Below are 237368 nucleotides of genomic sequence, written 5' to 3' on the forward strand. Positions count from 1 at the left end.
CTCCCACAGCGCTGCCCTCGTCTCGTCCCACCTGCCAATGAGCGAGCACATGGACAATTTTCTTTCTTTCCCCCAAAAAGAAAAGCCTCAGATGGGGAATTTTCTCCCTTGCCAGTCCCTCGTGGTCTCGCCATGCTGGCCAGTCACCAAGCCTCTACCCATCCCTGGGTGACCCCATGGGTACCCACAGTTGGCACCGTGGCATCCCAAAGCAGCTCGTGCCATTCCCACCCCCTGGCCCCGGTCCCTTGCAGGCAGATAATTACCATCTCCTGGCCTGGGTAGTCATAATGAGGCCAGGTGCTCATTTCCCATCCAAGCAATTTACTTGGCAGATCCTGCAGCGAACGAGGAGTCCCACCGAAGGGCCTTGGAGAACGGCTGTGCCTGTGATAAATGCGTAGGACATCTGAGCAAAATTACCTCCTCGAGGGAGGAAGTGAAACAAAAGATAAGAAAAAAGGCTGGAGAGCCTGGGAAGGGGGGAAGGAAGAGACAAAGAAAAGAATGGGAAAAATGCAGCCGAGGTAGCGAAGGAAAGAGAGCCTCTGATAGATGTTGTTCTGTGGCTTCCCCGTGCCCAAGCCCTCCAGCACCTTAGCAAATACGGTCCAAAAATCCTGGTAAACACAGGCCTTAGACTACAGACATAGCAAGAGCCAGCAAGCTCCAAATGGTATAAAAACACAAACACAGGAACTCGAAGGAAAACAAAAACATCCTGCTCAGCACCAGAGGCATGTGCCGGGCAAGGGCTGGGCGCCGGGGAGGGGGCGAGGGAAGGGGGAGAGCAGAAGGGAGCTGCCTGGTGCTCTGTGCCCTGCGCCCAAGGGCTGGAACCACTGCCAGGAGGTTATTTGGGTAATTTCGGTTATTTCCAGCGTTATTTCGGCCAGGCAAGTGGACTTGTGTACAACCCCTCACCACCCATCCGTGCTCAGAGCGAAGCAAAGCGCCTGCTGCTGTGGGTAGGGCAGGGATGGAGCTTGGCCGGTGCCAGGCTGAATCTCTTGCTGCTCAGATGCCCTCGGACCGGGCTTTGGCAGGGCAGGACTTGGCAGGGCAGGATTATTTCGCTGACATCTGCGAGCTCTGCAAGGCACCGCATGGGGCAGGCGCTCTGGCAGCACCAGCGCGTCTGCAAAGGTGAGTGGAGGGGAAATATTTAAAAATAGCGCCCGGCTTCACCTTGACGCCTTTCCCCCGGGAATCCCAAACTGCTTTTCGCCTGCCCCGTCCTTCCTTCATCCATTGCAGGGTAGGAGATCTTCCCGTGGTGCTCAGGGTCTGTTCTGGGCTGCTGGGTGGTGCTCAGCTGTGCCACGTTTAGTACGGGTGCATCTGTATGGATGTGCGTGGGGGTCCCTGCCTGACGGCCACAGGCAGAGGGTAAGGTTGATGTCATAAAATCAGCATACACAAGGAGCAAATCACTTCCCTTGGATGTTTCGATCTAGCAGATCTGATGCTTGTACCCCTGTTTAACTTCCCTGTGCGTGGTGGGAACAAACTCCCCATGAAGCTGCTGAGATCCCTCCTGGGCCCAGCTGGTCCCCGGCCAGAGCATCCCTCTCCCAGAGGCTGCTCCAGGCTCACCCCCAGCGGGTCATAAACCCTTTTTCGATACCTGGCCTAAATTTATTCATGACTAATTCACAGCCGTTTGATCTTGTGCTGATATTATCACTTCACGTAAATGGTTTATCTCCCTCCTTGGCAGGTGCTCCTCCAAATTTGTTTATTGGGAGTCATTACATCCGCTCGCCAGCTCCGTTTGGCCAGGCTGAACAAACCACCTCCTCTCATCTCCTGGCATGGGGCAGATAAGGCAGATCCTCTTCCCCAGCCATCCTCTCGGGGTGCCAGCAGGCACGATGCTGCCTGAGCCTGCAGCAAGGGGAACCTTGGCCTTTGGCTCTGGGGAAGGCACCCAGCCCTGGGGAAGGCACCCAGCCTGAGCAGGGTCAAGCCAAAAGCTGCCCTGCCCTTCACACTTCCCAATTTGCCAATGCAGGTGTACCCAAAACAGACAGTTCCGTGTCCCCAGCTCCCTGGAAAAGGCTTTTTCCCCACGACCGCATTGCAGAATCGGGATGTCTTTAACAGGGCAGCCAGCAGTAGCTGGGGAGGCCTAGGCAGAGATAAAGCACTGCTAAAAAAATAAAAATAAAAATAAAAGAAAAACAACAAACGATCTAAATGTTAAGGGAGGAAAAACTTAATAAATTAAATGTAAATCTATTTTTGTTACATCTGTTCGGATCCTTTAAGGAGCTTTAGGACAGATGTTTCTATATCCCATTTAATCTTGATGTTACTGTAATGAGCTCGGGCCTGGGGTCTGCGCTGGTCGCCTCCCCAGGTGAATTCCTGAGCCCCAGGAGCACACCGCCCCCAGCCCCACGGTGCCCCCCGGACCCCGGGCAGCTCCGGGCGCAGACCCCAAGACAGGGCCGTGGGGCTGCTGGAGGCAGGGAGCAGCCCCAGGGCAGGGGGGCGCACCCCAAACTCGGCCGGGGCCCCTCCATCACCCCCCAAGCGCCCCCATCACCCCCCAGGCCCTGCAGGCGGCCGCGTTGTCACGTCCCCCCTTTGCGCTCCATCTCTCCCCCCCAGTTTGCTGGCATGGTTATTACCCTGGCATTAGAGGCTTTGTTTTTAATTTCCTAAATTACAGCATAATTTAGGCTAATTATTGCTTTGTCCCTCTGATCTTATTAAACCTTTAATCCCTCGGTGATTCCCCACCCAGAGCAAAGTCTGCTTTTCTCACATTCAGTTCTGCGCTGGGTCTGCTCTTGCCTCTCGCCCCGGGCAGCCTCACCTCCGAAACGCGTTGCAGATGCCCCTGGATCTTCCCTCCCCGTTTCCCTCCTCTTTGGTGCCGCAGGAAGCCCTCCCGCGGGCTGGGCAGGACTCGGTGTGAATGTTTTTACCCTCCTTTTGCCTCGCACTATTTGCCTCTGGCTCCCGGGGGCTCTCCGGCAGCTGCCCCGCAGCGAGGAGTGCGCAGCTCGCTGCCTTCACCCCAATTTTTCTACCTGTGGAGCTCTGCCCCATCCCTTCCTGCCAAGATCGATACGGCCAAGGCGCCAGGCGCAGAATGCCCGTGCTAATTTGCTTGGGCAAAACAGATTGCAGAAATGTACTTTTTATAGCTATGAAGTCGAAGGATTTTCTGACCACAGGCTGCAAAAATCCCCTTAATGAAGCCCCACAGCTCTCCGGGGCTTTAGGAAGAGCTCTGGCCCTTGGCCCCCCTTCTCCACTTGAAGTATTGTTTCTGTCTTCAGCCTCCTGCCAAGAATCTCTTCAGCTCTGCAGCTGGATTTGATACAGGGGTGGGGAGAGGAGCTTAATCACAGCAATAAAGAGAGCGGGAGAGAAGCTGCTCTGGGGGAGTCTTTCAAGGAGCAGGGTTTAAAGCATCCCCACGAGCAAAGGGGGCTCCCAGATGCGCTGCCCAAAGCCGGAGGAGGAAAAAGAAGGAATAAAAATGCCAAACAAAACCTCTCCATGGCCGGCTCTGCCTCTGATTTATCCCAGTCCCAGGCTGAAGCAGGTCATTGAAGTGGCAGCAGGGAAGGGGTAAGGGCAGCGCTGCTTCTGCCGGCGAAGGGACAGCAAATTTGTGGCCCCTGCCCCGGGAGGAGCTGCAGGCACCCATCACGGGGCTAACCGTGCTGTGCTGGCCCCACAGAGCTCCCCATTACCTCCTGGGGGGCACAGGCGAGTGCCCCACACCTACAATCACCGTGCAAAGCGCCGCCGAGCGCGGGGAGCAGTGGAGCTCGCGCTGCTCCCGGCGCAGCACAAAGAGGCCCTTACAGCAGCTCGGCAGCCGGCGCGCGCTGGAGAGGGGCACAATTATATTTTTATTCCCTCGTTTCGGCACTGATTAACATTCCTTCACACGGCAGCCGAGGGCCGGGCCAGAACAGACGGGAGCCACGGCGAGGACAGGCGTGGAGGCAGATGTCCCCAAGGCACGCTTGGGCCCGGCGGCTGCCAGCAGCCCCGCTCCTCGGCGAGCCAGCGCCAGCATCCCCGAGGCTGGCAGCATCACACCGAGCTGGGGGAGAGGGGAGCCGGGGTCGGCCGCGGCTGGCTGCTATAAATAAGAGTAAGAAACCTGCTTGCCTCGGCCTTACAAGGAAGTGCAAGTTGGAAGCCATCAGCTGCGGATCACGGAGCCCAGACACGCTTCGCAGAGCAGCGGGGAGCGGAGGAGAGGTTGCAATCCCCAGTAACACTAATTACACCAAGCACGAAGCTGCATGGGGCCCGGGAGCTGTCACCGTCTGCCAGGGGCTCCTCCAGGTCTCAGCCTGCTCGCTGCACGCCGCGGCGTGCTCTCGCCCCGGGCTCCCGGGGAGCCTGGAGATTTGCCGGGAAGCGCTGGGCTGGGAGGCTCAGCCGGGGCTGGGGGGGCAGCAGGAGGTCCGACAGCCCCACGGCACGGGCAGGACCCCGGGCACAGCTGGGGCTGGGGGCCAGCAGCAGGACCGACAGCCCCACGGCACGGGAGGGACCCTGCCGTGAGACGTGCGGCCGGGAGCATCCTGCGCCCCACCTCGCCCAGGGGATGTTGGCCAGGGCGAGCAGAGGCTGGCTCCTGCGGCAGAGGTGGGGTGGCCCTGTCCCGGGGCACCCAAAGCTGGCAGGCTGGAGCCGAGCCCGGCTCCGTGCCGCGGCGTGATGCACGTGCAGGAGCGGGACAGGGCAACGCGCTCCAAAGCGGGCAGACTGCCGGAGCCTTCCAGGTGGCCCCGGCGGCTCCTTGCTGCCAGCCAAGGAGGATGCTGAGAGCTACAGGATCCTCCTGCTCTTCCCGGAAAGAAGATGTTATTTCACACCAGGTGTGAAGGAGATGGGGGGGGACTCTCCATGCCCCCAGCTCCCAGTGCCATCCCGCTGACCCTGCAGCAAGGGACAGAGCCCGTCCCACCTCCATCCCCATCCCGTGCCAGCTGAGGCCAGTGGGACAGAGCCACGCTGCTGCCTCCAATTAATGTTTTATGCCTGCAGCTTGGCCAGGCCCAAGCAGGTGTTTGAAACAGAGACCTTCAGCTGCCCACGAGCACCTCCTCAACTGCCCCGGCTCCTCGCAGTCCCCTCTCAGCTCCCACCCGCAGTGGGGCAGGGGGAGATTGCATGGGGACAGAGGGGGCAGAAAGGGCTGGGAACGCCTCCCTGCACCTGGAACCACTCGGAAGCATCCTGGCCCCCAGTGCTCTGGTACCCCAGCCCGAGGGCTGTCCCCTCTCCTCTCCGCCTGCCTCTGAGGCCCCTCGGGACCCTCCCGGCCGGTGCCTGTGGCTCGGTGAGACCCAGCGCTGTCAGCGCTAACAATAGCGAGGAAGAGCTGGCTCTCGCTGGCGCCACGAATCCTGGGCAGCCAGGCTCACCACCCACAGCACAAAAGCAATTAAAAGTTGCACACAGAGGCCACTGTAAAGAATGAGGGCACGTAGCCATGTCGCTGCCGCGGCGTTCACGCCTGTCACACCAGCGGAGCCGGTCCCGGGGGACGCGGCACGGCCGGGGGATGCTGCTGGAGCGGGGCTGGGGCAGTCCCCAGGGGCTGGCGAGCAGGGTCCCGGCCGTGGCCAAGGCGCTTGCGGAGGACCAGGGAGCCTCCAGGGAGCAGGGACTTCCCCAGAGCAGCTGCTGTGTCCCCAGGGATAAATAGACCACCCCTGGGTGCCGTCTCCAGCCTCCTCTCGTGCCAGGCTGCCTCTGCTGCAGGCTGTGAGGGGTCACAGTGGGCACCGCTTCGTCCGCCCGCAGCCCCCCGCCACGCAGCCGGCTCTGCCGCAGCTCCAGCCCGTGTTCAACCCATCCAGGGCCATCCACGGAGCGGGGACCCAGTGCCCGCAGCCCCCACCTCGTGCCGCAGCCCATTGTATAACATGGCCGGGCCGTCAGGACGCATCTCGTCAGCCTGCGCGGCCGCTCGCCCCCAGGGAGCCGGCGGCAGCAGCTGCCAGCACGCATTAGGCAGCGCCGCCTGCACCCAGCGGCGTGGGGGCACAGCGTGGGGAAGGGGCTCGGCTCCCGGGGGGCCCTCGGCTGCTCCCCAACGTGGGTGTGGGGCACCAGGAGCGAGGTGAGGCAGTGCCGGAGCCTGGCCCTGGAGGTCACAGCCCGAAAAGATCAGTGAGGGGGAAGCGGCGCGCCGAGCCACTCGTCCTGGCGGCACATGAAGGAAGCGTCGCGGCAGAAGGTGGAAGAAAAACCGAGGGCAACGCGAGCTGTGAAAATGACTGACTTTGTTTTCTGTTCAGCCACCAAACAATAACAAGAATAGGAGAGGGAAATTTGTTTGAGCAGACCCGGAGCAGGCGAGGAGCACCACAAAAGGGAAGGCCTTTGTCTCCGCGAGGATAAACAAACAGCACGTTGTGTACAGCCGGCGAAAGTCAAGTTTATTTGGGGAAGGCAGAGCTGTCTTTAAAAAAAAAACGTGCCCTATAGCTTAACCTGAGCTCCAACAAGTCTCCAAAGGCAAAGCCAAAACATTGTGCTTCAAAAATGTCAAAGCGAGACATTTTTATATTTCTGAAAATCCGTTATTTTGGCCACGAATCCAGAATGCATGAATAGTTCAGGCCGGTCCAACGCCGCATATTTCTGTCGAGCAAAGCATTCGTCGGAAATGTTTCACCAGGCTCCTCCAGAAACAAAAGTGCAGCCCGCGAAGGCTCTCTCATCACCCAAGCTGCGAGAGAGGTTCGGGCTGGGCAGGGAGCGTAAACACGGGGAAGTAAATCAGCTGCTTCCAGCCCCTTTCGCCTTCCCGAGCGGGGAGGTGCTTCGTGACACCGCCAAGGGGGCTGGGGAAGTTCCTATCCACCCATCCCGGTGGCCCTTTGCAGCAGGCTCGCAGTGGGATTTTGGCCCCAGGCAGTGACCCCGTGGCCCTGCAGCAGGATGGAGCAGGGCGCAGCACCCGCTGTGGGGACAGCGTGGGCACTCGGGGTGCTGCAGGGCATCCCACTAACCCCCACCAGCAGCATTTCCTGGGCTTCCATCTGTCCTTGCTCTGCAGATTTTTCTCACACTGGGGGTAAGGAAGTCCCCCTGTGCACACAGCTATGGTGCAGCAGAGGGGGGAAGGGGTGGCAGCATCCCCCTCCCTGCACACACCGCTCGGGGTTTTGGGGCCACCCCGCCAGCCCCTGGCGGAGCAGCGTGCATGGCTGCACTCCCTGAAAAGCCTTTTCTCTCCCATTTGTGCTGGCCACGTCAGGATTTGCCCCGTTACCACCAAGCATGCATCCCATCCAGGCTTGCACGCATGCCCAGAGGGCGCTGGGCACAGGCACAGCCGGTGGGGCACAGCCGGAGCAGAGCAGGGCTTGGGGCCGGTGGGAGCAAAACCCCACCACACATAAACCCTGCGGGAAATGGAGCAAAACCCAGCCTTTGCTGGCTCCCTGGAGCATGGCACTTGGCTGCCTTTGCTGGAGCTGCAAGCAGCCCGCTGCCTGGGCTGTTTTTGGGGTGCAAGATGTGACCCCGGCCCTCAGCCACCTCCTGGCTCTCACGGACACCCGCCCCTGCGCGCCGCCCGGCAGCTCTGCCAAGGATGGCAGGGCTCGCCTTTCCCTTTTATTAAGAGCTAATTACCCCCCTATTAGTTTGGGGAAGGATAGTGTCGATGTTTGTAAAATCAGCATTCATTAACCCTTTCACCCCAGCCTGGGATTAATTTCCTGCTGACCCCGCTGGGCGATGCGCGCCCGACGGGGCCGCGGGCCGGGGCGCAGACAGTGGGGCTTTGTTCGGCCGGGTTGTCGGGGCAGGATCACCTTACGTGCGGGTTCTGCAGCCCCACCGAGGCTGCCAGGAGCAGCAGAGCCCAGCAGGGACCAGGATCATTACTGGAAGTCCGGGCAGGGCGAGGAGCAGGGGGTGGGAGGAGGGACCCCATCCCATGCGCTCCCCAAACCCCGGTCCCCCTGTCCCTGGGGAGCCACCTCCCTGCAGCTCAGCCCTCTGCAGGAGCTGCCCGCCCGCTCCTCCAGCTTCCTCCCCAGGCTTGCCTGTTAAGCACATAATTAATGGCCGACACCTTATTACATTAAGCAGCAGGAAGCCAAAGTTCGCCACGCATCGCTCTCGCAAGCTGCTTTTCCGTTTAGAGCGAGACCAAAGCGAGGGACGGGGCTGCCCACGAGCCCGCGGGTCCCATCCTCACCAGGACGGGGCGGGCAGTTGGAGCGAGCTGGCATCACCCAGGGCGTGGGAATGGGGAAAAGAGGCTCTGGGTGCTCCCGCAGGAGCATCATCCCACAGCACCCAGGGCAATGGTGCCTCCTTTCCGAGGAGGACACCCGTGCCCTGCCCTGTGCCCACCCAGCCTTCCCTCTGGCTGTATCCCGGCAAGGACATGGACCCCGGGTCACCAGAGCCCTGACAGAGGGGAGGAAAAGCCCAGCTCCAACACGGGCACACCCCGGGGGCAGGGAGAGGCCAGACAGCAGCGGGGACACTTCCTCACCTGGTCCCCCGGCCAGCGGAGCGGGGAGCGAAGCCCCCCCAAGCCCACTTCCCTTGGAATCGCCGTCTCCCTTTTCCTTCTGGCTCAGCTGCCTCCCGCAGCCCCCAGAGCCGCAGCCAGAGCCAATTTCCAGCAAGAACCTGGCGCTGGGCTCGCTCGGGAGGATTACACCAGGCTGCAGGAATTGGGAGGGGGAAAGCCCGGCTGAAACCGAAGCCTCGGCCGGCCCTTCCCAGCCGGGGCAGGGCTGGAGGCAGCCCAGCACCTTCCTCCAGCATCGGGGCAGGAGGGGGTCTGCGGGATGGGTGCGGGGCTCGTGCCACATCCCCCAGGACGTGCCCACCCCGTTGTCCTGGTGTCCCCGTGCCCCATGCCCTGAGGATGGGGCACTCAGTGCAGCTGGAGGTGCGGAGCAGAGCCCGCACAGCACCCGGCCAGGGCTGCACCTGGCCCAGGCAGGATCCTGCCCCGGCGGCCGCAGCGCTGACATTTCCCGTTTACCTCTCATCCTCCGTCACGGCCAGGGAAAGGAAAAGCTTTCTGTTTCCTTCAGGCCCTACTCCAGCAGCCAGGGGACCCTCTCCAAGTGTTTTGTTTCAATAACATTAAAACCTTGCACATAATTAATTTACATTTGCTGCAGAGCAATACTTGCACTTCGCTCTTTTTTTTTTTTACCCATGAAAAACTACTGAACTTGTCCTGCAGCTCCCTGTTTCGCTGGGCCTCACCTCCCTGGAAGAAACCTCTCTCCCTCCTCCCTCCTCCACTTTCCAGTTCCTTTTCTAGGCTGTCTCGCTCTTTTTCCAGCCTCACGCTCTCCCCCCACCAGCCCACCCCTCTCCCAGCTCCTGCACCCCAGGCTGTGAGCCCCGGCGAGCCTCCACGTGCACCGGGTGCCCGGCCACCAGCAGCAGCAGGACGCACGGACACAGGCTTGGGGGTGCCAGCCTGGGGGACAAACCTGCAGAAATCAGCCAGGAGGAGCATTCCCAACCCATCCCACGCAGAGCATCGCAGGCACGGAGCGAGCCAAGGGTGGTGGCCAGCTTGGGGACAGGCTCGGTCCCCAGCCCCGGGGCAGCGCAGTCCCCCAGGACGCATCCTGCTGGTGTCCAGCAGCCGCCACGAAGGGGCTGTGATGGACGGCCCGCCGGTGCACTGCAGTTATTGCTCTAATTACGGAGCCCGCGGGACTCGTTGCATACCACGACAGCCTAATGGATCTTCCAGGCTCCTCTTCGGGAGCGCGGAGACCAGGTGCAGCCGAGGTGGTGCACGCTGCGAGAGCTCGCGGTGTGGGAAAAGCCCATGGCCTCCACCAGGAGAACCTGTTAGCTATTGCAGATATCCTACGGGGAAAATGAGGATAAACTTCCCGATCCTCGTTGCAGCAGCTGGCCCGGCCAAGGTTTATTGGGAGGGCTTGCTGCTCCGTGGCCTCTGGCGGGCTGGCCGGACGCTCCCCATGGCGGGCAGGGAGCGGCGATGCTGCAGGCGCACCCAGCACCCAGCCACATCTCCAGCACCCGGGGTGTCCCAGCAGCTGCAGCATCCCTGCCTCCCCCTGGGTGCCGATGCTCCCCGAGCACGATGCCTGTCTCAGCCCGGAGCTGGGCTCGCTGCACGCGGGTGGCTTTGCCCTCGCCCACCCGGGGGGCTCAGCCCCCTGCCCGTGGTGGTGACTCCGGGCACGCAGCCTTCACAAACAGCGCCGGGCCCGCTGGGCTGGCAGCTGCCTCAGCTTCGAGCGGGAGCTGGCCAAGGGCGAGTTAATAAACTCGGCAGAAAGCTCCTTTACGTTCAATAATTAAAATAACTGATCCAGTCCTGACGGACGTCCAAAAGCATCGAGGGCTGTAATGAACTTTGCAGACCCGCAGGCTGAGGTCCCGCCGATCCCCCCAGCACCAGCCGGCCCCGGGGGGCTGAGCCCCACAGCTCGCTGCCCTCCTGTGCCCCAGCCAGGGCCAGGGATGCTCGGAGCAAAGCCCTTTCCGTGGCCAGGGCTGTGTGGAGGCTCCCCCAAACCCCTGCAATGGGGGCGATGCACCAGGGACCCCCGGGGGTGGCCGTGCTCTGTGCCATGCCCCAGGACACACCGGGATCCAACGAGCTCCATCCCACCGGGTGTTTTTTGGGGCTGCCCCATGCCCGTGCTGGGAGGGACCCACGGCGCTGCCGCTCCCCGGCTCAGCGCTGGGCTCCGGGAACTTGTAAAAGTGCTTTCCTCCTCCTCTGGCAGGTCCGAGCAAGTTTGGCACTTAGAGATTTACCCTTCGGGCATCGGGGACCAGCGAAGCTGTTTGAAATTAAAAGCATTATTTAATTCACCCTGGGATCAAAGCATGCAGAGGAGAGGGATTTTCAGCCCGGCAAACCACATACAAGCAGGGCTGTCACACCCAGAGGCCCGCTCCCCCCGCCCTGACCCCGATCCCAAGCAGCCCCTGCTCGCTCCTGCAGATGCCTTGGCACCGTCCCTGCGTCTCAGGCTGCTCCCCAAGCACCCCGGGACCAGCCTGCCTCGTTTGATCTCCTTGCCCCACCTCGCCTCCCACCCCCTGCTCGCTGGCCCAGAAGAAGTTCCTCCTCCACCCTCTCCCAGTGCCTTGGCCTCATTTCTCCCCCGAGACCCCAGGAACCCAGCCCCGTACGCAGCACCACAGCCCCATACCGGGCAGCCTTGAGGCAGGTGGGGGCTGCACCAGGCAGGGCTCTGAGTGCCCCCCACCCCTAGAGCCCATCGCGCATCCCATACCCTGCACCCCGTACCCTGCATCCCGCACCCACACACCCTGCTGGCCTCTGCTCACCAGCAGGTTCCCCCTCCCCAAAAAAAGACCCCCAAAAGCCTGCTGCCCCCTTAAAACTTCGTAAAACATTTTAGGCAAGGGAGTCCACAGAGCTGAAACGCGGGCCCCAGGCTGAGCACCTCGGGTGGCTGGGCTCCCTGGGTGCTTCCCACCCACCTCCCACCCCCCTCGCTCCGAATTTATCGCCGCACGGGGCCGTGCAGGGATGCAAAGTGCCACATTAAAGCGGGTTATAAAGAGCAAGAGCGATGACTGTGGTGCAGCCCATCTCGGAGCCGGTTAAAGCACCATCTGTTAAGGATTTATTGCCATCCCATTTCCTAAAACGACTTTTTAATAACTTATTAAATGAAGGTACGCTGAGGAACGACTAAATAAATATCAGTCACCAGGAGGGATGGATGTTCCTGCCCCGAGCCATCCACAAAGTGGCTCTGGGCGCTTCCCAGCCCGGGAGCAGACCCCAAACCCCGTCCCCATCCCCTGCCACCCTGCTGCCAGGCTGGGGAGCGAGCACCCAGCAGCTCAGCACGCACCCAGCCACAGGTAGGGTGCCAAGGGGGGTGTAACGCTCCCCCCAGCACCCCAACAGCTCCCCCCACGCCGCGATGAGCTGCCCTGTCCCTGGCCTCCTTGGAGCCAGGCTGTGGCTTCAAAGAACAACCCAGGGCAGCAAAAAAGCACACGGGAGACGGCCAGGGTTTCCATAGGAAAAAAACCTTTTATTTAACAATATATCAGGTTCCATCACGGCTCCATGGGGTTCAGATGCCACAGAGCTGGTTACCGATGGCGATGATATGCTACTGGGCGGGAGAGCTGGGGCGAAGGCGAAAGGAACCGAAAGGAGGAGGAGGAGGAACAATGACGAGAAGAAACAAAAGCCCCCAGCGCTGGGGGGCGGCACGGCTGGCGGGGCCGGAGCCGATGGACGCTGAGCGGCGAAGGATGCTGAGCCCCAACCCCGGGCTGCTGGCATCGCCCCACGCCACGCAGCCCCCCCGGGGCAGGGGGTCCTCGGCACCTCCCTGCCACGGCCACCCCAAGTCCCCACAGCCCCCTGGGGCTGCGCCAGCCGAGCCCCCTCTTGCGTGGCGCCGGGCGAGGGATGCGCGCGTGGTGGCAGCGCTGAAATGTGGGAGCGGGCACGGGGGTGCTGGTGTGCGGGGCGGCGGGGGCACGGCCCTGCTGGGGGCTCCCCGAGCAGCGGGGACAGCCGCAGCCCCCCGGTACCCTGCTGATATAATGAGGATTTAATGCACGGGCTGCCGGGGGCAGCGGGGACCGAGGAGTGCGCCCAGGTGCCGGGGGTGCCGGTGGCACCGAGCTGGCCGCAGCGGGGTGGCCACCTCGAGCCACCCTCGAGCTGGGGGGCACCAAGCAGAGAGCGGGCTGCAGCTGGAAAACAGGGCAGGGGGAGAAGGGCCCTGCGACAGAGCAGCTCCACGGGGCTGGAAAAGCAGATCTCAAGATGCTGCGTGGAGCTACGAGTCTTGAGGTTTTGGGTTTGCTTTGTGTGGTTTTGTTTTTGTTTCTTTTTTTTTTTCTGTTAAATGGATAAAAGGAGATCGATTTGCTGCTGCTTGCATTTACTTTGCATTAACAGGTCCGTGCCCAGCAGCTCTGCTTGGACCCAGCAAGGAGCTTTCCACGCACCAGGTCCAGCTCCCCCCGAGCACCACGGGGTCCGGAGCTGCGCCCAGGGGCAGAGGGGCACCAGCCCCACACCACAGCGGGGGGAGCGGGACATCCTCTCTGCTTGGGGCCCGGCCCATCCTGCATTATACCGAGGGTACAGACCCCAATCCTGCCCCTCGGGTGCCAGAGCACTCCTGGACAGCAGCACCCTGCAGCCCTCCCCTCGCTGAGGGGCGTTTTGGGGCTGGGGGCTCCTGCGGCGACCCCAGGACCGGCCCCCGGGACCCCCGCACACCAGCACAGACCCCGCGGTGCAGCTCCTGGATTTGATCGCAGTATGACAATGTTTTACACCCGTTCTCGTGGTTAATTTTTTTTTTTTTTTTTTTTTTTTTTTTTTAGTTCTCATTTGTTTTTCTAAGAAAAAGCAACCAGAAAATAATTCGGAGTTTATACAAAACATCTTTACATTATTTCTCCCAAAAAAGACTAGTATTTACACAAACAGAACAAAACAAAACAACGAAAAAAAAAAAAAAAAAAAAGAACTTCAACGCTTCCAATGAAAAGAACAGAAGGGACACTCAGTTTCAGGACCCAGCAGACCGAGGTGCTCAGCAAAAATCAAGAGTTCCGATTTCACCCTTTCTGCACATATTTACAAGTGTTTTTTTTTTCAGCTGCCCGCCTCAGAAGGAGCTGGGCTGCCCGGGGCCAGCGGCCACCCCGGAGCGCCAGCAGGGCCAGCCACGAGGACTCGCTGCTTGGCTTTTGGCACGCTGCGTGGCCAGATCCTCAGCAAATCAACCCAAAACCTGCCGCCCCCCCGCTGCCCCAGCCTCGCCAGGTGAAACTCCTGCACCGAACCCACCCCAGCTCCTGCCCCGCTGGGCTCTGCTCCCCTGGGGACCTCCAGGTCGGAATTTGGGGGGGATTTTTTTTTTTTTTAAGACACAATTTGATGGAGAGCAGACCCCGTCCCCTTTGGCAGCGCCGGCACAGCGCAGCACCTGCATAGACGCCCCGAGGGGAAGGCAAGGGGCTGGGGGGGGAGGAGGGGATCCAAAAGGTGCTGGGGGGGAGCGGGGAGAAGGGCTGGGCAGGGCAGCCCCCAGTCCCAGCTCCCCCCTGCCGCAGGCAGTGACCGCGTTACTGCCCCGGGGCGCAGGAGCCGTCCCCCCGCAGGGATGCCCAGGCCGGGGAGGGGAGCTGGGGCAGCCCACGCTGCTCCATCCCGAACTCCCACCTTTCCAAAAATAAAAATAAAAATAACTAAAGCAACATGAACAAACGCTCCGCTCGGGCCCACGGGCGGCGCAGAGCCGAGCACGCTCCTGCCCCAGCTGCCCCGAGCGGGTGCAGACCCCACGGGGCTGTCCCCTCGGGGGCCCTCCGAGCTCCAGCCCTGTCCTCCTGCCACCCCCAGCCCTCTCCTCATCAAGGCACTTTTGCAGAGCAGCTCTCTCGCTCTTTGGGCACTTCCCAGCCCGGCACCCGGGGCCGTTGGTGCTGGATGTGCCCAGGGCAAGGCGAGGAGAAGCCAGGCAGGGGGGGGGCGCACCGCGGCGGGCAGCAGCAGCCCCCTCCTGCTCCGTGCTTGCTCCCTGAGCAAAAGCAGCTACTTCTGAAAGGAAAAGAAAGCGAGGAAGGAGCACGCAGCCGCCAGCCCCGGGCTGGGACAGGCAGGGTGGCAGGGCTGTCACCTCCAACCTCACCACTATGGCAGCGGCAGGCCCTCCCGGGCAGAGGAAGCCAGGAGCGAGCCTGCCAGAAGAGCCCCAAGAGCTCCAACCCTCCCGGTTTTGGGCACGAGGCGAGCCAAACCATAGCAGAGCACGGCTGGGCTGGTGACCCCCTGCAGGAGCTGGTGGGGCTGGGTGAGCCCCTGCACCCGGAGCATCACCCAGGGGTGCACCGGGCTCAGGTTGGGCCCGGAGGCAGGGCGCAGGGGGGCACCAGGGGGTCCTGGCACAAGGGGAGGGTGGAGGGGAGCCTCCTGCTCAGCTCCCAGCCTGGGGAATGCCTCCTGGGGGCTTCCAGGTCCCCGTGGAGCACCGAGTGCTGCAGCACCACAACAACCTCCCGTACAGCTGAGAAGTGGGGTGCTGATGGGGCTGGGGTGCCAAGGAGGAGGAGGAGGAGAAAAAAAAGGAGGAGAAGAAAGAGGAGAAGAAGGGGAAGGAGGAGGAGGAGAAGGAGGAAAAGGAGGAGGAGGAGGAGGGTTGAGCAGACCTGCCTGGGTGGATGGTGAAGGAGACCCAAGAGCACCGGCTCCCAAATGTTGGCTTCCTCCTGACACCACCGCTCCAGCCCCGAGCCCAGCACCATCGTTTTCCAGTTTCCTTTCCAAGGAGAAGCGCCGCAGGGCTGCACCCCGGGGCCACCAACTGCAGCACCGCCCCAGCGCCGGCCGTGGGACGGGACCGGTGACACGGGTGACACGGGACGTGCGGCCAGCCCTGCCCTCCCTCCTCCCCAGGCTGCCCCACGCTTCACTTCCAGCAGTCCCGGCCCGACGGGAAGCAGCAGCAGAGGCTTCCCCTGCTCCTCGTGGCACCCCGGGCAGGAGGACGCCCTGGGGAGGTCCGGGATCGCCGCGAGGCTGCAGCCTCCGCAGGGCAGGAGGAGCGCTTGGACTCTCGCGCGCTGAATGCTTGAGACATCATATATATTTTTTTTTTTCTTTCTTTCTTTTTATAAAGAGACTAAAACAAGAGTCAACAGCTACGAACACAAAAGTTTAAAACGGCAGCGGCGGGCGACGGCGGGTCTGCCCCGCGGCCGGCGGGACGGCGTGCTGGAAGGAGGCGGCGGGCGGCGGGCCGGAGTCCCGCCCGGGATTCACAAAAATAAAAATGTTACAAAAAAAAATTAAAATAATTATAATAATAATAATAGTAGTAGTAGTAAATCGGGTTTGCCAGCTTCCTCCCTGCACAGTTCTCTGCGTCTTGGCACCTGGGCGAAGCATCCTCCTCCTCCTCCTCCCCCCGGGGCTGCTCGCTCCCCGTCGGCCCCAGCTCCTCTCCGCGGCCCCGGCGTCCGTCCGGGCCCGAAGCGGCGGCCGCTGCAGCACCAGGTGCACGGGCACTTAACACAAGGACATGGAGGTGACGAGGGGAAATCCCAAAAACGAAAAAGGGGAGGCAGAGTCTGCGGGGGCGCCGGCGGTGTCCGAGCGGGCGCGGAAAGGCAGGGTGCCCGCCACGGCGGGCGCTTGGCTCGCGCCCCCGCCGGCCGCAGTCCGGAGCAGGAGAGGAGGACGCTGGCGGCTCACCCTCGAAGTCCTGGGATTACAAAAGCTGAGAACTACAAAACTAAATACAAAGGGGGAGAGACGGCGCGCGAGCGAGCGGCGCGCTGCCGGGCGCCAGCCCCCTGCGCTTCCCGCGCCGTGCCGCGGGGCCGGGGGCGCTGCCTCCCCCCCGGAGCCGGACCCGGCGGCCGCTCGGCGCTCCCCTGCATGGCGGCGTGCCCAGGCTGCTCCTCACACCTTGTAGTAAATGTTGGCTGGGCTCTGCGGGGGCATCTCCTGGACGATGTAGACGGGGTGCCCGTAGTCCCCGCTCACCTTCTCGTAGTGCGGGCAGTAGTTGTTCTCTGTAGTCCGTAAGGGGATGATGATGTCGCTGGGCTCCGAGCCCGCGTTCCCGCTGCATTTGGGGCTGGCCAAGGTGCTGAGTGACAAGGCTGCGGCCCGCTGCTGCGTGTGCTTCCGGTGCCGCTTGCGGATCTTGATCAGGAGGACGACGAGGAAGATGATGATGAGGATGAAGATGACGCAGCCGGCGCCGATCGCCGCGAAAACGGCGACCTTGGAGCTCAAGAACCCGTCGCTGGGGCCTTGGGTTTCCTGCCCATTCTGGTTGACGGAGCCTGCAAGGCGAGGGGAGGCGGGTGTCAGCGTGCACGGGTGGGCTGCCCCACCTTCCCACCCTGCTCAGCCCCTCGTGTGCTTCACCCCTGCCTCCACAGCCAGGCACAACGTGACAGAGCCCTGGTCACCCACGGCGGAGGTGCCAGCCCGTCCCCTCCCGGCTGGATGAACCAAAATCCAGGCTGAGACCAGCACACGCCCCGGGAGCCTCTGCTCTCCGCAGCTGACCTGAATGCAGTAATGAAAGTGGGGCCTGGTACCCAGAGCCCTGCAATATCCGATTACTGACCCCCACCTCCTCCTGACCCCGGCCCGGGCAGCTCCGGGCCCCCGAGGGGAGGCCACTTGGCTGGCTGCACCGCGGGAGAAGAAAAGAGCAACTTTTCCTGACTTCATCTGATTTCACTTTTCTCTCAGCAGGGTCAGGAACTCAGGAAACCACCTTCAAAGGGCTTTCACACTGGCTCAGCTCAAAAACCCAAGGACCTCAACTCCTCCAAGCCCCCTCAGATGTACGCGGAGGAACAGATGGGCAGCAGAGGGAGGAGGAGGAGGAGGAGCGGCGTGCTGAACCAGCACTTCTCCACCACACCACTGCCAGCACAGCCCGGTGCTGGGAGAAGGAGCCCAGGAGCCCGAGCTGCTCCGCTCAGCATCCTCACATCCAGCTCCCTGCCCCGGCACAGCCTGCAGCCCCTTGCCCATAACGCCCAGACCAGGGCGAGGAGATGCTGGGGGTCAGGGCTGCGGCTGGCACAGGGGCGCAGCGCCCAGCACCGCCCGGCTCCGCGGCTCCCAGCCCCTCTCCGGGACGCTGTGGCCCCGCTACCTGGCTTGCCGGGCTCCTCCACCGCCGGGACCTTGTGGCGTGGGCTCTGCGTGACGATTTTCACCGTGTTGTCGGACTCCTTGCTGGGCCGACTCGTCGTCAGCTGCTCGGGGACGACCGCGTTCGGATCTGGGCGGGCAGAGAGGCGACGGATGAGAAACCTCGACTCAGCCTCGACACAGGCAGCTCCCACCCCACTAAATATCCCCTTTCCTCATCCCTACCGGCCACCCTGCATCCAAAAAGGCTCTCAGCCTGCCGTCCACCCCGGTGCCCCAGGAGGAGCAGCTGTAGCACACCGATGGAAAGATCGTCCTCCCCTCTTTAGGCCAGTCCGTCCCCAGTGCACCACCAGCCCAGACAATTAGGCTGTTCCCAAAAGCTGCCCGTGGCACGGAGCTGGGAAGGCACCGAGGGGACAGAGGAAAGGGCACAGGGCCAGCAGTGTCAGACCCGAGCAGGACACAAGCCTCTGCCTGCAGAGCAAGATGCCAGCCTTGGGTGATGACCGAGTTGCGTAGCTCCATAAATAACAAAGCTCCATGAAAACCCGCAGTGCTGGTAGCAAGGGATGGACCCAATCACACCACAACAGAAGCCTCTGTCCTAAAACCTCCGAGCTCCCTGGCAAACCCTGTGTTCAAAGCTCTGATTTGCTTTGCAAGCCACGGGACCCAGCCCTGCTCCTGCTCCCAGGTGCTCTGCGCCCTCCGCCACATCCCAAAAAATCACGGTGGCTGTTTGGGAAGCAAGAGGGATCCTGCCCTCCTCGGCGGCTTAAATGTGTGAGAACTGGGGCGAGCCCAATGGAAAGAGCTAGGAAAAAAGATGCGGCAGCATCACCCCGGGCTGGGCTGCCCTGGCTGCCTCCTCCCTCCTGGAAGAGACAGGAGGACGGAGGGAAGCGGCGTCCCCACCCTCACCCCGCACCCCGACGCCTTTTCATGTTTTCTGCACTCCTGCGCGTGGGCTGGAGCGAGTTTCTTGCAGGGGCAGCAGGAGGAACACGAAGGGGAGGGAGGCTGCCAAGGCTGCAGCGTTGCTTCTTTTGTTTATTATAAATACTGGCCCCAGAGTGAAAACAAAATAATGAGAAGCAGGCACCGGGAGCTCCACAGCCGAGAGGGGGCCGAAACAAGCCCAGGGCATGGCTGGGGCCAGCAGGCACTCGGCAGCCCAGGAAGGGAGATTTTGGGGGGCGATCTCCAGCAGCAGAGCCCACTGTCAGGCTGATGGGAAGGTTTTGGTGGGCAACGAGAGCAAGGAGATGCTCTGCCTGCATCAGGATCCGGAGTCTCGCCCGGTCGTTCAACTGCAGTGACCGAGCACTGCTCAATACATGGCTGGCACTGAGCATTTTTGGGGGAGACTAGAAATGGTGTGTAAAAGGCAGGTCTGAGATGGTGCTTGGGCAGAGGAGGATGTGGGAGGGTTTCTCTGCTCCTCTGGTAGGTGTGGAGGAAAGATGGGGCACCCCGGGAATGGGGTCCCGCAGCCGGCTGCGAGCTGGGGGCTTTGGGCACTTATTGGTGAGGGGGGGAAAAAAATTGATAACGCTATCAGGAAATGAAACCAGCTCCTCGCTCCTCTGCTGCCCACTGCTCATCACCCTGGGATAACACAGAGCCAAAAGGAAGCCTGGGCACAGCACACTCCCCCTGCCCCATTTCCAAGCCCACAGCACGCTCCCCCTGCCCCATTTCCATGCCCAGGGGACACCCCCCCTGCCCCACATCCATGCCCAGGGGATGCTCCCCCTGCCCCACACCCATGCCCGGGGACACTCACCCTGCCCCACTTTCATGACGATCTTCATGGAGCGCGTCTGGCAGACCCCCCCCTCTCGGTTCTCCAGGCCATCCAGCGTCCCGTTAGAGGTGGCTGTAAGGGAAGGAGACGGGCGGTTAAGGGCTCTGTAGGAAACGCAAGAGCACCGACAAGGCTTTTTTTTAGCTCTCCCATCTGTGGCTGGTCCCTTTGGGCTCGCTTAGAAAAACCCCAAGGAACAGAGGAAAAAATTGTGGGAGTGATTCCTTGCATCCCCCAGCCTGAAGACCCTCGCCCCAAATGGCGCCAGCGACGCTGCAGTCACACAGGGTGGGGTTGTTCAACAAAACTCGGAGAGTTTTTACCAGCAAGGCTCCATTTTTTGGGGTTGCAGCTGCTGTGGGGTGCAGGCAGGAGGGCAGCAAGGGTTACTCCCCACTCCGGCAGCGGAGCAGCGTGCTGCCGGCAGGCCCCAGCAGCGCGGGCACGCCTGCTCTGAAGATGTTTGCAGTGGTGAAGAAGTGATACCTCCAGCTTCCCCTCGCCGCCACATCCACACAAGCGAGCCATTCTCAGGGCCTGCGCGCTCCTCCCCCCTTAATTCCTGGATAATTTCCTTTGCTCCTCGGTGTATAATAGGAACACATGCATATGCAGAGTTTAAATTATACATATATAATTACACACTGTGCCTCAGTAAAGAATGTAAACTCAGAGCCCCAATGGGCTTGAATGGCTTTAATTGCAGGGCAGAAGTCAGTTAAATTCACATTAACTTTTTTTCTGTAGCCGGCACGGATTTTTTCAGGCTCTCTCTCCCGCGGGAGCGCCGCGCGCCGCCCCCCCGGTGCTGCCATGCAGGCAGACCCCCCACCCATGCGCCCGGCCGCCATGAGTGGGCAAGGGATGAGAAAACACATGGCAAAATGGGGCATTACGGGGTCAAAAAATGGCTTCTGGCCCCAAAAGGGCCCCCCGGTGCCAGGCGGCAGTGAGCGCCCAGTAGGTGCTGTGTGGGGAGGAAGGGTGCTGTGCTGGGTGCCAATGGGTGCCAATGGGTGCAGGGGGGCTCTGGCTCACAGCCCCTGCTGAATCGACTCCCATCCAGCCCAGCATCACCCAGCAGGACCAGGCGTGAGGATTTATTCACACAGAGGAGCCAAAAAACACGGGGGGAGCACGGCGACGGCGCAAGGGGGCTGAGGGAGGATGCGCAACGCAGGACCACAAATCCCCCTGGAGAACTCAACGGAGACAAGGCAGCGAAGCCAGGCAGGATCCGGCCACCACCTTCCCCAAGCCTCGGTGCCAAAACTCAGCCCTGGAGTTTCGGGTTACTGCAAAGCTCCGGCCTCGGCCGGCGGCACAAGCGCTGTGCCGGGGAGGGGGGCGATGAGTGACGGTCGGCTGGGACGAATCCATCAGACAGCCCTCGCTGGCTGTCAGCTCGCAGGTTAGGGGAGGAGGCCAGCTACGAAGCGAGGTCTTTCCTTTCCTTCTCGGCTCCCCTTCCAGCGTCGGGGACCTCGGGGCGTTTGGTTGGTGCCGCAGCGAGGAATGGGGAATTTACGCAGGGCGGCAAGGCGCAGGCTCGCGGAGACAAAGCAGGTCTGGGAGGCTGCACAGGGAGGGCTGGAGCTGCCCCTCCACGGGGCTGGATTCACCAGGAGCAGGGCATGGGCTCAGGATCCAGCATCGAGGCCCCAGCATCGCCCCTGCCCTGCCTGTGGGTGATGGCGAGCCTGGAGCAGGGCAGGGCGGGGGCTCCAAGCACATCAGCTCTGTCCAAAAACCTCCCTGCGATCCAGCCTCTCGCGTGAGACCCCAGCAAATGTTTTCCTAATCAGAGAGCTGCTGGGGCGGCCGCGGAGTCATCGCCTCGCCAGCGACAGCAGCTTCGTTTGCCAGCAGCTCGCCGGAGAAAGCCATACATCCACACGCCTGGGATTCGCCCGCCCCGGCCTTGACAGGAGCACTGTCAGCATAAATCCCGGAGCAAACGCAGGGGGGAACGGGAGAAACGTCCCCTCGGTGCCTGCACGGCCTCTTCCCAGCTCGAGCAGGAGGTAGGGCCCGAGCTCAAACACGCCGTAAAAACATCGCAAGGAGCTAATTCCTGCAACACAAACAGCGGCTCCGCTCTCCCAGACCAGAAGCGCCTTTTTTGGGGATAAAATAAGTCAAAATAAGCAGTTTCATGAACAGCTTCCAGCCCAGCACCGTGCCACATGGAGCAGGGACACGGGCAGCACACACACATCTGGGGGCTGCTCCATCTCCAACAGACTTCACCCATTCCTGCTGCAGCTCAGAAAGGGGCAGCATCTCTCTGGGAAGGACCCATTTATGCTTGCTTTCACCCCAAACTGCACGTCTCACTGCCCGGAGCATCGCAGCTCCCTGCTCCACGTGGCAGCAGCTTCCCTACAGCCAGGATCCAGCCCAGCAGGGCCAGGGAAAACATCAGCCAGCGACACCAGCTCCAGCAGACCTTACTGGGGTGTGCTTACAAGGTAATGCCCAAATCATGTCAAAAGGATCTGCAGAGAAAGCAGGGCTTCGGCGCACGGGACCGCTGGAGATGTTGCAGAGGTGGAGCACGTGGAGGTACCGGGAGACATCTCCTTCTCCAAAATAACTCCCGAGACATCGGATTCAGCCACGAAGTGCTCAAACAATATAAAAGCACGCCAGCTGGAGAATCACATGGCCGGACTAAAGAGGACACAGCTGAGCGTCCTTTCTCCCAAGCAGCGCGCAAGACTTTGTTGAAGGAGCCTCTCCTCATTCTGATCATAATAATTATGAGGAGAAAAAGTAGCTTTGAAAGGGGAGCCACATAAAAAAAAAATATATGAAGCAGCTACTTGAGGGAACATAAAAGGGACAGCTAAAAGGGTAAAACGCTTGCAAAAACCATGGCGATCGTCTCCAGCACAGCCTCTTGAAACAGGCTTGAAACAAGGACGTGAAGGGCCCAGCTCTCTCCAGGCCCGAAATAGGCCACGACCGAAGCAAAGCGAGCTACTCCTCGCGCTGCAGAAAGCCGAGGCCACGTCCAGATGAGGAGGAGAGCACAGCTCCTGACAGGCTTTATGTAAACACCCGGCAGAGCCTCAGATGGCCCCGCAGGCGGGTGCGGGTGCAGGACGGGAGCTGGTGCCTGCTGCAGGCAGCAGGGCTCCTGCAGAGAGCCACGCACAAAGCTGTTCCTGGTGAAAACATCCTTTTGTCCAAAAATGCAGCGGAATGAAGCAGAAAGCGCATCTCGGAGGCGCGTAACCAGCTCATGACGGACATCTGAGCCGTGCGCTTTGCTTCTTGTTTTCACAATGGAAGAAGATTTAGCAGCAGCACCTGCCCACAGCCCGGGGAGTGCACTGCAAGCAGGGAAACGAAAGCTCCCGAGCGATCCCGAAGTACCTGTGATAATAACTGCTAAGCCAAGTGCAGAGCTGTGGCGGCACTGGGTAGCACAGAGCGACTGGTTTTAATGGCAGATGAAATCCAGCGTCACCAAACGCAAGGCGACACACAGGGGAGGAAGGCTAAACAGACAATCGTAGGCTCAGATGAGAAAACCACTGCTCGGGCACGGTGCAGGAGACAGCAAGGATCGTTTTCCAAACGACAATGAGGTGTCAGGAGGGGTAGACACCATTGGAAATGGTGCAGAGGCGACGCGTGGCACCAGGCAGGTTCAGCCCACCAGGCTCCATCCATCGGCAGGGACTGAGCGCAGGCAGCCGAGGGGGGCACAGCAACGGCGGGTGCAGGGCCCCGTGCCCGCATCCCCTTCCAGTCGGGAGGGACTCGCGCTGTCTTGTAGGAGCAGCAGAACAAAAGCAGCCTCTGGACAAACGACTTCGGCACAGGCTTAGCGCAGCGCAGCTCCCAGCCCGGGGAGCTATTAGATGCCTTTGCCTTAATGAAGCATTAAGCCCCGGGCTGCCGAGTGATGAGGATTTACCATTGATACTATTAACCATGTAATTGCTTGTCAACTCGCAGGAGATGCTCAGATGGCGTGGAAGCAGAGGCAGGACCTGAGCTTGCTGGCACCGCTCCTCGTGCAGGAGCCCCTCGGATGGCCATGCAGCAGCCCAGCCCCGGTGCCAACCAGCTGGCACGGCCCCTCTGTGCAGAACAGGGACGAGCCACACTTGTGCTCATGCTCGTGCTCATGCTTGTGCTCTGCTCGTGCTCTGCTCGTGCTCTGCTCCAAGGCAAAGCAAGCAGTACCGGCAGCTTTCTGTCCGCACGCGCCTGCCCGCAGCTGCGCACCCGATCCATCACACCCTGCCTTCCCACCGCTGCGCCTTCGAGCTGCACCATCGTTTTTCTTCCTCCACTAAAAATATTTCAAACAAGAACTCAGTTTTGGCAGATTGGAAACTCTGGAAGTAATACCTGGCAGCAGATAAAGGCAAGGGTCTCTTAAACGGTCAGTCTTGGACAGAGAGAGACGTTTGGTTTCTCTTCTGGATTCCCTCTAGCAGGACTCCGTTATGATTTGGGCCCCAAAGCACAATTAATGTGCTGAGACTGTAGCGAATCCAAGTCTCTTTCCTTTTATTATTCTTAATTACTCTTCCATCTGTGTACAGCGGCCCTGCTCCAGGCTCAGCCAAGCGCCGCATGGATCCAGCGTGGACGCTGGCCCCGCAACCCTTCCCTCGCCCCCGAAGTGTCAAAGACTCAAGTTTCCCTATTTTATCTCACAGCCCGCCGCAGGGCCCGTGCTCACAGAGGATTTCCCTTCCTGTCCTCGTGCCGGGGCTCTGCAGCCAGCTCCCAGCTCCAGACGTGGCCTCGCAGCGCACGGTGACGGCACTTTGGGCACAGAGAAGGGGCGGTGGGGAGGCACAGGCCAGCAGCGCTCTGTGCACTGCATCCTCAGCCCTGCGAAGGGGCAGCTGGCACAGAGCAGCCTCGACACACGGCTCAGAGCCAGCACAGCTCACCCAGGACACCCAAACCAGGCTGAAAGCCCTGCCCGCTCGGGTCTCCTGTGACCCTGAGCACGTTCCTCGTACACCTCCAGTGTGCGCAGACACCACGCCAGCAGGCTCCTGCGCACATCCCCAAACAAACTCCAGGAGGATTTAAAATAAAAACCTCGCCCGTGCCATCTTCCCTGTCCTCCCAGTCTTTCAGGTTGTTTTCTGCACCCGCAAAGCCCACAGTGCAGGTGCTGCATGGCTGCAGGTGGGTGCTGCGTCCCTGCAGGTGTTGCAGCAGCGCTCAGCCCCATCGCGGAGCACCCAGCGGGGCCAGCACACCCCTCCCCGTGCCCTGGAGGACCCGCAGGGACACTTCCAGGTCCCCAGGCAGCAGCAGCACCCTGTGCTCGGCTGCACATGGACACTCTGCGAGCCCCTGGCTGGTCACAGCCCCCTCTCTGTTCCTACTGAAGCACCGACACGAAGCCGCACGGCACCGGCCCACGCTCCCGCTGCTGCTCGGATTTTTTGGGTTTCCTTCCCGGGCCGTGCTGGAGGGCTGTGAGCCCGATACCCCCTCCCCACACACGTCACCCCAGCGCCCTTCCCATCGGCTGCGGCACACCGGCGGGTCGGCTGCCAGAGCCCCGAGCTGTCACGCTGCCAGCGGGGCCGGGAGCCGCCTCCGACCCGATCCCAGCAGCAGCTGCGCTGGGAAGGGGCCCCGCAGCCCCAGAAACGCCTGTGCAAGCCAGGCCGGCCCCGGCCCCTCCCCAGGCTCCTGCAGGAGGTGCGGGGCTAGGATTTCACACACCCTCCTGGCAGCCGGGGAGCCGCTCCAGCCCTGCTGTCTGCCAGGGAGAGAAGGAGCAGAGCAGCCCGCACTGCCCCACACCACCCCACCCCACGGTGCCAGGGTCTGCGCCTCCTCGCTCCCGGCACCGCTGCTCCCCTGGGCACCCTGAGAGCATGGGGAGCCCCAGCACTGTCCTAAACCCCAAGCCAGAGCTTCACAAGCAGCACTCCCTGTCCGCTCTCTGCCTCCTCGGGGTCCCCCGAATGCAAACAGTTCAGAAACCCGCGGGTGTTGGCTGGAAAACGCAATCCCAAGAGTGCAGAAGCTGGGAATTTAACAGCCAGGAATCGCGACTCCTTCTCAATTCCCAGCAGCTGGTTTCACCTTCCCTCTGCCCGGGGACTCTGTCACCCACAGCTCCTTCGTGGGCCGGGCACGGAGCTGAGGGCGAAACCCTGAGCGAGGAAGGAGCCTCCCAGAGCCCCCACGTCCCGCGCACCCCGCAGCCGTGGGCACCCCGCGGCCCCGCAGCTCCTGTTTGGAAGCGCTCGGCTTTTGCTGACGGCATCGACCTCGAGCAACAGCTGGGAGCCGCGAGCAAAGGCGGCTTTTATGGCTTCACCTGGCGTGGAAAGCGCCCTGAGCCGGAGAATACAGCGCCCGCAGGCACAGCCACATCTGCTGGGGACCCCCACCCCGGCCAGCGGGGACGGAGCCGGTGCCGGCGATGGCCACGTGGCTCCAGCTGTCCGGGGAGCAAGGGCAAGCGGAGAGGCCGGGCAGGGCGTGAGGGGAAGCCAGTTGGTGGCCGACACAAAGGCACCATTTATTGCAGAGGTGCTCGTGGGGGATTCGGGCGGGCAGGAGCACCACGTCCTCCCGGGGAGCACAGGCCGGCAGCGAGGGAGCCGCTGACGCCCACCAGCAGCAGGCGCCCAGCCCTGGCCGTAGCTGGTTAAATCAGTGAGAGCTACATAAATAAATGCATGAAGCTACATTTAAAAATGAAAGGCGTAAACAAATAAACAAGCTTCTCTATAAATAAATAACCTTTGAATCACCAAAGCCCTGTATAGCGCCGGGGAGGGAAATGCAAGCCCAGACTTTCGCCTGAGCCCCCGCGGCACCACGGGCAGCCCCCGCTCAGCCTCACGCACGGCAGGAGGAAATGACCCCACGGTGCTGAGTCCAGCCCGGGTCAGCATTTCGTGGTTTTGCTCTGAATTTCACGGCTGTAGGAGCTCTGCTCAGAGGCACCCCTTCAGCAGGGCCAGGGCACGCGGCCCCCTTGGGGCTGAGGGCACCGGGGGCTCGCAGGGCGCCCCGACCCCACCACAGCCTCTCCCCGCTTCTGGTACAGCAAGGGCAGGAGCCAGAGCCACCGTCCAAAACGGAGCCTACGCTGGACGCCGTCAGGGACTGGGACTTTCCAGGCTGCCTTTTCTGCCGCCGCAAACTGCCGGCAAACGCCTGGTGGAAATCAGAAGGCTGGAGGACGCTTTGAACAAGCCCCATCAAAAAAATGGTTGCGCGGGGTCTGGCTGCGATGGAGTTTGCTTCCTGCCGGCCGGGGTCAAACCACCACAAAGATCAAAATAGGGGAGGGGAAAATCGAGGGTAAAACCAAGGGTAAAAGCCGATGCTTTCGGACCCCCTGGCCGGGCAGCAACCTGGGGTCTCGGGGGGGGGGTGAGCAGCAGGCACCCCCACACCCCGTGTGCCCCACACTGGTCTGGGGCAATGGGCAAGCACCACTCCCATTGCACAACGCAGGATGCTTTAATTCAGGGAACGACATCAACAGCCTAATTTCCCATAAAAAACAGCTTTTTGGTGGAAAAAAATATAATCAGCCCTAATTAGCACTGCAATTAAGAGTCACAGCCACGTGGCAAGTAAGCTCATCAAGGCTGCAAGACCACTGCTTGCTCGCTCAGCCACGCGCCCTTCAGCATCAACCACTACTGAGCCGTCCACGGGGGATCGGGTCACAAAATGAAGTCTTTGTCTTAAGGTCCATCCGCCCCCTTCCAAAAAGAGACAGCAGCAGCGGGAGGGGAAGGTTATTTGCAACGTCTCCGTGGCAGCCCCAAGCAGCTAGCTACACGTCAAAAAGGGAAAAAAAAAAAAAAAAAAAAAAAAAGTGCCATGTAATTCTCCACCTGATGCTCTGCCAGAGTCATTTGTGGGCCCCGCTGGGACGCGGGGAGGAGGAAAGCACTTATTGAGTTTTAACAGGGTGTAAATCTCCTCGGTTAGGTAGCAAAACATCTGTGACTCTGCCGGGGCAATCTGCCGGCGCGGGGACGGGGAGCGGCTGGCAGGGGACAGAGCGGGTCCCTGGAGAGCAGGAAGGTGGCACGGAAGGACAGAGGGACAAAGGGACAGAGGGACAGAGGGACAGAGGGATGGGGACGTGCAGAGCAGCGCTCCCCTCCCGGCTGCAGCTGCAGCAGCGGGGTTAGCCAGGGCTGCGTCACCGCCACCCGGATGCCGAACTGGAGGCGGTTCAGAGCAAAAAATCAAAGTTATCAGGGACCGGAGCGGCTGATTTATGTGCAAATGTCCTGGAAGTGGAATCCACCGGGCTTGGCGGAGCCACAAGCGAGGGAGAGCGCTCGGAGACGTGGAAGGCGTAAGGCGGCCGGGAGGGAGAGGAGCTCCGGGAGCGCTGCGGGACAGCCGGGAGGAAACCCGCCTGCAATTACGGGCACGCTTTGCATAAGCATCAGGAACCTGCTGGCAGCGGGGAAGTTTGCACTGTGTGCACAGGCAAACAACCCCACGGCGGGGACGGGACGCGGCCCTCACCGCCCTCCTGCCGGTCTCGGCGCTGCCGCAGGGCGCTGCCACGTGGACCTGGTGTCCCCGGAGCCACAGCACTCGGGCACTGCCAGGAGATGCCGAACACCCCCCGGCTGCCCAGCAGAGGATGTGCCCGCTCGCTGGGCCTGCAGGAAGGATGGAGAAGGGCCCCCTGTGCCCCCCAGGGCAGGACCAGCCCTGTGGTGGCGGGGAGCAGGCACCCACTGCCGTCCCCTCGCAGCCCCGCGCCGGCTGCAATTACCTGTGCCAACAGCCGTGCCATGCCGCAGGATCAAAGAGCGGTGGCGTTACACAGCAGCAGCAGAAAATCATCACTCCTAGGGCAAAGAAACTTCAAATAGCAACTCCGAGCCCTTCTCCCCGGAAAGGAGAGCTTGCAGAGGCGCAGCACGCAACCTGAGGAGCCTCCACCGGCACAGGCACGCCGGCCAAGAGGATTTCAAAACGCAGATCATTAGAAATTAAAAAAAGATGGAAAAGAGCTGCGTATCGCAACTCGCTACTGCCGGAGCCAAGCTGGCTTGCAGGCTGCACGTCTCGCAGCCCAAGCATCGCAATGCTCCCCGCAGCCCCAGCGTGCTCTCACTCCACAGAATCCCGAAATCCCAAAAAGGCTGAGGTTGGAGGGACCTGGTCCAACCCCCCCAGGACACCAGGGCACCTCGAGCAGGTTGCCCAGCTCTCCACCACTGCCCAGCCAAGCACCCACAGCTCCCATGCGAGTCCCCAGTGTCCCACCGTGCAGCAGAAGATACAAATCACGGTATTTCCATGTGAGGACAGGCCAGGTCACAGCTGAGATGTTTGCAAGCCCATGAAAATGCAAAGAGGGAGAAAGCTCCGGCAGAGGCGAGCCCCACTCCCACACACGGAGGTGAGCTCCTCCAACAGCCTCGTCCCGGCTCCCCGGGGACAAGAAAGCCCCGCGGGTGCACAGGCAACAAAGAGAAAAGCAGCGAGAGGGTCTCGAGGCAGGAGCAGTTATTTTAAAAATACACCAAGCAAGTGGTTGCCGGCGCTTATCAGCTGCACGCCCTTCCCAGACGTGCCTACACGCTGTGAGTTTTTTTCAAGCCATCTTCAAGCTGAAGGCTTCTTCAGCCTTTCAAGTGTCTTAGCAAAAATTTGCTCGAATCGCAGTCATGTTTTAATCTCTTCCAGCGCTGCAGAGGACGCCCTCGGCGCTGCACACCGCCGAAGAGCAGGGTCCCTCCGGACACCGCCTGCCAGCGAGAAGCACCGCTGACTTTCTGCACCATGGAGCATCCCCCAGCTGCTGGATGAAGAGCACAGGGCTCAGCCCAAAGCCCGGTGTCGCAGCCCTGCCACCTGCGAGCCCTCCCGGGGTCCCCGTGCCCCGGGCAGAGCCGTCTCCAGCTCCCGCAGCCACGCAGGAGGTCGGGCAGGGGCCGGGCTGGCAGCGCGCACCGGGCACGGCCCCGCGGGGCCCCCGGCCAGCAGCAGATCAAAGCGCTGGGTATTTACCTCCTGGCCGGGCGCAGGGACACTGGCCCTTTCTGATAGGGCTTTTCATCCCTATTAGCGCCATGAAAGGCTGAGCCATGAGATCAGCTGCCAGGGGCTGCGCGGGGACAACGCTGAGCCGAAAAGGTCAGGAGGGAGGAGGAGAAGAGAAAAGAGGCAGAGGCTTAAGGGACAGGGCTCAACAAAATCGCATTTACTGTGGTCACGGTCTTCAGACAAGCCTCCGAGACAAGTAACCGCGTCTTGTCTAAGGGCCATTATTTGGGTTTGACATGTCCAGCGCAGGGGCTTTGAAGTTCCGAGGCGGGCACTGCTAGAGCCCGTTTGTCCCCAGCACCAGCCCAACGGCTCCCACACCTCCCAGCAGCTCCTGTGGGATGCCCCACGGCCGGGGCATCTCCTCCCCACCAAAACCACCTCTGCCACCCCTTCTCCCCCAGCCCCATCGGCCCGGGTGATGTCCCGGGGCTCGGCTCTGCTCGTGCGCCCCCGCCACCAGGGCGCAAGGACGCGCGCGCCAGCCCATTTGGGTGAAGAATGAGGAAGCTGGTTAATTGGGTTTTTATCAGCAGAAGTTCACAGCTCTCATCACGGCATCAAACAGCACTTTTGCTTTCAACTCGTCTTCAGCAAACAAGTCGTGGGACGGGAGCTGAGGAGTACATGAAAGTGGCCGCATTCAAATGCAGTCAGCAAAGAAAGGCGGAGAGCTTGGCTGGCGGGCACCCGGCACGGCACCCGGCACAGCACCCACCACATGGCCCATGTGGAGGGAGGGAGGAGGGCTCAGTGTGCGTGGGGACAGCAGGGGTGAGGGAGGAAACGAGCGGGCTGCAGAAAGGCCGAGGCTCCTGGAGCAGCTCCGCGGACACCCTCGCGCACACCGCGACTCCCAGCTGGCTCGCGGGCCTCCTAAACCCATGGCAGCTATTTCGGGAGTCAGGGTGCAGCCAGAAAAACAAGTATGGCAACGTGTCTCAAGGAAAAAAAAAAAAAAAAAGAAAGAAAGAAAGAAAAGAAAAAAAAAAAGAAATGGAAAAAAAAAGGAAATGAAAAGAAAAAGAAAAAGAAAAAGAAAAAGAAAAAGAAAAAGAAAAAGAAAAAAAAGAAAAAAAAGGGGGGGAAAAAGAAAAAAAAGGGAAAAAAAAAAAAAGAAAAAAAAGGAAAGAAGAGAGGAGTCTGGCACTTGGCAGTACACAGGTGACCCCCTTCTCCGCATTAAAATTCCAACTAAAATAGGAATAGAAAAATGCTGAGGAAGAAAGGGCCAGGGATGAAACCTGCATCGCAGAGGCAGCGATGGCGTGCAACAATAGCTCTTGCCAGGTTGGGCCTAATTGCATCTAAAAACAGAAATGCAAGACAAGGGGTTTAAAGGAACCGTCGGCGTCATGTATCTGGGCTCTCTGAATCCCGCTGCCAAAAACTGTTAGATTGGATTACGAACATTATGACATCAAAAATGGATTGAAGGGCTTAACGATGCACAATCAACAGGAAACGCGTGAGCTTTGTGGGGCGAGCGGCTGCCGCGGCCTCGCCTCTGCTTTAGCGTTTTCTGCAAATGAACTGGAGGAGAAGGACGGCTAGTTTTGAGTTGCCTTCCCCTGTTGGTGATGGGGACAGGTCGGGCACTATGAGCGTGCCGGGGTCCCCACGGGGTCCCCAAGAGGTGCCACCTGGAACCCAGGCGGTGCTGGGCACTGCCCGCCCCGTGTGCCAGCAGGGACTGAGCGGGACTGGAGGGACTTGGCTCTTCTGGAGCAGTGTCCCCACCAAAACACAACCATGGCAATGGCAGAGAACAAATCGATGTGCCCAAGGGTATGGTAAGCGCCGGGCTGAAGGCACTCGGCATCCGAGGCATCCCCCTGCCAGGCACCGGCGGCTGCTGGGGCACTGCTGGGCTGCGGCCAGGGCTCCTGCCCCGGAGCCGCCAGGACAGCTGGCTGCACATCTCTCTATCTAGGCACCTGATTCCCAGAGATAGCAGAACTGGAGCAGGTTCAAAGAATAGCAGCAAGCGCAATTAAGAGCTGGAGAGAATTCCGGAGGGAGGCGAGGAGAGCTAAACCTGTACGGCTGGCTCGGGGACGGGGAAGCCGGAGCTGCCCACAAGCATCCCGAGAGCGCAGCCACCAGGGAGGGGGAGGAAGGCGATTCGCGTGGGACAAGGACGCGGCGGAAGCAGAGAAAACCACAGGAAACCGGGAAAAGTTAAGGCTGAGGAGCGGTGAGGTTAGGGACAGGCTCTGGGACCCCGCAGCAGGTGGCCTGCAGGCGAGCAGGAGTCGCTGCCACACAGCAGAGCCCCCCGAGAGTCCTCCTCTGCCTTCCCAGCAGCCTGCCCACGGGCTTGGCCTCGTGCCTCGCAGAGAAAGCCCCAAATGGGCTCTGCGAGGGGGCAAAAAGCAAGAACTCCTTCCCGCTGCGTTCACCTTCCCATACGGCAATGCAGGAACCGCCCGGCGGAGAACCCGCTCCCCTTCCCCATCCTCCCAGCACCGAGCAGACACCCACGGCAGCCAGGGAGACACCAAAAGACACCAAAAGACACGCATGAAACCAAGGATTGCCCTGAACCTCCGTCATCCACGGAGCAAACAGAGGAGCAAAGCGCCCCGCTCCCCAAATGCCAGCTCTCCTCCTCCCCACGCCCCGCCGCAGCCCCAGCAGCCGGCAGCAGCCCCACCGAGCCTTTGTCTGCGGCACAGCCGTGCAGCCAGGAGCTCCCGCATCTTTTTCTTTATGAAAAGGCTTAGGAAGAGGAATCACCTTCCCCTGTCCAGCCGCAGGAGAAAAGATGCTTTTAATGAAAGCCTCCAGCTGGCACTGAGGGGCTCGGCGCGAGGATTCCGGGGATGGGGAGAGGTTACGTTCGCTTTCAAAAGCCTTTTTCATCGCTCAAGCAGCCTAAGCTGAGGGCTGAGCGTCCCTCGGTGATAAAAGTGGCCCTAAACGAGGCTTGGCATATCCAACGTGATGGCGGGGGAGCGGGGGGGCAGCCCTGAATGAGCTGGGACGGGGCCGTGCGGCGGCCGCGGGCTCTCGCAGCGGGGCTGGGGACGGCACCGAGCCGCGGCCACCCGCTCCCGGCCGCCGCCGCGCCGCTTCCCCCCCGGCTTAGGGCCGCCGGCGAAAGAAAAGGAAGAAAAAAAAAAAAACCTTTTGTGTGTCCGGGCGAGCTTGGGGAGAGGGGAATAACAAAAAAAAAAAAAAAAAAAGAAAAAAAAAAAGACAACACGTGGGTGGTCTGCTCGGGAGACTTTTGACTTTGTTTTTTTGGCTATTTTCTTTCTTGGCAGAAAGGGTTCCTGGGGCTGCCGGGCAGAGGCTACGAGCAGATCACAGGAGCATCCCCGGCCCACCCAGGGGCCAAAGTTCAGCGCACAGCGGCCGCCCGGTCCCAGCGCCGCCGAGGCTCGCTTCAAAGCGCGGAGCAGTCAAGAGAAATTAAAGTCAGAAACGGAGCGAGACGGGGGCAGAGCAGCGGCGGGCAGGGGGCACCGCCGGGGGCAGCGGGGCCGGGGGGAGCCCGCGGGGGGATGGGGACGGCACCTGGGCACCGGGACGCGGAGGGTGAGCTGGGTTTTGTGGCGGACCACGGGGAGATGCCCCGGGCTTGGAGTGGGAACTGGATTTTGTTATGAATCGAGAGAAAATCTGTCTGTGTGGGGTTTCTGGTGGCGGAATCGGGAACGCAGTTCCAGCTTTCTCCCTCTGCAAGGGGAGGGACTGCTGGTGGAAACAGCACCGAGAGCCCCGGGCAGCTGAGCAAGCCGAGCAGCAGCTTTGGTAGGGTTTGGAAAGCTGCTCCTGGGGAAGGCAGAGCCTGGCAAAGCCTCTGCCCACCCGGCCCTGCCCTCCGCCAGCACCTATGGGCTTATCCCATGGGGTGGCAAAGAGGAAACCCGTGCTCTTCTCCTCCCTGGGGCTTCCTGAGGCTCCTGATTTTGTTCTGGATCATGTGTTTGTCCCGGAGGGCTGCTGACCCTGCGTGCCGAGCAGCCGCTGCCCGAGCACTTCAAGACGTTTGCCCTAAATCCAAAAGGCAGATCTGTGGCGGCGCCTTGAGCCCCTCTCCCTCCTCTTCTCCTCTGCCTGCTGCAGGGAAAGCTCGCAGCTGAGCTAAGCCTTGCTGAGCTGGTGGGGCTGCAGGAGGGGCTGACCTTCCCGAGCACAGAGCCACCGGGCTGCAGCCAGCCCCGGCCACTTGCAGAGAGCAGGACGAGACCGTGGGGACCTGAGAGAGGCAGCGGGAGCCGGGCAGGGGGCGAGTGGGCAGCACAGGGGGGACCCCGGGGGAATGGGGCACAGGGAGGCTGTTGGCATCCCTGCCTCTACCCCAAGAGCAGCAAAGATGGGGAGCCCCTGCTACACGGCGCTGGGAGCAGATGAGCAGAAGGGACGTTTTGGTTAGGAGCTGCTGCAGCCCCTTTTCCACCACCCCATGCTCAAGCCCAGCCTTGGAGCCGAGCAACGTGTGCGCCACGGATCCAAGGGCGGGCTGAAACCTGACCTGCGGGAGCCCATTTGGCTGCTTCCTCAGCACCAGGCACGCTCAGATTGTGCTGCAGTGGAAAAAAAGCCGTCTCCAACACCAGACGGGGCTCACGAGGAGCACCCAGGCTGGCAGCCTCGCGCTGCCCCACAGCCAAGCACCCCCTGCCCCTCAGCCCCGAGACAGAGGCTGCCTGCAGGATCCTCACCGCCCCTTCCAACGGTGAAGATCTGAGGCTAAAAACACCGGATTTAGTGACCCCAGTGCACCAGCCCACACATTTTGGTGCTTGCCCCCCATGCGGCCAGCTGACCCCTGCACCGGGCCACTTGCTGGTGAGCCCGCGGCGTGGGACAGCGAGCAGGCAGGGGACAGCAGAGCCACACCGTGCCCCTTCCCTGCTGCTCACACACGCCGAGCAGAAACAGCACGACACGGGGCAAAGCTGGCAGGGAGCTGGCAGGCAGCGCCCAGCCCCAGCACCAACCCCACGGCCACGAGGGAGGATGGAGATGTCCCGGCCGGCACCCGTGGACGCACCCTGTGTGCACCATGGGCTCAGAGACAATCCAGCCTCCTTCCTCCTACAATTCCCAGTTGTACAGAGAAACAGCAGCACCCGGCCCGCGTGCTGATAGCCATTTCGACCGCAAGAAGCTCTGGGAGCATCTCTCCAGGCTGCTTCCCACGGCGGTCAGCGAGGACAGCCGAGCTGGTAGCATTCGGCACTATCGCTCCCGATCCCTGATTTTATACCAAGAGCATCCCAGCTCCGGGGCAGCCCTATGAGAGCGGCCCCACAGCACCTCCGTCCCCACAGCACCAAGCTCCAGCTGTAAAACCGCTCCAGACACAAACCCACTCGGCTGCGGGCCGGTCTCACCCCCTCCAGAGGGACCACTCCCGCTCCTGGCGCTGCGCGGCGGCCAGATAAGGGCCGGGACCCCTCGGCCTGCAGCGCATTCCTCCCCTTCTCCCATCCAGCGGGAAATATTTTCCGTGCGTGTCAGCTCTGAGCAGGAGCCAAGTCCCAAAGCAGTGCCTGGCGACACTGTCCAGGCCCCCGCAGCCCCCAGCCTGCGGCGCGGGGTCCGGCCGGCGGCGAGGAAGAGCGCGGCGACTCACATGTGATGAAGTAATCCTGCTGCCGCTTGAACTCCAGGCCCATGTAGTTGGGGCTGAACTCCTGGAACTTGATGGTGAAGCGGATCTCCTGCTCGGGCCGGTTGCACGTCACCAGCACGTTGGGGTCCATGACGGTGCTGCAGGCATCGGCCTGGTCCTTCTTCACCAGGTACAGCTTGTAGTACTCGTAAGGCTTGGACGGCTCCGCCTTGGGGCAGATAATGTCCAGTTTGTCCCCGATCTCCGGGTAGATGACCAGTCCCTTCCCAGTCATGAACCTGCAAGGAGAGGAGAGGGCGAGACGTTAGCGACACTCGTGCCCGGGTGTTCCACCCCGCGCACAGCCCTGCTCCCCCACAAATTATATTTCAGCCATGAACTCAGCTGTTCTCCCCCCGCAAAACGCCTTTTTATTTGTCACCAAGTTCTCCTCCTCCTTCACCAGCACTGCGCAAAGAGCCAGCACATCAGCCACCAGAACCAGGGGCTCCTCCCGAGCCCTCCCAGTATGGCACCAGCACACACCAGTGAGCAGCGTGGCCGGAGAGGGAGCGGAGCCACCCCACCGCTGCCCTTCCTAGCGCAGACACCACAGCTCTGCCCATGCGCCCGTGCCCCAGGGCCAGGCAGAGAGCTTCCTGCGGGACAGCAGGTAATTAGGGACAGCAGGTAATTAGGCACGGGAGCAGCCGTCAGGACGGGGCGCGGGGAGAGATCCCTTCCACGCCCCGGTTACGGAGGAATTCCTGTCCTTACATGGCAGGGAAGGAAGCATCTCGCAGGACAACTTCTACCCACCCGGCGGTTGCCACAGCTCAACGGCGTGCCCAGGAGCGTGGGAGGACCGGGTGGAGAGGAGCGAGGAGGGAGGAAAGCTATTTGGGGCTGGAAGGCAGGGCATTGTGCAGGGAAGGGAGGGAAGGTAATGTGCTGATAATTAACATTCAGATTTCATTATTGCAGAGCAATACTCTGATTTATTTTTTTTTTTCTTTTCACGGTGAAGTAGAGGATTAGGGCAACTCGGAGGGAAGCAGCAGAGCGTCCACTTTGATGTAGGCAACACAATGCGCTCCTGATGGAAGATAACGTGGGAATGGATGTTCCTGCAGAGCTATCTATCTCCGCTGCAACTCCCTCGTGCAATTTGGGCACGGTGCAGAGCAGAGCACGTGCTCCGACGGGCTGCACGTCCACGGCCTCCCCTGCGCTGCCAGCCCCTGCCTAGCCCCCTCCCGTGGCAGCGGGGCCGGAGCCACGGGGCTGCCTCCTCCCAGCGTCAGCTGCAGGCTGAGGCTGCAGGCAGCGGGGAGCAGGCTCAGGCGTACAGGACCAACCTGCTCCGTGGCTCCTGTGCAAGTCACAGCAAGAAGCCAGGGAGCTGAAACCAGAGCCCGAGCAGCCCAGGCTCCAGGCCTCTCACCGTGTGAGCTCCGGCACCTTTCCACGCCGGCCGGGCTCGGAGAAGGCAGGAGGAGCCAGGAGCCCACACACACCCCGGTGCCCTCAGCGAGGGCTCCCAGGCTGGGTTTGGGCTGTAGGGCAGCCAGGAGAGCCACGCATCGCCAGCACCTCTCCACAGGCACCTTCTGTCCACGCTGCCCCCAGCCCTGGGGGGCTGCATCACGGGGTGCTGCCCGCCCCATCCCTCCTGCCCATCAGGGGAGCTCCGGCTCAGACCGAGGAGCCGAGGTTCTCCACCAGCAGCAGGAGAACTGCCATGGCACCAGACATGGGGACAACCGGGACCATCCCAACCCCGGCAGCACAGCGGCTCCAGCAGAGGTGTAAGCTTGCAGGAAGCAATTACAGCTCCTGGAACCGGGCTCTCCTGCAGCAGCCCCAAACCAGAGCAGGGACCTCAACCCCTGCGAGGCCCCGCTGCCGCCGGGAAGGTCGAGCGCAGGCGGCGCCGCTGCAGCCCCGGCTGCCGGCAGGTGAGCTACCAAGTAGGTCAGCTGGCCCCCGGCCAGCAGCGCGCTTCCAAAGCCTCACACGCGATAAAGGCTTCCCCCACCCACTGCCTGCGCCCTGATGCAATCCCCGGAGACGTTTAGTCAAAGATGCAAAGAAGCCCCTGCCCCTCCCTCCCCTTGCTCACCATCCCCACCCTCCGCGAGGCCACAGACATGCAACGCAAGTAAACACTTGCATGCTCACTCACAGGTTCCCACCCTAAGAGGCAGCTGGATCCCACATTCATTTCTCCGCAGTTGGGCTGAGTCAGACGTTTTCTGGCAAAGGGCTCCCGAGTGACTCAAATTCCCTCCTTCAGCCTCTGCCAGCTCCCTCCTGCCCCAAAGATGCCAAACAGGAAGCCACAAACGAGTCGAGCAGATGTCTCGCAACTCCCGAGTGAGAGCAGAGGGCTCCTATCCGCCTCCCATCTCCACACCAGGAGGGCCGATCACAGCCCCTGGGCCAGCGGGGCAACTGCAGCACCCACGTGCCATCCACCCGCACTCACGGCAGGTCCACTGCTTTTCAAGCACGGCAGGGCCGGAGCGATGCAGGGAGGGCAGAGATGATAAAGGCATCGAGGGTATGCAGCTGAGAACATCCAGGCACAATGTCCCGTTGGCATTCCCTCATCTCCCAGAACTCGGCAACAAGACCCGCGCGCGCTGTATTTGTTTTGAGGACAAAGCCATAAACCCATTTTCCTACATCGACGCTCAGCCTCAGCTTCAGCAGCGCAGAGCTTCTGCTCAGGGATCAGCCTCGGATGGCTTTCCAGACTTCCTACGTGAGAATCGAGCACGAACCAGCTGCCGGCCGCAGTGGCCACGGAGCCCGGGGGCTCTCGCACGCCCCGGGGCCGCAGCAATCCCCGCAGCTCCCCGGGGAGGCCAGGCGGGATCTGCTTTGTATCTGCTTTGCATCACGGCCCACCGCCGCTCAGACACCGCGCACCCTCCGCCTGCCGCTTCCTGCCAGCAGCATTCCTGCGCGCGTGCACGTTTTGCCCTTTGTCCTTCCATTTCCCTGATTTTTTCTCCTCCATTTCCCCCTTAGTGCGCTCCCTCCCTTCTCTAGGAGCAGGGCTGTTTCCAAGCTACGAGGCTGGTCGGCATTAGCCATGACAAGAAACCCCCGAAACTGCCTTCCCGACACCTCCCTCGTTGTGCTTTGAACTCTTAGCTCCACATCAAGATTTTTTCCCCCTATTTTCTTTTTTTTTAATCACAAGCCACGGCCGGTGACAGCCGTTCCAGGGAAGACTGAAAATGGCTCCCATTAGGTGAGAGCCCAGTTCTCCAGGAAAGTGCAACAGAGGAGGTGAAAAGCAACATTCATCACAAGAACCGCAGAGGGAGAGGCATCCAAACCGGCTGAGGAGTCGCCTCTGCACGTTATTACACCAAGTTTTGCATTTGAGAGATTTTACTTCATGAGGGCCCAGCCGGGCTTAGCCCCTTGGCACACGGGGACTTGTCTTTACAAGGACACATCTCCAAACTCAGGCTAACTGGGAGGAATGAGCAGATTACTTTTAAATTAAAAGGGAAACTCGCTGAGCCCTGAGAGCACTCGCTGTAATTTTGGGGAGGATCTGCCGCATTCATCACACAGACAGAGCCTGATTTCCCTGCTCTAAGGTGTGGGGGGAAATCAAATTCAATTCGACCTTAACGACGAAACTGTGACTGACATCTGCATAATAAAGCACTCTGGGATGCTCTTCGAGACATGCAGTGTATTAGACAACTTAAATTAGGATACGGCAGACTGGCGAAGCACTGAGAAGGAGGATGGCTGTTGCTCTCAGCAATAACCTACTTACATCCCAGCCTCAGACGGCTCCAGCCAGCGCGAGCCAGCTCCGGGGACCCCGCGGCCACCCGCACCAGCACTGCAGGAGTGGGGATGGAGCGGGCAGCACGCGGCTGGCCAGGGCAGGCAGCCTGGCACGGCACGGCACGGCACAGCATGGCACAGCACGGCTCCTGCAAGCAGAGCAAGGCTGGCAGGGGGTGCACACAGGGGGATGCCCCAGCAGAGAGCACGTGGTGTCCCTCTGGGGGCTAATCCTGCACCGTGCGTGCTGGCACCGGCGTTCCCCAGCCAAGCCATGGAAACTGCAAATGGGCAAGCCCAGCAGCCCATCGCTTGCTCCTGCTCCTGAAAATGCGACAGTGAGCACACCCATGCTCATCTTCAGCGGGCAGCCCTGGCCAGACGCACGCAGCACCCTCCCCGACACCCCCAGCCTCCCAAAGCCCCCGGCCCTCGTGGCTCTTCCAAGCAAACCATGGCACGATGGCTTTGGGGGAGCAGTGCTGAGCTGCCCGGCCACCCCGTGCCCCCTCTCCTCTCCCGGCGCCTCGCAGGGATGCTCTTGTGCCAGGGCCAAGGGGAGCACACACGGCTCCTGTCCTGCAGTGAGGTCTGCCCATGCCACCACAGATGCCAGGCACGCAGCAGAGGAAGGAAAAGCTTTGCGAGGCAGGAGAAGCCCGGGCTGCCACACATGCCAAGATGTGTCCTCCCCAAGGACCTCCCAAGTCTAAAGGCTGAAGCCGTCCAAGTCGCTACAAAACCAGAGGCAGGCACTTCAAGCCGATGCGAATCGGGAAGCGTGCTCCGCTCAGCTGGGCCTCCTTTTTATCTGGAAATCTCAAGTGCTTCATGAGATCGAGCCTCACAGCCGCAGGAGACGGTTGAAGGACTTTGTCACCCCCGAGTGCAGCGCTGCTGTGACCGGGCAGCAGGCCACGCAGCCGACTGGAGCTCAGCTCCATCTGTACCTGCCAGCAGGCACCTCCCCGGGGAGCACACCGCCTGCCCACCGCAGGGCTCCTCTTCCCCGCTGCCCCCCCTGTGCCCCCCCCCGGGAGGAGGAGTACATTTCTGCTTTGGTTCATTCCCCGTTTGTACCATCGCCGGTTAAGAGCTCAAAAAACATCCCAGCATCTTTGCTTTTGGTGTCAAAGGTGGGAAGGATTAACTGCAGCCATTCCAGTTGGAAAAAATAAAAATAATGTTACGGTGCTGCAGGCACGTGCTGGAACGGAGCTGTTACCAGCAGGCTCACGACGGGAAGGCCCCCGGGGTGATTTGGGGGGCACCTGGAGCTGCCCCCCGCAGCCCTGCCGGGTTCAGGGTCCCCGTGCCGCCGAGGAGCATCCCAGCGAGGTGGCCCCGCGCACCGGCCGGCCCCGCGGCCCCGCAAATTCCTGGCCCTGCAGGTTCCTTGGGAGCTATCAGGTGGCAGCGTCCAATTTCCTCATTGTTTCGGGAGGTGTTTTCTGATGGGAAAGGTGAAAAGGGTATTTGTGAGCCTTGTAAACCGATTCCTCCGAGTTGGGTAAACAAGGGGAGCTCTGTTGGCAGCCAGCCTCCGCGAGCCGGAGATGCCTGAGCAGAGAAACCCAACCAAGGGGCTGCCCCCCCGGCCCCGGCCAGGGGCTCAGGGGTCACTGGGGGAGCCCCCAGCCCCCCTGCAGTTGGAATCCAAGGGGCAAGCCCATGGGCAAGTCCCCCCAGGGGGCAAGTCCACTGGAAGCCCGTGGCTTCCAGCCCAGGCTTTCCCAGGGCTACCCCCTCACTGTGCAGGGGCTTGGGCTCCAAAAAGCTTCGGTGGGACCCCATGGAGTGACACAGGAGTGACAAGCGGGACCCAAAGCAGTGACACAGGTGATGCGCTCCCCACCTCGGAGTGTCTGGTGTCAGGTGCAGCCACCCTGGTATCACAGAGGAGATTTAACAGGAGAGGAAGAGGACTGGGCTGATAAGGGATAATCCCTCAAAATATGCCGCTGGGCTACCTGGGGGGATTTCAGCGGCCTTTGTTTCACCGCCCAAGCGAGAGTTTTGCAGCCCCAGCATCTTCCCCAAGCGAAGGAAGGGGCCTGCTGCCTCCTCCCCCTAGGATCCACAGCATCCAGCCCCAGCCTGTGCCAGCATGGTGATGGGCAGGAGGGGGCATCCCTGCCACGCTCCCACCAAGGGAGGACACCTCCACCAGCAGCTGAGAAGCTCAAACCTCAGCCTCAAGGAGAAGCAGCCCCGCGGGAGGCTGGGGGGGCTCCTGCAAGACCACAAGTCACACCAGCCACATCAGCCAGCCCAGGAACAAGGGGACAAGGAGGAAAAGCACGGATGCTTGACCCGAGCAGGCTCAGGAGTCATGCTGGGCACAGCACCTCGTTCCTCCTCTCCGCACGTGCACGCACTGCTGGCTTTTCTTCTTCCCGTGGGCATGCACGGGCTAGCAGGCCAGGTCACGTTTGAAAGTGGACTGGCTAACGTGGTCAAAACACCACCTGCAAACCCCAGTGCTCCGCAGATAGGGCATCTGGCACCTCCAGAAACACGCCAGTGGTTAGGCAGTACTTCCTTAGGGCGAACATGACTGGTAAATTGCTTGAACATGTGTTGTGTTGTTTTTTTTTTTAAAGAATGGGTTAACACACTTTCAAGCAACCCATCTCCCAGCCCAGGCGCTCCTTGAATCCTGAGAACTACAAAACCTCTGGGCAGGCATCACGTTTCCCTGTGTCTGAAGAACAAAACGCACCTTTCACTTTATCTCTGGCTTTGCAGAAAACAGAACAACACCGAACAACAACCCCCTCGCTGGATAAGATACTCTAAAGCATTAATTCTGACATACATAGAAGATGACATATGCTAAATGCTGTTTTCTTCAAAGAAACCCAGAAATAAGCATCTTACAAGGAGGACATCTACTTTTAGCAGCCGAGGCTGCAGGAAGGCTTAGGAGGCCTGGCAGAGCGATGCTCGGCGAGCAGAGGACAGCAAGCACCCATTTACAGGGGGCAGATACTGGTACACAAGAGCTCCAGATTCGTCCAGGCTTTCAGGACTTGAAGACCACAGTAGAAGAGCATGTTTTGGAGTTGCCTTCCTTCCATTGGGTCTCCAAGAACGAAGTTAAGAGCTGCCAGAAGCACCCAGCTGAGCGGCGTTGGGCACTCGCTGCCATTTGGCGTGCCCCAGCTCCTGCAGGTCCCCACAGCTCGCGGGAGCTGGGAAACGAAATCAAACAGGGGAACAGCCAGCAGCTCTGAAAGCTGAAACGACCCAGTAAAAACGCTGGAAAACCCATGAAAAAACTTCTGAAAAGCATTAGTGCAGCGTACGGAATCTGGGAGAGCTGTGCAGGTGCCCAACCACAGGCTGAAGCCTTATTTTCAGCAAGCCAGATGAACCAAGGGGTCAGGAGCAAGCTCTGGGACCACCGGAGCACCTTCACACCATCCCTGCCGTGGCAGAACAGCATCCTCAGAGCAGACACAGCCCAGGCCAGTGCCCACATCCATCCCAGAGCGGCAGCACCGTGCTGGAGCACCAAGAAAATCAGGTTCCTCCCCGCCATCACCAGAGTTCATGCACTGAAGCAGGAGGGCTCTTACAGCTTTCTTTTCCAACGCCTAGTGTTATTACAGTCCGATCCCTTCCTTTTGACTCCTGTTAAATTCTCGGGAACAAAGATATCCTGTGGAAGGAAGTTAATTACAACTTGAATGAAGCGGTACCCGGCCCTCCTCTACCTCCCATCTGTGTCTGTCGCCTTCCCATTCGTGCAGTCGAGTTGCTCGTCGCTGCAAGAAAGGGTAAATAGGAGCACGCCATTCCCCATCCCCGCGCTTTCAGATCCCACTTCTTTCATGTGCTCTTCTATTATTAGTCTCCTTTAAGAAGAGCCTTCGATCTTTTTATTCCTGCTAATCTCTGTATAATTATTTCCACTGCCCTTCTGCAGACCTCTTCTATTTCTGCTGCATCCGCCCGGCGAGGGGAGCGGGACGCAGCGATCTGGCGGCATGCTCGTGCCTTCGGCCTCGGCGGCTCGAAGGAGGAGCTGTGCACCCCGGCACCTCTGCCTGGCTCAGTTTTGCCCATCGTTCATGCCCCCAACATGGTCCAAATGCCATCCAACACGGCCTCTGCAAGTCCTGCATCCCCCGCTGGTGAAGGCAGGGCACAGCACGGCGAGCTCCTGCCCCTGCTCCAGCCACCCCAAATCCTTGGGGAGCCCCAGCCCCCAGCCGGGGGGCTCCTGGGGGCCATTTCACACCACCAGGACTTCAGCAAAGGGATCGCCCAGCGGTTCGGCCCCGTCACCACGACCAAGGAGGGCCGGCTGGTGGCTACCCCCCGCGTTAAGTGGCCAGCTAATCTCCCCGGCCGGCTCCTTCCAGCAATTTATCCGGCTCTGTAGCAATGCGCCCCGGTCCGTAATTCTCAGGATCATTCCTAATACCTTTAATGATAAACACAATGCTGGCTCCCTGCCCGCCCCCCAGCAGAGCAGCTGAATTAACGAGGGATTCCACCTCGTTAGCGGCGTGGGGGCAGGGGGTGGCCACGTCCTGGTGCCCCCCAGCGCCCCGCTGCCCCCCAGCTGGAGGCCCCTCGCCCGCTTTCAGCATCAGCTGGGGCAGCATGAGCAGAATCCGTGCTTTTTTGACTTAAACACGAAGCCGGGGTGCCAGCAGCCCCCGGGAAGGGCAGCCCTCATCCCACAGCCCTGCCTCCTCCTCTCCACACCACCACGAGCAGCCCCCCCGCTCCCCACTCGACCCGTCCCCCTCCCAGACACACTTTAAGGCCCTTTTTTCCCCCGTTTCAGGTTTAATGAGGCCCATTCAACCCTCCCAAAGACAAAAGGCCCTTCTCGTTTCTAAACGGATTTACACGACGCATCAGTGAGGCAGAAACGGGTCGCCATGGCAACCCCCCCCCCCCAGGCGGCTGCCATTTTGTAGCGCCGCCGCTCCCCCAAACCCCCCCGCGGTAACGGGGGGCACGCCTGGGGAACGGGCACGGGACACAAAATCAGCCCCGGAGGGGACACCGGAGGGACACAGAAGGGAGCGGAGACGCGAGGCCCCTGGGGACCCTTCTGTGGGGGACGTGTCCCCCGGCACCACCAACCCATGGCCCTGTGACACCCCACAGCCACAGCTGGGCCGCCGAGGGGCCATAGTCCCCCCCCCAGGAGCATCATTTCCTCCCATGAACTGAAACCCACTGAAGTAAACATTTCTCCAGCATATGTAATCCCCCGCAAAGTTCTGCGCCGATGACTGATCGGGGTTTATTACCAAACCCGAGCTAAAATGTAAGCAGCGGGCCAGTAAACACCAGCTGCAAGGGGAAAAACACGAGGAGGACACCCGAGGCTCCCCGGGCGGAGGCTGTGACGGGAAGGCCGGGGGGGGGAGCGCTCCTCTCCGCCACCCACGGCCATCGGGGGGGCTCAGCCCCGTCCTGAGAGGCACGGAGGCCTCGCTCCAGGCTGGCCTCCACGGCCGCATCCTCGCCCGGCAGCTCCAGGGAGCGTGATTGCAAGTGGCAAGTACAAGGCGCCCAAACAAGCCGCCCGTCCACCTCAATTTGAGCGCGACGGGCGTTCCTCACGCCTCGGCAAGTGGCCGTGACAGCAGCCTTGTAAGAAACAAAACCAGCAGCTTTGGGTGCAAGGTGCGCGGTGGCCACTGAGATGCTGATCACCAAACGTGAGCGGGGCCGGGGGCTGTGCTCGACTATCAAGGGGACGAAGAGCAGAGAGCCCGTTTCCATCAGAGGAGATGCTCTTCGTCCAGGACAGCCATCCGCCAGGCAACAACACGGTCCCTCCGACATCCAGCCACGTTCCTTTTGTTATCGCTGCACCAGAGGAAGCCCGGTTCAGGAGCAGCTCGCAGAGGTCACCAGGCAAAAAGGACAATTCCCACAGCCTCGGGCTCGCTCTGTCCCCCTGAGCAGGCTTCCCTACCCACGCTCAGATCTGCCTCCACTCTCCCAGTTCGCAAGCACTCGAGGCTCCAGGTCGCACCACGCTTGCCACCAGCAGCGCCAGGAGAGCAGCAGAGGGCTCCAGGGGTTTTTGGTACGAGGACGCTGCAGAAAGCAGGTTGGCGGTCCAGGCTGCAGGGTGTTGGTGCCCACAGACACCCCACCAGGCTGCATGATCCCGTCCCTTAGAGCTGGGGGGTCTTTGGGTTTTTATTGTCTCTTTGGGCTTTCCTCATCTGCATGCAGTCACTCCTTCGATGCAAACCGGGTGCTCTTCTGGTGCCCCCACCGGATTTCCAGCAAGGCCACGAGGCAGGATGGATGCGGCTGAGGCAGCGCTGGCCACGTGCACGCTGCTCCGAGGAGTCGCAGAGTCGCCGTTACGCCACGCAGCCGCCTCCCAGCTCCGGCCTGCACAAAGGCATCGCTCCGAAGCAGCTTATTTACAGCTCATGCCTCTAACGCCATGCTGCCTCCATGCAACGGCTGCGAGCGACGTCCCCGGCCATGGGCAAGCCACACGTGGGCCACACGTCATGGGGGGGATGAGGCTGAGGAGGAGGAGGAAGAGGAGGAAGGCACACGGCCCTCACCAGGGCCAGGCGCTGAAGTGAGCAGCCCGCCGAGGCTCCTTGCTCCCAGCTCCGCGCAGCGCCCCGTGCACCCAAGCCACCTCAACAAATGGTATTTACCCAACCCCGCGAGGAAAATTAAAAACCAGACGGTAATTGAGGCAGTTTGGAGGAGATTTAATTGGGGCCAGGCCACTCGCGCGGGCTGCTGCTGCCACCTGCAGCGCTCTCCGCGAGCGGTGGCAGCGGCTCCGGGGGGACCGCGGGCCCCGGACCCCGCTTTGGGGGGGTCGCAGGTGCTGGCAGGGCAGGACGAGGGACAGCACGCTGCCTGGGTGCCCAGCCCTGCCCCGCACGCAGAGCCACTCCTGCAAACTCCTTATTCCCCCAGGACAATAAGCGGCATTGCCCAGGAGCTGGCCAAAATACCGCCAAACAAATAAATAAATGCGGGCGGCTGCGTTTCCCTCCCTCGAGTGGCACCGTCCCGCGCCTCCCCTCAGAGAAATGAAGACAAGCCGAGCTATCTAATTAATGCTGTCAGGCCGTGGGGAGGGGGCCGGCGGCAGCGGCCCACAAAGGCGGCGTGGGGAGCGGTCTCCCTGCCTCCGCGGCCGGCATCTCCCGCGCCGCCGCCATCAATGGGGCCCCACGCTGCGCATGAGGTAAGATGCGATTCAAAGCGGGGTTTGTAAGGGGTTTTGTTTTTTAAAATGGGGGAGGGGAAGGGAACAGGGCTTGACAAGAGCTGACAGACAACTGAACAAAACCATAAGGGCCATGAATGGCAACACGGCTCTTTAATTGGCGTAGGAATGGAGAGAAAAGTGAGACAATGAGGCGCAGGCTCTGGCCGCGGGGCCCCAGCCCGGCGAGGCGCGGAGGAGCGAGCGCTCCCCTTCTGCTGCTCCCTGCAGCCCTACGCCCTCGTTTGAGCTTCGCCAGGCCTACCGAGGTCAACATCTGCATGCATCCACCCCGGGGACCAGCTCTCCGGAGGCACGCACAGGCACCCTCCCAAAAACAGAGAGGGCGAGGGGAGAGGCGAGCAGGAAGGGCAGGGCGTGCAGAGGCTCTCCTGACGTCGCCCCAGAGCGCAGCGAGACCACCTGGTCGGCGAGGGGGCTTCCTGCCCCCCGAAGAGCCCGGGCTCTTCTTGCAGGACCCCGGCCAGGAAAAACGTCCCGCAGCCAAGCCCCGCTCACCACCAGGAATTTCTAAAGCTAGAATTCCTCCGAAGCGGCACAGACCCAAAACCCAAGGCCTGGATGCTGCAGACATGAAATGATCTGCCGGAAGCAGCTCAGGTTCCCCACTCGGCTCCATTTGTTTTTCTGTTTTGCTTTGGTTTGGGGGAGGCCCAGGAACGCCCGTGCCCGTGCTCTGGCTGCAGCCCCGCTCCCGCTCCATTCATCTGGAGGCCGGGGGGAGAGGGAGAGACAGGTTAAAAGGGAACAAGGTCCGACCAGCGGGGTTCCCACTTCTTCCCTGACCCCTCCGAAATGAGACGGAGGAGATTTTGCCTCCCGGTTCCAAAGCAAAGAATTACTTTGGCATGGCACACCGCGGCGGCTGCGCGCCCACTTGGAAGGGAAGCCGGCAGCAGCGCTCCTGTGCCCAAGGAAGCCGAGAGCGAGACCTCCCCGCCAAGCCCCGCGCATTGTAATGCAGATGCGGCCCCAGAGCAGAAAGGAGGCGTGCTGCAGCCCTCCGCCCTGCAGCCCTCCGCCCGGACCCCGCACAGGGCCTCAGCTGAGGGGACGGCACCGCTCGCTGGGTCCAAGGCCCGGCTCCAACCCTGGCACCTCCTGGAGAGTCCCTCCTGCCTGCTGAACTGCAAAGTCAGCCTCAAAAATTAAGAAGTGAAAGCAAAGACGGGAAGAGATGAAGTTACAGCTGTGGTTAGGCCCCGCGGTGCTGGGAAGCCATCATCTGCATCACCAGCACGCGGGGGCTCCAGCAGGCGCACGCTGCGCCCCGGTGACTGCTGCACCCCAAAACCTGCCCGGTCCCAGCTGTGGGAACCCCCAAAACCAGGTCAGGCCAACAACCACCTCCCCACACACGGGTCCTGCAGGGAGAAAGCTCAGCACATCCCCACTCCGCAGACCCGATGGGTGCGGGAGGGCCCCCCAGGCGACTCAGCTCCCCGTGCCCCATGTGCCGACCCCGGTCCCTGGGCCAGCTGGGGCTCGGCTTGCCTTGGGTAAGCACCGCTGCGGTTCCAAGAGATGAATCCCGACATTAGGAACTGGGCACGGGGAGGAGAAAACCCCAGGACCGGTTACCCGCAGCGCAATTAGGGGTGCCGTGCCCCGCTCCGACAGGTCGCGCAGGCTCCGGCGGCCCCTGGGGTGGCGGCTGCCAGCCGGCCGGGCAGGGCCAGCGCCGCGGCCGGGGCTCCCCTCCTGCGGCTGCGGCGTGACTCACGCCCGCTCCTTTTGATCTCCTGACTCCCAGGGGTGGCGAAACGAGTTTTGTAATTTGGGCTAAGTCTGGAAGCACCATCTTCCCAGGCAGCCGTAAATCACCGTCTCTGCGAGGCCTCGTGTCATTACCGGGAACTTGCTCGACTGGAGGCCGTCTTCTGACTTCTGCAGACTTTCTTAACCACCCCATTACAGCGAAATGCACGCATACAGCAACCACCACGACTGTCCACTCCAGCCATGTAATGACTGCCCCGGTAACCAGGTCACACCGTATTCCTACCCTCTGAGTCAGCCCTGTAATCTTCACGCTATACTTGGCTGTACAGGACTTTCAACCCCACACCACAGGCTGTTTTGGACGGGTCTAGGAGAAAAAAGCTGAAGATGAGTCATAAGAGCTCAAAAGACTCGTTTCCCCCCCTCCCCCTTGTCCTCATGCACACAAAATGTAGGAGATCACCGGGGACCGGTCAGCCAGTTCCACAAGAAAGCAGAAAGCCAGCCTCCACCTCGGGCCGTGCTCCCTACAGTTGCTCAGCAGGGAGGAAAAATGCCCTTTTCTCCCCAAAACCCCTTCCAAGCGCCGCTCGCAGGCGGCACAGCGCGGCAGTGTCAGGTTTAAACCTCGCCCCTTGCTGAAAGAGATCTGGCTCGTACTCGCTTTTATTTTTAGGCTGGATACACGTACGGCTGAACTTTAATAAAATGTACAACCTCCTTTTGGGAATATGAGAAGCGAGAGAGGAACAAGAAAGCGCGTTGCTGTCTCAGGTGTCACAGACGCTGCCAGACCCGAAGGTTTCGCCCCTCAGGGACACGGAGCAGAGCTGCTGGGTGGGCGCAGAGCCCCCTGCACCCAGCCTGGGTGCACTCAGGGCGCACCGTGGCTGGTGAGACCGCAGGGATTGCAGCTGGGAGAGCACAGAAAGAGCTTCCAGCTCCACAGCAGACACAGAGCAAGCACGGAGACCAGCAGCCTGGTGTAGAGATGTCCCTGCCCGTGCCATCGTTGAGGTCCCTTCCAACCCCAACCTCTCCGGGAGTCTCCCAGTTGTTCCCTTCGCAGCAGCACGGTGCCAAGACCTGCACCTCTCCAAGAACTCCTCCAGCAAAGCAGCGTCTCATCAAAAGAGCCTTTTAGCAGCACGCTAAAGAAAGCTCTCCCCAGCCCAGCAGCAAGCCTCTCTTCAGGGAGGCCACCGCCACAAAGCTCGGCTCCCAGACGTGTCATTAGGAGCTCCGCGCACTTGCTCCTGCCCCAACACCCGGTCACGCTGCGGGCCGGCTCGTCTGTCTTCAAGGCAGGATTTGTGAGTGCAGGAGGGAAACGGGGCTGCTGGTCTCAGGCTAGTCCAAGCGTTGACTCCTACAAAACCCCAGCAGTTTGGGTGTTGGGCACCCATCGGGGTCAGCTTGTGTCCCGAGAGCAGCCTGCCCTGCCAGCAGCGGGGTTACGCCAGGCACTGGGGAGGACCGTACGCCTCAGCCCCCTGGCTGGCCTTTCCTCTGCAGCGCTAGGCAAATAGCAAAGGAGTTAAAAGCCAGCAGTCCTCTTTGGCAGAGCCTTCTGCTATTTGCTTTAAGGGGAGAGGGCAGGGAGACAGAAATTGCCTGTGTCCTGGAAGCACAGCTTCTCCTACCGCCCCGGCCCGCCAGCATTCCCCAGCCCGAGCAGCCCGCCTGGGGCTGGCATCTCCTGTTTGCTCTTATTTTGAACCTGAAAATGAACCTGGTGAGGACAAAGAGGAGGAGGAGGAGCGGGGCAGAGCCACCCCAGGACACCGCGAGCCCACCGGCTGTCCCCGCTCCCCCGCCGCCCTCGCGCCACTCCCGCGCCAGCAGTTTCCAATTGCCAGCAGCAGAGCCTGCGGACGGGGAGCGTGCACAATCCCCACCCCAGAGACAAAACCCCTCCAACTTGCCACCCACGTGCAGCGAGCGAGCTGACAAGATGCCGCAGGAGAGACCAGAATTCCCCCCGACCACTTCCTCCCCCACAGTTTCGCTGCCAGATGCGATTCCCCGGGGCCTCGCCCCAGCATCCCGCTACTTACGGCACTCCCGCCCGCGGTCCCCTCCCCACCATGCGCCGTGCCACCAAGCTGGGGACAGGTCCCCACCGTGCCACCATGCCGACGCCGAGAGCCCTTCCCCTGCCACGCTGGAGGCAGAGCCTCGCACGTGGTGCTCGGTGCATTTAATGGGGAGCAGAACCCTCTCCTCTGCGTTACTGCAGCAGGGCGCAACGCTGTGTGCACGGGGACGCTGCCCACGCCGGGCACAGCAGTGTCACCCGCTGTCCCCCTGGCACGTGGCACGGCCACAACACAACGCTGGGGACATCCCAGGACCCTCGGAAGATGCACACTCCCTGCACACTGACCAAGACTCCCGAACCCACCCGCCCCGACACGCGGAGGCTCCGCATCGCTGCAGTCACCCAGCGCCAGCCCGCACGCCCTGCAGCGCCTCTCCATCCTCTCGCAAATGAAGAGGTCACACACACACCAGGAATAACCAGTTTTTGCAGACCAGACGCCTAGATGGCTAGCGCCAGAAAGACCTGGGCGAGGAGTTTTTGGCCGGTGTTGTCTCAGCCCGTTGGGGTGCACGGCGATGCTCGACGCAGGGGCTGCAGCCGCGTCCACCCAGGGACCGACCCAACCATCCCTGACCCACCACCACCCGGCCTCTGCCTCCTTCAGCCCCGCTCTCCGAGTGCATTTTACTCATGTTTTGCACTTGAGGTCTCTCCTTTTTTTTTTTTAACTTATTAAGGAGAAAGTTCAAAACGCCTGCAATGTCTGCGACGCACTAATTTAGAACTTACTGCGGTGTCGACATTGCATTAAGTATTTCTGTCAACCGTGAGGACAGACTATGTCTATGTAAGAAATTACACCGGCAATTATAGCTAAAGAGGCATGTAAAATTTCCAAAAAAAAATTAATGTATTCAGAAATGATAACTGACATTCTTATTAGGATTAATCTAATTTTAGTAGAGTCATTTATATCCTGCCTTTGGATAAAAAATGAATTTCAATTTTAAAACCTGGGTAAAAATTGGCATTTAAAAAAGTGCTTTGAGAAGTCACCCTGCGTGATTAAGGGTGATGATAATATGAGAAAGTTTAAGGGAGAAAAAAAAAAATAATAAAAAGCCTTTCCATGAAAGAAGATATTTGTTAAACCAAAGGGAAGCAGGCACTTAACAACCTGCGCAGGCCGCTTCCGGACTCGGCGCTTTCGGGTGTCATTTTTAGTTGCGGGTTAGGCTCCGACTTGCTTGTGGCTTTCTCCAGCTCGGTGCCACGCAGCCGGGAAGGGCCGAGCCGAGGTGGCTGGAGCAGCAGCAGCAGCAGGGACGTCTGCTGGCACCCTCGGCAGCGCCCCGGCCGTGCCGCAGCGGGGCTTTCGGACCTCCGCCGGCAGCCGCGCCGCGCTCCCGAGCCTCAGATCCAATTTTTAGGGCAGAGCCAAGTTGAGGCCTTCAGAGAAATCATCAGCTTCCACCGCAGTCATTCAACAGGGAAAAAAAAAATTATAAGCACGCTTCAGTCTCAAATAAATCCCTTAGCATAGTTTTGTACGCACACCAATTAATCGCAGCCCACACCTCCTTACAAAGAATGGCTCTGTTTGACAAACCTGACATCGCTCCGCGAGGAAATTACACGTTTAGCTGATAAGGCAGCTGCACCGAGGCACCGACTGCAGCGCGGCACCGACCCAACACAAGCCAGCAGCAGCGCGGGGCCACTGCTGGAGGCACCAGGGACCCGAGCTTCCCAGCGCTCGGGGTGAATCCTGATTTCACCCCCGGTTTGCATCGCTGGGAAGCAAGCAGAAGATCGCTGCTCACCAAAGGCAGGGAGGAGAGGAAGGTTAGCATAGCATGACGGGCAAGAGGGAGGGCTCCGAGCATCTTTTCAGCTGAGGAAAATGCTCGGAGATGCTCGGAGCTCTCCGTCTGGATGCCAGGAGCACGGGACAGATCCTGCACCCATGGCACACACGGGGAAATGCCAGGCACTGCAGAGAGCAACACTGCCCACAACCCCAGAGCACAGGAGTGACTCAGGGATGAGAGAAGAGTGCGAAAGCATTGGGTGCACTTAGCTAATCCCCCCAAAAAAAGAAAAAATCCCCCAGAAAGACATTCAACACCCTCCACAGGAAGAAACTTCAGGGCACCGAAGTCTCCATGCGGAGAGGCCTGCCAGGACAGGACGCGCAGCTACGGGCTGGCTGCACGCTCCTTCCCCCAGAGCTCTGAAATTAATTAGTTGTCTTGTAGAAAAATGCATCATTGGCCTCACACACAGACCTCACCGCTGCTGAAACCAGAGGCAAACGGGTGGCCTGGGCCGTCAGGGTCCTGCCCGGCCCCGCCGCAGGCACGCCGTCACGTAAGGATACGTGGGGCGGGAGGCAAACGCCAAAGAGAAGGCGAAAAAAAAATGTCCTGGGCTGATTATTTTATTTTCTACTGACAGTTTCAGCCATGAAGGCCAATAAATCCCGATTACAGATTTTAAAAACGCTTCCTGCAGACACTTGGACCATCAAGGCAATTCCGGGCTCCCATAACTCCTGTTTTATGATGGTCATACATGTCAGCTTCTCACGGAGCCCAGCATTTCAATAAAGATGACCATAAACCTAGATTAGAGATTAAAGGACTGACTCAGAACTTTGTCAGAGGAAGAAACAAGTTTGTCTGCAGCCGCCTCGCGCTTTTTAACGGCTGTTACAAATGCTTCATTTTTGATGCTTTTACGCCAGCAATAAATTTCCCGGCTGCCGACAGCTTCCCGAAGGTGAAGGCAGCGCCTGCGTCCTGCGGGCAGGGGAGGAGAACGGAGCCGGACCCGAGCCGGGAGCAGGCAGCCACGGGGGGGAGAGACCCCAGCCCGTGAGGCTTCAAATCCATGGGACTGGAAAGCTCCACACCGAAAGACAACACCGCACGTGGACAAAATCCGGAGCAGGGAGGCTGCAGCGAGCCGCGGGGCAACGCGGGGACAGCCACGAGCCCGGCGCTCAGCTCCGGCAGCAGGGACGAGAAGTGACGGGCGGTCCTCTCCCGTCGAGATCGCTGCAGACAGCACAAACACAGCCACACGCCAGAACTGCCCGACCTTCCCGGCTCCTCTCCCCCCCGCCTGTCAAGTCTCCCTCCCAGGGAGCAGCTCTGTCCTCGTTTCTCCTCCTCTCGTCTTCGCAAGGTTAGCGGCTGCCAGGCAGAGGCAGGCGAGCACGTGGAGAGGTGACAGGAGGAGACCGACCGCCCCCAGCCCCCCCCCCAGGTCCCCACAAGCTGTGCCAAGCAGGATGGAGGTGCCTTTTGCACAATAAATGCCGTGCATTTGTTTTGCTCTGGTTTACTGGATCAATCTGCTGCTTCCTTTTCATAAATGCTCTGTTGGGAGAAGAACAAAAAAAAAAAAAAAAGAAGCAGCAGAAAGGAAGAAGAATGAGTCACGACAATGCCACATCTCCACCAGCGCTTGGAGAGCTGCTGAGACGGTGCCAAGGACAAGGGCTGGGACTGGGTGAGATCAAAAGGACGACGGGGGCTGCAAATCCAACCCTCCCCGGAGCGGGGACAGGTTTGTGGGGGCTGCTCGGAGCACGGCCAGGACGCAGCCGTGCCCTCCTGGCTGCCCCACTGAGCTTCAGAGGATGGGGCTCTCCAGCTGTTGGCTTCAAGAAGCGGTGGGCAAGGATGAATGCGGGGGCTCTGCCCAGCACCCAGCCCCTTTTTTGCCTTTCCTCTCTCGCAAAAACACTTCTCCAAACCAAGCCTTAAATTCCACCCCATTCCCAGAGCCCTGCCAGGAGGCAGAAGAGGAGGAGGAGGAGGGGGAAGGTGACCGCTGGCCGGAGGTCTGTCCCCGCAAAGTGTGACCGTCCCCATCCCACTTCTGCCCGCCCGCTGGGCACGTGGGGCCACCGCTCGCTGGGACACGGGCAACGATGAGGACGGGAGGAACATTGGGTAATTGGAGGTGCACCCGACAAAGCGCCTTGGTGATCAAAAAGTGCCCTTTCCTGACCACATAAAGAGCCCCGGAGCTCTGCACGCTGAAGGGGGCCAGTGCCCTTTCTGCTGGTGTCTCTCAAAGTCCATCAAAAAGTCCCATTTACATCAAAATGCACTTCCAGACATGCTTCAATTTTACTTTCCCCCTTTCATCTCCTTCCACCCTCCCACCCCACCTCTGAGCTCTATTGTTCGCGCAGCATTCGCGGCATCCCGTGCCGCAGAGAAGGCCAAGAAAGCTGCCAAAGTTAAAGAAACAGGACAGGAAGAATGAAGCTTTAAACTAAGCCAGAAGCCGGAATCGCTGCTGGTTGTGCTCCAGCATCCGAGCGGGGCACGAGGGTGCCCGCTGTTGGCGGCTGCCCCGAGGGGGACGGCGCTGGCCGCGTCCCCATCCCGGGGGACTCGAGCTGCCCCAGCCTCCGTCACCGCTCGGGCTTTCTGGTCAGGCTCCGGCAGCCACAGATGGTTTTAATGAGCTTTAACAAAAGCCCCGGGCAACGGGGTTGGAATCAGCAGCCCTGCACCTTGCACAGAGCCGCTCGTTCTGCCTCCCCTCGGCGCGGCCGCACGCTCCCAGCCCGCAGTGAAGTGCCCAGGGTGGGCAGCGCAGGATTCAGGTCCCCCCCCCCTCCAGATCAGGGGTTAAAAACGCAGAGGAGCTGGAGCATTTTCCTCCAGTGCCGGATTTTTCTCGGCTGTTTGGCAGCAGAAGCTGTCTCCCACCTGCCCTCCTTCGTTAGGGTTTAATTAACTTCTTTCTTCTCCCAGGCCAGCCCCCCCAGGCTCCGCATCCCAGCGAGATGGGCGCAGCATCCACCAGAGACAGGGGAGCAGCAGGGAAAGGGAACTTTTGGGACACCCTCAGAAAAAGGGGCAGCTCCCCCGGGTTGATTGACGTCCAAACCCAAGAGCAAAACCTGCTTCTGGTTAGGACAAGTGCAAACGAGCTTTAATTCCAGTCTGAAATCATTAAAGCCAAGCCCTAGCAGCTCAGCGTAATCCAGATGCCTTTCACCCAGCTCCTGTCCACTTCCCTTAGCGCGGAGCTTTTTCAGTCCTTCCTTCCTATTGTCAAGTGTCTATTTTTAACCCCAAGCATTATTTCTCCCCGCACGGCTTCAGAAACTCTCTGGGGACGGTCTGGACTTGCTGAGCTTGTACATGGCAAAGTGACTCGACTCTCACCTTCAGAAGCACTAGAGAAAGCACGGGAGTCATAAATTTCTCTCCGTTCACATTTTCCTTTCTCTTTCCCACCAAGCTTTGTCAAGGGGCTAAAAGCAGGGGAAATTGCGGAGCCGCAGAACCTGCGCCCATCAGCCGGCACCGCCAGGCGAGCCACTTTGCTCCCTCTTCTTCCCGGCACCTTTATCATCAGGCTGCATTTACCCTCATTCCAGTTAGCCTGAAAAAAAAACAGCATCGATACCAAATTGTCGGTGTAAATCAAGGTCAGAGCCACAGCCTCAGAACAGGTCGTAGGAACGGAGGCTCTTTGCCAGGCGGGGGAAGGAGCGCAGCGGAGCCCGATGGATGCGCAGGGACAGGCGTGCGAGGGGGAAGGCTGCGAGCAGCGCCCCGCTCCTCCCTTTCACCCGACAGCCCCGGTGCTGCACGGCAGTAATTAACGGGGAGGTCAGCAGCCAAACAGTTTCGGAACCTCTACCTTGAGGAAAGTTTATCAAAACAAGGCTCCATCCGTGAGGCGACGCCACCTCCTTTGAGTAATTCATGAAGTGCTTCGAGCCCGGCGCTGGGAGATAAGCCCGCGTCCCGCCGCAGCAGCACCTTTGCACTGCATTAGCCAGCTGTTTACGTTACTTGGCATTAAGAACCAATAAATAATCATTAATACTGCTGCTAGCGCCAATGCTCCGCGCACGAAAGCCCGGATGCCAAAAAGCACAGCCTCTGCGGCACAAACAGCCCGAGGCAGCGGGAGCCGCGGGAGGAAAGGAGAGGAGAGGAGAGGAGGGCAGGCTGCTTCGGAGCTCGGCCCGCGGAGCACAATGGAGCGAGCGCTGCCAATTCTGCATTTCATCACGAGTCCCACCGCGCTCGACATTTTTCAGAAAGCCCCAGCTCGGGGGCTCATGTAACCGGCAGGGGCTCAGCTGCAGCCCGCCAGCCGCCCCGCTCCCACCAAAGCTCCCACCAAAGCCCCGGCCGCCAGCGCCGCGGGGGGACCCGGAGCCACCCCGACGTGATTCATTTCGGCTCATTTGAGATCTCTCGGGCCGGCCCCAGCTTTTGGCTGAGTCCTCGGCTGCGCTCGGCGAGGCTGGCAGGGAGGAACACACACGGCACCGGTGTCCCGGCCAGGGGAGGGAGCATCTGGAAGCAATTAGCCCACCACTTCACTATCTGTCACCCTCTCTCAAGACTTGTGTAAGGAAACCATTCGTGCTATCAACAGATCTCTTTATCTTCCATAAACGGGGAGCACGATTCCCCTGCGCCCCTGCGAGATGTTGGCTTCCCAAATTGGGGTGCAGGGGGACCCCTCCCGCAGGGCGCAGGACGCGGGGGTGACCCCGGCAGGAGAACAGCTCCTGCCACGGGGAAATGGGAGCTCCTCAGCTCTGCCTGTGCGATGTTATGAAGCCACAGCACGCCCATGCCCTGCTTGCAAGCCCCACGTCCTACAAACTCAAACTGCTTTGTGAGCATGGATTAACTCCGGCAGCTCCGCAGCACGGCCTGCGCACCTCCACCCCCAACCCCGGCACCTCCACGCTCAGAAAGGAGAAACACGGCAGGGACAAAGGGCTGCTCCTGGGACAGCCAGCCCTCACCCGCCACCAAACGCCCCATTTCCCTGCTGCTCACACCGGCACCCCCAGCACCGATGGGTGCCCCGCTCCGAAACGAGGAGGAACGGAGCGAGGAGCGCTGCGGTGCGGGGACGTCCCCCCCCAAACCAAGGTGGGCACAGCCCCGCTGCCGGACAGGGGGCACCCAGCACCCGTCTGTGTTCGGAGCACAACAAAGGGAGGCGGTTTTGGAAAACTTTCGTGCCTCTCCTGGATGTTATGAAACCGGTGAAGGAGCATGAAACTGCCTGCCGTGGGTGGGAACACCCTGGGCTATATGAACAGTGCTCCAGGATTCCTGCGCTGTATGGGAAAGCACGCTGCTCTCCCCCACCCTACACACACCCTGGCAGGAGGTTTTTTATTATTTTTTCCTGAGAGAGATGGGATAAGCATAAACAACCCCACCGGCCCTACACGCAGGGGGTAATTAGGGAAGCAGCTCCCATCACTAACCAAGTCAGGGCAAAGATCAAAAGCGTAACCAAGCGTTAAACCTCCCTGCCACCTGGAACCTCTCCTCCGGAAGGGACTCACATGGGCTCCCCCCTCTCTTGCTGTCCCCCCGCATGCCACCAAGCCCCCCGACCCCGGGGAGCAATGCAGGGCCCATCCCTGCCACACGGGACTGGCACCAGAGCTGGTCCCAGGCAGGGCTCGGGGCACCAGCTGCTCCCACCGCTGCCCCCGGTGCCGTTCCCTACCCATCCCTTTGGGACCAAAGTCTAATTTCACAAGGGCGCACACAAAGGAGCGGCCCTGGAGCTGTTTCCTTGGTTGATCCGGGGAGGAAAAAACCCCAGAGCCCAGGTGGGCAGGCTGCCTCGCGCACCGGGGTGCTGGGTGCCACCCCAAGCACCCGCAGCCACCAAAGCTGCCGGGGTTGTGCCCCTCTCCTTGCCTTCACCACCGCCACAGGGGTGGCTCCAGCATGCCACAGCTTTCCTCCGTCCCCTATCCTTACCGATGAGCTTTTGTTTAAATCTGGGAGAGCAAAAAGAACAAATAAAACCAGTTACCCAACTGCAGCAACAGCAGTGCCCTCGCAGGAGCTTCGGGCACACCCCCATGCTGGTGCAGGAGCGAGCACCCATGCTCCAGAGGGGCGGGAGACGGCTTGGTGCACGATGCCTGCTCCTGTCCTTGCCTCTGCCAGCCCTGACCCTGCCACCTGGCCACGCTGTCGCTGTCCCCGAGCCCAGCAATTAGCCACAGCTGGGGTGGGGAGCATGGGGGGGGGGCACGGCGCGGGCACGCACGCCGCTCCGGACACGCAGGCAGGGGCGCGCACCCAGGACGTGTCTCCGCAGAGTTTACACCGAGCAAGAATAATCCAAGCTCAAAAACAAACACAGCTGAAGGGGAAATTCCAGCCACCTTCAGCTCTTCGCACCTCCGAGCCGCTTCCTGAAACTTTAAGCCAAGCAGGCCCCCGCTCTCCCCGGCCAGGACGGGGCTTCGGGCACCGCAGCGACGTGGGGCACACAGCTCCGAGCCCCCGCTGCCCACAGCACCGGGGGGCCCTGCCCCACCTCGCAGCAGAGCATCTCCTCCTCCTGCTGCTGCGAGGGAAGCTGGAACAATGTGGCACGCTGCTGCCAGCCCCGGAGGGGACAGCCCGTGCCGCACGGCTGCCGCAGGACAATGCGGGGGGCAGCCAGCTGCGGGGGGAACACAGCGAGCCCGGAGCTGAGCCCAGAGCCGAGCCCCCAGCCCCTGCTCCACACAAGCAAGATGCAGCGCCCCGTCTCACCGGGGCAGCAGGGCTGCCAGAAGCCCCCTGCCCACCACAGCACTTCACAGACCCCAGGCCACGCAGCAGAGGCATGGGTTGGACCCGTGCTTGCTCGGGGTCCGAGTCAGCAGCACGAGCTCACCACACTCTGGCCCCCAAGCTTCCCCCAGGAGAGGGGCCGCTCGCTGATGCATCAGCCAGGCCTTCCCCTCCCACCTCAGGACAGGTTTCTTTTTCATGTTTTCTTAAAAAATTTCCTTATTCTGAAATAATTGACTAATTGGCCAAGCCCCAGTTCTGCGCTCGGAGTGAATTCCAGGCTCGCTCTTGCATGAAGTGTTTATTAAATACATCAGAGCGGGAGATTAGGATAAATCACAACACCGGGCAAGCCAGAGGAACCGGGCGGTGCCCGCGCGGGGAGGCAGCGCCAGGTGGAAATTTCCCATCGCGCCCAGAGGGAGGAAGCCCAGAATTAATCCCGGCCGGCCCCCGCAGCGCTCCCCAGCCCCGGCGGGCCGTGAGTCAGCCGGGCCGGCACGCCGCGGGCCCCCACGGCACACCGGGACGCGCGGCACACCAGGTGCCCCCCCGGGACACCGCCGCTGCTGCCCCCAGCCCTGCCCACGGCGGGCCAAATCGCCCTCCCCGCGCCGAGGGCTGCCCCCCTCCCTTTAATCCCCAGCGCCAAAGCAGAGCCCTTGTAGGGGAAAGTGTAACGCAATACCTGGAAAATTTCTCCCACCCGCTCTTCGCTGCCGGCTGCCAAATTTAAAACATATTTGCTGCTCCGCGCCGAAGAAATGTAACCTGCTGCTTAATTCCAGCGCATCGATTCTTTGGGGGCAGCGAAAAAATGCGCGCGGCCGCGCGCGGCTCCTCTCCTTACACACCACAGCCCGGGGGAGGGCTGGGGGGCTCTGCAGGGCCGGCAGCACCGGGCACGGAAGGGGACACGGGTGGCAGCCGCCACCTGAGCGCACGGCAGCGGGGCTGCTGGCATCGCCCTGGGCCTGCTGTGCCTGGGGGAGGACGAGGAGCAGCAGCGGCTGAGCCGGAGCGCTGCTTGGGGACATGCAGGGGCACCCGGGCAGGCTCATGGCGAGGGCACCGCACCCGCCCCAGGGACACAAGCAGAGAGAACAAGACTGAGAGCATCCCAGGCTCAGCAGAGCATCCGAAAGAGGTACCACCAGCCCCAAAGCCCTTCAGACACAAAGTGCAGCCACCAGAGGAAGGGACAGGAGCCACCCCAGCCACACAGGAATAGGACCTGTCCTGCGGACCCTGCTCCAAGGACAGCGGCACCGCTCCTCTCCTCGCCTCACGGCCCTGAGCCCCCTCAGCCCGAGCAGCCCCCAGCCCCTGCCTGCCCCTCCGAGGCTGCAGGAATTTTCCAGAGGGGCTGGGTTTGTAAGCAAAGGCTGCGCGAGTGGAAAAAGGCTGCCGAAGTGCGGGCCGGCCGGGCGGGGGGCTGGGGGAGGGCACAATGTGTTTAGCAGACTGAGCGATCCGACAGGGCCCATTAAAGGAAACAATTTGTAATACAATAATTATTATGTCGTTTCTCTGGACTCTTTCCTAAGCCTCTCTTTAAACAGTTAGAGGCTTGACGGGCCTGTATAAAACAGACATGATCTGTGGGGCTGAGGATGCTGAAGTGCCCGCGTGTGTCGAGGCGGCGCGGGGGGCGGTGGGCGCACGGGGATCCTGCGACCGCCGGACCCGCTGCGGCCACGGCCCCCGTGGAGCCGAGCCCCCGGCATCCCCCAGGCAGGGAGAAACCATCCAGCAGGGAGAAACCGTCCCTGTGCCACGCTGGGCACGGAGCCGTGGCCGCCACAGCCCCTGGCAGCACAGCCGGGACCCCCAGCTCCCCCGGCTCACGCTGGCTCTGCTTTTATGCTCTGAAGTCCTCGGCCGCACATCTGAAGAAAGCAGCGGTAGCGAACAAGAGAGCGAGAGAAGGGGAGAGCAAGCAACACAAATCCCCGGGATAATGAGCCCGGAGGAGGGAGACGGTGGGCTCTGTCTGAGAAGGGAGCCGTGCTTTTATTGGAGAGGCCTAAAAGGGCCATAAATCCTCAGATTCAAAGGCGAGCTCGAGCTCTTTCAAGTCTGAGGAAGGCCTGGGATGTGTCAGCCGGGAGGACTAACCGCACCGCGTCCCCTGCTGAAGTGGCCTCTTCAGCAAAGCTGTTCTGCAGCTCGGGATATTACACCCAGATCCTTTCCATATGCCGCCCGGGCTGCTGCAGCGGGCTGTGCCGGCAGCCCCCCCGCCTGCCCGTGGCCCCCTCCCGGCACCACCGGGGCAGCCCCGGCCCCGCTGCCACCCACCCAAACCCCGCGCACCGGAGGCACCCGCACGCGTCGCCCCTTTCCGAGGGGGATGGCCGCGAGCTGCGCGTCCCCTCCAAGCCAGGTGGGGAAGGGGCTGGATTCCCGGGGGGGCCCCCAGACCTCCCCCTCGCGTTCGGCCGCGTTACTACAGCGAGGCCAGACAAAGGAACCCGGAGCACCCGGAGCACCCGCCGCCCGCTCGGCACCCCGGCGCGCAGCAGGAGCCCACCGCGGCGCCAACGCGGGCGGCACGGGGAAGGGGGCACCGAGCCCTCGCCTCGCCTCTGCCACCGAGCTGCGTGCGGCGTGTGCGGCGCTGCAGCCGCCCCAAAGCCTCAGCAGGAAGGAAAATGCGCCCGCATTCGGAGCTGTGTTAGCGGTGTGTTCGTGCCCAAAAGCGGCACGAGCGCGCGGTGCTTCCCCGCGGCACGCACCCGGTGTCGCGCACCAAAAGCCAAGCCCCTGCTAGCAGTGGGGTGGCTGCTGCACAGCACAGGGAAAGGGAGGGCACTGCTGTCCCCTCGCTGCTCGGGAGGGACACAGGGCTCGGGAGCCCCCAACCCAGCCACCAGGACCCCTGTCCCCAGGGATGACGCCTCTCCGGGTGCAGACAGGGATCAGGACAGCGCTTCCTAACCCCCTGCCTTCCCAACCATCTGCCTAAGGCCAGGCCCAGGGTGGGGACACGAGGAGCACCCCTCGGACATCACCCTGCGAGCACCAGCGAGCTGCCCACGGGAGCTGGGCTAACAGCGAGGCTCTGGGCACTGCCCAGCCCCTCCCGGGGCACAGCACCCCCAGTTACAGCGGGCACCGCCGCACACCGAGAAGGATGGAAGGCGTTTGCTGCTCTGCACAGAGCCAGGAAAAGCCCTCCCGCAGCTCTGCCACCATGCCCGGCATGGGGCTGTCCCCGAGCACCACCATGCCCTGCTGGACACCGGTCCTGGCACCCAGCCCCGAGCTGTCTGGAGGGTACCAAGGGAAATTCACCCACGGACACGTCCAGGGCCCGGCCTCTCCTTCGCTCACTCCAGAACATCACAACGCTAACAAAACCACAGAGGCTGAACTTCAGATCCAGGAAAAACAGGGAAGGACAACTTAGACTTGGGGGAAAAAGGCATCCAGGGGGCGTGCCACCAGCCCCTCACCTGCTGCGCCGCCACCCCGTGCCTCCCCGCCTCTCCCTGAGCGCAGCCCAGGCCCCCTCACCTGCCCCCTTCCCCAGCAGCCAAACCCACGCCACCACCAGCATGGGCAAACCCCCAAAAAACTGCCCCTCGCTGCGGGGTGGGCAGTGAGCAGAGCCTGGGGTGCCCCCCAGGCACCTGAATGCACCACGCACCCCTCACAACGCACCCGCCCAGCCCAGAGCCCAGCATCGGCACCCTCCAAGCAGGGACAGGGCCCTGCTGCTCCAGTACAGCTACTGGCAGAGCACTGGTGCCAAACTGGGACAGCACAGGGCAGGAAAAGCCTCCTCGGAGGATGCTTGGTGTGCTGCCCAGGCTCGGCCCCACAGCCTCCGAGAGCAGGAGGGGTGGCACCAGCCCGGCACAACGAGACACCTCCTGCTCCCCGGGGGACGCTGAAGAGGCGCCTTCCCTGTTACAGCAACCACCCCGAAGCAGGGAACGGGAAGGGAAATGCAAAAAGCAGCAGAAAGCAGCAAAAAGGAGCCCGGCTCTCCACAGCCCAGCACAACAAAAGCCCCGCACCAGCGCCACATTCCTGCCCAGATGTGACGCCGCGATAGCGCCGAGCCCGGAGTCCTCCTCCTGCTCTCCTGATACAAGCAATCATTAATTAGACACAGAATGGATTTCAGCTTTGTTTCTCCCCACCCTGTTTCGGCTGCCAGACTCCAAGTAGCATGTGCTACTGATCGCTACAAGATGTTTTCCCACCGGACTCCGGCGCTCCTCGGGCAGATCGGCTTCCGAGCAGCGATGCCGCTGCTGCTGCGACGAGGGGGTGCCGCCAGCGGGACGGAGCCAGGCAGCAGGGCCACGGGGCCAGGGATCCCACACAGAACACGGGGTCAGTCCCTCTGGCCAGCCACCAGTTCCCAGGGAACACCTCTCATTGTGTGCCCTGCGCGGCTCCAGCACCCTCTGCGCCCCCAAGGGTGGCTCAGAGGGGCCCCCTGCCCCACAGCAAACCCGTGCCAAGGTGAGGACGTGGCCACGGCACACCTCTGCTGCCCATAGCTTTTTTGGGAAGGGGACCCACGGGCAGCTTGCAGCTAGGAGACACTGACGCCAGGCCCAGGAGCAGCCTGCCCGAGCCCCGAGCAGGAGCCATACAAAAGCCCCAGCTCTGTCGCCGCTCCCGACACAGCTCCAAGGAACTGCAGCAGCTGTTTTGCTCTGGAGAAAGCTCCAGCTCCTTTTACAATCAATCAGCCACCCCATCACGGCTCTTTTTTGCCTTTTAAAGGAAGCAGTTAAAACCATTTTATAGAATCCAGTGGTATTTACCCAGCTACTGCAATAGCCGCAGCTCGGCATTCACTTTTTTTTTTTTTTTAATTTAAGTTAATGAAGCCATTCCCGAGAGACACGCAGGCAGCCCCGGGTGCCCCTTTCCCCCGGGGGGAGCAGAAGGGGAGCTGCGCCCCGAGGACCCTGACAGCAGCACCCAGGGCTGCGCTCCCACCGCGACCTCCTGGCACGCTCGGAAGGGGCTCCTTCTTTCCAGAGGGAAACATGAACCCGGATTCAGACTGTCCGGGCTTGCTTAATCCAAACCAGTCCTCGGAGATTAGGCAAAGCCCCTCGGATGCAGCAGGCGAAGGTGCACGCACGCCATAAGATCGCTTACGCGGCCATCTGGATGCCCCAGACCCCACGAGCCAGGGGCCGCAGCCACAGCGCCCGGCCCCGTGCTCCCCTCAAGGACGACGTCCCCAGCGGCCCCACGAGCCAAACATGTTTTTTAATTAAAAATAAGCAGCGTGTTTTCAATATTTCCCAACTCCTTAGACTGCGGAGCGCCTCATGCGCCCACTAGTACGGTAATTAAATTACATCTGCTCCGACAAGTGTTAGCCCACTGATGCAAAGCTCCAGGCCAACTCTTCCCATCGAAAACAGCTTTCCCGCAAGCACTTTGTCCCTCATAAAAGGCATTAAAAAAAGCAAAGATACACCAGGCTTCAAACTCAATGCTCACAGAATTCAATAGGACACCATAATGTCATTAAAGACAGAATAAAAATACCACAAAGGATTAGACTTTTGTCTGCGTCTGGATTTTTTTTTCCCCTCCCCACCCCGCTTACTTTTTCATTTTTTAAATGCATTTGTTTTGTTTTTAGAAAGTTGCTCGATGGCTCCACAGAGCTAGCAAGTGAGCAGATCTGAGTAAAATTTATTTGAGAGAAAGAGAGAAAAGCAGAGCCGCAATGACCGATTCTTAAAAGCTCCATGGATGATGTGTCCCATTTCCCCCACCTCCTTATTAAAATGCTTTCTGGAAAGGCGAATTCCAGCCTGAAATGAATTTTCCAAACCATATTTTATTAGGAATGCTTCCTTTTAACGTTCGGCACAGGAGCCCACCAGGGTCAATATTTCTCCAGAATTACAGTCGGGGGATTTCAGCACAGATTTAGTCAGAATTTCTGTGCAATTCCAGGTTGTTTAACAATAGCGAGCTCCAACCAACAACCCCGAACGCTAACTGCTAAGTAGCAAAAGGGCCGATTAAATCATTGAAACCACACTTCAGCTCCCCCCTCCCATAAACGCAGAGAATGGTTTTCAAAAAGCCCCCTTCAGACATGATGGAATAAAATTAAAACCATATTGGTTCACTGAGACCCCTTAAAGAGGCTCTGCTCACATCCCGAGGAAAGCTCACTCAAAGGGGATCTAATTGAGCCTAAACTTGTCCCAAGCAGAGGTTTGTGAAAATTGTAACCTTTTATCCTGCGAAAGCATTTCTGGGCCTGTTTTTCTTTTCTTTTTTTTCCCCCCTTTAAAGAGGCAGAACCATTCACAACACAAACGCAGTCACGATCCACTTCTGGCTTTTGAGCGAGCACCCAGGAGCAGAAGGAAAGCATTTTCCCCGGCACCGAGTGCAGGACTAAAGATTAAGATATTCCTAACTCGTTTAAGAACGTTAGGAAATTGCTCTCGGTATCAGACGTGTTATCAGTGCCCCTTAATAACAAATATCAGATCAGAAACCTGCCCGTGACACACCGACGGAGTCCCACACTCACGCTTCACAGGAGCAGCAGCCCAGAGAAGAAAAGGGCAGAAAAATATTTTCATTATTTACAGTGACACTATCAAGGCCGAGCGGTCCAGCACGCGACACTTTTTCCTTGTATCTGCTGGAAAATTCCACTTAACGGTGTTATTTTTAAAGGCTTTAGCTCTCTTTACTCTGAAAACAGGCAGGCACCCCGGTGCTGACAAAGGCAGGCTGGGGCTCTCCCCGTGCACCACGAACGGGCTCTGGAGAGCCCAGAGCACCCCGGAGCACACGCAGGGGTTTGGTAATGTGCAGGGCCAGGGAAAGTAATCCCAGCCTAACAAAGAGCGTGGGTTTCCGGCACGGGGCTACTCGCGGCGCACGCTTTCCAGGCCGTTCCTCGGAAACGTGCTCGCTCGATTGTGTTCGCTGGCGAGAGCGGCTCTGAAGAGGTCCTGCCTCATTCCGCACACCCTGCGGAAACCTGAGGAGGAGCACGAAGGCATTAAGAAGCGAGGAAAAAGAGAGAGGGAGAGGGAAGTTTGAGGGGCAGTGGGTAACGTGGAACAGGAACCAGCCCCAAGACGAGCAAACGCGGACGGAGGGCGCGAGGCACCGCGGCCCAGCTGGAGCTCCAGACGCAGCGGGCGGGTGAGGAACCAAGGCCCCACGGCAGGCACCACCGCCCCGCCACCTCCGCTCACCTCCGCCGCCTCACCTTCCTCGCCAGGCACGGCATTCACTAGGACACCCCGCACAGAACCCATCCCGTTCAGGCCGCGGCACCCCGAGAGCCATTTCTGGGCAGCTGCGCTGCCATTTCAGGCACTTCCATCTCTTCCTGCCACCACCGTGGTGACAAACCAGGCGGTGTCCCCATGGGTAGGTGACCCCAGACTGAGCCACGCAGCCCCACGCTGGAGCAAGCACGACGCCCCACAGCTGCCCGCATTTACAGCCAGGGCTCTGGGCGCAGCCATGCTCCAAACCCAGCGAAAACTCAAGGAATGGACGGGTCACCAACTGCCACCCTGCCACGGGGACATCCACGAGGCCACCAGGCCCAGGGCTTTGCACGGGGACAGCGGTAGGCAGCTCGCAGGCCCCTGCGGAGGGATCGGAAAAGTTCCCCCCGCACCCAGCCCCAAGCAGAGCCGCGCTGCACACCAGCAGGGTCGTTACTGCCATGGACGCCTCCCAACTTTCCAGGCCTTGACAATTTAATAAACGCAAACGCCAATAAACCAGGTTCACTCCAGCAGGGGCAAGCTTCCCAGCTGCACGCCACCATCCCCAACCTCTGGGCTCCACCGTGCCAAGGCGCCCCGGGAATCCTCGCCCTGGTCTGGGCACCGGCGACGCCATCGCCAAGCGCACGGCGCGGGGGGAAACAGCCGCCCCTCGCTGCCCGGCTTCACACGCATCTACCTGCACGTTCCTCAAGCTAACACAACAAACTCAAAGAGATTTCTATCTCCCACTGCCCCTTTTGAAATAAAAAGGTGGCGGTTTCTGGAACCAATTTGCTTTTTCCTCGCTCCCCGCCCCCCCGGCCCTTCGTGCTGACATAGCAGACTTATAAACACAAAAGATCAATTCCTACGGGTAAAAGTTCCTTTGCTTTTTGCTTCGAGCTAACAGAGAAATCTTCAAAAGGGAGGAAAAAAAAAAATCCAAGTAGGAGAATTTACTTATTGCAGTTCTTAAAACCACCAGAGATCTCTTCCCAGCTTTTCCAACACGCCGAATTCAGGAGTTTATGCGCAGTGAAGTTGCCCCCCACACACACACACCCAAAAAAAGATAAATGTTTGGTTTTCGCTTAAGTGTCCAACTGGAGAGGGCTCCCAAACCGTGTCAGTTTTCTCCAACTCTCAAGAACTTTTCTTTTTGTTCTCGAGAAATACGGTGGGGGTGGGAAATCAAGATAAAAAGCTGGATTTTTTTTTTTTTAAACTACGAAGAGAAGGGGCTAAGATAAACAAACAGTCCGCGATTTACAAGATAAAGCCCAGCAAGAGGGCTACCAAAAACATCCTGATATAATCGGTCCCAAAACATCGATAGGTCATTAGTAACCATGTCGAGCGTTTAAACGTCTTTTAAAGCTTTTCCTTACTCTTTATTCCAGGCATGCTGGAAAGGCGACGCTCATTGTCCGCGGTTTTAAGCCCCGAGCGCAGCGGGCAGGGGCTGGGGGAGGCGGCAGCGAGCGCTGGAAGCCCCCCGCGCCCCCCCCTCGCTCCGCCGCCCCCCAAACACAGCCACCACCGGCCGGGGGGCGAGAGAAGCGCCTCTCCCCTCGCCCCCACGCACCTGCTTTTGGGGCCAAAAGTGCCCTTTCCGAGGCTCTGCAGGGCCGCCCGCCCCGACGGGGGGCGGGGGGGGGTTGGCTGGGACCCCCCCGGGGCACCGAGCCCCGCCGCCCCCGCCCTGCCGGGCCCCAAAAACCGAGCCCCGCCGCTCTGCCCCCACAGCGGGCAGAGCTCCCCCCCGGACCCCCCCCAAACTCCGGGGGTGTCCGTGGCCACCAGGCCGGGGGGGGTCCCAGCCCCGCACCTACCGCCCGCCGGCGGCATTCCGCAGCTGCCTATTTATAACAGGGGAGCCACGGGGAGGGAGGAGGAAAAAAAAAAAAAAAAAAAAAAAAAAAAGAAATAGCAGGCAGCCGAATATAGCCGCAGCCTTCGGCACACCGAAACGCGAGCGCGGAGCCGAGCCCGGGCTGGGAAGGGGGCGGCGAAGGAGCCGGCGGCGGTCCCCTGCCGGCGCCGAGCGGGTGCGGAGCGGGTGCGGGGCGCGGCGGCTGCAGGCGAGGAGCGGCGGCTGCGGGACGCTCTCGGGGCCGCCGGGCTGCCTCCAGGCGGGACGCGACACGCTCCCCAGATTCCGGACAAAAAAAAAAAAAAGAAGAAGAAAAAAAAGAAAAAAAAAAGAAAAAAAAGCCACCAGACGCTGGGGCAGCAGCCAGGCGTGCTGCGCGGCTGGGAACGAGCAAACCAGCAGCGGCTCGAGCTCTGCGCTGGTGCAGCGCTCCGCGGGCTCTGTATTCCAAGCGGGGATTTTTCTATTTCTCGCCGTCCGTAGAAAGCCGCCGCCAGCTCCCGGGCGGCTCCGGCGTCCGAGGCGCGGCCGGCGGCAGGTCCGCACGCAGCGGGCGCTCTTCGCGGCTCCCCCGGCCGCTCCGCTTCCGAGGCCAGAGAGCGCGGGGCGAGATTTTCTAAATACACATACAATTTTTTTTTTTTTTTCCTCTCGCTTCGCCTCGTTTTGTTTTTTTTTTTTGTTTTTTTTTTTTTTTTTATTTCGCCACCGGGGGAGGGCGAGGCGGGCGCCCCCCCGCACCCCCCGCGCCCCCGTGCCGCACGTACTTGGGGTTGCCGGCGCTCCAGGAGACGGGCTCCAGGCTCTTGGCGAGCGGCGCGGCCAGGCGGCACAGGGCGAGCAGCACGCCCAGCAGCCACCGCCCGCCGCGGGGCCGCGCCATCGTCCCTCGGCGGCGGGACGGCACCGGGCGTCAGGCGCCCATGCCGCGGGGGCGGCTCCGCTCCTCAGCCCCGCATCGGCGCCGCGCCGCCCGCGGGCAGCGCCCCGACGGCGGCTCCGCTCCTCCGCGCTCCGTGCCGGCCCGGCCCCGCCGTCTCTCCGTGCCGTCCCCTCCGGCGTCCCGGCTCGCACAGCGCCGCCGCCCGCCCGCGCCGCCCCTCTACTCCCCCCGGCAGGCAGCGGCGCGGCCAACCCGAGGCGGCGCGGCCAATCGCCGAGCGCCCCGACGGGGCCTTCGAGCCGCCGGCACGCCCCTCCCCGCCCCCGCCGTCGGTTCTTAAAGCGATCGGGCCCTCGCGGCTCCCCCCCGCCCCTCCACCAAGCGGGCGGGGCGGGGGGACGGGGACGGGGCCGGGCCGTCGGGGCGCCGCCGCCCGGCGGCGCCCCGACGGCCCGGCCCCGTCCCCGGCCCCCCGCCCCGCCCCCGGGCTCAGCCGCGGTCCAATGGCGCCCCCTGGCGGCCGCGCACCGCACGCTGATTGGCCCGAGTGGCGCGCCGAGATTTGCCGGCCTTTCCCACGCCCCTGCGGACGGAGCCGACACCGGGCGGGGAGCGCTCAGCTCGGACCGGGATGGGGGGGGCGGGGGGACGGGAATTTTGGGGAGTTGCCCCCAAATTGAGGAGGTGGCCCCAAAATGCTGAATTGCCCCAAAAGAAGGAATGGCCCCCAAAATGAAAAGGTCCCCCCAAAATGAGGAATAGCCCCAAAATGCCGAATTGCCCCCCAAAGGAGGAATTGATCTCAAAATGAGGAATTGCCCCAAAATGCAGAATTGCCCCCAAAAGGAGGAATTGCCCCAAAAGGAGGAGGTCCCCCCCAAATGAGGAATTGATCCCAAAATGAAGAATTGCCCCCAAAATGCGGAATTGTCCCATAATGTGGAGTTCCCCACAGAATGCGGAATTGATCCCAAAATGCGGAATTGATCCCAGAATGTGGAATTCTACCCAAATGCAGAATTGCCTCCAAAACTCGGAATAGCCCCAAAATGAGGAATTGACCACTAAATGCAGAGTTCCCCCCAAAATGCGTAATTGCCCCAAAATGAGGAATTGCCCCCAAAATGAAGAACTGCCCCAATATACAGAATTGCCCCCAAATACGGAACGCGCTGCCTGTGCAACAAGAGGTTTGTCTGCGCAGAGAGAATTCAGCAGCCTGATCTCCCTGTCTGACTGCTCTTCTTTCTCCTTTGTTCCACACTTCCTAAGCCTGAGGGTTGCATTTTAGCTGTGTCTCGAGGTGTGAGGTGACTTCATCAACGAGAAATCAGAAAGGAACTCGCATTGGGTGGGTGGACCAGATGGTCTTGGAGGTCTTCTCCAGCCTTAACAAGTCAATGTTCATAAACGCACCTGGGATTGAACGTGAGGCTCCTCGCCACAGTCAGTTTACATTCTACTCCAAACATCCTTTAAAAACTCCAAGGTTGCATCATTTTCTATTAACACAACTTAAAAACCCCTTGGTTCACAACAACCTCAAATGCACTCAACCCCATTACTTGTTTCTCATTTGGCTACTTGCGCGTTTTTTTCCTCTGGCGCCTCACATGGCACAATGTTGCCATCAGATTTGGATCGAGCTTTATTAGGTTTCTGTGTTTAAAAAGAAATTAAAATCTGGAATGAAATGTGTTGTTAAATTGAAGCTGTGCAGATGCTTTCCTGAAAGCACGAGTCTGCAGCACGGCCTTGTCCGAGCCGTTCCCTGGCTGCTTAAATTAGGTTATGCCGGGCATTTTACAGAGAGTTAGAGTCCTGAAGACAATGTCAGTTTGATTTAGGCTAAATGAATGAGCCTATCAATTGCTTTTCCAATGACACCTTAATTCAAATGAGACAAAAAACCTCGAGGACGGAGGAAAAAAATATTTTCATTTTAGGTGGGAGGATTTAGAGCCTACCATAATGAATTATATTGCAACAACGGTAATTATTCCAAGCAGGCTGGCTGGGGAATTGAGAACCACAGTAGAGCTTCGGTGACTTCCCTCCTGCGCCTCCCATCGCCGCTTCCCGTGGGGAAGCCAAGCGCCAGGCGGGGAGCTGGCAGGGCCCGGGGGGGGCGGTGGCACAGGGCGCTGCAGCCCCCATGCCCCCCGGCCTGGCCAGCTGGCGGGCACCCCTGGGCGCCCCTGCCCAATAATCTCTGCAAATGACATCACGATTAGTTGCCATGGCGACGCCTGCTCTCACAGCACTCCGGCTCAGGTGGGAGATGGGGAGCCGAGGAATTTAGAAGCTGGAGGACTGGAGGACGGCGTTTCCACGCCTCCCTCGTGCCAACGGGACCGTGGTGGATGAGGAGGGGACGAGGCAGAACAGCTCGGGGACCTCCTCGTACCCTGCACTGGGCTCTGGCACCCACCACCCTCCCGGAGCCCTTCAGCCACACACACGGGGTCTGGCACAGCACCCACACCACGGTGCCACCGCCGTGCCCCCCCGGCCAACAGCTCTGGCAGTGCCCCCAGGTGCACACCTGTAGCGCACAAAGGCGCTTTGCATTCGGCATTTCATGCGGGTTGTCTCACGGGAAACAAGGCACTGGGGGCTGTTTGCAAACAACCCTCTGCATCTCCGAGGTCTTCGCCACCTCAGAGCAGACCAGCGGGGACCAGTTTGGTGCTAATCAATGTCGGCGCATCCTGAGAATGGGGAAAACAAAGCCCTGCAAGTGGGGCGAGTGCCCCGAGCAGCGCAAGCGCCGGCTGTTGTGGGTACTCTTTACAAGTTTAAGATAGGCAATGTCAACAACAAGCATCCAAAGGTCAGCCAGTGCCTCTTTATCATGGATTAAAATGGTTTGTACATACCTGACACACCAGTATAGCTGTATGCTTAAATGCTGTGCAAATATCCAGTTTAACTTCATGTTTTTATCATTTCTTCCCCTCTTGGAATTTCTCAGTGGACAATGGACACGGGGAAAACCAAATACTTCTGGCATGGGAAAGGCACCGGGGATCAGGGAGAGGTTTTGCTCGTTGCAGGCTGCTGGTGTGGAGGGCTGGATGCCCGGCTGTGAGAGCACCTTTCCAGGGTCACCCTTACCACGGAGGGCTCCCACCCATTAAAGTCCCTCAGACACAAAATCCTGCTTTTCCAACCTGGACCAAGCAAGGAAATTTGTGATGCCAAACAAAGCTGATTCCTCAGAATTAATTGCTGAGAAATGAAGGCCACTAAACCCACAAATGGTTCCTAACCTCGTCTGTGCTGGTGACTACTGGCAACCAGTGAAACCAGTGAAATCAGACGGTCACGAGCGGCACAGGCGGCAGGAGGAAGGGCTTGCTATTTTGGAGAGGGTGGAGGCAAGGATTTTTAGCAGTTGCCAGGAAGAACATTAGCTGGGCAGGTGCAGTGGAGGCAACGACACCCCATCCTTCTCCAAAAATCCCAGGCTTTGTGAGCTCTCCTCGTGTTTTGACAAGTAGCAGGGAGCGGGAGAGAAGTTGCCAGGAAGCTGTCGCCTTGCCCATCCCTGCCTGTCTCCCCCAGGAGCAGTGGGAATTCAACTCTCCCTTCCCTTTTTCCTGCCTTTCTGCTACTCCCTGGGGACCCAGAGCCGAATCAAAACTGCGGGGTGAAATGCTGAAACAAAGGAAGAGCTGAAGCCCTGCTGCGCTCACATGGGGAAGGGCAAAAGGGAGAGGGCGTGCATGGAGCGTGTGTGCACAGCGAGTGTGTGCATGGCGAGAGGGTGCACAGCTCGGGCACACCTGCTAGCCAAAATTCGCACACTTTGCCACGGCAGAGAGAGATCAGAAGGCTCACGCTGCGCTGGACCGAGCCCCCCACCTGTCAGAAGGATTCGCATGCCATCCATCAGGGGAAGCAGCGCTTATAAGATCCCATGCCAAGGGCACGTATGCGCACACAAGCGTGGGGGGCAAATATAAATACACATGCGGCCCAGGCCCGGGCCCAGCTGTACGAGGCATTCCTCCGTGGCACAGACACACAAACACACACGGAGAGCAGACCCAGAGGCAGGCACGCAGCGGGAGCGCTGCGCCGGGCTGCGCTGCGGATAGAAAGGCGCGACGCGGGGCTTGGCCCGCGCTCCCCTGCTCTGGCAGCGAGGGGCTGCTCTCGCTGCCTTTGATGTCCTGAGCGGGGACAGCTGGCGGGCGTATTGGGTGTCACCGGGTGTCACGAGGAGCGGGGAGCTTCAGCTCCTGCTCTGCAGCTCCCAGGACCGAAACGAGCCGCAGGAGGGCTCCCGTGGGAGCCGAGGGGGCTCCAGCAGGCCTGGCGCTTCTCCAGGGTGGTCGCGCGTGGCTGTGGGAGAGGAAAGGGCATCGCCCCTTGGACGTGCTCCGTGCATCCAGGCCTAGGGGTTGCCTTGTGCTGCAGCACCACGTGCACTCGCATGTCTGTGCTTCCTCTGCTCAAGCTCCATGTGCCCCTTCCGACCAGCATCAGCCCACTGCTCTCCCCCTGCACGTGCACTCCAGCCTCTTGGCTTCCATCTCCCCCTCCCTTTAAACCTGATTTTAAACAACGATGCAATTCCTGGGAGGATTCACCCCCGCCTGCCCCTTTTTTATTCCCCAAACATTTTATTCTGCAGGGACAAGGCAGGGCACGAGTCACTTTGCCCCCTTGCAGGCACCCACACTCCTACAGCCTTCCCGCAGCCCACCGCCCCCCGACCCCCCCTGCTGCAGCCTTACCCTGCACAATCACACCCTCATCAAGTAACGATCTGCATCACAAAATGTATTCCACAGCCACTTCATATTTAAATTACCTGAGACATTTTAGAGCGAAAGAGTAATGGGATAAAACAGAGCAAAAGAAAAATTTAGGCTGAACACTAGGAAAAAGTGCTTAGTGCAGAAATCTGTTCGGCTGTGGGATGGCTCCCCCAGGGAAGCCGTTTGGAGTTATTTAAAACTCACCTAAATAAAAAGCGGTAGGGAATAAACTCCGCGTGTCCCAAAGGCATGGTCATGGTGGGACCTGGGAGACTTTCCCCCAAACTGCTTTCTGTGATGAGACATGTGAGATGGGAGCCCTCACGCAGCTGAACCCGTGCGGCACAGTTATCCCAAACGCTTCGCAGTCCACCCGCGGAGACGCACGGCCCCGTCCCTGAGCAGAGCCTTTGCAAACAGAAACCTCCCTGCGGTGTGGGCCCTACTGTCAGTAGCAGGTGAATTGGGGCTGAAATTCGGGGTTAATCCAAGCCTCTTCAAGAAAAAAAAGGAAAAAGAAAGAAGTGGATTTTTGAAATACCAGGACACCGGCTGCATGGAGATTTCTGACAAGCCTTGTACCTATTAAATAGCAAACAGCCAGGCAAAACGGGTGCCAGAAAGCTGACATTACCCTGCTAAACCAGAGGATCAAATTCAGAAATGAAGGTGATGTCAAGGATTTTCCTCCGCTGTGATTTATACCATCATTCTGGTGCTCAGGCTCCTGGAAACTTGCACCTTCTGCAGATGTGCCGGCTGATTAAAATGACGCAACTTAGTCGCTAGCTGTGCAATATGATTTAAATTAAAAGCCCATATTCTAACCGAAAATCTGCTGCGACTGCCTGCAGCCTTCTCACCGCCTCCCCTCTTCCTCCCGCATGCGTCCCATCCGCACGGGGCGGCAGGTGTGGGCACTGCAGGAGCCCAGCACAGCCCTGTGCGTGCTCCCTTTTCCAACGCAGTTTTTCCAGCCCTGGGAAAAGGCAGCTCCCACCCGCTGCGGGTGCTGGGCTGGGGGAGAAGCAAGGTGCTGGCCGCAGGCTCTTGAGTTGTCGGGGTAAGGAGTGAGCAGGGGAACGCAGCAGCTCGGGGCGGTTGGGTTCCAGAAGGCACATTTTATGGGCCTGAGCAGTCTGCTGCATAATGGTCTGGGGAAGGAAGTATTAAAATCTTTAACCAGTTTTCAGAGACGTGATAATTAAGGTGTTGTAAGCTACAATTGCCTGGAAGAAAAAGAAAAAAAAAAAAAAAAAAAAAAAAACAAAGGCAAGGAATACGATTTTTATCACTCCAGAAGTGGCCACTCATGGATTTGAGGTTAAAAAAAAAAAAAAAAAAAAAAAAAAAAAAAAAGGATAAAAAAAAGAATCCCTGCAAGAAAAAGAAAATGTAAAAAAGGCGCCTGAACAAGGGTCTGGCCAGGGAAGAATGGTGGCAGAAAGCAGGAGCTCAGTGTGCTGCCGCAGGCACTGGGAAGTCAGGGAACCTGATTCAGGAAAGCACTTAGCATTGTCCCGAGTCCGGTCATTCAGCGCTTTAATCAGGCACTCTAATGGAACTTGAGCACAGGCTTAATGCTTAAGCATCTTCAATAGAGCTGCTCTCTTTCATCGGGACCTCTGGGGAGGAAAGAATATTGGCTTAAATTAATGAGGCCTCAGAAATGGGTGAGAGATGTTGAACTCGGTGCTTTGCCCCCTCTCGGGCGCGGAGTTCAGGCGCAGAAGGCAGCAGCTGCTGTGGGACGGGCAGGAGAAACCTCTGCCACTTCCAGAGCTGGGAGCAGAGCCTGTGGGATGCTGAGCCTCGGAGGATCTGCGCCCGCTGCCCCTCTGCACGGCCAGCCAGCGTCCCCCCGGGACACCCAGGGGAAAAGGCTGCCGAGCGCCCAGAAGTCAACCAAACGCGAGCGGAACGAAGCGGGGGCCTGCCAGAAACGGATCGACTTGCCTGAGGATTGATGTCAAGTGGCAGGGAGGTATTTTTAGCTCTTTTTAACAATATCGTAGAAAATGTAAAGGGAATTGCTGGAGTTGGCTGGAGCGCGAGCGGCCCTGAGCTGAGCAGCGCCGGGGTGGGGATGGGGGCGAAGCGAGGAGCTCCCCAGCTGCAGCAGAGCGAGGAGGTGGAGCCAGGAGGATCCCGTGGGGTTCTGCAGGGGTCATTCGTTAACATCTTCCTTAATGACCTGGCAGAGCGCGTAAACAGCATGTTAATGATCTGGCAGAGAAGATAAGCAGCTTGTCAATGAAATTCCCGAGGATACGGCGAAGCGAGGGACCGTGCAGCTTTCCACAGTCGGGGCAACATGAAAGGGGCCTAAGTGGCTAGAAATATGCACAGGAAACTTAATGATATTGTTAGGGGAAAAAAAAAATCTAATCTGATCTATCTGGGGCAAGTGATTAAAAACTTGTCCGGGGTGGGGGAGGCGAGGAGACCGTCACAGCAAGAGCTGGCAGGCGGCAGCTTAGCAAGGGCTGCTGCTGAAGGCTTTAATATGCAGCTATGCCAGAGCTGGCTGCACGAGCTCTTCTCATCTACCTCTCCGAGGGAAAACACAGAGTGCATTTTCAGGTCACTGATCCACCAAAAGAAGGAAAAGCCCCAAAAAGGAGCAGAAGCTGGAGGAATGGTATGTAAGCTGAGATTTTCAAACACATGGATCTGTTTTCTTTGGACTGGTAATGGCTAAGGGAAGTCACAACAGCATGCAAATATCCCGCAAGGTTTTAACACCAAAGGAAAGATGATTGAGGGTGGCAGAAGAACAGAAGGCGACCTCAGGCCGTATCCTGCCCGTGGGGAAAAGGCCGGGGGCCTCGAGGCCGTGCTTCACAGCGTGGCAGTGTCTTGCTGGGCACATGGCTGCAGGTGGTGGTGCCCGGGGCTTTGTGCTGAGCTCGGAGCTTGGAGAAGCCCCTGCCCTCGTCCCTGCTGCGTCCTGGCACCACGGCGGGTGCCTGCCATGCATCTGGGAGAGGCTGGCTGGTGTGCACAGCCACGTAGTCACGCTACCTCAGCAGGAGGAGACGGGCTGGGAGGGATGAATTTTTCTCCCCTCTCCCCCTGGGGAACCCCCAGGCAGGCTGGGACGGGGCAGGGTCCCCGCAGCAAGCGCAGCGCACACGTACCCGCACAAGTGCCCCGACCGCCTCGGTGATCTCACGTGCATGAGCTAAGAGCTGGCTGGGTCCTGCCAGGATTTACATGGGAGGCTCCAGAGAGTCTGTGTGTACTCAAAACCCTCCTGCGAGAGCCGCAGAGCTCTCCCCGCGGGGAGGAGGAGCGGGGCTCCCTTTCCTGCTTCCCCACCCTGCGCTGCCAGCTCCGGCTTGCTGGCAGCCCTCCTGCAGCCCACGCGGCCTCCCTGCCCCGCCGGCTTCATCCCCTGCTGCCCCGGGCCAGAAAGCCCCTAAATCCTGCACCCTGCACCCTGGGGTCCTGCACCTTGGGGTCCTGCACCCCGCATCCCTGCACCCTGCAGCTCTGTAACCCTGCAGCCCTACAACCTGCGCCCTGCACCTCTGCGCCCCTGCACTCCACAGCCTCTCCTCACCCCTTCCACGGACCAGGAGGGGACCCCAATTCCACCCAGGGCACCACGGGGATGAAATCCTCCCACCGAGGCAGTGTGCTGTGTGTTTGGACCGCTGCTCCATGCCCTGGCACCGGGGATGTGCCACAAGTCTCATCCCCACAGCCCGCACTCCGGGGAGCGCTGGCTCACGGCACGGAGCAGGACGGGGCGAAAGGCGGAAAGAGGAAACTGCAGGAAAGATGTTTTATCTCAGCAATCGCCAAGAGGGATAAACTGACATCATGAGTAGTTGCACAGCAGCATTTCTTTTGTGGGGCTGGTAATTTGTGACAGCGAACATCACTGAAAATATCTTAATTAATGTTTATTTTGATGGCTGTGTAGGTTTGGGGTGACGTGTCCCTGAGTCTGGAATGGGGAAGGGGGCAGGGTGGCAGGAAAAAAGGCAGATTTTTTTTGACTTGCTGCCCAGAACCACAAAAATGTCTTTTAAAGACTCACTCCCTCGCCCTAACAGGCTCATCGGGAGAGGAGAGGAGATCACGGAAAGAAGAGAGATAGAAAGATAGAAACCCAGAGGAAGGGGGGAGAGGGGCAAAGACATGGGAAGGAGACAGACAAACACACACTGAGCAATTTGCATGTTTTATGAGTCTTTGATTTCAATGTATTTACAACCCCAGTGCTAACACCCCGGTGGGAAGTTCTGGAGATTACTGTATTTACCCTCTATTTCTCTTTACATCTTTATCGAGTGATCTGTCTGTCTCGCCTCCAGCCAGTCATTTAACAAGCTGCATCTCGGGGAGGTACCGGCCCCATCGCGAGGAGCCCCTGCTCCTTTTTTCCAGTTCCCAGGAGCGCACACAGCCGGCGCTGCCCTGGCCGGGGTGCACGAGGTGGCTGCCCACAGCCAGCACCCATGGGTGCCCCGGCTGCCCCAGCCCTGCTCCAGGCCTGCGGGCGGAGGAGGCTGTGCCCCTGGAAACATGGAGATAACCTCAGGAAGCAGCAGAGATCTTGAGGCCTTTGTTTTTTTTTCTCGAGGTGCCTGATCTCTCTGCTGCTGCTGGTGGTTTTCCCCAGCCACAAAGATGCGCCACAGCACTTCTGTGGGCAGGCTGGGTGGCTTCTGGTGGAGAGATGGGTTTGTTCCACAGAGGGAAAAGTGAGGCTGAGGGCAGCACTTTCGGTTCCTAAATGGAGAGGGGCGAGGCTGCCTGCCCCTGCTGCCTTCATGGTGATTGCACCCTGCCCTGCTCAGCTGCTCGGGCCGTGCCCTTCCCAGTGCTGACACCAGCTTGTCTTTTTCTCCCATTTCCTTTCCTGTTCTCCTTCTCTTTGAGCCATTTTCTCCCTGCATTCCCTCTAAAAGAACCGAGTTCCCTGGATGCCACCTAAATGGGATGGCCAAACGAACGGGCAGCTCCCGTTCAGACAGCAACGCGCAGCCAGCCGCTTTTTTTTCCCGTTTGACATTTGGAATAGTGACATCCAAATTCTGTACAGCTCCGCGCAGGAAATGTCTTTTCTACCAAGGACATCTCCGCTGGGAGAGCCAATTTTCTGCAGGAATTTCGAGATCGGCTGGAGATCTGTCATCTCGCCGGAGAGCCCCCGTCACCCCGACACGCGTCTTGGCTGCGCAAAGAGCAAGCGGCTCGCACCGGGCGTAGCAGCAACATCGTCCCAGAAATCACGCCGTGACCCCAATTAGCACTCAGGAGGAGAGATAATAAGCGCTTTTTCTAATGCCCTTTTCAGCGTGTTTGGTTAGCATGAATCTTGTGATCTGCCTCCATCAGTCAGCGCGCACCCGAAAGTCAGCTATTATTCCCCGACCCTCCGAGCGTGCTGAGTTGTGATCAAGGGAAGATTTCCGAAGGATTTGGCTTCTTTTGGCGCTTGGATTTCCCCCAGAGAAGCGTGATTTCTCTCAGATCCAGACACCCCCACGCACACACAAAGGCAGGACCTGCCAGGAGGAATCAGAGGGTAGCTCAGCGCCTGGAAGTGGTTCCTCCCTGGCTGGCAGGGGGCTCGGAGCAGCGTTTTGCAGTTTGAACCACGAAATCTCGCTCCAATTGGCTGCAAATCCCCCAGCATCATTTCCATGCCTTAATTGGGCAAGCGATGCTCTTCATATCAGATCTTCAGTGCAAGCGCTAACTAGTGCCTGCAAGTCCAACGGCTCTTCAGTGAATAATAAGGAATATTCAAGGAAAATTTTGTACTTTTTCTCATCTCGTTTCTGCCAGGAAACTCATTTTTCGGGATACCTGTGGGAAGCGAAAGCAGCTGAAGCAAAGGCAGCGCACAAGCACAGGCAGTGCTCGCATGACTATTCATGGGCAATCTTCGGAGTATTTGCCTAAATGCGAAGCAGATTTGGAGGAAAAATAGGAAACCTGCAACCCTCTGCAAGCCGGCGCCAGGGGAGCAGCACGACAAGCCTTTGCCTACGACTTCTTGCCGTAGCTCTGCCTGTGCGAGGACTAATCATGGCACTGGAGGAAGCTTCTCCACGAGCTCACTCAGCTCATTTATACCGTGCTGCTTTTTTTTTTTTTTTTCCCCTGACATTATTTAAATCTTGTTCCTTAATAACTCTACAACTAAAAGCAATTAAGGAGTTCAGTGAGCAGCATCAATTTCAGCCGTGCCTCCAAAGCATGTCCAGCCGAGATAAGCTGTCGCTCGCAGGCAGCGGGAGGGCAGGTGGGGGCTGGGGGGGCACTGGGGGGGCCATGGGGGCCGTGCTGCCCCCAGCCCCAGCCTCTTCCTTAGGGCAGCCCCGCTGAGGACGCCTCTCCCCACAGCCATCACCCGCTGCATCTCCCCTTCCCCACCCATGTCTGTGGTCCCAGGGGTTGCTCCAACCCCCCCAAGGTTTGCAGACCCCTCAGCAAGGTGGGGGCCATGGGGGCGCAGCCCCTTCCCCCTGCCCACACACCCTTTAACCAGCAGGTGCTGCTTGTCCAACAGATGATGTTTAAAACAAAATGCATAGAAAAAAAAAAAAGCCAATTTTTTGCCAATGGAGCAGCAGACCAGAAGCAGCTGTATCTGCGAGGCAGATGATAATTGCCAGCAGTAAGCTCCCAAACATTTTGGTGACATTTTGGTGACAAACAGGGACGATTCACCTCTTGGGGAGCCCTCTAAAAAGCTGGGCCATCCGACAGCCAAAAGGGCGAAGTGGTGGGGACCTGGGTGCCAGGGGCAGGCAGCCAGGAGGGGTTCCCTTGCCTGGCAGGCAGCTGGTGTGGATGTGGCCGGGTGCCCGAGCACCAGCACAGCCCCAGTGAGGTTTTCTCCTGCCCCCTGCCTCTCCTGGACCCAGGCACAGGAGGCCCAGCGGGTTCGGAGCACCCAGAAAGCCCTTTGAGCCCAAACTGCTTTACATCCTCCCTAACAAAGGGCTTTTGCTTCCATCTCAGCAGCAATAAACACCGAGGCAGGAGAGGTAACCTCTTCCCACAGCATTTTAATGAAGAAAACACCCACTGAGATGCAAACAGCAGTGGCGGCTTGCTGCCTGGCGGTCTTCCTCCCACCCTGGGCTAACCGCCTGCCCCAGCCACACGAGGAAGCACGGGCACGCACAAAACCATGCCCGTGCAGCCAAATGTCCCCAAACCAGGGCGATGGCACACGTGGCACAGGGTGGCACGGGCTGGAGGGACACAGCCACGAGGGCAGCGGGCGGCAGCGGCGAGGGAAGGGGGAGGGAATCTGCATTAATTAGCAGGAGGCAATTTTGCGCTCATCTGCTAATCACCGGCTGCACACGCTGCTCCACAAAGCTAATAACAAAGCAGGGTGGTTTCAGTCCGTAAGCGTGCTTAAACAAAATAGATACTGGGCTTTTAATGTCAACATGTCCTTAATTACCAGGAGCAGGTACTCGATCCGGATAAGCGCATGCCAGCTCCCCGGGAAGCAGGAGCAGCCCTGCCACGGTGCCAAGAGCTCGGGGTCGGGTCCTGCCCTCCCTCCCCTGGCCCCGCTCCTTCAGACAGCACCAGCCTGGGCTGCTTTGGCTCTGCAGCTCCATCTCCATCCCCGTTATCCTGGTATCACTCCTGGCTGCCCACATCCACACTGCAGCACAGCCCTGCTCGCCCTTGCAGCATCACCACTGCTGAGCAGAAAGTGTGCTGAGCCTTATGGCCCCTGGGGCTCCAGTCCCTCAGGATCCCATCCCATCCCCATCCCCATCCCATCCCATCCCATCCCCATCCCATCCCATCCCCATCCCATCCCATCCCATCCCATCCCATCCCATCCCATCCCATCCCATCCCATCCAATATCCCCATCCCATCCCATCCCATCCCATATCCCCATCCCATCCCATCCCATCCCATCCCATCCCATTCCATCCCCATCCCCATCCCATCCCCATCCCATCCCATCCCCATCCCATCCCTTTCCTCCACAAGCAGCTCCCGTGCCATCTTTGTGTCTTGTCTGCAAAAGAAGTGAGTAAAAATGGAAGTGATTTATTGAAATCTTTTGATTTTCAGGGAAAAACTGAAGTATTTTTGGTCTCAGAGATGTAGTTTACAGCTGGGGAAAGTATGAAATGGGTGTAAGTGAAAGAAAAATTGGACAAAAAAATAAAAAATGGCTGAAAGGCATTTTTTATTACCCAGGCAAGGAGGAAGGGGAGAGCCGAGAAGAAGCCGCGTCCCTCTGCCCTCGTGTCCATCCCACCTGCAGCATCGCACCCGGGGGGCTCTGCTGCGGGTCCGGCTCTGTCCCTGCTCCATCCCCGCAGCATTTTCCCCGATCCCAGGGGAGATCCCGGCTGTCCGCACGGCTCCCGGCCTTCCCAGGGCCCCGGGGCTCCCCCAGCCCCGAGATGCGGCTCCCGCGGGGGAGCCCAGACGGGTGAAGCTCGCTTCTGTCAAAACATTTCAGAAAAATCGTCATAAAGCACGGCCAGGCTTCAAAACAAGTTAAAACAGAGCCGCCAAGGTCCGGTCACCTCATAAACCACAGATAAAGCCAGAAAGGCCTCGCGAAGGCAGGTTTGATCTTCCTCCCTTCCTGTATCTCTTTCGTAAACATCTTGGGGAGCCACAGGAGGAGAAGCTTATTGATGAAGTCCGAAAACTAACATCCTATGGGTGCTGGGAGAGCCCCGCTCGCTATCCCACACTTCATCTTGTCTGCCCGACCCCGGCAGGCTCTGCCAGCGCGGCACACCGCTGCCCGTCCCGCCCCAGCTCCTCCTGTTTATGTTAGCCCAGTTCCTGCCTAGCTCCAGAAAAAGAAAATAAAAAATTAAAAAGGGCCCTGTAGCCTCCCTCCGTGCTGTCTGACCTTGTGGGGTGTCGGCCAAAGGAATGGGTAACGTTGACACCGGGGGAAGCATCTCAAGGGTTTTTGTCGAGCCCACGGTGCCTTTCCAAAGCCCCCTCACCTCCCGGTGCTCTCGTGGGAGTGCAGTCGGAGCTCCCAGCCTCCAGCCCAGCTCCTGGCACCGAGGGACGGCTGAGAGATGCAGCGACAGGGCACGGCAGGGCGGCGGGATGGCAGACAGCCTCGGCGCTCAGCACTGAACAGTGATGGACATGAAAAGCATCGCCCGCGCCGTCCCCGCACAGAGACGGGCTCTGTCCCGGCAATTGCTGCGCTTTAAAGAGATCCTGGAGACGCTGCCGGGCTCTTTGAAGGCATCCTTTCAGTGATTAGCCAGAGTCAGAAAAGGCAAGTGGGACATGAAGGGCTCTCGGAGCCAGAAGAGAGAACAAAAGAGGAAATGTCATTATTCCTCCGTCTGGGGCTGAGCAGCTCCTGCAGCTCGGCCCCAGCTGACCCATGGAACGAGCGGAGGACAGGGTGCAGAAAATCGAGGCAGAAGGGATCAAAGGTTCGGGACAGCGTATGCAGGGAGTCGAAATGGACTGGGTCCCTTCTGCCTGGAGAAGAAGATGAAGAGGCAAATAAATGAAAATTACAGAGGCTTGCAGAAGAGTGAACAGGAAAAGTGACAGAGCCGTCCTCGGGTGGCAGCTTTAAAACAAGCGAGCAGAAATGTGGAGAAGTTTGGGGCAGACTGAGTTTGGGGAGGGGGTGCTCCCCATAAACCCTTCATCCAGCTCCTTTCTTGCAACGCTCAGCTTTTGTCTAGGAATTTTCCAGATCCTTCCAGGAACTCCTCAGTCTTTCTATGATTTTCACAGGTTGTTTTTTGCCTTGTGTCTAGCACTTTTCCAGGAACATTCAAGGGCTTCACAGGACTTCTCCAATCAGGAACACCCCAAGGAGTGCCCAGAGCTTCGTTGCTCTCCGTCCATCTCAACCTTCTCAGGAATTTTCCAGGCTTCCAGGGAGGTTTCTGGTATTTCCTTATCTACAACCCGCCCAGGAGCATCCCTTTGCATTTCAAGAAGCCCACAAGTGCTCTCAAGAAATTCCTCAGTCTAGAATCTTCCTATTAAATTCTCCGAATGCTTTTCAGATATTTCCCCACTGAGGAAATCCTCAGTCTAGGGCTTTCCCCAGACTCTGCCACTGTTTCCCAGAAGCTGCACAACCTCAGACCTTTCTAGGATTTTTCCTGATGATTTCCAACCATTTTCTTTGTGCTTTCTGGGATTTTTCCTCTCGCACTCCAGCAACACCCCCAAAGTTTCAAGAAATTCCCCCAACGTTTTCTAGGAGTTTTCCCCCTGTTCTGGAGGAGTCTCCCCAAGCCCCCTGGCTCCCATCTCATGCCCGGTGAGGTGCCAACATCCCCACACATCCCAGCCCAGCGTGGAGGAACCAAAACTCCCCAAAACTCGGTGCTCTTCTGGGACCTCCCCACAAGTCCCAACCGCCCGTGCCGTGGCAGCAGAGCCTGAATTCCCCTCGTGGTGGGAGGAGGCCGATCTGTCACCGTCACACCGAGCCGTCCTGCGTCCCCCATCCATCAGTGCCAATTAGCAGGGCGCACAAGGGCGGCAGGCACGGGGGTGCAGCCAGCAGCCGGAGCTGTCCCGGGGCACATGTGGACAGATCTGAGGAGAGAAGGGAAAAGCAAAGTTGTGACAAAACCAAGATAAATCACAGCTACACACCCGGCTTACTGCCGGCCTGCTGCTCTCACTACTGCCCGTGACCGCTGTGGGGCCACCATGGTCAGCCCCCACTGAGGTCCCCGGAGGCACAGCAGGGTTTTGGGGTACAACCAGAGGCAGCTGTGAGCACTCAGGGCTCTTCACAAGTCCCCCTCTCTGAGGGTTTGGGATCCTGGCCCCACAAATTCAGCAACAACTGACCAAGCACCCCCTTGCTGTGCAGCTTGGCACCAGGAGCTGTGGGGCAAGCATCCCCCTGGGGAGCTGGGGGCACCCAAGGGTCCCGGCACCCCCCCTGGTGCAGGGTGAGCTGCAGGCTCTGCACAGTGCAGAGAGGAGGAGTGGGGCTGGAAGAAGCAGGGGCAGGAGCAGCCGGGTGCTGCTCACCCTGCTCCAGCTTTGGGGAGCCCCCAGGGGTGCAGGCAGGATCCTGCCACCGTCCCCCCCCCCCCGGCACACCCTGCCTGGTGCTGACTCACGCCGGGCGGGATGGGCACGTTCCTTCTGCAAACATTTTCTGCAATGAGCTAGCCGAGGCCGTGTTGACTCTGTTTATCTTTCTGGCATTATTTATTTCCTACCTGCCGATTAAAGGCCGGGGTCAGCCAGCGCTGAGTGGGTCGCCCGGGCTGTGTTGGCTTTGGCAGCGGGGCAGGGCAGGGTGCGAAGCGTGGCTGCGGCGTGTGGTGAGGAAGAGGAGGCAAAGAGGAAGGCTGGGCTGGGGTGACAAGGGGAGGCAGAACCAGCTCCGGGTCTCCTGGGAGGCACCTGGCGGTGTGCAAGAGGCTTAGAGGGGAGCCGGGGGATTTGTGTCCTGTTTCTGGCTTAATTCCCCTGATATCCGATCCCCGGGGAGGAAGAGAGGATTCCTCTGCCCCCATTATTTAGGGCCAGACACCAAGCAGCCCTGAAGCAGCACAGGAGGAGCTCAGAGCCCTCAGATGTGGGGGTGTCCCCTGGCAGGTCTGGGGGGGCTGCAGGCAGTGCCTGGCCCCGTGCTGCCTGGAGGAGCGGGGCTGGGGGGGCTGCTGGTGGCCACCCAGCCCCGCTGCCAGAAGGAGACAGCACTTAGCAAAATAGATAGCTAATGAAGCCGAGATCGCCTTGCTGCTTAACCAAGGCCATTTTCTCTCCAAATCCTTCCTAATTCCTCGCAGATATTAATTATAGCTTATTGTCCCCAGGCCTCGGGAGCGGCAGCTTCCTGCCGTCCCGGGCCCAGCGCCTTCCCGGGGGCCCCATTTGCAGCCAGCACTCCCCGGGCTAAATAAATCCCCGGCCTAATGTGCCCGACTTAAATTAGATTTGGGCCCTCCACCTCCTCTCCGCCACTTTCTTCTCATTTCCCTAAACACGTATCGCAGAGAAAACAGGAGGGATTTGGAGAGGCAGATTTGGCCGCCTCCTCCAGCGCTGCGCACGCGAGGCCAGCCTTGCAGAAGCGTGCCAGCGGGCAGGATGCTGCCCTGCTGTCCCCACCGTCACCCCACAGCCCCGGCAGGGTCTGTCTGCACGTCTGTCCCACCAGGAGCAGAGCCTGAGGCTTGAGCAGGGTGGGCTTTGCGCTCCCCCCAGCAGCGAAGCTCGGCGTGGGCAGCTCGCGGGGGCTGCGGCGCGGCGGCGAGCTCAGGAGGGGTTTGCGCTGACCTTTCGGCTGAATTCCACTTTAATGAAACGGCAGCTTCACGGGAGGGATGGGAGCGAGCTCTCAGCCCATCTGCAAACAGATCGCTCCCCTGGGCCCTGAGCATCCTGTGCCGGGGCTGGGCAGCTCTCCCCAGCCAGCGCACGGCTCCTGTGATGCGAGGAGCGGAGCTGCCCCAAATCGGGTGCACCCAAGGGTGCTGGAAGCACTTCATGGTGCAAGCAGCCACAGGGCGAGCATGCCCAGCTGGTGCAGCAACCACGCACGGGGTGGTTGCAGGGATCCAAGAAGAGGAGCCCTGGTGTTACGTGGCAGCCCCTGGATTGCTGTGGCCAAGCCTCTGCACAGGCTGTTATTGCAGATCCCCTCCCCAGAGCAAACAGGAAGACCCCCGGGCAGCGCCCTTTGCCTGGCGCCGCTGACCTGTGAGCAACACCTCGCTGCTCCCCAGCCCCGGCCACGCTCCAGAGCGAGCTGCAGGCTGCAGAGCCCTTCGGCACCACGGGTCAGGACTGGGGAGGGGGCTGCCCCCCGCGGGCAGGAAGGCATGGATCAGAGCTTCAGGAACACTCTGAGGGATGCACGGGGTGGGGGTGAGCCTCCAGGGCTAGGGGTTCTGCCTGGGGATGGGGTGCCCCAGCCGTGCCAAGAGCACTGAGCAAGCCAGGGTGGGTGCATAGCCCCATTACGGGTGCACGGCCCCATTATGGATGCACAGCCCCATTACGGGTGCACGGCCCCATTATGGGTGCACGGCCCCAGCGTGGGGGACGCCAGCACCCAGCCATTTCCAAGAGACCCCCCCATGCTCCAAGGCACCTGTGCTCTCTGCTCCCTCCCCCTGGGGAGCGCTTTCATTCTGCTGGGGTTTTAGTTTCGTGTTTTCCCTCCTGTTAATGTTTGCACCGCTCAGTGCCCGGGCTGGGAGGGCAGCCAGAGGCGCTCCCTGCCACCCCCAGGGCTGGGGGGCTGCAGGAGGCCCCCTCCCCGTCCTCCCTCCCCTCGTGCTCGGGGTCAGGGTGAGCCCCAGTGCTCGCCACCCTGCAGACACCACTGGTGCTTGGGCACTGCCCTCTCAGCAGCTCTGCTTCCTTCACACCCAGGTTTTCCCAGGTCCCAGCTGGTTTCTGCCAGGTTTCGGGCAGCTTTCCTGCCAGCCCCCCCCATGGCTGCGCCCTGTCCCAGCTGGTGGCAGCAGCTGAGGTTTGCCCTAGGGTGCAGCCCTTGGGCTCCCATGGGTGCGCCCAGCCGGCCCCCCCTCACCACATCCCCCCGAGCCCGCCTGACCCCTCATTGCTCATTAACCAGCTCTTGTAATGAGGAATAATGAGTCATAAATCACACCTGCAGCCTGCCTGGACTTTACCCACCAGCCCTACCATGCTGGGAAGTCCCCGACCCGTGGCACCCACCCGGCCCCGCTCCTCGGGGCTGCCTTGGGCTTTTTTTTTTTTTGGGGCTCTGCCCTAATCTTGGAGCAAACAGGCGCTGGAGATAAGGCAGCCGAGCGACCCGCCGAGCCCTGCAGCCCTCTGTTTTCCTTTTGCCCTGCCCTGGCGCGGAGCCACCCAGGTGTTTGCTGCGGGACCGGCCCCACGGCAGTGGGGTGCCGCAGGGGCAAAGTCTCCCGGGGCAGACGGGAAGCACGGACACAGCCCCTGGCACCCAGCCTCCACCCGGTTCTCCTCCGAAACCCTGCTCCGTGCTCCTGGAAGATAAAAATTCCTCCCCACATTTTCTTATCAAATTCTTTCTCTCCTCACACAGTTTCCATGTCCACACTGACAAAATTGCTGTCCCAACACCAGCACCCCCCTGGTTTGGCACTGCCCGTGGCAGTCCCACACTCGGTTCCCATCTGGATGCCCCAAAATCCCGTCCCTGTCCCCCCTCCTTGCGCACGGAGCCCTCGCGCTCCCTTTGAGCCTCCCCCTCCGAGCCCCCTCCCTGGATGCGCCTCTGCTGGGCCACCTGAAAGACATCACCCGGCAGATGCTCAGCGGGAAGGGAGCGCTGGGTGGCTTCAGATGTGCTCGTGGGAGTGACCTGCCTTTGATCGGGACCTTTGCTGCCCTGGCTCTTTCCTCTCCGGTGCTCAGCAAAGCGCTGCGGAGCTCTCCGCACCGGGGGGGGCACTGAATTTACCCAGGCTGGGGCTTAGCAGCCCTGCCAGCCCTCTGCCAGGGTGTCCCACAGTGCTTTCAGAGGTGGCATTTGTGCAGCAGGAGCAGCTCCGAGCTGCAGGTGACCCAGTGGCACAGCAGCTCTCCCCCCATCACCGCGAGGAGAAATGGGCGGCTTTGCGCTCAGGAGCGCAGCAGCATCCCCGTGCCACTGGGACGGGCTCAGCACGGGGGGGCTGAGCGAGGGGCAATTCTTCCAGGAGCCCCGGGGACAGGAGGAGCCGCATCTCCCCCCGTCCCCACGCGCACCCCCGGGGGCCGGGGGGCTGTCAGCAGCGGGCAGGAAGGATGGCTGAGCTAAATCGTGCGTCCCCGCCACACAGGCTGCTGCGCTCCCAGCCCTGGCCCCGCGCATCCTCACGGCCACCCCCTCCCAGCCGGGGCTGTGCAAACGCTTCCAGACACGGTTCAGGACACCGGGGTCTTCCCTGGCCCCCTGCTGTGAAGATGGGAAAACAAGACCCCGGCCTGGCTCTGCTTTACCCCCTCTGTCCAGCACCGGGTTATCAAGCAGACCAGTGGGAAGGATGCAGCACCTTTGGGTGAGGTGGGCCCCAAATGCAGAGGGGCTCTCCCGCAGCTCCCAGCACCCTGCCAGCTCCATCCATCCCACAAGCACAGCCACCCCTCCGGGTGCAAACACCTCTTCCAGCTTCCTCTTCAGCAGGAAAAATCCCTTTTCCAGAGGTGCCTCGTGAAGCTCCTCCAGCCTTCGGGTTCACCTCTGTGTGTAGCAGGAACTGGTCCCATGATACATCTTTGCAGGAATCCTCTGCAGATCCGCTTTGCGCTGGGAGGGGACATGGCAGCCACTGCCCCGAATTTCTCTGGATTAGCAATTAAGACATCTTTTCTCACTTTATATCCAATGGAGGGAACTTCTGCTAGACCCATTACTGCCTCCACACAGCCTCGCTCTTTGTATGGCAGAGATTTCCTCGACGGTCTTTTCTCAAATCTTTCACTAAGGTATTTTTTTTTAGGGACCACAGGCTTAATTAAAACATTGGTTAAAACTTTAGCACCTGGTAATGCCTCGGAGGTTTTGCAGGCCCTCTCTGAGCGTCCTGGGGGCAGAACACCAAATGGCTCCCACGTTGCCTCGAGATGAACCAAGAGGAGCAGTTGTGATCCCCAGCTCGTGGCCTGGCCCCCCCAACACTCCCTGACCCTCGGTGCCCCCCCCAGGGCTCCTCGCCCCCAGCCAGCCACCGACCCCAACCCGAGCTGTAGGGCAGGACGTGGGGAGCCAGAGCTCAGTGACCGAAATCAGGACATGGGGAAGGGGAAAAGAGGAGCTGAGGACAGTCGAAACGTGCTCTCCCAGTGTTTTCATAAGCTTTTGTTTCAGTCGTGAAGACCATTTATTTCTTAATAAGTTTTCCTACAATTAGATTTAATTTCAGGATGTTTGAGAGAGAAAAAGCTAAACATTCAGTAATTTGGACAGTTTTTCTCTTTCTTTTTTTTTTTTTTTTTTTGCAGCGGAAAAAAAAAAAAAAATCGCAGTTCATGACAAAGTTGATGAATCGGCATTTCTAATAGAAAATTCTGTTCCTTGGACAGTTCCCAGCCTGATGTATTTAGTTTAGCAGCTGAGCCGCTTCATCCTCCTGGGCTCTTGGAAAAGGCTGCCTGTCCTCGGCGCTCGCAGGCTCTCCAGTTATTTTGGGAGCCCTCTCCGGAGGCGGCGGCTCCCTCTCCCCGTGGCAGGGCCCTGTCGCAGCTGCACGCGCTGGGGAGGAGGAATCACCCCTGTCCTCTGCCGTGCCCTTCCCTGCTTGGTTTTGCTCTTATTGCCTCCGGGCTTCTCGCGCCTGCACAAATCCTCCTGCAGGGTTTCTCCCTGTGATGTGCTGGAGCGCTTTGTGCCGTGCCCTCGCCGCAGCCTCCCGGCATCCCCCGAAATCCCCTATACAAGTGACCTGCTGCAGCTTCTCCTGCCCTCGGGCAAGCTGGGCTCCTTGATGTGAAAGAAACCTTTTAGCTGCCTCCCCGTGGGCCCTGCACTCTTCCTCACCAGCCGAGCCGTGCCAGCCACTGCTGGGCTCCCCCCATCCTCCCTGCCCCGAGGCTCTGCCTTTCCCCAAGGGCTCCCGAGCCCCCTGCCCGAGCACTGCCACCACCCAAAAGCCACTGCCAGGAGCTCTCCAGGCTGCTCTGGGGAATTTCTGCACGCAGGGATGCTGACGGCTCGTCCCAGGCAGTGTGGGGCTTGGAGGATCCAGGTACTGGGGAGGCAGCAGCCCCCAGTGTGGCAACAAAGGGTTTGGGAAAAAATTGCCATGGAGAGTGCATCAGCTACCCAGGGCACTGCTCCCTCCTTGTAACCACGGATTCACCTCCCCAGACTCGTACAGACGGGTGGCTGGGAGCAAGAGCAGGGGACAGCCCGGCTCTCCTCTCACCACCAGCTCTGGGAAGTGCCTACATCTCCTCCCCAGGTCGAGAGGGGCTGGCGGGGGCAGCTTGTGAGCACGCAGCCCCATACATCAGGAGAAGCGGAGACCCCAAGGGTCCCTGACCTTTCAACAGCCAGATGCAAAATACCCGCTCCTGTTACCCAGGTACTTACTCATTTCCAGTTGATTGAAACATAAATACAGGTCCTCAGCCTGATGAATCGCCTCTGCTCTATGCGGCATTTACCTTTGAGGGGGAGTAAAAAGCAGAGGAAATGGTTTCCTATGTGCTTTCCGTACAGTGCACTGCGCGGGGAGGGCACAAAGCACATGGAAAACATCATTGCTCTGTGGAGAAGATACTGATTTGACTCCTAGACCTGCTGCTACGGTCTTAGGAAAGTCATTTAATTCATCCCTTTCTGCGTCAGGTTTGTTTTTCCCCATTTGTCCTTGCTGTTTAGATTTCAAGCACTTATGGCTGGGTTTAGCCGTTCGCTCAGAGCGCTGTTCGGCAGCCCTGGCACCAAAGGGGCAGTGAAGACAGGACAGAAAAACAAGGAGCCAAACCCCCAGGGCCCTTGTAAGCCCCGGGGCCCTTTCCATCCCCAGCACGAGGTGAGCACCCAGAGACCCGGGGAGGGAGGCAGCAAGCCTGGAGTGCATCGGAGCGAGGAGAGGGACCCCGGCCGGAGAGGCGATAGCGGGGCTGAATTCCTAGATAACCCCCGGCAGATATACGGCCGGGCTGCAGGGACCTGCCCTCCCTCCTCCCGTGAATGAAAGCAGCCCTGGCTGCCCCAGCACATAAATTAGTGATGGAGACCAGAGATAGCAGCCAGTCCACACCCGGAGGGGCTGGGGATGGGCAGGGGGCCGCAGGGCACTGGGGTGCCGCGGTGCGGGGACGCTCCTCGCCTCCCCAGTGCCAGCCAGCTCCTCGAGGGCTGGCTTCTCGCTCCCCACCAGGCATGAGGAGCTCGTTAATACCTGCTGACACCGAGGTCACGGGTCACCACGCCACCGTCCCGCCGAGCGGGGGGAAGTGGCCTTTGCAGTGACACGCAGCCGGCCCGGCTCCGCGCAGTCCCGCGGCTCCCCGGGCTGCGGGGCTGTGGGAAGGATGCGCCCCGCGAGCAGCCCCCTGTGCCTGCCTGCCCCGGGCTTTCTGCAGCCCCTGCTCCCCACGGCCACACTCCTCCGTCTGTCTTGTCCTAGAGGCCAAGCAGCAAGGGGAAATTTCCCTGCACACACCTAGCCCTCTTCTCCTTCTCCTCTCCTTGCTGGAGAACATCCCTCCATCTATAAAACCTTCCACTATTCAACCTGAAATTTCCAGTGGAAGAAAGTGTGGGGAGAAATAAAAGACACAAAAAAGTGTTTGCATCCTCTGCCCACCAGTGCTGCTGGCTGGCCCTGGGGCATCACAGTGGGATGTCACCTCACAGAGGCACTGGGGCACTTCTATGTGGCACAAGCCCCCTGGTGAGGGCAGAGACCCCGTGGGCAGAGGCAGCCTCGCAGCTTCGGGATCAATTTGCACGGGAAGGCAAGTGCAAAACCCCAGCAAAACACACCGTGAAGCCCCCCTCACACTGCTGGGGTCCCCCCCACCCCTCGCTGGCAGCACACTAATAACCGCCGGCGCCAAGCTCGGGGCAGCGCGGCTGCCCTGTGCCGCGAGCGCGTGGGTCACTAATGAGCCCGGCGCTCATTAGCCCCAGCTGCGGGGCTGGGGCTGCACTCCTGGTGCTGTCAGTGAATGCAGGGGGGGGGGATGTTCGATTAGTGCCCCACGGGGCCACCCCCGAGAGCCGAGATGGGGAATTAAACATCCCCTGAGTCCGGCAGTGCCCTGCGCCCGCTGCCGGGTGAGAGCCTCGTGGATCTGACCCTGGAGGGATGGATGCTGCTGGGCTGAACCCAAAATGGAACAGGCTGAAGCTTAAAAACAGCCCCCAACCTTTCCCAGCCGCCCTCCCCGGTGTTAACATTTTCCTGAGTGCACGAAGCGCAGATAAGAAGAAGTTAAATTTATCTTCAAAGAAGCCCCAAAAGCGGCTCTCTCTTAACCCCCTGCTCGCCGCCTCCCTCCTCGCCCGAATAAATCTTCCCCTTATCTGAACTTCCAAGGAGCGGGGCTGGGCGGGGGAAGGAGCGGGAGCACGGCAGACTTTTTTAAGCCAAAAAAATCTCTGGTTCGTATTAGAGAGGCAGGATAAAAGAGCGCGAAGGGTCCCACTGCGAGCATAAATAACGCAGGATGGGCCGTTGGCGGAGATTTACGCCGGGCGGCTCTCTCCGGGAGACACAAAGCCCAAAACAACAACAAGGAGGGGACGCACCAGGGAGCCGTGTCCCCAGCCGTGCCCGGGGCTCGGCACCAGGGGGGCTTGGCCCTGTGCTCCCCCCGGCTCCTCCAGCCTGGTGGTGGCCGTCCAGCAGCGTGGCCGCCCCCAGGCTCGGAGTGTTTGGGTCTGAAAACGGGAAATTGGGGTCTCGGGGAAATCAAATCCTGAGCGAAAGGCTGTGGATGGGACAAGGTGTGGATGGGATGGCGTCCAGAAGCCCCCAGCCCCTCTGCTCGGTGCAGCCTCCCCCCACGTGGACCCTGCAGCCAGGAAAAAAAAGGGGGAAGGGGAAAAAAGGAGACAGGGAAAGAGAAGGGGAGGGGGAAAAGGGAAGGGGACAGGGGAAGAGAAGGGGAAGGCGCCCACACCGCGGTGACCCGCGGCTCACACGCGAGCACGTACGCACCCCTGCCGATCGGACAAAGGAAACCGGGCAGACAGAGCCAAATTCCAGAAAATTATTTTTTCATTTTCTCCTTTATTAGTTTTTTATTAGAGGAAAAAATAAACGTAAGCTGACTCTGCCCCAGCGCTGTCTTCACCAGAAAAGCTCCTGGATCCTCAGCGGCTCCCCTGGGGCTCGGGGCGCTGTGGGGGTGGCTGCCCCCAACCCCGCAGCTCCCCTGGCCCCCTCCTGGCCCCCTGGCCCCCCGGGGGGGACACGGCACGGGCTGCTTGCACCCTGTCCTGCCTGGGGATGCCCAGCGGGTGCCGGCCAGCACAGGGCCTGCAGGCAGCCGAAGCGCAGGGCAGCGAGTGCCATGGTGACATCCAGCCACAAACTGCCCATCCCGGGGGGGGCCTCAGCTTCTTTCTGTATTTATTGCTCTTTTGGGTCACGTTTGGGTCAGGGCTGCACGGGAGGGCAGAGCTGGGGCTCAAGTTGCTGCTGGGACCCCCCAGCCCTGATGCTCATCCAGGGGACACCCACACCGCAGGTGCTCCAACCGGGGGTCCCCAGGAGGGCAGACCCGAAGCAGCCCCCCCCAGGATCCGTGGCAGATGGGTGAATAAATGCAAACAGGACGGGAACATCCCGGCCAAGGGATGAGCTAACCGCGGGGCCAGGCGCGTTGATGCAATCTGGGGAAGGTGCAGCCCGATGGGAACCGTCGGAAAAAAGTCTTTGACCTCCCTGAACCCTGGGAAAGATTGAAGCAACACCTCCGGCCCGGGGAGCTGCAGGCAAAGAGAAAAGCATGAGCAGATGTCCCCCACGGCGGGGGGCACGGCCAGCGGCCAGGGAGGATGAGCAGCATCGGCAGGTGCTGCCCTGGGCTGCATCCCACAGCCACCGAGGGCAGAGCACCGTGCACTGCCCGGACCCTTCCTTGGCCCTGCCGTGGGCAGGATCGGGCTCGGTGGCAGCTCGGGGAGCTGGGGCCATCCCCGTGCCGTCCTCCCGCAGCACGAATCGCGCCGTGGCCCCGGAGCAGCTGCAGGTTCCCGCTGGAGGTGGGAAGGGCTGCCAAGAGCCATCACCCTCCTGCAGCAATGCTCCGGGGTCTGGAACCAATTATTCTCCGGGCCCAGGAATTAGCACATTACAAAGGCAAAATGACTTCAAGAACCTGGAATGGGATCAGTTTTTGCTCAAATTGTCACCTGCTGACCCTGCCCCTAGCCTCGGTGCGGGGAGGGGAGGCTGCAGGGCAGCTGCGCAGGGCGCGGGGCCCTTTGAGGGCAGGAAAACCCTCGCCCGCACCCGGCAGCTCCGGGCCGAGGTTACGGAGAGGTGTTGGTGCTCGTTCCCCGCGTCAGAGACATTTTTCTCCCTCCCAGCTGAAGCTCTCCAGAGCTCAGCCCCGGCTGAGAAGTGACCTGGGGATGCCGCGCGCTCCCTGCCCAGGCGCACCCAGGTGCTTCCCACCCAGCAGCAGATTCTGGAAAAGCAGATTCTGCCCCAAAATGCTGCGGGTGCTCAGGATGAGCAGCCTTGTGTGCAATCCCACCCCATATACCCCAAATATGCCTTCCTGAGCCCGGCAAACCCAGGGGTGGGCGCCTGGGGGGCACGAGGCGGCCCCGGTGGTCTCATCCCACACCACCCAGGGCAGCGTGTGGGTGAGTCTGGGGGCTGCGATGCCCCGTGCCCTGCGTGACCGGACCCCCCCCTCTGCCTCCTGGCTCCAGCTGGAGAGAAATCCTGCTCTCGCCTCGCGACCGAGCTGAGCGAGCTGGAGAAAATCAACACGGGATTTGCATTAACAGCAGTCGCTACAACAAGAGCGCGGCCAAGCACAATATTGGGAACTCTGTTTCCCCCCCCCCCCGTCCTTAGTGCTTCCAGATGGAGCCCCTCGCGCAGACCAAAGGGTAGGGGCACAGCCCCAGCCCGGCTCTCAGCACGGATGCTTTCTGCAGCCCCGGCCCCGGGGGGGGGGGTGAGGAGGGACAGATCTGCCCTTTGTTCGAGCTCCCAGCCCCACGCCAAGGCAGCGGAGAGACCTGCAGCTTCCCCAGCTTCCAGAGCAGCAGATTTATTTCCGCTTACATCAGAGAAAGTTAAAAAAAAAAAAAAAAAAAAGAGAGAGAGAGAGAGAGAGAGAAATAGATCAGGATATTCTGTAGGTCCCGCGGGCTCTGTATAGGGGAAGACATCCTTGGAATAACATCACTGGCCCCAGCGCTGCCTGCTGAGGCCAGCCAGGACCCGGCCCCTCTGAGCACTAAAATGGCTCTAGCAGAGTGCTAAAAACCTTCACGACCCAGGAGGGAGCCGTCACCGCCGCGGGCCCCAGGTATTAAGTAGGTAGCAAGACCTGGCACGGGCTGCTTGGCTTACACCGAGGCACACGTGCTGGGGTTGGCCATCAGAGCGAAGACGATCCCGAGGAAGGGCCAGACCCCAAAGCCTGGCTCAGCCCCCGCTCCCCTCGCCAGGAAATCCCTTCCTGGCCGAGCTGCCAGCCCGTTCGGCTCAGGGTGCAGTGATAAGGACGGAGCCTCCCCGTGCCGATGTGGGGTGTGCGGGTGCAGCCCTGCCCATGGCACCCTCGGTGCCGCCGTGCCGCTTTGTGTCCCCCCTCCACGGCTCTGCTCGTGTCCTCGTCCTGAAACGAGCAGGATGATTTGTGTCTGGGCTTTGCATGAGACTCTTAATGCCTTGGGCAGCGGCTCCTGCTCCTCCCAGCCCCCAGCTCTGGAAATTTCTTTCACTGCTTCCTCCGGGCGAAGGGCTCGTCCATCAGCACCGAGCCACCCGGCTGCTGTCTTGGGGACAAAAAGCCCCGAGCGTGAACAAAGCACCTTCAGACAGACACAAAATCAAATTTAGGTCACAGATTTCTCATTTTTTCGCCACCAGCCCCTCCGGCCTTTCTCCACCACGGCGTGAGGGCCCGGGGCAGCCCGTCCCGGTGGCGCTGGGGACGGATGCGGCCGTCCCCGTCCTGTTTAGGCTCAGGCTGTTTTCGGACCGCCGGCCGTGTTTATCGGCCCGCCCGGACCCGCTGCAGACCGGAGGCAGCTGCAGCTGCGGGGAGGAACGGGGAGGGGGACGCTTTTAGGAGGATGCTCTCCGGACCGCAGCTTGTTTATGGGGCCGCGGCTTCCCCCGCTGAGCCCCCGCAGCTGCGCCCTGCACGGGGGTGCTCGGGGCCGCCCGCTTGGGCTCGGTCTCTGTGCACGTGGGGGTCTCGAGGCCCTAATCCTGGCTGGGATGGACAGGAAGGGGCTGAAGGCAGGAACATGGCTTGGGTCCTTCAGCCAGGAAACCCGGCGAAGTTTTAGGCTGCCAGCTATTTCCAGCGGCATGTTTTACCCCAAAGGGCAGCGTGGGGTCAGGCTGTAGGAACACAGAACCTCTACCCCAGGTCCATCTGCGTTGGGAGCAGAAACCTGACAAAGAGCAAAAAGAGCTCAGCACGTGTGATGCTGCCCCAGCCTCTCGGTGTCTCCAGCCCAGCCCCTTCCAGGAGCAGCAGCCCCCCGGGAGCCACTTTTCCGTGCACTTTTCAAGTCTCCTCGGGCATCTGTGTAAAGTTTTAGGCCTGTGGACTTTCAGAATGGGTTTTTTTTGCTGCACGCTTCCCATCACAGCATCTTCTCGCTGCAGATGCGATGCAGGGAGCCTGGGGGTTGTGCAGGGCAGGACCACGAGGGGTCTCGATCATGCCCCCAGAGCCGGGGCATGGCCAGGACACGGCTGAATGGTGAGGGCTGAGGGGTGAGGGCTGGGGGCTGCAGCTTCGCTCTGTCCTCGGGTCTCCAGAGAGGGGACCAAGGAACTCTGTCAGCCTTTGCTTTCCTCGTTCAAAGAAGCAGGACAAGTCATCAGCCCAGGAGCCACAGAGCAGCTTCTTCCTGCTCCTACCAAGGCCACCACACACACGGATCAATTCCCCCTGCTTCCTTATCAGGGCCCAATAAAACCCTGCCTCTCACTGCAAACACTCCTGGATCCTTTTCCTGCGGTGCCCATGGGCGCAGCCGGCCCTGCCCATGCTGGGGGACAGCGGCCCTTGCACCCCGGGAGCTGCCAGGGGCTTGGTGAAAGTACCCAAAACTGGGTCAGAAACTGCTCTTAGCAAACGCCAGGGCTCAGGACCAGCCTGAGCTGGAGGCAGAGAGGTCGGGAGCGCAGGGCAGCACGGGGAGCAGGCAGAGATCTGCGCTGCCCGCAGATAAGGGAGGATGTTAAGGGCTGGTTTTACACACCGAGATACAAAAAGCCAACTCGGGGAGGATAATTGCTCGCAAAACAAAGGGGCGCTTCATATTTCTTGGCTCCCTGACAGAATTAGCGCAGCGAGCGCTCCCTGCTTTCCTTTCATTCTCCTCCAAAAACATCGCTTTCCTCGGGGAGGGCGAGGAGGAGGCAGCGAGCACCGCCGGGCCCCCGGCAGCGCCGAGCATCCAGCTGCAGGCGGGGAGCGGGGCGCAGCCAAGACCCCTCACCTGGCTGGGGCCAAAGGATGCTCATCCCGGGGCTGGGGGGATGCTCGTCCCATCCCACATCCCAGAGGGGGAGCCCTGAAGCCGGGGTGCCTGTGGCAGCTCCCCCAGCCTGCTCCGTGCTGCCCAGGCTTGTGCGTGTCCGCGGCGGGGAGGCAGCGTGCCAGCGGCGCGGGCTGGTGCGCGAGTGGCGGGGAGGCGAGCAGCTGGGGAAGAGCCTCGGAGGCTTTTTCCCAAGCTCGGCGAGCTCTCTGAAGCGGCGTGGAGCTCGCCCCCGTACCCAGGTGTCCTTTGAAATGGAGCTCGGCAGCCCCAGCGCCGAGCAAGCCGCGGCAAGGCAGGGCAGGGCAGGGCAGGGTAGGGCGAGCGGCCGGCCCGGGGCACCGTGCCCGGGCTGCGGGGTGCGGATGGGCAGGTGGGGGGGTTCCTTGTGGGACGTGGAGGTGGCACTGCCCAGCCCCACCGAGCCCCAGGCCTGGCAAAGCAGCAGTGAGAAACGTGCCCCGTGGGGTTTGCACCGCCTTGGGGGAAGAAGGGAGGAGGAGGAGGGTGGTGGGTGAGAGGGGAAGAGAGGAACGGGATGGAAAATGGAAAAGGGTGGGTGGGCATTCAGCCCCGGGGTGACGTCTGGGTGACATCCCCAGTGCCATCACCCCGACCCAGCATGGGGAGCATCACAGCTAGTCCCTGGGGGTACCAGAGACACCTCGGGTCTAGGCTCCCCCTGCTTTATCCCAGCAGACAGTGCACGTGAGCCCTGTCGTTGTCAGTCCCTGCAGCAGGGGGGTGCCAGGAGTGGGGGTGACACTCACTGCTCCCCCTCGTGCCTCCCCGTAACCCCCCATCCCTGTGCTCAGCCCCCCCAGACCCGGCTGCAGCTTTTCAGGCCTCCCCATAAAGAGTTATTCAGGGCTGGAATTAAAAAGCTGGAGCGTAAAAGAGCGCTAAAGGGAGCAGTGGCAGAACCGGATTTTCTTTTATTTGATTTTTTTTTTCTTTTCTGAAGGATGCTGTATTGAGCCGAACATGACAAATATGCCAGGAATGTTTGCCCTCGGGGCTTGGGAGAGCAGGGAAAGGCCCAGAGAAAGGCACCGCTGGCACCTTATCAATGCACTGGCCCCGCTGTTTGTGCAAAGGCCAAGCCCCGGCAGCAGGTCCCTGTGCCCCGCGGGCAGGGTGCCACCAGCACGGGTGCCTGTGGTGCCGTGGGGCCGTGCCACTGCTGCAGCGATGGGTGACCTCCCCTCCGGCTCCACGGCCACCCTGGGCACCGGGCAGCCCCGTGCCCTGCCCCAAATCCTCCTCAGGAGATGAAAAAGCAGCAGAAAATGTCACAGCCTTCCCAGGAGCCGGGAGGAGATGCGCCGTGGAGAAGGGGACAGCACTGCCTGCCTCGGGGGCTGCTCCATCCATCATCGTGCTGGTGTCCTCCCCGCCGGCCTCCCCATCCCTCTGCCCCATCCCAAAGAAATCCTTCCTCCCAAGGAGCTTTCTTGGAGCAAAGATCACGCAGCCACTGCCACGGGTCCCCCGTTGGTGTCTCCAAACCAAGGAGAGCCCCAGCCCCGCTGCCCTGCTGCGCCGCACAGCCCCGGCCCGCGAGGCAGCCCCGCGCAGCAGGCTGGGGCCGGGGCTAATTAACAGTCCTCGTTAAAAATATATTGTGGTTGGTTTAAACGAGGTTCCCCCGAGCCAGAGGAAGCTGGTGAGGGACTGCGGAGAGATAGCGAGTGAACGAGGCGGCCAGGGAGGGGGAGGCGATGGCTGGGTGCATTTATTTCTTTCTTTACCTCCATTTCTAAAATAAAATAAAGTGCCTCTCTGTAGCTGTAGGCGCCCTAACGTCTATTAAAGCACCACATAGGAAATTGTAAAGTACAGGAAAACAGCCCAATCAGCCTGACCCCTTAACAAACTCCAGCCATAGCCAAAGTTGCAGAGTAAACAAAGCAAATCCTCCGCCGCCGCCAGGCCTCGGCCGGGCGCTGGGGCTGCTCTCCCGGCCCCGCAGGGATCCCTCCGGGATGCTCCCACCTGCCCCAAACCCAAGGATGCTCTGCCTGGCCGCAGCCCCTTGGCCAAAATGCTGGTGGTGAGCGTCTCAGGAGCTCGGAGGGGAAGGCTTGCTTCGAAGCGCGCTGCTTCCTCTCCTCCGCGCTGCGGGCACGATGCTCGGGGCCAGCCGCAGGTCCCGTCTCCCTCTCAGCCTCAGGCTGCTGTGTCCCCGAGCCCCGGCTTTGTCCCAAGTCCCCAGAGCCCCTCGGACACCCAGGGCAGCCGTTAGCATCGGTCCCACCCAGGTATGGCTCCGTTTCCCTGGACACAGATAATTCAGCCAGAACCTGAGCAATTTTCTGCGCATAATAGCCAGAAATTTGCTCTCAGCGGCAGGCTCTGAAATCAGCATCCCAGCGGAGACAGCCTGGATTAATCAGGCCGGCCACAACTCGGAACAAACCTGCTGATTAAGTCTTGGCAGAGGTGCTCAGGGCCTCCCCGCGCCTCCTGCCCCGGCACAGCACGAGCTCCGAAATCGCTCTGAAGCGCCGGGCTGCGTTCCTCTGAGCCGGCCACCACCAGCGCTCAGCCTCTGTCCCCCACGTCCCTCGTGCCGGGGACACTGGGGGCATTATCTGAGCGTGCCAACCCTGCCCATCCCAGGGGGATCCCTCCGGTGCCACCCGGACCCGGAGGGGGAGGCCGGAGGGGGAGGCAGGACGCGTCCCCCCTCGCTGCGCCTGGCGGAGCGGCCGGATGTTTACGTGACGGTTTCTGGCTGGTGAAGGACACGCAAAGCCTCGAAAAAAAAAAAAAAAGAAAAAAAAAAAAAAGAAAAATGAAATGGAATAAAGCAAAACAAAACAAAAAAAAAATCCCCTGTTGTTCCCTCCAGCGGATGGAAAGTAAACACAGCTGCTCCGCTCACCCCGAGCAGCGCCGTGCGCCCCGGCCCCCGCCCTGCGCCCCGCGGTGGGGACGCGCACCCGGGGGGCCCCTCGCCACGGGGGACACCCGGCCCCCGGCTTCTCCAGCACGACTGGATGGAGCAGGAGGTGTTTCTGCAGAGGGCCACGTCTCATAGCCATGGCGTTAGCGTTTTCTGGCTCATTTTTTCTTCCTTGCTGTGATGCCTGCAGCCGATGCCAGGCGTGGCTGGGCTGGGGGCGCAGAATGGGGTCGCCCCCGAGGATGCCACGGGGCCCCCAGAGCCCGGCAGTGATACGGGTGAGGGCTGCAGGCACCACCGCCAGCATCTCCTCCCTTCCTTCTCCCTTCCTTAACTTCCAAGCAGCGGCAGCTCCCTGCAGCGGGGCTCGGCAGCCCCCACCCTGTGTGACCCGAAACCGGGGAGCACCCAAAACCGTTCCCATATTTCCCATGCAACGGCAGCAGCTGCGGGGCAGAGGCGCAGTGGGAACCTCCCCGAGAGCTTCCTTGCCCCCGAGAAGCGCTCGGGGCTGGGATCCCAATCACTCCCTGACACCTCGCAGCCCCACGCCCCGGCACGGGCACCCTGCGCCCCCCAATTCCACCCCACTCATGCTGGGTCCCGCACGCAGCCCCCGGCCCCACAGCCCCCGGGAGGCTGCGGGGGGCTGCAGGGGGCTGCGGGGGGCTGCGGGGGTGCTGGGGGGGACTCGGGGTGCTGGGCTGGAGTCTGCTCCCGACCTTTCCATGGAGCTCGGCTGTCCTCTAGTGCCCGCCCGGCTCATGGCACAGCCAGGCAGATGCGCGAATTGGGGACCTCTGCCCCACCGAGCCCGGCCCCATTTCAGCCTCCTCCCCCCTTTTTCTTGGCCTTCTCCTTCTTGCTGGCCTCCCTCTCCTCCTGGGCTCCAATTTTTCCGGCCTCCCCACAGCCTCCAGCCTCCCCCACCCCTTTCTCTCCCCTCTCCTTCAGGCCTCCTCCGTCTCTCAGCCTCCCCCAATTTCTCAGCCTCAGCCCCTTCTTGGCCTCCAACCCGTTTCCAGCCTCACGTCCTGTTCGGGCTGCCCATTTCTCTTTCGGCCTCTATTTTATTTTATTTTATTTTATTTTTCCCTCGGTTCTCCCAACCCTGTTCACCTCCCACCTATTCCAGCTCCCACTTTTTCTCAGCCTCCGGGTTTCTTTTTTTGTTTGTTTGTTTGTTTTTCCCCTACCGCAATTTTAATTCCTTTATTTGCCCTCCCACCCCTTTTTGGCTGCTCCTTTCTGTCCAGCCTTCCCACCCATTCGACCTCTACTTCTTTTCTCTGGACTCCCCACCCCTTTTTTGGCCTCCAGCCCCTTTCCAGCCTCCACTTTGGGGAGGTGCAGGACGCGGCGCCCCTCAGAGCAGGCATTTAATCCTACAAAATGAGGCTGTGCCCCTCTAATCCAGCTGACACCCGCCGAACCCCATGGGCTGTGAGCCCAGGATCAGTCCCACAGCACAACCAGTAATCCCCAGGGAGATGATGGGAAGCCAGCCGGGTGTGGGATGTGGGAAGGTGATAAGGAAAAAATGGGTAAGGGAGCACAGGGGGGGCACCGCTGGGCTCCCCACACCCGCCCTGGCTCCATTTAAGCTCAGACCAGCGCCCTAGGGACAGACCCTCCCCCGCCTGGGGTCCTCCCCCCGTGCAATGTCCCTGGGGGGGTTCCCAGCTCCCATTTTCGTGCCGGGAGCTCCCCAGCCGCATCCCCCCCGTTTTAGGGTCGCCCCGCGTGGGGCTGGGCCGAGGGGCGCAGCGGTGCCGGTGGCCCACGCGGGGGCAGCAGAGGGCCGGGGATGCTCCTGGGGGGGGGTCGGGGATGCTCCTGGAGGGGGGCCGGGGATGCTCCTCTCCCCCCCCAGGCATCTCCAGGGCCTGTCAGCCCGAGCAAGGGCATTGCAGCTTTAACCACCAAATAAAAAAAAAATAGATTTTTTTTTTAAATAAAATTAAATAAAGTAATTAATTAAAAATAAATTTAAAAAGGAATAAAAAGAATAAAAAAATTAAAAAAAAATAAAAAATAAATAAAAAATAAAACTAAAAATAATAAAAAATAAAAAATAAAACGAATAAAACGAATAAAATTAAAAAATTAAAAAAAGAAAAATAAAATTAAAAAAATAAAAAATTGAAAAATAAAAATAATGAAAAAAAAATATTTTTTTACAAAATAAAAATAAATTTTAAAAATAAAAAAGAATAAAAAGAATAAAAATAAAAAAAAAATAAAAAATATAAAAAAGAATAAAAAATAAAATTAAAAAATAAAATTAAAAAATATAAAAAATAAAAAAAATAAAAAATGAAAAATAAAAATAATAAAAATAATAAATATAATCAATATAATAAAAATACAAAATAAAAAATTAAAAAATAAAAAGAATAAAAAGAATAAAAAGAAAATAAAAATTAAAAAAATAAATAATAATAAAAAAGAATAAAAAATAAAAATAAAAATTAAAAAAAATAAATAAAAATAATAAAAATAAATAAAAATAATAAAAATAAAAAATTGGAGAAGCCACCCGTGCCCGGGGGTGCCACCTTCCCTTCTGCCCCGTGGGGTCGAGCTGCCCTGACCCACGGTGGCTGAGACCAGGTACCGGGCCCCCTGCCCCAGCAGGAGGAGCGCTCCCAGCCCCCAGCCATGGGCGCAGGGGCTCAGCTCAGGTCTGAATCTGCAGCCTGAATCTGCTCTACACACACAGCCCCCCCCCATAGCCCCCTCTCTCCCCCCCCCCCACCCCGTGATCTTCAAAGCCAGGGACCTGGCAGCCGTTCTGAAGGGCGGGCAGCGCCTCGGTGCCCCAGCTTGGCACGCAGCTCAAAGGCTCAATTAGCAACATCTGCTGCTGCGGGCTGCGCAGCCCGCTCCCCGCTCCCCTCCCTCGCCACCGCTCGCAGCTGGGAGCAGCATGGAGCGGGCCCGGGGGGGGCTCCGCCAGCGGCCCCAAAGGCTGTCCCCAGCGGGGTGGCCGTCGTGCCGGCGTGGCGTGGCACCGCCGTGCTCCTCGTCCCCTGAGACTTCTGGCCCCAGGTGAAGTGGAGGGGCCCCGGTGAGGTGTGCGCGTGCTCATCTCTTGCAGGGGATGGTGAAAAATCTCAGAGGAGGCACAGGGGGGGTGTGGGGGGAGCACGGGGAGATCCCTCCGAGCGGGGATCGATGGATCAAGGGCAGCAGGATTGGGGTGGGATGGACACGGGTTGGGTTCACGTGGAGAGGACCCCAGGAGGGACCTGCTCGCAGGGTTAGTGGCAGCAGGGGAGCAGTGGGGGCTGTGCCCTGTCCCTCTGTCCCTCCCCAGTCCTCCCAGTTGCAGAGGTGGCTCCAGGCTGTGGAGCAAGGGGTTGGGACCGGCCTCGTGCGCCTGGCAGCGCCGGTGAGGGATGAGCCCCTCCAGGTCGCCCAGTGAAAAGCCACGGGGCAGGCAAAAGGGAGAGGCAGCGGGGAAGGGGCGCACGGCCGGTGTGCTGCAAACAAAACACAGAGAAACCAAAACGGAAAGCAAACCACAACCAAAAACCCGAGGCCGTGCACCGCGGGTCCCTGGGCACGGGGCTGCTCCGGAGAGAGCCCGGCACGGCTGAGCTGGGAGGTGACGTGGCAGCTCCGGCCGTGGACCCGCTGGGAAACGCAGCCCGTGGGAGCCCCCCGCCACCTCCCATTGTCTGGGAGCTGAAGCAATAGGAGCCCTGGCCCCAGGAGCCCTGCGCTCTGCAGGCTTTCCCAGGGGGGTCGTATAGAAGCAGGGCTGGGCGCTGCTGACACCGGCCAAGAAACGCGGCCAAGCGGTGCCACGCGAGGGCCACCGGGGTCGGCAGGGGACAGGGCTGGGGGGAGAGGAGGATTTGCGGATGGGGGTGAAGAGCGCGGGGTCCCCCCGGGGAGAGGGGCTCCTCAGCCTCCCCGTGAGCCACCGAGGGCAACTGGGTCCTGTGGGGGATTTTTTGGGGCAGGGGGCTGCTGAGGAGTGGCACCCAGGGGAGCACAGCACCAAGGCACGGCTCTCCTGCCCTTCCATCTCCCTCTGCAGGGAGGTTTGGGGTGTCAGGGTGGCCGTGGCCCTTTCTCCACCTTCTGGCAGTTGTGTGGATTTGCTGCTCACCAGAGCAAGGGCGGCTGAGCTGTGGAGCTCTCAGGGCCTCTCTCTGCACCAAGCAACCTCATCCTGGCTGCGGGAAGCCCTCCCAAACCACGGGCATCCCTTTGGAGACCCCGCTGATGCCCAGCAGGATCCCCCCTAGCTGGGAGCTGGCGAGCTCTGTGATGGGGGTGGGGGTCTCCTCTGGCACCTGGTCCCCCTCCTGCCACAGTTCATGGCTTGTTTTTCCCAGCAAAATGCCAAGAGACCCGCAAAACGCATCACGGAGAGCCTTCACAAGGAGCTGACCGAGCCTTGTTGCGCACCGCAGCACACAGCAAGACGCCGGCCTCATCTGGCGGGGGCTCCCCTGCTGGTTTTTCCCCCCCGATGCCTCTGCTTGAGCCCCCGTGTCTCTGCCTGGTGTCGGAGAAATGTTAACAAAGCGCCCTGCCCGCCGGGCAGCCAAAAAAAAGCGGAGACAAGGCCGGGGAAGGCTGAGCAAACGGAGCCGTTTGCTCGCGAGGGGCTGTGTGTACACCAGCATTTTAATTTTTTTTTTTCTCGGTGAAAGAGCAGGGGCCGGGAGGAGCAGGTAATGTTTTCCCAGCGAGGGAAAACCGGGGGCATAGCAGCGCGCCCTGGAAACGGCCCCCTCGTCAAACAGGGCCGTGTTTGAGCAGCCGTATCGGGGCTCGGCGCTGCTGGCGGGGCAGGGGCAGGCTCTGCAGCGCTGCCCTGAGCAAGCACAGCTGGGACCAGCTCCCAGCACGGCCCCCAGCAGCTGGCAGCGGGTGCCCTCCTGCTGCCCCCAGCCCCCGTGCGTGCACCTCGTGCACTTGGGGAGCAGGGTCGGGAGGAAAATAGGGTCCTCCGGCCAGGCTGGGGTGGGAACAGCAGGGTTTTGGGGAGACAAGTGGGGGTTAAAAGGGAAAAGGCTTCCAAAGCGGCTCCCTGCTGAGGAGAGGAGGGAGAGCAGAGAGGCTCTGCTGGCACAAACAGCTCCTGGAGTGCTGGGCTGCCCGCAGCCAGCCAGGCCTCCGCAGGAGCCCCAAACCCAACCCCAAACCCAACCCCGCGGGATGCTGTCTCCCTTCCTGCACCGAGCATCTCATCAACAGCACGTGGGGCTCTGAAAAGGGAGGAAAATCCCCCAGCAGGGCTGGGCGGCGAAGAAATGAGGAGGCAGGACCCACAGAGGCAGGAGCAGCGCTGGGTTGGGCTGTGTGGCCCTGGTCCCAGGGCGCTGGGGCACTTTGCTCTCAGCATCTCATGGGGCACGTAGGGGTTTGGGGTGCTGCTGTGTGTTAGCCCTTTGTAGGAACGACAGGAGCGTGCTTCAGACAAGGGGCACATGGCTCCTGCATCGTGCCTCGGTGCCTCAGCGAGCGCGGAGCTACCTGTTGGGGCTCAGGCTCGGGGCCGTGCTGTCCGGACACCCAGGCACCGATTCCCTCCTCCGAGGCTCCCCTGGGTGCCCTCCTGCCAGCAGGACCCGTCCTGGAAGGGGAAGGAAAAGAGAGAAGGAAAGGAAGGAGAGGAGCCACAGGGCTCGTGCTCCATCCCGGACAGGCTGGGATGGGGTGTGAGGGTGTGAGGCTCGGGGAGGGCAGCAGCTCGCCCCTTGCAGGCGTCTTCCCTCGGGTCTTTGGGGCAAAAAAACACCTTTAGGGGATTCCCCAAAGCTGTGGGGTCCCACCTGCGGCAGCCCGGCCCGAGGCAGCCGAGGCTGGATGTGATGGTGCGGGACGGGGGCGAGCGGCGACCCCCGCGGGCTGCCCCCCCCCCAGCCCGGCTGCAGCCCCACGGGGGGCTCCCGGGGCCGGGCCGTGCCGGGAGGGAGGCGCGGAGCTGTCCTTCAGCACCACGGCACCGGGCACGGGCACACGGCGGGGCTGGACCGGGCCGGGCCGAGCCGGGCCATGCACCGTGCCATGCCGAGCCGAGGTGTGCCATGCACCGTGCTGTGGTGGGCTGGACCGAGCCGTGCACCGTGCTGTGCCGAGCCGTGCCATGCACCATGCACCGTGCCATGCCGAGCCCAGCCGTGCCAAAGGGTGCCGTGCCGAGCCGTGCCATGCACCATGCACCGTGCCGTGCCGTGCCGAGTCGAGCCGTGCCGTGCCAAGGGGTGCTGTGCCGAGCCGTGCCAAACGGGACCGAGCCGTGCCATGCCCAAGTGTGCCAAACCGAGCCGTGCCAAACCGTGCCAAACGGAACCGTGCCGTGCCAACCGGTGCCAAATCGCGCCAAACCGTGCCAAACGGAGCCGAACCGTGAACAAACCGAGCCGACCCGACCCGCGCTGTCCCCGCTGCGTGCAGGGGGGGCCCGGCGGTGCCGGTGCCGGTGGCGGTGGCGGTGGCGGTGGCGCAGGCGCAGCCCCTCCAGGTGCCGGCGGCGCGGCCGAAGATGGCGACGGCGTGAGGCCGGCGGCCCATGGCGCCCGGCGGCGGGCGGCAGCAGGGGCAGCCGCGGGGCCGGCGGAGAGCGGCGTGAGGCGGCGGCAGCGGCCCCGGCCCCGGCAGCGGCAGCGGCAGCGGGAGCGGCGCCGGGAGCGGGGCCGGCAGCGGGGCCGGCAGCGGGGCATGCCCCCGCGGCGAGCCCGGCCGCCGGTGCGGAGCGTGCGGCGCGGCGCCGCCTCCCCCCGCCGCGGCATGGCGCGGCCGGCGGGCCGGGGGCCGGGGCTGGGGCGGCGGTGGCGGCGGTGGCGGCGGCGGGGGGGAGAGGCGGAGGAGGAGGCGGCGGCGGCGGCGGCACCGGCATCGCGGCCGGCCCTCGGCGCCCCTCGGCGTCCCCCCGGCCCGCCGGGCGCCGCCGCCGCCTCGCCATGATCCGCGGCGCCTGGCTGTCCCCCCGCGGGGGCGGCGGGGCCGTGTGCTGCGCCCCGCGCCGCAGCGACAAGCCGGCGGCCGACCCCGAGCGGGCGCAGAAATGGCGGCTGTCGCTGGCCTCGCTGCTCTTCTTCACCGTGCTCCTCTCCGACCACCTCTGGCTCTGCGCCGCCGCCGCCAAGCTGCGCGCCCGGGAGCGGAGCGGCGCCGGGAGGCCGCGGGGCCGCGGGCCCAGGGCGCTGGGGGAGGCGGAGGAGAGCGGGGCCGGGGGGGGCTGCGAGGCCTTCGTGGGCAACCTGAGCCGGCCGCCGGCAGCCCCCGGGCCGTGCCCCGCTCCCCGCGGCGACCTGGACTCGGCCTGCGCTCGCCTGGGCTCGCTGCAGCGCCTGCTGGGCTCCTTCGCCGGCGGGCAGCTGGCGGGCACGGCCCCGGCGCCCAGGAGCTTGCTGCAGGCGTATTTCGGGAACTTGAACCTCTCCTTCTGCGATAGCTACACGATCTGGGACCTGCTGCGCGAGATGGCCGGCCCCGACAGCCTGGACTGCAGCCTGGACAACCTGATGCTGGACCTGGTGGCGGCGGCGGCGGCCGGGGCGCTGGGCGGGGAGGCGTGCAGCAGCTGCGTCCAGGCGTACCAGCGGCTGGACCAACACGCTCAGGAAAAATACGAGGAGTTCGACCTCTTGCTGGAGAAATACCTGCAGTCGGACGAGTACTCGGTCAGATCCTGCGTGAGGGACTGCAAGGTACGAGGGGGCGCGGTGCGGTGTGGGGCTGGAGGCGAAGCGCGCGGCCCCCGGGGTGCTCGGCCACCCTTGGCCATCCCCGTGGGCATCCTCTCCCCGTGGCGCTTCTCCCCGGCGTCCTGGGAGCCCCACAGGCCTCTAACGCAGGCAAACAGGCCCGAAAACCCGGTGGAGGAGGCAGAGGTGGGTGAAGGGGACAAGGCACAGGAACTGCTCACGGCCCCGGAGCTCCTGGCAGCAGGAGGACGGGGTGCTGGGGGCTCCACAACCCTCCTGCCCCCGTGCCGGGTGGAGCCACGCTCCCTGCGCTGCCCAAACCCAAGGGCTTGCAGCGCTTGGGGACAGGACCAGAGTCCTGGGACAGGGCTCGGGCAGGGCAGGGCAAGCAGGCTTGAAGGCAGAGCCTCCAAACACGACACCGTGAGGCCATCACCGCCGCCTCTGGCCTGCAGAGAGGAGCTCTGCGCGGCGCCGGGGCAGCCCAGGGCTCTGCCCGGACAGCATTAATCCAGGCTGTAGGGTCAGCGCTGACCTGAGATGAACCAAGGAGCTGCAGCCCCCTCCCCAGGGGCACGGCGGGCACGCGGCCCTTTTGCAGCCCTTTTATCCCTGTGCCCCAGGGAGATGGGAGATGGTGAGCTGGGATCTGCCTCCCCCGGCACCCCCAGCCCCGGTGGGTCGCCCTGGGGGTGCCCCCCGATCTGCCCCGGTGCCGGCAGGGCTCGCGGTGCCCCGATGCGCTCCTCCAGCAGCTGTCCCCGCTGTCCCCGTGCCCTGCTCTGCCCAGCGGAGGGGAGAGCTCGGAGCAGCGCGGTGTCAGCAGGCACTCGGGGAGCTCTTCGTGTTCCTACAGCTGCGGGGCTGCCTTCCCCAGCACCACACGGATCAAACCTCAGCCCGGTGCTGCCTCTTCCCAAAAGCAAGCAGCGCAGCCGTGCGTCTCCCCAGGGCGCTCCCGCTCGGTGCTGCTTTGCACCCCTTGTGGCACAGGCTCTGTCCCCCAACCCCGCGGCTCCCCGCGGCCGCCCGGCTCGCCCCTGCCACCTCCCTCCTCACGCAGCCTCCGGGAAGCATGATGGCTCCGTAATTAAACCTCTCCCGGAGCCGTGTGCTGGAGAGGCAGCGCCGTGCCTCGCAGCCAGGCGCTCTCCTTGTGCGCCGCCCCGAGAGGGCTGCCTGCAGAGCGTCCCCTGCTCCCCGGGCAGGGCTCGGGCGCTGCTTTAACGGCAGAGTTTGGAGGGGTGCACGGGCAGCTCGGGGCCGTGCTCTCCCCCCGGCACGGCGCTGGGGACACGGGGCCTGCCTTTCACCAAGGGCACGGCCGCGAGGTGCTGGCCCCGGCTCTCAGGACCGCGTTTCTGCGCCGCTCCCGCACGGAACCGTTTCGGGAAAGGAGCTGGCGCTGGCGTGCTGGGCCGGCGCCAAGGCAGGTAATTACAATCTGCTCGCCCAAATTCCCCCTGCGGTTTCGGAGCTACGTAGTAGCTGGCTTTGGTGCCGCTGCTCTGCTCCCGTGACCGCATCTGGGTGCTGAATGAAGCAACCCGGCTCCGGCAGGGGCTGAGCGTGCTGTGCGCCTCCCGTGCGTGCGGGCGGTGGCGACTGCTGGCCCCGGATCTCGTGCTCTGGTGCCGGGTGGGCTCGGCAGAAAGCAGGAGGAGCTGGGGGGGATGGAGCGGGCTCCAGGAAGGGCTCGTGGCCACGTGGGCTAGTGGCAGCCCTCGTGGGGGTCCCACGGGGTCAGGCTGAAGGCAACACCCAGCAGTTGCCCACTGGTGTTGAGGGGAGAGCAGAGGAGGGAGAGGTTGGTGGTGGTGGCTTTTCGGGAGAGGGGAAGGAGCCCAAATAGACAAGGTGGGTTTTGGGGCAGAGCTCCCCGCGCCCTCCAGCCCTCGCATCCATCCCCGCCGAGTCTGAGCTGCGTGACCCCAGCACAGAGACCTGGAGAGAGCAGCACACGGAGCAGAAAACCCTCAGCTGGGCTCAGGGGACTCCAAGGCAGCCAGAAACAGAGCCCTGCGTGGACGAGTCTCCCTCGGGTGCCCGTGGGCCGTGAGCAGCCGTGGTGGGAAGGCAGGAAACGAGCTGGGGAGCCGCGAAGCTGGAGCTGGCAGCTGCGAGGCGTGCGGCACCGCTCCCGGCTCGCGCCCTGCTCACATTCGCGGTTGCCTCCATGGAGCATCTGCGAGCGGCAGCGCCGCGGCTCCACAGGCGCCACTTGGGAAGCAACAGGAGGCCGCCAGCAGCAGGCGACCCGCGAGGCATTCCCCGGGGCCCAAATCCTCCGGCGTGGGCGCCCGAATCTGCAGGCGTCGACCCCAGCCCTCGCTGCGGTGCCCGCTGGAAGCAGGGCGCTTGTTTGAGGCGATTCCCTGCGCGCTGGGGCGCTTTGCTTTCGGCTCTCCCAGCTGACAGCCACAGCTTTCTCCTCTCCTGTGACTTGAGGCCGCCAGCAGCCTGGCCCGGTGCTGTGGCCGTGAGCTTTTGGCCTCGTTTCCCCCCCCCTTTTGGCCTCGTTTCCCCCCCTTTTGGCCTGGTTTCCCCCAGCCTCCCGGGGCTTAGCGGGGGCTGCGCGGGAAGAGCCGGCGGGCGGGAGCTTTAAAGCGCCCTGGGTTTGTGATTGCTGCCCGAAGGCTGAACAACGCTGCACGTTCTGCCCTGTGGTGCTGTGTGCTCGGTGGGGTTTGGTGGCAAAGCTGTGGCCAAATGTCCCGGGGGAAGCCCAGGACACGGGCACGCAACCAGCGGGCTCTGTCCATGCGTGATGAAGCATGGCAGGAGATCCCAATTCCTTCAAATTGCTGCCCCGCCTGGTGCTTGGGGCTGGTTTTCTCCTCCTCTTCCCCTCTCTTCCCAAATTGACGAAGCCCAGCGTCGCCTGCAGCTCGGCTGCCACGCAGTCAGGGCTTTGTGGCTTTAAAGCCGGAGGCTCTGTGCTTGTGCTGCCTCCCTCAGCCCACAGCCGCTGCGCAGAGCGCTCCTGGAAGCGCAAACCCGGCCTTAGCCGGGCAAATAAAGATCTATGGGACCACGGCTGGTGAATTAAGGCCTCATTAGGCTGCGGGAAACAAAGCAGCGGGGAGAGAAGGGCTGACAGGAGGGAGCTGGGCTGGGAAGGGCAGGCTGGACAGGACCTGTAGCGTCTCAGCCCTGATTAGATTACCAGCGCTCCTCTGTTTGCTCGGGCCGGCGGCTGTTGCATCGCGCTGCGGCCCTGCCTGGGGCTCCTTCCCCGCCCTGATCTCCCCGTTACCCACATCAGGGACCCCTTTGGGTGCGTGGCAGGGCAGGATTTTGCTCCCCAGGATTTTGGGCAGCGCTGGTGGGAGGCAGAGGCTGGTCCCATGTACAAGGCAGCGGCAGCAGGCTCAGCTTTTAGGTCTCGGTGTTGCCCGGTGAAGTTCCCAGTGGATTTTAGGTCCTGGGTGGGTCTCCAGGTACAAGGCTGCCACAGAGCCCATCACCCCTGCGCCGTGCCGCCCTGCCACGGGGCTCTCCCTGCATCCACAGGGATGGCGAGGCTGGGCTGAAAACCGCCAGGAAAGCAGCGTGCCTTCACCCCAAAAACGATCAAAGATGGGCACCGGCTTCTGGAAGGAGGACAGCAAAGCCGGAAAGGGAAGGAGCTGTTGTTCCGTGCAAACAGGGGGGGTTTTGCTGATGGTTTCGGTGGTGTTTGCCTGCCGGCTGCCAGCGGTGTGTGTGTCCATCAGACCTCGTCTGCGTTCACCAGCGGTGCCGAAGGGAAGCACGTCCGTGCCCATGGGGCGCGGGGAGCGAGCGAGGGCTGCAGCTCCGGCCCGAGGGCCGTGGGGCGATCCTTCAGCAGCTACCGATGGGTTTTGGAAGGCGTCCAGCGTGCCGTGGGCCTGTAGGGCTGCAGGCAGCCGGTGGGCACGGCTGCGTTTTCGGCAGCCTGTATTTACGGTGAGCTGGTGGAGCGGCCTCGCTGCCAGCGCCAGGAGGCGGCAGGCAGGGCGCAGCGCGGTGCCCGGGGGGCCCGGATTGGGGACAGCTCGTCAGGCTGCTGCCCTACGTGATTCCCTAGGTGCTGTGCGATGTGTGCTGGCACAAAGGATCCTGGCAGCATCACCTCGGAGCTCCTGTCCTCGTCTGCGGGGTCGCCACGCAGCCCGGAGCCGCTCCGGCACCCCAGGGTGCTGCACCCACCCCGTGCCTCTGAAGCACCCTGCAACCAAGCAGGCTTCTCCTGCAGCCCCAAAGCCAGCGGGGGCACCTCGTAGCGCTGCCCCGCGGGGTTTTCCCTCCGCTGGCAGCGGGCAGGATGCACCTGGGCTGCCGGGGGCTGTTCCTGCCGTCAGCGGGAGGCATTAGGATGCGGCTCATGCCTGGCTCTGCACAGAGGAGGCCGGGCTCCGCTGTCGTTTGAAGGGCAATGACTCAGGGACAGCAAATCCATGAATGAGACACGGAGGCTGCCCGGGGGAGCAGGAGCCAGCTGGCCACACGGGGCAGGGTGGGCAGGGGGCGCGGTGCCGGCTGAGGCCCCCAGCAGAGCAACTCCTGCCCGAGCCTGGCCCCGTTCTCCTTCCTCATCGCTTTTTAGGTTTTACTTCTCCCCGTGGCCTTTTCTAAGGTCTGGGGGCCGTCAGGTGGAGGAGCAGCCTGGATGCACGCAGCCAGTGCGGGCTCCTCCAAATTCTGGTGTGAGCACGGGTGGCAAAAGGCAGCGTGAAGGCACCACCTGGAAAGGCTTCGGCGTGCCAGCGCCCTGCCCCGGCGAGCTCCTGGTGCTGGCTAAGAAGGAGGAGCTGCCCCTGGGTGCAGGTCCTGGCCTCCCCCATCTCCTGCTGAGGCGTGGGGCTGGGGACCCTCGCTGCAAGTCCCCTTCCAGAGGCTGTGCGGGCTGCAGCCTGCAGGCGATGTGCAAAGTTTTGGCAAACAATTTCTCTTTCCTTTGGAAACGCTGAGGATTTCAAAGCCCGAGCCCCTGGCATCACGCAGAGACCCCCACCAGCCACCAGCGGCTGCTGCCTGGATCCCACCGGGGCTGGGGAGATGTCGTGGGCTCTTCAGGGCACACACCATCCCCTCGGGGCTGCTGGCAGGCTCTTCTCTGCGGTGAGTTTTGCTCATTTCTTGCCCCTCTTCTCACCTCCCCGGGCTCCTTCTGTTGTTTCGGGGTCCCCACCGGAGCTCACTGCGCCTCCGTGCCTGGCAGTGTCAGGAGATGCAATTAACGGGGCCACTCAGTGATTACGAAGTCGTTTGGGTTGATTTTGGCCTTGGTGGCACCTGGCTGGGCTTCTCCCTCCGCTGCCCTTCTCGGAGCCACCTCCGTTGGGCGCAGCAGGGGACGAATCCTCGTGCAGTGCTGGGGAGATTTGGGTTTCCCCTTGCTCCGAGCCGCTTCTGGCTCAGCCTGTGCCTGGGCAGGGCACTTCCAACCCCAATTCCCCCCGGAGACACGGCGTGAGGCTGAGGTGTCTCCTTGAACCCTGCCTCGTGCTGTGCGCCCTGCTCCGCCGTGCCCTCGCCGCAGAGACCCCGCAGTGCTGGAGAAACTTCTTCAGGCTCCAGCTGTGGGTAATTGATGGCTTGTGGCACTGAAGTGTCTCGCCTTTATTTTTTTATATCCCTCCTAATGTAACAGGATGTTCTCATTAGCCCCATCAATGTTTAATCTGCTTTGGAGCCCTGGCTGCAGCCGTATCTGACGGGGGTGAATTCCTCCAGCGCCTCTGATGGATCGCGGGCACCTGATGGCTGCGTCTGCCCCGGCTCTGTCGGAACCGTCTGCGTCCTCCTGGCTGCCTTTAATCCCTTTTTACTCGGCTTTAATCCCTTTTTACTCGGCTTTAAGCACTTTTTACTCAGCTTTCGTCACTTTTTAGCGGGGGGCTGGCAGGTGGCAGGGGGCTGCGCCTGCAGCTGGGGCACTCCAGGCACTGCCAGGAGGTGCCTGCTGGTGGGCAGCTCCCAAACCCTCCCCGGGCTTCGTGCCCCAGCTCGGAGCCCCCAGGGGTTGTGCTCGGGGTGCTGCTCTTGGTTCTCCACACCCTGCAGGCTTCGCTTGCGTTGGACACGCCGCAGCCCCCGAGGGATGGCAGCACTGGGGGCGCATCCCCTCTCCCTGACCACGTTTTCTCCTCGGGGCCGTTATTTCCGCATCCAAGCAGCATTTTGGGTTTAGCTGCTCAGGGAAGTGCCGCTCTGGAGCCAGGTCCCAGTCACCATTTGACTTGTGCTGCTCTTCCAGCTCTCGCCATCCCCAGTGTGCCCTCGCCAGGGCCAGGCAGGGCCCGGTGCCGTTAGTTCGCGGTCCTTGGGTTCCTCCTGCAGGCAGCACCGTGCCCCAGGAGCTGCTGGAGCCTCCCAGGCACTGCTCCGGGGTAATCCCATCGCTCATCCATGTCCTGTGGCATCCGACTGCGCCCTGCGTGGGTGCTGGGAGTCACTCAGGCTCTGATTTTTGGGATGGGACGGGTGCACCCGGACCAGGCGCTGGGCTGGGGACTACCTGCTGGGGTTTGGCACATCTGGATGGGGCAGTGCCGCTCCACCCGGGCATCTCCCACCCCTCCATCCCCCAATTCACCAGCACACCCTGCTGGGCTCACCCCCAGGCGTCCAGGGTGCCCCTGCCCCTGCTGAGAGCGGCAGGGCCCTGGCTGCTCCCTGCCCCCTGGCCGCGTCCCATCCTGGCTGCCCCTTCCCACGCATACCTTCACGCCGTGCCCTCCCGTCCAGAGGGGACAAACCCTCTCAAGCTTGGCCAAAACGCCTCTCCAAAAGCAGGGCAGAAAGCAGCTCCGGGGATTTACAGCCGCCCCTCTCGCCCCGCTGGCTCTGCGTGGGAGCGCGGGCGCTCGCCGCCTTTGCTCTCGGGTCTGTGCGCGCCAGAAGTTTCTCAGGACGGGGTCTGTCTGCTGCCCGTGTCGTGCAGCCTGTGGCACAATGGGGCCCAGTCCTCGCCCGCTTCCATAAGCAGCGGCCTCAATGTGCATTTTGTTTACATTCAATCCGTTTTGTTTTACAGCAGCGCCTGCAGGCAGCCCACCAAGACTGGGGCCGCGTTGTCCCAGACGCTGTCCAAAGCGTGGGCTGTCGACTGCCAGAAGAAAATCGCAGGGCAGAGAGGACAGAGCCAGGATGTGGGGGGACTGAACACGCCGCCGACATCACGTAGGCTGCGCCGGGGCTCGGCCTTTGTGCTCGGGGGGCTGGCGGGCAGAGCGCTCCCAGCCCTCGCCGGCCCCGCCGGGAGGAGGAACGCGGCGCCCCCAAGGTGGCATTTCATTGTTAAACCGGGGTTTGGTGGGAATTTGGGTGCTCCAAAGAGGCCGTGTGGGATCAAACCCCTGCGGCAGCCGGCTGGGGTCTGCCCGAGCAGGGTGGCTGCGGGCACGCGGCCGGATACCAGTGGCAACGGGGCCATGGTGGCAAAGCTAAACTGGGCAAACTGGGAGCTGTGGTGGGAGGGAAGGGGCCCAGGGTCCCTTCTGTCTGCCCCAGGGTGGTTTTTGGGGCTCCTCTCCCTGTGCCCAGCGGGGATGTCCATGGCCATCGTGTTTGTCCTGTGGGCAGCAGGTGCAGCTGTACGGCCAGGGCCCTGTCCCCAAAACCCCGACCTGTGCGCCCAGCAGCTTTCCTGGGGGAAACGTCCCACATTTCCCCCTTGCCTGGCTGAAGGTTTGTGTGTGTGTGTGCACAGAGGTGCAGCAGCTCGTTCTCTGCATTGCCAGCTCCACGCAGCGAGCTGAACGTGCTGCAGGCAGGGCTGCGGGGTGTCTGAGCAGGTGAGGGGGATGCACTCGTGCCCTAAGGCTGCTTTCTTAAAATTTTGTCATAGATGAGCTCAGGGAGCCGCTTGTGTCTCGAGCTTGCTTTCAGGGGGCTCTATTTGTGAAGGAGAGGGCTCTCAGGTAGCTTCCTCGTTCCCGTCTTGTGGGGGGTAAAACAAAGACCCTAAAAACGAGTTTCTTCATGAAACCACAGAGGTCAGCAGCGTTGGGACTGGATTTAGGATGCTGTGGAGGAAGGCGGCCTCCAGCCAGGGGCACGGCAGGGATGAGGAGGAGGAGGAGGAAGAGGATGCCCCCACTGCCCTGCTGCTGCCCCCTTCCCCCCCAGCACCCCCCGGCCACCCTATTTCTGGCTGGTGGCCCCCGTGGCGAGGTCGGTGCCACCCTTAGGTGCTGGGCACAGCGGGCGGCGAGGAGCCGGCCCCCTGCTCGCCTTCCCCCTGTGAGACGGAGGGTGCCCGGCTCCAGCGCTGTCATCACCAGGCACCAGGCAGCTTTATAGAAAGGAGAAAAAAAAAAAAAAAAAGAAGTAAAAACGCTGAAAAAAGGAGCGATCGCACGCAGTTCTGCTGTGTTTTTTCCTCTTCCCTGCGCCCCAGAGGGGAGCATGCGAAGGGGCAAGGCGGGGACAGCACAGCCGGGACCCGGCTCCAGAAATATCCAAGTTACCAAAAAACCAGCTGTTGCAGATAGGATGTTGGAACGGCACGGAGCAAGGCTCATGAGAAAAAAAAAAAAACTTGCTCTTTCCAAAGCCCAGCGCCGTTGATGTCAGGGTTGCAGGCGGCTCTAATTGAATCCTTCGGTAATTGGGCGCTGCAGTTGTGTTTGTGACTCCTCCGGGCCGGCCAGCGCCGTTCGCGTTCCCTTAATCCGCTGCCATCATCCACGGGGGCTCTTCTCTCCCCTGCTTTACGTGGCCTGCCTCCCTCGCCGCATCCTGATGTGCCAGAGCTTGGAGAGGTGCCCGAGCGGCTCATTAGCAGCGCTCATTTCCCTGCGTCCGAGATTAATGAGGCGCAGCCCCTCCAGATGCTCATCCCAGGCCACGGTGGAGACGCTCTGCTGCCAGCCCTGGGTGCCGGGCGCCGGGTCCCCGGTGGCCCCGTGGGTGTGCACGGCCCCAGCTCCACGCAGCTGCCACCGGGTCGAGGAGGAGGAGGAGGAGGAGAAGGAGGAGGAGGAGGAGGAGGAGGAGAGGAGCCGTGAGCGCAGCACTGAGCAGCTTCCAGGGCAGAGCCACCCCAGCACACTCCCGGATGGTTCTGCAGAGCCGCCCCTGAGGCTTTCTCCACAGAGCCCAATATTACTGCAATTAAATGCAACCCCGGGAAGCTTTGCCAAGCTCTAAACCCGACGCTGGGTTTCTCAAAGCGTCCAATTTCCCTGCACCTGGTGTAACCACTGATTACGGCCCCTCCGTGGCTCCCTGTCCCTCGCCACCCCTCGGCTCGCTGGGCAGCGTGTGCCGGCTGCTCCCTGCCCGCCCCGGCGGGGAAAGCTTTGTTGCTTTGTTGCTTTGTTGCTTTGTTGCATCTTTTTGATGCTCCTCCATCCCTGCCCTGCGCCTCCGGAGTGTGGTTCAGACAGTGCCGGTGTCCACGAGGTGCTGGCATCACCCCCAGCCCAATTATTTCAAAGAAAAAAGCAGGAGGTGGTTCTGCGCAGCCATCCCGAGAACACAGAAGGACTCTGGGGAAGGTTTTTAGAGACCGGGCCGGTTGTGCTCACATGGCCCGGCTGGGGAGTCTGATCCTGTGATCCTGAGAGCAGCCAAACCCCAAAGCAGAAAGGAGGAAACGCCCATCAAAAGGCAGCTTAATTCCTCCAGAAACGGTAAAGAGCGAGGAGGAGGCACGGGCGAGCTCTCCGCGGTGAGTCAGGCAGCGAGTAAATCTCCTCCTGCCCTCAATCCTCAGGCGTCCCCTGCAAGAGCAGGAGGAAGCTGCGGGGGACGAGTGGCGAGGGGAGGCGCAGGACGGAGGGGATGCGAGCAGGATGCGGGCACGGAGAGAGGAAATTGGCTGAGCCTGCCCGGGCTGTGCCCAAACGGGGAGCGTGGTGCACCCCCGGACACCAGGAGTGTGTAAACACGGAGGGAGAGGGATGGTTTGTGGGATGATTGAAGGCCTGAGGCACCTCGCCAAGCTTTACCCAGCAAATTCTGCATCCACCTCGGCAGGTCGTGGGGCGGTGAATGGCTCCCGTTCGTAATCCTGGAAACTGGAGGGGGAAATTCATCCCTCCCCACCTCGGCCATTCGAATTCTGCGCTTGGAGGCACCAGTCGGCCCTTGTCCCCGTCTCCATCAGTCCTTGTCCCCGTCTCCATGAGTTCTTGTCCCCATCTCCATCCGACCTCGTCTCCAGGCTGCTCCCACCGCCTCACCCACCGCGTGTTGCCTGCCCGAGCAGGGGTGAGGAGCGAAAGCCGGGTGCTGTGGGTGGTGCTGGGGGGGCCGTGGGCACGGTGCAGCCCCAGCACAGCCCCAGGCCCTGGGCTCGGGCAGTTTCGGCAGGGTTGGGAGCCCCTGCTGGTTGGGAAGTCCACAAAGTGCTGCTCTCCAGGCCCTGGAGAAGGGGATTTGGGAAAAGGAGAAGGCAGCGGGGTCGGGGAAGCGATCGCCCCGGGCTCCCTGCCCAGCTCCCCTCCTCCTCGGCCCCAGGGAATGAGCTCAGCAGAGGCAGATCCAGAACTGGAGCTCCAGGCTCTCCCTCCTGGCCGTGTCCTCGCGGTCTGCGTCCAGAGCCAGGCCTTCCTCTGGAGCTCTTCCCCTCGGCCTGAATAATTAACATCCAGAGAGAAACAGCAGGGCTGCGGCTGCAGCTCCCACATCCCAGCCGAAAGCCGTGGCCGCGGGGCTGCTGACTGCCCCGGGGGCTGCGGCCCGGCCCCCGTTAATTTAAATTTTCTGATGAAAATTTCACCAAAACAACGCTTCCGTGGGAATGCGGGGGTCTGTGAACGGGCATTTGCCAGGGGGAAAAAGGAAAAGAAAAAAAAAAAGAAAAAGAGAACTTGCCAAGAATTTCCCAACCAGCACAAATCCTGAGACAGCACCAGGGTCCAGACAAAGGGAGATAAGGATCTGTGGAAAACGCGGGGGTTTTGGAAACATCATATGGAAACGTCATGGGTTTGAAGCCTCCAGAACATACAAACCCCTCGGGAAGGAGGAGCAGGGGCTTTATCCCAGCACATTTAGGAGGGAAACTCCTTCCCTCTGACTCGCAGGGAGCTAGGAGCTGGCTGTGGGCATCAACCTGACCTTAATTTTGCCGGGCAGGCAGCGGGACGGGAGCGCACGAGCCCCGTGAGCTGCTCCCTCCCTGCCTGTCCCATGGCTCACGGGGACATCTCGGTGTGCAGGGTGCCTCGGGGGGAGCTGGGTGCTGCGGGCAGGGGGCTGAGCAGTGGCAGGTCGTCTGCACGTGGTGCACAAAGCTCTCCGTCGCTGCTCTCGGTCACTGGTCTCGGCAGCAGTGCCCACCGGGGGGGGGACACGAGTCCCCTGCGGCCGCTTTGCTTTGTTTTCGTGGTGGTTTGGGTTTGGTAGAGCAGTGCTGCGGCCCCTAACGCTTTAAAGGTCTCCTTGAATTGCTGGATGTATTCAGTGAGTAGCTCGGGTGTGCTGACGAGCTCTGCCAAGTGAGCCAAGCGAGGTAAGAGGCCTCCCCTTCCCCTTTTCCTTCCCTTTTCCCTTCCCTTTTCCCTAATCCCCGGGCTTTCCGCGGCGCTCGTGCTACCCCGCTGCGTGTGTGGGTGACCCGTCCCCCTCGGTGCCTTCCCTAGGCTGTCTACAAGGCCTGGCTGTGCTCCGAGTATTTCAACGTGACACAACAACAGTGCCGACACCGGATCCCATGCAAGCAATACTGCCTGGAGGTGCAGACCAGGTGCCCGTTCGTGTTACCGGACAACGACGAGCTGATCTACGGAGGCTTGCCTGGCTTCATCTGCACGGGTAAGGACACTGCGGGAGCAGGGGTGGGTGCTGGGGAGCCCGCAGGGCTTTGCAGGATGTCTGCCAGGCTGTGAGGTCGTTTTGGGGAGGAGAGGAGGGGGAGGCGTGGTGCAGAAACGCACCGAGTGCGTGCTGAGCGCCGAGACGTGGAGCTGGGGTGAGATGTAAGCGCTGCACGGAGAGGGAGCGGCAGGTTTAGCTCGGGAAACAAAAGCCCAGTGAAACCTAAAAAAGTGGGAGGGGGCTGGAGGTGATGGGATGATGCAGGGCCAGGACAGATGGGTGCTGCCTGGGGAGCCCTGACCGCGCCGGGGTCCCTCCCTGTGCACCAGTCCCACCAGTGGCAGCTGCTGGGGGTCTCCGGGTGTGCCGGTGCTGGGGCTGGCACCGTGCTCGCTCCCGCTGCTCGCCGTCCTCGTCCTCCCCGCTGACCCCCTGCTCCCTTCCCGCAGGGCTGCTGGAGACCCAGCTGCCCGAGGAGGAGGCCAAGTGCTGCGAGGTGCAATGGGACTCCTGCGACCACCCCCCAGACAGCAACTACAACACATCCCCCAAATCCACGGCGTCAGAGTCGCTCCATTACCACCGCCACGACCCCCACCTCCATCACCAGCGGCAGAACCACTACCACCTCTACCACCACCACCACCAGTACCACCAGTACCACCACTCCCCGTCCTTGCTGCCGGTCTCCGCAGGGTCTCGCCTGGGCAGCAGCAGGCTCAGGCTGTGCGTGCTGGTCCTGATGCTCCTCCACACCATGGTGTCCTTCTCGAGCGTGCACAGCGGCGGCGGGGGGCTCAGCCTGGAGGCCCTGCCCGCCCTGGACGAGAGCGTGGCGCGGGACGAGTGACACGGAGGGGGGAGCCGACCTCCGAGAACGCCAGATCTTTTTCCACGAAGGGGGGCACATGCTATTCCTCCAATGGGAGGCACGGGATTGGGGGTGACGCACACACACACACCCCCGCACATCCCCCCAAGAGCTGCTCGCCGCGGGGCATCCCCGTGATGAAGAGTCTCTAATGCGCACAGGGCTGCGGGACTCGGCTTTGAGAAGGGTTCGGTCAGGAGCAGCCGGGCGCAGGAGCAGGGGGAGCAGGGGGTTCAGAGGAGCAGAGGGGACAAGGGAGCAGAGGGGACGGGGTCCCCCCCTCGCAGGAGGTGGCCCCACGGGGCTGCCGCGCTCCTCCCTGCCGCCCGCCGCGAGTGCCTTGGGCGCCCGCACCTCACCCGCCAGCCACATGCCAAGAGTTTGGAAATCAGCCTGACCCCCCTTTTCTATTTCTCCTCCGTCCACAACGCCCCGCACCCGGCCGGGCAGGATGGAGGCAGCACCTCTCTGAAAATCCCCGTCCTCCCTTCCCATCCCCGGGGAAAACCCCCGCTGGTGCAAGGCAGCCCCTGCGCGGGCTGGCCGGGCTCCTCCTGCTGCTGGTGGGGCTGGAGGATGCTGCGCCACGGGGCCGGTGTCCCCCACGGCCCCACCTGCCCCTCCGGTCGTGCTCGGGGAGGTGGGGAGGGGCGTCCCGGTGCCCCCGTTGGCGAAGCGTCCCGATGGTTTCGTGTAAACCTCTCGCTCTCGTTCCCCGTGACTCGGAGCGGAGTCGGGGAGACGTGGCTCTGGCAGGGCGCAGGCGAAGCTGAGGGAGTCTTCAGCTCGTGGTGGGATCAGGCGTGGTAACAATTGGATGAAAGGCTTCCGAAGGCGTCCGTCCCTGCTCGGCGGCTGCAAATCATCTGCTGGATGGCAGAAGGACTGGGCAGAAGGGCTGGCGAAATCTGGCTGGTAGGGATGGTCTCCCACACAAAGAAGAGGCGCTAATAAAGCCCAGCTGGGGAAGGGAGTTCTCGCGACTGCTTTCTATCACTGGATGCGCCCCAGATCAGAAACCTTCTAGGAGCCCAGCTGGGACAGCGGGACACGGTCGGGCAAGGTGCTGGCTGGTGCGGCCCGGATCAGCTCGCTTCTTTCCTTTTCACCTGAGCTCAGCGTTTCCAGCCGTTCATCAGCTCCCCTCTCTGCTCAGAAATTCCCAAATTCTCCATCCACCCACCAGGATCTGCTCGCGGGGCGGCCCCAGGGGGACGGTGCCGCTCGTCAGTCACCCGAGGCGAGAGGGGGTCCCGTGGGCACGGGGCGAACACCGGGGTGGGCGCACAGAGACTGCTTGCCCGACATTTCCAGCCCATTTCCAGACCAAAGAGGCTCTGAAAAGCAGCTGAACGTTCAACGCCTGCTTTGCCTTGAAGCTCGGAGCTCCGGGGAGGTGTTCAGGTGCCACCAGTTACCTGTGACCAAAGCCCTGCGGATGTGAAGCCCGGCAGCTCGTTGGCATCGGTACCGGGCTGGAGAACTCGCGTTCGGGGAAGAAGCAGAGCGCATCCCGAGCTGATTTTGCTGCTGGTGCTGCCCAGAGCAGGTAGGGCAGTTCCTGTTTGGGTGTTCCTAACAGCATCCCTACATTTTCAGCCAAGTTTGCACTGGTTGGGGAGCCTGGAAACGCAGCGGTTCAGCAAGCAGGAGCGCGGCTCCTGCGCTTGTTGCTGGAAAATCGAGTGGTGCCGCTGCCTTGAGGAATGGTGAGAGCCCACGGCCAGACCGAAGGAGGGAGCGCAGCCGCGTGCCTGCCTCGAGACGGCCGGATCCAGCTCGTCCTGAAGGAAATTAGATTTTTCGTGCGCTGCCAAGAGTTAAGCTAATTCCAGGCGCCTCCTCGGGAGATAGGCTGCGTCCGATCTCGCAGCGGCTCATCTCGGGAGGGAACGGCCCCGGGTGGTGCGTCAGCCAGCGGCCCTGACTCACCGGCCCTGCTCATTGTCTGCCGCACAGCCTGCTTGGGGCCAAGCAGCCCCCGGCCCGCGGACAGCACGGCGAGGGGCACGGGGCCGGGAAAGGAGTGGATCCCGGGCGGCCCCGGGGTGCTGAGCGCAGGGAGCCGCCAGCCCCAGGTGGCCCAAGGAGGCTCGCTGGCCGCGCCAGCCCCAGGGGCTGGGATTTTACCTAGTGTGACTGGAAGGAAAGTGCTGAGTCTTCACAGAGCGAGGCTGTTGGAAGGAGTTCTTTTATTTAGCAAGTCTGGGCTGCTGTCAATAAGTTCTGTGGTTTTAGGGCACCATATGCTGTATTCAACACTTTGCCAATCTCGTTAAGTGGATCCAGACGAGGCTGTTCACAGAACAGGACGGAGCAGCTGGAAGCGGTGTACGTTGCAGTCCATCATTACGGGGCCGTCAGATAAAAATCTTCTCCCCGCTCTGACATTACAACTCCAGGAAGCCTCCCGATCGGCTCTCCCTTTGCTACTCGGGAGGAGAGCCCAGGAAGGGGGCTCTGGCGTTGCCCCCATCCATCCCGCTGGCGCTGCTCCCGCTGCAGCGTGGCGCGGACGTGCCTGGGGCGAGGAGGGGCCCTTTGCAGAGCAGCTCCGGGTGCAGCCCCCAGGGGAACACCCACCCCAAATGCCCTCATCCTCCCGGGAATTGAACCCCAGGTGCTTTCTCCTTTCCCTTCCAGCCCAGTGATCCCGTTCCCTCTCCCAGTGCCCACCGCGGTGTCGGGACGATGCTCGCGGGCAGCCCGGGCGGCGGGGGAAAGGTGGCCGTGGCCGGCCCCTCTGCAGCATCAGCCCTGTGTTTTGCACTTTAATGTAGCTGCCAGTTGTACAAATTAATTAAAAATAACTGAAGAAAAATCCCAAAGAAAGGCCCTGCTTCCTCTGGTGAAGATTAATCATTACTTGAGCCCTTTTCTTATGAAAATACAGATCCATGGTAGCCCCAGGCAAAAGATTCCCAGGGAGAGCCCTCACCATTCGTGCTCTGAGTTAGGGAAATCGCTTTGAAAGCATCTGACAACTAAAGCAGAACATGTTGAGTAACTTGGCAACACTCAGAAAACATCTTGAAATGGTTTTTGTTCAACACATTTTGCTTTGCTTCAATAGGAGATGTCAGGGCAGTTCATTCACTGCCACTCAGGACTGCAGGCGATGCCGGGAGACGGCTCCTCTGCCCTGCCTTTAGAAAAGACAGAAGGAAAATGAAAAATCCCTGATATCTGCTGCTCGGCGTGGCGCTGGCACTGCCCGCTGCCACGTCGCTGCGTCCCGGGCGGCCCCGCGGCGCCTGGAAGGGAGGTGGGCAAACGGGGCATCCCGCAGCCCAACGCTGCATCGCCCTCAGCCACGTCACGTCGGCCTCTAACCCCCCAAAAAGTCACGCTCCGGCTTGTGAGAAGGTACAATCTGACACCCAGCTACCACCCCGGAAAGGAGTGCCTATAGAAACCCAGAGACAAACTCAGCACAGAAATAGATTTGGCAAAAATCTCTGTGAAAACCTATGCAATGCGGCCAACAATTTTGTTTATAGGCTTCTTGAGCTGCCCTGTGGATTTCTATCCACAGCAGTATAAATCTCCCTTAAGTTACATCCGAAAGCTGAGGGAGGGCAGATCCTGGTGTGAATAACGACCCGCTGCAGGCTGGAAGGTGCCCAGGTCGTGGTCCCCCTGTCCCTTCCCAGCAGAAGCCTGCTGTGCGCTCCTGGGGCTCGGGGGCTCTCACAGGTCCATCTCGTGCCCTGCCCAAGCACTGCTCAGTCTGGGTTTGGGGAGCAAAGCTCCTCAGCAGCTTTTTTCTGGGTGTTTTCCACCCCGTGTGGCTCTGTGGGTGCTGCTACCCCTGCACATTGCTGCAGGGGGGCCGGGAGCGGGGTGCGGGTGAGGAGGGCGGCACGCGGCAGGACGTGCTCTGCTCCCTGCGGGGAGCAAAGGGGCAAAGGAATCACTGCATCCACACACAAAGGTTAAACCCTTTGCAAATCATGTTGTTTTGTTTTTAAATGATGCCTTTTAAAGGTTGCTGGGGTTTAATCTCTCTGTTCCCAACCTGCTCATCGTGTGCCTCCCGCCACCGCGTGCGGGCAGGGTTTGCAAACCAAGCGCCGAGCTCCCCGAGCCAGGCCAGCTGCTGGCGTTCCCCTAGGAGAAAGCTGAACCGTTGCGGGGGGCATTGCTGTGGGATTTTGTAACAGCTCCTTGCACACAAAGCACAGGAGACGGCCCACGGGGTGCCCGGGGAGGCCTGGGTGTAGCTGGGTCCTCGGGCTTCTCGCTGCCCGTGCAGGACAGGATGGTGGCAGCTGTGCGAGGGAACGTTCCCATTGCCAGTTTTTCCCAAACCCCCTAGCTCCGTTTCCTTGGGTTTAAATCCTTTAGGACCTGCTCTTGCTGCCTCGTTCCCTGATCCCCCATCAGCTCCATGCTGCGTGTCCCGACCTGGGGAACGAGGAGCAGATCAGACCCGCGGCACTGCCCCGGGGGGCTGTGCCCAGGACCCCCCCAGCCTCGCCGGCAGCCCTGGGTCCCTGCCTCCTGGTGCAGCTGAGCGTGGGGCAGCTGCAGACCTGCCCCAGTTCCTCAAAACACAGTCAGGAGCAGGTTCCAGCCCCCTCAACCTTCAGAACAGCATTTTACGGCGATCCTCCTGCAGGCCGGGCAGTCTGCAACCTTGCCTGTTGTAAACCAAAACTCCCCCCACAATTATCATTATTATTTTTTAATTGGTTCTGGCTCATGAAATTTGGGTTTGGTTTTACCATTTTTAAATGTATTTTTTTTGGGGGGGAACGGGACGTGCTCGAGTTGCAAAACAAAAAGCCATTTCAAGCCAGAGAGGTTTTTTTTTCTTTTTTCTTTTTTCTTTTTTTAATTTTGAAACTTGTCAAAACAAGCCATATTGATAATTATGACCGATTTTTTTTTCAAATTGAGAAATGCATCAAGAACAGCCCTTTCCCACAAAACCTTTCATTTTCAAAAAAAACAAAACGCAAACAAAAAAAAATATATATATAAAAAAAATCAATCACACTTTTTCTGCTCGCACAGTTGGAACTGGTGGCAGCGGATTCGGAGAGAATAGCAATTTGTGAGGAATTCCAACCAGCTCTCCTCAAAATAGCACCCAGCCAGTTTCTCGGGCTGAGCGGCGCGGTGCTGAAAGCGAACTGGAGAGCTTCCTTCCCCAGCGGGGCTCCTCGGCGCGGGGCGGCGCACCTTGGGAGCTGCTTGGGGATATTCCCGACGGGGAACTGACGCCGAGGTGCTGCTGCCTGCAGGGCAGCCTCCCTTCTCCTCTGGGTCCTCAGCTGGTGTCGGGTGCCCCCAGCCAGCCCTCTGAGCAAGCTCTGTTTTCTTTTCCAAACCAAACTGAATCCAGCTCCTTCTAGCCTCCAAAGCATTCAGCCGTCGCAGCGATGGGAAGCCTTCAACCCCGGAGATATTCCCACATGTTCATGGGAGTTTAAATTTGGAAGGAATTAAACCCGTTGGTCCGGCAGGGATACCGCAGAGCGTGTGTGCATGGGGAAAAGCAAACACCACGCTTCAACGAGAACCATTTGAAGGGAGAGCACTGCAAAGGAGGAGAGAGCCCCAAACGCAGCGCCCCGGCACGGGGCAGGGGGACGGGGCGCGGGGGGACCGCGCGGGGACACCGTTGGGTGCGGGCAGAAAGGGCTGCTGGTGACCGAACCCTTCTCAAGTGCTTGTGAAATGGTGGTGGTTACAGAGCTCAGACCTACCAAAAGGTCCTTTTACAGTACGCGGTGGCGAGGTGAAAAAAAAAACAACAAACAAAAAACCAACAAACCATACTGCTGAAGTCAAAATATTCTTTCTAATCCCCCTGCCCGGTTTCTCTTTCTTTCCAGCTTTCTTCCTCTGCCTTCCTGACCCTCCCTCTCTGTTCCCACCCCCCTTCTGTTTCTCTTTCTCCCCTCTGTCATAAGAAAGTGACTGTGTCCTCGAGGGGACAGTTTTCTTATGCCATTTTATACACTGTGCTTCATGTTTAGAACTTTTTTGCACTAGTTCCTATTACATTTATTTTCCAAAATGGTTTGACAAAAAACAAACAAAAAAAAAATACAAAAACAAAAACACAAAACCATGCTATAATTCAGTTGTATTAAAAATATTATCCTACTACTCTCTGTGTTCAATAGTCTCTGTACCTGTAATGCTTTCAGTTCTGTTGTATTTTGGGGCAGAGGTTTTCTCCGCCCCTTGTTTAACCCAGTAAAGAAATAAAATGTTAAGAATTGATGATAACCTCCTGCTCCCTCTCTCTGTGCTTCGCCTCGGGATGCGCAGGTCGGGCGCCCGGCCCCCGCGGTGCCCAGCGTGCCCGTCCGGCGGGCGCTTTCCTCCCCAGCCCCATCTCAAAAGGAGGACAGCAGAGGCAGAGCGGAGGGACAATAACCCTGCCTCGCTGAGTTTGATTTCGTAACCTTTCTTTATATTCTTTTGTTTCTTGCCTTCACATTTTTTGCCATGGGGCTCACCTCAGAACAATAGGGGCAAAGACTGTCACCAAGAGATTCATCAGAGAATAATGACTAAACCAGGGTATCCAAATTTTGCCCAGCTGAAGTCCACACCCACATATAATCTGGAATTAATTCATCTGGACAACAGATCTCGGCATGCAACAGAGCTAGGACACTCCGCTCCAAATTGAATGCTGCATGCCAGGCTGCAAAAGGCCATGTAATAAAACTCTGAAGTTGCGCCTTGGCCATCCCTGCCCCCAGCTGCAAATCCTCCCTCTGGAAAGAGGATGAGGAGCAGGGAGCACAAACGGAATGAGGTTGGACAGAGATGGAAACAATACGAATACAAAGAGGGTGTTTGGTACAGAAGGCAGCTGCCAGGGGGTGCGGGCAGGCGGTGGGCTCTGCCGGAGAACGAGAGGGGAGAAGAAGCGGGGACATCTCCCTCTGCCATCGCCTCGGAGAGGCTTCTGGCTCCTTCCTCCTCCCTGCCCCGCTCAGAGCCAGCAGCCACGTTCAGCCCTCAGTGTCCCCAGGCTGTCCCTGTCTGGAGGTGACACCAAACCCCCTGTCAGAAGGCACCACAATTTGGCACAACCACCCAGCTGTCCTCCTGCCCTCCCAGCCCTGGTGCAGGCAGCTGGGGAGATATCACAGGTGGTGCTGACACCCCCAGCTGCCTGCGATTGCCAGCAATGAACCTTGCCAGATAAATTTGCTGCTGGGTGCTTCCCCTCTTGCTGTCCCAGAGAAGGAAAGTCACCTGCAGGCTCTTGTGAGCTCTCCAGAAGCACTAGGTGCTGGTTTCTGACCGGGTTTCTTGGATAACTTCACTGCTCAGGTAGGAAAGTGGTGGGTGGTGTAGATGTGCAGCAGCATTAGTGGTGTAAAATGAGGGTGCTGGGGTCCTTTATGCTAAAATCTGGCTTTTCTGCTTATTGTTTCCTTCTTTTTTTTTGTTGTTTTTTGAAGGAACCTGGAAGCTAGAGACACCCAGTTAGAAATCTCCCTGCACGGTCAGGGATCCTCACCCTGCTCTATGTGTTTGTTCTTTTGGGGTTGCCTGCAGAGCCTGACCCTGCCCAGCTTCTGGGAGTGCTTTAGGGTCAGGCACCTGGCTGTGCTGTTAGGGGTCTGTGGGGGCTTTGGGAGCCCATTTATTCCCCAGTCAGCCATCTCCTCCTCCAGGTAAGAGCTCTGTCACTGCGAGCATCTGCGTGTGCATCAGTGAGATTTGCCACCCAGTGCAGGACCTGAGGTGTTGTCCTAATCTGTCAGGTGCCTGAAATCAGTCAGATGTTTAGGAGGGGAAGGAGCATTGCACTGTGGTGCCATTTCTGTAAAAGGGGCTTACATCCCCTTCCCTGAAAAAGTCCAGCCTGGAGTGCTGCATTCTGGTGCCCCAAGCTCAAAAACAAGCCAAAATCCAGGTAATTTTCAGGAGGAAGAATAGAGCCCCTCCTGCTCCAACAGCCCCTGCCACCGCCTCCAGCCCCCAGCGCGCACTGAGAGCAGCTCCCCCGGGGCCTTGGCTGGGCCATGGGATAAAAATAATAATAAAAATAATGAAAATACGGTGAAGAGGCCAAGCAGGAGCGAGCTGCGGCCGGGGCCGTGCCGCCAGGGGGCAGCGCCGCTCCTCGGCCGCGCCTGGACAGGGGGCGCCCGGAGGGGGGCCCGGCTGTGTCCGGCCCGCGACCCCCAGAAACGGGGGTGGGAGGCGTAAAAATGCGGCATGGAAGTGCTGCAACCCCCCAGATCAATAAATGGTGTGCAAAGCCGAGCCACGGCCCGGGGTTGGAGGTGATTTGATGCGCTAGGTGGGACCCGGCAGGAGCAGGAGTCTTGGGGGGGGGCTGGATTTGGGGGTAACATCTGCTGGGGGTGGTGAGGAGCCCCCTCCCTGGGTATCCCCATGGCCTGACAGACCCCGTGCGAGGCGTTGTAGTCTCCTCCTGTCAGGAAGAAAGCAGCCCAGTCTTCAAGCACATGCGTCTAGGAATCGCCCTGCCCTCATAACCGGATTTCTGAACAATTCCATGAGGCTTCGTTGTCCCCCCTGCATGCAACAAAACCTGTGAAAATCGGGCAACGTGTTACCGGGGATCTGAATCCGAACTCGAGGGCCTCCTTTTTGACGCCACCACTTGAACGTGTGAGGCTGAATCCTGAAGGGAGCGTGTGCGGAGGACGGGGACGCTTCCAGGCCCTTCAAAAGCCGCGTGTCGGGGACGTGTTGAAACCAGAAGGCCCTGACGTTGGGGATGAGTTCTCCACTCATTTCTGTGATCAAACAGGTACTCCTTGTTGATTTATGGATTTTGACTGGAAAGTTAGCGTGATGCCTCCTCAGAAGACTGATGAAAATCTTGTAGCTGGAGTTGAAGAAATTATTAATGATCATAATTTTCCGCAACTTTTGCCTGGAGCGTTCCTTTGTTCTCCTCTTTGTCTAAAATTTGCATTAAGTAAGAGCTTACAATTTATTCTTCATTAGCACCCCCCTTGCCATCGCAGAGCAGATGTTGCTGGGACGGGCTGTAGGTGACTATATGTTAGATGCCATGAGCTGCAAGGGGGCTGCTCTTCAGCTTCTCCCTTGCTCCACTTTTCCTGGCCTCTCCTTTGCCCCCTGTAGACCACAACCCCAACGCTGCACCGTGGCCCCTATCGCCCTGCTGGATCCATTCTGGTAATTGAGGAAGGACCAGGTCACACCGATGTTTCCTTCACTGCAAACATCAATGTCTTTAACTCAGATTTAACAGGATTAATTTTAACTGCTGGTGCCGCGGGGACCTTGATTGTGTTGTTCCGTGGCGTTGCCTGGAGCTAGTGGTTTACCTGGCAACCCTCCCCGTTAGCTGCTGGTGCTGCTGACATCCCCGGAGGGCTGAGCAACCCCGTTAATAAGAGCACATCAGGTGAAGCATCAGGTCCCAGTATTCTGGAAAAATATAAATTTGGAAGCCTGTGTGAAGCACTGGAAGCAAAATAACCCTGGTCATTGTGCTCTTGGAGTCTCCAGAAGGGCAGATCCCCAGGCTACGGGGAGGACCGGGTGGCAGTCAGCAGGCACGTCCTGGTGTGTGCTTAGTTATGAGTTACTGAGTCCAACTGTTACCCAAAAGGAGGTGATGTTTAAAGGCAGTCCACTGTTTTTTCATCCCCTGTCAAATGCCCCACTTTCCTTGGGCCCCAAGGAGTCATCTCTTTTTGCAGCCCAGCTCCAACCATGGAAAATCTGTTCCCTGTTCGTCCTCCACAAACTCTGCTCCTTGTTGTAAGGCAGCATGGAGAAAAATCCTGGTGAGAGTCATCACGAGCCTTCCGCTGGTGAAGGTGAGGGCTCACAAGGAGATTCTAGAGGAGGATTTGATGTTGTGTTGGGAGCAATAAATGTGCCCTGGGATGTGTTCAGGATGCCATGGGTGTTCATCTGGTGCTTGGGGATCCCCCATCACACTGCCTTTTGGGCATCTTCCTACAGGGAGAAGCCTGCAGGATGTTTCTTCTCTTTGAAGAGGGAAATGTTAAGTGCAAGCAAAGATCAGACCCTCATGGGCCTGATAAACCCAGAGGATGTCAAATCGCATCAGACTTGCATGTCTTAATGTGAAGAGCCAGGACAGAAGACCTGAGCCAAGTGTCAGAAATTGTCACACACCAATGCTGCTTTAGGGAGAGGTTTTTTTGTGTAACCCTGGGCACATCACCTCACTTACACCCTGCTTTCCTTTTCCCTAATGGTCCTTTCGTGTTTCAGTATGGAGTGACAGCCCCAGGTATGCAGTAATTGGGACTACCTCTCTCCTCTCAGGCTCCCCAGCCACCGTTCAGGTCTGATCCACCACTCTTCCCGGAGTTTGCTCTGACACACTCTCACATTCTCTTCCCTCCAGTCTTTCCCAGTCTCTCCTTGCAGATTTTTTCCACTACACGGACTTCAGAAGTGCTTGGTGTTGCCCTGTGCCACCTTGGTGCAGCTCCTGGGGACTATTCGATCATTTCTACCCCAGTATTTGTTCCTTGCAAAATCATTTAGTGCTCTGTCTTCCCCAAAAGCGCTTCTGCCACCGCTTTATACCAAACCCTGCTTAGCAGCCAAGCCGCAGGTAGGCCTGCAACCAGCTTGGAGGAGAGCTCTGCTGTCAGAAGGTCCCCTGACATGTGGGTATTCATCAGCCTGTCAACATTTGGCTTTTTTTTCTTTCCCTCTTGGGGAAAATTGCTACTGTTTCTAACACCATCTCAGATCCTCGAGTCTAGTTGTGAACAAGCCTCGCACCAGCGCTAACGTGCCAGATGCCACGGGGACCCGTTCCGGGTGAGCCTACGTGAGAAGCTGTTACTACGTTGGCATTAGTGATGGTGGAGCTGGGAAGCCAACGAGAACCTCTTTTATATAAACTGTAAGTTTTTCATAAAAGCCTTTCTAATTTGTACCAAAGAGACTCTAGCACGCCCTTGGGACTGGTAAAAATAATAATAGCTTAAGTGGTAGAAGACTGTGAATTTGAAACAGAAGGTTATGAGATTTAAAAGTATTACAAAAACGTCAACATTGTATATCAATAAATGTAATTTAGATATACAAAGGAGATAGCGAAGATTTAAACAAAGAACTGTCAAGTTTTACCTCTTCAGATCTCCTTGAAATAAAGCAGATGTCTTCATCCAATTGATCCAGAGAAGCTGGCCTTCACATCCAAAAGCATTTTATTTAAAATCACAAATGAATTACTCATTTCAAAAATTACATGGTTTGCTATTTTTCAATCATTTTTTTTTTTTTTTTATTCTGAGATGAAACACATATGTTTGTGTTGGCTAGTTTGGGCTAGAAATGCAGCATTCCCCAACGCTGGAAATCCAGAGCTCAGAGAGCCGTGGCCGCTGGACCTGCAATAAAAGAGATGAAGGCAAATGGCACTCATTAGGGCCGTATCTGTTAGCTGCTTGAAATATGCCTTTGTAATAAGCAGTGTAATTTTTTAGTATTCCATGCTGTAATAAATGGCTACTACCTCTCTCCAAATCCTCTAACCAATATTCTGGATGGTGTGCTTCATCAAACCTTGATCCGGCGTGGAGTCCAAAGAGGAAATTGCTGGTTTAAGACTGTGTTACTATAGGATATTATGTCTGAGCCCTGTGATCTTTCTCCTCGCCTAAATCTCTAACTGCTGGGACACATCTAAGAGCAAATGCTCGGGCTTTTCTTCCCGTGGTTATTGCTGTCACGTAACACCACCAGACCTGAGGCAACAAATCCCCGAAATCCCAGGTCACCTGCACAGCACAGCCCTCGTGGGGAGGTCCCTCGGCTGGACCCGAGCCTGCAGCTCCCAATAACCCAGAAGTGAGCAGAAGATGACAGCACCATATGAGTTCCTTATGACTGCTCCTGCTTTGATATAAATTCCCTGGATTTACCCTCTTTAAAGCCAGGGCTTTAGGGTGCTTTAGAGGCAGTGATGATGCACCATTAGCCCAGATATGTGGTGTGCACCCATCAGGTGTGGCTGCAGGTGGGGTGTGCAGGACGAATGCTCCTCGGGGGGGGGGCTAGGAGGGCAGATGGAGCTGGCAGAAGGAAACACACTTCTCCACGGAGCAGGTTGTAGCCCTGGTTTCAACCCTTTGTCAGAGGGAAATCCAACGGGGCGTGTGCTGGAAACCCTCTCGCCTTTGCTTTGTGCCTGTTCCAGCCTCCTTGACTTGTGCTTCTCTGCATTTAGAGACTTGCATTCTGTGGGTAATAATTTAATCAGGGCCGCTTCTTCAAAGAGGTAGTTAGTGCCATACATTAGCAGAGACAAATATCAAATGACCGAAATCACTTGCAGATGTAGCGGGGCCACAGTTTGAGCCCCGGTACGAGCAAAGTGTGCCGTGAGACCCGACTGCTGCTGCTCACAGGGAGCTGCTGAGTGGGAAAGGGGCCACTCGGGGACCTCCTGCCCAAAGCGAGGGGGTCTTTTCTGCCCAGGAACACCAAATCCAGAGCCAGGTCAAGCAAACATCTTAGGGGCAGAGATGCTGGGGCCTGGGAAAGCCGGAGAAAGAGGAGAGGAGCGCCCACCTCCTGGTCCTTCCTCGAGACACGCGAAGCCTCGCCGCACACTCCTGCTTCCCCGGGGGCTGCTGGTGCCAGGCGTCACCCCCCGGGCGAGGAGCAAACCAGGCTGTGGGCTTTCTGAGAGGGCGCCTGTCACGTAACACGTATGTTCCTGGAGGCAAAGATCCTCTCCCCTTTCATTCGCAACAATGAGTCCTGAAGCCGGCGCTCAAGGACAATAAGGAGCAGGAATCCTCCGGCCTCCGCGACCTGTGATGTGGGGAGCCGAGGGGTTGGGGGCGATGAGGCAGCGAGTACCGGGGTGTTGTATAATGTGGTGTGGAATATCATTGTTCGAGCCAGGATGAGTAAGAGAACAGCTGACGCTGGTCACCGACTGCAGTTCCATGTGTCTGAGGGAGGGGGAGGCTGAGAGATGGTTGCACAGTTGAAAATAAAGACAATAAGTCTATAAAAGTTTAAGAACTGAATAGATTCCGAACATTTGTTTTTCATTATCACCAAATAACATATAAATAAACATACAACAGAACCAAGAGCAACATCCTAGTTACCCTCTCTAGAAGAAGCTGTGTTTAGGCTTAACTTAGCATTCTTTGGCCAAACTTCCCTCTCGTATGCTCCGTAATGGGATGAAATAGCAAAGCTGGCTGAGCAATTAGGCCTCCATCTTCCTTTAAAACAGAAAGCAAAGCGAAGTCTCTGCAGGAAGCTGGATTTCCACTTGCTGATAATTCTTAGAAGGCAGGGGTATGGGAGGAAGGACATGTGAAAATAAGCAGAGCTGGTCAGTAAACTTTCCTTTTCCTCTGTAAAAAGGACACAAGTGTACATAAGCCCAAGCCTACCTTTCTGTTGTTGTTACTACATGTTGATAATTATTAGTGCATCTCAAACATTTCTGTCAATAAACGGTGGTTCCTACTTTTCTGTTTTTTCATATCTCATGATTTAAAATGAGACCCTCAAGTGAAACTGCACGTTGCAGAAAAAAATATAATTCAGGCTTGAAATGTGGTGGCTGCTGAGCTGTCGCTGTCATATCGAGTGGTTTCTGATCCTGCTCTGCCTTGCACATCTCAGCCCTGAGAGCTTTGGGGTGAGACTCGGGGGGTGAGGTCTCTGCAGTGACTGCAGCCAGGTGGGGAACGGGATGGAGCTGGGGCAGGGTGGGTTGAGGAGGCTCTGCAGCTGTGGGTTAAGTGGCAGCTGTAAGAGCTCATAAGTCAGATGAGGGTGACAGACAAATGATCAGAGACAGACAGCGATGCCCTGAGAGGGGAAAACCTCAAAAGCCTCCTAATCAGATCTCAGAAAGATAGCAACCCCATGAATGCAACTGCTCTGTGTGTTGCTCTCCTAACACAAATGTGGTGTTCGATCCGTGCACCCTGGGCTTCAGCTGCATACAGCGACCGTGGCTGCGGAGGCAGAGCTCGTAGCTGCTGCAAATGCAGTCTTAAATGATTGCCTACAAGAAACCTCAGCCCTCGCTGAGGAGCATCTGTAGCTGCACTGATGTATGAAGGCTTTATAAAAGTCAGGATCCTTTGTCCTAAGGGCTTATAAACATATCTGAGGACACGTTCTCGGCATGCTATGATGTCAGGTTTCAGGAGACTGCATTGTATTAACGTTGCTAACATCATAGAGAGCAAAAGAGATGGCTTTCCTGCAATTTAGTGGAGCTTTCCTCAAAGGAAAGTCATGAATTCCAAAGCTTTTAGGTCACGCATGTTAAAACCTACTCTATTGCTGCTGCAAATATTGCAGCTGTTGCCAAAACGTAAATGGCAAATGGGCTAAAATCTTATTTGCATCGTGCTTCCAGGAGATTCACTAATCCCTTAAACATGCACAACAGCGGGCACTGGCTCTGCCCCTGACGTGCCCCGAGTTGTGCTCAGAGGGCTTTTCCAACAAGCTGCTGCAGCAGGTTCCTCCTCCTGCTGCTCACTTCGGTGCTGCTGGGACACGAAGGCTGGCTTACCCGCGGTGATGGCAAAGCCAGCAAGCTCAGGAATCGAGGGGAAAAGCCCCCCGGCACCAGAGGCATCGCCTCTGCGCGTCCGTCCTCCCTCCAGGCCCGACCCGTCCTCCAGAGGAGTTTGTCGCGCAGCTCGATCTGGAAGGAACAATGCCTTTATTTTTGGAATGTTTCCTTTTTTCCTAGATTTCTCTCCATTGTTCAAGGGAAAAAAAAAAAAAAAAAAAAAAAAAAAAAAAAAAAAAAAAAAAAAGCAGGGGCAGCTGGACCCAATAAATTCCAGCAGATATAAAGAGGCAAAATTTGGGTGGGGGGACCTCTTCCTTGTGTAGCAATGCTCTTCCCTGATTAAAAAGAACTGTTCTTTATTTCCCTATTGTGGACCCTGCCTTTGATCAGCCAGTCCAAAGCATTAAGGATCGCTGTCGTTTCTGCACCAGAGCAAAGGCTCCGTGATGAATGCGAGGCTTTTCTCTCCGCCATCCTCTCCTGGGCTGGGACTCCTCGGAGCCACGAGGCCGGGCTACAGAAGACAACTTAAACCTTCGAGCCGGGATGGCTCAGAAAAAGGGGATGAAACCTGTAAAAGAAAGGGCAGTGGCTGCGTTCAGCAGAGGAAGAGGGCTCATGGCTCAGAAAGGAAACACCCACGGCAAGGGCAGGCTCTCCACCACGTGCTCTCACCTAAGCCTGAAGCTGGCAGCCAGGCTTAGCACGAGAGAAATTAAAATATTAGAGAAAGAGTAAAGCCTCGGCTTGTGGGAGTGGGCCAGTGCCACACGGCCAACATGTGAGGACCTCTCTCTGGTCTGGGGCGACAGATTAATTATATCATCAGGTGTGATTTATCTTTAATTGAGAGGATTTTGTATGATGACCTGCTCCAGGAGGCTTGAGTACTTCATTCATAGGATCAATGTCCCTAATGAGATCCCAGTGGAGCCGGAGAACTGACTTCTTACAAATGGTTAATATTAATTGCCTATTGACCCACCTGTGTAGCATGGGATTAAGACATTTGCAGCACAGATCTGTCCTTAGGCCCTAGGAACACAGAGTACAAAGTATTTCAGGGACTTGTGGGCTGCCTTGACCTCTAAAAGTCATCCTAAAAGTAACATAAATTACTGTTGAAATAGAGCTAGCCTATTGCAAGTCTGAGTAAGTCAATGTAAGATTGTTTTTAAACAATTTGGATCTTGAGAGACAATAACAACCATAAGTGTTCAGATAATTATAAATGACCCCAAAATAATTGCGGAATTTTGTACAAAGAGGGCCCACTTGCTTTTATTTGCTTTTTGCTCTTGAGTTGTTAGGGTTGGCGCTGGTTAATGCTTCCAGTTTTTTCTACACAAATATTAGGGAAACATTTCTCTCTTAAATGAAAACAGAGACGCTCATGTAATTCCATGACTATTACACAGAACTTAAAAAAAAAAATATATCACAAACCCTTAGTGCAGTAAAATAAGTCTAGGACGGACTACAAAGAGGTCATCTAGTTCACCCACCTCCCCTAAGGCAGCATAAACAGCAACCGCAGTATTCTTTATAGCCATAATCTACGAAATACAGCATCATGAAGACCCCACAAATTCCCAGGCAATGTGTCCCAGTGCTTGGAAGGCTTTTTGCTGGAAAGGGCTGCCTTGCAAAAAGCTCGCCCTGCCTGTGAGATAACGGGGCACGGGCACCTGGACCCGTGGGGACCCAAAGCTGGGCTGCTTCACGTGTCCTGCAGGTGATGGTCCTGCTGGGACTGCTGCAGCAGCATCTCTCTGCTGGTCCAGGTTCATCAGATCCACCCAAAAAAACAGCAGCGTCCTGCAGCAGTGCCACCTAGCCACGCCTGCCTCGCCCTGTGCCCACTCGCTGCTCGTTCTGGTGTGCATGAACACTTTTGAGCTCTTTCTTTTTTAATTTTCATGCTATTTTCTTCAGGGCAGCTCTCCTACTTGCTGAGACTGGTGCTGACCCTGTATCCCGACTCGCTTGCAGCCTATGCCATGGAGGCATCATACAGAAACTTGGCCATTGCCCTCTCCATCCCATCGCCAAGTGAAACCACGGATTGGTGATAGGAATGGGGAACATTTTTGCAGAGTTTCTCCTGATTCCTTGGCTGGCAGCTATCTGTAAGCTGTGTCAAGAAGTGCCCATACTCATTCAAACAATCTCCCCTGCCCTACCACCACTTCTTGCCTTCCTCCCCCATCCCCCAGGCTAGGCAAGGGAATGTGAAGGCAGGATAATGATAAAGCAGCTGATAACCATTTGGCTGAAACTTTGTCTTCCTTGGGCCCAGTTATTCACAAAAACACTCATTTACCTTCCACCTTCCCTCCTTCAACTCACCTGCTGCTGGTGTTAGCAGTTGCCTGAAACCCAATTAAAAAATAAAATAAAATAAAATAAAATAAAATAAAAAATCCATTTCTTACTGGAATAGCCCCAAACCTTCTGCCGATTTCCACTTTGGCTGGTCACATTCCTCCTTGCTGAGAGGAGCCCCCCTCCACCTGCTCTTTCTCTCCTTGTTTGCTGACCTCCTGGGTGACGTTCCTTATCTCTGCCACTTGCTGTTTGTCCTTGCTGTCCCCCGCTGCCACAGCCCCGCTCCCTCCAGCTGTGTCCCCGCACGCTCGTGCTATTCTTTTACGCACGGCGTTAGGAAGTGGCCTGATTTATACTTTCTGTGCGTGTTCCTTATTGTCTTTGAGATGACCAGGCTGATCTCATGCTATTCTTTCTATCTCGCTTCTGCATCGGGATGGTCTGCAGATGTGCCATTGCGCTAACTCTGACAGGGAGCTGGCAACTCCTTGTGTCCTCCCCCACCGCCTCTGTTCTCAGGCACGTAAAGTGACCCAAACTCGTCATTTATTCGCCTGCTTTCTTGAAGTCTTCCCTCTCAAAAAGGAACACAAAACATGAAAGGGGCATTGAGTTACTTGAGGGCATCCAGAGGAGCACAGCAAGGCTGGTGGGAGGGTTGGAGGGGACCTGGGCCCTCTGGTGTGCAGAAGAGGAGGCCCAGAGGTGGTTTATTCACTGTGAGAGTGAAGACCCACAGCATTTGGTGATTTCATGACCGTGACTCTGTGATTCCACTCCATCACATCCCATGCCGTTTCATGTCACAGCACCACAGAATATCCCGAGTTGGAAGGGACCCATCAGGATCATCAAGTCCAGCTCCTGGCACCACACAGCTCTACCCAGAAATATCCCAGACTATTAGCACACCTTGACCAGCCGATCTCAGCGACCACGCTGGCTCATGCAGAAGAGGAAGCTGCCCAAGTAGCTGCAATCTCCATCACTGAGTTTTTAATTTCTGCACTCTAAAATGTGCCTGGAACAGAACACCAAGTCTGCCCACCCTGTGCAGAATCAGGATGATGCATTCATTCCCTCCTATACTATGCTGTTTCATTTCATACTATCCCGTTCTGTTTGACCCCATCCCTTCTATCCTATCCCATTCTATCCCATTCTATTCTATCCCATTCTATTCTATTCTATTCTATTCTATTCTATTCTATTCTATTCTATTCTATTCTATTCTATTCTATTCTATTCTATTCTATTCTATTCTATTCTATTCTATTCTATTCTATTCTATTCTCCCATTCCATTCTATCCCATTCCATTCTATTCTATTTTATCCTATTCTATCCTATTCCATTCTATTCATTTCATTTCATTTCATTTCATTTCATTTCATTTCATTTCATTTCATTTCACTTCTAATCCTATTCTATTTCTAATTCTAATTCTATTCTATTCTATTTCTAATTTTAATTCTATTCTAATTCTATTCTCTTTCTAACTCTATTCTAATTCCATTCTATTCCTTTTCTAACTCTATCCTAATTCCATTCCACTCTCCTTCTACTTCTAATTCTCTTTCTAATTCTAATTTTATCCCAGTCCTCTTCTCTTCCTAACTCTCTTCCAATTCTCTTCCATCCCACCCCATCCCACCGCGCCCCCCCCAGCCGTTCCGTCGGGATCCTCGCTGTGCGCTCCGCGGCCGCTCGGGGCGGAGCGGCCCCCCCCGGCCCCCCCCCCCCCTACCCCCCACCCCCCCGGCCGCCCCTCCCCGCCGCCGAGCCCCGCCCGCTGGTGGGGCGCTGGGGCGGCCCCGGCCGCGCAGCCCCCGGCGGCCCGGCCCGGCACGGCACGGCACGGCGCGGCTCGGCACGGCGCGGGGCGGCCCGGCGGAGCATGGAGCAGTAGCGGCTGGGCGCCTCGCCGCTCGGACCGCCGGCCATGGGCGCGGAGCGCAGGGGGGAGGCGGCCCGCGGGGGCTGCGCCTGCAGCGGCGGCGGCGGGGGAGGAGGAGGAGGAGGAGGAGGAGAAGGAGGAGGAGGTGGTGGTGGTGGAGGAGGAGGAGGCGGCAGCTGGCGGCTCTTCCTCGGCTTCTTCGCGCTGTCGCTGGCGCTGCACGTCCTGACGCTGGGCTGCTACCTGGAGCTGCGCTCCGAGCTGCGCCGCGAGCGGGGCCCGCAGCCCAACGCCCCCCCGCGCCGCGACGGCACCGCGGCCGCACCGCCCGCGGCTCCGCCCGCAGCGCGCCCGCAGCGCCCGCCCGAGGGCGCCGAGCGGCGGCAGCAGCAGCAGGTGGGTGCCGGGGGGGCCCGGGGGCGAGCACTTGTCGCCGGGGGGGGGCCGGCGGCAGCGCTCCGGGACGGCGGCCCCCGGGGCGCACCGCGCTCCACCTGCCGTCGAGCCCCGCAATCGCGATCCACCGTCGCGACTCCAGCATCGCCACCTCGGCGGATGGCCCCAGGGTGCGCAGTGGGCTCTCCGTGCGCACCCGGCGTGCTTTCCACACACCCCCCCCCTCCACCCCCCAGCCGCCCTCGGGCTTCCCGGTGCAGGGGTCCGCTCGCCAGCATCGCCCCCCAGCCAGCACGCCCGGGGGGCTGCACAAATCCGGCGTGCGCAGAGCCACCGGTTTGGGAACTTGTCCTCCCGCACGGCCCCGGGGCGAGCTCGGCCTCCGTGCCCGCACGCAGGGCAGGCTCTGGCTGCCCAAAACCCCTCTGGGGCTCCGGCTTCCCAAAGCAAACCCCGAGCAGCAGCCGAACCGGGAGAGCCCGAGCTATCCGGCCATCTCCCCTGCCCTTTGTTACTTAAGCGGTGTCAACGTAAAGTGAGCCCGAGCCGCCCGATGTCATGTTTGGATTCTTGGATTGTCTTGTAATAGCATGCGGCTGGAGCGCCTTTCGTGTTATCATGCTAAATCTGCTCAGGCTTCAGAGCTCTTCTTTCCAGCGCATGTTTAATGAAATACCAGAATGAATAGCTGAGGCATTCATAAATTACGGCGTTAGATAATTTGTCTCCGAATGTGTGCCGAGATCCAAATGCTGCTCTCCACAGCTGACATACTCCAGATAAGGTAATGCTAATTATTAATTTATTTCTTTCACATCTGCCCCGTCAGGCGCAGGAGGAAGGGTTCTTGCAGACATGTTGAAGTGCTTGGTCGCGAGAGAAAGTTTCCTGGTAGCAGGAGCAGGCAGGGCTCCGGGCGCGATGGGCAGCAGTTTGCAGCCCAGCTGCTGGCCCCGAAAGCTGCCTGCTTGGAAGCGCGTGCACTGACACCACGGGATTGATGGTACTTGTGGCATTGTTTCTCCCCCGATTCTCACTGACTTTTCTGCATTACTGTCTGCTTGGGTGTATATATGGCTGAGAAACCCCAGCCTTCAGTGTTGCAATGTTTCACTCGTATACCCGTTTCCTGATCGCAGCAGTGAGGCGAGGTGTTTGCAAACAGCCTTCCCCCAAAAGTGAACTACGGTGTTAGAAACCTCCCAGTGCCTGTAGGATTCCTAGCTGCTTTCCAAGCCCTAGCAGCCAGCCTGCGCTGCTGTTAAACCCCGAGTGCAACCCCATGCAAACGTGTCCCGAGGCACAAGGCAGCAGAACCGAAGCGGGAGTGACTCAGGGAGCGTTTTGGAGGGGTACCGGGGGGGCTGTGAGCGGTGACACCGCTCCCCACGGGTCGGGGTGTGCAGCGGGGGGGGCTTCAGCATCCCCACAGACGGCGACCCCGTGAGCCCTCCCTGCACCGCTCCTCGGGACGGTCAGCGAAGGAGCAGAGTAAGCACCGCGTGTGCCGCTGCGCTCGTGCAAGCTGCTTTAAAGCCCTTCCCCTCCCTTTTATTTTATTTTCTTCCTTTCTGACCCGAGGCGGGAGGGAGGGGGAGGCCGGGGAGCAATGGTCAGCGCAGATATTTTGGCAGAAGCCTCGCTGGCGGCGTGCCAGAAATGACCTCATGACAGGAGTGAGATTTGGCAGCGCGATAACGCTCTGCTCTCCTATCTTACAGGGTATTCAAATATGTAACTAATTTAAGATACAAGGGCAATTTTTCATGGCAGAGGTTGAGGCATTGTAGTTCACATCTTTGTCCCAGAAGCTGCAGAGGGTTGCATCATCAGTTTGGCTTCTAGATTAAAAGTTCGTTAATGCCGCTTTAATTCATTGACTCTTCGATGGCTGCCGCTCCGAGGCGAGCGGGGCTGGGTGGCGGCCGCGCTGCTGTCATGGTGCGTTGGGCCCCGGCTGGCAGTACAAAATACAAATCATCTCTGCGGATGGGTGTGCTCGTGGAGCACAAAGCGGGTCTGTCAGTGCGCTCGTTAGAGTTTGGCAGGCGCTTCGTTAATGGCTCCGTCGCAGGGAGCAGGCGGCAGGGTACCACATACGGCCTGGTAAAACTTCTGTGCCTGATCCGGGCGATGTTCTGTTGCCAGAAAATCGCTGTTTTTGTGTCTGAGCACTGCCTTTTCAGAGGAACCTGATGGATCCTGAGTGCCAGCGACAACCAGCTGCGTGTGGTGCAGGATCCGACCCCGTGCCGGTGCCAGCTCCTCGCGGGAGGACAGGTCGGGGCACCAGGCTCTTCAGCGTCAGGACACCCCAGGCCAAATCCCAAAACAATGTTTGCAGATTTAAACATGGGCTGTGACGAGGCAGGTGCTGTGGTGTAGCTGTTACAGGGCCGGGGCTGCTGCAGGGGCCCAGCGCCGCGTTCTTGGGGATGCGCACTCCAGGCCAGCGCAGGGCCAAACGGGTGTCCTGAGGCGGGCACAAAAACTGCCAAAGCCTTCTTGGAGTGCGGTCAGACATCCACCAGCCGTGCCAGACCAAGCTCGTCCTGGAGGCGTGCGTGAAGGGTGGCTGTCTGCTTGGGGCTGCCGTGGAGTTGCACCAGCAAGGTGCTGAGCAGAGGATGGATGCGCACGGAGCCCTCTGACCAGCAGCTGGGCACCGGGGCCAGCCACAGGAGCTCGCTGCGTGCCAGGACTGGTGCTGCAGGAGGGCACACAGCCCGTGGCCACCAGCACGTCCCACTCTGGGCCATCCCGTGCCAGGAGCTCCCAGCCACTGCTTGTGCCAGTGACTTCAAGCACAAGGTGCACACGGGACTGAAAATATGTGACCCGAGCACTTTTTGTTTTTCCTTACTGATCATAAACCCGCAGGACCTACAGGTGCCCTCAGAAGAGGGACCTTTTACCACCGAGGGTTTTATTCTCTGAGCTGTTGGCTCTTTGTATTTGATGATTTAAACATTTATTTTTGGAAGGGGTTTCAAACTCCCACGGCCAAGTTGCCAGAGTGGTCCCAAATGGTTGGGATGCCGGTGAGGAAGGAGGAGGGGTGGCCTGGAGGTGTCCCCTGGGGTTTGATCCCTGCCCTTTCCTGGAACGCACCAGGTCAGAAGCAGGGACAGACAGGCTGCTGGTGCCCTCCGGAGCAGCAGTTTTGTGGGATTGGGGAACTGCACAGAAAAGCTCTCTTGTCCTCTGACGGCGTGAGGATACCTCAGTGTCCTTGCCTCGCCGGTGCAAAATACCAGTTATTATGCTCCCTGACTCAATTCCAGCCCCAGGGCGCAGGTACGATTTGCACAGCAAACCATCGTGTGGCCTAAAAGCCAGTAAAGCTGCTTCAGAAACATCTCCACCCTTCATCATGCCCCAAACCCACCTGCATGCCTTCATCCCCGTGGCGTGTGCCTGGCTCCTGCACCCCGAGCCGAGAGGCCGTGCGGGTGCACCACGGATCTGCAAAGAGCTAGAGCGTGGTCCTGTTAAGGACGTGTTTAATGGTTTGTTTTCCCTCGAATTACACTTAGCAATCCTAATTGTCGCTGAAGGAAGCTTGTACATGACAGTAAAGGGAGACCGCAGCGCGCTATCTGGCTAATAACGCTCGATGCCTTTGGTAACCTTCATGCACATTTTAATGGTGCCCTTCCCTCAGCGGGGGGAACGGCACGCCTGAGGTTGCGTGAGGTTTGGGGGGTGTGCCGGGGGGAGAGGCGCGTAGCGTGATCGCCTGATATCAAATAGAAAACACATTCGTGCTACTATGCCTAGGAATATTCTGTGCAGAACCTGGCACGGGTCCATAAGCTCCAGTTCTTCACGGAGAACATCGTGCACGGCGTCAGGAGAACGGGAGCGGGTGCCGGGCGTGCGCCTCGCGCGTGCTCTGCGTGAGGCTGGGGGCGTGCTGGGGTTTCAGCCTCCCCAGCACCAACAAGCTTGCTTATTTACAGACGTACCGTGCCTCTTTGGTGCCATTTGTTCCCAAGTTGCCCCATGCCAAGCAGGTCAGGCGGACACACCGTCTCCTCTTGGTGCTGCTTGCTCGCTGACTCTCGCACGACGCCGAGCGCAGGTTTTGCTTTTTGGCTGAGCCTCGGGCTGCTGGATGTCATCGCTGCCCAGCTGCTCAGCCCAGCAGGCTCACGCCTGGGGGAAGCCGTCGGTAGGATCGCGCCAGCTCTCCTGCCTCCCCGCGCACGTCAGCGGGGGGGACGGGTGCTGGAAAATAGTTGATAACTGTGCAGCACAATAGGAAGCTTTTTTTTTTTTTTTTCTCCTCCCTCTCCCAGCCAAGAGCACAGGAAAAGTAGATGGGGGACAAGCGTGGAGAGCACTCGGTGATGCGCGGGAAGGAAAAGAGGAAACGCTTGGGATCACGGAGGTGCTGATGTATTGTAGGAAACAGAAACGTGAGCACGGGAGTAGCCAAGAGCTTGGTCAGGTCTCGGCTCAGATACAACACAAAGTGCTTTATCAAACCGTGGTAGTATTTTAACCTTTTAATGTTGTTTTTCTTACCGCATAATACTATAAATCTTCCCTGCTCTTCCATACACATGTAGTATCTTGTAATGCTAATTAAACTGCACACAGTCCTAATTTTGCTCTCATACTAATCCAATATATTTTTCTTGACTCGAAGCCAAGCCCTGAGAACCTCAGAGCATGCAAAGCTCTCAATCCACTCTTATTATATGTTAATGACTTTGTATTTTAATATCTTTCAACACTTAAGAGGATGTTATTTTTTTAGAGGTGTCTGGCTGCAAAAGGTAACCCGTATGCGAGAGGCTGAGGGGTTTCTGCCAACGTAGAGCAGTAAACAAATTCCCTGCAATGAGTGAGTGGTAAGTGCATCTCTGAAGATGTGATCTGTCAGGATTCATTGTGCACAAATACAAATTACAGCGAGATTTGGATGTAATTTGAAAATAGTTAACTGTCTTTATAGGTTAGGAAAATAAAACTCCTGCCTAGGCTTTTACATGTTGCAGTTGTAAGCGCTCTCTTGTTAAACTCTTGGGGAAACGAACTGTTTTTGTATGCTAATGGTGCTGATGCCAGTTGGGCCTGAACGCTACTATAACAGAAATAATTACTAACAGATGTGGGGATATTAAAATGAGCTCTTTCCATAAGGCCAAATAAAATTCTGTTGTAAGTGCAAAGTACTAAATATGCGAGATTGTATTGATGAAATGCCAGTGCTGTAATGCGTTCCAAATGGCAAGTGCCAGCATCCTCTGACTCAAGCTGCACCTCGACTGCAGCTCGGCTCTCCCCACTATGCTCCCACTTCCTCGTAAATGGCTCGCACAGCGGGAGAAACAGAGCAGCCACTCGAAATGATCTGTAGGTCTGCAAGCCATTTAGCTCTGCGCTCTGCCTCCTGTCTTTGCGTGGCGGAGAGGAACGCCGTGCAGAGCTGAGCGGGGTGCCCGCAGCGCTGTTTTCTTGGTCAGATCATCCGGGAGAACTAAATGTGTGCAAGCAGACGTAGGGAGCTCTCCCATGCTGCAGGCACGCCGGTGTTGCATGGCGTTGCAGCAGTGGGCCTGGCATGGTGTCACGGTGGCTTTGTGGGGTGCGGTGTTGCATGGCACAGGGTGCAGCAGCTCGTGTTGCGCGGTGTTGGCTGGCTTTGGCATGGTATTGCCTGGTTGTGCGTGTGGCGTGCTGTTGCAGCAGGTGCTGCAGGGCACGGTTTTGCAGGGTTGCAGGGTTTGCGTGGCCTTGCAGCGGGATGCTCTGGGGCCCAGCAGGAGGCACGGACTAAATATGTGTTAAATCCAGGCAAAGATCACAATAGACCGAGCCACTGAAGTGATGGCAAATGTCACTTTACAACACCAGGCCCTTCTTTTCTCTGCTGTTTACTCCCCCCTTTACAAGAGGCACAATGTGCCAATAGCTCCCAGAGCCTTAGCAGCTCATCAGGCACAAAGCAGGGTTAAATGCCACATCTGCCTCCGGCAATGGGCTGGTGCCGCTGTCCCTGTGCTGCTGTCCCTGTGCGCAGCCTTTGTGTGGCTCCCATTCATCCCGCCTTTGCAATTCATTTCACCTCTGTGTTTTAAATCTCTCTCCAGGCACATAACAAGGCAGAGGGAGGAAGACAGTGAAGTAGTTTCTTAAGCCATCACTTGATGGGAAATCCACCTCTGGAGCGGGTAGCAGCTCTGCAGTCCCATGTGGCACAGGCAGAAGTGCAGATTCCTCACCACGGTGCCACTGCCCTGCCAAGGAAGGGGGGCTGGGGTGCCCAGCACCAGCGTCTGCCAGCAGCGAGATGTGCCCATCTCAGGAAAATGCTGTCCCTGGGCTTTGGGGTCTTGTCCCAGTCGGTATTCTCCACCCCGTCACAGTGAGCACTGACCTGTGGGCATGGGGGTTTTGTCTATTTTTTTAAAAAAATAATTAATTAATTGGTTGAAACAAGAGCAGAGATGAGACAAACACCTGCTGGAGCATCCCTGCACCAGAAGATGCTCTTTTACCCTCTCTCCCTCCTGATTTTAGGGGTAGCCCCAGTGGGGAATGGGGGTCACTTAAGGTAAAATAACGTAATGCATCCAGGTATGCAGCGAATACCCCACCAGCTTGAGTTCTGGGGCTAAAGGGAAGCACAGGAATTTGAAGGCATAAATGCAGCTTACTGTGAAATGCAGCTTATGGTCACGAGATGCTGGGCCACCCCTGCCACCATTCCCAAACGAGAGCTGAGAGCAGCGCTCCTGGCCTGCAGGGCCCTGGCCCAGGGAATGGGTTTGGAGCGAGTGTGTCCTTCAGCCTCCTGCACCGCTGCTGCTGGCCTTCACCGGCGCTTTTCCTTAACTTCCCATGGGGTAGGAAACCCAGTAAATGATTTACAGCTTTTGCTGTGCCACCTTGCTGTGACACTGAGCTGAAAAAACAACTCACGTTGATGAAGGAGATTTTTTTTTCCTTACTGCTATTGTAGGATTCTTTCATTCTGGCTTAGTGCATTTGACCCATTGCCCCCTGTCCACCTAGATCCTCATCAGTGCTTGGGAAACCTGGTGATACAAGTTAGGAGGGGTGCTGGTTTTGTCTGGAAAGCTTTAATTCTCATTCTTTCCCATTAAACATACCTGGGCAGAAAAACGAGAGCGAAATCTGGATTGCTGGATTTGCAATTGATGAGGCGTACCGAGAGAGAGCAGGGTGAAAACGTGTAGAGAGAGTAGCTGGTTTTTCACTGCAGCTGTTACTACCTTTTTAGTGATAATGAACCAAATTGGCTGCTCCTGGCTGTGGCTGGGCTTGCTGGTGCATGTTTGTGCAGCAGCGTTAGCTCCTGGCCCCAGGACCCGCCGTCCTCCTGGCCCGGGGCGTGGGAAGAAGCTGGGCTATCGCCGTGCCTCCAAGGAAATCGTGGGGCATTTTTCTGCTGAAGGTCGAAGGGAGGCCTCTTCTCGTTGCTGGTGAAGGATGGAGTTGAAAGGTATCTGTTGTCGTTTTTAAATGAATATTGTATCTTCTTTTTAGCAACATCTTTATTGCTGGCCTGGAGTTTGGCTTTAATGTGAGTTATCATCTTCATTTCTTGGCATCCTCGGATAACAAACCCATGACGTTATTTTTTGAGTTTATATTGGTTGCAATTCCATCCTTAGCCGTGTCTGCACTATTTCTCCTCTTGCTGAAAGGAGCAGCTCTAACCTCCAAATGCCTGCCCAGCCTAATACTGAGTCACCAAAAATTGCTTTATTTTGGTGTTCTTTCTAGTGGCAAAGTTTTCTTTCTGGGAAAGCTTATAGCACCTGAGCGCTGTCATGGTGCTGCTCAGGTGTTTGGAGGAGGTGGCGTTCTTTTGGTTTTTGTTTTCCTTATTTTTGTATTATCGTAAATGTGGAGGATCCATATCGTAAATGTGGAGTGCCACTAGCTAAAGTTTGGTAGCAAAGCTCAGGGAGGATGGAGACCTTCCCTTGCTCATAGATGGCACGCGCCAACCTCTTCCCTTCTGCCTGCTCCCCTTCCAGACCTCGTGTGTGCTTGTGGAGGAATTCTCTCATCTTTCTTCAGCAAAAAATTAAGTCACTGTTGGACTTTGCACCAGGTCTTAGCTTTCACTGATGCTGTGCTAAGACTCAAGCTCATTCTTCAGTAGAAGCGGTGCTGCTGTCTTTTGCTTGAGGACAAAGACAGGAACATGTGCAGGAGGAGCTGGCAGGTAATGGGGCTGTGGGTTTGAATTCAGAGACAGCTGCCCTACACGACTTCGAGGGCAGTTATGTTGCACGAGGCTGGACCTTGCTGTCTGTGAGAGCTGCCTGCCTGCTGCCTGGCTGCAGCAGCTCTCCTGCTTGTAAATGCAGCATCCAAATTTTATTCTACACTACACACATGTGTATATATATTTTTTTTCAGTGATTAAGGTTTAAAAAAAAAAGCAACTAAACATGAAACTCAAATCTCATAATGTGCTTGCTTTTACAGGTCACTTTTTATTGATGCATCACTTCATTTTTAAAGAATTTCTAAGTTGCTTATAGGCTTTTTCTCTTTTTACGAGGAAGCTTTATAGCTTAAAGTACCTTCATGTGATTTGGGTTCTTTTTTAGTGTTATTCGGTATAAAAAAGCACAATGTCTTTAACTGCGTTAGCATGCATTTTTATGGTTTATATGCTCAAATTGGTCGTGCTTCCATCTCCTTACTGTCTCCCTTGTGGTGGCTGGGCTGGAGAAGTTCTCGTCATGCTCGCTGACCGCAGCTACGCGAACAGCACAATATTAAGATGCCATTCTTGTGGAATTTTGAAGTGGTTTTGATGTTTATATGTGCTCGTGACTCTTTAATCTCTACTTCCAAGAAAGGTGTGACTCTATTTTCTGTGTGGTTTTGTTCTGGACAAGATCTAACGAGCGTTGCTCTAACAACACGGGATTTTTCTGCTGCTCCCCGTGACTGATGATGGCTTGCTTGTGACACAGCGTAGTATTTAGGTGGCCGTGAGGCCCTTTCTCTGAAGTTGTAGTAGTGTTTGTTTCCTAAAACTTGAATATTGAATCCAGACTGACTAAATCTCTACACAGGAAAATTACTGTATTTAGTAATAAAATGAAACGTGAGCTCGTTGGGTTCAAATGAATGCATTCAGACTCGAGCAGGAGAATTAACTTTCAGGTGCTGTGTTCGCAAAGGCAACAGTGAAGCACTGGAACCGTATGAGTTCCAGATGGATCTGCAGCAGCAGAGCTGCCTGCTTCACGGGGAGCTGCAGCGCTGCTCCTGGACACCCCGGGGGTGAAGGTCATGTCCAGCTTCAGCTGAGAGTGAGGAGACAGCAAGGGCATGGTCTGATAGTTCGTTCTTCATTACAGACGCGTTATTTCTAGGTCAGCTTGAAATTCCTCTGGGTGCTGCAGAAAAGCAGGAGCCCCAAGAAATCAGCATGAACACGAAGGAAATTTCCATCGCAATTATCGTGATCGTGGCTGAAGAGCATGCAGGTCTTCGTTTGTTTCTTGGTCACTGGTATAATGTGAGCCTTCTACTTTTTGTCCCCCATTAGAACTTGAAATCGAGGGCTCTGCTGCCTGCAGGGCAAAATCATCAGCCAGTTTTCCTGCTGGGGGACGAGCAACCCGCAGGCTTGGCTCTGCCTGGCGTGCGGTCCTGTGCGAGGGTGGTTTTGGTACCTGGGGTGATGGCAACTGCTGGGCGAGGAGAGGAACGGCAGGCTCCTGTGGCTGCCTCCTCCTGCTGGGCTTAGTCACGCTGACGAGATTAAAATTTAATCTGATTCTGTTATCTCTGTGGCATTAATTAAGGCTCCACAATTTTCCAGCCAAATCCTTGACAGCGCTAATGGGAGCTCTCGAGACCGCTGTGTGGTGAAACGGTGTGGTGAGTTATTTGCGTGTGATTCTCCAAAACCTGAAGGAAAACAGTGCAACTTTGCATCAGTTTATTGTCATGTGAGAGATGACGATCGCTTGGGGTGCTGTTTGGCTCTAACTCCATTTCTACAGACCAGTTGCATCACAATGTAGTAATTAAGTAATTACCATGATATCTCAATTAAAAAAAAAAAAAAAAAAAGATAAGCAGAAACAACAAAAAATAGTCATAATATAACTGGCCAAACCCTGCGAGGCTAATAGTAAGAAGATTTTGCAGGGATGCAGCCAAGGGTACCAGATTTCTGAAGGAGTCTGATTCCAACTTGCTTCAGGTATGTTGATAATGGCTCTTGCAGCTAAATGCTTTTGGTGAAAGCATCGAGAACAAGGATAACGCTCCTTAAAGCCTTCAAGAGGTCAGTTGTGAGGGCCTTTGGAGGCTCAACACAAGCCTTGCTTGGATTTACGTCTGGCGAGGCGGCGGCTCAATGAGAAGCACCAAACCTTGCGCTGCCAGAAACGCTACCGGGCAGCAGCGGTGTGCGCCTGGTGGGATTTTGTGCGGAGCTGGAGAGCCTGTGCACTCAGTGCTTGTGTCGGTGTCTGCAATTTAATCGTAACGAGCCGCTCTGCCCCTGGCATCGCCCACGTGCCGGGGTGCCCAGCACACCGAAGCTGGGGCCGCGCCGCGCTCCCTCGGCCGCACGCTATCTGCAAATGCCGCAAGCGTCAGCGAAGTCACGTAGCGGGGAGCAGCAGCCAGTGCGCGGCTCTGAAGCCGAAAGCAGCATGCCTGTAATAAAAGCAGGCTCCGACTTCAAACAAATGTGTACTGCACAGTTGTTGTTAGCACTCTGATGTGCGGCTGCAGAACTTGGACAATTTATAGTCGTTGCATCAAGCGTCTTAGTCAGTTCCATATGTGCTGTCTTCATGCGTTTGCTGGTATGAAATGGTAGGATAAGATCTCGGAAGTTGAGGTCTTCAAGTGTTAAATACAAAGCATTGCTCCTGCAGGCTCAGCTCTGCTGATCCAAGTGTCTGGCGCACATTTCTAACAACAGCCTGAATTTGCCAAGGAAAATTACGCTAGATATAGCAAATAGCTGTCAACTCTTTCCTCCCTAGTCTGTCAGTCTGCTTTTCGCTCTCTTTTCGGAAAAAAGGGGGATGTTTAGAAGTGAGAGGAGAGGTAGGTTTTTCTGTTCAGCGTGCTCACAGTCTCGGCGAAGCCCCAGCCCCTCTCCTCCATCTCCTTGCCCCCTCGGGTCCCTTTGCAGACCCTCTGCCGAGGGCTGCATCGAGCCTGGAGTAATTTGAGTTCTTCTATGCTAACCAAGTATGGGAGGAGGAATTTTGGCTAACGTATTAACTAGCCCCGAGGAAGCAGTTCCTGTGTAACCGAGACTTTGCACATTTCCCTGGCACTGTCACCCTGCACTCGTGGATACCTCCTGTTAAAACAGACGGGGCACGGCCACTCATGGGTGGCTGCAGCTACACGCAGAGCAAAGTCCCTGGGCCGGTGTCCTCCTCCTGGAGCACTGTGTGCTTCTCAGGGCTTGCTGGTTCTTGGCTCAAAGCTGCTGGAAAAAGAGTCTCCTAAATGGTAATCCTGATAACGACAGTCAGCGGGGGCGGCTGGGGAAGTCGAATTTTTGGTCAGCTCTCAGTCAAACATCTGGGCAGCTTCAAGTGACGTCTGGATCAGGTACTGAACCGGTTAAATATTCCTGCTGGTAAAGCAACGACAGGTATCTTCTGCTGGATCCACATTTGCAGTATCAAATCTGGCAAATAGTGCAAATTTTTATGTTGTGAACAGAAACCGTGCCCCGAGGCTACGACTGAAAGGAAAGGTCTCATTGACATATTTACCTAGCAATTTTGCTATCATTAAATATGCTTTCTCGAAAACCCCAAACCCCAGAACAATAGCAACAGAAAAACATTGAAGGTTTTGTGAGCAGATGCAGCTTCAAGATAACAAATTATTTTTGCTCTTTGTTTGACTACTTGGCATTTAAAAGGTAATTAAAATGAGGCCAAGTGTAGTTAGAGAGTTTATTTAAAAAAAAGTCTCCGTGCTTGGAGAATGAAGCAAAAGTGCATTTGTGAGAAATGGAGGCACTGTCCCATGAAAAATCAATATTAATCTTTCACGTTGTAAAGCGGTAACACTTGTTCTGATCCAGCTGTTTCCTTTTCTTTCAATATTAATTTTCACGACAGAGAAGGCTACTGACATTGAAGTTGGTCCAAACTACACCTGGAGCGCTCTGTTAATACTGGCACATATAACACCGAGTAATAATGCATCGTTTCTAGGAACGGCCTTAGAGGGCTGTTGTACAAAGCAGGGCACAAGAAACATGATACTCAACTGGTGATTCCAGGCAGAAATGCTTTGCAATGGGGAAATTTTAGTTTAGTCAAGGTTGCTTACATGCCTTTCTTCCAGCCGAAGGGCAAATGACGCTGTTAGCGTTAAATGTTAGTCTATGACATCTTAACATGAAATATGCCTTACCTCTCCAAGATTGAGCTGCAGTTATCGCTGTTCCAAAAATTCTTCCCTGATTTTTATTTTTGGCCTTGCCCAAAAATGGACCCATGTTAAATGCTCATGCTGTTGAAGTGTTTGGTTGGGAAGGGAAAAGCACCGATTAAATGTCCTCAAAGGGCCTTGGAGGGCTCTTATCCCTTCGTCTGTTTTGCTCTGAGGTTTGCACCTTTAAAAAAATTAAAGAAAAAAGAAGTCAGATTCTTGACGTAGCTGCTAAGTCTTCTGGACAGTGTCTACCTCGGCCCTTTCCAAGGACTGCCTACTTCTGTGGGCACTCATCTATTTTACTGGCAGCGTGGCATTACCAGCTGCCCCCAGCCCACGGCAGCAGCATGGATCCATTCTGCAGCTGGAAACGAATATTTTGAAGGGACTTTGTCACATTTAAAAACTAATTTTGTTCCGTCAGAGGCAGTGTAGCCTGTGGCCTGGCTGAGAGGATGCTGTTTTCAGGCAGCTCTATAGGTTTTTGGTTGATTCTGCTGGCTGAGGGTGCTGTGTGGCACTCGGCCCTCACGCCTCATGATGCACACGGTGGCTCTTGGGCCTGTAGAGCTCTCAGTTGGGTGGCAACATCTAGGCTGAGTAGTGGTGGTGATAAACGTCTCCTGCTTCAAGTGCTGGATAAAAGCACCTGAGGGCACGTGCACGTTGGTTTTGTGCAAGCATTTCCCTTTCGCTGCCCTTCTCGCCCCATCAGCTCTCAGTTTGCCCTTAGGCCACATCCACCCCCCGAAAGTGCAGCGGGGCTTTGGGGGAGAATTTTTGGCACTTCTGTCCAGAGCCAAAAGCCCTGTGTGTGAGATGAGGAGAGCAGGCTGGCACCTGAGGCCGGGCTGTAGGGCTTGGAGGGGTGCAGAGGCCAGGGTGCGCCTCGTGGTTCCACCCCAGCCTCTCGAGCGTCTCGTTGGTAATATGAAGCCTTGGATAGTCTTTAAAAAAATTGCTTTAGGTAAAAATCAGACACGTAGAGTGGATTAAGTTTTAAATTTTCATGCTGGCCTAGTTGGAAACACATCACCATGCATATTTTACACTTAGAGGATCTCTTTGGTGATTATTTTGCCTTTTCCCAGTTCTGTGCTAAGAATGAACAAGTAAAGATTATTCTCATTTTACATTTCTGCTGTCATTGCAGAATGCAGGCATTTTCAGATTGAAAGGAGTTGGGTTATTTCTTACAGAATCCTATTTTCTTTTTTTTTCCCCCCATGCTAACTCCATAACATAATTGTTTGCACATAAATTAAGCAGAATTCTTTGGCCAGCTCTTCTGCACACCTGTGCACTCACTCGCATGTTCTGCCAATAAATCGCTACGGCTGAATGTTACTTCTGAAATACTTGCTGAAGAATGATTTTTGAAATCTGAAAATTATTTCACTAATGCTTGAACTACTCAGGAATAGTGATTTCCACTGCCCCCCGCTCCCCTCCAAGACCTAAACTTGTACTTCTCGTGTGGTCATTTGTGAGTTAGTGTTATGTGCAGATGTGTTATTCTTGTAAGTAAATGAACTGCTTATGTTCTTTAAAATATAATTTTATCATTTTATGATGGTCCAATGACTGAATTTACCAAAACTGGCACCACAGAATACACCCAGCTGAAGCTGTCAGGAGGGTCCTGCACTGCCATGGGCAGCTGCTTGCTCTGGCAACATCCCATGTGCTTGTGGACACTTTGGGATTAATCTGAGATGTGAATTCAAAGTGGATTGACCTGTGCCAACCTCGGGGTGGTTGCTGTGGTCCTCCACAAATCCCACTCGGCACTGGGCTTGGTCTCCACTGGTCCAAGCTGGTCGCTGGGTTGTGTGCTGCAAGGGATCAACCTCGGGTTCATTTCTGGCCATTCAGATAGCACAAGAATCTCCTGCAATGTCCAGCACAGCTGAGCTTTCAGGAGTTGAAAACCTGTTCATAGTCGATGTTTTCAGTCCTTCTTCCCCCACCTCTGAAAGGCTCCCCTTCTTATTTTGTGCCATTTACTGTTACTTTGTGCTTTCTTCGTACCCAAATGAGCGAATATTTCGTCTAATTATTTTAGAAGCTCTTGACTACAGTGATACCTGATAGCAGAGAATTCCCTGGGTTAAACTTGTTAAATAAAGTTAATTATTTGGGGATTTTATTTATTTAATCTTATGGTTTATGATTATCAGGATGGAGTTTTAGTATTATGTGAAAGGCTATAAATGCATTGGATTTTCTTGTCATCCCCTGTTTTTATTTCAAGCCGTTTGAGAGTTGGCAATTATCTGGACTCGCTTAGAAATATCAGAAAGGTAATTACCCTTCTAGTTACGAGCCGTTACCGTAAGGGTGATTTCTTACTGCTGGTATTAATGCTAACCTGTCGAGTTCCTCACGTGGTGGCCGTGCCGGCAAGCTGCTTGTTGTTAGATTAATGAAATACCGCAGCAACGAGCTTTCCTTTCAAGTTTTAGGGCCGCAGCCAGGCACCTTGACACGAAAGGCAGCGCTGATTGCGTTCCACGTGCTGCCTCCAGCCCAGGGGTCTCACGTAAGCCCTTTGTCCCTGTCCTGCCTGCTGACCCCAGCTGGTGCTGCCGCAGGAACCGAGCCCTCCGCTGGCCTGCGGTGACTCTGATGAATATATATGGGATTTTTGTCCTTTAGAACAGCTCTCTGTTTGTAAAGCAGGGCTAAGGTTAGCCAGGGTAACAGGAGAAAAGCGATGAGAGTAGTGCGGCAGGCTGCTGCGCGGTGCAGAGGTAGGTTTTTACAGTAGGAGAACGTCCTCAGAAGAGCGTGTGTTTGTGCCCACAGCCATTAAGCTTAATAATCTTGCTGTCTGTATCGACTTACAAATGAAAGCTTGCAGTAATTTGGAGCAGCATTTGAATTGTGAGTGGTAGTGATGATGCTGAGCTTGTCTTTTAATGCTGAGTTTAGAGTCTTTGAGGTTTGGATTAAAAAAAACTTCAATGAAACCACAAAAAAGACATTGGAAGCATAACTGAACAGGTGGAACAAATTTGTTAAATCTGTTATTGGGAAAACAGCAACTTGCTTTTAAGAAATAAATCAATCTGCAGCTCAGTGTTTCATAATGAGGAGTGGGATAGGAAAATCTAAAAATATCTACAAATGAGAGCTAATGCTCTGAAGGAACAGATCCAAACTAGAATATAATATTGCCCATTGTGGTGACAATAAGTATTTTAAAGTTCATTGAGATCCTTGCTGTGATGCAGATGGGACTTGAAGAGCCAGCATATTTCACTTGGCTGGGTCCAGTTTTTATTTGCATAATAACTTATTATATGTATTGCCAGTAGCTCGCGGAGCCCCTGGTCAGGATTGGGAAACCACGATGAGTTCATACTCCTCTCCATGGTTAGACAATATATTAAACGGCAGATTTGGAGGGCGGTGTCTCTAGTAAGTAATGCAAGTGATTGTGTGCCTAAAATGGCAGGAAAAACCAAATCTTTAACCCCTGCTTTGGAACAGGTGGGTGACCTTCGCGTGGTCCCAGCTCTGTTTGCCAAGTGCCTCTTCGGCTTTGTCGCTTCGTCGTGTTTGTCCCCAGCCTTGGGCACAATTTCCAGGACCAAATCTTAGTAAGGGAAAGGAATTTATCCAGGCAATGTAAAATGCATGCACTGGCACCTGCGTTTTCAGAAGGGTGTCACTGCATTCTCCAGCTTTTTTAAATTTTTTTGTTTTAAATTTCCACTTTAACGTTCGGGCAGCACAGACAGCTTTGCTTCCATGTTTCTTGGAAAGCCACTCCTCAGCTTCGTGCTGTTCAGCAGGATTTTTCTGGCCTTATTCCAGCGTTGTCCTTGCTCAGCTGAGTCTGAGCACCCTGTGCCACCAGTTGGGCAGCTCTTCAGCGCTGCCACCAGCTTCCCGCTCTGGCCCATCTCCCTTCCCTCTCTGATATTTGCTGAGGGCTTCTCCGTGCTTCTCACAAGTGCTGTTTCAGAGTAGCTGTTCCGAATTAATGGGATCCACACGGACAGCTGTTGCTCAGAGGCAAGTAGGTAAGTGCATCCATACAGCTCCAGCTCTTGCATGACGCTTGCCCTTCGGGGAAGCACCGTGCACTTGGGAGCTTTTCTTATGGCACTTAAACCAGGAAAACCCTCTCCAACTTCCAAATTCTGGTTGAACTGGGCATAGTTTGGGTGCAACTGGGGCCATGGAGCATCAGGGTGGCAAATACTGCTATCCACACCCACGGTGCAGCAGGTTGGGATGCCCTCGTGCACCAAAGCACAGGGCTGCTGCTGTCTGTGTGTTTGAGATGTTGAACACCAGCATCCACCTGGTGTCAGAGCCTCACTTGGGGCTGCTGCTTTGCTTTGCAAATGGTGCTGAGGGCTTTCACTGAGCTCGGGAGCACACGGGGGGTGCTTCTGCATGGCTGGGATTCCCTCAGTGCATTGCAACACAGCGTTTGCCCCAAAACCCATCACAAACTTAAAGGACTTTTCTTTTTTCCCAACTGGTTTACCAAAGACCAGCTAAGTTTTAACTAACCGTCATCAAGCTGATTATTAATGTGCTGCTCTCGGGATGGATCCATGGCTTTGAGAAACTCCCGTCTGTTGCTTTAATGAAGAACGGAGCTCTGCTTTCGGGGCTCGTGTGGCAATTGTGCTGACTCCTCCTTATGCTTTTGGAAACCCTGCTCGCCTTCTGTTTCCGTGGTTTGCGAGCGCTTTTATTTGATGCTCAGGCCCCGAGAGAGCATCTCCGCGGCAGCCGTGCGGAGCTGCACAATGGCACTGGGCTGCGCCGGGCTGCCCGGGGCGGAGGTGGGGGTCCCGCAGCGGGGCTGGGGGCTCCCGACAGCACCCGCCGCAGGGCGGTGGTCAGCGGCGCGGAGCCGTCACCCATGGGTGCGGAGGCTCTCGGGACGCACCAGGGAGCCTCCTCGGCCGCTCGGTTGGCAATTTCCAAGGCCAGGGGTTCATGGAGGCTTTGTGTCCCTGCTTTGAAGCTCGGGTCTGAAAGTGTTGTAATGAGATTTTATTATGTATTCTGGCGAGGTCTTGTTATTTTGTGTGTGGATTTATTGTATAATGAATTGAGTGATTTTGAAATGTTTTGTGCAACGATTTTTTGGAAGGGACATTGTATTTTGTTTATGGGATGTGTGAGTTTTTATGAAACTTTATTTAGCTTTTAGCAAGAATAATCTTTATTCAACAAATAGTGCAAATAAATCTTTAATTGAACAAATATGTGCCAACTTTCAAACACAGCAACAAACAATGACATGAAACAAGGAAACTTTGGAACAATATACAACTTTAAACATAGTAAAAAAAAAAAAAAAAAAAAAAAAGCTAACAAAGAACAGCTCAGGCGGTATAGCCGGGCAGCAGCTAAGTGCACTTATATCTGGGACCTGCCGTGCTGAGGGGAGCAGCGGGGAGCCTCGTGCTCGCTGCCCTTCCCAGGCTGGTGCAGGTGGGGTGGGTGCAGAGGGGTCCCCCCACCCCGTGCCGTGGCCAGGGGAGCCGCCGCTGCCAGCTCGCGCCGGGCTGCCAGACGTGACTGGGCTGTGCTAGCGCTCGTAGCTGTGGGGCGATGTGGAAACATGTTCTCCAGCAAAGCTTTCTGCTCCGCGGCAGCTCCAGGAAATATTTCATATATGTCCTTTTCTCAGCGGCAGTCCTGGGGCGGCCCGTGCCCCCTCGCCTTCTGGGTCTCTGCTAGGAGAGACCTTCTGCCAGAGGAGGTGGCTCTGGTGAGCATCCCGGGATGGCCATGGGGACAGTATCAGCGTGCCTGCGCTAAGCTGCTCCCCGGCTCTGCAGACAGCATGAACCACACTGCAGGATGGGACCACGTTGTGGTCACTGAGATAGGTTTGGAGTGACTTGTAACAAAACCACGTCCATGTTGAGTGCAGTTTTCTGCCTCGTAGCAGTGGTGAACCATCCCCTGCTCAGGATACCTGGAAATGGTCAAGCTCGTGGTCATTTTGTGTAGTTTCCTAGAGCTCCGCAAAGCCACGTCCTCCAGCTCTGCAGAATTTTATCCTCTCTGAATTCTCCTTCTTCTTGTTGAAATATCTTCATTAGGAGTAAATATGTGAAATTAGTTCTGGGTTTTCCAGAGTCTTGCATGAAATCTGTAGAAAAGTTACAATACAAAATGTGTCGTCTATAAAACATACACTGGTTTCCACACACACAAAAAAAACTCACCACCTTCTATCACAACCTCATAAGTGGCTTTTACTTTTCTTTGTATCCTCTGGGCTATCTCAGCCTTTCTGTTTTACTTCACTTTTTTGAATGTTACTTTTTAGGGAAGAAGAATAGGATCCTCTTTCTGTTCATTTCCGAGTCGGATTTCCTTCCTCGTTCCCACACTTTAGTTGGGTTATGCTCTTCACTTTACCTGCTAGTAATTATCCTAAAGTACAGAAGGAGTTTATTAATGGAGATGTTTGTATCCCTATCTGGCTGCAGCTTTCCCTGGGGCTTGTGAAATTCCTATATTGAATTCTTATTTATTTAGAAAGTTTTTTCAATAAGGATGGAGAAAAAAGAATAAAGATGCTGAGGTGGTCGTCATCATTCTTGTTGGGTTGTAGAGCAGGAAATAAAATGCAGAAGACCATGAAAACAAAATAATGTTGGTCTTTATGGCAGAAGGAGACCAAACTCTGCTTCTAAGTGGCTCTCCTGCACTTTCTAACCTTAGAAGTATCAGGAACGCGAAGCCTGATATTACTTATTTCTGTGGGAAATCTCATGTAGTGAATCCATTGTTACGGGGAGGAGCATTTTCAGCCCTTCATTGGCCTTTTCAGCCCCTACAAATTTTAACAAAAGAGCTTTTCTTCTAATAGTGAGCAATGGAATTGGGTGTTAATGAAAACAAATTAATTCTGAATGGAAAATTCCTTCTTGTCTGTGTTGTGCCATTCTCTTTTTATAGCGTAAACCTACCAGATCTCTTTCATTGCCCATACTTTTCCAGGAAGAAGAAATCGGACTTATACTTCCAGTACTGCGAGCTAACGGCATCTCATGTCTCTTGTGCACGCTTGTGTTGAACCTGTCCATCTTTCCGCAGAGCTTCTCAATGTCCCCAAAAGTGTATGAAGTAAATGTAGCTTTTTTTTTTCTGTGCTAGTTCACTTTTAAACATCATTTTTTCTTCAAGTCTCTCCTCCAAGGCACAAATCCTTCCTCTTTCTTGTACACTGTAATTTATCTACCCAAAGAGTCTAGTCAAGACTTTTCCTTTATGGCTACAAATTCACTTTTTGTTTTAAGTTCTGATATTTTGTGGACGAGCTTCATCTACACTGGAGCTCCCTGGCGCAGGAGGAACCTGTTAGGTTTGGGGAACTGACACCGGTTTGTCAGTAGAAGTAGGTGCAGCAAAGACTCGTTTGCCAAAGGCCATGGAGAGCCTTGCAGCCGAGCCAACATTTTGAAACCAGATCTCTTGAAACACAGCCCAGCGTGCTGCGAGGTCATGCCACCACTTCCAGCTAGACCTCTCCGCCTTTGCTAAAGCTCTAGCTGGCTGGTTTTGCCTTTAAAATAAAGACAGAAGGCCAATTGCGGAGAAAACACCTGACTGCCTGTTTTATTTTTAAATCCATATATTAACTTATGAGATCAATGAGTCGATGTCATTTGCACCACGCAGAAGGAATCAGTGAAAGCCATTGATGTGCCAGATGTTTGGTTGTAAAATCTGCATTCTTCGTGGCCGTGTGGGAGCAGGCGCTCGGCTGCTGTTTGTCCAGGCTTTCTTGTCTTGGGCAAGGAGAGCAAGTAGGGAGACAGACGGTGATGGAAAACCCTGCGGGCGGTGGGCTGCTCTGCGGTAAATCTTCCACTCGAGCCACAGCAGATGGGAAAATTGGGATCAGGCAGCAGTGTTTGGTAGCAGCACACCAGCATTTCAACAAAAGGTACATGTTTAACACTAATTGTGGGGTCATTCTCTAAACAACTTTTACCACCCCACAGACGAGGGACCTTCCTGGGGCTGAGGCCACGTTGTCCCTGCTCCATATGAGGTGCTGTGAGGACCAGGGGCTGATGGCTGGCGTCGTGAAGGGCAGGAGAAGAGGAGGCCTGACCTCAGCTCCACATCGGTTGCCTCAGCTGGTTTGGAGATGAGCATGGATTGAGCATGGCGAGGCCACCAGGGCTGTCCAGAGAATGTGGGAGGCATCGTGCTGACCAGCAAGGTGCTTGCGGTCATATCACTGTCTCACTGCTGACCCCTGAAAAAGAGGATTTTGGAGTCCCTGTTCGTTATCAGGACAGAGTGATGGGATTTACTGGCCCTGCCACAGTGACTTTCTGCGGCCTCTGGGTTTCCCTGTTCCCTATCTGGTGGAGCCCACTGGAGCCCAGTCCCCCCGTGCCTTCATCTGAGCTCGCTCGTCCTCCTGCATCATGGCTTCAAACTCAGTAAAGTGCGAGTTCCCTGGCAGCCTGCTCTCGGACCAGCCATGCTCACCTGGCAGGACTCATGGGGCCTGCTCTGTGAGGGATGGGAATCCCTGTCCTCCTGCGAGGAACCACAACCCCGTGTATTTATTAACCTGCGTGCCTTTCCATGCTGCCCCACCAATCTGTCCTGGTGCTGCTCTGTGGGCTGAGGCCCCGTGGGCCGTGGTGGCCATGGGCAGGAGGGCACAGGGCTGCCTTCAGGTGTTCCCTCAGGGAGGGAGGCTGGTGTCCCACACAAGTGCTGGCTGGCAGCGGCCCCGCTGTATTTCATGTCAGCAAACAAGAGCAGCCATCACCTGCTCCGTGCTAGAAGCAGTAAGCCTGCCCTGGACCCGTGTCAGCAGGATATCAGGCGTGTAAATGTGTTGGCAGACAACCTTCCTCTCGCTCGGGCTTTGGGATCGCAAGGGGGGGATCAACCAGATGTCCTCCAAATCCTGCGTATCCTGTAGCTATCAGCGACGCAGCCTGAGCCCCGCACAGGGAGCTCGGCTCCCTCAGCCTGCAGGCTGGGAGCAGGTGGAGGTGAGACCTCCCATGTCCTCACATGGAGGAACAGAAAATGCTGAGCTTGTCCTACAAATACTGCTAGTGAACGGTCATATGTGGTCCTTTGGAGCTGTTTTTCCCCCTAAGGTAGGGGATTAGGGCTGGATGACAGTTATTAGTATAAATAAATCCTTGATTTACACCAAGCTCAGCATTTAAATGGTCACGGGGGAGAAGAAATTGTTGGATTCACAGTACCTGTCTAAAGCAGCTAAGTCAAAGCCTAGCAGTATTCAGATGTTTGGGTTTTCAGCGTTCATTTCTTTGATTTCAGACCTTCAGTTTGCTCCAGAATCTTCCTTTGGAAAGAATGTGATGTTCTGCGTCAGAGCGCTTGCAGCTTGTAATTGCTGCAGAGATCCTCATCCTGGTTTTAGGATGGAGATTTTGATCTTAACCTGTGAGTCAGAACACGCACTTCAACATCATCTTAAAGAGTTTATGGTCCAAAGCTATTTATTATCTGTTATAGCAGGCCTTTTATTACACTGGAAAACTAATTTGCATTGCTTGTTGTAATTAACACTGTAAAATGTTTAAACAAAAGTACAGATAGAAATTAAATTTACAGGCATCGAATTCAATAGCATTAAAATAAACCTTTGATTTGTTTTTCTCCTTTGGCAAGAAAGTGATTAGCTCAAATTAAATTTACGGAAAGCTCTCAACTTGGAATGAGTGATTTAATGAAAAAAATACATCACAAATTGCTAGAGCAGCTTGAGGAAGATCCGAGCTTTCACTTGCAGAAGGCCGTTGTAGTGAAACTGAACCATTTTGGGTAGGAGAGGTACAATTGTCTGATAGGGACGCGTTGTCTGATAGCGGCACATCATGCTGTTGGGCATCTTCCTCCTGTCCTGTCAGCTATGGACATGCATCCACTGCTCAGTGGGGATGTGAGGTGTAATTGGGGACATCAGCCTTTTTGACTGCGGGGAGAAAGCTGATCTGGAGCAAAGGGAGAGGGAATGGAGCCACATCCCTGCTGTTCCCAGGATGCTAGGGGCAGCAGTACAATCCAAGTGACCCAGTCAAACTCCCACGGGCAATAGTAAGTGTCCTGCAAAACATGTAAGGTGGTTCTGGAAAAGTCTTTCTGAAGACTAGGAGAGACTTCAACATGTTCGTCCTCAAAGTCATCAAAACCAGACCATTCTGCTCTGATTTATGCAGCAAGCTTTGACAAAAAAATATAGTGCAGGCAAATGTCCTCTTGGTAAGGTTTGGATTCTCTTCTATTGTTATGAATATTTATTTTATGGCTGCGATTCACATAGTTATAATTTGTACCGTCTGGGCCTGAGGCTCTGAGTTGTCCCTGTGTTGGTACTGAGCTGCTGCAGGGATGAGTGGACAAGTACGTGTTCCCCAGGGCCAGGCTGCTTGAGTTACAGCTCACAGACCTCTTGGGAACTGCTCCGGTCTGGCTGGCAGAAAGTTATGGTAGTCCAAATGAAAAAAGGTAGGGTGTGAGCATGGCACTGGCCTCGAGTCTTCTGAGATGTCGAGCTGCATGGAAGGTTGTTTTTTTTTGGAGAATTTGCAGCCACAGGGACACTGCAAACCTGGTGGTATTTATTCAAAACCCATTTAATGGAATATTGCTGGAGGGAGCATTTGGCTAAAGATACAGGTTTGAGAAGCTACAGCTAGGTAAAAGCAAGGTCTGTCCTGACAATTCATGGAGAGTAGGATGAGAATCACTGATAAAGTGGATTGGAAGTTTCAGGTCTATGGCTGCTCCTCTCTCCTTGGCAATTTGGTAGCTTTAAAATGGTGTATTTTTTCCTAAAAATCTCTCCTTTATCAGGGTGAAAACCAATGGTAAGGACACGTCTGTATTAGAGGACTTTTTTTTTTTCTTCTTTTTGCACAAATCTCCTGTGTCCCTGAAGGAGTGAGATGACAGCAAGCAGAACACTAGCCACAGAAAAAAAGGAGATTTTCCACGTTGCTTTTATTGTAGAATTGCATAGCTAACAGGTAGTGTTACAGAAAAGTGTATCTATATGGTCGTAATGCAAAGAATTGGCAGAATCCTCATCAAAACGTAGCAATGGCATGACTCTGCATATATCTGGCTGAACTGAAGTAACTGCCAAGGGAGAATGGATGCCAGTGGCTTTAAATATGAGACTCATTTGCAATTAGTGATAGAATCCAGATCTACCAGCTCCACGTCTTGTGCTGCCTTATCTTGGTTGTACTTGCACATCCTCTTCTGATAACGAGCTGGTGGTTAAGCCCGGTGGGTACCGCACGGGCTTTTTGCCCACCCTCCCCTTGCCAAAATGTGGCTCCTCTCCCCCAAACCACCACCACCGTGCCAGCCCTCATGTTCCTGGCCGAGGCAGGAGCTGCTGGTTTCGTTTGGGGAACGCACGTGTGCTGCCAGAAATCCTCAGCATCTGTTAGATGCTGATGGGCTCCAGCCTCGATCCCTGCCTAGAGCGTGCTAAAGCCTCGAGGAATGGGGATGGGAATCATGTTTGCAGGGGCACACTGCGCAAAGCGGCTCTTTCTGGACTTTATTTTTTTTTTTTCTTGTAGCAGGTAGTTTTTACTGTTGGTTTCTCCTGTCTTTGAGTATTTTCATTTTTAGATCACGCTCACGTTGCTGTTCAAGCCGCTGATTGCTTCTTGCTGTTTTGGAAATAACAGTTCTTTAAAAGTTCAAGTGTCGGTGCATTATCTGGGCTAATCTGAACAGATTGTCAGTTGATACGAAATCTCTTTCAAACCTTGCCAGACTATTCTGCAACCTTTCTTCTTTTTTTTTTTTTTTTTTTGTTAAGGCTCTTTGCTTATGTAGGCACTGTGTTTATGTGCTGTTCTTTCTCCAGATTATATTGTAAATTCTCTTATGCAACATATGACTCCAAGCTGGCTGAGTGCATTTCCAACCCATATGTAGATTTGCATTAAAACTGCTTGAAAGGATTGTTGAAGTTGCATCACTCCCGAGTCTGTGCTGAGAAAGGAGCAGTTGGCCTGCCTGTGCACTGCGGGGCAGGAGGGTGCTGAGGCTGCTCGGGCGCAGCACCCAGCTCCTTTTTGCCCCACAGGCTGCTGCTCGGCTGGGTCCTGGAGATGAGGATTAATTTTTTGGAATTTTCATTTTTTTTATATTAATTATAATAAATACCTCCTTTGCACTCTTTTATTGATTCTTCTGAGTGTCCCAGGCACCCAATACACGAGATAACATCATCCTGTTACCAAAAAGAAGACAAAGATCACCTCAAGCTATGTAAAAGCTCATGTTACAACTATTGTTAAAGTTGGGTTTTTTTTTGATTGACTTGTGAGGAGGAAGGACGAAGGGTAGTGTTGCTTCTGAGCATTTGCTCTCCAGAAAATAAAAAATCAGTTTTGAACAAGTTGTTTGAAAGGGTTAGTAGGGAAGAAGGAGCATCCTGCTAGCTGCAGCAATGTCTGGCAGGAGAGGACGTTTCTCAGTGTGAGGAGGGATTTGTCATGCCCCAAATGCTGATTGTGAAGCACAATTAAAGTTTTTTTTTCCACTCGTTTTGTTTGGTTTTGCTCTGTAGGGCCCTATTTGGGAGTTTGACATTTAAATCTCTTAATCAGTTGTTAAACTTGTGAAATTAGTGAAAATGCAGCTTGATAATCGCATCTTAGGGTTTCTTAAAAACACTAGACTGGAGGAGCTGGGTAACGCGACAAGCTGATGGAATATATCAGAAACACGGGACTTGATTTTTGTTCTGCCTTTTTTTTTTGATAAAAGATTCTCCATATTTACTGCGAGGTGCTCTGACTTTCTCTAGCGGCGTTATTGTTTGGAAACAGGAACTTTGTTAGAGGTTTGGGAGGGATCGGTTTGTTGTCTTGGTGGTGGGTTTTGGTTTGTTTGTTTTGGGGTGGTTTTGTTTTGTTTTGCTCAGGCACTAGAGCCCCGGTTTTCGAACCAGGAGTGCTTGGGAAGCCTCACAGCTGATGTGCCAAACATTACACAAGGTATTTGTATGCAGCATCACCTGGAGCCTGTGCCGAGCACCAAGCACGTGCGTCAGTGCGTGCCTGGGCAAACAGAAGTGGCGTGGGGAGCAGAGCAGCTCTGCGGGTGTTATCTCAACATTACTCACCACCCGATCTTATTCATGGTTGACAGTCCTCAAGCCTGGCTGCTTTTTGGAGTATCTGAGGGCTTTGCAGGGGTGCTGTGCAACAAGAGCTGAGCAGCTTCCTTCCCTCAGACCTGTGCACTCTGTCCTTCCTCTCCTTGGAGCTTCCCTGACACGGGCATGGCTGGGTTCTGCAGCCACTCACCCTACACGAGGTGGGCTTTCACACTTGGGGACTTGCCACCATGCTGAAGGCTGTCGCCTTGATTTGAGCTCTCAGTGGGACACAGCCACGGCCGTCGAGGTCTTCACAGCGCTCCTCAAGGAGCTGGCAGACACATGTGATGCTGATCCCATGTGCTGGGCTTCTAGCACTTGCAGCCCAGGATTTTGCTGGGTGATATGTTTTTATTTATTTATTTATTTATTATTTTTTCACCAGTTGGAGGTTTCGTGATCAGAGCACAGTGAGAAGCATTGATCCCCCTCACCATGTTAATGGGGAGATGGCAGTACCAGATAATGATGCATCTCGAAATCTGCTTGCTAGTGAATAATCTCTCTTCAAGAATAAGGTCTTAGGTTAGTATTAAAAAAGGATGCTGGAAAGTGGAAGAACTTGGTTGCGTTCAAGTGCAGCACAACTGAGGCCCTGGGAGACACGTTGGAAGCTGACTTGCAGATGGTGAATTAGGAACAAAGAGGAGGAACAGCTTCCACCATTGCCTTCTCACACTTTCTCCTGCCCTGTTGCTCAGTGCTCTGCATGCAGTAAATACGTGGTGGTTGCTTGTGGTTTTTTTTTTTATATTTTATTTGAAGTAAAACGTTTTCAGTTGGAGAAGGTCTGCGCATCTCCTAGGTCACCAGGCAGCGCAAGAGCAACCAGTGTTTGTTGTGGTGCTCCAAACTGTTGCTGCCCTTCATTTGGTGTTCTGCTGAACGCATCTGTAAGGGAATTAGTTCGGTAAGTACACGGTACGAATACTGCTCCTGGCTAGAAGGATAGCAGCTAATCCACGAAAACATGTGGTGCAGCCCAACCTTTTGTGGCTTTCCATTTTGCATAATTCTGCAGAACAGGATATGTCAACACTCAGGTGTTTGACAAAGAGCCACTTAAGGGTGTGTGGATGAAACGATAAACCGAGACCGAAGGGGTAGGTGTTGGGACATGCTGTTGGATATCAAGTCTGCACAGAAACAGCTGTTTTATAAATCCGTCCTCTCCTTTGTTAATGGAAAACTGACAGCATCCCCGAAGAAAGCAAGTTCAGGAGGTGCGGGGTGGTTTGTGCTTTCAGTCAAAGTGTAATTGGTTTCTCAGCGGAGTTAGCTGACGTTGCTTTGGGTTTTACATTTGTGCTGCTGGGGTGCAGCACATGTTTCATCCCTTTCAGATGTTTTCTTCTTCTCTTTTTTTTTTTTTTTTCTCAGCTAGAAGAGTTGAAAGAGGTTTTTTGTTTCTTCTGGATTTAAATGCTGACCTTACCACATAAAGTCGTCTGACTTTCTGCTCGGCCTTCCAAGTGATATATGGGAGCATCTGGTAATGAGGCTGGGGTGATCGTTAGTTTTTTGGAATTTCCATAGCTAAGATCACGCCTGTCCTTCAGGGTCTCTTGCCTGTTTGCACACAGCTGCCTGTCAGAGACCATGCCTCTGCCGAGCCTTCAAGCTCTTCTTGCTGACCATGCTCTGGACCATTTTGCCCCCATCTGCCAGGCTCGTGCCACTTGGCTTCCCCGCAGCTGCTAGGTCAGCCTGTGGACAGCTCTGAGCCAGGACCCAAAGCCTGCTTTGCCTCAATTCTTCACCATCACTTTGCAAGAATTCAGGATGCTTTTCCAGTGCAGTATTAATGGTGCCAAATCCATGAAAATATCCGTGCATGTTGTTGTATTGCTGAGTGTACCTGAATCACTCCAATATCTGCAACCATTATTGGAGTTCTGGGATCTGGAGCTGGGCAACCCAGCTTCTGTAGCAGGAACACTCGGTGACCAGTGGCAATCGTCAGTCTGGGTTTGGCTCAGGGTCGCTTTTTATGTTCTGCATTCTGGTTTTTGGGGATGTTGTCCAGACACTGGAGCATCCAGAAATTCCCCCATATGTTAAAGCCACCGCCGTCACTCCTCGGTGACTTCGTTCATCCCTAGGACAACTGTAGGTCACTTCCTTCTGAGAGATGTGATTCAAATTAAATGTTGGCTGAGCTCGGCAATGGGTTGTTGACATACCGAGTGTCAACAAAGCTCAATCGACCGAGCTCGCGGTAAGAAGCCCAGTTATACTTTGAAAAGGTGAACCCCGGTCTGGGTAAATATTTACCCTGTCTAGTGCTTCGGTGCTTTTTCTAAGTAGCTGAGTGTTTGGAAGAGGGATTTCACTGCAATTCTGGGGAGGAAGATGAGGGCGAGGGACCAGGCACTGCCCCGGATCCTTGTCAGCTGTAGAGGAGTTCTTCATTTTTGAAGAGGTCATTTGTTTTTGTAAATCAAAAAGCCCACCCCTGGGAGCAATCAGTTACTCCAACTGGAGAAGAAGCAGTCCTAAAGCATGGGGCTCCTGAACCTTCCTCTTCCTCCATCCTCCTCCTCCTCACTGCTTTCCAGAGGAGTTGGAGCAGGGACAAAACCAGTCCCAAGCATTTGGGAGCTGTTGGCTTGGTGTAGTTTCCTGTCTTGCCTCCTCATTATTCTAATTGTTTCAGCTGATTTTACAAGGTTTTCCTAGATTTTCGAATAGCTGTGTTGTTTTCTCCAGTAATTGTAACAGGACTTCCAATATCGGCTGGCTCGGAGTGCTAGGAACCACCAGTAAGCCCATAATGTCATCGAGCTGTCTTCTGGGGTGCGTTGTGTTGTACCCCACGCAGTCAGCTCTTCAGACTCTGCATGAGACAACAAGGGTGTCTGGATGACAGCAGGTATGGCTTTTGGAAACGTTTCAATTATAAAATCCCATGAAAAGGCAGGGGATTTCTGTACATTAACATTTTCTGAGTGACGCCAGGCTGAGGTCCCTGCTGGGGACAGATCCCCCGGGTGAACCTGCAGGTCAAGGTGGTACGGGGAGAACCTTCTCGAGATGTATGAGCCCCGTGTGTGACTGCTGCCATAACTACCCATCATCTAAATATTCCAAAATAACCCATTTTACAAGGCTGCTTTATTGGGAGTTTCTATTCTTTGCCACTTTATGGGGTTTTCTTTTTTTAAGTTAGGACAATAAGATCTAGCACAAGAGGCTCATTTCTCACATGGGTGGTATTATTTCTATCTCAACGTAGGCGTTTTTAAGTCTGCTAGTAAAAAAGAAAATAAAAAACACAAATTGCTGTCTATGTGCATGAAAAGCTAAGGAGGGCCAGAGCCATGTGCTGATGCCAGCTGGTCAGTCCTACCCATCGGTGGCAACTTGGCCTCAGGACTCCACAAACCGCCTTCACCATACTTCACAGAGGCACCAGGCTTTCTTCAAAACCCATCTGGGGTCTATAATAATCCAAAATACAGCTGTGTGGGCTTTGGTGCTAGAGTTGGGCTGGGCTTTTTCCGCACTGGAGCCCCTCCTCAGCCCACCAGCCCGGCTGGTACGTGGGGGGACGAGGAGGAGATGGGATGTTTGCTGTGAACCGTGCGTGTTTTACCCGTGCATCTGCTGTGCTGTCCCCCTGCTTCCAAGAAGAAGCTGATGAAAACCTCTTGCAGGCAGGGCATGTTGCTCGTCAAAGCACTCGAGTGTTCACCGACCTTGTTGTCATGTCCCTTTAGACCCAAAAAGATGGTGTGAAGGCGGGATTTTAACTATAATGTCATCAGTACTGATCATCTCTCTCTGCTTTTTGATAGTCAGTGTCAGACCTTCACGTTACGAAGACCACAAAGCTTTCCCATCCTGGGAATCTGAAGGTCTTAGCGTGTGGGTTTGCGTTGTACATGGCTCACCATGGTGTCCTCGATGGTTTTGGTGTCTCACTGCAGTCTTATAGTTTCTGCTGTCCTGGATGTTAGCTGTGGGCACTCTCAGGTAAGCAGGTAATGCTTAAAAATTGGAATTTGATTGCCTAACGTGATAAACATATCTGGTGTCATTGGGTTGGGTTGGCTCTATGGGAAGAACTCCCCCAAATTCGGTGCCTGTTGGCACCCCATTGCTGTCTTTGCAGGTTTTTGCTCCTTTTCTAAAAATTCTTTTTTGGTCATTTTCGGGTTCTTTGTCTTGGAGTGTCACAGAAGCTGGGGTCTGGGTTTCTGAAGGTGAGAAGGAGAGGGCCTTTTTTGCTCTACCCCATCATAAATGGCAAGGACTTCAGGCCACAGCAGGTCCCTTCCCAGTGGGTGTGGACACGTCCCATATTTTGTTCTCCAGTCATCCAGTGCAAACAACTGTTTAAAATGTTCTTCTGCCTTATCTACAGTTGTGTTTACAGCTGCCTTTTGTCATTCCCGGCAGCATCTTGCCCCCTCTGCCTCTTGTTTATTTAAGGTTCTGGTGAAATGTCAAAATACCCCTTTCATCTGGGGGCACTTGGGAGCCTCTCCCAGCCTGGCTGATCCCGGGGGTCAAGGGGATAAAGCCTCATGATGCCGAGATCATGCCAATAGCTTCAGATTGTGTGAGCGCTGCTGGTTTGCCAACTTTCCGGAGATGCTCGGCGGCTGCTGCTCGGGGCTGGGATCTCCGCCAGGTTCTGCCCTCCACCTGTGGCAGCTCGGGCGGTTGCTTGCACCAAAGACTGCTTCTTAGCATGTTTGCTGAGTGCCATGGAGAAATAAAGGCTTCGGGAGGCTAAATTTGTCGTAAAACCTGGCCAGTGGAGCGGTTTTTGTTTGGGTATCTAATCAGTGTGATGTCCCTCTTTGTTTGTCTGTCTAGGATGATTTAGAAAGCCATTTTCAGCTTCAAAAACAAACAAACCCAAGCAAAACTGCCTGAAAAAACCCAGTGAGGATATATTTGATACTTTTTCCTGGCAAAAATCAAACAGTTTCCATCCTCCTTCAGTTTCAAGCCTCCGGAAGGTTTACGGGTCCCCCTGCAGCACATGTTGCTGCCTGTCCTTGCCCACGCTCGCGTGCTGGTGGGTGCTTTTGGCCGCCCGGGACGCAGGTAGGGCTGCACAGAGCTCAGCCTCGCTCGGCTTCGTGGCCCCACCACGGCCAAATGTGACCTGGGATGACATTCTGAGTAATTGCAAAACTCTGTCTGTAAACAGTCCTTTTTCTTATACTCAGCCCGAAGCCATGGAGCTGTTCGTCTCACCCAGCAGAGCAGGAAAATGCTCCCTGGCTGCAGGAGTGAGGTTTTTTTTTCCTAATTTTCTTTGCTACAGCAGTGTTTCCCATTAACCAAAAGCATGCGGAGTGCCTGGATGAGACCTCTAGCATGCGTGCCGCACCAAGGTGCATGTGTACGTATGTATTTGAGGTACAAATGCGTGTGTGTGTGTGTTTATGTACACATCTGAAGCCTCACAGCCAGCAGGATGTGGGTCAGCAAAGGAGGGCTCGCCTCTTCCACGTCTGCCAGCCAGCAGTTTGCTGGGTAAAAAAGGAAAAAAAGGATAATGATAAAGTGAAAGATGAAATACTAAGATAGAGCAGGGAGATGAGATTTCCTTGGGAGAGAATGAGTGGGGCCCGATTCGGAGGAGGTGAGGGATACCTGGCTGCACGGGGGGCACGCGGACAGCTGAACACCAAACTGTAAAAGATTGGGAATGAGCTGGGGGGTTGGTGATATCGGAGAAGACTGAAGAGCCAGCCTGCAGATCGTATGAGCCGATTTAGCCTTTATTTTAGGAATTTGGCATGGACAGTGTTTACTAAATTTTTCTTTCCTGACTTCTTTCTTTTTAACCTTCAGCGAGGCGCTTGATCTTTTCGTGCCTGGCTTTGCTGCGTCCAGATGATGGAGGAAGCACCTTCCGCGGCGGCGGCCTGCGCAAGCTTAGCATGACACCTCAACATTTTAACTGGCTTTGACAAGTCTCTCTGGCCTGCACAAAGGCGTGCTGCTCCCGCATCACAAAGTGCAAACCTGGGAGCAGCGAGCCCCCGGCTCGGCGGCGCAGGCAGCTGTGCAGCAGCTGGGCTGGCTCGCGAGCTGGAAACATCTGGCTGGCCTGACATCCCGCGGACCCCGGTGTCATGGAAAGCTGCGCCGAGGGCTGTCGTGCACAGCATCCTTCTGTCGCTGCTCTCGCCTCGTTAAAAGCCGTGCTCGCTGGTTCATCACATCAAAGTTTAAAGCAGAAGGGCTTGACTTGCATAAAGGGGAGAGTAAGCTAGCACCTCGCCCTTTTCCTATCGCTTTGCTGCCTCTCCTGCCCACAGCCAGAGGCTGAGCCTGATAAATGAGCTTTATTAGATAAAAATATAACGTAATTCCCTCTGTTAGCCTCAAAATGCACTTGCTAGCACTGTGCTCGAGTGACTGCTCACCAGGCTGCTGGGCAGTTGGAGGCATTTTTCTTCTGATGGCAGCGGTGATTTTGCTTTCGTGTGGAGGGTGCAGGGGGAGTGTTGTTCTGATTGTGGGTCTGTTTGGTGCTCAGAGCAGCGAGTGGAGCTGGGCTCTTTGGCAGCCCCGAGGCACGGCCCAGAACATGGCTGGGGATCTGCACGTTGCTGCTGCTGGGACCAACCGGGGGCGATGGGGTTGTGTGGAAAATTTAGGTGTGAATGAGTTAAAATTCCTGAATTATTCCCAGCTCTTTTTCCACCGTTTCCATGGTGTTGTACAAAATCACATCGTGTTTCCCAAGCCTGCTCGCCCTGCAGGGTGAGGACTGGTGGCTCTGACCGCCCGGGGTGCCCTCAGCTGCCCAAAATCCGACAGAGCTGGAGGGGCGGTGTGGTGGCACTGCTGGCAGCAGAGGTCCCGACGGCACAGGCTTTGCTTGTGGAGAAGCCGTGTGCAGGGAGCTGCCGGGTTTTCCACCCTCGTGCTGCGGTTTTTGTGCTCCGGGGTGTCTGCGCCTTCCAGCCAGGCGAAGGCAGCCAGGGAAACCAAACAAACAGCAACTCCATTTGAATTTTTGGCAAGAACTGCGTTAATCTGGAGATGAGATAAGTGGTTTCCCAGGTGCCGTGTGCTGTGCCGTGCGAGTACCTCGGTGCTCTCTGCTTTCAAGAGCGGGGGCTCAGGGGACCTTCCCCTTTCCCCGATCCCATGCACCAGCTGAGTGCGTGCTGGGTGGCTTCTCCTCCTTCCAGCCAGCCTTCCTCCCCGTATCTGCCCGGTGGGAGACGCTTTCCCATCTGCTGTGTAATGCACAGACCTTACAGATGCACCCTGCAGGAGGAGTTGCCAAAAACACTTGACATTTTGCTTCCAAAGAGGCAGTTTTACGCAGTGCTGGTGGGTGCCCTGCGAGGAACGGGGCAGCAGCGAGCGCTTTTGGACCATTTAACCATGTTTGTGTGTGGTCGTACCGCTCTCCTGACCCTAATTGTAGTGGATCCGATTAATTAGGCAGCAGTAGGTGCCTTACAAAAGCAACTGAAGGCGATGGCCTAGGAGTACATAACACGCAGGCTGCCCTGGCCGCGCTCCCTCGGGGCTCTGCAGCTGCTCACCGAGGGCTGGGATGCAGCAGCTACTCGAGGTGCGTGGGCAATAACCTGACCGAGACCGAGAGCAGCTCCCAGCTGCAGTTGGCTCCGTCTCCTTCTTCTGGATGCGTTATTTCATGGATGTTACATTTACAGTAGACTTGTTTTTCTTCTGAAGGCAATACTATTTCATTTGGACTACTTGAAGCCCTCCTCCTGTTTTCTTCCCTTCTGTTTTTTCCTTTCAGTGAAGTGTCATAAAAATTAATCATAGCTGAAGGCCTATTTTAACATCCAGATTTAGAAAACAGGATTTGAAAACCCTTTTGCTGGAAGTACAAAAGCACTGTAACAAGAAGTTTTTGTTTTGTTAAGGAGCAAGGAAAAATGTTTTTTAAACTGTATCTGAACAGACTATAGCAAGAAGATTTCAAAATGCTGAAGCTTTCTGAACATTCAAGAAAAAGGGAGAAAAGAAGAGGGGGTGGGAGTGGATCTCTTGTGGCAAGGGCAGAACAAAGTTTGCAGAGCAAGCATCAGTTCTGGTGCCTAACAAATGTCCTCTCCTAACTTCCTACTTCAGGGATGGTTTTAACGAGTAAATCCTAACCCATTTTTCACTGTAACTAGTCCCATCGAAGGCAATGGGTTTCTGCAGGACTTTGAAAGATAAAGGGAAAAATACCGGAGAACTGGGAAATGGAATAAATTGAGGTACTGCAGCTGTGTGCTCCATGGAGAGCCTTCAGGAAGCTGCTCTGCTCAGCAGCCTCAGCAGCAGGGGCTCCAGCGCTCCCATCTCAGCAGAAACATCTGAAAGTGGTGCGAGTTAACAGTGCTGGCTGGAGGAGAATCAGCAGAGCAGGAGAGCAGCACCTTCTCCAGCACGCTGTGTTTCGTGTCGTGTGCTGGCTGTGGAAGCCACGCGCAATTGTTGTTTCCCTCGTGGCTAACAGACCGTGCCAGGCGTTCTTAAAACTCTTTTTGAACGCAGGAAAAAGATGCCTCCTCCTCAGGAGAAGACCCGATGGTGGCCTGAGCAAGCCTTTAGAGGCTGGAGAGCCCCCAGTTCTTCATTTTGCAGGGCAAGGGAGGAGCTCCAAGCGGAGCAGCAGAGCCCCGGAGCTCTTGGCTGGAGCCCTGCCTGGCTGCAGGAGTTCCTGAAGAGCTGTTTGGGCTTCAAGGAGGGCTGCGTGATGGAGCTCACGCTGTCCTGGCTGGACTGGAGAAGATCCAGGTGGCGAGGAAGCATGAGCAAAGCACAGATGGAGAAAAACAGAGCAGGCAAGGGAGGAGAAAATATGGCTAGTATCAAGGCGCTGAAGCTTGTGGTGTCTCCCTTCGTGGCCCTCCAAAGCAACCGTGCGCTGTGCTTTTTGAAGTGTGCAAGTGCTTTGATAATATAAACGCTAAAATAAGAAAAGAATTGCTATTGGTATGCAGGAGAAGGAACTGTGACCTCCATATGGAGGGGGACGTAGCCCAGCTGGCTGAAAATGGGGCTGAAAAAAGACTATGAAGGCTAATTAAAATGTGAAAAACTGAGAATTCATGCTAATAGACAGCAGATCTCTGTCTGGCGCTGGTTCACAGCTAAATTTGATTTCCTTGGGAAACGAAAGGAACTGATTTAAGGTCCTTACCTTGCACTGACATTGATACTTTTCAGCGTTTTAACCAGTGTGTTCCCAGGGAAGTGTTGGGTTACTGCAGGTCTGCCTGCCCGCAGAGGGAAGTCCGCAGCAGGAACCTCTTACTCCCGCTACCATTGAAAAATTCAGCACAGGTGTCTGCGTATATGGTGTTAAACTCAGCTTTGACCTTGTTCTACCTAACATCTGGCTTGTGTTTCTGCCTTTCCCTTCCAGTGCCAACAGGTGCAGCACGCTGCGGAGCTCAGCCTGCACTCGGTGCTGCACGCAGCGCACGCACCAGCGGCGTGGCACGCCTGCACCAAGCGCCCTCGCAGCAGGCAGCAGGCAAAATAACTCGGCTAAGACTGTCTTGAGACGGGCGTCTGGGGAGGTAGTTGTTCCTCGAAGTCGGTTCCCCGTGGCTGACTTCTGGTTGGGACATGCACAGCAAAGTGCAAGGGTGAAGCCACCTGCCCGCGGGCAGCGCGCCGGGTCCCCGGGTGGATATGGCCGTCGGCACCTCGCCTTGGTTGGGTCACAGCCCAGACGTGGCTGCAGAAATGGGACCAGGGATGGTCACACGAGGGGTTGCTCCCGGCGTCGATGCCAGCACAGAGCTGCTTCTGTCTCCCGTTTAGTTGGCAGCTCTGGCTGGGGCCTCGGGTTTTGTTCCCTCAGCATTGTCGGGGAGCTCGTGCTCGTAATGCTGTGGCCGAGGTTTCTGCGTGGGGAAAGCTCTCCCTCTAGGCTAAAGTCATGTACCAGCAGCTGATAATATGGAAGAGCAGTCATGGCTCGGGCAGTAAATATTGTACACCCCCAGGCTGAGAAGGAGCCTTCACAGGACAAGACTTGGACTTCTTCCCCGGGCCAGCACAAGGACCAAGCGTGCTTTTGGCCTTTCTCTGCAGCAGGCTGATGTTGTGGTGCTCAACCTGAAGCGTTTAAAGCCAAGCTGCTCTAAAACCTCATTTTGTGGTCTGTAATTAACACACACATCCATGGAAGGAGCGGAGCTGATGCTGGTCTGGGGGTTCCCTCTGGGCAGCCGGGGAGCACCTACCCCTGCTGCGTCTCCCCTGCTCCATTTATCGAGGGTTTTGTCTGCCTGCGCGGGGCCGTGGGCCGGTGTTTGTGACAGAACGAGCTGATTAAGCTGCTCTGAGTCACAGCGAAAATATTCATTTGTTCTCCCTTCTGTAACATGAGTGGGGTATTAACAAAGAGCAGTTAGCTGTGTTTGAAAAGTAGCAATGAGTTAGTGGTAGAAACATAAATACTCGGTGCGTTACACGTTAAACTAAAGCGGGTTTATGGGATGCGCAGAAGCTGCCTTGATCAGCTGGCCAAAGCCTCTGGACTTGAAATAGCCGGAGAAACCACCGTGAGACAGTGTTTGGGGTATTCGGTGAGGCATTTGGTGTGGTGAAGTAAGGTTTTATGTCACAACCTGGGCAGTTGTTGCAGAGGTTTTATCAGGGTACGGCAATTCTGGAATTTGCTGTTTGTAGGGGATGGTGAGAAGGTGACCGGCTCGCTCTGGCCCCTTGGGAGAGGAGAAAAGCTTTGGTTTAGGTGATGGGGCTGTGTGTGGGGAGTGGGCTGGCATTTGGATTCCTTTCATCTAGCCATCTACTGATGGGCAACTGAAAAATTAAAATATTTAATCTCGGTGCCAGTTGCCTTTTGTTCTGGAAGGATACCGGTTCTGGCAGAGCCACCTTTCTTTGAGGGTTTGGTTGTCCAGGGAAGTTTACGAGTTGCGTTAGAGCCGCTAATGAGCATTCATTCCCTGCGCCTGGCAGTTCGTAACAAGGCTCGAACTGATAACTGGCAATCAGACTTCATGTTCTGCGCTGAAAAATACAGTGGCTTTCCTGAGTAATGAAGTTAAAATACCAATAAAAACTTAGGAAAATATGCTCCCTCCTCTTTTATTGTTGTCTAATAACTTTATATTACCACAGTGCCTCGAAGACCCAAGAGCATGACTCACTGGGCTCGTATTTAAAAACCGTGATTGCGCAGCCCTCCTCTGAACAGCTTTTCAACCAACCTAAGGACAGAAATGCTCAGCAGATCGAGAGGAAGCGCCTCAAACCAGCTCCTGAGGTGTGATGGTGACACGGGGATGGCCGTGCCCGTATCCAGCCCAGGGGCAGTGCTCAGTCCCCGTGTCAGCACAAACAGCCCGAGTTGCTTCGGGTGAGCTCAGTAGCATTCCTCGAGCATTTATCCCCTGGGTAGGAAATGGAGATTATAGAATTCCTTTGCCTCGTAGCTTTGGGAGGCAAAAACTTTTAAAGTTCACTGTCGAGTCTAAAAACCTCAGCGAGGATGCTTACGTGCAGATTAGAATGAGGGGGAATTGTGTTTCTCTTTGCCTTTTTTTTTTTTTTTTTTTTCTGTCAATTCAAAGCTGATGTTTTGTGCCTCCGGGACCTCGGGCTGCAGTGTGAATAGCTGGCAAGAAGCGCGACCCGGCTGGCATTGGGAGCGAAAGGGAGGAAGGCTGACGGGGAGCGATGAGAGAGATGAAGCAATCGGGGCGAGAAGAGTTATGGGCGAGCTGGAAGGAGGGGATGATACTTGAGCCTTCGCGCAGCAGAAAAGCCAGCGGAGGCATTTAGGAGGACAGCGTGTAGCCCGGCTCCGATCCCCTGGAAAGGAAGGAGCCGAGTAGCTGAGCTGGGCTGAAAGCACGAGGTGTGGAGGAGGCAGATGGGCGACCAGGGCTGTGGCTTTGGGCGCTGTCGCTCGCTGCTCTCCCCACGCTCTGGCTCAGGCTATAGATCGCGTTACAGCAGCTTTGCACCCAGAGCTGTGGCTTGTCTCACCAGCGAGATGTATAAATTTCTGTCGTGTTTTGTCATGTTGAAATGTGGGTTGTTTACTCTTTCACTTCTTGCATTTTTCTAAGAAAAAGGAACGATGACAAAAGCGAGGCTGGAAATATGTTGAATGGCTTTTTCGGCAAAACAAAGCTACCCCCAAAACTTCTTTCTAGCCTGTTTGAACATAAATAATCTACTTAGTATTTTACACCACGTGTTACCACAGGCAAATTTCTGATGTAGGACAATGGGGCTAATATTCAAGTAGCTGTTATTCGAACCACAACCTCCGACTGCTGAACTTCAGAGCGCCAGAAAAACAACAGCATTGCTTGCAAGGAATGTCTCTGAAGAGCTTAGTTTGCTTATTCATCTCCTCACACGAACGATATCCAAAATTACAAATGAATGAGGGAATTTGATTTTAACAGCACCATTAAACAATCATGTAAGAAGACAAATTCATTCTTTCACAGTGGTGCTTTAAGCTAATGTGCTGTAGGAGAGCATGAGGTTTTTGATTAGATCTAAAGCTGGCTGCTCTCGCTCTCCCGTTATTAATTGGAAGCAAACTTGGTAATGCAGCATGCAGATGAGTCTTTTGTTGGTGTTTTTCAAAGTAATGAATATACTCGGAAACACTTCTCAAGAGTGTGCTTCTCGCTGCAGAGCCAACGCAGAGCAACTCAGTTCTGTAATGCTTTTCTTCGGTTCCTTTAAAGTGCTCCTCTTGACCCATAACCTCACCTTTCAGCTGCTTTCCAGCCGTGCCACACCACCACCAAAGTTATATCTCCTCATTTCCAAGCTGTTAGACCATTTGAAACACATTCCCTTGGTGTCCAGTGGGTCCTCGTTCCCCTGCCAGGTGTTTCTGAGGGCTGTGTATGTCAAGGTGTTTGCAGAGAGGTGCAATTGAGTATGCAAATCTTATCAATTAATTTAGCATCCCAGCATTGCTTTATTATTATTATTATTGCCTGTAATTTGTATATTCAGCCATCACTCCATGGTACATCCAAGTTTCATATCCAGCTTCCTATTTCATGGCTCCTTTACATCTATATACACGATATATTTGTATATATATGTATACAATAAAGCGTCTTCATTCCTACGTATGCAGAGTGAGGCACGTCCTTCCTTACAAAGCAGACTCACTTCTCGGTGACTGCAGGCTGCAGTGCCCTGGCAATTCCTATTGTGTTCTCTTGACATTCCAGAGCATTCTTGTTCAGCATTTCCAGAGAGGGTTCTGCATGTCGCTGCAGAGCAAGCCAGTGCTTTTGTGTGCATGTCTTTGTTGTTCTTTATTTTGCTGACAGAAACCAAGGTATCTCTGATTCATTCTGGTAAGGCATGCTTTCGCTATTGTTTCGCAGGTTATTTTGAGGTATGTTTTCCCCCAGGGTTTTTCCTCGCTTCGCTTTTTGACCTTTTAGCATCCTACAAGCGATCTTCTTGATTAAACGTAGCAAGTCCTAATGGGTTTACATGGTGTTTCTCAAATGAGGGTAATTTGAGGACTTCAGATTGACGTGGGGAGGGAAGTGGTGATTGTTCCAGACTTCGAGGTGCCCATGGCATAACTGCATGGGATAAAACAGCATTTCTCCACCCCACTCCCCCAGGAGGGGAGCCCACAGACACGTCCTGGTTGCTCGTCACGTTGGGCAGACACGTGAAGGGTTATTTTCAGCAACATCTGTGTTGTAGCGCTGTCCTAGGGACCATTTTGCTGGAGGTAATTTCTCCTCCTGCATCCGTCCCATCCGCCTGGCCGTGCTGTGTTTCGCGAGATGGGTGGCAAACATCTGCGGGCTGTGCTGCGCGAAGCCTCTCGTGCTGTGGACACACAACAACAGGAGAGTAGACGAGGTTAATTCGTGACAACATGCAACCTCGCCTCCAGAGCGAAAGCTGCAGAGGCCAAGAGCCGTGAGCTGCTCTGGTCATCAGACCTCCGGGGTGGCGAATGGAAAGAGCATCGCTGGCTCCCCGGCGCGGTGCAGCTGCGTGGGGACCAAACCAAATTCCCACCCCTGAGGGCCGTGGGCTGCGGAGCATCCCCAGCTGCAGCCTGAGAGCAGCGAGGTGGGGAGATTTGATGCCATAATTTGCATTACTGACATTGCAGAGGGAGTCCCCAGGACAAACTCCTCCGTTCGTCTCGGTACCGGCAGCCTGAGCTTGGAGGACGCGTGGTTGCTCCTCCAAGAAAGCCTGCTTTCACTGGGATTGTTCTCAGACACTGTGTGCTCAGAGCTGGTGTGGTCACAGCCCCTGTCTTAAGCTAGCTCTATTATTTTTCTGAGTAAGTGTTTTATTCATTTCCCTCACTGTCATTTATCTTTTTGACTTGGCCTGATTAGAAAGACAGAGTTTAATGGTTAGATCTACTTGTAGCCAAGACTAGGTGTCACAGCTGGTTCCCACTGCTCTGTAGGCACCGTTTGGGTTTGCGTTGTATTCACTGAATATTTGAATTTATGAGGCTATCTTTTGATTTTTTTATTATTATATTTTTTTAATCTAAGATTTCACATCCAAAGTAATGCTTATCAGAGCATGCTTGAGCCATGATATTAGAATTTGGTGGTGGAAGGGTATTTTGATGAGCTGCACTGGGAAATAAACATATTGTGGCAGTCTCTCGTGTTTCTCCTTCTGAGATTAAAATTAAATGGCTTTGCCCAGGTTATGAAAAGCTTTCTGGTCAAGAAATTTTGCTTCACTGGGAAACAAAACCCTCAGTCAAAATGAAAAACCAAGGCATTTCAGCCATTCTGAGTCCTTATAATTTTTTTTTTTTTCAGGTGAAACTCTTATCTAGATTGTTCCAAGCATGTTGAAAGCTTTGTTTCTTTAAAGCATGAGAGTGTGGCATATGAGAAGCCTGCTTATACCTGTCAGGAAAAATAAATAAATAAATAAATAAATATATATATATAAAAATGGCCCTGCTGCATTTATCAATAATCTTTGTGACAAAACAGAGCTATGGAGATCAGGGGAGCCCCGAAATGTCTGCAGCCCTCCGTGTCCCCTGCTGGGTGTTGAATTAACGCAGGTTTACAGAGCCAGCAGGCTTCAGCAAAGGTTGGTTGGAGCCCTTTGTGCTCCCCAGCCGTGAGGTGATCTCTGCAGGCGCAGCCGGGCGTCGGGCGAGCTCCATTTGATGCTGCAGCGTTTCAAAACTCAGGATGTCGTATTAAGATTGTGTTCACAATAGCAGGGAAATGAAACATGTTTGTTTTGAAACGATTAGTGCTGTGCCATTACAAAACCTCCTTGGGATGAGGGCTGTCATTTGTAGCCTTAGCTCTGCCAGCAGCTGTGCCACTCGCTTGCAGGGTTCCTGGGCGCAGGTCCCCGCGTGCTGCTCTTACCGTGGCAGGGCTTTTATTTCATCGTGCTCTGCAGAGCCCAAACCAGATAGCCAGGGAACCATGGCATTCAAAAGCGGCGCTGATGAATTCGTTGGCCTTTTGACCTGACCTACAAAGTAATTTGTTGCTTCAGTTCGTTTTACAGCACTTGGGCTCGCTTGGAGCCGCTGGGTTTGGGAGGCGCAGCAGGATTTCTGCCCGTCCCTCGCACAGGAGGCAGATGCCAGCTCTTTCGCTGGGCTGGTGTGTTGTGCCCTGGGCTCTGTGGCTGGATGGGCTTTGCTTTGCTCTCCGTTTTCTCTGCTCTGCTATGAAGCCTCTCTTTTGGGAGCTTTTCACTGGCTGCAGCACCCATGCAAAGAGTTTGCAGCCCCCTGGGCGTCAGCCCGGCTGCCCGAGCGGCCTCTCTGTGCCTCTGCCGGCGGCTGGGGGCCAGATCCTGCCCGTCCCCAACCTGCCAGCTGCGGAAATAAATAGAAACACGTGCTGCGAAGGCAGGAATTTAAAGTGCAGGAGGTTTTGAGTCGGGGTTTAGGAGCTGTAACACCAGCATTGGCTGCATCCATGACTGTCGGTGCCAACGCGCTGACCCAGTAAGTTCAGCCAGTTCTCCCCTTTGTCCTCCAGACCCCTTTTGTGTGCTGCTGCCTGGAGGTGACACGTCCACAAACAAGGAGAAAGGAGGAGGGCAATGACAATTTTAAATGGGTTTTACAGTTTTCCTTCAGAAAAGCTAACGCTTGCGGATTCCCACCTGCCGACAGCGCTGCTTTTCCCTCTTCAGCTCTTTCAGACCCAGCTAGGAAACGAGTGGTGCAAGGCACGGCCCGAGCAGGTGGGTTTGCTGAGCCCACCTCCTGCCAGGGCAGGATCCGGCCCCTCCTGCAGCCCTCAGCAGCTCGCAGGCGGTGTGCGAGCAAAGGGGAGGAACAGGGCTGGGTGCACATCGGGAGCAGAGAGGCCTTTAATGATCGTAGCGGGGACTTTTATGACCTGCAGCTTCACAAGCCACTCTTTTAACTGGTAGTCCATGAAAGGAGTTTATTCTCCTCTGCTATTTAAAGGATGCTTTTGATGCCGTGGTTTTGTTCTCGGGGCAGTGTCAGGGTTGATAACCTTTGGAGCTGCTTTTTGAAGCCTGTTCGTTCTTCCCTGAGGTGGGCGTGCATGCATTTGGTGCGGGTAGGTGTTTGTGAATCAAATACCTGCCATCAAGTTTATGCAGCACAAAAAAAAAAAAAGAAAACCCCATCCTGGTGAAGCTGCCCAGGTTCCTGGCGGGTGCAGCAGCAGGCAGAACGGGAGCATTTGGCTCCTCCTGCCTTCATCTGGTGTGAAATCTCTGATTTTATGGAGTGGAAATACCTGGGGAAGTGCCCCGGGCAACGAGCCGCCTCATAGCTGGGAGGGCTGGGGAGGCTTCTGAGCCGAAACCCAAGTTTCGGGGTTGGGATGTGTGTTTAATAACTGTCAAAGAGTTTTTAATGCAGCGACTATTTTTCATGAATAGGAGGTCGCTACATAAAATGTTTGCCTCTTGGCAAAAACCGTGTTATAAAGATGTACTTGCTCTAGGTTTAAAGTGTTAATTATGTGGTATACTGAATTGGATTTAAAGGTCCCTGAAGACCTTTGAATCTCAGTAGCTAATGAGGCTTACAGAAGAGGGCTTGAGAGAGAAAAACTTACTGGCAGTGAGTAATACTGGTGAAAGAGCTCCAGGATTGAGCAAGTTTTACAGAGGATAATTAGCAAGGATTGCATCAGCATTTGGGGCTTGTGCTGATCTCCAGCTCCATCTTCCATGATCTGCATGTCAGTGGCAGCCGGCTGCGGGCACCAAGGTGGTTTTCGTTGGGTTACCAAACCAGAGGGTGATAGAAATGACTTTTCTGGTGCAGCTCAGCCGCCCGGTTGGGATGGGCCAGGCGTCTGTATGCTGCTGCCACGCGTCCATCCTGCTGCTGCTGGGCTTGGCAGAGCCTGGCCTTCGGGCCGTCCACTGCCACGATGCTTAACCGTGTCCTTGTTCTTCCAGCTGGCCTTGCTGAACTTCTTTCACCCTGAGGAAAAGCTGCACGTTGGAGAGGAAGGGAGACGTGTCCGGCGGAATAAAAGGAGTAAAGGCAGCGAGGGGCCCGATGGTGAGTGTCACTCTGTTCCTTGCTGCTGTGCCTGGCACTTTCGCACTCATAATCAGGAGGCTGACCTTTTTTTTCTGATCGTGGTTATATGCAGAGTTCCGTATGTAGGGGGAGAAAAAAAAAGTGTCATCTGTGGCTTATAATTGTCTCTATATAATTTTGATTGCCTTCAAGATTATTAGTTCCAGCAGTCCTTTTTTCTACAACTGGAGCTCCAGTGAGCTTGCACAAATCAGTGCTACTCAGTACTCTTGTCGTTAGCTCTTCTTCTCCAATAGTGAGGCTCTGTGCTCATTCGAGCTAATAATTTGTACTTGTACACCTGTATTTGTTGCTCTATTCAGCTGTTTTAGATGAATACAACCAGACCTTCTGGTTGGGTTTGGAGGTGGTATCTGAGGGTGCCTCCTCTGCAAGGACCATCCCGTCACCTGCTCCTTGATGGGATGGGATGGTTTTTTTTTGTTGTTGTTTTTTTTTTTTTTAAGTGTTTTAGTCTTCAATCTGGAAGGCTCTGGGAGGTGGAGCCCATTCCTGATGTCGCCCATTCCTGCACTCGTCCACATCTTTCAGCAGAAATGCTGCTACTGCTGCTACCCTTACCCTAGCATCAGGAGCTGGTATGTGAAACAGGACAGAAATCGGAGTAAGAGGTGCGTTAGGGCAGATTTAGAACAACCACAGCTTACCGAAAGCTGGCCCAGCAGCCAGACCACGAGCCAGCAGCAGCAGAAACGTGCGCGCCGCTCGGCTCTGCCTTGGCACTGGCTGACAGCGAGCAGCGAGGCTGCCTCGCGTGAAGTAGAGCAAGAAGTAATTAAGGAGTGGTCTGTGCGTGGCTCGGTGCCTGCTAAGCTTGTCAAGTCCTGACGGCGTTTATAAACTTCTCAGCCCGCGTTAGTTTTCCCCCCTTCGGCTTCCAGGCTCGGTGAGCTCCCCATCCTCCCCTCGCAGTTTCGCAGTGGCAAACGCTCTGCGGTGGCTCCGCTCCAAGAAATAGCTTCATGAAACTCCCAGGATTCCTCCTCCCCGAAACGCTGACAAGTATGATGCATTTGGTACAGACTCACTGAGTGATTCCAGCTCGGTGTGGTCCAGCATCCTCAGCGTCGGTGTCGGCCTGATGCTCAGATGGCTCGGGGAGGATCCGGAGCCTTTTGCAGCGACTCCTCGAAATCCATTCCAGCGTCTTCGCGAGGCGCTTGTGCGAGTAGCAAGTTTCCACTCGATGGGAACCGTGTAAATTCAGTGCTGCCGGCAGATGTCTGGTGGAATTAGCCTCGTCCGTTAGGCTGGCTGAGCACCGGCTTCGTACTGACAGATGTGCAGAGAGTCGTGGTGCTGTGAGAAGGAGCTGCTGAAAGCCGCTGGACCAACGGGGGCTTTTCTCCTCCGTGCTGTGCCTAAGAGAAAGCGTGCGCTGCCTTTGTGACACCTCAGCAGCCTCCGTGCCTGTCCCACATCCACTCCATGTTCCCTGAACGCACCAGGGCTGAATCATTCCAGCAATCTAGCGCGGTTCCACCAATTATTATTATTATTTTTTTTTTTAATAAGTTGTTTTTTGACTGTGTAAGGTAATGGGCATGGGCAGAAGTGCCCCAGTGACAGGTTGTTCTCCTGCTGACAAGAGCAGGATGGGCTGTGCTGGCAGGCGGCTGCTCAGTGTTTGGCCATCTCGGTTTTATGAGGGAGGGAGGCATTTAACAAGTGTAAGCTGTCAGGGTAGGGATTGTTCTTGTAACAACCATAAAATCAGTAAACAAACAACAGAGCTTTCTTCCCTGTGTGACTCCTGGGGTTTGTTTTAGGTTTGCGTGCAGGAATCTGTTTTTCAGAGAAGGCAAATGAATCCTTAATACACACACGCACAAATAAATGATTGTTACGGTATTGATAACGCCGCTTGCTTCATGAGTTTTACAAAGGAAAAGCTGATCAGATCTTTGATCTCCAAAGAGCCTCCCGAAGATAAAAGTGGATGCACTGTAACTTCCCAGAAGGAAGGAGATGTGCTTTCCACTTGAGGCCTCGCTAATATTTGTCTGGAATTAATTTTACCAACTTTCAAGTCCCTTCACACATGCAGCGAAAGGCTGGGGCGATGCGACGTGTGAGAAGCCGTGGCTGCAGGGAGGCTGCGAGGCCTCGCTGGGTGCCTGCTGGGGTCCTCACCAGCTTTTCCCAACAAAGCGATGGGCTGGATGGTGTGTAGATGTCAACGATACTCTGGGTCTTTTCCTAAAAGTTCGGGTTCTTTTAGGAAAAGGAGCTTGGGCAGCGAAAAGGGCGTTTTGAGGAGGGCTCAGACGGGTCCCATCCCCTTCCCCAGGGTGGGAGGTTGGGGGCCGCCGGCGGTGAGCCCGGTGTGCCGCCTCTGTGCTGCTTTCTGAAAAAGCCCACAAAAAGCTGTGTGCAGCAGGGCAAGGCCATCAATCACGCCCCGCCACTGACAAACACGGCTTGAGTGCTCCGAGGGCTCCTCCTCGGCGGACTGCTCACTTGTCATGTTTTACGAGCGTGTTTGCTTAATTTTTTGTTTGCGCCCCTCCGTGCGCGGTGCCCTGGAACCGCCTGAACAAAGCCGGGGTCGTGTCCTGGGAGGAGCAGGAGGCTCCTCGTGCCTGGCCCCATGGCTCGCCCCGCTCCTGCTCGCCCTTTGCCGGCTGCCAGCCGTGCCGTGCCGCGCCGTGCCGCGCCGTGTCGCTTCGCCAGGGGCCAGCGGCATTAACGGGAGGCTGGTGCCTGCCCCAGCCCCGAGGAGCGCAGATCGTGTTTCAAGCCAGCTTCCTCTACATGCCTCCAAAACCAACGTTTGCACAGCTTTTAAAGCTGCTCCAATTCCTTTCGACTTCTCAAGGCGCGGGGTTAGCCTCTTTACGGCTCCAGTTTATGGCGCTCCGCGTTACCGGCTCCACCTGCCGCTTAATTTGCCCTAGTTCACTAAAACTTGACCCTCTCCGATGTCTCTCTCTTTATTTTCCTCTTTGTGCCCTCCTTCCTTTTTGTCTCGGTGTATTTATGCTGCTGTGGAACCGCTGTAGCTCCCAGATTAACAAATCATTCTGGAGCTGGTAATTAGCAACAGTTGTGCTAAAAGGAACCATCAAGAATGTTAAATTAGTCCACTTTTAAATAAACTGTGTATGAAATGTTAGATCTCTATTCCCAGAGCAACAGTAAAAATGCTGCTGGCTCTTTGCTAACAAAGCCAAAATATGGGAGTAGCATGGTTGTAACTACAGAGACAATTCCGTGCTCTTGAGGTTATAAATAATGACAGAACATTTACAAAGCAGATGTCAATAGGACTCTTTAAAAAACATTGTTTTAAAAAAACTAGTTTCTTTTTCTCCTACTTTCATCTCTGTTCCCAGTTAGATCCCTGCAGTGCCGCTTTCCTGGTTTGTTTGGTTTTTGCTTCTCGGTTTGGGGTTGGTTTTTTTGTTGTTTTTTTTTCTCCCTTCCTAGGTTTTTTCATATTGAGCTTGGTGAGAAACATAAATGATTGTTATCCATTCTTTGATTTGGAGCATGGCAGCTGGAAAGAGGCTGAGCAGATGGCTGTCCTTAAGCTGACAACAATTTGGTTCCTACTACTTTGGCAGTCCTTACTGCTGAGGAAAGTCCTTGATGAGAACTCACTGCTTTTAGCGCTGTGAATGGTTTCTGCTGAACCAAAAATTCGGTTCCTTTCACCGGGATGGCAGCAGCTCGAGAAGAGCCCCGCTTTTACCTGGTGCTGGGGGAACAGCGCGCTGGGGCTCCCCTGGGTGCCGGCGGGGTTTTGGCTGCAGGTAGCTGGCCCCGAGCCCCCCACCCCATAGGGACAGGCACCTGCGGCTGCCCCCGTCCCCACGTCCCCTCCTGTGGGGTCGCGCTGGCGGTGCAGCCGGGTTTTTTTTTTGTACGGATCACAATAGCGACCTTTCCTGCTCGCTTCCTCTGCTTTGGAAAGGGAAGATACATCCCTCCGACTCCAGAGCCCAGAACAATCGGTTCCTTTGTGTCGGCCCCGTGCAATTCCCCAAAGTCCAGGAATTCTCAGAAACGCAGATGTATTAAGGGCGATAGAGCCTTATTGTGCTCAGAAACCATGGTGATGAGCACTCAATAAATAAAGAACATTTCCTGGATACTGGAGCGGAGGAGACAGTCCCAAGGAAAGGCTCACCAGAAAATACTCACTCTTCTCTGATTTTTCCTCCCCAGAATTTCTCTCTGATTTCCCCCAAAATGGCAGAAGGGAGGAATTAAGATATGTTGCAATAGATTTTTCATTCTTCATGTACAAGGACCGTGACATCACTGCCAGTATTTTTTGTGACTGTGGCTAAAACTAAGACCCCAGCTCATTTACAGATCCTTACCTACGTGATACACCGAGGTTTATTATAATAAGGTGGGCTGTTTGTCTAAGGTCCCTTATCTTGGGCACTTTCTGTCCATGAAGACACATTGATAAAAACATAGGAAACTAATTTTAGACCCTGGTCTTGTGTCTGTGCTTGTTTCTAACCGCTGTTTCCACAGAGACGGATCCAGAGAAGCTTAACAACTGTCTGAAAAATCAGAATGAGTTCAGGTCACGGTTTTCAGCTCTCTTACTTAACGCTAGTGGCAGATTAATACCAAGTCATTTCTGGAAACAAGTGAAAATAAAGGGGAAAAATACATTCCAGGGGGTCTTCTTGCTCCAGGTGTAACTTGTAAAAGAGTGTATTTTTAGGCAGCTGAAATGTTTTCAGCTTATCCTTGGCTCAAACCACTCCAAATTAATTTCTTTAATCCTGAAATCACTTTGAAGCCAAATTTGCTGCAGTGTCTGTTAACAGTCTTTGCTGAAGCCCGGCTTGGGACACCGTAGGGAGTCATTTTCCATGCAGAAGCATGATGTGGTGTGGCTGCGGATGGAGTCCGGATTTCTTCTTGAACTCTGCTGGTACGCAGCTACCCCAGGAGCCTTCCCTTCCACTTCTGACCTGGCTTGTTGCAGAAGCCCTGCTTCCTTACTCTTAATATTCCTAACGATGGGATGGGTTGATTAGTTCCATTCACAGAGCTTCCTTGGGGTGTGTTTGTCCTTCTGGCACCTCCCCATTTGTCTCCTGTCCGCTTTGGATGAGGTGAGTGGACTGCCAGGGAAAGGTGTGGGGATGCTGAGGATGCTTGGAAGGCTCGAGAAGGAATCCCCTGGTCAGAACTCCACCCAGATTGCATTTTCAGATACTTTTGCTAATTGAGCCTTGTCCTGATGGATCCTTAGTGCCTGACCCAATGTTGTGTGCTGCTGCAGCAGGCTTTGCTGAAACTCGACCTAAACTTTTCAACTTCTTTTAAAACTCCATGCTGAGCAGGGTCCAACATCATTAGAAGTGACTGGGGATTCCATCTGAATTCCACTTGTGGAACCGGGCCTTCTCTTAATGCCTCCGGTCAGATGCTGACTTTTTCAGAATCTCAGTTTCTCCTGTTACAAAACATGGTGCGGGCTAATGAGACGAGAACAGATGTCACAGCAAGGCAGGAATGCGATCGCATCTGAGCTGTGCGCATCTGGACCATGGATGCCCTGTACCAGGCATTATAAATGCTCGACGAGACTGGTAGGTGGTGATTTCTTTCCCACAGTACGAGAGAGGCTCCATTGTCTGTCTTACTGAAGTATTTGCAGCTGAGCTTTGATTTCTGTGCATAAACCGGCTCACTGGCCACATCCACAAGTACTTTGCAGGCAGACACAAGTTTGCTCAGCACATGCTCCGAGTGCATCTGGTCGCCGATCAGCTCTGACACAAAAGCTGGGGGACTGGTGCCGAGTCGGGGCGTGCAGACCTTCCCAAACGGCCAGGGCTTGGGGTTCAGGCTCAGCGTCCTGCTGCAGCAATTCCAGGGTATCTGCCTTGGGCAGATCCTGGGCAGAATAACCCTATTTTCTGTCCGTGGCAGCAAGGGCGTGACCGAATGGCCAAACCCAGAGCTGCTGCTCTGGTGACGGGAATTGTGAAGTTGTCTTCAGTTGTGGCCTGTCTGGGCGCTCAATAAAACTCTGCTCAGTTAGGGTAGACCAGATACATTAACCATAAAAAAAAAGAAAAGTGCTGTTGCACAAAGCTAAAGAACACCACCACCGAGAAGCTCTTTGGGGAAAAAGTTGCGAATGAGGCATGATAATTCCCTGTTTTCATTAGGGCTTTGTTAGCCATGATGTATAGCAACATTGTTGGACTCATAACCGATCTCGTTAACACGAGCAGGATTCGGTTAAGTACGTTAATCTGTTTGCAGTGATGTGAATGGGTAAACTCGAGGGTTGGCAGAGCCAAGAGCAGCTCCCTGTGTCACAGCGGCTGCAAGGACGGGGCCACGCAAAAGGCACAGGCTTCCCAGAGAGCGGTCTCTGTCCCTTGGATTTCTTTAAGGCTGCTTTTCAGATTCATACGGCTCCAAGTGCACGTTTGTCTTTAGATATAGGTCCCATGCTATTCGGCATAATTAAACCATCAGATTGCAGGCAGCTGTTCACTGCTGCAGAGGTTTGCAATCCAATTAGCCAGAATTACATGCAGCAGGAAGAAAAACATGTCAGCCTGTGCAGAGATGAGATAGCTGAGTAGATTTCCTCACACCTGCCCTTGATTCCTTGTGGATGGCTGTAGCGGGGAGGCATGCGTTTAAAATCTCCAGCAAACAATTTCGGAGAGTCTTTAATACGCTCGGTTAAAACCTTGCTGCAGCGCCACTTGGGAATCATTTCTACTGGAATTCATGACATATGTTAGTTGTTTATCTTAGTGGGATATGACTTAAAATGTCAGAGTGTTTTGTGTTAAGCAACAACCGAATAAAACAAACAAAATAAAAACACAGCTGTAATACTACGCTTTAAATTGTTGAATTCAAATATGCGGTATTGATAAAGTAAGCAATAGGGTGCAGCGCTGTATAGAAAAATAAGCCTTGTGGGTCCAGCCAGCAAGACAAGAAAAAGCCTTCAGATACTTGAAATAGAAATAGTAATGCTGTTTGTCAGCTCTGCTGTAAAGATCCAGCTTTTGGAATCCAACCTAAGTGCCTGAAGGAAAACAAAAGGCACATCATATTCTTCTTCCATAGCCAGTGAGAGTGCGGAAAATGAAATATGATGGCCACAGGTTCTGGTGTGAACCCCAGGAACTTGGCTGGGACTGATTATGTGGGAACGGAGCTAAGAAGGGTGGAGATTTATGTTTGATTGTTTTTTTCTTTTGGGGTTGTTTTTTTTTTTTTTTTAAAGTCAGTGCAATGTTACTTTGCCAGCAACAGTGGCTCTGGAGTTAATTGGGAGCAGGATTTTGTCTTTGTTCATGAACACATTTGCGCTGCGATGTGCTTGCACCTAGTCAGTGGAGACTGGATTTAAAGAAAAAAAAGGCAACTCTTCATGTTACCAGGAGGCTGTCCTGAGGTCTTGCCTCATCTAAGTAATACATACACACATGCAAGGGTAGAGCCCAGTGCCACCTCAGCTCTTGCCAGCCATCTCTGGGGCCTCTCTTGCCCCAGATCAAAGATTGAGGGATTTCATCTCAGTTTGCTGAAATTTTTCATTTTTTCAAGCACAATAATGAACACAACAACCTTCAGTATAATGAAACATTTGGCTTTCAGCTATTCTTGTGGCGTGGTTTCAAGGGCTACCTCAAACTCTTCAGTGGTTCACCATGGCCAGAAGAGGGAGGACAGAGCCCGGTGCTGCCCATGGAGCTGTCGTGCATCAGCCTGTGCCTGTCCCCATGGGATGGAGCAGACCCCGGGAGGTCACCAGATCCCTTCAATGCATGAGCACAATTACATTCATCCTAATCCTTTTCCCCCATCCAACTGGTGCAGAAAGTGTCAACAGGGTGCTGCTCAACAGGGTGCCTTTACCTGGGCAAGTGAAACAGGTTTTTGCCTGATGCTCTCCTAGGTCTGTCCCTTGTGCTCCCACTTCAGTTAGACCATCTTGAACTGCTGTAACTAAAGATTTTTCTCCCTTTAATATGATTAAAGACCGATATAAATTACACCACAACTGCCTGGCTTTATTAGCCAGTATCACTGTATTTCTGCGTTAACTGTCCTCACATTCCTTATGAACTTGACCGAGTTATTCCCCATTGTGAAGAGCCCTGTTTCTTAATCATCAAACCAGGCAGAAATCTCTCTGAAGTATTGGCAGGAGAAAAAAACAATGGCAGCAACAACAAAAAACCTGTTACGTGATGAGATGTCTCATAGTCTGAAGCTGTCTGAGGCAGAGGGATTGTGGCTCTCTGGCATCTAGTGTCGCTCCAGGGACTCGAGAGACAGGGCTGGAATGAGCTGTGCCTTCTCCGTTTGTTTTCAGCCCGATAGGCTTGCGTTGGGGTCTGGTGCAGGGGATCAGAGGGATGGGGAGGGAGCAGGCTGCTGATCCATGGAGCTCCTGGAGCAGAATCGGATCATCTGGATAGCACATGGACGTAGGCTTGTCCTTTGACAGATTGCTCGGAGGAGAAGAGCAGTGAGGTAGCAGAAAGCCTTTCTCATACCTCATTTACCACAAGAGAAATGATCTTCAGCCTTTGGTGTTGGTGCACAAGCTCTTCTCAGACCCTTCTGGCCAAGCAGCAGAGTCCCAGAAGTGTCGGGGGAGACCTCCGTGTGGGATACTTCCCCTGGAGACATATGGAGACATGGGAAAAGTCCTTAAAGGAGATGAAGAATAGCCTTAAAAGTGCATGTAGCCAAGGGAGTGCCTCAGAAGAGCACAAAGAGCTGCAAAATCCCCATGATCTCCCAGGCTTGAGGAAACTGGTTTGAGCATTGGGCACTTAAGTTCAGCGCCAGGGTGGGGTATCAGAAACCATGGCAGCTCTGAGTTGGTGCCGAGCCAGCCTTGGGCACTTGGCAGCCCACAACTGCAGAACAAGACAGGGTGCTGCTGTCTTTTAAGCTAAGATTCCTGAAATTCGGGGCTTAATGTTCTAATGCACGCAGTGAAAGGCGGTGAAGGTGGAGCGGCGGCCGTTAGATGCAGGACGCTGTCCTGTGGGGGGCCATCGTGGAGTGTCTCAAAGAAGTAACGAGGAAAAGACAATGAAGGGTGACTGTGTCCATGCATGAATTTTGAAGAGTTCAAAACAAAATTGGAACAAAAGCAGAGAGAGAGGCAACAATGGTGGTTGAGAATAACTGCATGGCCCAGGGCTCTGCCTTACATGCTTATACATCAAACGGCACAGTTTCATCCTTTTATTCTCCCTCCACTTTGTACAATAAGCTCCCCTCTCAGTTGTGCAGCATGCTCAGTGTATTTGGATTTATTGAAATCAGTGCTGGCCTCGTACCTGTGACATCCCATCCCTAGCTGGGATTCAGCCGCTCTGCCTGTGGCTGCTGACAGCATCTTTCCTCCACACTTAGCAGGAGCCCGCCCTTCCTCATCCCACCCCCCCAAAAAGCACTCTGCCAAGGCATACCAGACACTCGGAGTAGCACATGATGTGTTTTACTTCTGGGACGTTTTCCTAGATCTATAATTCATCGTATTTTCTGGAGTAATCATATCAATAGGAGCTGCTCCTCAAGATCTGCTGCCTTGTTCTCTGGAATTGGTGAAGAAGCACTTTCTTTTTAGGAGAAGGGAAAAATTCATCTTGTTTCAGTATTTGTATCACCGACTGATATTTCAGTAGGGTCCAAGAAGCTTTCATCTGGCTAGACCAAATTTCCTGAAAATGTTGAAAACATATTGGTTCCAAACCTCCCCAAAAACCACATGTTCTAGATTAAGCATGTGTTTGGGAGCTAACATCCTTCTTTCCCCAACTCCACCATAGTCTGGCATTAATAACGCTGCACTTAAAAATATTTGAAAAGCCTTGCATATCTCGTACCCATGTGAGTGAAGTAAATATCATTACACGCCTTCTGTAAATGAAACGACCAAGCTTTAGTGGACTTACTCAGTCCACTTTTAAGTGGACTTTTTGATCTTGCCCATGGAGACAACATATCAAAGAATGTAATGGATTCTTCATCGCTTGAAATCTTACTCTCAGAAGTAACGCTTGAGCTTCTCTTTCTGTCTCCCCCCTCCAAGTAAATAAATAAATAAATTAGTCAAATAGGGTTAGGGGAGCTGATGGGAAGGCTCAGTGGGTCAGGCTTCTTTATCACTTCATCATCACAGTGGTTCCTTCTGGTCTTAACACCTGTGGGAGCTGATAGTGCTGCTTAATGCCCAGGCGTAGGTCAGGATTTTACTGCATTGTCCTTTTTTTTTTTTTTGAGGGGGAAGCTCCAAGTGGCAGAGAACTTCTTCTGGGGGAGATGGGCACTTTCACAGCTAGAAGGCGCTTGCTGTCAGAGCAAATACTGAAAAAAAAAAAAAAGAAAAATACTTTGCACAAACTTCCATAGCTGTTGAGAACAGTGGTCATTAAACCTGATGTTCTTCTTCCAGCTACAGCCAGAAGCTCACACTTCAAAGAAAAAGCTGCAGGTTTTTTGGTAGTGCACAAAGAAAGAGAGTTTTGAAAAAGTGCATATTAGATCAGTCACGTAGATTCCCTGATACCAGCTTCAGAATCCGATGGTTGTTGTGAAAGTAGCTGTGGGCTTAATGATTTCAACGAGTGGTAGCATTGCACTTACTTATAAACGAGTGAGAAGCGATGAGATGTTTCTGGGAGACTCTGTGGTGTTATGAATCACCAAGATTTTGTGTCCGATTCTGTCTGTGCCCTCGGAGGAGGGTAATTTCTCATATCCCAGAGGCAGAGCAGTGATGGTAGTGTGGATACGGTTCGGTTATATCATCCAGTCCCACAGATTCCCCAAAGCAGAGCTGTGCTTAGGTGAGGAGACGGGTGATATGCTGACTGGAGTAACTCAGTGCTCAGAAATAGGACAGGAACGTCGTACTGATCCTGGCGAGCAGTGAAAACAGCAAATTCGGGAAGTGGGTTGGCACCGCCTGCAGAGGACGTGGTGGTTTTTGCAGCGCACCTCCCTGCGACTGCTTCCCAAGGTGAGCACCTTGAAGACATCAGCGGATGTCTTTGTTCTGAATTTGATGCGGATGTTGCTCGAAGGCGGTAGTGGCGCTCGCTGGCTTTTTCTGCTCCTGACAACTGCGAATTTGAGCAAGTTCAGCAGCTTGCCTAGGTACTCGCCCTTTGTTTGATGGTTTTCTATAATGGTCAGCCCTTTATAGGTTTTATATAAAATAAAAGTAATTACAAAGATCTGTTCCCGTCAATAAAACCAGTTTGAACTGTTTTGAAAGAATTTAAACTATTTCTTGTTAATCCACACACACAACTAATAAGTGAACGCAGGTTTTTTTTTTAGTGTGCTATTTATATCGGCACATGTCCTAAAGAAGTTTTTGATATTTTTGTATTTATAGTAAATCATAGCAGTGTGTAGCATGCAGAAAGTAAAATCAGGGGGGAAAAAAAGTAAACTCTCTTAATCTTTATAAGCGAAAACATGTCATATGTAATATCCTTGAGTTGCATCACCATCTGTTTTTTTTCTGAAGCCCTTGGAAATTACCCAGCAGATGTTAGGGCTGCAGGAGCAGAGGGCCAGAGCTGTTTCCCTGAAGCATCCATAGATGTCTTCTGCTGCTTGCAGGTGCTGTTGTACACAACAGCAGCTCGTCTGTGGCAATTATTTTCATTAGCTTAGGTAAGAAATTTGCTGGCTTGCTGCTAGCACCGACGAAAGCAGCAACGCTGCTGGGAGAAGTGGCTTGGCATTGCCTCAAGCCTCCCCCTCCCGCGGGCGCCCAGCTGCTGTCGCTGTGGGCAGAAGGCTGCGAGGGTGGGAGCTGTGTGTGGGTTGGGGTTTTTTGTTATCGTTTGGAGCTGCCTTCTTCTGCTTGTAACTTTCCCTCAGAGTTTGCCACTGCTGCTCTTTCTATGTTCCCTCCTGTTCTGTGAGCCGGCCTTTCCTTTTCTGAACAGATGTGGAAAAGCAGCTTTGGGATGGGGATGGGGCTCGAGGGCTGTTTGAAGCCAGGGTCCTCAGCAGCCCAGTGCTCAACATTGTCACTGACACCATTTCTGGTGGGGCAAATCTCATCCTGCACTGGAGATGTCATCAGGCAGGTGATAGAGCTGGCCTGGCTCATTGCAGCCAGGGCTGGGGAGCCTTTTTCTAAAGGAAATGCAGTGAAAGAGATGATAAATGTTAAAAGCAGATCAGGTGGCTAACTTAAACGTTTTAAGTTAGGGCAGCAGCCTGCTTCGTAGTTTTCTAATTATGGCTTTCAATACCATTAGGCAAAAATAACCTTGCTACTTTCCAAAGGGACCGATGAGTTTGTGAGACTCAGGCAGTGCCCCGTGATGCTGGGGGCCCGCTCTGAGCCAAAAGATCCCATCCAAACCTGTGCTCACTGCATGCAGACTGTGTCCTCCTCAGCTCCGGCTGAAGAGCTCCACCATACAGCAGAAATCTTGATTATTCCCTGTGTATATATAATTTATAGGGCTGCGCAATTTGCATGACTCAGTCTCATCCCGTGCTTATTTCTGTGTCCTTCAAAGCCACGCAGCCTCTCCTCTGATATCCCAGTTCTCTTCTGTATTAGCGGTTCTTGTCAACTTTCTTTCCTGTGCAAAAGAAAGCTGAAATGAAGGATTAAACGGAGCTGAGAGTTCCTTCAAGGAAGGATTAGAGCATAAGCATGAATATAATTTCAGATGAAAGGGAAGTAAAGAAGGGGATAGACTTCCCTACATCTTGGGGTCTGGTTTGACCTCGAGCACAAGCAGAAAGCATGCGGACAGGAGGCAGAGGAGAGGTGGGATTTTTAGGAAGAAATGTAAAAGTAGAGCACAAGGAGCTCTGGAGAAAAAACAAACTATGCTGTGGTGATGGTGGCGTTTAATACCAGCAGGCAAGACCACAAGCTTGATCTCTGCTAAGGACGTGCCAGATAGTGAAAGGAGCTCATGAGGAGCAGAGGTGATGTCAGAAAATTGCAGAAAAGCAAACTAAAGGTTATTTACATAAATAAGGCAAAATAGCTACTGGGGAGCAACTGGCCGGTCGATTTACTCTCCAGTCCAACGTGTACAAGGCTCTGAGACCAGGGAGGGCGAGGTGGGAGTAGCGGTGCGGGACAAGGCTCCAGCCAAAACCCTGCTTAACTTGTATGGTAATTAACCTGCTCCCTCAATTAGCGGATAACCAGAGGGTGATATGCCTTCAAGTATCGCAGCACTTAACAGACTTTATTGTTTAAATACTGGGGAGTGGCCTCCGAAGAGTACAGCAGACAGGACTTTTTTTTTTCCTCTGCACATGTGTTGGGCCAGCGAGTATCTAGAGTCTTTCAAGTCCTGTGCCTCGGCACCTTGCGTGTGGAAGGGAACACACGTCTGATATTTTGGTGGAGCTCTTCTTCCCAGCCTCAGTGAGAGACTTTGTTACCGTTTTAGAATAAATTCCGAAAAGTTTGCCATTTTGAGCAAAAATGAGGAAAATTTGGTCTTCTGGTGCATCGGATGAACCTCGTGGCTCTCTCTACAATTAAATTATCCATCCCCTCCTATTGGGAGATGAACAGATGCAAACCCCCGAGACTCAGAAGCTCCCAAGTCTAATAATATTGTGTTTTTTCATGTCAGAAGTATTTTTGTGTTTGTCGAAAGATTCACTTGCACAGCCGTAACATCTCTCTCTGCCGTGCCTGGAACAGATGCGTGTGTTGTAATATAGACTGTGAACATTGACATCACATGTGGTTCTCATTCCTCCCATTCATCTTTGAAGCTAATTGGTTCCATCCATTTCAAATGTGTTTGGCTCGCCGCAGCTATTTGTACTTTCACTCTGGTTATAGCGCTAATGGTGTGATATATATAACATGAAATAAACTCTCGTGACTCCAAGGTCTGAAGAGACACATACACAGCACTTGCATTTCGCTTGCTGCGTTGTTTTATTTTAAATGATGTCCCCAGACAGTTTTTTTCGTTTCACTGAAAATGTTATTAACTAGCTGGTGCCCGCAGGGATCGCCAGCGGGGTCGTGGCGAGTTCTGCATCGCGGGAAGTTTCAGAGCTCAGAAGGGGCAGAGAAACCCATCGGTGTTTGCAAAACATGACAGATTGTACAGTTGGTCCTGATGGTTGGCTTCAGTGTTTCTCCCCAGCAGGATACTGGTACGGGCATTGCAGGACAACACACGGGTTTCTATCTTCATGATTCTTAATATTCTGAACATAAGAATTAGTTTAAAAATAAAAAAATAATAACAAACAGTAAATAAGTAGAGGTAATAAAATAGATAACAGCATAAATTTCCCATGATCCAACATCATAATTGAATATTCCTGCTGGAAAGGCAGGAATGAGGTTACTGGGTACTTCTCTGGTCCTTCTCTCATCTGTCCCCTGCTTATGGGAACATGGCACTTCTGTGCTTGTTTGCAATTTGGCTTGCCCTACCACTGCTGACTCGAAGCAGCCTCGCTGCCGTCCATTCCTAGAAGTTATGCAGTTCCTTCACCCACGGCTGGGTTTGCTCAGCATTCGGTGCTGGGATGCTTGCATCCCCAGCACAGGTGCCCCTTTCCCAGCAGGTACGAGCACACCAGGGACTGGAGCTGGACGTGTCTGGGGCATTATTTTTTTGCCTTCCCGGGTCTAATTAGCTATTGGCCTGAACAGAAATTAAAAATTGAACTTTTCACATCTATGTTGAAACCGGAAAAAAGGTGCAAATCAGAGTATTGTACACGTTTCTTTTAGCTAAAGGTGAGCTCAGTCTTTGGTGCATTTAGGGATTTGACTGACAAATTGTGAGTGAGTATTTGGGGATTCTTGCAGTTTATTTCCATCGCATGATTAATTTTCAAGGAAGCAGTGGCACATGTTTCACACTTCAACTTCTGCTCAAGACATCACGTAGTTTCTCAGCTTACCTATAAATATTTCCACTTCTTGCTAGGGAGGTTTGTATTCCCATTGATTAACAGTTTATAGTAATTATTTGCTTCTTTTTTAAATCATATATTTATTTTTTTTAAACAACACTGTTTGCAAGTACTTGGGCCACTGCTTTCAGCTGAGCTCTGAGCCCTGTTACCTTTATTGTAACCTGTCCTCATCGGGAAGTTCAATGTGCCAATTTTAAATTTTAATCTGGATGACTTCAAGCTAGCGTGGTTTTAGCAAACTTGCTCTCTGCTGGTTTTGCAGCTTCCCAACTGCAGGTGTAGGTGGAGTTCAGGGGAATTTTCAGGGCCCTGAATGGCCAGACCTGGATGTGGCTGCGACGGGCTCCGTCCTGGCACCTCAGGGGCCCTTGGGACTGACTCTCCCTGCCAGGTGTCCACCGTGTCTGAAATACGGGGACAGTCCGTGTGCTGCTGCAGGGGCTATAAATGCGTCCATTGTCTGCTTGAAAAATAATCAAATAATGTGCTGTGTATGGGTCACATTCAGAAATGGGTTCTGCTAAGTCTGAGGGTTTCTGCTGTCAGAAAGCTTGGAGTGCAGTACTGGTATTGGCAACTTCACTGGCCATGTACAGCAAATCTCTGTGCAGAGATCTGAGCAGCATCGCAGCCGAGCTGGAAGTAAGATGGAATCTGAATAAAATATCTGGTGAGAAGCAGAAAACTCTACATCTTTGTCTTACTGGTTTTGTCACCAATTTTGCTCCAGCATCGCAGCGACACCCTTCTTGCTAAGTGGTTATTGATGGGGGAGGTTATGTAAGATGAAATGATCACCGAGTCTCAAGTTTTCTTTTTTTTTTTTTCCTTTGCAGGTCCAAGTTCAGTTAAAAACAAGAAAAAGGGTAAGTTTGAGTTTTAATTTAATTTTACTTCAATGGCCCCTTGCTGTGCCTGTGTAAGACTGCCCCAGCTATGAATTCTCTTTAACCAATACGAATGAGAAAAGCAATGAGGCGTTCAGCCCTCAGCAAATAGCGAGGATTAACGCAGCGTGTGTTGATAAAACAGGCTGTGTGCTGCTCCTACAAGCCCTTACTGCTACGGCAGGATTGCATTCCCCAGCAGCAGCAGCGAGGGGTTACAGATATTTATTGAAGCCATCTTTAAGAGCCGAAGGAAGTTAATTGCACTGTATAGGAGTAATTCCAAAGGTGCTGTAATTAAATAGTGGAGCTGTCGTGTACCAGCGATGGCGAGCTGCGTGCTGGTAGCACAGCCGTCTTTGCTGGAGCAGCTTTAGTTTTCTTCTCTCTTCTGCCATGGATCTTGCTGCAGGTTGGTGTCTACTTCCAACTCACCAACCGAAATGTGAATATACCCTGCAGCTTCTGCTTGTGCATTAAACTCATGAGTGTTGCCTTGTTTCCATGCTGAGCGTTGGTCAGCCCGCAGGTATCCTGTCTGACTTTCTTGCCACGTTCCTCAAGCTGTTTGCAATACATAACTGATTATTTTGTAAAATGCACACTGGTGAGTTTCTGTGACTCGGGTTTTCAGCACGCAGCCCTGTGTTTCGTGGCGTGTCTGATGCCATCTCTTCTTGTGTGGGACTCCTTGAGAACATTTAATGGGCATAATATATTTGTTTGCTACCAGGAGCTTAAGCGAGCCAAAGGATCTGAGTTGCTTTACAGACTTACTCTCAAAAATACGTAACAGCCCCGATTTTAGGGAAGCAGAATCCAACTGCCTGTTCTTGCTCCTTGTAATGATCAAAACACTCCTGGGAGCGTTTCGAACCCCGCGGTGCGCGCTCCCCTGCCGCAGGTTGCAGGAAAGGCATCGGCTGTGTGCAACTCAGGGGCTCCCCCAGACGTGCTGTCTCTGAACCACACGGCGCTCACGGCTGCTGCTCTGTTACCCAGGGGCTTCCAGCAGAAACCTGGCTGCACGTACTGCTACGACCCCACAGCCTCACCTCGGTGCTCCTCGCATGCGGCCTCGGAATTTATGGCTGAGAGGTCGGGACCGGCCGCAGTCGGAAGCTTCGCTTGTATTTACCCTCCGAAGCAGCGTAAAATTTTATGTTCAGAAAGCTTGTCCTAACAAAACTCTGAAACCCTAAACCCGCGCTCAGTCAGCTGAACTAATAACAAATGGTGCCTGTGGTGTTCGTAGCAGTTTTGGATGGCTGAGGGATCTCGTAGAGCTGTATTACATACAGCTGTAGTGCTGTATAAAATATTTCAGTTTTATGGTATTGTCACTTTTTTTTTTTTTAAAGAATTAGAGCTTATTGTTTAGCAAATGACAATTAAGGAAAGCATACTGATGGTGCCTGGTTCAGTTGGCTTGGGGGTGAAGGAGGAGAGCTGCATGGAGCTGGGGAGTGCCACGGGACGTTCTCAAACCTCTGCAGACCCAAGAAGTACGGCAGCTCTGCGCGAGGCCTCGTGTGCTGTGCGAGAGCCACGTGCTGCCTGCCTGGCCCAAAGCTTCGACTTTGTGCTCGTTGTTAAACGCTGAGTGCTCCTAGGAGCTGGGTTTTGAGAGCTGGTTTCGGCTGTGAGATGGTTTCCCCTGCCTGGTGGGAGCACCCGGCACAGACCCCACGGCGCACAGGACTCCTGGGAATGAGGACTTCTCGTATTCTGCCCCAATAAGTGGCTCTTAAAAAAAAAAAAAAAAAAGTGAAAAGAAAGAGGAAGCAATGGCATCTCATTCCCCACATATCCTCCTAAAAGCATCTGCAGGCTTTCCCAGCTTCCTGGCGCAGGGCTTGTTTTGCACCACAGCTCGGCCATGAATGGTCCCCTCAGTGGGAAGATGAATCGAGCTTTATCCGCTCCCAGAACTATTTTTTGCCTTGTGACTTTAACAGGCAGGATTGCATTAATACAGAGAAGAAGTTGAAATTACTTGAAGGAGCAAGAATGCATAGAAAAATAAGTGTCCCTGTGCGGCTTCAGAATTATGTGCAATTGTTTTACTGCTAAACTAGCAGCTAATTTAGTCGCAGACCAGATTTCTGAGACAGATTAGTTAAAACAGCTGTAATGTGTGTCCCTCTTGGGAAAGAAAGCAAGGAGAGACAGCCGCGGGATTCCTGCCTTAGTGCCTGTGATCCTGCGTTGGGATTGTCTAGATGGCAGGGGGCGTGGATGAAAAGAATTCATTAAGTGTGCTGCAGGGGAAATAGGTAAGGGATTGGATTCAAGCTGAGGATTTCCAAGACCTGTCATTATCCTGAGGAGGAGGCGGAGAATTGCTGGATTAGAGGCAGCCTGGCTTGGGGCCAGCTCAGATTCGAAGGCACCTCTGCTAATCTGGGCAAAACCGCTGCAGGTAACAATTTGTCCCCTTAAGCCTTTGCCCTGTTTTTGTAGGATACCAGTGTTACCGCAATATTATTTTAATTAGGAGTATTTAGCTTGAAGTAGCTTTCTACTTTAAACAAAGCACCCGACAGCATTCTGCTTCCTTTACACCTAGAAACAAAAAGCAGGGCTGGAGGTCGATCCCGTGCAGCTGATTGAGCCTCGGCCCCGTGGCAGTGCTGAAAGAAGCAGCTGGGTGCTGGGGCAGGTGACACGGGAAGGGACCGTGTGGCACACTGCGACTGGGCAGCACGGCTGACCCTTGGCCATGGCTGGTGGCCACGGTGCAGCAGATTGGATCCTTCCAGTTCTGCACAAAGTTCATTTCTTGTGGTTTTGTCCCACCACAGCGACGCATAGTTAATAGAGAAACAAGTACCTAAATGTATGCAGAAACCATACCCATAGTCTTTATTTTCTATCCTCACTGTTGTCTAAAAAATGGTTTCGTGCTGTGCTGTAGCAGACTTTGTTGCAGCAGTTGATGAAACAGGTTTGCCATGTTAGTAAAGCTCTTTGGCATCGAAGCTGTTAGAAAATCTCACTCCAAAAACTACGTCAAAAGACCACAGTTTCTCACGGGGATCTGGAAAATCAGGAAATCACAGGTCAGGTTTTCCCTGCAGACCTTACTTCAGTCCACTGCGTGCGTGCCTGATCAGAGTCTTTGCGTCTCCTTGCAGTCTCCTTGCATCGCTGCACTTTCTTTCCCCATCCTTTGTCCTTGTGCCTGCTGCAAGGTGCTCAAGGAACACAGCAGCTCTTTGGTGCTTTCCTCCTCGGGGTTCAGCGAGCCCTGCCAAAGCCCAGACTGGACACTGAGATTTTTTGAGGCACTGAGCATCTCGGTGCTTCCTGCAGTGTTCAGCACCGGGATGCTGTGGGGAGGGAAGGGGCGAGAGCGGGAGCTGCAGCTCGGCTCCGAACTGCCCTCTGGAGGAGTCCCTGGGCCAGGAGATTTGGTGGCGCCCGGTCATGTCCCTGCAGGCTGCTGCTGCTGTTAAAGATTTAGCTATGAAGGCACACGCGTACAGCAGGTGAGAAAGGTTGCAGCTGTTCTACATCAAAAAGCTGTTTTCGTTGTAGAAGCAAGAAATGGCAGAATGTTTTCAGGGTTGCCTCTGTGGCCCATCCGGCCGGGTGCTCCTCCTTGTTGGGGCTGAAGTAGGAAACGCTCACACTTGGCCTTGTTTTTGTTTTTTTCAGGTAAGAAGGCCGGTCCTCCAGGGCCCAACGGACCCCAGGGGCCACCCGGCCCTCCTGGCCCCCAGGGCCCCCCCGGCATTCCTGGCATCCCCGGGATTCCCGGCACCACCGTCATGGGACCCCCCGGACCCCCCGGCCCGCCGGGCCCTCAGGGACCCCCTGGGCTGCAGGGCCCCTCAGGTAACCGCTCGTCCCCATGGGTGCCCCCTCTGCCTCCATTCCTGACACAAACCCCATTTCTGCATCCGGACCGGGGAGGTGCTGCTTAACACGGGCACCAAAACATCCCGGGAGCACGAGAAACCAAGTCACACAGGGTTTGCCATACAAGTCAGATGAAAATGTGTTTTTCTCCTGCAGTCCTTGGTTGTGTTTTGCTTTCTGCATGATATTATTCCTCCGTGGAGTCTTGTGCCAGTTATTTTGTAAAAATCCCTGGCTGTAATTACTCTTTAAAACGCGTGTTAGTGGAAGCTCACATCGCTGTTGTTTGTGCTACGCACATGAACAGTCTGGTATTAAAAAATGCTTCTTCAGAGAAATCAGGGCTGTCACCCTATGGCTTGCATGGCTCTCAAAGGAAAACTCGGTTGACTTTTCAGTTTATGTCTCAGAAATTGCTGAAGCACAGGCCAGCAGCAGCATGAGGTCCTTAGCACTCGAGAGTGCTGCCCACAAGCATCTCCTCTTTAACAGAGATTTGGCTCTCGGAGAAAAGAGATTTCAGCATGGAGCTTGAATGCAGTGAATGACCTGCGTTACTGCTGAGTCAGACTTGTAATCTTTGCAGCCAAGAGTCTTCATTACCACTACTGATCAGCAAAAGGGTTGTGCAATTTTTCCTTCTAGTGGAAACTGGTTGAATAACGTTGGGGCATTGTGATGATGCTAGGCAGAAATGCAGGAATGAAATAAGAAAGAAGTGGGATGAGGCTTTTCCTTGCTTGCATACTTTCTAACATGAAGCCATACCCCGGATAGCTGTTAACATCCTCCTCCTGCTATAAACGGGTCTTGAACGTTTGTTATGGGGTACGAGAAGTTTTCTCTAGAGGAATATTTACTGCAGCTCCTTCAAGCATAACTCTGCAATGATGTGAAATTGCGTTTTGCAGGTGCCACAGACAAGGCAGGCTCCAGAGACATCCAGGTTGGTTGATTTTCTTTCAAGTTACCGGTTGTTTGCCGAAATGCAAAACCCACCCCTTCCCCTCTGTGCTAAATCACAGCTCCACAAAATGACCGACTGAGCTCACTTTTCTCATTGCTCAAGAGCAAGCCGTGTTAATCTGGCTTGGGCTTCTCACTTCTTGTCCAGTACTTGAGCGTGTTGTTCTCAGCTGCTCCCATCTTCTTTTTTGTGTTTGTTTGTTTATGAAAAGCAGTAACGATCTCAGAGTGCTGTCATGTAGCAGTCAGCAAAGCCGTGAAGCCACGTCAGGTTATATAAAATGACGCAGTGTTTCTGACTCCCTTTAAACCCCTGTAATCTCTTTGCAGCCAGCTGTGGTCCACCTTCAAGGCCAAGGCTCAGCAATCCAAGTGAAGAATGGTAAGGATCTCATGATATTGGCACTTACTGAACCTGCCCTGCAGCCCCAGGCACGTACCTGGATCTAAGAGCACCCTGTGACAGGGGGCATCGATTGCTGACCGTGACAGCCTGACTCCCAGTGCCCAGACACTGCAGAGGAGCTTTCTGCTCAGTGTCTGTCCCCATTTCTTTTGTGCTCAGACCTCCCAGTTTGTCTCTGTTCTCCCAGAACTCCAGCCCCACTGGGTCTCGCTTCCCCTTGGCCCCCAGGTACAGTGTGCCTCCTCCCACCTGTTGTGAAACCATTTTTCCTCAGCCCCTTGACCGGCCAGCCTTCTTTCCCAGTCCATTTTGTTGTTCTTGTTTTCTATTTTAAGCCAGCAGTATATCCTTTTCCTGTCGAAACCCCATTAGCCTGCGTTTTTCCCCATTTCCCCAAGAATATATTTCAGGGGAAAGCACAGCTCCAGAGGGAGCTGCGGGGACACAGAGACACACACAGCTGCGAGCTCCTCCTGCCTTGCCCTGCTGCAGGCAAGCACACCCTGCAGCTCCCCGGCCCCCTGAGCATCCCCCCCATCATCTGTAACTCAGCCCAGCTCCTGCCGAGCCATCCCACATCCACCAGCAGTTCTCTGCTCTCCTCCTTCCTCCCCGAATCCCTCTCCGATTTCTGCTCGGGTTTCTGCTCCTCTTGCCAACAGCTGGGTCTCATTCATTAGCCGCTGTCTCTCGGCTGGCGATGTCTCGCTGTGCTGGAGGGGAGCTGGCTCGTCCCCTGCCCGGACCCCGGGGAGCCCAGGGGACAGGGCTGCAGGACCCCTGCTCACCAAATCCCACACCGCGCCTGGGACGCTGAGGGCTGGCCAGGTTTCCCCTTGAAAGGCTCGGTTTATCTCTTCCACCAGGCGTGAGCTGACATTTCTCACGGTTAGGGAAGCGTCCTTCCAGCTGAATGCTACGGCAGGGCGGGGGAAAGCTCCCAAAAAAAAAAAAAAAAAAAAAAAAAAAGAAATCGGCCGTTTCTAACAACAGCACGAGGGAAAAGATGCTGTTTTGCTTATGTGCAGAAAGTAATTATCCCGTTATTAATGGGAAGCGTGTATGTTTACAGGGTGTACGCTACTCTCTAAGAGTGGGAATTACCCTGTAACTGTCCTTCCCTGCTGCTCGGGAACAATCCCCAGCTCCGAGCCTGCCTTCCCTGGGCGCTCAGGCATTAATGCTGTCCAGCTGACAGTCAGCAGAAGCCGCAGCCTGCCGGGCTTGCAGCTAGGGGCAGGGAGCAGAAACGCAGACGAAGACTGGGAGGAAAGAGAGTTGCGTTTGATAAAACCTACAGACTTGGTGCTGTCCTCGGCACGTAGCAGCGTGGCCTTGGGACGTGCCCATGCAGGGAACAGAGGTCTGCTGGTGTCGGTTATCCCACGGGCCTGGGTGGTCGGTCTGTAAACCCCTAACTGTGCTGAGGACCCCAGTATAGGTCCATGTGGTGTGCCGTGGTGCCATATCATGCCTCATTGTTGGTTTGACTTTTTTAAAATCTAGGAAATGCAATCACAAAGCAGTCGTTAAAACAATGCCAGTTACAAAGTCAAGAATGTTGAAGTCAAGGAATATCAGAATTAAAATCCATCGTGCTACCCTAAATTGGCCTCCGTGCACATGCATGTCCTGAGAGACTATTTCAGGCCATAGTTGCACGCCATTTTTTCCATTATACTTTGATTTATTTTGTTGCAAGGACCGGTTTTCTTCTAGGGAAGATCTTAGGGCTTAAAATGAAGGTGAAGGCTGTGTCTTCATGCTCAGCAGCACTGAGTGAGGCAGGCAGATTTGCCACATTTAGTCCAATTCCCATAAGGACAGGAATCATTGTTCTCATCCTGGCCTTGCTGTCATCCTCAAGGAAGCACCCGTCTGCAGCACACTGTGCAAGTTTTGCTTTGTTTAGTGTGGAAACTGGGTAGAGAGGTGTGGGGAGGGGAATGAATAAAGAGAAGGGAAGTCGAGGAGATTTAATAGTCTTCTGGCTGGGTAATGTCAGTTGGGAATCTTGCCTGGAGAGCTGGATTCTGATGCTTCCCTTCTGCAGAGTTTCTTCCACGATACCAGGGAAGTCACCAGCAGCAAAGGGCCAAAACCTCGAGAGGCGCCTGGGGTCTGGGCTGCAGAAGGGCTGCTGTAACCACAGCTACCAGAAGCTGTTTGTGCTCTGTGGCTGAGCATGCAGAGTGTCAAAAACCAGCCCCTGGCCTTGGAGATGAGTTTGGAAAACACAGCAAATACATTAAAGTACTGGCACGGCTTTCCATGTGCCAGTGTCCTTGCTGTGCAGTGGGGATGACAGCACGTAGTCCTGATGAGAACATTTTGTCAGGGCTGGGAAACACTCAGGTACGATAATAGGCTCACCTTAGCCTTGGGAGAAGATGAGCTCGTCTGCATCCGATGCTGGGGCTGAATGCAGTGTAGTACAAAAGGCCAGGTGCTGATTCAGGGCTGAGAAGAGCTGCTCCTGACAAGGATAAGCAGAGATGGAAATCGCTCATCCTGCACGCTGCATGATGTGGGTGTCCCATTCAGACAGCAGTGAGTGCTGGTGTAATCAGAGCTAGCGCCATGGGAAGGAGTCAAAACTAGCACAGCACAGCCCTTAGTTCTGGGGTTTTCTCGCCAAGTTACTTGACTTTTGAACGTGGGTCTGTGTCACTGTGTATGAAAGCTTGCAATGTCACTGTATTTCTGTGCTCCCGCGCTTTTCATCCTGACGGGTACTGAGTGACTGCCATTTTCTCATACTGAGATCTTTCAGGTGGAGTCCTCAATGACTGGTCTCGCATCACTATGAACCCCAAGGTGTTTAAGCTGCATGCCCGCAGTGGGGAGCTGGAGGTACTGGTGGACGGCACATACTTCATCTATAGTCAGGTAGAAGTGAGTACGGTCCTAGGCCTAACTCCTATTCTTGTGTTCCAATGGAAGCCTTGCATGAACCACGAGAGGGCTCCAGACAACTAGCAAATGCCAAGAACTTGTATGTACCTTTAACCACTTCATGCTCTAGGAGATGTGTGTCGGAGGAAGAAGTTAGAGTTTGGAAGTGCGAGGTCAGACGTCTCGCCATGACACCAGCTGCAAGAGATTAGTTACTGCGACACGCGCGCAGGCGCCCCACCAAATCCCATATGCCACCGATGACTTGTTCCCCCACCATACTGCCTGCGCAGGCAGTCAGCAGCAAATCTAAACCGTATTGCAGAGCAAGAGTCCCAGCAGGAAGCTGGGCTCTGCGCTTTAAGAGGGATGTAATACCAAAACCCCGACAACTTGTGATCATTGAGAAACCGTGTCGCTCTCTGTAAGCGTAGGACTCCCAGCCCGGGTGGCCTGGCCAACCTCCAGCCCAGGTAATTCCATTTTGCCTCCACGTTCTTCGTGTAGCTTCAGAGGGACACGATGTGCCAGCAGCCTTGTGGTGCAGCAGGATGGCTCAGCTGCTGCTTTAGCTGGCACCAGCGATGGATGTGCAGAGCTGCCTAGGTAGAAAGTACTGAACAAAATAATTCATATTAGGATTTAGGATACAGGAAGTAAAACGTAATTTCCTTTCCTCATTCGGAAAAAAATAAATGCAGGAGGCGTACTGTCATTTAGCACAGTGCTCCCAGTCTCCTGCAAGTTTCTGAGCAGCTTCTAAGCTGCAGGGGTGTGAGCTGCCACGCTCAGCCCAGCCTCCCAGAGCAGGCAGGGTGTCCGGTCACCTGCGGGCTGGAAATCTGTCCAGGTTCTGGCACAGATCTTAGCCCCTCCAATCTCCTGATCAGGATTTGCCTATATGCAGCTAGCAGGCCCACTGACTGTACCAGGAGTGATAAAATGGGCTGTGGATGCCAGGTGAGGCAGGGCTCTTCCATGGAGCTGCTTGTGCATTGGCTTGGATGGGGGCAGGAAAAATAACTCTACATGGGCTGAAATAGAATTGTTCCCCTAGTGCTTCATGCTGATTGCTGGCCATAACACTGGGCCTCTGAAGCTTTTGTCATTTGTAGCCCATCGAGGAGAAAAAAGGGGACTCGGCCTCATTTAGCTTCTGTGGTCACAGCAGATAGGCTAAGAAGAACTAGCAGATGCATCCAAAAAGGAATAGTTTCCTTCGGGAAGAAGCGGCTCCCTGGGACAGACTGCTCCTTGTGCGGGTCTTGCTCAGGCATCTTGCAGTTCTTCAGAAGCAGCACGTGGGAGATGGTTAAGGAACTGAGCAAGTCACAGTCATGGGGACTTAGCCACTCAATCCAGGAGTTAAATCAGTACAGATACCCTAAGGTCATCCCCCTCCAAGCTGCGGAGGCTGGGAGAGTGTCTTCCCTGTAATAGCTTATGCCTTTGAAAGCGCCTCAAGTCCAGTTACAAAGAAGGCAGCTCCCAGTCATCTTAGGGCATTTTGATGTCAACACTAAAGGAGGCTCATGGGATCCAGAAAGCAGGACTTGCCAGGTAAGTGACAGAGGACTTCAGTTAAAATCTTTGTCTGTTTGTTGGATGAAAAGCTGTTTGTAGCAGATAGGTTTGTTCTCAGGTTGTGGTAACTCAGCCTGTACAGGTTTGTAATGTTTCCTTTAATGAGCAGGGGCTAACGAGAGGATTCCTAGCTGGGCCATAAAGATACTTGGATTTGCAGACACTTGCATGCTTGTACTGTTAGTGTGAAGTGAAATACGAAGTTTCCTTACGTTTTGTTGGCTTGAGGGTCTTTCTGCCTGAACGAGCCAACCTCCCGTGAGCATGGGTGGCCAGGGGCCAAGGAAGGGATCGTTAGCAGAGGGACCACGCGTATGCCTTGAGAGGAATGTGGACTTCTTCCTGGTGCACAAATACACTGCCTAACAGTCTTTCTTCTTCCTGCTTCACATCAGGTATACTACATAAACTTCACAGATTTTGCCAGCTATGAGGTGGTGGTGGATGAGAAACCCTTTCTGCAATGCACTCGGAGTATTGAGACCGGCAAGACCAACTTCAATACCTGCTATACAGCTGGGGTCTGCCTCCTCAAAGCCAGGCAGAAGATTGCTGTGAAAATGGTCCATGCTGACATCTCCATCAACATGAGCAAGCACACAACTTTCTTTGGGGCTATACGCCTAGGAGATGCACCAGCATCCTAGATGAACTTGGCATATCCAAGGATACTCACAGAACTGCACAGTGCTGCTGTTCATAAGCGTATCAGTATTTCAGGGGGTTCTGTAATCCGGCCATAAAGAAAACTGATCCAGAGCTATTTATTCCTATATGTGAATGCAGGAAGCACAATGTCTTCTGTGACTCGCATGGAGACTTGGATCAAAAAGCTAGCTGAAAAAGCGTTGTGAGGAAGAAAGGCTGTTGTGTCTGCCTTGTCTCAGTATTTCCAGTATTACTGCACTGATATTCTGCTCTGTGATCTTCACATGAGGCTTGTTGAGAGTGATGTGGGTCTCTGCTTCTATGTTGCACTAGCAAGAGCATCCCAGGCAGTAGCAGGAGAGGACAGACGTCGGTCAGAGTGGTCCTGCCTAGGCTTCACTCCTGCTTCTGCCCGCTAACGAGAGCAAGGAATGGGGTTTCTGCTTTGCTGCCTTCCCAGTTCCAACTGGGAGGGCAGCATGGTGCGAAGGGAGGCGAATAGGACAGAGTCAGTGGCGTTTACATTCATCCTCAGGAGCGAGAGAGAGGAAGGCGAAGAGCTTGCAAGCAGGCTGCAAAAGCAGTGTGTCTGAGAGGAAGCTAAACACTTAACAGAGCAGGCTTAGCACAGAGAAAGCTGCCTCTACATTCCAGAAATTGCAAAGTCCCAAAGATAAAGATGATCCCGGTTCCAGAGCCTCTGCTACTTTCAGCTCCTGCCATTGCCCCAGAGGTGTACACTGCCCTAACGGGGGCTGCCTTAAAGTACTGCTGCTGTTACAGCAATTTGTGTTTTTGTTTTGGTTTGGTTTTTTGGTTCTTTTTTTTTTTTTTTTTTTTTGTCTTTTTAATTAATGTGTTGCAAACCAGAACACATTTCTACAGGCTTCACAGAGCCATGTAGAGCAGACACAAGTACTTGTGAAAACACTCTGAAGAAGTTTGTCATGTTTAAGAATAAAATATTCAAACAGGAAAGGTTTTTTTTTTTTTTTTTCTGTTTTAATAGCAACTGCCCTGCTCTTAGATGTGGTTTTTATCCTTCCTCCCCACACCCTTTTCCTTTTGGCACTCTTCTACCTAAAATGCTCTAATAAGTGGTGATGGAGTCTCGAGCAAAAATGTGTATTTAAGAAGTCTGGTCCAGCATGAAGTCACCACTTTTTCTTTTCTCTGAGCCCTGCTGAGTCTAGTCATAACTCGATTTCTGGTGACTAATAGGGTAGCTGGGACGCTATTGTTTCTTTTGGCTTCTTGAGCAACTCTCTCCCGTTACCTCCCCTCAACTGGTGAGATCTAAAGCTATAAGATGTGCTTGGGCTGGGCGCGGGGCTGGGCCGCTGGCTGCTCCTTGTGCCGTGCCTCGGTTCGGGTTTGGAGGTGGCGTTTGCTCGGTGGTGCAGCCGGGTTGCTTCTCAGAGCACGTTTCATTAAGCCAAGAGGGCAGCAGAATTTCAGCCTCTATGGCCAAAAGGAATAGCAGGGCCGGGAGCAAGTCCCAAAACGATGCCTTGGGTGATACAGCTCAGCTCCTGGCCAGCAGCAGAGCTCACCTGCAGGGTGTGGGGTTGCCATCGGTTTGGCCGCCCTGGCCGGGGCATTCTCAGCTCCACCGCTTTTCCCGATCCGTAGCGAGTGATCTCACTTGCCAACTATTGCAGTTATTGGGAGATAAATATTTCTTGGGGGCACCCGGCTTTGGCTTCGGCCTCACTATTCACAGGAGGCGTGCAGTTTATAAAATAGCTGCATGAAAAATTGCCTGCTATTTCTTTTTCAATATGTTCTCCTCCTTTCTAGCCTTAACATGTTGGACGAGCAAGAGCCTTAGGGGCACTTAACTAGTCTTTGTGGTTTATTTCCTTTAAAATGGATTAAGAAGGACATGTTCCTCTGACAAGAATGAATCAGGACAACTGTGTATAGTGAGAACATTAAGCAAATCATTAACAGAATTGCTGTAGAATACAGTCTGAACAGCAAGACTTTGGGGCAAGCATAAATAATGAAAAGGCTCGGGACAGCACGATGGATGCAGTTTGCATTCTTCGTCCCCCACTGGCAGGATCTGTGATTCTCTTCTGAGGATGGCTGCGAGCAGGAGGAGGCAAAGGGAGAATCCCCTGTTGCTGCAAAAACCCCAGGCAGTGCCACCAAGCTCCCCCTTGGCATGTGCACGGGGCAGTGGGGAGGGGGGCACGGGGAAGCGATTCCTGCCTCCCTCCTCGCGAGCAGCGGAAGGTTTTAGGGGCTGCTTCTGGTCTTACACCACAGCCTGAGCACCACGATGTGGGCTCAGAGACTGGGGAGTGCCTGGCTTCGGGTGGCCTTCGTGCCAAGAGCCACCTTCACCGCTGCTCCGAGCGCTCGCCGCATCGCCGGCCCTGCGGCAGCCCCGGGGGTGTTTTATACTTGAAACCCTTGGGCCACCCAGCAACAAGTTCTCGTTGATGAAGTATTGCAGTGCAGGTTGCCTAGGCTGTAGCATAGCTTCTTCTGTATGACACTTCTCTGCGCCACCGGCCTCGGTGCCTCTGCAGGTTTCCGTTGGCGGAGCCAGGAAGGGCTGGAAGCAGCACAAAAGAGCTTGAGGAGGATGCGCGTGGAAGAGTCCAACCACCTCCAGCAGGAACAGGGCCTCGCTCCAGCCTTTCCCTCTGACGTCTCCTCATTCCGATGTGTGTCCGTCCCTAGGCTGGCTGAGCAGGAAGCTCCTCGCGGACAGACCGACATCGGCGTGCTGGAGACGGTGGCGCAGCGCTGCGGTCCCCCCCAGCAGTCGCTGCTGGCCTCCCCTCGGCAGCACTAGCTCGCTCTCACCTCCGTGCCTTAGCTCTGCTGCTCCGTGCTTGGCTGGACTCCACTTGCAGAAATGTAGCAAGCAGCTGGTTGGTATTTAATTCGTTCAAAACCCTTCTCCCCCCCCCACCCCCGAGACCCTCCATGCAGAGACAATCCATAGGGAAGCCGGCTCTGCTCGTGTCTTCTTGTGTTCACCTGTGGAAGGAAGGATTCTCTCCAGCAAAGGCGTTCGGGCACGGCTCCCTGCCCACAAAAACCTGTCTGTGCTTTCCCCCAGCGCCTTTCTCGCCCAGGTAAGCAGTTGTGGGCTTACTGCTGCCCCCTGCCAGCCCGTCAGGGGACTTGGCAGTGTCCTTCCAGCACTTGGTGCTGAGAAAAGGGCGCCTGGGCTGTGTTTGGAGAGAGATGAGCAAACTACATTCGCTTGGGCCTTCTTCCATCCGCTAGGGCAGCCCCTCTTCTGGCAATCAGGGGGGCAGAGAGCCCCGTGAAGGCGCTCACTCTCTGGTGGCCCTCTGACTTACTGTGTGCCTGCCGTGAGCCCCCCTTCACTGTCCCCAAAAGTCCCGGCGTGGGCATTTGGAGAAAGCGGAGGAGAGGCTGCGTCTCCCGGTCTGCGACGGTACGGGGCAGATGTTCGTGTGGGAGCTGCTCCCAGGTGTGCATCTGCCGTGGCTCTGTGAAATCCGGACATGCCGCAAGCAGCACGTTCCCGGGGGTGTCAGCTCAGAGCTCGGGAGCAAAAAGGCAGCTGGCCACAGCCAGCCCCCGGCTGCGAGCTGAGCCTCCTCGGGGCCGGCTGCTCGGGTTTGTTCCATGTCTCTGGCCCACGGACCAGACGCTGTCCCCTGTCCAGGCACAGCTGTGTTCAGTTGCTGCACCCATTTGCAAGCCCGATCCCCCCCTGATGTCTGCCTGCATCACGTCCAGGTGTAGGAGGAAGCCTCTCCTCAACCTCCCCAATAAAAGCGTAATGGGAGAGGGGCTGTGGGAACAGACACCCAGCTCCCAGCCCGTTACCTGTCTGAGCTGCACAGAGATATCCTGATGCTGTTTTGTGCTTCGACATCTTTATTCAAGACACTATCTGTATATAAAATATACATAATGTATATAAATTAGGATGTAAGTTTATGTAAATTGTCAATATTTTCTTTGCAAATAAAGCTTTTTCCTGACCTCTGGCTGTTCCTCCGTGCTCAGCACTATCGGCCTGGCAGCTGGGGGGTGCGGAGGAGCTCGGCCCAGGGGTGCTGCTGCCCCGGCTCGGGGATCGCCCTCCGTGGGAGCAGGGCACCTGGAATGATGCCCCAAATGAGAGGCAGCACGAGGAGGAGGAGGAAACAAAAGGTGCTTTGTTCTGGGTTTGGGTTCATGGCTTAGGGTGGCCTTGTAGCTCGGCTCCCGAGCACCCGCGCACCCCACTGCTGAGACCTCGGGTGCCGAGTTTTCTTCAGCACGGGGAGTTCATGGGGTCGGGATGTGAGTGCCCAGGGATTCTCTGCAGAAGTCCCTTGCTTCCGATCAGGGACTTTCGGCTGATTTCACCGCCGTGCCTGCTACGTGGGCCCATGCCCGGTGGCTGGGGCGAGGGCTGGGGTTCCCCGGGAGGTGCTGGCTGGGGGCCGGGGCCGTGCAGGTTCAGCCAGAGGTCGGAGGCTGCTCCCACGTCTGCACAGATGTGCGAGCCTCATCCATCCCCTCCGGGAGCAATCGAGGGCTGCTCTCCTGCAGCTGCCTTTGGCCCCGGCTGCGGTGGAGCGCATCCTCCATCAGGGTAGCATCAGGGGAGGCCGGGCTGCTGCATCGTTAGGTGTAAGGGGTTGCACAGATATAAAAATAGGGAAAATATTATTATTAATGTCATTTATTATTCTGCCAGGCATGGCTAGGAGCAGAGCAACAGCTCTACCTCTGGAGCAACAGCTAAGGCTGGGCAGCAGCCCGGATGCGTTCCTATAGATGGAAAGAAATCAGCCCCCTGGAGCCAAAAAAAAAAGCAGCAAAAGTCCAGTTTGCAGAACTCACTTTGAGTTCACTGTGAGCAGGACGTGGCCACGGCCCTGTGTCCCCAGGGACTGTCACCACCAGGTGGCACAGGGACACGGAGATGTCACCACGAGCATACCTGTGTCGGTGGCGTGCAGCTCTGGGGACCCGGACACAGCCTGGAGCTGCCACAGGAGATGTCCCCACGGCTCCTGGGTGGCACAGCCGCCCCTTTCCAGGCCTGCTGGGGACGCGGGGACGTGGCGGGGAGGAGCCCAGCCCTGCACATCCCGCTGGGGACAGGGGAAGGGCTGACAGTGCCAGGGGCCACGATCACCCCTGGTCCCCTCTGAGGGCTCTGCTTTGTGCCGGGCACCCCCTGCCCCAGGGACTGGGCAGTGAAAGCCACAGAGGTTGGTTCCCAGGGCACACAGGTGTCACCGGGGAGCCCCGGCTGTAGGGCCAGGGGGAGAATTTTGTCCTTTGGGCACCGAGTTCTGCTGCGGCCCTGGTGTCCCAGAGGGTCCCAGGGGTCCTGGCGGCCACTGCTGGGGTCCGGGCACAGTCCAGCCCTGGCACAGGGCAGAGGAAACTGGAGAAGAGCAGGAGAACCCCCGCAGCAACCCCCGGCTTTCCCAGGTAGCAGCTTTCCTCCCTGGCACTTGATTTCCACGGCGGTTTCGGTCGATCACCTGAGCCCCTGCGCAGCCCTGCCGCCTCCCTGCTCCAGCGGTTTCTCTTTCCCTTCCTTGTGGCTTCGTGCACTGTTTTTCCCCTCCGTAGTCGTATGTCTCTCTTCTCCCACTTCCGTAGCTGCGAACACCCCCCGCGTTATCTCCTTCCCCCATCCCACGCCGAGGCTTATTTATAGCGAGCCCGGCTCGCCGGAGAGCACCGGCGCAGCGGGCAGGGCTGGCAGCGCCCGCAGCCCACCATGCTCCAGCTGGGAGCCCGGCTCACCGGGGCACGATGCTTGCTGCTCTGCCTGCTCCTGGCCATCCTCGGAGCCCAGCCTGGCTGGGCGGGGAGGCCCAAGCCCCTGCCGTGCCAGCAGGTAAGGCTCTTTCCGAGGGGTGTCGCAGCCCCAGCGCTCCCCGATGGCTCTGAGCTGGGCCCGAGCACCCGTCCCGCTGCGCAGCGCAGGCAGGTTCCAAGCGCAAATCCCCCCGTCCGTCCCCAGCCGGCCTCCGTCTCCTTTTTCCTTCCCTCTCTTCCCACCTTCGTCCTCCCCTCGGCTCTCCTGCCTTCCAGCCTGTTTGCCCGGGGCCCTTCCCAGCCGCTCTCCATCCTGCTGTGCTGGTGGCACCTCGAGCAGTGCCCCCCTGCTCCACCGAGGCGATGCCCTCCGAGGGGACCACTTCGGAGGGAGGGGACGGGGATGCTCTGGCACTGTCAGTGCTGCCCCTGCCCTTTCGCCCGTGGTGCTTGCGGGGCTGCTTGGGAGGACAACCAGACCCCAAGGCTTCTCCTTGCTCAGACAGCAGCAGGCAGAGCTTTTCCTTCCCTTCTGCACAGTGCTTGTCCCCTCGGGCTGGGGCTCGGGGTGTTGGTGATGACCTGCAGAAGCCATCTGATGCCTGCCAGCAGCCCGAGGGGTGTGGGACACCCAAAACAGTGCCATCGGTGACACCAACCTGCACCAGGGCAGGAGCAGGTGAGCCAGGCCACTGGCTCAGTGCCACCCCATCACAGGACACCACAAACCAGAAAACTGCACTGTCCACGAACACAAAAGCAAAAGGCTACGTCCCCCTTCCCCTCTGACAGCCCTCGGCCCTGCAGACAAGCTTCTTGTCTCCTGAGCAGCTTTCGGTGGCCTGGCCCCTTCCCAATGGGGGTAGGACACGGAACGGGGCTCATCTTCCCATCGCTCAGGCACGTGGAGAGGAGCACACCCCCTGGCTGGCGGTGCCTTTGCGCGCCCTGTCCCATGCTGATGGGTTTTCCTGCTTCTCCCTAGAGCCCCACGAAGGTGTTGTGCAAGGGTGCCGGCCTGCACAGGTTTCCAGAGGAGCTCGGCCAAGGAGTGAAGTACCTCGAGCTCTCCAACAACTTCATCCGAAACCTGTCGGAGAGCCACATGAGTGGGTTCGGGCAGCTCGAGCACCTGGACCTGCGCTTCAACCAGCTGGAGGCGGTGTCGGGGGCCGCCCTGGCTCAGCTCCCCCAGCTGCGCTCTCTCCTCCTGGGCTCCAACCGCCTGGACCGCAATTACCTCGCTAACGGGCCAGCCTTCGGCTTGCTCGGCAACATCGAGGTGCTGGACCTGTCGGCAAACAACCTGGAGAGCCACGTGGCGGGCTGGTACCTCAGCAGCCTCCCCACGCTGCAGAAGCTGGACCTGTCCGGGAACAGGATGACGAGGCTGCCCGCGGGCATCTTCTGGAGCACGCCGCGGCTGAGTGAGCTCAACCTCAGCAACAACTACATCATGGAAATCGAGGAGGGAGCCTTTGGGGCTCTGGAGGAGCTGGAGGTGGTGAACCTGGCCTTCAATTCCCTCCACTGCATCTCCGGCTTCAGCCTCAGGCAGCTGCGAGTTTTAAACCTGAGCCACAATGCCCTGGAGCTCTTCGTGTCGGAGGAGGGCGAGGAACCCTACCTGCTTCAGGTGCTCGACCTGAGCCACAACAGGCTCCTCTATTTTCCGGAGCTCCCCAGAGCGCATTACCTCACGCACTTAAACCTCTCCAACAACCTCATTGCCTCGCTGGCCCCGAGCTCAGGCCCCCTGGCAGCGCTCACGCTGCACTACGACGAGATGGGGAGGTTTAACGGGTCCTCGGGCACCACGGCTGACCTCACCCGCGTGGCCGACTTGGATCTCAGCAATAACCAGCTGCAGCTCTTCCCATTTGCTTTCTTCCGTGGCCTGAGCTCTCTGCATAACCTCAGCGTGGCCATGAATTGTCTCCAGGACGTAACGAGGGAGACGCTTACAGGTGGCGCAGCAGGGGACAGCGTGGCCACGTTGCAGGGGAACGTGTCCCTCTCCGTGCGCTCCCTGGACCTCCACGACAACCTCCTCCGCGCCTTGCCGCCTTGGTTCTTTGATTTTCTGCCCCAGCTGGAGACGATCGACCTGGGCTCCAACAGCCTCCAGCCCTGTGAGAGCCGGGGAGGTGACCGTGGGGGGACGTCAGGAGGGGACCCTCGGGGGGCAGAGCCCTGCACCGCCTTCTCCAACGTCCCCCAGCTGAAGCACCTCAGCCTCTCCAGGAACAACATCACCCGGCTGCGGCCCTACGCCTTCAACCAGACCTCACTGCTCTCCCTGGACCTGTCGGAGAACGGGGGCTTGTCCCTGCCCAGGACAGCCCTGGGGGGGCTGGAGCTCTCCCTGCAGCAGCTCTGGCTGCGGGGCAACCAGATGGGGGACGTCTCGGCAGAGCTGCCCTGCCTGGGCGCCCTCAAATCCTTGGACCTGTCGGGCAATCGCGTCAGCCTTTTGCCCGCGGGGCTTCTCTGCTCCCCGCTGGAAAGCCTGGACGTCCGAGACAACAACCTGCCGGCGCTGGCCGAGCTGGCCGTGGCGAGCTGGGCTCGCAGCCTGCGGGTGCTGTGGGTGGCCGGGAACCCTTTCAGCTGCTGCGGGTTGGGCTGGCTGGATGCGCTGCGGGCGGCACGCGTGCGCCTGCCCGACCTGGACCGGGCGCTCTGCGCCTACCGCCACCGCCGCGGCAACTTCTCGGCCCCGCTCAGCAGCCACCCCTGGGGGCCCTGCCCGCGTCCCAAAGGGGCTCTGCCGGTGCTGGTGGTGGTGCTGAGCATCCTGCTGTGCCTGGGCTACGGCGCGTGCTGCCTCCTGAGGAAGGGGCAGAAGCCGCCGGGGTGCGGGGCTGTGCGGGGCAGCAGTGGGGGCGGCTTCGTGCCCCATCCCAGAACGGGGCAGGCAGCCAAGGAGAGGCCAGCAGACGGTGACACTAAAGTGTAGGCGGGTGCTGGGAGCTGCAGCTGTTGGTCAGAATGCTAATTGTTATTAATATTATTATTAATATTAATTTGGGCACGCGTTTCCACAACTCACGTGGTTTGCAGAGCAACGTCGGGGCTGAGCCCAGCGCTGGGCAGGCACCAGGAGGGGCTGGGTTCCTGCAGCCCCCTTGCTCTTGAGAAGGAAGGTGTCCCTATCCACGCTACTTTGTGGAAGAAATTAAATAATTAAGAATTAAATGATACTTAAATAAGTAGCCGCAGGGGGGGTCCTGCCCTGCCCTCCAACGTTTTCAGCACTAAGGAGAAGAAAACCCAGCTGGTGCTGCTCTGTCCCTGCTGAAAGCCGCTGTGAGAAGGTGGCTGCCTGCACAGCCTCGCAGCTCTCCCACCATCCAGGGCCGGGGACCAGCTCTGGGAAAGGGAAAAGATCAGGACGTGCCAAAAACCTCGTGTTTCACATCTCTCTGCTTCCACCTTGAAAGTCCCCAGCCGGCCCAGCGCGCGCCACCTCCCCGTCCACACACCTGTTGTGCTGGGGGATGTGAGAGCAAAAGGGCTTGGAATTCACTCAAAATCCCAATTACCTCTTTCCTTTTTTTTTTTTTTTTTTTTTTTTTTTTTTTCTTCTCAAGCTTATCATGGTCTTACTGTGAAGCAAAGGGCATTTCTGGCAGCAAAAAGATTCGTGGTGCAGGGTAAGAGGGGTGGAAGAGAGCTGCTGGCTTAGCCAAGGGGCTGGAGAGGCTGCCAGGGCAGGAGGCGATGAGCCTTAACAAAGGAAAAGAAAGCCTGGAGAAGCTTTTTCTTGGTTCAAACCGAGGGTAAGAGATCTGTAGAATTTGGAGGTTTGAGCAAATAAATGATTATGTCAAAATGTCCTGGGTTTGTGCCAAGCTGTAAGGGTATAAATCGGAGCCTGACATAGAGCAGTGGTGGTTAAAATCTTCTGACCGTTTACAACTTTTCTAGAGAATTAGTTGAGAAATCCAGCAAAACTCATTCTTTCCAGTGGAAAGCTTTCGCATTTCACTGAATCAGTCCGTTTTCAAAGCAAAATAGATTTTATCAGGAATTCCCAGCTAGCTGTTCTGCTAACTCGTGTGGAAATTACCTTGTCTGCGACCAGCCTGAATTCAGAGCACGGTTTTGGTGTTTTCCCTTTTTCTCGGTGAGGGATGCCCTTCGGGGTGCTGCGAGGTGTGGGACTGTGTGCTGTGCTGCCCCTCTCCCCTGCTCCGTGATTCACCCTTTCGCCACCACCGAAGGTATCCCTTTTATTGCATTTTTTTGGGGTGATGTTTCCGTGCTCCCACGGGCTCTGAGGAAGCACCGTCCCGGCACAGCAGCCGGGCTCCCCGTGGCAGGCTGGGTTTGGTGTCTCTTTGGGATGGGACAAGGGGCTGGTGGCAGCTTCCCCGTGCCAGCGGCCGGTCCCTCCCTTTCGCAGGACTTTGCCACCCCTGCTTTCCATTATCGCTCGCTGCCACAGCCCCTTCTGCGTGACTCAACACAACTCCCGCCAGCTATTTCCATCCCGCTTGGCGAGGCCGGGCGTGTTATTCATGACACTTTCTTCCTCTCTGGTGGGGCTCCGGCCGGCCGGGGACCTGCCGCCGAACCTCCGGCACGCAGCCTGCCCAGCCCGCAGACGCTGGCAGGGATAGGGGCTGGGAAAGCAGCTCCCAAACCCTGCGGCAGCTTCGCTCGTCCCGGGCTCGCAGGCAGATGTTGTGCAGCTGGGTGCCCCCACCCTGCGGTCCTGGGGCCCTGGGGACAGGGCGTGCTGCCGCAGCCGGCCCCGATCCCAGCAGCACGGAGATGTCCCCAGGTGCCCCGTTCCCCTCCAGCGTGAGCCATCCCAGCTGCCAGGCACCGCTGGTCCAGGCACAGCACCCTCTGGGCACGGAGGGGAAGAGGGCAGGAGGCATCCCCGTGCTCCTGGGGGGGTGCTGAGCTGATGGAGCAGCTCCTGGCAGGTCGCTGCCACCCACGGAGCGCTTCTGGGTATCCATCCCGTGCTGAGGTCACCGCCCGAGCGCGTCGGAAAGAGGAAGGGGGGCGGTTTCCCTGCGGGAAAGCAGCGTCCTGCAGCGGGACCGTCACCTGCTGCCACCGCAGCCACCACCAGTGCCACCAGTCCAGGTCCCATCCGTGTCCCCAGGACGGGGCTGGAGGTGGCCGGGACACCCACAGCCAGGCTGGATGCCCGCGTGCCACCACCCCCGGCGTCACCGCAGCTGTCACAGCCTCCCAGACACGGGGCTGGGGTTCCTCCCCGGCGGGTAGGTGAGCGTGGGGTGCGGAGGGCACTGTCTTCTCCAGGGGCTTGAGAGGGGCACCTGGTGGGAGGGAGCCCGTGGAGGATCCTCAGGTGAAGCTTCGAAGCTTCCCGAGCGACTGCAAGCCGGGACGATGCGCGGTGAGGGATCGTCACGTGCTTGCCCAGTTCACAAACCGGAGGGACCCGGCTGGTCACCGCTTCACTTTCTACCCCAGGAGCTGCCTTTTGCTGGGCCGGGAACCCCCTTCCTCAGCCTCCTGCTGCCCCACGGCAGCCCGACGTGGAAGTGGAAGGGGTATTTTTAGTGCTCGCCCTGCGCTTGCTTCAAGGATGGAGCTAAGAGGAACTGACATCAAACGAAGCGTTGCGTTTGCTTTAAAAGGAAGCCTTTTTTTTTCCTGCTGCTCAGTCATCGCTAAACTTTTCTACGAAGAGGGATCGGTGAAAATCACCTCTTGTAGGAGGCAGACGGAGGTTGGCATCAGAAGCCTGCGGACGCTGTGCCCTGTGCTGGCAGCGGCTTCTCAGGAACCCGCCTGCGTCCCGCGGTCACCTGGCGTCCAAAAACACACCCGAGGAAACAAAGTCCCTCGGAGATCAACACTTACGACTCGGATCTGGGGGGAGATGGTGGCCCATAAGAGCAAAGCCGCTGGCCAGAAGGTGGCAACATGCCCTCTCCCATCGGGGCCTGGCACAAAGCACGGCCTCAAAGAGCTCTGTCCCGGTTGGGAAGCTCTGACCCCGCTCAGACCCAGCGTGGCTCCAGCAGCGCTGCGGTTTCACCTAGCCCCAGGTCAATACAACCAAAATTTGGGGTGCAAAGCCCCGGGGCCCTGGAGGACACCACGCTGAACCTGGGCCAGCGATGTGCCCTCGCAGCACGGCAGGATGGTGCTGCCAGCTAACAGCCAGGCACCCGCAGAGCCCAGGAGCCTCCCCACACCACCAGCAGCAGCAGGGTTATCTCTGCTTGGCAATTCCAACGTGTGCTGGGTTCAATGCTGACTTCCCTGCGAGGCTGCGCGCGTGATGCACGGAAAAGCACCCGATCCCCTCCCGGCCCCGCCAAGAGCAGCTTTTCCTGGTCCAAAAATTCCTCATCCCTCCAGAAGCTGCTCAGATTTCCCCGCGATGTCCCCCTCCAGGCGCAAGGCATTTCCCCATTCCCCAGGGCTGCGAAAGGGAACTTACAGAGGAAAACATTTCACAAGATCAGAATCTTCGGGGCCGGAGCGAAAAGGGCCCGTACGGGGCCAGCGGGAGGGAGAAGTGGGGACACCGCAGCTGATTCTGGCCAAGGTAGGAGAAGGATCTGCAAAAAGCCACGCTGGGAAGGTGGGATGTCAAAAAAATATCAGGGACTTCCAGAGCGCAGAGCAGCAGCACCGAGCTGGTGGCCACAGCCATGGAGCTGCTGCCCCGTCCCACGCAGCACAGTGCCTGGCCCAGCACCGGGTGCTGCTTTTTAGGGCTTTATTTTCAGCCAGGAGCAGGGAGGTTAACGGGATCAGGACCAGCTGAATCCAGGGAGCCATAAAACTGTGCCTCTCCCTTTCTTTTCCCTCTTTTAGCCCAGCCCCTCGTAGCTCTGCTTGGGATTCGGGAGTGACCTCGGCCCTTTCCTCGGGGACCCTTCCTCATGGGCCGCTGCCCAGGCACAAAGCACCCCGGCCTTTGGGGCGCAGGAGAGGGGTTTGGGAAGGTCACCCAGTCAGGCTGCGTGTCCTGGCCCTGGTTCAGGGGCCAGCAAGTCAGCGGGAGGTCACGGGGGGGATGCTCAGCAGGCGCCCAGCGCAGCCCTGCGGAGGGAAAGCACCTTCCTGCCAGGAGGGAAGTTGCACAGCGAGGGAGAAAGTGAAATCCCAAACTAGAAGTCCTAGACAGAGCAGCTGCTGCCCGAGGAGGCCCTGCTTTCCCTGCCACATCGCTGCTGCCCGCTGCCACCAAGTGCCTGGGCACCACCCCAACTTAAATCCTCCTCTCCCTGTTTCCTATGGGTGCCTTTAGTTTTGGGGCTGTCTCAAGCCCCTCTGCGCAGGGCGTACAGCGGCGTGCGGAGCTGGGAGACGTCGCACCGCATCCCGTCACCTCCCTGCAGCAGTGCTTGAACCAGGTTACGGGGAATTTGCTCGCAGGCTGCGCTCAGGGTCCCTTCCCCGCAGCCCCTGCTGCTCGCCCTGGCTGTCAGCAGCCTGGCCCTCGGGGTTATGAAACCCCTGCTGGTGCCCCGCTGGAGACAATGGGTCAGGAGCGTGGGTTGGCTGCCAGCACAGCCCCGCAGCGGCTGTCTGGGGGCAGGATTTCCCCACAAGCAATTAGCTCCAGTGCTGGCGCAGCGCTGGGCTCGGGGGCACGGGGGTCCCGGAGTGCCCACACCCCGCACAGCTTTCCCTCTGCCGGCCCCCGGGGGCTGGGGCTGCTCCAGGCCCCCAAGAGCAGCGTGCGTGCCCTTGGCTGACCCGCACACATCTGGAGCCCTGCTTGCCATCGAGTCCTCCCCGTCACCGTGGGGCTGTGGGGACAGAGGGAGCAGGCAGCTCAGGCTTTCGCTCTCTCTGGGTCCAGGAAAATGGATTTTATTTTATTTTTTAAAGCTCTGAGCAAAGAAAATAAGGAGAAAAAAAAAATAGAGATAAATTAGAAGTGGGCTGTGGCCGGGGAGCGCTTGGTGGGGCACAGGGCAGAGCCCAGGCACCCTCTGCCACCATGTTCATGGAGCTGATCTGTGCTGCTGTGGCTCTTTCCCCAAGGAGATGCCACTTTGGGGACGAGCGGGGTCCCCAGGCACCCAGGCTGGGGGACAGGGGCTGGGGCGGCCTCCCCGAGGGCTGTGAGCTGTGAATGGCCCCGAAACCGCCTTTGTTCCCCTCCCCGGGGGGCAGGACGGCAGCGCCCGCGGGTATAAAGGGGGCGGGGGCCCTGATCCCGGCCCCAGCCCCATCCCCAGCCCTGTCCCCAGCCATGGGGCACCCCGCCGTGCCCCCCACCCTGCTGCTCTGCCAGCTGGGGCTCGCCGCGGCCATCCAGTGGCTGTGAGTAACGGGGAGCAAGGGGGGAGGAAGGGGAAGGAAGGATGGGGGGCTCCCCGGGGGTCCCCCGCAGCGGGGCTGCCCCCTGTCACCCTCTCCCCAGGTCCCCTTTTGCTCGTCACCTGCGGTCCCCATCCCCTGGCCCCCAGCCCGGTGCCCACGGTCCCCTCTCCCCTCTCCTGTCCCCGCAGGGGGCTGGCGGAGAGCGGCAGCGGGGTGGCCTGGGACGAAAGCCACCACTGCGGGCTGCTGGCTGGGGTGGTGCCCGAGCACTTCCAGACGTGCCGGAGGAACCTGGAGGTGATGCACAGCGTCGTCCGGGCGGCCGCCGAGACCGTGAGCGCCTGCCAGAAGACCTTCGCGGGCATGAGGTGGAACTGCTCCTCCATCCTGCGCGCCCCCAGCTTCGGTCCTGACCTGCTGAGAGGTAAAGGGGGCTCCCCTCGGGTGCTCACCTCCTCCTCCTGCTGCCCCGGGCAGCTCCCCGGGCCGTGCCTTAGGCAGGGCTTTAACGGTGGGCGTCAGTCCTGATCTAGGTGCAAAAGCTGCACTGTAAACCTGCTTTAGGATTCCCTTTGGAGAAAACGTGCTGCCATCACCCCGCTGTTAATCCCGTGCCACTTAGACCAGCAGGAGATCCCAACCAAGCAAAAACAGCTTTTGGAGGCTGCAAACAAAGGGGAAATCAGGCCGTATGCTGCGAGCAGGACACAACAGCAGCACAGGCTAAAGATACAGCCCCCAAAGGGCATCAGCTCGGGGCTTTATCCCGTCACACGAAACAAAACAAGCCTCCTTCCCTTGTGGGACACGAGATTCCCTTCTCTTTCAGGGACCCGGGAGTCCGCCTTCGTGCACGCCCTGGCCGCGGCCGCCGTCGCCCACGCCATCGCCCGAGCCTGCGCCTTGGGGTCGCTGCCCCTCTGCTCCTGCGGCTCTGCCCCCTCCGAGGCGCCGGGCCCCGATTTCCGATGGGGTGGCTGCGGGGACAACCTGAGCTACGGCCTCCAGCTCGGTGCTGCTTTTGCCGACAGCCCCGTGAAGTCCAGCGGGCCAGGCAGGACGGCTCTCAGGGCCGTCAACCTGCACAACGGCGCGGCGGGCAGGCAGGTGGGTGTGCGCCGGGACCCCCACTGCCTGCTGCAGGGGGGCTGAGCTACGGGGGGGGACCCCAGGCAGTCCAGGGGGTGCCGTCCTTAGAGTGAGGAGGCACCTACGTGGTTAAATTGGAGGTAGATGTGTTTGCAGAGACATTCCCCTTACTCCTCCTCCCCAAAAAAATGTTGCCAGCCCACCACAAGCTCCTGCAAACCCTTCCCAAGGGTTACATGCATATCACCCCTCAATATTTATTAAAAGCAGGCACTCTGCTGTCCCAGTAGCATCATTTTCTTCCACCCCTAAGCAAGAGGGAGCTTTCTCGGGTGGCAGCAGAGCTCTTTCATCTCTTGAAACTTCCCGTGGATGCTCATCCAAATTGGTGTGGTGGGCGCCAGCCCCAGGCAGCACATTCATCCTCTTTCCAACCTCCGCAGGTGCTCAGTGACTCCTTGGACACCAGGTGCAAATGCCACGGTGTTTCGGGCTCCTGTTCGGTTAAGACCTGCTGGAAGGGGCTGCCAGGCCTGGGCGAAATCGCATCCGAGCTCAAGTCCAAGTACCTGGCAGCCGTCAGGGTGACCCACCGGCTCATCGGGGCCAGGAAGCAGCTGGTACCCAAAGAAACAGGCGTCAGGCTGCTGAAGGAGACGGATCTGGTTTATCTCATCAACTCCCCCGACTACTGCGTGCCCAACGTCCCCCTGGGGTCTCTGGGGACGCAGGACAGGTAAGGAACTGCTGCAGATGTGCTCTGGCAGCCTCCCAGGCAGAGCTTCCATCCGGCACGTGGAACCAGGAGTGCTCGGTGGCGGTCGGGGCGATCCCTTTGCGTGGTGGCAGGGGGGTGTGAGGAAGGTTCGTGCAGCCCCCAGTGCTGCTTGCATGGGCAGGCACGGTCCCGACCCCTCACCTCTCTCCTCTGGGCAGGCAGTGCAACAAGAGCTCGGTGGGCAGCGAGGGCTGCGACCTGCTGTGCTGCGGCCGCGGCTACAACGCCTACACGGAGGAGGTGGTGGAGAGGTGCCACTGCAGGTACCACTGGTGCTGCTACGTGGCGTGCAAGAGGTGCCGGCGGCTGGTGGAGAAATACGTCTGCAAATAGCGCCCGGGGCGGCGCGGGGCACGGGAGGGCTCCCCCGGGGTGCAGCTGGAGGCTGGGCAGCAGCCGCTGGGGATGCGCTAAATTCGGCAAGGAGGGGACTATGCTGGGAGCCCGGGCTCCAGCACTGCCATGGAAGACCCCAAACTGAGCGATGATGGGAAGCCGAAACCCCGAGCCCGACCTCTGCCCCTTCTGCCCAGAGCAAGACAAAGGGCTGCCCTCCCGCGGCACAGCGGGGGCATCCAGCGCCCGTCTCCAGCTGGGGACCGTCCATTTATCACTTCGCCCTTTTCTCCAGGGGTGAATGGGGACCCTGGGCTGCCATTGTCCTGTCGCGGGAGGTTTTTGACAGTGGCCTGAAAGCCAGGAGTGATGGATGGGCAGGGGGGAGCGAGCTGCCCGTCGGGAGGAGGCTGCAGGGGAGGAAAACTGCGTAGGGTGAGGGGGTCACGGGCAGCTCCCCTGGCAGCAGGTTTCTGCTGGGGGTTGACCCAGCACCATTAAAACCTCCTGGTGGGCAAACACTGCTCCAGTGCCCTCTGCAGCATCTGGAATGACACGGCTGGGACGCAGGCAGATCCAGGTATGGCTCCAGGAGCCAGCGCCCATCAGTCCCCCCTACAACCTGATTCTCTCACAGCGAGGAGATTTCAGCCCACTTCTCCAACCCCTTTGATACCAGGCGAGCTGGCACTGGCCTGGAGAGAGGACAGGGCCCCAGGGACATCAGAACAAACCTTTTGTCTCCATACTTGGTGTAAGCAGGATTCCAGTTTGTGCTTTTTAAATAAACCTATCGTACCTTTCCCCTCTGCGACAGCCCTCTGTGTTTCCTAAGCCCACCTCCCTCCAGCTCCCTGCCATACACAGAGGAAATGAGCCTGGGGGGGAGATCCTAAAGCACAAAGCATAAAAGTTCTGGTAGCTGGAAACTGAGGCAGCTGGGGCTTATTTCCTGATCCCAGTGCATGTAGTTTGGACTAAACAAGTGTGCCTCACGGATGGGGTCCCGATCTGCCTTTTACTTCCCTCTGTTGCCTCGACTGCTTTTAGCACAGGGGTTGGCCAAGTGCGCACATGGAATAAGAGTTTCCAGTTCGTGCAGCCTTTGGAGAGAAGGGCCGAGCCTAAATGCACACGTGCTGAGGAGAACCCACAGCGTGAGGGGCTCAGGTAAATGTGACCGAAGTCCCAGGACGGTTTCCTGCAGCTGCCACCGTGCCCGAGAGCCTCGGCCAGCTTTGCGTGCGCCTTGTGTTATTTGTGGTTTGTACTGAATGGAGCTGGCTGTGCTCAGCCCCGAGTCCAGCTGTAAGATTACTCATTTCCATATTCACTCAATCATTTTTAACAGCCTCTGCTGGGTCACAGAATCAATTCATAAGCTTTTACTGTAAACCATCCCCTCCATTTAATGTGCTCCAGGTTTCCTTATTAACAATGACTAATAGCTGGGAGCCCAAGGTGGCTCGAGAGGAGCCTGGGAGCTGGAAGCTGAAATGCTCAGGGGTGAAGCAGATGCTCACACAGCTAACTAAGCGAGTTAACTACCATTATCAGTTGTTAATGTGCCGCTGACTTGCTGGGGCTGCTGACACGCAGCCTTCCCAGGGTGACAGCAAGGCCGCAGCTGCGAGGCTTCCGCCACAGCTGCGCAAGGCCACGAAGCTCTCTGCAGCTTCTCTCTTAAAATGCAATTAGGAGTTAGTCACCAGCATTCCTCAGAAAAGGGATGCTGGGCTGCGGTTTCTGTGCCCAGAGCCAGGCGGAGCACAGAGGGTGCAGGTACCTCGTTAGGAGGGTTGCTCACCCCAAAAGCGCCGCAGGGCCGGATCAGAGGGAGGTGAAATCAGGAAGGGCTGCCAGCTCCCCCCAGCTCCCCAGGGCATTGCAAAACGAGCTGGGGAGAAGAAAACAGGCAAAGGCCACTGCTGCGGAGGGAGAGAGCCAGCCAGGAGGGTGGGAAATGTGATTTGCATTTGGTAACTCCAAACACACAGCGCCTGGGGCAGAGGAGAGGAGCCACAATAGCGAGGAATGCCCCGGGGAGATGTCGAGATCCCCTCCTGGAGAGGTCCTGTTTGAATTTCTGCCTGGGAAAAGGCAGGGGCAAGGGCTGAATATGCGGAGCCCTCTGCTCCTCGGGCTGCCTGCATGGTCCAGGGATGAGCTGGAGGGGTCGAGGTGCAGCGGGGGCACTGGGCTCTGCTGATGTCCTGCGGGCAGCGGGGAAGTGCTGTAATTATCAGAAGGGTGCCGAGGGTCAGGCTGGCAGGAGGGGCTGTGGGGAGGTGACAGCGAAGTGACAACGTTTAGAGGGGGAAGCGTTGCAATCTGGGCCCGCAGCTGGAATCACCAGCTTTGTGAGATCTGCTGGGCTGGAAGAGTCTCCCAGGGACTGAGAGCCAGAACAAGGCAATTAATATCCGGCAGTGGGTCCGGGGGGAATAAACCACCCACTTGGCCCCGCGGGCTGAGGGGATCCATCTGACTGGATGTATTTTGTCCAACTCTGCCGGCAGGGAAGCTAGCATAAAGGCTGCCAGGGGAGCACAGAGCCCTGACCCCTGGCACAGGCCAGCACAAGCATCCTCCAAGGTAAAGGATGGGAAAACCTGGACCCTGACATCACCCTTGGGTGGCTTCCAGCACTAGTCAGTGCAGCACTGCCAGCGAAATAAATCAGTGCTAGCGGGTCTTTCTTTAGCTGTCTGCAACTTCAGTCCCCCCAAAAAAACATCTCAGGCTCTTTTAGGTACCTCTTCGGGACCTGAACAAACCTGGGCATGGTGACAGCAGCGTCCTTGACACTGGGAGGATCTCCGTAACAATTATGGCTTCGCAGCCCTTCAGACACATCCTCACATGTTTCTCTTGCCCCACTTTCACAATCAGTCCTCTCCAGGCTGTGGTAGGCTGCTGTCATTACCCTCTGCTTCATGAGCCCTCGTCGGGCTCGCTGCTAATGTGACGGATCTACCTCTTTGACTTTCCTGTCACTAGCCATTTTTCCCTGGGTCTTGTGGCTTTTTGTTTATCTGTCGCTGGAAATGAGAATCCCAGAGCTGAATTCTCTATGGTGGTGGCAAAAGTTTTTCACTTTCTGGTGCTGTGAGCTGACATGGGAGAGATGGCTCTGAATGTGGCCTGCGCACAAAATAAAACCAGCCCTCTGCATGAAATGTGGTGAGAACCGGGCAAAGGGTTTGCTCTGCAAAGCCTGCCCGTAGTTACTACTTGACTTTTAATTTGTGTTTGAAAGGAGTAACACTGGTGTGAACGTGATCCTTCCCTGCTGGCCAGATTGTGCAGACAATGAAGTCTGGAGAAAGGAGAGTGATCTTCACGGGCTCTTTTGACCTTGTTGCTAAAGCACTTGTTTTTTATTATTATTATTATTTATACCTGTAGAGATGCTGCATAACTTATTCCAGGAGGATAATCCAAGCCAAAGCAACAAGATGTTGGTAAATAAGCAAAAGTTTGGGGGTAAGAATGACACTAGGACATGTTGGGATATTTCTCTTTCTTTTCTCTTTCCTTCTGCTCGTCACAAGGAGACCTGAGCTAGAACAAGGAGAAGACGCACGGTGGGGCCACTGCCTCAGTGCTGAGCTGTTGATCAACGTCTGCAGTGCTGTAAATATCTGGGGGATGTTACTTTGACCTTTGGGATGGTTGGCGCCTCCACTCTCGCACCACAAGACACAAGCATGAGTAAAGGCTTTGTATCTAAGGAAACTCCCTTGCATCTCTCTTCTCCTTTATTTCTGGGGTGTTCCTCAGGATGTCCTGAGGATGACAAGTAATAGTAGGGATTGCCCTCATGGGGATCTTCAGCTGAGAGACAGGGACAAATGAACGTAGGTGAGTAACAGCCATGAGACCAGAGGGGGAACCAGACTGCAGTCTGAGGGCCCCTGGGCATAGCTTGAAGGGCGCTTGTTGCAGTGGCTGTGCTGGGTGGACTCATCAAATCGCCTTTATGCCAGTGCTGAGGAAATGCCATGGCCTCATCGAATAGCAGCATTTTTCCTTCGTGCACCCCTGGGGAAAGTGAGCTACGGCAGGGTGGGAGCTGCAGAGCAGCCTCCTCTCCACAGCAGGAGCAGACACAAGCCCATGAGCCCACGACGTGTGGGTGCCTGCAGTTCCTTATGCTGGGGCTGAAGAGCAGGCAGACGACAGGTAATTTGGTCACTGGCCCTTACTGATTTCATGCCTCTGTGGTATAAGTGAAACCTGTTCTTGACCAGTTGGGACAGCGGGTAAAAACAGGGCTAATGAACTGCTAGCAGGGAGATTCAGGAACTTCCATCCAGCTGACAGGTTCACCGACTTGGCTCTTGCAAGCAAAGCCTTCTCCGTCTCGAAGGAAACAGAGCCTCACATAGATTTCCTGCTCCCTCAGTCCAGCGTGGCTGCTGAGCAGTGATAACATGTGGCTCAGGGCCTGTCCTGTGCTGCCCCTGATAATCTGGGTCAAAGCTGACACCACCACCACCACCCCGCCTCCAGTTTTAAGGGAAGGGGAAGTGGGCTGAGGTCCGTGCTGCATCATCAGCCTATTCACAATTATTTGGAGAGCAAGCCAATAGCTCCCTGTGAACCTATCTGGCTTGCTCTGAGAGGTGAAGGCCTCAAGGAAGAATGCCCAAAGGAGATGTTTGCTCAAGATTAAACAGAGATATCCTATAGGCAGGGTAATCCCATAACTGCTGAGGCTATCTGGGTAACACAAAGGCTAAGGCACTGAAGAAGTTCACTCCAAAAGTGTCTTTTGCTCTGATCCTCAAAAATGCTGTTGAAATTTAGAATCTTAAAAGCTTGGGAAGGGAGGTGGGGGAATGATTTGATAGGTTTACTGTTGATTTTAACTAATGCATGCGAGGAGGGAAGATGCTGCACAGACTGGAGCATTGCCTCTCTGATAAAGGTGAACTGGCCGTAATTGCTGGGGGTGTCATAGCATCTTCTGCTGGTGAAGGAAAAATGGCTGTAGATTTCTGGCCTCATTCTACTTCCAATTATTATATTAATTATTTTTTTCCACTGCTGGGCGCAGCGTGGTTCTTCGCTTCCTGCCTGGTGCGCAGGAATACCACAGAATGATGTGTTAAACTGTTGACATATCTCATACTACTGGTGCCTGCGCTTTCAGTCTGAGCAAAACGGTCACATGGAAGGAGTATGACAGGAGAGCAAACCCATCAGGATGTACTTGGGACACGGCATAAAGGAACCTAAACCCACAACTCCTCTATCTTTTACGATTAACTTTTTATCAAGCTATCTCGTGTACGCATGAGGGAAACAAACAGATTAAGTCATAAACTGACTCATCTGTGGAAGTTGAGTGCTTCCAGCCTGCCCTGAATTATTATCACACCATATAAATTTTTCACATCTAGGTCATTAACTTGTATTGTGTTTCTGCACGTCAGCTTGTAAAAGCCCAGCTTTAACCATTACCTGTCTGATGCCTGTTTTAATTTCAGAGATACTATTAAAAGGGACTCAGGAGCTAACCAAAAAAGAAACGGTAAAGGGTCCTTATCCTACTTTTGTTATAAAAACAACACATGGAGATGAAATGGTGGGCACTGCACTTAAATAATAAAATGTAGGACTTTGCTGCAGAGCATCCATGCTGGGCACTGTGCGTTGCCTGGATGGCCTGCCAAGTTCTGATCCCATGTTATGCAGTGATAGCTGTGTGCAGTACAAGCCCCTAGTGAATTCCAGCCTTGACATCCTAAGGTGCTGCCGAGGCTCTCCCAATAGTAGGAGAGGACCATGTGTGACCTACCCTCCCAGGTGGAGCTCCTGCCCTAGCACCTGGGGCAGGCTTTTTGTGACAGCAGTGACTTTGGGGACCCCACGGAGCGACCCTAGGCTAGCGATGGCTTGGCTCCCTCTGGTGCAGCCGCATGGGCAAAACACACCCGAGGAAGGGAGCTGAGCACCCTGCAGAGATACCAGCATGGGGTTCTGGGGCAGGGTGGCTCATTAGCACGATCTTTGGCTGGGCTTGGCAGGACACTGCTGATTGCACTGCTAGTTCGTGTTTCTGGAGCCAACACATTTAATTCCAGTTTGGCTCCTGATGCAGGGCACTGCATTGTGCTGTGTAGACAAACTCCAGCCTTCTGCTGCATTTTCAAGATTAATTTTAAGATTAATGGATTAATTTTTTAAGATTAATTGATTAATTTTAAGATTAATGGATTAATTTTAAGATTAATGGAAAGAGACACACTGGTAAGATTAATGGAAAGAGGCTCGCACCATTAAACAAGCAACAACCAAACCTGCAAAACAATAACCTGCAGAGGTGCGGATAGCGGAGGAAAGTCAAAGAAGAGGTGATCAGAGGGGCTTGGGGCAACCCAGGTCCATGTGGTCCAGGATGAGAAATTTGTGTGCGTCATTGGTTAATGCTGTTAATTAAATAGACCAGGGATCTGCTCCTTTATGGGGGCGGTGCAAATTGGGGTAAATTGGAGTAAATGGGGGGCTAAGAGGTGAAGGGGACCAGCACTGTCAGCTTCACTATGACTCTCTGTTTTTTTTTTGATTTAATGTTGTGATTTGGACACTTCCTCGGGCTCGCTGCTCTGCCCGCAGCCCAATTTTAGCCGAGCGCGGACCCCCCCCCTTCCCTCAGGGGCCCCTCGGGCCCCTACCAAGATGGCGGCGGCGGCGCCCTCACGAAGATGGCGGCGGGGGCGGGCGCGGGCGCGGGCGGAAGCGGTGGGGCTGAGGGGGGAGGCTCGGAGCCGGGCCGGCAATGGCGGAGCTGCCCGGCGGCGGGGCGCGGCTGCCGGAGCTGCTGGCCACGGGCTGGCGGCTGTGGGAGGAGGTGGATGCCGGCACCGAGCCGTCCTCGGGGGCTCCGGCCGTGCAGGAGAAGGTGCGGCAGGGGCTGGGCGCGCTGCGGCAGGCGGCCGCTATGGTGGCGGAGCTGGAGCTCTTCAGGTGAGGAGGCGGCGGGGACGGGGCTGGCGGCGGGAGGCTGAAACGGGGGCTTGACGCCGGGGCTGTGCCTTGCAGCGAGAACGAGGAGCTGGACGAGGTGGCGTCGGCCGACCTGAGGTACCTGGCGGTGCCCGCCCTGCTGGGCGCCCTCACCCTGCGGCAGGTGGACGCCAGCCGCCGGCGGGAGCACCTGGAGGCGGCCCGGGCCCATTTCTGCCGCTTCCTGCAGCTCTGCCGGGCCTACGGGCTCAGCGCCGCCCCGCCGCCCTCCGCCCCGGGGGCCGAGGAGGAGGAGGAGGAGAAGGAGGCCGGCAGCACCGGTGCCCGCGGCCCCGCCGCCCAGCGCAGCCTGCTGGCTATGGCCGCCGGCCGGCAGGCCAAGATCGAGAGGTGAGCAGGGCGAGGAGGCCGGGGCTGAACGCGGTTCAAGGCGTTCAAATGGGCCCTCAGTGGGCTGGGGTGGCCCGGGGGTCGTGGGGATGTGGCTGTGGCTGTGGCGGTGGCGCCCGGTCCTCGGAGAGGAGTCGCACAAAAGGTCCTTGCCATCAGCTCCCTAATAACAAGCTCTGTGAAGCCGCCCAGGCTGGAAGCTTCCTCCAAATGTCCTCATCTGAGCTTTAATTCAGGGGCCGTCGATGCCCCTCCGTCATGTTTGGGATGAGGATTGTGGCAGGCAAACTGTTGCTTTGTGCGGTGACACTGACAGGCCCAAGGTGGCCTTGAGAGCAGTTTAAATTACATAAATACCAAAACGCAGTTTCTGTCCTAAAAGTAACCCAGGTGGGACGGATTTGGGGTAGCAGGATATGTTGTGGGGTGGTGCAGCACGGGCAGCCTGGCACTGTGCATGAGGCAGGTCTGGGTGTGCTCACCTCGCACTGCCAGCCCTGCCATCAGCAGGTTCCTACCTGACCTGACTGCAGAGCGAGGCGTTGCAATTATGTCAGCTCCCAGTGAAAAGCAGAGGCAGCAAGATCACCGTTTTCTGACAGCCTGGATCCTCACGCCGGCTCCAGAGCTCTCGTCCCAGCTGCCCTTCTCAGTGGCTGACTGCAGAGAGTTTGCCCTGCTGCCAACAGCCCAGAAGGGAGTGGTTTGCTTTGCCCCTCAGCAGCACAGGCAGATGCTCACGTGCTTAAGATGTATTTTTAAGGGTTCTCTGTGGAGTTATTGAGCATGAGTCTGTTTTATAGAACAACGCTTGTATGCTGTGTCCTTTCTCTTGGATGTCCTCTGTGTCAGCAATCCTCAGCTGGGATTGCTGGCCTCTTAGCACAAAGAAAATAATTGGGAGGGGCCCTGTCTTTAAATTTAAATTGTCTTCCTAAAACTTCCTAACAATAGGAGCTTCGTAAATTAGATCAGTAAGTCATCAGAACCTACCTTTCTGTATGCAACTTTCATTTGAAACACGTGAAAGTATCTTAAAGCTCTTACACAGACTTAAGCACTGTATCTGGGCCATGCTAGAGAAAGTTTACCGAAATTATGTCCTTTAATTCTCTTTGAGCCAGGTACAAGCAGAAGAAGGAACTGGAGAACAGGCTGGCCTCTATGAGAACCTTTGTGGACAGTGGGCAGGCAGATGAGGATCAGATACGGGAATTCTACCTACTGCAAATCCAGAAATGGGTCAACATCAGCTTTGAGGAAATCGAGAGCATTGACCATGAAATGGTAATCCTGAGGAACAGAGATGCAGCGAAACAGGTATGAGATCTCTCTATCTGCAGGTCCTGTGAACTCTGCATGGTTAGACCTGATGACAGACACTGTTGTGGGTAGATGAACCTCAGAGCAATTCATTAGCAGAGTTTCCTAAGTTTTGTGCTGTGAATTCCAGGTTAAAGTCTAGCTTATGCACAATATAAATGGACAGGGCGTGGTTTAGTTCCAAACAGCCAGTGGTCTGATTGTTGCATTAGTGCCTGTCTGGTGCTATCGCACGTCCTAGACAGTCACAGCGTGTAAAATGCTCGAGCACTGAACATCAGAGCTGAACTGATCTGTGTGCAGAGGCTTTTCTCCGCTTTGCTGGGTTGTGCCAGACCCTTAACTCTAAAGAACTAAATACATTTGTCATTTAAAACAAGACCCTGGTGATTTTTTTCTTTCAAGCCTACACTTCTAGCCTACAGAACATCGTGATGTTACAGAAAAAACATGCCTGTTCTGTATGAGGAAAACAAATCTTGTGTGGCACCGTGTTTCTGGGCTTTATGCTTCTCACCTAGAACATCTGTCTAGAATTAAAAAATTAATAATAACATGCCTAAGTGTGCCATAGTCCAGCTTTGCTGGCACGGCTGGTTTGTGCAATTCATTACTGGCATTGCAGAGCTCTGCTCTTCTGTAGTGCCCTGGGTGATATCTTCGTGAATGATGAGCTCTACTTGCTTCAGAGTGCGCTGTGTTTGATCCATGGAAAAAATAAGCTGTATTTCATGCTTTGATCTGAGCTGATCTGGTTTAGCTCTGTCAGCTTTCTGCTTTGATCGGAACGGGTGTAACAAAGGCACAAAGAGAAGTGATTTGTGGAAGCTCACAGATGGAGTTCATGATTTAAACTGGATTAAGGGCTGAATTGTCCGTCTTGGGGCATTGCTGTGACAGCAGAGGCATCTCTTTTCTACAAGACCCTTAGTAACTTGTCTGGGGGGTGGGAAGCCAAGAAGGGGACTCTTATCTACGTGATTATTTTGTGACTCTTGTTTGCAATTTCAGTCTTCAGCACCACCTCACGGTACTGCCCGGCAAGTCAGAGCTCCACTGAAACCTTTCATTCTTACCCGGGACGTTGTTCAGTCTAAGTATGTTTGTTTTTGCTTACTTTAACGCGGTGTGATGCTGCGCTCTGTTCCCACGTCAAACCCAAGATACTCTTTCAAAGGCAGAAGCACAGTCGTTATCGTCAGGCAGCGTGTCGCATCGAGACTGCATGTGTTGTGCATCTGGGCAGGGGACGGGGAAACTTCTAACACGTTTCTTCCACTTTCTGTCATTTCTTCTGTTAGCAGCATGCTTCAGAGTCTCAGCTAATGCTGGTTGTTCTGTTGGGATGGCAGAAGAGGAGACCGTACTGAAGTATTACTGCTTTAGTTTATAGGCCCTGTGCTTGCTGTTTAGTAAGCTGTGGAAGAGGCAAGGCTTCTCTGCCCCTCTAACCTCGATGTGATATAACAGGATTGTTCTTTGCTCTTAAAATAAAGAGCATGACATAGAAAAGCACATGCAGTCACTTAATCTAATACAAACTCCGGAGGATTTTGGTGGGTTGAAATTAGTCATCTTTGGGGCTGAGAAGCTGTGGTACCCGCCTGGCCACCAGTTGCAATAGCCTGTTACTTAAATTTTTTTACTATAGGGCTTTCCGTAGGGTAACAAGATCTCAGCACTTCATGGTGCTATGAGATTCTTGCAGGTGATACAGCAGCTAAACCACAAAGTGGGCTAGAAAACAGATTTCTTGTGGTTTTGACATTATCTGATTTGAGGGTTACAGATACCTCTTTAGCTAAGCTGTGCCTGATTCAGTTCTCGGTGTCCTCATGGGCAAGCTGAGCCAGCGGACAGCATTCTTCTAGGGATTGGACAAATATTTCGAGATCTTTGGAACAAAGCAGTCCTTGCCTCTCTAAAGCAGCAGAATTAACTCCTGCCGTGCTATCCTGGCTGTGTTTCTGAGCAGTCTGCTGCTGAAGGCCCAGACTGTGGAAATACCCTCCTTGGGCAAAGTCTTGGTAGCACGCCTCGTGTTATCAATACAAATTGGAGATCTACGGGGTAGTTCTGTGCGCTGTTATTGGTGTTTCTGCAATTCATACAGGACGTGACGTGCCTTCCTCGACCCTCTCTCTCTTCCTGCAGGGTGTTTGGTGCTGGCTATCCTAGCCTCCCGACTATGACTGTAAATGATTGGTATGACCAGCGCAGGAGGGAAGAAGCAATGCATGGTCCGAGTGCACCTCAGAAGCCATCAGGTAAGGAGGGGTAGGGCAAAAATGGAAACAGAGAATTCGTGAACCCTCTTGAGGAGAATGGTGAGTGGGGGATGTGCTCGGGGTGTAAAATACCCTCTGGCTTTCTCCACTAGGCTTCAGGATAAATGGGTTGCTTGGCTGCTCCTCGGCATTTCCTGCTTTGTCTAGGCTGACTCCAGGAGGGATTCTGTTCGGAGACCCCGACTTGTCATTTCCCATTGTCTTACTGTCCCTCGCTCTTGTTCTTGACCTTCAGCAGATACAGCTGATGAAGAGTTGCAGAAGCAGCAGCAGGAGAAAAAGGAGGAGGAGGACGATGAGGAAGCTCTTAAAAAAGCTCGAGACTGGGATGACTGGAAAGATACACACCCGAGAGGCTACGGCAATCGGCAGAACATGGGCTGATGCTGTGGCAGCAGAGAGAGCAGGGCCTGGAAATCCTGTCAGAATTGCCTGTGTCTTGGCGATATAGGAATAAATGCACTGTACATATGCAGAGGTGTCCTTGGCTTCTCTGGGAGTCACTGGAGTCGGAGGAGTAAACACGACAATTTGCTTTGGTTTACATGAAATGTCAGACTGAGAGCGAGCTCGTCATGGACAGTGGCACCGCAGAGCTCCTGTCAGCGGGGCGCTGTCTGAGGGGCCAGACTGCCTCTGCTCTCCCAGTCAGAGGAAGTCCTTGAAAGAAAAGTACATGCATTTGGAAACTTCTCTTTGTATTGTTGGTGGATGTATTTATTTTTTTTTTCCTCTATATTTTAGACTAAATAAAATCTCTTGTTCTGCCTAGTTCTTGCTGTGAAAATCCCTTGTGTTTTTTTTTGTTCCTTTCAGAGGAAATGTGCAGGGCTGGTTGCTGGGAGTTGGGGGTGGCAAATGTCAGATGGCCTCTTATTTTGGCCAGGGCTACTGGTGGCCTTTCCACAGCCTCATCATCCCCAGGCTGGCAGAATGAAGGGTTTGGGAGCTTTGGGGAGCTTTGTGTTAAGCAGGGCAGATATTTTAAGGGCAAAGTGTTAAAATGCTGGTAGTACACATAGTACA

The 237368-nt window shown here is 56.2% G+C and overlaps 6 protein-coding genes and 1 long non-coding RNA gene across 13 annotated transcripts; 6 read left to right on the forward strand and 1 right to left on the reverse strand.

The window, feature by feature from the left end:
• Positions 1 to 12023: 12023 nt before the first annotated feature.
• On the reverse strand, positions 12024 to 68702 carry EFNB1 (ephrin B1). The gene is made up of 5 exons (XM_084535141.1): positions 68404 to 68702; positions 35110 to 35387; positions 19455 to 19547; positions 17667 to 17795; positions 12024 to 16836 (listed from the first exon to the last, which is right to left on the reverse strand). The coding sequence occupies exons 1-5, from the start codon at positions 68517 to 68519 to the stop codon at positions 16448 to 16450; spliced, it is 1005 nt and encodes a 334-aa protein (XP_084391267.1). The 5' UTR covers positions 68520 to 68702; the 3' UTR covers positions 12024 to 16447.
• A 25871-nt stretch (positions 68703 to 94573) lies between these two features.
• Positions 94574 to 226780, forward strand: LOC311443785 (protein Wnt-11b-like). Of its 2 annotated transcripts, XM_084534252.1 has the most exons (6): positions 94574 to 94586; positions 222776 to 223163; positions 223352 to 223587; positions 223993 to 224270; positions 224696 to 224988; positions 225189 to 226780. In XM_084534252.1, the coding sequence occupies exons 2-6, from the start codon at positions 222973 to 222975 to the stop codon at positions 225361 to 225363; spliced, it is 1173 nt and encodes a 390-aa protein (XP_084390378.1). In that variant the 5' UTR covers positions 94574 to 94586; positions 222776 to 222972; the 3' UTR covers positions 225364 to 226780. The 2 variants fall into 2 exon arrangements, with proteins under 2 accessions (XP_084390378.1, XP_084390377.1); XM_084534251.1 differs by lacking the exon at positions 94574 to 94586 and having other exon boundaries at positions 218873 to 223163.
• NALF2 (NALCN channel auxiliary factor 2) lies at positions 106878 to 126857 on the forward strand. The gene is made up of 3 exons (XM_084535105.1): positions 106878 to 108010; positions 119569 to 119740; positions 120193 to 126857. The coding sequence occupies exons 1-3, from the start codon at positions 107261 to 107263 to the stop codon at positions 120591 to 120593; spliced, it is 1323 nt and encodes a 440-aa protein (XP_084391231.1). The 5' UTR covers positions 106878 to 107260; the 3' UTR covers positions 120594 to 126857.
• EDA (ectodysplasin A) lies at positions 139339 to 213104 on the forward strand. Of its 5 annotated transcripts, none has more exons than XM_084534046.1 (8): positions 139339 to 139776; positions 182798 to 182903; positions 198707 to 198736; positions 202418 to 202597; positions 203533 to 203567; positions 203918 to 203969; positions 206767 to 206888; positions 208868 to 213104. In XM_084534046.1, the coding sequence occupies exons 1-8, from the start codon at positions 139426 to 139428 to the stop codon at positions 209117 to 209119; spliced, it is 1128 nt and encodes a 375-aa protein (XP_084390172.1). In that variant the 5' UTR covers positions 139339 to 139425; the 3' UTR covers positions 209120 to 213104. The 5 variants fall into 5 exon arrangements, with proteins under 5 accessions (XP_084390172.1, XP_084390173.1, XP_084390174.1 ...); XM_084534047.1 differs by having other exon boundaries at positions 139340 to 139776; positions 206767 to 206882; XM_084534048.1 differs by having other exon boundaries at positions 139341 to 139776; positions 206758 to 206846.
• On the forward strand, positions 214829 to 218721 carry LOC311443784 (transforming growth factor beta activator LRRC32-like). Its single transcript, XM_084534250.1, has 2 exons — positions 214829 to 214965; positions 215872 to 218721. Exons 1-2 carry the CDS (start codon positions 214846 to 214848, stop codon positions 217843 to 217845), a joined length of 2094 nt encoding a protein of 697 aa, XP_084390376.1. The 5' UTR covers positions 214829 to 214845; the 3' UTR covers positions 217846 to 218721.
• Positions 226781 to 227091: 311 nt separating the features above from the next.
• On the forward strand, positions 227092 to 229597 carry LOC311444235. The gene is made up of 3 exons (XR_014697764.1): positions 227092 to 227148; positions 227886 to 227961; positions 228921 to 229597. It is a non-coding gene; the product is annotated as an uncharacterized lncRNA (long non-coding RNA).
• Positions 229598 to 232132: 2535 nt separating this feature from the next.
• Positions 232133 to 237113, forward strand: IGBP1 (immunoglobulin binding protein 1). 2 transcript variants are annotated; one of them, XM_084534341.1, is made up of 6 exons: positions 232133 to 232341; positions 232417 to 232731; positions 233856 to 234051; positions 235066 to 235151; positions 236209 to 236321; positions 236578 to 237113. In XM_084534341.1, the coding sequence occupies exons 1-6, from the start codon at positions 232154 to 232156 to the stop codon at positions 236724 to 236726; spliced, it is 1047 nt and encodes a 348-aa protein (XP_084390467.1). In that variant the 5' UTR covers positions 232133 to 232153; the 3' UTR covers positions 236727 to 237113. The 2 variants fall into 2 exon arrangements, with proteins under 2 accessions (XP_084390467.1, XP_084390468.1); XM_084534342.1 differs by having other exon boundaries at positions 236581 to 237113.
• The last annotated feature ends 255 nt before the right edge of the window (positions 237114 to 237368 follow it).

Source organism: Aythya ferina (genome assembly GCF_964211825.1).
Source record: "Aythya ferina genome assembly, chromosome: 13".
NCBI lineage: Eukaryota > Metazoa > Chordata > Aves > Anseriformes > Anatidae > Aythya > Aythya ferina.

What these genes read in the sequence shown, in the direction of transcription:
- LOC311443784 (XM_084534250.1), top strand. Translation starts at nt 214,846, where the DNA reads ATGCTCCAGCTGGGAGCCCGGCTCACCGGGGCACGATGCTTGCTGCTC. An exon ending in AGCCCCTGCCGTGCCAGCAG is followed by an intron (nt 214,966 to 215,871) that starts GTAAGGCTCTTT and finishes GCTTCTCCCTAG; the next exon opens with AGCCCCACGAAGGTGTTGTG.
- EDA (XM_084534044.1), top strand. Translation starts at nt 139,426, where the DNA reads ATGGGCGCGGAGCGCAGGGGGGAGGCGGCCCGCGGGGGCTGCGCCTGC. An exon ending in AGTTAAAAACAAGAAAAAGG is followed by an intron (nt 198,737 to 202,417) that starts GTAAGTTTGAGT and finishes TGTTTTTTTCAG; the next exon opens with GTAAGAAGGCCGGTCCTCCA. An exon ending in TCATCTATAGTCAGGTAGAA is followed by an intron (nt 206,889 to 208,867) that starts GTGAGTACGGTC and finishes GCTTCACATCAG; the next exon opens with GTATACTACATAAACTTCAC.
- LOC311443785 (XM_084534252.1), top strand. Translation starts at nt 222,973, where the DNA reads ATGGCCCCGAAACCGCCTTTGTTCCCCTCCCCGGGGGGCAGGACGGCA. An exon ending in GCCGCGGCCATCCAGTGGCT is followed by an intron (nt 223,164 to 223,351) that starts GTGAGTAACGGG and finishes CTGTCCCCGCAG; the next exon opens with GGGGCTGGCGGAGAGCGGCA. An exon ending in ACGGCGCGGCGGGCAGGCAG is followed by an intron (nt 224,271 to 224,695) that starts GTGGGTGTGCGC and finishes CAACCTCCGCAG; the next exon opens with GTGCTCAGTGACTCCTTGGA.
- IGBP1 (XM_084534341.1), top strand. Translation starts at nt 232,154, where the DNA reads ATGGCGGAGCTGCCCGGCGGCGGGGCGCGGCTGCCGGAGCTGCTGGCC. An exon ending in CGGCAGGCCAAGATCGAGAG is followed by an intron (nt 232,732 to 233,855) that starts GTGAGCAGGGCG and finishes TCTTTGAGCCAG; the next exon opens with GTACAAGCAGAAGAAGGAAC. An exon ending in TGCACCTCAGAAGCCATCAG is followed by an intron (nt 236,322 to 236,577) that starts GTAAGGAGGGGT and finishes CTTGACCTTCAG; the next exon opens with CAGATACAGCTGATGAAGAG.
- EFNB1 (XM_084535141.1), bottom strand. Translation starts at nt 68,519, where the DNA reads ATGGCGCGGCCCCGCGGCGGGCGGTGGCTGCTGGGCGTGCTGCTCGCC. An exon ending in TGGAGCGCCGGCAACCCCAA is followed by an intron (nt 35,388 to 68,403) that starts GTACGTGCGGCA and finishes CTCTCCTTGCAG; the next exon opens with GTTCATGACTGGGAAGGGAC. An exon ending in GCAGGATTACTTCATCACAT is followed by an intron (nt 19,548 to 35,109) that starts GTGAGTCGCCGC and finishes CTTCCCTTACAG; the next exon opens with CCACCTCTAACGGGACGCTG.
- NALF2 (XM_084535105.1), top strand. Translation starts at nt 107,261, where the DNA reads ATGATCCGCGGCGCCTGGCTGTCCCCCCGCGGGGGCGGCGGGGCCGTG. An exon ending in CCTGCGTGAGGGACTGCAAG is followed by an intron (nt 108,011 to 119,568) that starts GTACGAGGGGGC and finishes TGCCTTCCCTAG; the next exon opens with GCTGTCTACAAGGCCTGGCT. An exon ending in GCCTGGCTTCATCTGCACGG is followed by an intron (nt 119,741 to 120,192) that starts GTAAGGACACTG and finishes CCCTTCCCGCAG; the next exon opens with GGCTGCTGGAGACCCAGCTG.